This window comes from Lampetra planeri, chromosome 46, assembly GCF_965212315.1.
Source record: "Lampetra planeri chromosome 46, kcLamPlan1.2.h2, whole genome shotgun sequence".
Lineage (NCBI taxonomy): Eukaryota > Metazoa > Chordata > Hyperoartia > Petromyzontiformes > Petromyzontidae > Lampetra > Lampetra planeri.
Window position 1 is genome coordinate 6,617,844 of NC_136152.1, and position 275,728 is coordinate 6,893,571.

The following is a 275,728-nucleotide window of genomic DNA, read 5'->3' on the forward strand; positions in this document are numbered from 1 at the left end:
ATATTGATCGCCGATTGGCGAGAGAGAGATGTTAGGGTCGTCCCGAATATCCGCTCCCCCCCCCCCCGTGCTAAGAAGCAAGAGGGGGGGGGCGGTGGGCGAGGTGGAACAGGGCACCGTTAACCCCAGCGCCGCGTCCCCATGGCGGAACGCACCCACGTGGTTATCCGTGACGTTAATCGTTGCCCCCCTCGCCTGCATCGTTGAGAAACGACTCGATGAGAATATGCAGCTTCTGCAGTTACTGCATATTCTTGCTGATTGGCTGTGCCGGGTGGTGGCGGGTTTTACGACGCATTAATATTTACACAATCTAACCCAAAAACGACTTTATTACGGGTAATATTGGTCGTAAAAACCTGCGTGTTAAACTCGATGATACATCCGCGACTTGTATAAACGATAGCAGCAACATAACTACTAAATCCCATCATCAATTAGTCTGCGGGCTATGATTGGCTTTTGGAAATCAAGACATTAATTTGGTTTTCCTTTTCACACGGGGAGCCCAGCCCATGCCCACGAAGGAGCTGATGGCTTCTTTCCTGGGTAAACTTGCACAATTGAAATTAAGGTTTAACAAAAAACAACTTGTAAGACGTACAACCTACAGCAATGTTGAGAGATTCGGCAAACGAATAAAGAAATCCCAGTGTGACTTACACAAAGATGGCATTACGACAAGTTAATTCCGTCAAGGATCGATAAATTTAACTTTTTTATCGCGAAATTTTTTGTTTTCCAATTCGATACAAATTACGTTCGCGTGTTTTTTTAATCTTATTTTAACTTTTTACACGAGGCGTGAACTTGCTGCGTGAGACGAATGCCCTGTGCGCTGGTTGGTCGCGCATCAGTTAATTTGAAAACACTTTAGTCTTTTTTTTACGGGACCTATTACAGGGCCCTATTATGCATCATCTATAAACCGTATCCCTTACAATGCCCTGTTGATAAATTACCAGTTAATGCCCACTCATCTATAACCGTCTGCCGAAGAGCGTCATGTGATATCCGTCTGCAGACGCTAATGAACTTGGCTGTGAATTTATTATTTCGCTCCGCGTAATTTTATAAATGAATGCAAATGCATAATCTGCTAGAAATGTTTCCGTTACTATTTCTCTCTCTCTCTCAGAGGTGTCGGCTAAACGACTGTTTTGAATCATTTCTTGCCACTTTAGCACCACGAGAAGAACCGCATTGAAGCTTTACTTAAAGCAAAGGCGCAGCGCTGCAATGACTCGCTCACCACGCCACTACTGGCAGAGGTGTCCCCACGACAAGGAGATGATCTTGGGACTCTATAAAATCAACTCTATAGAACATCTTGGCCTACTCTTCCACGCGCGCCAGACATCTCAGAAGAGGTAAGGATATCCGCACTTTACCCCAACACACACACGCCGTCACCCACCGATCGATTGACCATGGCGGGGTGGTTAAGAAACTTGCAACCGATGTTGCAACTGCCGCCCCACGAGATCGAATCCAACTGGCGCCCTCTAGATTTACCACACGGCAGCTCAACTACAAGTTCAAACCGTGTTTAATCAACGGGAGCAAACACTATCGGCGTGTTCTTTCTGCGATGTGTTCCTTCGTATAAAATGCGGTGTTCGCGTAAGCGTGCTTTTCGGTGTCCGAGGTTGGTGGATCACCCAAGGATGGGTGAAGCGTATCAGGGCCAACGAGCCGTTCAACTCTGCCGTGTGACCAATCGTCACTTGGCAACCAACTGGGATTTTGCGGAGAAGGAGAAAATTTATTTTTTTAGTGCAAAATCCAAATTGCATTGCAGAAAATTTTTTTACAGAAAAAAATATTCTAAAACCGACAGTAATGCTAAATGGCAAATCCTAAATCAAATAAATGATTGTATGCATATTTCATAAGCACTTGGGACTGGCTTAACACCATACGAATAATGCTTTCACAAGTTAAGCACATAAAAATAAGTTATACGGTCACTTGCACTCTTTAATGCTCTTATTACGGTGCTTTGATGATGTGATGTACTTGTTCATCGCCTCACCACGGTGGCAAGTTTAATAAATTCCAAAATTGCTTTCACTCCGACGTAAATCACTGGACACGATTGTCGCCATAATCCACTCCCCACCCCCACCCCATCCAAACACCGGTTCTTACGTTAAGACCGTGGCAAGTAGACGGGGAGGCCCCAGCGGCTCAAGGGGCTTGTAATGGTGGTGTCAGGGCACCGAGCCAGCAACGGCTGACATGCCGGGGCTCGCTTGCAGGCAGGCAGCCACCGATGATTAAGCCGAGCTTAAGGATTGCGGTGAGGTCGGTGGTCGAGACTTGGTCACCAATAACTGCACCACACACACACATATGAAGGTTTAACGCGTAGGCTTTCGCGAACAATATTACCCATGCGATAGAGGGGTTTGGGGGGGGGTTAGATCGCGTGAACATAAATGGGTCGTGAAACCCGCCACCACCCTACACAGCCAATTAGTAAGGTTTGTCATGTGAACAAGACATTCCAGTTACTATATTATTGGTTCTTTCGGTAAAGTCACGTAGAAGGGAAACAATAAAATAATAAAATATAAAACAATAAAATTCTCACGACGTTATTATTGTATTGTTCCCCTTCTACGTGACTTTACCGAAAGAACCAAGAATATGAATCCCTGCAGTCACGAAAGCTTTAGATCAAAATGTAGTCCGTTACTAGTTCAGCACACCGCTGTGTTGCTGTGGATTTACTCTCCAACACACCGGTGTGCTGAACTAGTAAGTAATTGGCACGTTTTATTTACGTGAAAAAAAATACTAATTGGCTGTGTCGGGTCGTGGCAGGTTTAACGACGCATTTATATTGACGCGATCTCACCCGCAAACCGCCCAGCCCCATACGACGTAGGAATACACACTCAAGTTCCGCACGTATAGCTTGTCAGCAAACCTACTTTCTGTACCGCCTTGCACAGGTGCGTAAGCGTCGTGCGTGTGAGCATTCAATAATTCTCACTCCAGGTTGCTATCTCTTTGTTCAAACTGTTTTTGAAGCAAACGAAGAAAGCCGTAACAATTAAACACTAAAAATGCGTTGTTATTTCTTTATGACAAATTAAACCTTCACGAATATGGTGATGTGTAGGCATGATGAACATATTCCACGCATGAAGGTCTATATCAAGGGTGGAGAACCTCGGGGCAATAACTTAATTTCACATGGTTCATGCCCACATGAAGAAAATGACTTCGAAACAACCTGCGAATGATATTTTCCTGTCACTGCAAGCATCTTGGCTGTACTAATCAGATACGAATCGGGTAACTACTGCCCTCACAAACGCGGGGCGGTTGTTGGCCATACACTTGGCCTGTAATCCAGCACTGTGGAGGGTTGATGGATTGCACACCGATGTTGTGCAGTTCCCTTCCCGTGGGCATCTGTGCCATGACCTGGCTTGCCAGGAGAAGAACGGTGCAGCAAATGTGCTCACCACCTGTTCCGAGTGTATGGGATAGAGTGTCATCCCTCGCATGCATAGATGTTCTCCAAGTGTTCCTTAATAGGCTGAAAACATCTTAATGTATAGGCGACTGCAGAGCTTGGGAGGATGGGGGGGAATTTACCGCGTTGGCTGTGGTTCCTCGCATCTCGGAGTGGTTTGCTCTCTTCGAGAGTGAGCGAATACTGCGCACCTTGCAAGTTGAAATTATTAAAATTAAATATGTTTGGAAAGCGGTCGTACAATTAAGGTTTTGGTTAAAAATGCATGGACAATTTATGTACGTGTAAAGACAGATTAATCATCATTAGGATCCACCATTACTCATATTGCAAAGAAAGACTTCCACAAAAGAAGTAACATGGTATCAATATTGGTTCCCAGTATTTGAGAACACTGTGTTCCTAGGGGGAAAGAGAGCAAACATTCGTTCAAGTGAGGAACAGATATTCGGCGTGGAAAGTGCATTGTGCGTGTATTCGTCGTCGAGACCGGTAACGCCGAGGTCCACATCCACGCACCGCACTTGCATTTCAATTGCAGGCACAACCTCGATTTCACGCGTGGGAAACCGGTGGCCCCTTTTTCGCCCAAAGAAGATCAACCATAACTCTGACGGATTTCCCCCTGAAGCTCCAGGAAATAAAAAAAAAAATGCCATTTAAAGTGAAGTGTGTGTGTGTGCGGATGCATTGATATTTCTTCACTTTCTCTACAATTTTTTTTTTAACAAGAAATGTTCTACTATCACAGCTGCATTGAAGTCCAATCCCGAGGGTGTTGTGACTTGCAGCTTCACATGCCCACTCCATGAGATCCTGGGGTCTCTGTGTTAAAAATATATATTATATTTCCGATCGTTATCAAAGCACAACCAGTGCAGACTGTAACCAGTGATATGACGTCGCAACAGCGGTGATATAATTACAGATAACCGTAAGTGATAAAGAAAATCAATCTCTTCAAAAGAGCGCAGAAAATGGATTTGGAATTCATTTTGATTTAGCATGGAGCGGGTATTGAGGAGGAGGGGGGGTTGTGTGTGTGTGGGTGTCACTGTTATAATGCGTCTGCGTCCGTTTCCCATAAAGTTTGAAAGCTCTGCAGGCAGCCTTCAAATCAGCTGCTCGTACCTTGCAGATTGATGCCGATGTTGTTAGAGCTGTGGAGATGCCACACCGTGAGAGTGGTGGCACAGCGGTTTGCGCGACGCTGCGCTACAAACCCGGCGACCCGAGTTCGATTCCCGCTCACGGCCAACACCAGTGACGATTATCTTTGACCGGTCCTGGGCCTCCCCTAGGTCGACTCAGCCTCAAATGAGTGCGGAGTATGTAAAATCGCCAGTGGGGGGACATACGCGGCCGGGCGTGCTGCTGGCCACCCACCCCTTCGTGTGCCATCCTGGCCTTTCACCGGTGGTGCTGCTCGCTAACAGCACTTGCCCCAACAAGCTGTTACAGGCTATACGGGGGCCTCTTTGTCTTTGGAGGTGTCACACCGGTGCGGGCTAGGAGGAGGAGGAGGAGAGACGGAGAACGGCGGTGAGATGGGAGGATGAGATATGGGGACAGTGGATGTGACAAGTGGCACAGAATAGCTCATGGAGAGAGGAAATGTAAGCAGCCAACCCCATGCGGTGATGGGACCTGCGGCTCATAGGAGGATGTGAGACGATGTAAGTACGGCCCGTGTAAGTCCGTGCGGTCTCAACGTAGGTATGTGCGAGTGTATGGGTCTCTGTAATTCTGTGAGCCTCAACGTTGGTCTCGGTAAGTGTATGGGCCTCTGTGCGAGTGTGTGATTCGCTGTGTAAGCCTATGGTGTTGTGAGTCTACGGGATCGGTCTGTAAGCTTATGGATCTCTGTATGAGGCAAGTGAATGTGACTCGAGAAGAGGCATGGCATAAACAATATCCCACGATGACCAATTTCAGATTTCACGTGCAATTCAAGTTAACCATGACCAGTAATCGAACTCATGGCTCCAGGGTTCATAACGCGTGCTTAACCACCGTGCCACCGCTACACGCAGCAATGGGCTCTTACCATGCTGTAAAGGTCACCCTATCTCTCTTTATCTTAGCGAGCTTGGCTCGAGCGGAAGGTTCTCCCCGTGACGCTGCGGGAGGGCTGTTGATGCGATTGCTCGGACACACACGCACGTGACCCGCCACTTTCGGAGCAGGGAATTTTTGAGTGACGAAGGGGTGATAAGGCAACTGCTCATCAGAATCGGTTACCAGTTTCTGAAAGTCGGGAACCGGGACCTCATTTCCAGTGGAATGTGAGTAGCGAATTCACGGATATGCACGCGCGGCACCACACGGCAGCAGGATGTATTTTACAAGGCTAACAACAAATACAATTCAGCATTCACAATTGAACAACTTTTCACTTCATCTCCGGAGACCCCTCCAGCTGGTGGAGGCCCCTGGGCTGCGGCCCCTCAAGCCCCCACGCCTTGATCCGGCCCGGCATGTACCCCCTGCTGTGCACACTTGCGTTTTTTATCGACCGGCGCTTCGCTCGTTGTTGTGAGCGTCACTCCTCCGCCCTCCGTTGTTGCTGGAGGGTGACTGCCTCAAACTGCCCAGTACCTGCGTCCTTCACGAGCCTCCTCCACAGATGCTGGTCTTGACACCGCTGGTACCAGTCATTGGCAAATCCACACAGCTTCATTTCCTCTGTGACCATATATATACCATTTATACATATGCAGTGACATCAGGGATGTCACTGAATAGTGCCGGCCTGAGAGGGCCACGGCACGCGATGCACCGTCATCGCATACACCCCGTAGGCTGGTGTAGTACCAGCCCTAGCGTGGCTTGGTGAGCGCTGGGATAGCGCGGGCACCACGCATAGCGTGTGGTGCGGGCTCCCACGAGGGGGGGCGGGAGAGTGGCAGCCCAGCGGCAGTGTTGCCCCAGGCCATGGCACTCTGGTTGACCCCGCAGATACGTGATCTGGAGTGTCTACAGAGAGGCCCCCAGGTGGGGGGACTAGGGGGTGATCACGTGTCTGGGGAGAGCTCTCGAGAGTGATCGAGAGGGAGCTAGAAGGCTCCAGAAGGTGGTGGGGCCAAGGGCAGAGCGGCCCCGACCCATGGGGGGATATAAGGAGGGTCCCTGAGAGGGACCGAGGTCGCTGCTGTCTACAAGCTGGAAGCTCAACATCGAAAAGCTGGAAGCTCAACATCTACACGCTGGAAGCTCAACATCTACAAGCTGGAAGCTCAACATCGACAAGCTGGAAGCTCAACATCTACAAGCTGGAAGCTCAACATCGACAAGCTGGAAGCTCAACATCTACAAGCTGGAAGCTCAACATCTACAAGCTGGAAGCTCAACATCTACAAGCTGGAAGCTCAACATCGACAAGCTGGAAGCTCAACATCTACAAGCTGGAAGCTCAACATCTACAAGCTGGAAGCTCGACATCTACAAGCTGGAAGCTCAACATCGACAAGCTGGAAGCTCAACATCTACAAGCTGGAAGCTCAACATCTACAAGCCTGAAGCTCAACACCTACAAGCTGGAAGCTCCACGTCGACAAGCTGGAAGCTCAACATCTACAAGCTGGAAGCTCAACATCTACAAGCTGGAAGCTCAACATCTACAAGCTGGAAGCTCGACATCTACAAGCTGGAAGCTCAACATCGACAAGCTGGAAGCTCAACATCTACAAGCTGGAAGCTCAACATCTACAAGCCTGAAGCTCAACACCTACAAGCTGGAAACTCCACGTCGACAAGCTGGAAGCTCAACATCTACAAGCTGGAAGCTCAACATCTACAAGCTGGAAGCTCAACATCTACAAGCTGGAAGCTCAACATCTACAAGCTGGAAGCTCAACATCTACAAGCTGGAAGCTCAACATCTACAAGCTGGAAGCTCAACATCTACAAGCTGGAAGCTCAACATCTACAAGCTGGAAGCTCAACATCTACAAGCTGGAAGCTCAACATCTACAAGCTGGAAGCTCAACATCTACAAGCTGGAAGCTCAACATCTACAAGCTGGAAGCTCCACGTCTACAAGCTGGAAGCTCCACGTCTACACGCTGTAAGCTCCACGTCTACAAGCTGGAAGCTCAACATCTACACGCTGGAAGCTCCACGTCTACAAGCTGGAAGCTCAACATCTACACGCTGGAAGCTCCACGTCTACAAGCTGGAAGCTCAACATCTACACGCTGGAAGCTCAACATCTACAAGCTGGAAGCTCAACATCTACAAGCTGGAAGCTCAACATCTACAAGCTAGAAGCTCAACATCTACACGCTGGAAGCTCAACATCTACAAGCTGGAAGCTCAACATCTACAAGCTGGAAGCTCAACATCTACAAGCTGGAAGCTCAACATCTACAAGCTGGAAGCTCAACACCTACAAGCTGGAAGCTCAACATCTACAAGCTGGAAGCTCAACATCTACAAGCTGGAAGCTCAACATCTACAAGCTGGAAGCTCCACGTCTACAAGCTGGAAGCTCCACGTCTACAAGCTGGAAGCTCAACATCTACACGCTGGAAGCTCCACGTCTACAAGCTGGAAGCTCAACATCTACAAGCTGGAAGCTCCACGTCTACAAGCTGGAAGCTCCACGTCTAGAAGCTGGAAGCTCTATGTCTACAAGCTGGAAGCTCCACGTCTACAAGCTGGAAGCTCAACATCTACAAGCTGGAAGCTCAATATCTACACGCTGGAAGCTCCACGTCTACAAGCTGGAAGCTCAACATCTACACGCTGGAAGCTCCACGTCTACAAGCTGGAAGCTCAACATCTACAAGCTGGAAGCTCCACGTCTACAAGCTGGAAGCTCCACGTCTACAAGCTGGAAGCTCCACGTCTACAAGCTGGAAGCTCCACGTCTACAAGCTGGAAGCTCCACGTCTACAAGCTGGAAGCTCAACATCTACAAGCTGGAAGCTCAACATCTACAAGCTGGAAGCTCAACATCTACAAGCTGGAAGCTCCACGTCGACAAGCTGGAAGCTCAACATCTACAAGCTGGAAGCTCAACATCTACAAGCTGGAAGCTCAACATCTACACGCTGGAAGCTCCACGTCTACAAGCTGGAAGCTCAACATCTACAAGCTGGAAGCTCTACGTCCTACGAGGCAACCACGTGGTCGCGGACCCGAGTGAGAGGGTCCGACCCTACGTAGCAGTAACTTCTCTGTATAGTGTAGTTAGCTGGGTGGTCACCACCCTAGGCTAAATCTGGTAAAGGGGCAGTTACCCCTTTGTGTTACGTGGTACAAATGTAATAAAAGACTCCTTCACACTTCGTTGTTCTCCGTGTCCTTTATTGGGTTCTTCCACGCACCCGCTGTCCCTCGTTCCGGCCTCGCCTTCCGCACGTCCGTGCGCCCCGCGCACGCTCCCCTGTGGCTCTCGCCCACGCTGTCACCTGGCTCCCTTCCGTGTGCTCTCCCTCACCCGGCCCGGCCACACCGCCCTTCGGCTACTCCGCACACGCCTCCCTTCTCTTTCTCTCTCCGTGCGATCCTGCACGCTCCCCTGTCTGGCCGCCCCCACGCACGCTGCCTTCCCGTGGGCGCCTATCCCTTCTCGACCACGTGGCAATGGCGCCACGGCTCCTTCCACCCTCCTGCGTGGATCCCTCTTTGGTTCTGACTCTCTCCTCCTCTTCTCCTTCCGGCCCTTTTCTTATATCCCCCTCTCCCACGTGACCCAACTCCACCTTCCATCCTGCCTCTGCCTCCCCCCCGTTCACCCCGCTCCCATTGGAGCGAGGCAAGCAGTGGCCCCTCCCACACGCTCTCACTACACCGGCGCGTGTGAGGGTGCGGAGGCCGGCAAGCACCCTGTCCTTGCTCGCATTACACAAATAAAAGTGTTGTCTCTAAAAGGAACGACGTCTGCGACCCAGTTGGACCCACTACACATACATACACACATATATACACCGTTTATACATACGCACGCTAACTAATGCACCATGGTAGCTCCCTTTGACAGTTAAAGCGGTTCACAAACTGGCAACCAATGCTTAACCGCTTAATTCATTCATATACGACCTTTATAAAACGGTAATGAAAGCGATCTATATTTTAACAACCCCACTGCAGATACAGCATGGGTTGGTGGATCACACAGTGATACTCCTACAAAAAAACTCACGTCAGCTTACATACGAGTACAAGAGTACCACTGACCACGTCACAAGAATCTGCCAGAACCTCCCTCTGACAAAAAGAACGTGGAAAAATGAAGCGACAAAGCCGCTGAATGGAACCGGCGAGGAATCACCCCCCCCCACCTACCAGTGAGGAGCTCGCATCTGGCTCCCAATTCCAAATCGTTCACATGGCGGAGCCCCAACAGACTGAGCAGAGTGTGGGTGTCAGCAGATGCAACTCTCTCGTGAAATCGTGGGGAGGGGGAGGGAGGGGGGTCTTCTGGCACAACCGAATAATGGTGCTTGTCGGGAGAAGCAGTGCCGAATGATTCTAGTAGCAAAAGTAGCTGCATCATGCTACGGGCCCCGCACTTTCAAAGGTCCCGCGCTAAATGCTCTCAAGCTATCAATTCCGGTTCAGTGATTCTGCACTTGCTCTCTGACTATAGTACTATACTGCCTTCAAATTTTATGAACGACTGGGTATATAAGGTTAGCGATTTGTCCTATTATCTGGCTGTATAGTAAATTAACAAATACAATTACTTTACCATGCAAGTAAAACATTAGTGTTTTAATATTTAAGTGTTATTTTTTTTATTTAGGGCCCCTTTATAACATCATATGCTACAGGCCCCGCACTAGCTTCATCCGGCACTGGGGAGAAGCAAAACCATGGACCATCTCATGAGATGTCCTGCGGCAACCTCAACGCTACTCAAGATGTTGGCACTGCCAACAGCGGAAGCTGTCGCTTGCGCAGAATATTGGGGAAAGAGCGTAGAGGTTGGTCAGGAGAAACGACGGAAAAGAAGTGTTTCTGGAATTTAATTTGTAAATGTGCTATGATCAGTCTAAAAATAATCAGCCCGCGCCGACTTGCGCTACGGGGAATTTATTTTGTAACGTTGATTTATGTTCGTACAATCTTTTCGATTGCTCATTTGAGTGACGCAGTTCAATTTGCTTTATTTAGATTTGCTTCAGAGCCGTACTGTCCTTTATTTGTTTCTTATTTTGCCTTTGTCATTTTTGGCGACCCAGGTCAACCTTTGCCAATGAGACTCATCCTGTGGTGTTTTGAGATCTCCCCTGGTTACGCAAAAATCAACTTGAACTTGATATCCCAGCCTGTGAGGCAAAATCAAATAATGTTTCTTTTTCCTTGCAGGCGCACGGTGGACAGATGTTTAATATGAATCTGCTGGCATGATGCTTTAGTTGAAGCCCTTGAGGGCACACACCCAGATGCCTCCATCACCTCCCCTTCCCCTCCTGTGTCAATGCCCTTTAAAAATGCAGTAGTGCCCACTGAAAAATTGAACCGCTGGTCTTCGCCGTGTGATAAAATATTTAAATTTCCTATTCCTAATTTAATTCTTTTTTCAATAATAAAACCCGCATTCACGATGCGCTAAATAATTGTCATACTTTGTTTATTAAATAATAGAATATGTCTATATATATTATACTCCGCAGAGTAAATAATATGGGGACAGCATTGGAAGGCGTTCATTCAGTTGTGGATTGACCATGGCTGATGATGATGATTGAGATAAAAGTGTGCAATACAATATCCTGTTTTTTTTATAGAATAAGCAAAGGCAAAGCCCTGCAATCGCTTGCTCACGCTACCGCTGCTAGAAGGGCCTCCATCTAGAGGGAGCTTCACAGGAAGTCCTCTCTTAGAAGCTATCTTGGCCTACTCTTCCACACTGGCCAGGCTTCCCGGACGCGGTTGGAGTGAGCACACTTTAACCCCCGCCATGCGCGACGTGCCGATCAACTTCACTTGCAGAATACTTTCACTTATTCGCCACAATCTGCCAGGGTTGACATTTATTGCCGCATTTTTATATCGTGCGTCATGAGAATTGGCCTGAAGAAAAAAAACGAATCAATGAAATTGGCCACCAAAATTTTGTATTTCGTGTTCATTTTGTTGATGTTCCATCTCACGCGAGTTTTTTTTTAAATCCCTCCCTGGGTGGTGGCTCCGTTCCCTCGAGAAACTACGATGGTCGTTCTTAAAGAGCGCCCACATCAAACAACCAGGACGTGGTCTGGGCCCTCATTACGCCTCGCCTGCCACCGACACCACGGTCGTAATGTCAGACGCCATAAAACCGTGGCCACTTTCGGAAAATGTTATGAATGGAGGCAGGGAGCTGGAGAGACCACATTACCGGCACCTTCAGCCGCAGCAAGCCACTGGACAGTCACTAAACTATACCACCCTGCCTTACCATTTTATACACTGCTGCAGTGGCGTTAAAGCATATTGTTCAATACACCTACCCTTCAAAAATACATTTTAAATATCAACACGACAACCGCCGTTTGCCACTAAGTGGTGGTGACATCACCAAGGCGTTTGTTGTGCCAGGCGAGGTGCACCTCGGGGCCACGTGAAGTGCGGAAGGCTCGCTGCTGGCAGGAGGACGAGACAGAGTCAGGTGCCATGGGTTGCCTGACCCAGATGACTGGCAAATACATCAGCTGTTATCCGCACTATCCCAACTTGCTGCGTTGTATCCACCCAGTGCTCTGCTCGTTGTTGTGAGCGTTGCTCCTCAATCCTCCGCTATTGCTGGAGTTGCGTCCTTCACAAACCTCCTCCATAGAGGCCGATCTTGACACCGCTGATATCAGTCATCGGCAAGTCCAATCAACTCCAACATCCTTCCGTAACACATCAGTCCATCTCTTCTCTAGCCTGTGCTGCCACTGTTTATTCCCCTCTCTCTGGCCAAACAGAAGCTCCCTGGGAATGCGGTGGCTGGGCATGCCAGCTACGTGACCCAGCCAACACAGCCTCGCCTGCCGGGGGAGCTCAATGATGAAATTACTCCAGATCTTTCAATGTTTTCGTGAGCTCCTCACACAACCCAGTCCGGTTAAACTTAGGATGGATCGGTGGCAGGCCAGCCTTGAGTGTTTCCAACCGGCGCAGAGGTTCCTTTAAAGAGCTCCAAGATTCGCACCATTTTAAACAAAGATCCCCCACATAGCCTTCACAAACTGTTGGGGCAAGTGCCATAAGCGAGCACCTATGAAGGACGTAACGGCACCCGAGGCAGTGGGCTGGCCAAAACCACGTCCGGCTGCCTTTGCCTCCCCCGGTGGTGATGTTTAAACACCACACCAGGTAATCATTTGAGGCTGAGTCGACCTAAGGGAGGCCCCAGGCAGTGCCGGATTATCCTAGTAGTAAAAGTCGCATATGCTATGGGCCCCGCACTTTCAAGGGCCCCGCGCTAAATGCTTTCAAGCTATCAATTCCGGTTCAGTGATTCTGCACTTGCTCTATTACTATAGTACTATACTGCCTTCAACTTTTATGAACGACTGGGCGTTTAGGTTAGCGGTTCGTCGTATTATCTGGCTGTTTCGCAAATGAACAAATACCATTACTTTACCATGCAAGTAAAACATTTGTGTTTTAATATTTAAGTGTTTTTTTTTTATTTCGGGCCCCTTTATAACATATGTAGTGGGTTCCATGGAGACTGGAGACGTAGTCTTTAGAGGCAACACGGTTTATTTAAATCTTAAACAGAAAGCACCCTTTACTCCCACTACCTGGGGAGGTATGGCCTCTGGGCTGACGTGCCCTTTCACTGGGGCTACGGGCTCTGAGTCCTCCGCCTAAGGGTGACCTAGGGGAGGCTAAACTGACCCGATCCCGCCAAGGTGCGGGTCCCGACCACTGGTCCGTGCTCGGCCCCGGCCCTTAAAAGGACGTCGGATCCCGGGGTCCTAGCCGAGCTGGTCTTCTGTCTTCGTCTTCAGAGCACTGCCTCGAGCAGTCCTGGGGTCCGTCTTTTATACACACCTCGGGGACTCTCTGCCCCCGGTACCGCCCCCTTTCTGGAACCTTCCAGGGGGCTCTAGAATAACCCCCCAACCCCTCACTTGGGGTCGGGGGGAGAACTCGGCCTCTCAACAATCCAGCTCTCTATCTCTCTCTAACCCAGGGTGGCACCCCCTATAGACCCGTGCCCACAACTACAGGGAAGTATACACAGGCCGGTGTGTGCTATATATTTCCGACGCTACACATATGCTAGAGGCCCCGCACTAGCTTAATCCGGCACTGGTCCCAGGACCAGCTGAGAAAATCGTCACTCGTGTTGGCCGTGAGCAGGAATCGAACTCGGGTGGCCGGGTTCGTAGAGTGCAAAGACAAAGAGATCCCACGCCCTCCCACCACGCAAAGCTGAATTTGATCTCCCTTCGCGTCGTAATAAAGGTAGGGCGCATGCCGAGTGACTGTGTACTCTGTTCGTGCTAATAATTATTGACACTGCAATCAGACCGGCATGGCGCGGTTCGTGCTGGGAGGAGAGGGCAGAGGTACCGTATGTGCGTACTGTGTGTACGTAGTGTGTGGTGTATGTAGCGTGTGAACGGAGTGTGTGGTGTATGTGTAATGGAGTAACACGCGTGGGCTTTTGCAAACAGTGGGCATGCACGTGTGAGCAGCGGACAGTGAGGTCACATCAGGGCGAACAGGTGCTGCGAGAGAAAGCAACGCCAGAGAGACGACCAATTAAGATGCATAGCCGTGATTGGTTGGCTGCAAATGCAGACACGGTGTAGGCGCCTCGGAGTCTGCAGATTGAGGCGATAGCAGCGGACGCCACGTGCGAGAGGCGACGGGAGGACTCCAGCTTAATTAGGGCGTTTAATGAGGAGCAGGATAAATACTGCAACGTGTGAGGCAGGGAGTTGAGTTGTTTGGAGTGAAGACAAGAGGGGAGAGAAGCCCGGGATCCGCTCTCCACACCTCGTCCTGATGGCTGATCCCCCACTTGAGGCAAGGGCGAGAGGTTGGAGAAGTGAGGGCAGACAAGCTAGCAGTAGAGAGGCTAGCGGAATCCTAAGTGTGAGTGCGCTAAGACTAGCAGTAGAGAGGCAAGCAGAGTACATAGCGGAAGGCTAGCAGTAGAGAAGCTAGCAGAGTGTATAGTGAAACGTTAGCAGTAGAGAAGCTAGCAGAAGATATAGTGCAAGGCTAGCAGTGGAGAAGCTAGCAGAGTGTACGGAAACAGGCTAGCAGCGGAGAGGCTAGCAGAGTGTACGGTGGGAACCTACCAGAGGGTGTAATAATAGGCCAGCAGCGGAGAGAGCGATACGAGCGGAGCGTGGCAGGCAGGCTAGCAGTAGAGAGGCTATGAGAGTGGGAGAGAACAGGCTAGCAGTGGAGAGGCTAGGAGAGTGAGTGAGGGCAGGCTAGCAGTGGAGAGGCTAGGAGAGAGAGAGACCAGGCTAGCAGTGGAGAGGCTAGGAGAGTGAGTGAGAGGGCAGTCTAGCAGTGGAGAGGATATGAGAGTGAGAGAACAGGCTAGCAGTGGAGAGGCTTTGAGAGTGAGAGACCAGGCTAGCAGTGGAGAGGCTAGGAGAGTGAGTGAGAGAACAGGCTAGCAGTGGAGAGGCTTTGAGAGTGAGAGAACAGGCTAGCAGTGGAGAGGCTATGAGAGTGGGAGAGTAGGCTAGCAGTGGAGAGGCTATGAGAGTGGGAGAGTAGGCTAGCAGTGGAGAGGCTATGAGAGTGAGAGAGTAGGCTAGCAGTGGAGAGGCTTTGAGAGTGAGAGAGCAGGCTAGCAGTGGAGAGGCTTTGAGAGTGAGAGGGCAGGCTAGCAGTGGAGAGGCTTTGAGAGTGAGAGAGCAGGCTAGCAGTGGAGAGGCTATGAGAGTGGGAGAGTAGGCTAGCAGTGGAGAGGCTATGAGAGTGAGAGAGTAGGCTAGCAGTGGAGAGGCTATGAGAGTGGGAGAGTAGGCTAGCAGTGGAGAGGCTATGAGAGTGAGAGAGTAGGCTAGCAGTGGAGAGGCTATGAGAGTGAGAGAGTAGGCTAGCAGTGGAGAGGCTATGAGAGTGAGAGAGCAGGCTAGCAGTGGAGAGGCTATGAGAGTGGGAGAGTAGGCTAGCAGTGGAGAGGCTATGAGAGTGAGAGAGTAGGCTAGCAGTGGAGAGGCTATGAGAGTGAGAGAGTAGGCTAGCAGTGGAGAGGCTATGAGAGTGAGAGAGCAGGCTAGCAGTGGAGAGGCTATGAGAGTGGGAGAGTAGGCTAGCAGTGGAGAGGCTATGAGAGTGAGAGAGTAGGCTAGCAGTGGAGAGGCTATGAGAGTGAGAGAGTAGGCTAGCAGTGGAGAGGCTATGAGAGTGAGAGAGCAGGCTAGCAGTGGAGAGGCTATGAGAGTGAGAGAGTAGGCTAGCAGTGGAGAGGCTATGAGAGTGGGAGAGTAGGCTAGCAGTGGAGAGGCTATGAGAGTGAGAGAGTAGGCTAGCAGTGGAGAGGCTATGAGAGTGAGAGCAGGCTAGCAGTGGAGAGGCTATGAGAGTGAGAGCAGGCTAGCAGTGGAGAGGCTATGAGAGTGAGAGGGCAGGCTAGCAGTGGAGAGGCTATGAGAGTGGGAGAGTAGGCTAGCAGTGGAGAGGCTATGAGAGTGAGAGAGTAGGCTAGCAGTGGAGAGGCTATGAGAGTGAGAGAGTAGGCTAGCAGTGGAGAGGCTATGAGAGTGAGAGAGTAGGCTAGCAGTGGAGAGGCTATGAGAGTGAGAGAGTAGGCTAGCAGTGGAGAGGCTATGAGAGTGAGAGCAGGCTAGCAGTGGAGAGGCTATGAGAGTGAGAGGGCAGGCTAGCAGTGGAGAGGCTATGAGAGTGGGGGAGTAGGCTAGCAGTGGAGAGGCTATGAGAGTGAGAGAGCAGGCTAGCAGTGGAGAGGCTATGAGAGTGAGAGAGTAGGCTAGCAGTGGAGAGGCTATGAGAGAGAGTGAGAGAGCAGGCTAGCAGTGGAGAGGCTATGAGAGTGAGAGAGTAGGCTAGCAGTGGAGAGGCTATGAGAGTGGGAGAGTAGGCTAGCAGTGGAGAGGCTATGAGAGTGAGAGGGCAGGCTAGCAGTGGAGAGGCTATGAGAGTGAGAGGGCAGGCTAGCAGTGGAGAGGCTATGAGAGTGGGAGAGTAGGCTAGCAGTGGAGAGGCTAGGAGAGTGAGAGTAGGCTAGCAGTGGAGAGGCTATGAGAGTGGGAGAGTAGGCTAGCAGTGGAGAGGCTATGAGAGTGAGAGGGCAGGCTAGCAGTGGAGAGGCTAGGAGAGTGAGAGGGCAGGCTAGCAGTGGAGAGGCTATGAGAGTGGGAGAGTAGGCTAGCAGTGGAGAGGCTATGAGAGTGAGAGGGCAGGCTAGCAGTGGAGAGGCTATGAGAGTGGGGGAGTAGGCTAGCAGTGGAGAGGCTATGAGAGTGAGAGAGCAGGCTAGCAGTGGAGAGGCTATGAGAGTGAGAGAGTAGGCTAGCAGTGGAGAGGCTATGAGAGAGAGTGAGAGAGCAGGCTAGCAGTGGAGAGGCTATGAGAGTGAGAGAGTAGGCTAGCAGTGGAGAGGCTATGAGAGTGGGAGAGTAGGCTAGCAGTGGAGAGGCTATGAGAGTGAGAGGGCAGGCTAGCAGTGGAGAGGCTATGAGAGTGAGAGGGCAGGCTAGCAGTGGAGAGGCTATGAGAGTGGGAGAGTAGGCTAGCAGTGGAGAGGCTAGGAGAGTGAGAGTAGGCTAGCAGTGGAGAGGCTATGAGAGTGGGAGAGTAGGCTAGCAGTGGAGAGGCTATGAGAGTGAGAGGGCAGGCTAGCAGTGGAGAGGCTAGGAGAGTGAGAGGGCAGGCTAGCAGTGGAGAGGCTATGAGAGTGGGAGAGTAGGCTAGCAGTGGAGAGGCTATGAGAGTGAGAGGGCAGGCTAGCAGTGGAGAGGCTATGAGAGTGGGAGGGCAGGCTAGCAGTGGAGAGGCTATGAGAGTGAGAGTAGGCTAGCAGTGGAGAGGCTATGAGAGTGAGAGGGCAGGCTAGCAGTGGAGAGGCTATGAGAGTGGGAGGGCAGGCTAGCAGTGGAGAGGCTATGGAGTCGCGTGGTGTTAAAAGCGAGGGGTTCTGTTCAATAAAAAGTGACACAGGAGAAAAAGTTTTCCGCGTGAAATAAAAACACTACAACACGAGGTCTCATTAGTTTATTCACATCGGTTTATTGTATGGTAGTAGGGTATTTACAGTTCTTTTAGAATTAAAAAAAATGTCCCTTCCTTTATTACTGCTAATCCTACATAATACACGAGCATAATATGACTTTGAGACCCCCCATATCTGCATTTGTCATCAACATGCAAAATTCCTCTGTTGATATGTAAACTCCTTTGTCAAGGCGCTCTGCTCCTCCCACCCAGCTTAAAATACGCTGCCAAGCTTGGTGGTGTTCATTCAGACGCTGTCTTTCCGACAGACCTGTTCTTCACCTGAGGACTGCTGCTTGCGTTGTGGCCGAAACGTCGTGAGAATTTTATTTTATTGTTTTATTTGTATTTTATGATTTCCCTTCTACGTGACTTTACCGAAAGAACCAATAATATGAATCCAGGTTTACTGCTGTCCCTTAGCACGCTGGAATTTGTATCCATAGGTACGCCAGTTTAATTCGGTTCCCCGGCGAGGCAGTTGAAACAACGGTGCAAGATTCGTGAAACCACAAAGACAAAGATCCCCCGTGTCGCCTTAACAGACTGTAGGAGCAAGCGCTGTTAGTGAGCACCTTATGAAGGCTGGCACGGCACACAGTGAGTGGCTGGGTGGCCAGCACGACGCCTGTACCAAGTACTCATTTGAGACTGAGTCGACCTAAATCCCCCACCAACAACAACCGCCATTCACCACTAAGTGGCGGTGACGTCACCACGGCGCTTGTGCCGGGCTATGTGCACGTTGAGGCCACGTGAAGTGAGATGACTGGCCGATGCACCACCTGTGCCCACTACTAATCCCCCACCCCCACCGTCTCTACCCACCCAGCAGCGCAGACAGGTACCACCAGCAAAGTTAGTCGATCAGCAGACCGCGTGTGGTGGGGTAAATTGTGGGTTCTCCCTCACCTCTTCTCCAAGATGCCTGGACCAGCTGAGCAGATTGGCTAAGATTCTCTCTCCAGAGCTCCCTCGGAATAGCAGCCAAGGAATGGAACGAGTCCGAGAGGCAACACCAGCAAGATGCCACTGGGCGGATCGTCACATCACGCATTGACCGTGGCTGATGATCATTTTGACGATGATTTTGATGATGTTGTCAGCATGGGTATCTACATTGGGTTGCGATTTGGCAAGGATGATCGATTCCAAAAGGCATGGCATGCGCACAATAAGTCACCTCTCAGCAGAAGGTGTCTATTTCTCAATAGCTGCCATTAGGTAACTATTCATACACCAATTTAATTGAAAAACTGGTCATCACAAATCATTAAAAAAGATCATCAGGCCAAATTGGTGTAATGTGCAGTCTCCTACTCTTACCGTCTCTCTCCTGGCCTCTCCATGTGCGATGAAGAAGAGCCATTGCCTGAAACGTCACCTGTTATATATTTTTTATTTTACGGCCATGTCTGACAGGTGTGTTTAACTGTATAGTTTTGTCTGGCTATGGCAGTGACGGGGATCAAACTAAAATATCTATAAAAATGCACTAGGTCTGATGAAGCCAAACTAAAGTATATTTAGGGTTCTTAGAATTATGTAGATATAGCAATGAGATGACGTACTGTTGCTGGGTACTTTGTCATATCACGGGACCACGAGGGATGGCAGCGGCTCTTGGGACAAACTCATCCAGCAGTGGATAAATCATGGCTGACTGTTGATGATGATGATGATAGAGAGGGCATAGTGGAAGGGACCAAGACTCAAGAGAGCCAAACTAAGGCAACATGATGAATATTTAAAGGTCATCATCATCGTAATCATTTAAGAGCACTATCCACCAGCGCTGGCGAATGATCCCGGTTCAGCTTGACACAAGGCAGCTCATTGCCACCGCTCGGTATGGAACACTCACACGCACACGGTGTCCGTAATGGGTTCATCCATTATTAATAAGAATTCAAAATAGGCGGCATTTCTTCGTCATTTTTGTACGTCGTGTTGAAGGGATGAGCAACCGATTGTTTCTCTATTTATTTGAACAAGCGCACGATACGAATCGACGCGTGGGTCCTTTAGCCCGGCGGTCCCCAACTCCCGGGTCAGACAGCAGGAGGTGAGAACGGTGAGTCCGCGCGTGCCCCCCCCCCCCCCCCCATTATTTTATTTACCACTTCCGTCCGCGCCTCTTTCCCACACTCATCTCAGTCACGGTTTTGGTAAACCGACAAGCTGCTAACCCCTAGTAGCCAAAATGAGTAAAAAACAAACGTCGCTGGAGAGCTTCTTTGAAAAGGGGGAAAGACCCCCACGGTCCGTGAAAAAATTGTCTTCGACGAAACCGGTCCCTGGTGCCAAAAAGGTTGGGGACCGCTGCAGTTTAGCCCATTCGAGGGCGCCGGTCGTGAACTTGGCGGCGTTTCCTTTCGCGCCACCGCTCGTTGCGCTCAACGGACGGGCGGCGGTTGATCGTCCGGTCCGCCACGCGGTCGTCGGCGGGTGGAACGTCTTCCACTCGCGCGGGAGATGAGCGCAACTGTCCGTGCGACGTCCAAATGCGACGATTCACCGCGACGGTCCAGAGTTCAGGGGGGTGGGGGGTGGGAGGGGAGGGGGAATAGGTTGGGTCTGCTGCCGAAAGAGGTGCATCTTCTCCATCCGTCCGCGGGGCTCGTACGTTCGTGGACAGCGGTAAAAACAACAAACACAACGGACTTGCGAGTGCACACTTGGCGGTGTGAACATTTCATCGCGTGGCGTGTCCGTCCGTGTGAACTCCCCCAAACAAATCCACCGCGCCGTTGTTGGTGGCGAGGTTTGGTGGGGAGTCCTCCCCCGGGGGGGTGGGGGGACGTTCTTCGCCGTCGGCTCGGCTGCGATTGTTTCGAACGCTCTCTTCGCTGCGCCCCTTTTTGAAGATCACTCGCCCGCATTTCGGCTGAAAACACGAAAGCGCACGAAGGAATCTGCTACTCATCATTTCAATCACGCCGTTCAACTCTACTGTCCAATTATAATTCTTTAAGGGGCGGATGACGATACTTTTACACACGCGCCGTTTGATACAACTCGGACATAAAGCGATGTAACTCAGTGACCCCTTTTGTCAATCCACTGCTCGATGAATAACTGCACACGAGATGTCTTGAGTATTTTAAATATTTTTTTAAACCACAGACCGTGCAGTAGCAGCGGGAGAAATGCCCCAAAGTCAGTCTATATGGCTGATTTTCTTTAAATTGCTCATCAAACTAAATCTGCCTTTGAATTTGGTCGGTGGGCTACGTGTGAATCGCTGCTGGAGCAGGGCGTTATTGAACGCACGTGTTATGAACTCACGGGGTAATGAAAAGGAATTAGAAAGGGGGGGAAAAAAACCCTTCCCAAGGAGCAAAACTGGTGTCCCTTTCATGTGGACATGTTTTAAAATTAAAAACCAATCGGCATTAATATTTTAATACAGCGGGAGTGGGAGGGGAAAGAAATTGAAGTTATGCAAATTAAGTCATTGGTCTTTTCATTATTCATTTAATGTTTAAGAAAAAAAAAATACGGAGATAGTTGGAGTTGACTCACAGGTCATGGCGCAGAGCCGACACCGCCGAGGTCCTGGTTTTCGATTCGAGGTTTCAGCCTGAGTACGTGATGAAGCCAGCTTCTCAAGTGTTGACGAGTTGAAGGTCTCGGCTTGTTTACCAATTCCTGCACGGCAACAACAAAACACCCATCGCGTGAAATGTGAAGGAAAAAAAGTCATCTTGCAGCCATTCTCGAACACACGGAGGTGGGTTCGAATCTGGGCTTTTACCACCCACTTTAAAGCCGGTGTCTCACCAGGGTATCAGAGGGCTCCGAACACGTTCAGAAGTCGCCAAGATGTCTACACCAACAACATTTTGGATTTAGTTTAAATCCGCACAGTTTGGAGTGCGCGTCTTTCTCACCTCGGCAAGACGTAAACGCTGATTGCGATAATGACGGAACTTTTATACAGAAGGCCACGGACAGCAGGCCAGCGAGCGAGTCATTAGCCAGCCGTTGGCTAGATGAAGTGTAATTGTGGTGTAAATGTAGTGTGCTAGAATTCCCCTTAGCCTGTGTGTAATCTACCCAGGAACCACCGGGAACCATTCCGCTCGCAGGACACAGTCCAACGCGTGGATGAGCCCCTGATTCTCAAGCCTTTAGATTGAAACCGTTGCAGGCAGACAATGTATTTCTTTGTTTGCATTTGTTATTAGGCATAGACTTCCAATATAGTGCTTTTTTACGATAGATATATGGCTGATGGCGGTTGCATGTCCCAACGGGTAGAACAAAAGTCAAAAAAACTAAAATGTGCACAACAATAAGCTCTGTTCATACATTGTTAAGTTTGATTGGCAGCTCAAGGGCGGCGACCTAAGCGTCATGTTTATCGTTTCGGTTTATCTCCACCGTAAGAAAAATAAAGTTTCCGAGGCGTTTCTGTTCCGCTTTTCATGTCCATGTCTATTTGCGCTTCTCCACGAACACAGAGCGCGAGGACGTATCCGTAATTGGGTTCCTTTGCTTCAACGAAAAGAACGAAAAGGCGCAGTAATTTTTTCTTTCAAGTTAAAAATCCACGGAACGTCGCAACGGGCACCACACGCCCTGCCCCGCTCGCCCCGCGAAGAAAGCCAACAGCCGGCGGGGACGACGGCGGTGAGGCCCCCCCCCCCCCCACAAAAAAAACCTTAGCGGGGATGCGCTAACGACGTAGGCGCCTCGCTGTCCCTTTGGAGACGGTCGCATTCAGACGCCCACACCCCCCCACGGCGATCAAACACGCGCACGGATTAGAGTGAGCCGTGGCTCTACCACTGGCGCTGTGCTGGTGAAACAAAGCGTGTAGTCCCTTGTGTTGGGCCCTGTCACCGGTTCACGCTGTTCTCCCCTTGCTTAATGATGCCTACATCATAGAAAGCAGCCGCGTAAATGCGCACGCCCGTATCAGCCTGTAAGAGACTGTTGGGGCAAATGCTGTTTAAGAGCTCCTTGTGAAGGCCGGCACGGCACACGAGGGGGGTGGGTGGCCAGCACCACGCTCGGCCGCCTTTGTCTCCCCAGTGACGATGTTTGAACACACCGCAACAGGTACTCATTTGAGGCCGAGTCGACCTAGGGGGAGACCCAGAACCGGCTCAGATATTCGTCACCGGTGTTGACCGTATGCCACCGCCCCTGTCCCTGGGTTCACGCTGCTTTCCCCATCCTCAATGGTGCCGACATCACAGAACGCAGCCGATTAATTCACACGCACGTGCGCACGCAGGGACATCCGTCCCGCGACACGTCCACGTGTCGTACTGCTGAGATATTCAGCCGCTCACCCCCCTCCCTTCTCCTTCGTTTCCAAATCTACTCAGCCGGACGCCGGCTTTGAGCGTTAGAATCGGCGCCAGCGAAAGAACCACCGCCGAGCGCATTAAATATCCACACCGTTGAAGACAATGCATCATTGAATCCACATCGATATAAAAAGTCGCGTCTGTGGCCGTAAAGTCAATTGGCGTGCGGGGAGCGCCGTGATGTCCCAACGTCGGGAACGTGCGACTGGGGTGATGGCTTTTCGTATTGTGTGCGTTCCAGATGACGTGCTTTATGTGTGTGTTCCAGATGACGTGCATTATGGGGCGGAGCGATGGCACAGTGGATAGCGCGCAAGACTACGAAACCTGGTAACCTGAGTTGGACCTCCCTATGATGATCGGAGACCGGTGATATCAGAACCATCTTGGCTGCCCCACACTCCCCCCCCCCACATTGACCAGCATGGTAATGTATGGATGGTCAAACAACCACCGTGACTAACATGCAATATGGGAGGCAGGCGTATTGACAAAGGGCCGTGAATTCTTGTTAATATTATATTACTACTCCCTTCTTACAAATCCTTAACCAATCAACTCTGCGATGATTAAACCCTGATTTCCTTCCACGAGCCAAACCGCTCGGTAATGGCGTTTGGCAAAACATCCCAATGCAGAACTTTCATTAAAAAAAAAGTCTTAGGAACCGCCGAGGCTTTGGTGGGTAAACAACCGCCCAGTTAATGTAATGCACCGCATAACAATCCCTTCCTATATCCATCTACATCCGCGTCTGAGCCCACGGCCCTCCGATGTAGAGCAACGCCCCTCCGTGTGACCCCCCCCCACTCCCGCATTAAGATGCAGCTCCTTGGCTTGCGCTGGCTGAGGCATTCCACCTCCACATTTTGCCGTCACGTCCTTCTTGCTGCCTGGTGTCACGGTAGTTGCACAGTCGACACCTGACCTGGGCGGTGCAGATATGGCACACCCCCAGTTCAGCTGCGTTATCAAGCCAACACTCACGTGCACTCGTTTCGTTAATTTTTCTGCGTTCTCAAATCTGCAATTGCTTACAGTGGAGTCCCCAATGTACTGTGTTCTAGAATCTGTTATGAATCACACGGAGTCCCCAGTGTACTGGGGTGCTGCGGTGGCGAGATGTTAAATACCTCGCCTGGTATACAGGAGGTCGTGGGTTCGATCCTGACGCTGTTGTCTTTTTATTTGGAGTTTGCGTCCCTCTCTCCCCGTGGCCACGGGGATTTAACTCCGGGTCCTTCGGTTTTTCCCTCCACATTTAGAATCGTGCGTTTGGAGTATTTGTCTGCTATAAATGTCCACGTAATAATCCACTTTGTTTAGCTATCATTTGTGGCCAGGTCACTTCTGAAAAAGAGTAGCTTAGTGGGCCTCACCAGGTAAAATAAAAAGTTAATTTAGTTCTTAGTAAGTTTACTGTGTTCTAGAATCTCCCATTGCTGTACTTACTACACTGGAGACCTAAAATGTACCGTGTTCTATAAACGACACTGACCTGACCATGCCAAAGGCGTTTCAATTGGCAAGGTGGCAAGAGAAAGAAAAAAAAACGCGATGAGTTTCACTCCGAGCACATCAGGCAACTGGGACTCGCTCGGCACAAAACTAAAACAATTGAAAACAATTCTGCATGGTTTGTTCCGCGCTGTCATCTGTCGCCAAGGCGGAAGCCTCCGCCAAGAAATCGCGCTGCGAGTGAAAGGAAGTTAATTTGGCGGAACGGACAGGTGTATTGATTATGCCGAGTGATGAGTTATCGATTACAACAGGTAAAGGGCTTATTAACCCTTTAATATCCACCATTTATAGTAAATCGAGTGCTTATCTGCACGGCGGGACGACGCGCGCGCGTGTGCGTTCAACCCTTTTTTGTTGTTTAATTAAAAACAACAATCGCGTGAGAAATGCGGGCGCGCACGCGGGGGCGCGAGCTCGTGGCCTCTATCCGTTGTTGTCTTTTTCTCATCTCGCTCCCGTTTCACGTCTCTTTAAACGGGCGTTTAGACCACCGCGAGGCCATTGAAGGGGGGGGGGGGGGCAACAAAGCCTTTTGTCAAAACCAGCGAAGAGAATTTGTGCGCAAATCGGTGCCCCGTTTGGGCGCGCAGCAAATAATCGATGCGGGCCACGGCGATTCACCGCGAGTCGGCACAGAAACACGTTGGCATCGCCGCACCCCCCGGCAGTCACCCACTAAAGTAAACAAACAGTCGCAGCTGATTTCTACTCAAATGAGCATCGACCCATTGGTGCTCATTTCACGTTCACAGCCCCCCTGCAGAGCCAGTGGAGGAAATCCCACATTCTTATGCCAGTGGCAAGTTCATCCACGGGACGTCCATCTGTGTCGATGGCTTCCTCCCCGCAATGGGGCATGGGGCACTATTTTATCGAACCCCCGCCCAGTAAGGAATGATGAGCTGAGGAGTCAAATCCCAGCCTGGATTTGAACCCGGCGACCTTCCGATCGCGAGCCGCTCGCTCTACCGCCGATTTGGGTGACCCAACAACAAGGGGGCAAGAGATAACGGACAAACCCATCCGACGGGTGACGACTCATCAACGTCTAAAGGCACCTTCCATTGCGAGCGAGTCGACTCACGTGTGTGTGCGTATTTTTTGCGCGAAAGATGCAAAGGTCAAACAACACCGGAGGATGTTGGGCTGCTAAAATATGAGCTCGCCTGTGTAAACTGCCCAATTAACAAGCTGCATGCGGAGGCACGGTCCGACCTGAGCTCTTTGAGTTACGGTGAGGAGCGAGAGGGAGAGAGAGGGAGGAGTCGGGATGAATCAAAGAGCCGCGGCGTTGGCGAGGCTGCGTGGCAGAAATGTTAATCAATTTTTTTTTTAAAAAGGTCAGATCTGATGCCACTCGATACGTTTGCTTTTCGCGCCGTCTCCCGGCGGGAAGCCCTTATTGATGAATCCTAAATGTTTTAATGCAGTGCTGAGGCCGGCCCATCCATTCGTCCGTCCATGCAGCCAGCCGGCCGGCCGGCCGGCTTTGAGAAGCAGGCGCTCGTGACAACACAAAACTCGCACAGAAAGAGAGACACAACAACAACGACAACAACCACAGAAATATATCGGCTAATCACGAATCCCGCCAATCGTAGCAACGGGGAGTTGGGTGGGCGGACGAGGTAGGAAGGAGAGAGTAAGGGAGAGATGGAAGAGAGTGTTCAGAGCCGAGGGAAAGCAGCGGGTGGAGGCAGCAGGGAGGTGCTGGGAGAGAAATGGTTTGTCAGGGGGGGGGGGGGCGGTAGGGGGTTGGGGCCTCATCGGATGTGGAGAAGTGGGACCAGCGGGTGGCTGGGCTTGGGAAAGAGATGGCTTGCGGGAGGATCATGCTGTGGTAGTGGTAGCGGTGGGAGGGAGAGAGGAAGTAGGGTGGGGGGGGTAGCTGCCGGTTTTGTGCGGAAAAGCCCCAGTAATCAAACGCGCGACATAATAACGTCTTGTCAAACGGGAAAAGCGGGTGACGAGGCTCAAAATCAATAATCTCATTTAATTGACAAATGCCCCCTGCCTGCGCCACGCGGCGCCACCACCGAGTGTCAAGGCCGTGAAAGTCGCCCCCCCCTCTCTCTCTCCGCCTTTCAACGGCGTCTCATTCCAAAGTCCGCAGTTTCAAGCCAAATGCCACAGGCTGCCTCTTAAGGTCGCCATGACATTAGCATGGCCCTCGCTGCCCCCCCCCCCCCGCTCAGAGCTGACAAAATCAGCCATTCATTATTTTTGTCTCCCTCTCTCTTTTCTTTGGCTTTTTATAAATATATTTTTTTCCGAAAGATACAGTACAGTAAAAAATGTTTACACCGAATCCGCCCCCCCCACCACAAATATAAAATCAAAAAGACTCTCAGCGTTCTTTACACGGTTGATAATAAATAAAAACGATTCCTCTCGTGATTGATGCGCTATGTACAATGGGGATGCTGTCGTGATGTTGATAACTGCTGGCTGGCACGATCGACTTGGAGAGAAAGTCCAAGCAAACAGCGTCCGATTAGCACGGTTGGCAACGTACGGTGCGAAAGAAGTTCAACATACATACGACATGCAACATACATACGTAGAGGTGCTCTCCAGAGCTCCGTCAAACGGAAGCGCTTCCCATAGCAGTGGCATGAGCAAGCAAATCGCTGGGCTGCAACGTTTGCCTTTTTATATTATGGCTCAAACCAAAAAGGACTCCAAAAATAAGCATTGGGCAGTTTCCATCTGTAAGCCCTGGGAGAGCGGTGGAAATTCCACGTTCCTCCGATGAAAACAAGTATCTCCATAAGACAGCCATAGTTGACGTTTACACAGGGCCGTGCCTATGTTACTAGCCCCAGAGAAATTATGAGGTGGGTGCAATATTAAGTCCAGGTAACTGGAATCAGACTTTGCTGGCTTTTTATCGGCCCACAGTATCACACTCCTCCCCCCCCCCCCCCCCCAAAAAAAACGGGAAAATTTAGTGATATAATATCTGATGTAATATTTGGATTCGGTACCGTTCAAAAGCATGGAGGAGTAGGCCAAAAACACCCGACAGAGGGCCCCTCTAGAGCTCCCTCCAGTGGAAGCCCCTTCCACCAACAGTGGCGTGAGCAAGCGATTGTAGGGCCCATACCGTCTTCATCTTTCCCGTTCATAACATAAAGACATAAACTCGACTGGGGTTTGATTAAAAAAACATCAAAGATTTGAACATTTGTGTGACCCAAATGATGGGTGGGTGGGTGGGGGGCAAAATCGAAAGCTGTGTTTGCGAATTGTTCTATTTATAAGCATAGCCTGGACTATATTAGTGCAAAATGTAAGCTTTCGGAGCCATTCACATCTTCATTAAACTGTGCATCAGCCACTCACTCCGTCAATCACACCGACCCGTGCATTACCTAAGCTATTTCTAGTAATGGACTTGAGGATTGAATTCCTGCAGCCGTGTGGTAATTTCTTCAGGGCATTATTAACAAAGTGAAAATTAGACACGAAAGACCCCGTGGCATAACCTCCATCATTCATCCATTCGATGCCTTATTTATAACCAGGTGAGAGCCCATTCATACTGAACGTTTCTCTGTCAAGGGAGACCCGGGATAAAAACAAGAACTGCCAAGAACTTACCGAATAAAGAAGCAACAATGAAAAACAATAATAAAGCCTCATGATAATTAATAATGTTTTTTTTGGTTAGATCGCATAAATATGAATGTGTCGTTAACCCTTCACCACCCGATGCAGCCAACCACGTAAACAAAACGCGCCAATTAGTTACTACTTCAGCACACCGGTGCGTTGGAGAGTAAATCCACAACATTTACAATTTGACTACGACGTATCGCTGGCAATTACATCCCGCATCATCGCTCTCCACTTTGTGGGAAATAAACAGGGGTTAGCATATGGATGAATGGGTGGAGTGGTGGCACAGTGGCTGGCACACTGCATCACAAACCCTTTTTGACCAAACTTCAATTCCCGGCCACGGCTGACATCAGCGGCAAGTAAAATCTGAACCAATTCAGCAGGGGGCCTTCTCTTCCCCATTCACCAACCCGCCACTGCCCAGCGTGGTGAAGTATGATTCAATCGCCCCCCATGATCTATGGAGTTTTGCGAGGTCTTCGTTCAAAAGTGGAGATTTTTCAAAAGGCTGCATTATTATTGCTATTATAAACTTTGGAGGGGCTGAGTCACGCGAGCAGCTGGGCACAGACGATTATATAAATTGCCATTGGGAGCGCATCACCAGGAATTGAGCCTTGTTTTGCAGAATCAGGAGCACAGTTCGCTTAGCATGATGCCAGCAACTCCTGACACACACGTACCCGCAAAAGAAAAATTATTTGAGAACGTTTGCAATGAATTATTCAGAAGGGCGTCTGGTGTCTGGGAGCGGCCGCCACAGCCATTATGCCGTTTCTGTTGGCATCCGACGAAAACCTTGTATCACGGTAAAAGCCAGAAACCGTAATCCCACTAAACCTTTAACCCTTAGCCGTCCGGCATACATCCCCCCCCCCCCATTACGAGTCGGGCCGTCCATTTACAAGACATTTTCAAACGGCGATAAATTAACCGAACACTTAAAACGATCGATGCAAAATCCAACTTGGAAAACAATCTAACGGCGCAACACCCGGCCTGCCCATGTTTTTGTTTTGTTGAGGTGAACGTTTAGATTCAAGATAGCTGGGAGTGAAACCAGCTTCATTACTTGCCGGCAAAACGGAGATAATTTCTGGGTTATGGCACCGTGACTTCCAAGCGCTGCTGCCTTGCCATCTGGGGGCCCCGTGGTCTCTGAAGAAAGGGCGACAACAGCAGTTTGGACAAGACACGGTTAAGTGCCGTGCAGAAATTGAGATATCGAGATTGCCTCCGAGTAAGGTCTCCGAGTCTAATATCCTCCAGGTCTATTGTGCACTAAGTTTCGAGACAGAAGGTGGGGGGGGGGCTGATAAAAGGGGGGGAAGGGGCAGCGGGCGGGGGGAGGGGCAAACCTCAGATGGGAGCCAGAAATAAAACAATAGAGGCCGCAGATGCCACACGAGTCCAAACAAATATTATCTTTTTTTTTACCCTCCTCAAACATCCGATTATAAGTTATTTTCTCATTAAGGAAGCCTTAGGATTGTTTCGGTAGCAGCCGTTCATTTTTCACTCATGCAAAACATGGCACTTGGTTCAATATGTTTACGTCTGCGAGGCATTTGTATAAAATGTTAATACAATCTTAAATAGGAGAGCGCGAAGGGAGGGAGCCAGAGCCAGCCCAGCCTTTTTCTATTTCGGTAGGCCTGAAAGCCAACTCTCTGGTGTATTATTCTGTCTACATATAGAAAAGAATATTAATTTTTAATCACACTCTACTCTGAGATGTGGTCAGGCCATGATAATTGCTTTCTTAGCCCTATTACAGCCAGGAAGGAAGCATTTAATTTTTGGAAGCATAAGGACCATCCGAATTTTGAGATAAATAATGGCTTTAATTTGATTGTGTCTGCTCTGATGGAATTTTTTCAAGGAATTTCCAGAAGCGGCAAATTCATATTTTGTGCTTTGCTGAGGCAAGCCAGAACAACGCATTAGCCTCGTGGTTATCTTGTTATGGCCTTTATGTGCATTTTTTTTTCATTGCGAAAAAAAAACGTATAAGTTGACGAATAATAATAATGCAATACTAATATCAATGATTGCAAGCTCATCATTTTCAACCGCACGTTGTGGAAACTGTGGGCCCCTTTGCAATCGCCGTAGTTTCGCGCGTGGGAGGTTGAAGCCTCACCAAGCATTCTAAAAGCAATAACTTGGCAAAGCATTTGTTTTGTTTTCCTGATTATGGCCAAACTGCCCGCCCAGAGTGGAGCCCGATTTCATCGGCAGGGTTGAACCTTGGGCTGGTGTTCGGATGGGGGCGCGCCATGCATACCAGGCATTACAGGCTGTGCGCAGCCCCCATTTGCTGAAGGCTCAACCCTTTCTACATTGCTACAGTCAAGTCTAATAATGTCGGCAAAAATGCTAAATTAGTACATTTTAAGTGACGGGCGTCGCAGCCCTTTCCCTAAACGCGGGGGTTGAGAGCTGAAGCAGAACGTACCGTTACTCGTTCGGCTTCACAGTTTTAGTTTGACCCCCTTTGTTTTTGAAGCAAGGTCACCCCACAGGATTGGCTGTGTGCGGCTAAGTTGCAGGCAGTAGAGAGGGGGGGGGGCGATGCAGCAAAATCCATTCCACTACTGAACTTCATTGTTCCCGAGTCTACACTGTGACCACATTCGCTAGTTCGCATGACGGACTGGCACGGCGCGTACGGTCATGGTAACCGCTCACACGACCCACAGCACGTTGAGGGGAGGCCTTCATCCAGCAGTGGATAGAGAGAGAGGGATGCACATCGTGAAGAGATAAAACAACGGTGTTTTTTTTGCTGGGACTGCACGAAGCCAACGTCAGGGCAATGGACGAGAAGAGACACAAATGATCGCGCTGCTGAGGTCATCAACCTGAAGGGCACTCTCTCCATCCTTAAAGATCTTTCCAAATCCCACCGACTTGACCTTTAACCTCAACATTTTACCTCCACATGCAGCCAATCTGATAAAGCCACTAAACCGATGGTAAATTTTAAAGAGGTCACTTTCATTATGGTTTAAACTTTAAAAAGGACATTTTGGTAAAAGGGAGAGAAAAATATATATCGGGTTTTTTTTCTGGCATAATTTTGCCAGCGAGCTGCCTTTATGAAAGCCATATTTTATGAAGCCCTTAAAATGTTCCTTAACAGTACCGAATATATTGTACTGATTTCAAATGTTATCTTAAAATTGCAAGAATTGCTTTCATTAGATTAAAAAAAACCGCCGAACGATTTTACAGAAATATATACAGCACGCTCCTGAGCACAAATCACCCAGAATGCACCCAATCTCTCTCAAGATATATGCAGCTAAGCAGAGTTGAGCCTGGATTTCGCTTGGATGGACGATCACCATGCATCCCACATTATAATACTGTAGATGAGGCTCCGTGGCTGTGCTACGTGCTGATCAGCAGAGGCAAATGCAGAAATATACATTGTTGTCCTGTACTATGCACCAACGTCTATGTTCCCCACCTACCCCCAACCCTCACTGATCAGCATGGCGAAGTACGGTCAAATAACCCCTCCACCAAACCAAACAGTTTTGGGGAGGCCGTCAATAAACAGTGAGCGACACAAACCTCGTCTGGTGGAATTTAGACATTCCCACGGCAAGGGAGAGTACGTTAATGGAACTACTGCCTTTGAATAGCTTTAACATAACAAATGTTATCAACCTTAGATAGACCAGAGACAGAGAGGAATCCATAATAAGAATAAAGTACACTTTATTATTGCACTTAGGCTATCACAAAGCCACTATATTTTACAGACGCGTATAGTCTGCCTCCGAGGGGCAATACTGGAATGGTGTTTTACCAAAATAATGAATTTGTCCAAAATAACGTTTTGTTTAGATCACGTGGATATAAATGTGTCATTAAACCCCTCACCACCTGACACAGCCAATTTGTAGGGGGTTTGTCACGTAAACAAAACGCGTCAATTAGTTACCACTTGAAGCACACCGCTGTGTTGGAGAGTAGACCCACAACGTGTACAATTCAAGAAAGACCTTTCGCTGGTGATCACAAGCAGCCTCATCAGGCGGTTGAAGCCGGTTGTAATCACCAACTAGTTGTAAATAATCACCATTTAAAGCGCCACGGTGGCGAGATTTTAACTATCTCGTCTGGTGTTCAGGGGGTCTTGGGTTCAATCCAGACCTTGATGCCTGCTGTATATTTGGTATTTGCATGTTCTCCCCATTGTCGTGTGGATTTTTGCTGTGGGTCCTCCACTTTCTACACATGCCTTTAGAGTATTTGGGTTGCAATAAATGTCCACGTGATAGGAAGCCACTTCGTTGAGCTATTATTCGTGATAGCCAGGTCGCTTCTGAAAAAGAGCTACATCGCTCAGTGAGGCTTTACCCGGTCTAACACAAAAATAAGCGCACACGGGGGTAAATAAATACACAAAAACTCACAGTCCATGAAGCCACGAGTATCAGCAAATTATAAGTCATCTGCGAGCACGTGAAACACTGCGGGGAAAAGCAATTGTGCCATGCAGTGCAAGAGAAGAAATACCGCAGGAGGACTTTGATTTAGAGAGGCCATTCAAAGACATCAACTGACAATCCACACGCCACTCCCTGCAAGTCACGAGACACTGGCAAGAGGCAGGGGGGGAGGTAGAAATACGAAAACAAAGCGCAATCCATTAAAAGTGTCAATGTCTATTCACGGGCAGTGGCAGCGTGTCTAGTCGTGTTGGCAAGCGCCATCGCGGGGAGATGAACACGGCGCTGTGGATGCGACTGGCGAAGATGCCACCACACTCTCCGCGCGCTCGCTCGAGAGAGTGAACGTTTAGGAGCACGGACAATCGGTTATAATGACAGGCACAAAATAACGCGGCGGCTGCTGCTGCGGCGACGGCAATTGCGTTTGTCACCCTGCGACTGAAAAATGCCCGTAAAAGGAGTGTTGCTATTCGGAGGCGTTCGCGTTGGCTCGTTAATGCCGCCGACGGGAGAGAGGTTTTCCATACCCGATCGATGAAAACGCGCCCAGGGTACGCGCCCACCCGCGGCACGTGCAAATGCGTAGCCGCGTCGGTGGGTACCTGCGGCGCGGAGCGTTGGCGGACCGCGCGGGGATGGAGCTGGACATGCGGGGGAGAGAAAAAACAAATATAATTGTGAAAGCGAGAGGGAGATCGAGTAACGGGGCAGTCCGCAGTCACGAGAAACGTCAGGCGAGAGATCGGAGGCAAAATTAACTGCGGCAATCAGGATGTTTTTATATACTGGAGGAATCCGATGAGCTATAAAGCTCTTTTTCAGAGATGTCCAGAGGGGCGTGGGGTAAGAGCGTTACAACAACAAACAGTAGAAAAACACGATCATTGTGCAAAGTACAAGAAAGGTAAACAAATCACACAAACACAAACAAATACAAACACTAAACCATCCTCATCCTACCGGGCAAAGCCCACTGAGGTGTTAACTTATTTTTCAGAAGCGACCTGACCACAAATGATAGCTCAATAAAGTGGCCCATCATTTGAACGTTTATAGAACCAAAATAATCGACGTAATCTCAAGTGCATGTTTCTAAATGTGGAGGGAAAAAAACATCGCAGAGTTCGGAGGTCTCGACCGGACAGGAACGGCTGAGGGAACGGAAGGAATCATTGCAGTGGGAAGTTGCAGGCTGACAACAACGACAACAGCATTAAAGGGAAACAACTTGTCTGGAGTTATCAGCAGACTCTCGATTATCCACGCTAATCACGCGGAGGACGACCACGGATAATTAAAAATCGCGATAATCCAAAAATATCCACTTTCCGTTGATCTCAATGCCAAAAACTACTAACGTCGGTATAAATGATGTTTACGTTAAGAAGATTAAGTCGATTTAGAACCAATACTAACGATCGACCGATCGATGCGCGTGCTAAGTGATAACACTTTGCTGCTCCTGCCCAGCAGAAGATTCGGTCAACTAAGTGGACGGCAGAGCCAGGCGAACGTCAATCAAACTCCGCCCACTGTTGTACAGATATGCAACTACTGTCCTGTAGAGGCGATCACGTGGATTTCGCATTCACCGGAGCACATAATTGGTCGGTTCAAACACGTGATTTGTCATAAACATTTTCAGGAATAACAATACTTGTTCGATGATTAGTTTGGGCTTAAGGAGAAATCCACGAGTTATTCATTTACGTCAAAATCTCAGGGGCGCGGTTAATCCGCAAATTGGATAAACTGCACGCAGATAATCGCGTCTATTGTATTCAGTACAAGTAATTGTTTTGATCTTTGCAAACTAGAGTGCAAGCAGTTTCCCTATTTACGCGCATTTTTCTTTGGGCACTCAAACCAAACCACTCGGATTGAAATTACGAACATCCCAAATAAAACCCCACTAACGGGGCAGTGTTTATTCGTTTTTTTACATATTTAAAACTCAAAGTGTGAAAGAATTCGTCTTTCTGCCACTCACCCCCCAGTTTCTATCACATTTTTCTGCTCGTAACTGGACGAGCGATCCATTCGGAAATGTTTGGGGGATTTTTTTTATACGTCTTGGTTCTCGGCATTACCATCATGTTTTTTGTACCGTTTGTTGTTGTAGCATTCTCGCCCCGTGCCCCTAACTGGGCATCTGTGATAAAATATCTTTATAGCTCATCGGGTTCATCCAGTATCAATACAATATTCTGGCTGCAAAGATAGATCCCCCCCCCCGCCCCCCCACAGGGATTCTAACAAAAATAATTCCAATGGATTTGTTTTCCTCTACATCAGTGGTTCTTCACCTGCAGTGCATGCACCCCCTAGGGGTGTGAGATGCCCCCTTTCTGGGGGCACGAGACATGGCCAGAGTTTTTGAGAAGGTAAATCATCGAAAACATCAATTAACCACGGGCGCGTAAATACAACTAAGTTGGTTCATCAACCCCTATGTGTTTATTGACGTTATACATTTTTAACCTGTACTGCAAGGCTGCAGTAAAGGTTAAGTCTGCTCTGCAGGGTGGTCCGAAATGTCTTGTGACCCCCCCCCCCCCCCCCCCCCCCAATTAATTATCTAAAACTTTTAATGTTTGTATACCGATTGGTGTGGAAACAGAAATTAATATGCAAAAGGGGAAAAAAAGTTAGGGGTCAATTAATTGGGGGTCACGAGACATCTGGACCATCCCTGTGCAGTGGTCACACTCTCCCCCAGTGAAACCAACAGGGTTTTTTTTCATTCTCGTAGCTGAAAAGTATCCAAAACAAAGTGCAAATCCAACATACATTTTTTTTGGGTTTATTAAGTTTCCGAGCCAGCTGGCCAGGATTGGCCGAAACGTTTCACCCGGGCAACTGGACAACACAGACTATGCGTTACTCACCGAATATTAAAACTAACAAAAGACATATTGAAGACTCACAGTTAAGAGACAACACCACGTAGACCGGTGTTCTTGATTGCAAGGCCCGTGGGCCATTGGCGGCCTCTAAAGAGCGGCCCCCCGTGAAGATTAACAAACACTGAACACTTCAATGATGTTAAATCACTCTTCAACACACCGGTGGGATAAAGTAGTGAACTATTTGTCTTTTGTAAACGTGACACAAATTTTTACTGTTTGGCCGTGTCGGGTGGTGGAGGGTTCCGACACATTAATAAATAACGCGATCTGACCCAAAAACGTTTAATATGAATAATATTGGTCGCGAGAGTCTACGCGTGTTTAACAAACACTGAACACACCCCCCCCCCCCACCCCCATGATCGTGCTGCTGTCAACCCCAACGATGGCTTTAAATGTGGCGGCCCCCACAAGGATGATGTCTTATCGGCGAAAGTGGTCCCCCTCTGAAAATAAGTGACGAACATAGATATAAATCATTAAAAAATATCAAAATAAAACAAATACAAACTTAAAATCTCATCAATGGTTCTCAGACTATCCGAGACACTCTTTCAGTGCCCAACGAGGCTGCTACTGTTTAATTTAAAACACCGTGAGCACCAACAGCTCTCAAGCTCTCACTCGAGAGCTCAGGTTTGACTTTACAACATTCCGGTTTGGCTCAAAAAATAAATCAATTGGCACATTCGCCCATCACCTTTTTATTTAGCGAATGTTTTTACGCTTGAGCACCAGATACACAACATAAATAAACCATGAATCACATACATATATTTGTCAATGTTATATATTGTGATGAGTGGACGTCGGCCCCACGTAGCCACAGAGCCACGTGACAGACAGCCTCCTCCAGCACGTGCAGGGCAACAACAACAACAACCAGCACGTGCAGGGCAACAACAACAACAACCAGCACGTGCAGGGCAACAACAACAACCAGCACGCCCGAGACGTCGTGTTGGACTTCACAAGCGGAGACGACGGTGCGACCACTGGTCTCCTGGCTCCCCGCGTTCACACATCGGGGCTGGCACGCAGCAGTAGTCGTGTGATGCCTCGTCAATGCTCGGAAAGCGGCACCAACACACCGTGCCCTAGTCACACCGGGAGTGGCACACACACCCTGTCCTGGTCACACCGAGAGCGGCACACACACCGTGCCCTGGTCACACCGGGAGCGGCACACACACCCTGCCCTGGTCACACCGGGAGCGGCACACACACCCTGCCCTGGTCACACCGGGAGTGGCACACACACCCTGCCCTGGTCACACCGGGAGCGGCACACACACCCTGCCCTGGTCACACCGGGAGCGGCACACACACCGTGCCCTGGTCACACCGGGAGTGGCACACACACCCTGCCCTGGTCACACCGGGAGCGGCACACACACCGTGCCCTGGTCACACCGAGAGCGGCACACACACCCTGCCCTGGTCACACCAGGAGCGGCACACACACCGTGCCCTGGTCACACCGGGAGCGGCACACACACCGTGCCCTGGTCACACCGGGAGCGGCACACACACCGTGCCCTGGTCACACCGGGAGTGGCACACAACACACTGCCCTGGTGACACCGGGAGCAGCACACACACCCTGCCCTGGTCACACCGGGAGCGGCACACACACCGTGCCCTGGTCACACCGGGAGCGGCACACACACCGTGCCCTGGTCACACCGGGAGCGGCACACACACCGTGCCCTGGTCACACCGGGAGTGGCACACAACACACTGCCCTGGTGACACCGGGAGCAGCACACACACCCTGCCCTGGTCACACCGGGAGCGGCACACACACCGTGCCCTGGTCACACCGGGAGTGGCACACACACCCTGCCCTGGTCACACCGGGAGCGGCACACACACCGTGCCCTGGTCACACCGGGAGCAGCACACACACCGTGCCCTGGTGACACCGGGAGCGGCACACACACCGTGCCCTGGTCACACCGGGAGTGGCACACACACCCTGCCCTGGTCACACCGGGAGCGGCACACACACCGTGCCCTGGTCACACCGGGAGCAGCACACACACCCTGCCCTGGTGACACCGGGAGCAGCACACACACGCTGCCCTGGTCACACTGAGAGTGGAACACAACACACTGCCCTGGTGACACCGGGAGCGGCACACACACCCTGCCCTGGTGACACCGGGAGCAGCACACACACCCTGCCCTGGTCACATCGGGAGCAGCACACACACCCTGTCCTGGTCACACCGGGAGCGGCACACACACCCTGCCCTGGTCACACCGGGAGCGGCACACACACCCTGCCCTGGTCACACCGGGAGCGGCACACACACCCTGTCCTGGTGACACCGGGAGCAGCACACACACCCTGCCCTGGTGACACCGGGAGCAGCACACACACCCTGCCCTGGTCACACCGGGAGCGGCACACAACACCCTGCCCTGGTCACACCGGGAGTGGCACACAACACACTGCCCTGGTGACACTGGGAGCGGCACACACACCCTGTCCTGGTCACACCGGGAGCGGCACACACACCCTGCCCTGGTGACACGGGGAGTGGCACACAACACACTGCCCTGGTGACACTGGGAGCGGCACACACACCCTGTCCTGGTCACACCGGGAGCGGCACACACACCCTGCCCTGGTGACACGGAGAGTGGCACACAACACACTGCCCTGGTGACACCGGGAGCGGCACACACACCCTGCACTGGTCACACCGGGAGTGGCACACAACACACTGCCCTGGTGACACCGGGAGCGGCACACACACCCTGCCCTGGTCACACCGGGAGTGGCACACAACACACTGCCCTGGTGACACCGGGAGCGGCACACACACCCTGTCCTGGTCACACCGGGAGCGGCACACACACCCTGCCCTGGTGACACCGGGGGCGGTTTAACTGGACCCACGTGAGCCTTGGGAGGTCGAAGCCACCTGGACAGATGGATCATTGATGATGCCCTTGTTAGGCACACATGCACACATCTCCATTCCTCGCCGCAGGCTTGTGCAGGTATCCTGCACACTCAAATCGTTGTGCCCTTCACGTGACAACCCATTTGGCTGGCTCTGTCGAGGTGGCGGAGGGTTCGAATTAAACAATTTACGTTGTACACGCCGCGGTGATCTAACGCAGAAAAAACGAATTATGAATCAGATTTGCACCCCCTCGTGTTTGCTTGACTTTACTACTTTCGCAAGAGTATGCTATTTATTATCAATGTTAAACGGTGAGATCGATTTGAATGTTGTCAAAGCTATGTTAGACACAGCATCCCAGGATAGTGTTAACATATTGAATAGAGCATATTGAGATTGGCTGTAGATGTATAGAGGCTTGTAATTAAAATGTTGCCTCGATGATAAAAAAAAAATTCTCCCGGTTATTTATAAACAGATCACCTCAATGTTGGTACGTATATTTTTCACAAATTTCCCTTGATCTCCCTTGGGGGAAGAGAGAAAATATACACCATAATGAATCTAAATGGGCTCTCATCCGGTTACACAAATGCCATCAATCAAATTCATGGCGCTACAAGCAGTGGGATACTCCATTCGTTTAAAGGTCTGGCACAAGCATGATAATGTGGGGGTCTCTCCTTAGCGAAAGTAAGCAAACCAAATTTCGGTCAAATCGAGGCGGCAAGACGCAGCAAGGGAGAAAAACAGAACAGGTCCATAGGGCTGTAATGTAATAGGGATCCTGTTCCATACAGTTATAGTCCATGATGTAAAACCCACAATATCGTCCGTTTTGCATGACGTGATTATCCCGATTGGTACGATTATTATTGTTCTTGTTTAAATATCTAGTTTCTTGCCAAAACATTAATGTCACACGTAACAGAAAAGAAAAAAATATACGTAAATTCGTGCTTTTCATGTCTTTTTTTTCTGGCGTTAATCTGTTATTATATAATTTCCTGTGTCACCGGCAGCATATGCATTACGTATAAGCATTTAACAGATTGTAAAGTCGTGCTGATGATGAATAAGGGCTTGCGGCAGGCTGAACGACGATGCAACTGCAGCCAAAGAACGTTTTAACGATGTGTCGTCATTCTTGAATGAAAGCGAAAGCAGTGCAAGAAAGACCAACGTGACATGACGACATTTATGAATATCGTGCAAAAACGACAAGGTGGCAACCCCTGCAGGTTAACTTCAGCTGGAACTGGAGCCTTCGCAAGATTTACATGTTTATGTATTACTCTGTGGTTCTTTCGGTAAAGTCACGTAGAAGAAAGTAAAATAAATAATAGAATACGACGTTTCGATTGCAACACAAATCATGTTTATGTCTTTTATTTATTTCAGCGGGAAGGTCCCAAATGAGCTGCTGCTCTGGTCCATGGGTGTCGTGCGACAGCGCAGATCTCCGATTAGCACGGTTGGCTACGTACGGTGCAAAAGAAGTTCAGCATACACACACACAGTCACTCACCCACTCGCATAGTCACTTACCCACGCGCTCACCCAACCTCCGATTAGCACGGTCGGATACGTACGGTGTGAAAGAAGTTCAGCATACACACACAGTCACTCACCCACTCACATAGTCACTTACCCACGCGCTCACCCAACCTCCCATTAGCACGGTCGGCTACGTACGGTGTGAAAGAAGTTCAACATACATACATGCTGTACAGACAGAGCGAAGCACGTGTCGGTACAGCCGACAACAACACTCGCTCAGTCTCCTGCGAACAACCCATTGACAAGGAGAGCAGTGGAAGAATAAGAAGAATACATAATTATAATCAAATGAAGTTCACCAAACCAAAAAAAATAATCAACCAAATCAACAGAAAGCCAATCCTCTCAACATCTAAACTGGAGGCTTTTTAAGCCTCCCCCCACCCACTCGCCGTGCGAGCTTCAGGTGGTTTTGAGCGGGCGGCATCTGCGAGACCGTGAGCCCTGAGCATCAAACACCCCGGGGGGGGGGGGGGTGTTTGAGGCTGTGATGGTGGGCGGTGGAGCGGGGTGGAGGGGGGGGGTGGCTCTGAGTCGATGCGCCTCCGTGACCTTATTCCAGGGGCAGGTGAGCGCCAAGGCCGCTAGCGCCCGTGTGGGGGCCCCCGAAGAGCGGCGCTCGCTAAAGGTCGGCCGCCCCTTGCTGCCGCCGCCACCACCACCACACGTGTGGAGTGGGAAGGTCGGGGCGGGTGGGGTGCTAACAGTAACCCCCCCCCACCACCACCACCACCACCCTGCCCCTACCATAGCCCGTTTATGTTCTAACGGAATTACACAATACCAATTACCCGCCGTAGGCCACGAAGCGACGGTGACGTCCCCAGGGCGCCTGTGCCAGGCCAGGTGCACTTTGAGGCCACGTGAAGTGTCGAAGGCTCGCTGACAGGAGGTCACGGGACAGACCCCATGGCACCCAGGTAGCATGGGTTGGCTGACTGAGATGACTGGTAGATGCACCAGCTGTACCCCCTATGTTGCCAACTGTGCCAATTACCCAAACAAAGACAAAGATCCCCCCGTATAGCCTTAACCCGACTATTGGGGCAAGTGCTGTTAGCGAGCACCTATTTGAGGCCGTTTGTCATGGTGTCCAACGTTTCGCTCCACTCGCTGGGAGCATCTTCAGTTCGGTGGGTGTCATTTTAAAAAAAATCCGCAAGCGAGGTGCTAGACGGGGTGAGGAATCAAAGTTAGATTTGCCGGATTACAGAATTAAAACAACATCGGTTGGCCGCACACCAACCACCAGAAGCAGCCAGAAAACTTTATATAGTTGAGAGAGAACGTGAGCTGCCTCCATTCAGTTCCTGAAGAAGCCCCCAACCCCTTGGAGCAGAACGTCAGACATCATGCCTAACAACCTGCAAACACGCCCGATGTTTTAGAAAGGATTCGCTAAGTTGACTGAGACCGAGTGAAAGAAGGGGGTGAAACGTAAATGAAATTGACGCTGCAAAACATTGCAATGTAGCATTTCTCCATTGTAACCGGTTGCAAATATTTATTCTGCGGTTGAAAGGCAAATTCACATTTTAATCCTCGTGGTTTTTGTGTACAAAACACTAAGCAAGGACTTTCGAACGACGATAATCCGCACAAGAACAAACAAATGCAACTTCAAATCTCTTGCAACGGAGGGCATATTTCAAAACCCAGCCATACACATTAACCACACCGCAATGGTGCGAGAGAAAATTATTTCTTTCTATTTCTTTCTCCCAAGGATTATAAATAACTATTAAATAATTAATGCTATGATGCAGTGAGCACCATTAAGCCGCTTAATGACGAGTCGGCCCGGCTTGTGTTAAAGACTGTAAATTGGTTTGGCTTCACTTGGTTTCTTTATTTATTTAGCCTGTTTACCCAGGAAAGCCTCCCGGAGTCTCTTGAATCGTTTTTTCTGGAGAGTGCTGCCAGGTTTTGGCAGGAGAGGGGCGATGCCTGGCCATGTATAATGGGGGCGACACGGTGGCGAGATGTTCACTACCTCGCCTGGTATGCAGGAAGTCGTGATTTCGATCCCAACCCTGACGCCTGCTCTATATTTGGAGTTTGCGTGTCTGTCTCTCCGTGGTCGCGTGGATTTTTTCCTCCGGGTCCTACAATTTTTTTTACATCCACATGTGGAATCAACGTGCGTTTTTAGAGTACTGTAATTGGCTACTGCGAAAACTTTCCACGTGATAAGCCACTTCGTTGAGCTATCATTTGTGACAGCAAGGTCACTTCTGAAATAAAGATGTATAGCTCAGTGGGCCTTAAGTGGTACAATATTTTAGTTATAATCCCGAATGAGTAATTGCGGTCCAAGTTTTGTCAAAATGTTGTTAACATTTGGACCGTGACACTGGTATACAATGGCCGAACGCTTGCGAATGACGTCACTGGATCTTTAACTTCCCCTGTGAAGGTAGAAGGCGCGGATTTTTCGTTTATGGTTTTATCCACCACCGCGGTATTGTCAGAATCGGAATTTTTTTGTATTTACACTGAAGGAATTCCCATGAGCTATAAAGCTATTTTCCCACAGATGTCCAGTAGGGTCAGAACGTTGCCACAAACTATAATTTTAAAAAAACACGGTCGGAGGAGCAAAGTAGAGGAAAGGCAAGCGAAATAAAGCAGGTCGAACACGTGAACCTGGATTCGAACCGCCACCGCGTGGGCTCTGGTCGCTGTCACGATGGGCGAGAGGGTTGTGAAAAATATATTTTGCAGTGCAGGGTCATTTCTCAATAACCAGTAGTATGCACATTGTCCCCATCGCCAACTTTGCGAGTCAGCAGAAGTGGAAGGATATACACACACACACAGATATGGTTTCCTATTATTTCTATTTTCAATAAAACCAGAGTACAAGGGTCTCCGCGGCGGGTAAAAACAAATGGATCTGAGAAGAAGAAGAAAAAAAAACCCACGAGCAGTGATCTAAAGCACGGAACAGGAGCGGAGAGCGAGAAGAGAGAGAGCGCGGTACGAGTGAAAAGGGGAGGAAATGAATACACGGAGAGAGGAGGAGGGGGAGGCGGTTGAGATGATCAAACCGATGCCAAATCAACAAAAAAGGGGGGGGGGGGGGGCACAACCTTCCAAGAGGCCAGTCAGCCAGCCCGCAGGAAGAGAAAAAAATGTATTTGAAGGGAGCACTCATGGTGGAGTGGCGCGGCATTTGCACCGAAGACCACGTGACTGGGGCCTCGAGCGGACAGGCCGTCTGCTTGGGTGGGCAATATAATACTCACAATAAAATGAAATAGATGGCTATCATCATCTACAGATCCTTGATGAAGTGGAAAAATCAAAAGCGGAAGAGGAAGGCAAAGACGGATGTGGTGGGGGTGGGTGAGGGGTGGGAGATATCAATCAATGGACCCAGCGCTCATTCGCACGGAGAACATCGCTCAGAGGACGCACGCGGACCGTCGTCAACCCCCGAAAGCCGGAGCGGGCCCCCCAATGATCGCTCCACCCGGGCTGTTGCACCACAGATTAGCACGGCTGGCTAGGTACGGTGCGGAAGAAGTCCAACGCAGACAGGACACTCAATTGTCACCCACAGTCACTCACCCACACACTCACCCACCCTCCGATTAACACGGTTGGCTAGATACGGTGCGGAAGGAGTTCAACGAACACACAGTACAAACACAGCGATGAAGGCACGTGTGGCGTTAAACGTAATGCTGAGAACGACTTAATGGGTGACTCGACAATTGCTAGGGAATCCTTTAAAGGAGGTGGGGGTGGCTTTTAGAGGGGGAAAGGGAGGAAGGGGGTGCCCTGGCATCTGCCTGGCCACGAGTACACGGTCAGCCATAATTGGTGGCGCAAGGTACAAGCAAACTAGGCAAAAGCATAGGGACCCAAGCAACTAAAGGGGCCCCCGTATTCATGGGGTGAACAACTGTCATCCCGAACTCAGATACGTAGAATGATAATACTGCTTAATACAAACGAGCAATGCTCATCGTTAACACGACTATGATAATAATTGTTATTAGTCGATTGGCAGAATTATTCCAATAAAACCCAATAAATGATGTTGTGTGTAGGGTCATCAATGGGCTGGCGCGCGCCACCACTTTGTAACCTGGGTTCGTCAAACTCCAGTCCGCGCGACCCGAACCACCACGTTGCGTCTTTCCACGTCCACCGCTTGGCTCCCCGTTCAAGTTTACAAATTCACTCGCTCCGCGCTGCACGCGCACGATGATTGTTAAACACGTCCCACATGACGCGATAAGACTATGTAACACATTTTTTGTCCCTGGGTAGTGTTATTTTTTAATTGCTTGTGCCTATAAAGAATAGGAAATGGCTATTATTACCCACAAACTGTGCTTTTGTGACCAGGACAGTGATATTTTGAAATTTACCTATTTTCAATGAGAAAACACATAAAGTCAGAAAAAAACATATGAATCAAAATTAACATGTATTTATACTAAAGCAATACAAAAATGACTACAAAAGATTTAGAAGTGAGTAGTTTTTCGAGATTTACGATTATACTGTAAATCACTTTCACGAATCAGCCCCCAAATGTAGTATCCCATCATGTTCTCGTTATACTGTCCTCGGTAGTGGCGTTCAAAGTCCAGTATATCCTGGTGGAAGCGCTCGCCTTGCTCTGAACGAGTACGCTCCCATGTTCTCCTTGAATTTATCAAGATGAGCATCAGGGATATGGACTTTGAGGGTCATCCTACAGCCCATTGTGCCGTAGTTCTTCACCAGTCTCAACCAGCTCCACATAGTGTTCGACCTTGTGATTGCCCAGGAAGCCACGAACCACTGCGACAAAGCTGTTCCAAGCCGCTTTCTCCTTACTAGTGAGCTTCTTGGGGAATTCATTGCACTACAGGACCTTCTTTATCTGTGGTCCGACGAAGACATCGGCTTTGACCTTTGCCTCAGACAACTTAGGGAAGAAGTCTTGAAGGTACTTGGAAGGCAACCAACTCCTTATCTACAGCTCTGACAAATTGGTTCATAAGGCCAAATTCGATGTGCCGTGTTGGCATCAGCACCTTCCGGGAGTCCACCAGTGGCTCTCACTTGACGTTGTTCCTCCCCACAGAGAATTCGGTCAGCTGTGGCCAGTCCCATCTGTGGTAGTGCGCCTTGGTGAGACCAATATCTCTGATCAAGTCGTTGAGGTATTTTTGGTTGGGGTAGTATGGGTTTCTCTCCTCAGCTCCACCTCTGATATTGTCATCTGGATCTACGTCTTCCTCGCTCTCTGACTTGCTGCTCTCTTCTAAAGACGGCTGCTCTCTCTCCGAAGGAGTGGGTACAGGGAGCTCATGGCAGTGGCACCGGGGGCGATGGATGAAGGTCTGGATACGTGATAGCAGGTGCATTCTTGTCAGTCCGGCGTTTGGAAGGGTCCACCATGCAGAAGTAGCAGTTGCTTGTGTGATCAGTGGGTTCCAGCCAAATTATTGGGATAGCGAACTTCATGGCTCTCTTTTCCCCTCTGTACCATCCTGCAAACATAAATTTACTTAACCCATGACTAATGTGCAAGATATTCTCGCAACATTTTTCATATATGATATATTTTTTCAATAACATTGAAAATTGTAAAACATTTAAAAATTAAAAACTTTAACAATTTTAATTTTCGTAACAAATTTTATAACATCAAATTCCGAGCAATAATTGTCCATCTTACCTTCCAGAGTTTTTTTTTGCATTGCTCGCAGGTGAAATAAGGTGCCCAGCGTTTGTCTTGATCCCCGACAGGCATGCCGAAAAATGCCTTGTAGGCCTCACATCTTAGCAGATGCTTCCACAGAGTACTTTTTCACTCTTGTCTTGATAAATTGGCCGCAGACATAGCAAAATGCGTCTGCCGAATGCTTGCAGCCTCTTGATGCCATCTCAGCAAAATGCAGATATGTATCCACTTTGGCAGCTGGACCTAAACTGAACTGGTGGGCTTAATGCCCCTGTATTTATACTACTATTTATATTACTGGAAAGTTCTCGAATGTTATAGAAGTTACTCCAAGTTTACTCAGCACTGAATCTATCTGGAATGTTCGGGAAAATAAGTAAATTTCAAAATATTACTGTCCAGGTCACAAAAGCAAAGTTTGTGGGAATAATAGCAATTTTCTGTACTTTTGAGGCATAAGCAATAAGGAAATAACACGTACTACCCAGAGAAAAAAAAAATGCTACACAGTGTAATCAACGCTGTCTGCATCACATGGAACACGTGCACACACCACGTGTCCCACGTGCGCACGCACACACACACAGGCACGCGGGCCACGTGGACGCACACTCAAATCGCAATCTTCATTTGAATCGGCTCGATTAACGGAAACAAGTGCAATTGCAGCGGGCTTCGCGTGGGACGTGTTTAACAATGATCGGGCGCGTGCGGCGCGGAACGAAGTGGATTTATATTTTGGATTCAATTGGCGAACGCGGAAACACATCGCGTGGTCGTGGGGTTCGCGATGACTTGGGAGTCTGGAAAACCTGGAATGTACACGGACAACAAAAAATGTATTTGATAACGACGACAACAATAACAACAACACACACACACACCCCAAAAAAACTTGTATATCTAAAAAAACATATATTAAAATGCGAGAAAGGCCACATTTCCATTTGCCTGCACGAAGTCACACAAGGTTCAGCCTGCCGCACGGAGGTGCTGTCACCAGTCACGCCATTAGCATCGCAAAACGGGACCCAAGGAAAGGTCAGCGTGGGTGCTGGGAATGAGATCAGAATATCGTGCCGTCGCTAATGTGACGGCGCAGAGCTTTGCTCTCCCTCCGCGCTAAGTGTGAGTGGAGGATGGGGGGGGGGTATAATAATAAAATTATTTAGAACCACAGAGGGAAGAAGGGGGTAAAAAAATCCGTGACGTTTAATTTGCAGAGCTGAAAATTCCCCCACCACCCGCCCCAACATCAATGCGGCGTGACGTGGATGACGCAGGCATCATTAGTAGCTGGTGTGCAGAATGAGTGTGCGTGGGAGCACTTGCCCCAGCAGTCTGTTAAGGCTATACGGGGGATATTTGTCTTTGTGGGGACAGTGCCGGATTAAGCTAGTGCGGGGCCTGTAGATAATGTTATAAAGGGGCCCTAAACATTTTTTTTAAAACACGTAAATATTAAAACACAAATTTTGTACTTGCATGGTAAAGTAATTGTATTTCTTCATTTGCTATACAGACAGATAATACGACAAACCGCTAACCTTAAACACGCAGTCGTTCATAAAAGCTGAAGGCAGTATCGTACTATAGTAATAGAGCAAGTGCAGAATCGCTGAATCGGAATTGATAGCTTGAAAGCATTTAGCGCGGGGCCCTTGAAAGATCGGAGCCCGTAGCATCAAATGTACCTACTCGTGCTACTCGGATCATCCGGCACCGTGTGGGGAGCGGTAGTGCAGCGGTTAGCGCGCTGCTCTACGGACCAGGCGATCCGATTTCGATTGCCACTCACAGCCAACACCGGTGACGAGTATCTGAACCGGTGCTGGGCCTCCCCTAGGTCGAGTCAGCCTCAAATGAGTATCTGGTGTGGTGTGTAAACATCGCGCCACTGGGAGAGACAAAGGCGGCCGTGTGTGGTGCTGCTGGCCACCCACCCCCTCGTGTGCCGTGCCGACCTTCAAAAGGTGCTGGCTAAAAGCACTTCCCGCAGCAGAACGTTCACGTTATATGGGGTATCGTTGTCGTTGTGTGTCCGGAGAGCGGCTTAGGCAGTGGTGAGCGCGCTGCTCTACGGACCAGGCGACCCGAGTTCGATTCCCACTTACGGCCAACACCAGTCACGATTTATCTGAACCGGCCCTGGGCCTCCTCCTCTAGCTGGATTCAGCCTCAAATGGGTCCCCTGGTGCGGTGTGTAAACATCGCCACTGGGGGAGACAAAGGCGGCAGGACGTGGTGCTCATCAACCACCCTTTGCGTACCGTGTTGGCCTTCATCGGGTGCTCGCTAACGGCACTTGTCCCAAACGTTCGTTAAGGCTACACGGGGGATCTTTGTCTCTAGTCTAATTATGGGGCGAGATCTCGGTTACGAGTCTGCTATTTGGTCTTTGAAAGACTCCCATACGCGGCCCGACTGATAAGACGTAATTAATAATCACAATACATCTTCATTCTCGTGTTTACCACAACAAGACGGGGGTTTTGCGACTACAGCAGGAACCCCTCGTAAAACGAAATGCCATGCGAAAACCATTTATATTTCAGTGCGTAGTGATTTTACACATTTACGCATACGTGAGTTACCTCTAAATGCATCTTACCTGCTGAATGGTACACGGATGTGAGACACACCCGAACTCCAGTTTCCAAAACAACAGTGTAAAATAAGCAATTGATGTGCAGGGCAGCAGTCGTCAACGCTAAACCACACGCTGATTAAGGGGAATGGTAAAATATCGCTGGGAAGATACGCACCTCAACTTGCAAAACTGTTTCAATCTGAATCTTAACGGCCATATGAACGTGGGGGAGAATTTTTTTTTCTAAAAAGTACCAAATATTTTTTTTTCATCAAAATCAAACGCTGGATTTTTTTCTGTTTAATACATAAAACGCAAATTGTGCTTCGCCACATCAATTGCCGCAAGAATATCGGATAAACCCTGCCCACAATGCAAACCACACTAAGAAAATCAGTGCGTTCACTTTTATAATTGGCAAGGCAAAGATGATCGCACCGCGTCATTGATTAGCGCGTCACGTGGGACGTGTTTAAAAACCATCGGGCGCGTGCAGCGTGCATCGAATGAATTTGTACATTTTACTGGGGAGTCAATTGGTGAAGGCGGAAAGACGCGCGTGGTGGTGATGTCGCGCGGACTTCTGTGATGTTGTTACAAAGTGGCGGCGCGCCATACCACTTCGAGACCCAGCACACACAGGATCGATCATGATAAATTCACTGCTGGATTTCCCCCCCCCCCACTCCACTGCTAACCTTTCACGATCCTCCCACGTAATGCTGTATTACACGGCACTGCATTGCACATCTTGTGAACTAAACATCATTCCTCGGAAGAAAAACAACTATTGTAAACAATGCGGCAAATATTCATAATAATCTCAACACGCGCATGACAATCGTCGAAGGAGCAACAGCAGCAGGCAACATTCAAACGCGCCAGGAGTCTCGTTATTTCGCTCCGATCAACTAACAAAAAATTACCGAACGCAAATATTTGGAACTGGTCAGGCGCCAAGAATCGCAAATGTGCTGACCCGCCAAAAACGACTGAGCAATCTCGGTTCGGCCGTAAAGTGCAACAGGGGGGGGGCGGGGAGGGCATTGGTGCAGCCACCGGGCTAATGGCTTCGTGAAAACCTCTAAACCGTGGGCACGGCAGACCACGGGGGGTGAGGACGGCAATTTCGGGCATCTCGCCTCGTGTCGGAGAACGAGGGGCGCGGGTCCGGGAACGGGGGGGGGGGCAGGGGGGGACGAGGGGGGACGGGGGGGGACTGGGGAGGGGGACGAGGGGGGGCCTGGGGGGGGGGGTGTGAAATTGGGTGTGGCGGGGGGGGACGGGGGGGAGAGGGGCGGGGGGGACGGGGGGGAGAGGGGCGGGGGGGGGACAGGGGGGGGAAAGGGGGGGGGGGAAAGGGGCGGGGGGTGTGGCGGGGGGGGGCGGGCATCAGCGACCTCCCTCGCTATGCAAATCTTTGCACTCGTGACACTGAAATCTACCGAGACCGGAGACCTCCACACAGCCGCCTCAGCTAATTGCTGCTTCGTTTTGTTGTTGTTGTTGCTCTCACGCCACCCCCATCCTTCGATCTCTCCCTCGCCATCTCCCCCCTCTCCCCTCTCCCACTGCTCTCTCTCACACATCCCCCCCCCCAACCCGTCGCGTCTTATTTCTGATCGTTGCCCCCCCCCCCCTCTCTCGTACGATGGGGGGAGTTCATTGGCGATGTGCGCGTGTTCGTGGCAAATACTGCACCCGAAACGCTACCGGCGAACGATCGAAGAGGCCAGTGACGTTAGGAATGAGGTCCAGGCGGTTCGAGATTGGTGACCGCACTCGCACTGCGGTGCTACTCGATAATTGCCCGCTGGTGTAGGAGACCGCGACATCCATGCAATGACTCTCGTGTCTCCTCCAAAGGTGGGTTTCGATGTCGATTCAGTGCCATGCGATGGGTATCGTGCAGGCCGTCACAGTGCCGCCGCCGTCATTCCGAAGGGCCGTTAATGCGGCTTGACAATAACCAATGACTCCACCTATCGTGGGAAGAATGCTCGTGCGCCCATTACGCCCCTACGCAGAGCGGGTGGTTGAAAAGTGCTGGACCCGGGGTCATTTCGAGGCATCTCAAAGGCAGCTTTTGCGATGTCCGCTTCTGAGCGCCGTTCGCGAAGAGAACGTATCACGATTCTCTCTCTGCAAGGGTCGAGAGTGGATTATTCCATCGTGTGTTGTTGCGACGCAGATCGCAGAATGGGGATAACATTTAGATTTATTATTGCGATTTTTTCATTTTTTTTTATAATCAAACCACGCACGTGCTTAAAGATGCAGAATAAACATCAATGAATGGACACTACCATCAGCATCCGCATAAACGATGATCGATCCACTGCTGGAGAGAATTCTCCCCAAGCCGTCGTCTCTGACACTGTCATGCAATGTAAACACTCCTATTTTATTTCAGAATCAGAATATGTATTTATACTGGAGGAATCCAATGAGCTACAAAAGCTAATTTTCACAGATGTCCAGTAAGTTAAGGCCCACATAGCTATACGGCTCTTTTTCAGAAGCGACCTGGCTATCAAAAATGATAGCTCAACGAAGTGGCTTATCATGTGGAAATGTATAGCAGCCAAAGACGTTCCTAAATGTGAAGGGAAAAACCGGAGGATCCGGAGAAAAGTCCACGCGATCACGGAGAGAGACACAAGCAAACTCCAAATATATAGGCATCAGGGTCAGGATCGAACCCACGACCTCCAGTATACCAGGCAAGTCAGTTAATATCTCGCCATTGAGACTGCGCGCAGGCCGTATGACATACGGCCATATAACAACGCTACTATTCATGTCAAATAAATATACAGAATACGAACGAATAGTGACCAAAAATTGCCACACCGGATTCGCAAGTAAATCGAGCTAACAGGCATAACACACACTGTGGCATAATCGCTAAACACGCTTATTATTTTAAAAAAAAAACGTGTCATTTCTGTTAAACGAGTTTCACGTAAAGGTGAAGCCAACAGTTTCCGTGATATCGCGTTGCCGTCAAGGCCGTCAAATTCCAACTGACACCACGAATGGGCCGCGCAAAAAAAAGGGCATCCGTTCCATCCTCCAGCCGCCACAACAGTCAAAAGCGGTGCGCTTGAGACACGGCGCGCAAGGCGTGAATGAATGCTACTTTGCCAAAAACAACAACAAAAAACCCATCGGTCCCTCAACTTCTGCCACATTTTTGGGGAAAAGAGAGCTCCGGTCACGCCAAATGAGATTCGCGCTCAACAGCAACAGCTTATTTGGAACGTGGACGATTCATTTCAAATTTGCACCGTGTTCACCGTCATTGATAGCGAGCACGATCTTCGGTATTCACGCCGTCCTTAAGGCTGCCACGAACTGGTAACGTTTCGCAAATTAGCCCAGCCTGCGAGTAAGGGAGGGCCGATGTTACCATGTCATCGTTAGCATCAGACGTGGTCAATCCACTGCTGGATGACCCCCCCAACCCCCACCACGCCGACCCTCCAAACTGCCACGAGTCGCTGTGTGGTTTTGCAACGAAGTAATTTTTCAAATTTGGCAACAAAAAATTGGCGACGCCACCACGCTTTTGCCTTCTAATATATTGAAATAAATTCACCGGATCATTAACGCCGGGCTGTGAAGCAGACGGTGCGGATGTTTTTTTTTATACGGATAAAGCCGCGGTAATAACCAGGGGATTGCCCTATAGCAGGGGTCGGCAACCTACGGCTCCGGAGCCGCATGCGGCTCTTTACGGGCTGCTTCTTGACGATATGTACGTATGCACAGTATGTACTCAGATGCATTGCGGCTCTTGAAATACTGAATTTTGTACCGAATTGGAAAGAAATGGCTCTTCTTGTTATTTTGGTTGCCGACCCCTGCCCTATAGGAAAACCCGGCCATATTAATGAAAAGGTTTTTCAAACCTTGCAGACACAGACCAGCGCTAAACGGGACTTCGAAATGTGCAATTATACAACGCACATTGTAACCACCACACATCGAACGTATTACTGATAAATACGTCCGTGGCACTTTGGAAATCGTTATAGAATCCACCTATAAAGCACGATTTTTTTTCATCGACTTTAAAAATGTATATACGTACAGCAATACCCCAGTTACCGTCGGGGATGTGTTCCTGAACGGTGTGACAAATATCGAAACGATGTAATTAAAAGCAATGTTTAATTCCACGTCACCAAAACACTGCACGTCAATTTATAAAAATTTTGACATGCGTTTTTCTGGATTGTTTTTGTTGTTATTCTGTCTCTCACTGTTCAAATAAACCTATCATTCAAATTATAGACTGATCGTTTCTTTGTCAGTGGGCAAACGTACAAAATCAGCAGGGGATCAAATATTTTTCTCTCTCACTGTATCGTACCCGACAGTACGGCACGTGTACTAATGCGCGACACAAAAGTCGTCTACGCGCAGGGTAGGCGGTTGAGGCGAAGGCTGACAGGCGACGGATAACGAGGAACGGACGGCACGGACGACGCTGCCAGCGACGCTGCGCACGGGCTTGAGGCGACGCAAATCGGGCAGCGGCGTTCATAACGCGACGGAGTATTTTTGCGAAACGACTTAAACTAAAAAAAATGGGAGGGGGGGGAGGGGGGGGTGGAGACGTAAATCTGGGGCCTCATTACTGAATGTTGCAGTTCTAGGCGGTCGACATCACACGGTGGAGACGGCAGGGGTGGTGCTGCCCGCGTTGCATCAGTTCGTTGGGAGCCACTAAATCGCGCACGCTGCCCCCCCCCAAACCCTAACCACCCCACCCCCCCTTTTTTAACCTGGGGCAGTTTTGAGTGCAGCCTCTGCAACACAGCTAATCCCATGACACGGCATGCAAGCAGCGTGTTAAGCTCACGGGTCCGAGACCTATACAATTCCACCAGGTCTTACCAGCACGATACGCTGTGTAAAGGTGCAATGTGTGCGCGTGCCTGAGCATACCAGGCGTTGTCGGCTTGTATGTACGTTGAACTTCTTTCGCACCGTACGTAGCCAACCGTGCTAATCGGAGGTGCGGCTGGGATGCGAGTTGACCGGGAGATTGCGAGTACGGTAATGGGTTATTGAATGTGTCTCTGTACACAGGAATAGGGTTGTTGGAATTGTATCAGTTCGTGAGCAAAGCAAAGGTCACTGAGAATGCATGTGAAATGAAAACAGACACGGCGCAGGTACAGCCCTGTAGTTACTCGCTCTAAGTTTCAAACAAGAAGTGATAACGTTTACCAAAACTAAAAAGAGAGCGCATCCATCCTTTAAAAAAAAATGAGACGATATGGACGAACGTTTTTAGTGTCTTTTTGATGTCCATTTCTCACGCCACGACACTTACTTGACCGTAAGCGCACGATTTCCCTGAAACTCGTCGAGCGTGGTGCCCAGCCACCCCTGCCCACCCAATGGATTGCTGTGGGGCTGCTCGTTGGTGCTCGCCCTGGCTGCCCCTGGGTCTCATCGCCGCTGTCGCTGCCAGGCCGCGGTGCGTTGGTCCCGGGTTATCCTGCGACGTTGCCCGCTCTCTCTCTCCTCTCTCCCATGTCTCCCTGCACCGCCAACGACCCCCCCCCACTCTCTCCTCCTCCCCAACTCCCCAACTCCCTCCCCCGTCCCTCATCTCCTACCCGACTGCAATTATTCACCTCGCAAAAACGTCTTGAGGTGCGACTGCATTTAGGCCTTGCGCGCATTGAAATTGTTCCTTGTGGCCGACTGCGATCAGCTAAAGGCTAATGAGTAACACATTCACGTAATCGAACCAGCAACCGCAGGAATCGACGAGTACATTTTACGCGACGACTTTGCGTTCATTTCAACACCATGGTGGAGCGGGCAGCAAAGTGGTTCCTCGCGAACCCGTGGCGCTTTGAATCATCACAGCCACCTGGGGTTCAATTCCCGGCTAGCATATTGCCTTCATCCAGCAGTGGATTGACATGGGGCTGTAAATGACTGTACGTTATTGACGGGATTTCCGATGCGTAAACAGATTCAGTGTGCATCATTGGATTACTTATTTGAAGGTCCTTTTCAATCTTTCAAGATTGAAGAATTTATTTTAAAACCACAAAGGTGGAAAAGATCCATGTCAGCATTTTGGCAAACAGCCAATGCATGCAAATCACTGTGCAAAAGCCTCACAATCACAGTCAAGTACTGTAATTTTGGAGGATAGGGAAATCAGATGCATATATCTGATATTTTTCGAAGCTGGACATATTTTAGTAAACAAAAAACCCAATTCAATAAACCAAGGATGAATCACCCCTGCGTGTGCAATCTGGAGCTTTCAACATCAAAATTGATATGAAAACAAATCTTGCCAATGCAGGCCTCTCGCTAAAAAGCAAGCGGAGGAGAAGAAGGGGATTTTTTTTCGCAAACGAAACAAATGAAATGTGTAGCAGAGCAACTATGAGCAAAAAAAAAAGTATCCACCACAAGTCACCAATTGGATTTGTAAAGCATCTGGCCAGGCACGGGATGCAGCGCAAAGCATCTGTGTTCATTAATCTCACTTAAATGCACCAGTCAAGTTTCGTCGCCAGAAAATAGAAAATAAAAACCGTGGGTGTGGTGGACCCAGCGCGGGTCACACACGCACGGTGCTGGACAACGTTCCACGTGGGGACGCGGCGATGCGACTGCACCACGAAATAATTGAACACTCGGCGAAGCGGAGCAATATTTTGGCTATAAAAGTTTTTTTTTTCCTGCCGAATTGAGCACAAACACACATATTAAACGAAATAATAACCACGAAAAAAAAGGACCGATAAACGATCCGGGAATTTATTTTTTCGACGATTGTCATCAGTGGAGTCACTTGCCGCCGTTTCGACTGTGACAATGAAAATAATTTATGGATGCGTTTTATCTCGACATCGCGCTCGTGTGCGTGGTTTTTTTTCCATCTCGGCCACCCGAGTCTGCCTGAATGAGCAATAGTAATTTCCGCTCTTAAAATGTGTAACGCCCCAAGCATCGCTTGAACAGGAAACCCAGAGGTGGGGTGTGCAAAAGCTGCAAGATGTTGCATGTAATGCACACCACATTGAAACGTGGTAAATATTGTGGCACGTGTTCTTCAATGTTCAGAATTCAGCGCCCCCCCCCCCCCCCAATTTTTGTTTTTTTAAAAATCAAGTACGAGTTACGAAATTTCGAACGAACCAAAATTATTAATGTTAACTTTTCTGGCAATAAAACATGTGTTCAGATGTTAAAACACCACACTGAAACCTTTTGCAAGGAATCATGTCTGCATTAACCACACGTACTTGTGGTGAACATGCAAACAAAAAACATGCTCTGGTAGTATATAATGCATTGTCGTTGAAACTGATTGGTCCACACCAGAAACAGCTTTCTTTAGAGCCTAGTCTCACTAACAGTGTTAGACCAGAGGACGCCAAAAGGCGAACAGCACAAAGACAATGCACTATCAGGGCATTGAGAGCTCGGGGCGAGCAGCTGGTGCATTTGTACCACGCATTCTACGTACACACTCGGGCTGAACGATTAATAGATTTAAAATCGCAATTTGAAACAATGCGATTAGCAAATCGCAAAGGCTGCGGTTTTTTTGCGATTTGAAAAGTCCGATTACTTTCTTTTTGGAATTTTTTATTTTTTTATGATTATAACTTTATTTATTTAACTCAACAATTGCTCTATGTTTGATTGTTTAATTTCAATTAAAACATTTTAATAAATACATGTTGGAAGCAATTAATATCTTTAAAGTTCTCATCCTTGCATTAGAATATATAGAGCAGTTCATATTTTGATGGTATCATGTGTTAATGCTCCATCACGTGTTTTAAATCTACTACGCAGTGAATATTGAACTGAAGCTTGACTTAAAACATTTCACCGCAAATCAAATCGCAATGCCAGAAAAATGGCAATTAGATATTTTCCCCAAATCGTTCAGCCCGAGTCCACACCCCGCCTCCACGTGCAGTGTAGTCCTAGAAGAGACACGCACACTCGTACCGTGAACACGTAAAGCAGAGCACAAGTCAGTTTTCACCATTCGATGCATAACACTCTTGCACGCGCACGCCTGCACCTAACGACACACATACATCTACTGCATTGGACTTGCGAAATACAGTACAGTGGTGTGCCGTTGGGGTAACACGGATGGACGTTTTTCGTTAATGCTGCAACGGATTGTTTTTTTGTGTCGCTGTTCGTGGGTGCGGAACAGCACCGTCATCCATCTGGTCCAATAAAGCGGCTAAATAACACCATCACCGCCGCCTCATGAAACAAACATCGGGCTGGCCTCATTTCGATTTCCCAAATTGGGCGCAAAACGCTCGCTCCGAATGACTGCCACGGCGCTTTTTTTTTTAATCGTCCGCCGGGGAGATAGCGGCCGAGGTTTCAGCCACAGCCGTTGAGACCAGGGTCAAGCCGGCCGATGGCTTCGAATTATAATAAAAAGGCTTTTGGCCATTGCTGCGGAAACTCCCTCGGGGAGCTGGGGAGGCAATGGCTGTACGGTCGCTGCGAAATATCACGCGGGCGTGGCGGTGGCGTGACGAGGGTAGGGGGTGGGTGTGTGGGGGGGGGTCAGGGGATGGGCAGGGTCCCCAATGGACCCCCCACCATCACCGCTACACCCTGAACCCCCCCTCCCCCCCAGGGTGGGCAAGAGTCCAGAGGATGGAGCGTTGGATAAGACGACTCCACCTGCTGGCGTCCGAGAGGCTGCCCCCCCCACCACCTCACTCGCCGTTACCCTGGCCCGGTTGTACTCAAGCCGTGGGTCGCATCCTCCGCACCAAAGGCAAATATCCCCCGTGTAGCCTAAACAGACTGTTGGGGCAAGTGCTGTTAGCGAGCACCTATGAAGGCCGACACGGCACACGAAGGGGTGGGTGGCAATCACCGCGCCCGACCGCCTTTGTCTCCCGAGTGGCGATGCTTACTACACACCACACTAGATACTCATTTGAGGCTGCGTGAACCTAGGGCAGGCCCAGGACCGGTTCAAATAATCGTTACTGGTGTTGGTCGTGAGCGAGAATCGAACTTGGGTGGCCGGGTTCATAGCGCAGCACGCTAACCGCTACACCACCGCTCCCCACCCACACCCCCAGAGGCTTTCAGGGGGAGGAGGCAGGTGTAGGCTGCAACGTGGACACCGTGTAGGAGAAATTTCGAAAGTGTGGGGGATATGCCAGTGCTACACTGTGACGAAACGCTTGATACACCACCTGAAGCAAGGCCTAACTCGGAACACACCGATACACAGCCTGAAGCATGCCGTACTAACTCGGTGAAGATGACAAACCTTCCCCTGGTCTCCACCGTTACGCGCTTGTCACAAATTGTCATCAATCTGGCGATCGAACGCCCGAAAAGGGCCTCCCGATCAGGATTGCAACACCAATGGTACTTTTCATGGCCAAACTTACCGCAGTGTGGGGCCGTCACTACGTTTGCGCCATCTAAATGTAGAGGGGCCTATCAAGGGCCAAGTGGGACCCCCTGGGACGTTTCCTCGAACTCCACACGGTCGTAATGCTCCTGACTCCAGAAACCCCCGTACAGCCGACGGCCAAAGAGCCTCAAAAGCGAAAGTCCCTGGATTTCTGCTCACTGCCAGCCAGCACTGTCGCAAGCACGGACGAGCAACGTCGCGTGAACTCCCATCTCAAGGACCACAACGAACGCAGAAAACAACTCGCCGACAGGCATCATCACCAAAATCGAGGATGTATCTGTGATGTATACAAACCTCCAAGCACCACGTGGAGCCGCGTGTGCGAGGGAGTACCGGCAAAGCCGTCAGAAATCGAAACCTCACAATAAACAAGGACATCTCCATGCCACCACCGGCACAGATTGCTAAATTGCATAAAGCCTTTCTGGCAATATGCAAATAAACTCCATGGCGACGAGAAGACCACCGCAGCACGATGGAGGGAAGCCCTGGGAGCAAACACAAAACTGCTGAAGAAATCCACCACCAGCGACCCCACAATCATCCAACCAGGATCTTCCCTACCGAGGATGATCTGGTCCTCCTTGAATCGGATCCGGACACACTGCACGGAAGATGTGGAGACATTTTCTCCCAAAAAAAAAAATTAACGAGAGTCCAGTTTACGACTGTGGTGCGGACATCTCAGACCCGTGCGATACATCGTGAACGGACTGCCCAATCGGATCACTCAACGGCCATCTGAAACAAGTCCACGTAGCTACTTCTGCAGCAGTCGAATGGGGATATCAAATCTCGACATCAAATTCCATACGAAAGAAGAACACGGAACATACGGATATACGAAGCCTGAAGCAATGCCTCACTAACAGCACATTGACTTACGAGGTGTATTCAAGCGATATCTGTGTATTGTGGCCTTAGTAACCCAGGTTGGGAGGGTGTGGAAACTAGCGATCTTATTTTCCCCCGCACCTCCTATTAACACGGTTGGCTACGTACGGTGCGAAAGAAGTTCAACATAGGTACACACACATCTTGATTGAGGGCCTTTCATAGTGAAACGTTTGATAACCACCGCCCCCGAGTGGCCACGCCTTGGCTGGTGTTATTGCCGAGCCATGAACAGGGCACAAGACTTAACGTAAAACAAAATCTGGCAGTCCCACTGCATTTAACACGCCTGAACTCTGCTGATTAAACCGGTCCGGTTTTCTTGATTACAATGGTGCATAGATGTTCATTACGTTAAGTACATTACAAATTCAAGTCGTTGTTGGATGACACTGGTCTGGAAAGCCAATGAAGATGATGGAATAAATAAAAGAAAATAATAATTATGTGCATATGTGGAGACATAAACCTCTTCTTCTTCCACTTCGATGTTTTCATTTTCTAAATCAGGCGGATGGGTAGCAGCACGGCTTGAGGCAGTGGGGAAGGCGAAAGGAAAACGGGGGAAGGGAGGTATGACGGGGGTGGCAGGGGGGCTGTTGTGTGGGCTTCTGATGGAAGGAAACGGGGGGTGGTGTTACCCCCGGCAGGAGTAATAGCGCTCCCTGTTTAATACGGGCCAGACTCACTCACGGCAAATGATGGAAGACTTTCCCCCCGTGAGGGATTGCGTCGAAGAGTTCTTAATCTTCGAGCAGCAATTCAGGAGAGAAAGGTGAATCGACAGGCCATTCGTGAAAGAGAAAAGTAGGGTTCATGCTTTGTTTTGGTTTAAAATCAGTTAATTTTAATTTGGGTTTGGGGTCTAAAACACCGAGGATGCTTGCCCCGTTCAAGTTCAGCCAAATGCCAAACAGCGATGCTGAGCCCCACGCCGTTCCCTGCGTCGGAAGCTGCTATTACAGATTTATGTTTGCGTTTAATAATTCAATGAATGAAACTTTTCTGGGGTCTTAGTGGGAAAATAAATAAATCTCCCACACGGACCAAAGGCGCAAGTGTGAGCCAAAGCGCCCAACCGCTCGCGCACAATTAAAAAAGGAAAACCCCAACCAACACTTGTGGAAAACAAGGAATCATCGTCCGTAAAATTGGCACAATTACCGCGCCAGCTGCAGCGCCCCGACTGAAGCGGAGACTTAATTGTGAAGCGCTCTTTGGTGCATCCCTTCCCCGAGCCTCGCGACGGCGCAGGACGCACCGCCAGGCCGGGCCACGGGCGGGCGCCACGGCAGGACGGGGGGAGGAGGGGAGGGGGCGGATTAAGCGAGAATCACGGCCGCGACGGTCGTAAGCAGGGTCTTGCGAACTCCACCCCCACATCCAAACCAGCTTATGCTGCTGCTGTTGTTGTTGTCGGCCTGCAACTTCCCATTCCTGAGTAAAGGCCCCCCCCCCGCCCTTCTCTGCCGTTGATTTCATTCCCCGCAGCCGCTCCTGCACGGCCGTGTTCTCCGAACTCTGCGGTATCGCCTCTCTGCTGCTGCTGCTGCTGCCATCTCTCTCGCCGTCTCCCCCTCAGCTTCTCTTCCCTTCTCTCGCTCACCCGAGTTAATTTCGCCTCCCGTCCCTCGTCAGCTGTTTCTCTTGCTGCGACGCCTCCTTGCCCCCGCGTCCACGCCGATCCCTTTTCGCCCCCGCTCATTGCAGCCGCCGGTAAACTCCTCGCCCCCCCCCCCCCTTTTACCCAGCCAGTGCCGATCCTCCCCCAAAAACCCACCATGACCCCCCCCCACGAAGCCGCCCACCCCCCACCCCCCGCGCCCCTCCGCCCCACCCCCCAGCCCTAGGCGTTATTTGCGCGAGGGAGAAGCGTGCGTGTAGTGCCGCAGATGCTGATATTTGAGCACTTGGTTGCCCCAGCTGGTGCATCCCGGGTGGAGATTGCGCGCAAACAGCTCGAGGCGCCGAGCAGAGGGCGCCAGGAAGGGTCTCAACACGTCTGCGAGAGAGAAAATTACAAAGCGGGGGAAATAAACAAATAAAACAGAAACGCAGGGCCTAATAAATAAATGAGCGCGCGTATTAACCACGCGCGCGTAATACGAACCGCATGTGCCTCGCCGAAACGACTCAAATGAGGAATTTGTCACAGCAACCCGAGCACAATGTACGTAATGAGTCTCGACAAGCAATTTATCCTTCAAAGGGCCTAAAAATTATTGTCGTAATTATTATTTCATTACCAAGTTAAAACATTAAAACCTCTAATGGACACTGCTTGGAGACAAGAGCGTTAAGGATGACTGAGTAGGTTTTTGTAGTGGTGCCGCTGTAACAGCCCTCCGTTGTGTTTTGGGGTTGTGCCGCGTGTTGTTCGGCCCAATGTCCGACGTTTCGACACACGTGCCGGGAGCAGTTTCCTGAAAATGCCCCCGGCAAGTGCAGCAAAACGTCGGACATTGTGCCGGGCAACAAGGGGAACGTGAAAACACAATGGAGGGTGTCAAGGATAATGTATTATGAAGACCATGTGTTTGAGCTGTGGATGAAAACCATTAAAATGTTATTTGGCATCTTTTGGACAATCTCAAAGTGTCTCTCTTTCTCATCTCCGTCTGCAGCTTTGAGCCAAGCAGTGGTAATTTCACATTCCTATGCTGGGGGCGAACACCTCACCATAGGCCAAACACCACTGACTTCCAAAAATGTGGTACTCATTTATAGACTCCATTTAGCGTGACTGGATAATGATAATATTCAGGAGATAATTTTATTTAGATCACAACGCTAACACCGCGCTCTATTTTCAGATAAGGAAGATTTCCTAATTGTTTGAAACTTGGCTTATTGACAAAGTAACTGCTTTTGACATTGGCAAAAAACGGATGGAACGTCACCACTTCCAGAGTGGATCAACGGAGTCAGTTCTTGTCCGTGTACGTCCGACGCCACCGCCGTGTTTTACGCAAACTTCTCCCTTACGGAGCAACGGTGAACAAATTGTTTCCATCTCAATTACGGCGCCAATCGTCCGACGCGTTACGTCCGAGGCGAAAGTGCCACCCCTCGCTCACGCTAACGCTGAACCACGTGCGTCGGAAGGGCCTGAAACGTGCGTCTGAAGTCGCGTCAACGGCCCCTGGCATCGCCGACCTGTTTCTGCGTTGAATACGAACGATGTAATCTTAACACTCGAAATAGATTAAAGCTATCCCCCGTTGCAATGACAAATTCCACATTGCTATGGTGGATTTGGAAAAACGCAGGAAAATCGATAATTATTAATAACTTATTGTTGTGCATTCTTATATGATAAGTTTTAGGGTGTTGTTACAATTTTTTTTGTGTGTTTAAATGTGTTTACTCGATGAAATTGCCATAAATAAACATACATGTAGACAAAAATATACCCCCTACTTTAAACAAAGTTACCGTAGTTACTGTAGCATACTTACCACTCCAATCTTGAAGACTCTGCACGGGGTGATGTATATACGTGCAGTATTTTCATTGTTTAAGTTGTATGTAGTGTATAACGCACTGTAGATAATATTTAACACTGAAATCAAGCATAGCTACTTTGTCACGCACATGGCGATGATGGCCGGACTGGTTACAGCCTTTGGAGCGGTTTCACCGGAATGGCCCGGACTGCCAGATGATGTTAGAAGCCGGATAATCGCACGCCAGATAATCGATGATCAACTGTAACTGTATGGATCCTGAAGGGAAGATGGATCAGGTCCGACCTTTGACCGGGATTTGAACTCGCGATCTTCCGATTGCGAGCCACATGCTCTTACCACTTGTCCACACGACAGGATAATCTTCCACTAAAATAATACCAAAAGCGGGAATAATGTACAGGTCTTTGTCAATCCACTGCTGGATGAAGGCCCCCCCCATGAAATGGCAGTAATGGGAGTTGTTTGGCCATACTTCACCACACTGGTGAGTGCAGATTTGTTCAAGTTGGGCGGTGGGGCGGGGTGGGAGAGACCAGGAGCTGTTCAGTAATCACTCGCTTCTCATACTAGCAGTGGCCGGGAATCGAACTTGGATCGCTGGGTTCATCGTGCGCTCGCGCTAACCACTGCGCCACCACTCCACCCCACTCTTGGACTTATTATTTAGTGAAGAGCAAATAAAATGAACCGCATTACAGCACCACTCTCAACACTGGCAATGCTCCTTTTTGTATTTTTTTATTTTTTATTCAATATATAAACCCACACAAGCTATTTATACTAATTAGCTACCTATGCAAGATGTATCCATTAATCTAATTTGCCGATTTTTTTTTTCATGCCGGTGGGGAAATATCAGTAACAGTGTGTTATTAAGGAAAGCCTGCTGCTACCGTGATGATTATTAAAGTGGCACGTCTCACTGAATCTGACAGCGTGATTTAAGAAGCGCATGCACAGCTCGGTAAACAACAACAACGATGCAGCGGGTTTACCCAGGGAGGGCCTGAGTCTCAAATACTCTTCTCCGGCAGGGTCCTGCGCATTCGGCTGACTTTGGACTCGTGCGAGCAGAGAGCCGGAGCGTGACATTTGACAACCGACACGTACCAGTGGGTACGTGTCTGCCGTCTCGTGCCACGACGCCGACGGACACCTCATCGTCGTCGACGTCGTCATCATCATCGCCGAAAACGACAATCAGTTCAGCAATCTGACGTGCGTCCACATAGGCACGTGACGATCCAGACAGCATGCAACTCGCAGGACAATCATGAGTCTGGGTAACACGATTCAATTACCGAATTATTTCTCCCGGGGGCTTATTTATAACCAACTCCTTTATAACGTATGTCTTGTAAGAACTCCATCTCTCTCTCTCTCTCTGTGATCGCTGGGTTCTTCAGAGTGCAGTTCACAGTGGTTGGTGCACTGCGCTAAATCCCGGTGACTCGAGTTCGATTCCTGGCCATGGTTAACACCGGTGGGCGAGTGGCGATGTCTGAACCGGTCCGAAACCTGCCCCCTCTCTTCAGCAACCCACACTAACACCAACGTGGTGAAGTATGAACAGCCTTACACGGCATAGGGAGGCCTCCATCCAGCCATGAATTGACATATAACTGCGAATGTAAAACTTCGTATGTAGTTTGTGCGGTATGTAGTTTAGTTGGTTCAGTCTGACGTTTACCACGAGCGTATAATTTGCGGAAAACATTGGTAAATAAGACTTTTACACAATTAACTCAGTGGATGCGTTGCGAGCACAGGGATCGATTTAAATTTCCGAATTGACGGATCGTTTACAAACAGTCGGCCATCAGAAAACACACAAAGCATAGCAGGGGCTCGAAGGGCGAAATTTTAGATGCCTCACTCACTCAGCAGCGGAGGCTTCTGGGAGTGAAGGATGCTGGGCACGCTGACCAGGAGCTTCCGTGTGGGGAGTTCTGGGAGACTTAAAAAGAAAAGAAAACATCGAGAGGATGAAGTCAAATCAATCGTCAACGATGACATTGCCGGCATTACACTTACAAAACGATCTTCACTCATTTACCAGCTTCACATTCCTTATTGCCATACAAATACTGGAGGAAGGGCCTTTGCTATTGATGCCCCCAGGGTCTCGAATGCTATCGCCAATAAACTGCAACTTGGATCACTACCCGTGAGATCTTCACTCTAAACTGCTCTAGAGAAGTTGTACACCCCTAGCTGCTACTGCTATTCAGTGGCCTGAAATCAAATGTAACGCTCCGGATGACCGCTGCACATCTTGAGTTTTGATTATAGTGTGCTGATCTCCTGCTGATTCTCCTGCTGTTATGGAGTGACTCATGCTGCCAGCTATGGCTGCAAAGTTTGGTCGTACATGTTATGTATGTCGTTTATTGTTAAATTTGAATCACAGTTCCTATGATCACTGTTACGTTGTTTTTATAGCTTTATTTTGGTGATTTCGAAAATTTTTGGATTAGCCATATTTGTTTGTTGTACAGAGTTAGACTGATGACTTTAATATAAATTGTCTTATGGTTGTTATTGTTTGACTTGCATCCCACTGGGATTTTTGCACACAGTGTTGAAATACGGTGCTTTAAGATGTTTCTTGTTGTTGTTTGTTGCGGTTGCACCCGAGTCAAGAGCTGAATGGCTCACAGGTCTATACCTAATAAATGAACTGAAATGTGAATTACCCTCCAAGTCTGCCAGTAGCACCCCGAGGTACAACGAGCTTTCGAATTATGGGCTACAAATAAACGCCATTTAAAATATATCTATATTATTTGTCTCACGTTGCCAAAAGCTCTAAAATATAAAAGGCCATGGACAGCAAAGGTCCACAGGCAAATTATTATAACTTTGTGTTCATTCTCAGCTTTTTTTTTTTTACCGGCAAATAATATCTTCTCGGCTTGCACACACGCAGTGTTCGTCATTAGAAACTACGCAAATGAGTTGTTCGTTATGGTCTCGCTGTGGCTATGTGTCCATAATAGAGGTTTTTGGGTTAAATCGTAAGTATAAATGTGTCGATAAACCCGTCACCGCCCAACGCAGCCAATTAGTAAGGTTTGTCACAAACAGAAGGTGCCAATTCGTTACTAGTTCAACACGCCGGTTGTGTGTCGGAGAGTAGAACCCACAACATTTACAATTAGGCTATGTGTATCTGTAATCCAGACCTCAAAAAGTCGCGTTGATGGAACAAACAAAAATCACCACGCATTTATAAAAAAAGATAAAGGTGCAGCTCTGCAGTTGCTTGCTCACACCACTGCTGGTAAAAGAGCTCTCGAGTGTCCCTCCGGAGAGCAATTGGCCTACTCTTCCACGCTGCCAAGACATCTCGGAAGACGTGGGGAGTACCCACGCCGTACCCCACCAAGCGTGGACCTGCCGATCGACTGCGGTGAACCCACTGCATGCTGCTGGGCGGGCAGAGGCACTGTTTCGACTGCCCCACCGGGAGATCAAATGGAGGCGGCGACCGCCGCGTTGTAAGGTCCAGTGTGGTAAATCGTGCACCACAGCAGAGCTATGGTAACAGCACCACGCAGGGGCCATTGCCCGACATCTACAAAAGGCAACATTCTGGGCAATAGCGATTGTCCAGAACGTTGCCGATTACTTACTCACTTGCGATATTTTTTTTTCCTTTCAAGGCAATACGTAGTATCGTCTTCTTTGGGTCTTTCGGTAAAGTCACGTAGATAGGTTCAAATAAAATAACGAAAAATAACAAAAAACTACAACGTTTCGATCGAAACACAAGAGTTTTTTTTTCTTCCTGATGACGAACGCTTGTGTTGAAATCGAAACGTCGTTGTTTGTTGTTATTTTTCGTTATTTTATTTGAACCTATCTACGTGACTTTACCAAAAGACCCAAAGAATATGAATTCCTGCAGTCACGAAAGCTTTAAGTCAAGTAGTATCGTCTATTAAGACATTTTTGCAATTTGAGCAGCTTAATTGCGAATCATCCAATTGTAAAACCGACATCATCACCAGCGCTGTGAAAACAATTCATAGAGATCGTACTCTTCTGGGAACTTTCCGTCGGTGAGCCCAGTTTGAACCCCCTTTATCGGGGCCCTCCTTGCCGTGCCGAACTCGGGCTGCATCTCGCTGAACTTTTTATCCCCCCTCCGCTTGGTGATCGTCGCTTTGTAGCGGGCTCACATTGAGTTTTAATTAAAAAAAAAATTCATATTTTTTTACAATAACTTTTACGTCGGTAATTGCACACGGTTTTCTGTGGGTTTGCAAGTACCGCTCCACGTCTGGCGTCGCTGCAACGCGTCCCAGCACCAGCGTCTCGTACGGCTTCTTGTGCGGCGAGTCCAGCGGGAAGACGAACTCCCCGTGGCTCGTCACCTACGCGCGTCGAGCGACCCAATGTGTCCCGTGGGCAGCGGCGACGTCAACGGCAGCGAAACGGGGGGGGGGGGGGGGGGAGGGGGCTCACGTTAGCGCTCGCCGCGTGGGTTTTTAGGTTTTCTTAATTTTTTTACATTTTCATTTGAAAAGGTTTCAAGTTTTTATTTCGAATGTAATATCACCACCCTCACTCAATGGGGGTATCAGAGGTTGTATTTTAGGTTAGATCTCGTAAACATAAATGTGTCGTTAAACCCGCCACACAGGAAATTACTGAGGTATTTCGCGTAAACAAAACTTGCCGATTCGTCACTAGTTCAGCACACCGGTGTCGGAGAGCAAGCCCACAACATTTACAATTCGAGCTTCGACGCTGCACTGGTAATAACGACGAGGCTCATCAGGCGACAGCCAGAGTTGTGAAAGCCTACGTGTTAAACCAATTTCTCAAAGACAAAAGTGGGTCAAACACAGAAAGATACAACAATGCACATAAGTAAAAGCAATGGGGGGGAGGTAGTGAGTTCCGCATTCCCTCCGGAGCCAAAACCAGAATCATTACTGAGACTGCAGGAGGAATCAGATGAGCTGTGAAGCTCTTATTCTTAGGTTTTTTCGGTAAAGTCACGTAGGTAAAACATTAAAATTAATGAAAGTAAAATAAAATAAAAAATCACGACGTTTCGGAGGCAACACAAGTCTCCGTCATCAGGTGGGACCGTCACAGCCAGATTTGCTGCATCAAGTGAGGCAATGATTCAAGATGTAATCCCTTAAAAGCAAGTTGAGGGGGGAGGAGAGGGGGGCGGAGCTCATCAGAATGTGGTAGCCAATGAATGGAACGTATCGGGAGGGAGGGGGGCGGGGCTCAAAGACGGCACGACGTGTCACGTAGAACGCCTCGGGAGGGGGAGGGGGGGCGGGGCCAAAAGAATGCACGACGTGGTACACGTCGACGGCGTGGACGTGGTTGTGCGCAAGCAACTACTGCACACGCCAACGCATTGGACAGAGAGGGGGGGAGGGGAGGCCAAACGAGAGTGTGGTGCACTCTCGTTTTTATGCACCGTACTGATCCCATCTGTGAAGAATGTCGTTCCTGACTTACAGTATCCTGGAGTCTACAAATTGAGTTGCATTTGTGGTGATTGCTACATTGGAGAAACGAAACGTCATGTTTCTGATCGTGTCCGCGAGCACAAGTCAGATCTGAAACACGGCAGAACTGATTCTTCGGCCGTTGCCGATCATTGCTACAACTCGGTGGGCTCTCATGAAATTGTCTTTTCCGAGACCAAGGTTCTCTGCAAACCCCCTGGCTACCATCAAAGGTTTGTACACGAAGCCATACAAATATACAAACACAGACATAATTTCAACCGTGATGATGGGTACAAACTTAGTAATCATTGGAAAGATGTTATCAACCACGCAAAAAAGACTTAATTACACATTTTTGGACCATCTTATCTGACAGGCACTATTTTACTTTACTTTACCGAGTGTTAACATCTCCAGTGTTTAACAGTACTCTCTTCATTGTTCAGCCAGCACTGGTATAAACATGGGCATTTTCGTTCTTTTCTATCATGTGTATCAACAGGTGCTTGTACACACACGTCCACGTACACTTGCACCACACTCTCGTTTGGCCTCCCCTCCCCCCCCTCTCTGTCCAATGCGTTGGCGTGTGCAGTAGTTGCTTGCGCACAACCACGTCCACGCCGTCGACGTGTACCACGTCGTGCATTCTTTTGGCCCCGCCCCCCCCCTCCCCCTCCCGAGGCGTTCTACGTGACACGTCGTACCGTCTTTGAGCCCCGCCCCCCTCCCTCCCGATACGTTCCATTCATTGGCTACCACATTCTGATGAGCTCTGCCCCCCTCTCCTCCCCCCTCAACTTGCTTTTAAGGGATTACATCTTGAATCATTGCCTCACTTGATGCAGCAAATCTGGCTGTGACGGTCCCACCTGATGACGGAGACTTGTGTTGCCTCCGAAACGTCGTGATTTTTATTTTATTTTACTTTCATTAATTTTAATGTTTTACCTACGTGACTTTACCGAAAAAACCTAAGAATATGAATCCTTGCAGTCACGAAAGCTTCAAATCTAGAATTAATGTTAAGCTCTTTTTCACAGATGTCCAGCATGGGCAGGTCAGCTACGGAGACTCGGAGCGCACCGGGACCGCAGCTGGCAAGGCCCGGCCACCCAGCATGCACTGTGCTAGCTAGATGATGTCTCTCTCGCCTGGTATGCAGGAGGTCGTGAGTTTGATCCCGACCCCGTCGCCTGCTGTGTATTTGGAGCTTGCGTGTCTCTCACTACCTGTGGTCGCGTGGATTTTTCTCCGGGTCCTCCGGTTTTTCCCTCCACATTTAGAAACACGAGTTCAGAGTATTTGGCTGCGAATATAAATTCCCACACGTGACAAGCCATTGCTATTGACTGTGTGTTGTCTTGGTGTGGTCTGGGACTATATTTGCTGCATTGTTGTCTTACCAAAGGTTGCATTTAGTGTTGAAAACTCTGCAGGAATTCATGTATTTGTGCAAAATTTGTACTTGTTGGCGACGTACATTTTCTCTAATTTGCACTCCTATCGTTTTTCGTATTGTTGTTGTAAATTGCCGACCCGCCCCTTACTGGACATCTGTGGGAATAAAAAAAAAGCTTCACAACTCCCCGGATTCCTCCAGTAAGAAACACAACATTCTGACGTAGGCTCGGTAACCACCGTCCACCATCGCCGAGTCCGCCGCTCACCTTGACCCAGTGCCACTCGACGGCGTCGCTCACGCGCCACGACGGGTACAGCTCCCGCTTGACAAACTGCAGGAGCCTCTGGCGGTTGGTGACCCAGGTGAGGACGAGGCAGCCCGGAGATGCCAACGCCGGCACCGGCAGACGCGCGATCTGCCACTCTGGCAGCGCGCGGTACCTGTGGGAACGCGGCGGCGCAGTTTTGTCATCGCAGCAGCAGCAGCGCGAGTGGACGTTCTATATTCTGCCAACGACGCGTGGTTTGTGGGGTGGGGGGGCGGCATTTTCGTTTTCTTGGTGACAACTTTCAAATTATTCAAGTCAAAAGGCAAACTGAAAATCGCACTCCACAAAAAGTTAAAAACTTGAAACGGCCCGCAATGCAATGCTGATTTGTCATTAGCTGGAACTCCACACTGCAGCCAGTCCCAGTTTAGTTGGCTTTCGTCCGTGCCACCGCTCCTCAAGTATAAACGAACGTTTACGGAGATGGCATAAGCGTGCTCGCACACCTTTTGCTCCTCTTGACAGACTTGTTTTCCCAGGGCGGGTCCAAAACGATCAAATCGAACGTCCCATCTGAGCGCAACGGAGCACACGAGGGGAAAAGCACTGGGTCAACGGCGCATACCTGCGTGCGTGCGTAGTGACATCGAGGATGTCACTGTATGGTGCCGGCCTGAGAGGGCCATGGCGTGTGATGCACCGTCATCACGTACACCCCGTAGGCGGGTGTAGTACCAACCCTAGCGGGGCTTGGCGTGCGCTGGGATAGCGGCACCAAGCATAGCGTGTAGTGCGGGCTCCCAAGAGGGGGAGCGGGAGAGTGTCAGCCCAAGGGCAGGGTTGCCCCGGGCTATGGCACTCTGGTTGACCCCGTAGACATGTGATCTGGAGCATCCACAGAGAGGCCCCCAGGTGGGGGGACTAGGGGGTGATCACGTGTCCAGTGACAGCTCTCGAGAGGGATCGAGAGAGAACGAGAATGTTCGAGAAGGGGGCGGGGCCGAGGGCGGAGCGGCCCCGACCGTAGGGGGATATAAGGCGGGTTCCTGAGAGGGACCGGGGTCGCTGCATTCTACAAGCGGGAAGCTCTACGTCTACAAGCTGGAAGCTCAACACCTACGAGCGGGAAGCTCTACTTCTCAAGCTGAGGCTCTTCGTCCTACGAGGCAACCACGTGGTCGGGACCCGAGTGAGGGTCCGACCCTTCATAGCAGTAACTCCTCTGTATAGAGTAGTTAGCTGGGTGGTCACCACCCTAGGCTGTATCTGGTGAAGGGGCAGTTACCCCTTCGTGTTACGTGTTACAAATAAATGTGTTCCCTCTAAAAGGAACGTCTGTGACTCAGTCGGACTCACTACACGTGCATACGTACGGGTGCACGGCCCACACACGGCGTCACCCACAGCAGTCGTCGTCACCCACCCTACGCGCTTTTATTCACCGGTCCTATTTTATAGTGCCGCTTGTTGTTGGCCGTTTGGCGTTTCGCGCCCGTGCTCAGCGATCGTCATAATAATCGAATCTGCGTTTGAATGCAAATTCGTGTTTTCTTTAGTATTCATGGATAGCCCTTCATTCAAGGCGCTTGACATCTTTTTTGTTTATTGTGACAGAACGGAATGATTTAGATGACGTGCAAAGGGTTGAGAAATGAGTGATAGCGTTAGAGGGGTGTAATACATGGGTATCATGGCAGGGTAGGGGAGGGATGAAATCGAGTGGAGGGGCGAAGGGTAGGGAAGAGAAAGAGAGTGGGGAAAGAGAGAAGTGGCGAGGCTTTGGAGGAGAAGAATGGAATGCGGTGAAGGACGGAGACCGCTTCATCTACTGGGGAAAGTTGATTCCAGTGGAGGGGAGCAAGGAGGGGGATGAACCCAAACCAGGATTGAGCACAGGGACAAAGGACAGAGAGGAGATTTGGAATGAAGAGGACGAGAGGGGACACGGAAGGGGATCAGAGGTAGATGAGGTGGGGCAAGGCCATGGAGAGATTTAAAGACCAGCGTCTTGTTATCTAACAATTAAAAAAAACAATATGGCTACATACTACCTATACGCTGCCGTTTTTCAATTCACCGTTGAATGGATCACGGACTCTGCAACGTATTTCAACCGAAAGTCCTGAACCACAGCCCCATTCACGTCAGCCTTCAATGCGCGCCCGTTCTCTCCGCCCGTGTGCGAGACCAACGAACCGACAAAATAGATAACTTAACACGTAGGCCTTCGCGACCAATGTCATCCATAAGAGGTTTTTTTTTGGGTTAGATCACGTAAATATATAAATGTGTCATTAAAACCCGCCACCACCCGACACAGCCAACTAGTAAGGGTTGTCACGTAAACAGAAGATGCCAATTCGTCATTAGTACAGCACTATTGTAGTGTGTAGTGTAGTGTATAGTAGTGTAGTGTATAGTAGTGTAGTGTATAGTGTAGTGTATAGTGTAGTGTAGTGTACTAGTACAGCACGCCGGTGTGTTGGAGAGCCAAGCCACAACATTTACAATCTGAGTACGACGTTTCGCCAGTAATTACAACTAGCTTCATCAGGCGACAGCCAGATTTGTGGAGAAGTCTTACTGTTTCGTTCCTTATATAGAGGCGTAGATGTTGTGGCCACACTTCTGCGCTCTTGCACAAAGTGGGGTGGGGGGGGATTAATAAGCCAACATACATTATGCATGCGCATTATGCAGGAGTAACTGATAAACGAGCCAGATGTTTGGAAAAACAAAACATCCGAGTAAGATTTGGCAAGGTACATAAAATACAGAAATTAATATCTGGTACAAAAGATGTATTACCGAAACTATCAACAGAAGGTGTGTACAGGATTAACTGCACTTGTGGCAAATGTTATGTTGGGCAAACAGGACGAATGATCAGCACGAGACTAAAAGAACATCAGAGAAATATTAAAAACTCCCAAATGCAGCTGTCAGCAGTAGCAGAACACGAGTGCCAACAAGGACACTCAATTGATTTTGATGTGGAAGTAATGTGCAAAACTAGCTCCTACTTGGCCAAGACTAATTAGATAATCTATCAAAATGGAAAGAAATAAAAAATAATTTTAACCGTTCGGATAGTACATTGTTTAAATGCATTCCTATACAGGGCAACATACTTCAAAAGGGATTACCGTTGGTAGGCTGTTTTAATACACACAATGGACAGGAAGGACAAGATCAAAGGGCTCGCATAATGCGCATGCACAACGTATTTTGGCTCATTAATCCCCACCCCCCCACTTTGCACAAGAGCGCAGAAGCATGGTCACCACATCTACACCTCTATATAAGGAACGAAACAGGTAGACTTCTCCACAAATCTGGCTGTCGCCCAATCAAGATAGTTGTAATTACTGGCGAAACGTCGTACTCAGATTGTAAATGTTGTGGCTTGGCTCTCCAACACACCGGTTAGTGCTGTACTAGTGACGAATTGGCACGTTCTGTTTACGTGACAACCCTTACTAGTTGGCCGTGTCGGATGGTGGCGGGTTTAAACGACACATTTATATATTTACGCGATCTAACCCAAAAAAACCTCTTATGGAAAACTTATAGCGTGAGCTCACACCACGTGTGGCTCTTGACAGCCGTGTGTGTGCGTGTGTGCGTGTGTGCGCGTGTGCGTGTGTGGCAATGCCTGAGGACTCCGAGGGCGCCCACGGCATGCGACACTTACTCCGGAAGGGCTGCGATGAAGCTACGTCGAGATCAAACATGAGCCACTTTGCGAGACCAAAAATAGAAATCCACCGAGGAGCCGCCTGGCAAACGTTCGCAAGCCAAGTTTGCAAACCCCCCTGGTGAGAAGACGGGGGAATGTGCGTCTGCGATCCGTGACACATTCTAATTTACTCAGCATTACTCAGCCCGCTTGTCTTGGGAGCGGCCCCGGTAAACCTGAATCGCTCCCCATGTGCCTGCGGGTTTGTACCCACGTGATGTCCAACACGTTGACCCGACGATTCGCATCCACGTCCTGTTGTGAGCTTTGTCGGGAGCTGAGTGGAGCGGCTCAATTTGTGCCACGTTGCCAGCTGCCGCTGGCGTGTGATGTAGGCCGCCCCGATGTTATTTATGACAAAATTAATAAAGCAGGCCATACGTCTCCTGCACATATTAATCTACAAAAGATTCAAGTATTTCTTAAGCGACTCATCTGCACGCATAATTTCAGCAGCATTGATTTCAACACAAGTGAACTCAACCGGTTTCGACATTCAGTGCCCCATCAGCAGTCAGGCTAGCTTCAAACAATGCTGGTAGACTGCCGATCTTACAGGCTCTCTTTACGCTATGGGTGTCCGAGATGTTAATTGTTCTCAAGTTCACCTGTTCATACAAGATCACCACTTTCGTGCATACGTGGTGAACGCTGGACATTGTGCGGAATAATACGCGCCGGTTCCGCACTAAGACGAGTAGTATTAAAAGTAGATATTATCTTAATGTTGTAAAATTATCATCCATGATGCCTAAAATCTACAACACTGGATGTATCTGTTACCTGCCCATTATTGAATACTTCACAGTACATGCCAATCTGAGATATTTTCATTTGCGGATACCCAGCTGATCGCTGCCATCTGAACACTTCAATTCTGCACCACCCCCCCCCCGCCCACCCCCAGCCAAAACCACCACGGTCCGTCCCCGTGAGACAACTCAAGCCGGCACGAGACGTCTTACACTGCAGCAGCGGTTCGAGTCGCGCGACGTCAGACAGGAGGAAGCTGCACCTGGGCGGCAGCACGTACTCGTGTCCGTTAAAATCCACGACGCTCGGCCCCCGCCGCCGGTTTTCCACCACGCGGCCCACCACCGTCTTGGCCGTCAGCTCTGTCGTCCCCGCTCCCGCGTCCTCCAGCACCAGAACGTCGCTCGCTCGCTCCGGCAGACTCCCCCTTCCCACGGCATCGGCGGCGTCGGCGTCGCACAGCTCGGCCAGCGGATCCGGTTCCGCGTCGACAGCCACGTCGCGACAGGCGCGGCAGCAGGCGTCGCGACACCCGGCACGGCTCGCCGGTGCCGCTGCACCTCCCGATTCCTTCACGTTGGGCGTCTCGGCGGCGGGAGCCCGGCTGCTGTGGTTGCGCTGGGTGCCGCGTCGCGGTTCCTGTTCCCCATCGGGGACATAGTCCGTGCCGGGACAGTGTCGCCGTGGTGATGACGGCTCGACAGGGCCCGGAATGAGAGTGCCAGGCAGCAGGAGATTCCGTTGACGTCCCAGGTCTATGAGATTCCTCGAGCCCTCCAGCACAAAATCTCTGATCTGAATCCAAACGCAGATTTTTTGAAATACACTTTTGTGTTTTTTTGGGGTTCGCACACTGGACTCGCAATCCAGAGAATGCCGGTTCAATCTCCCGGGGCTGTCGTGGCAAGTTTCTTAAATCCGCCCACCGTCTCTGAGCACCCAGTCGTATAAATGGGTAAGGCACAGTCTATTGGTAGGTCATGTGTGTGGTGGGGTAAAGTGTGGGTACTCCTGCTGTTTCCAATATGTCTGGCCAGCATTGAAGTATAGACCAAATAGAGATAGTCCCTGAGTTACGATGGTCCGATTTACGATATTTTGATCTCATGACGGCAATAGCGATACGACAAAATTTTAAGATATTTAAAATTTTGCGCTGCAGGCAAACGCAGCAGGGTACGAGGTACGATACTGTACGTTGGGATTTCATTTTAGAGTTACCACGATACGATAAGTTCAATGCATGTTAAAAGTTTTTTGTATAGCAGATAGGATTGTTTCCTGAAAAAACTTTCCATTAAATTGCAGTTCATATAGGTAGGCTAAGAATTTACCTTGTTTTTTTACTTTACATTTTGCTGTGCAATACAGTATTGTAATAAAAAAATACATACAGTATATAGTTTATGCAGTACGGTACTGTAAATCGCCCTGTTTTGCTAAATTATCACCATTCTTTAAGACTCCTGGGTAGGCTAGGCCATCTTCGACTTACGATATTTTTGACTGACGATGGGGTCGTCGTAACGCATCTCCATCGTAAGTAGAGGACTACCTGTACCCACCGGAGGGACTCTTTCTAGCTCACTCTAGTGGAGGCCCTTCCGCCAGCAGTGGCGTGAGCGTGCAGTTGCCGAGAGATACACCTTCACACATTGCAGGCAAGGCCACCGCATGAGTAAGGGGGATAATGCGTTCTTCTACTTGTTCAATCACCCACGTGCGGTGCGTTTTATACATTCCAAAAAAATAATTTTCTAAATTTCACACAGCGACGCACTCTACAAATTCACTTCGTAGAGTGTCTGTTCACGTTTCCCTTACAATGTATTTTGCAAATTCAGTCGCTGTCGCCGAATGTTACGGTTAAACACAACTTACCGTTTGGTGGTAAGCCAAGGCATCAATCTCCCCCTGATTCATGTCGTTCCTCTTTCTTTTGCGCTTTCTCTGCAAAAAACAAGAGAGAAAAAAAGCGGCTTTCAATTACGTTTTTTATATTCCTTTGGCTCGTTAATCAATCGGTCGAGATCGTGACACTACAAAGCAAAAACAACATCAAATATTAAAATAGGTAAAGGTGCAGCCCTGCAATTTGCTCGCTCACGCCACTGCTTGCGGAAGATCTTCCACGAGAGGGAGCACTAGAGAGCCGACTATAGGAGGTATTTGGCCACACGTTACTCCACCACACCTTGCCAAATGACTGTGGTGTAACCATTTATACTGTTGGGTGGATAGAGGCAGAGGGGGATTTAATAACCTCATCAATCCAGTTAACTCTGGATCCCTAGACCAGTATGCTAATCATTACCCCATAGCAGCATTCCTCATCACGGTACATGGAATGTAATCTTGCAAAAAATATTTTCACGTGAGAGGATTACATTCCACGTGTGAACGCGAGGACAATTCAGCAACACAACGAATATCATAACATCTGACCCGCAAAATACTCAAAGAGTATTGCGTGGTGCTCATAGTGTAGCGCCAATACTAACCCAGTCGTAGAAATTCCACATTCATGTGATGGGGCCTAGTCTAGCCAAAATAAAACCACCACGACTTTACCTCTCAAGTGGTGCAGCATCACATGATCATTGGCACCTCCGATTAGCGCGGTTGGCAACGTACGGTGCGAAAAAAGTTCGACATCCATACATACGTGATCAATTAATCTAAACTGCAGAGCAAATGGGTTAGTTCAGTCAGCCATTACCTAGATCTCACCCGTCATTAGTGTTGTCATTGTTCTGTAAATAAACTGAAGAATGTGGAATAACGTATATTTTATAGATAAACAAAATACATGCTTCAAGCCCATCAGTAAATCCTTCCAGACATCCATATCCACTGAGCCTCAGCCTTCAATCTCTCCGTTAAGATGACAATGACAAGTGAGGATTAAACCGTAGTCATGCATTTTTTGTTATTAAGTTGTAAATACCAAGCTGCATTATTGAGTTTCAAGTAAACGTCTTAGATGCCAATTAAAATGTAGTATTTTATCAATGAGTTATTTGTTGTAAAATACATTTTATATAGCGTCATTCATGCCAGCAGTATCACACAACGCTGTACATTAATTATATATAAGGACCAAATCCCCATATACGTGGTTGGCTACGTATGGCGCAAAAGAAGCCCAACACACAGACATACATACCGAGCAAATGAAAACCCCTACGGCTACCAAGCAAAATAAAAAATGAATAAACAAATTAAGAAATGGCACTAAAACAAAAAGCACAAACAACAACAACAAAAAGTGATCAAAACCAGGTATGGTGGACATCCCCCATGACCATGAAGGCTTGTTCCCACATCACCAAGTCCAGCTTCTGAACTTGGTGCTGCCATTGGGCCACGATCTTTCCGCCGACTTGGAATTCTACCTTAACGGTACTGCCCAGCAGCGCGATGGTGCCATCTCCTCCGTCCTCCACCTGCCTCTCGCCGCACGCCGCAGTCTCCGCACTGGCCGCGGCAGCGATGTGCGGGCGCGGCTGGTGAAAGTATTCCGCGTCGAACCGCAACCCCGAAGCCGGGCTGTCCGCCTCCGCCGTGCTCTCCGCTGCCGAATTCACGTGGGCGAGGTGATCCAGCAGCCAGCCGAATTCACTCTCGGCGACGATGGACATCGCAGAGCCCCGCTGCGGTCACTGGGGAGGGGTGTTTTGTTTGATTTTGTCCCGTGCGAATCTCCTAGAAGGGAAGACAAACGGTACGAGTTTATCACCATGATGCACTTCGTTTAAAATGTGCAACCCTGCCATTGCTGTCTCGCTCAACATGCCGACAGAAGTGCCTCTGCTGGAGGGACATCTCGAGTGCCCTTCTTTGGGGGTCCTTGGTCTCCTCTTCAACGCTGGCCAGACGTCTTGGAAGACGTTGGGGGTTTGGTGGGGGGGGTAACCCCCGCTTATCCCCCCATCAAACACGACATGCTGATCCAACTGTGGTGTTACCCATTAATAATACTACAGGGTGGACCAGAGCTGGGGAGGCGATTTAAGAAATTCGCACCATCCTCAACAACCAACCACTTCGGCACTGCAAGTACAATGTGCCAACCATTAACACCACAGCAGCATCCAAACACATTCCTGCGGAGGGAGCTGGCAGGAACGTTGGGTTGCTCGGTCAATGGCCAGGGTCAATGGCGGCGTGGTGTATTCCGCAAATATGCCCGACTGTGAGGGCGGGCACAAGCCGGCGTGAGTAGGTTAAACGTTGAGTTTTATAAGGGCACCACGGGGTGACCAGCCCCTCCCCACCCAGCCCCACCCCTCCCACCCAGCCCCTCCCATCCTCAACCAGCCCCTCCCCTCCCCACCCAGCCCCTCCCCACCTTCCCCAACCAGCCCCTCCTCACCCTCCCCTCTCCACCCAGCCTCTCCCCGCCCTCCCCTCTCCACCCAGCCCCACCCTTCCTATTTTTGGATGCACGACGGACGGACACAATAATCCCCTGTGGGCTGGTGTAGTAACCAGGAGGTTCCTACCAGTATGACGAGGATAATGCCCTCGACACAGCGAAAGAGACGTGTCACGTAGAAATGAGACGGAGTTGATTCGACGAGAGGCAAACTTTTATGGGAACGAGTGGGACCGTCAATGCCGCCGCGATTGTTTTTGTTGTTTTTCCTCCGGCCACTTTGTCAATCCACTGCTGGATGAAAACCCTCCCGGGCAACTGGGTCTGGTCGTGGGGGTTGGTTCGACCATACTTCACTGCGCGGGTTGGTAATGGCGTGCAGTGCCGCCCACGAATGTATTAGATTCATAAAGCGCCCTTAAACAATCTTTCTCAGGGTGCAAATAATGCAATACGATTGTACTGCACATTCGATTGTCAAAGTAATGTTAATGCAGTATATCACTGCGCTACTTACTATAGTTCTGATGCATCACTTCTAACGGACAGCAGCACTGTATCTTGCATGAATGCAATGATATCGCACTCCGCATTTCATGAGTAATGAAATGTTCCCGCTGTACCCAATGCGTTCAAATTGTGTGAATGTAATATTATTGCAACGCAATGTGCGTATTACACTTCTTCGTATGGGGCCGAGGTTGACGTGCAGCAGCAATAGCTTATGTAACCTGACGTTGGGGTGATTAATGAGCCAGATAATTGCCGCAGGAGGAGCGAAGGGTATCCCTGCGATGCATTCTTAGTATAAGTTCCGCAGTGCGAGCCCGTGGGTCTCTCTGTATGCGAGTCTATGGCTCTGTAAGTGGATGTACAGGATAGACCTCCGTGTGAGTTTATGGGTTTCAGTGCGAGTCTATGGGTATCAGCGTGCATCTAAAGATATAGCTTCTTCGTGTGGATAATGATGATGATGACGATGTCGAGCAACAGCTATGATTTTAAATTGAGGTCCACAATAGAGGTTTTTGGGTGAAATCGCGTAAATATAAATGCGTCGGGTTTTTTTTAAACTGCATAGAATTTATTATTTAACAGTGATTCACGTTCGTGCAATTTGTTTCGATTTCTCATGGACACAGCAGTTGTTTTTTTTATCTCCGATTCCCACTCGCTTCGTGGCTGTCGTTTCACGTGTTACTTCATTTATTTGTTAAACCCGCCACCACCCTACACAGCCAATTAGTGAGGTTCGTCACGTAAACAAAACGTGTCAATTCGTTACCAGTCCAGCACATCGGTGTGTTGTAAGAGCAAACCACACAACATTTACCCACAACATACGAGCCATTTAATTGTATCAGGAGGGCGTTGAGACGTCACGCGGTTCTTCTGTTCTGCGTCATCACGGTCGCCCTATCCAGAGCAAGAGACCGTGCAACTTGCCAAACGAAGCCAATGCCCCGATCCACAAACTACGAAGGAGACGTCACAGCGATGATAACGCGACTACCTCCGCTTGCTCCTGACGCGACCGTCTGCTCCCTTGACCACCTGAATGTGAAGGTGTCGCCGTTGCTCTGCATCTACATCAGCGGCCGTACGACGACACGAAGAAGCAGCGGACAGTCGTCGCAAACTCTCGCCAGAGTTTGCGATCTCCCACTTGAGCATCAAGCATTCGCGTCGACCATCCGAGTGTAATGCCATTGCATCCACAAAATGCCGTGCTGCTGCTGCTGCTGCTGCACATGCATTTACGAATGCATTGTTAATGCCGTAGCAATGTTGTGTTATTGCATGGTTGTTGTTGTTGTTGTTATTGTACCGTGAGTAGGAACTGCTGAGTGTTGATGTCGCTGGTGCCGCGCGAACGCATCGAGTGCCCCTTCAGAGACCACGCGGAAAGCACGTGGAGCCAACGGCGGTGACGTGTTGACACGCACTTGTGTCCGTGTGAAACCCGTACCGGAATTAAATCAATACGAACAATGGTTCCGGGCACTATTATGTGTGGGGGGGGGGGGTTTTCTTGTTTTATGATTTTTAATGTTGTAACTTCGCTGTGTGTGAATGCGAAAGTCAAAATAATTGTTATGAAAAAGTTTCATATTCCAGTGCAAGTTGCCGATATTTCATTTGCATATGTTGTTTCAGCAGAGTATTTAATAATAATATATATTTTTGGCATGTTGGTAATATGAAAGATTCCACGAACCCCATGTTACCCTTATTGAGTAATGAGTATCCCTCCTACACGGAAGAACGCGATGGGCATTTAACGTTAGGTCATTTAGATCATTAACAGTGTTACTAGTTTGGGTGAATAACGGTGCAGGAATGTGAGGCCCTGTTAATTTAGTTTAAATTTTGAAGGAAATATAAAGTCAAAGTGATGTCTTGATCCAATAAGCGTGAAGGCGATGTTCATCTGTTTATAGGCTTGGGGGCCGTCAATAAATGACGTCACGCACCTAGGGGGGGGAGGGGGATCAGATATTTGTGGCGATGTGTGACGATGGGGGAGGGGGGGTTTGAGAAATGTGACGTCACATCAAAATGCGCAACTTTAAATAAATATTTATGAAATAGAATTGTTATAACAACACTAATTTTGATTAATTTTCATGATTAACTATATTATTATTTAAATTTACTAAGGTCATCTTTTATTTATTCCATGCAGGAGCATTTTGCTTTTCCATGGAAGAATGGAGAAGCATAAATGTTGTACATTTTTTGAATGATTGTTATTAAACATTTTGATTCTAATGATTCTACCAGGGTTTTTCATTCTGTGAAATGAATGTGATTGTTATAATTGTAGTATCCATTTTGCTTCGTTTTACTACAAAGTTTCAAGTATTTTTTATAGTCTAAATGACTTTAATATTTTATGATTATAAGAGAATTTCAAAATAATATTCTGAACATCTGCAGTTTTAGTTAGACGTCGAATATTTTCAAGTGAATTTTATGTAAAATTTGAGCTTTCCAACGCCTCCTTTTTAATACATGTTTTCTCCTACAACAGAGCGCAGCGCCACATTAATACGCACTACAATGACAATAGTTTAAAGCGATTTGAAGCATGTTTTATTTTGAAAATGGAAGTATGGTTTTTGGGGGAGGGGGGTGCAGAGCTTTGTGACGTCATATTTGAGGGGGGTCTGACTTTTTTTGACGCCGTGTGACGAGGGGGGGAGGGGGGTAAGGAATCGGCCAAAATCGCGTGACGTCATTTATGGACGGCCCCTTGGAACAGTGATTGAAATTCCACATTACTATGGCGGGGGGTGAGTCTTTGATACAATGCTTACTACCGACGACTTGCCCAGAAAATGGTACTCGATAAAATATTAAACGACACGGTAACCAACCAACACACTGGCTCTACAACAGCCCTCACGGACAATTGGAGTTGGGGGTATTAGGTCGACGGAATAAATGTAATCATCATGTTTTTGTGCTGTTGTTCCTCAGCAATGCTTTGAGAATCTTGAAACGATTGTCACAACACAATGATCAAATGAGTGCCCGGCCACTATGCGGCAAACCAACAGTGCTTGTGCTATGGAAGGGCTGGCCCCCACCATGTGAATGTGGATTTTCTACCAATGGATCAAGGCCACCAATGGCAATGAACGTGAGATAGACATTGTCTTCTGTTTTTTTATCTCTTGAAATGTCAAAACGTCCGAAAGTAGAACCCGTTTGAAAATAAGCCTTGAGACTCAGATATGTTCCTTTGTGTAAACGTGGAATTCCATTCAACCCCTTACAATAACCTGTCCTTGGGAACATTTTACGATAAATCCATCTCAGGGCAATTGTGCACCGTGTAAACACGGGCTAGAGGTCAAGGTGCATCCCTGCAATGTCTTGCTCATGCCACTGCTGGTGGAAGGGCCTCCACTGGAGGGAGCTACAGAAAGCCCCCTCGGGAGAATAGTTGAGCCGACTTTGCCACACTGGCCAGAAGTTCTGAAAGAGGTGGAAGTACCGACACTTCACCCCGCCACACACGACCTGCCGATTGACTCGCTGTGGTGGACACATTTACACTGCTGGGTGGACAGAGGCGAGGGGATTCAAGAAACTCGCCATCCTCGCAGCGGATTGTGGCTGCCCATCGAACAAAGTCGGTCACCGCATCGCGCACTTTCAGATGCGCTTCTGTGGCCGTCTGGAACGCTCTTCCTTCCGATATCAGGAAGACACCGGAGCTAAGTACGTTTAAATAAAGATTAAAAACGCATTTCTTGAGGACTGCTGTTCGTGTTTAGTTCGTTGTCCTTCCTCCGCACCTCCGATTAGAACGGTTGGCTACGTATGGTGCGAAAGAAGTTCAGCATTCATTCGTACATACAAACCTGCTGCATTGCTTCAACTGGCTTACTGGGAGATCGAACAGGAGGCATCTGTGCTAACCATGACACCACGACAGCATCCGACTAATATTTGTGCTACGCTAATAAATAAGGGATTGCATAATGCAGCCAGCAGTTAGGGGACGGCAATTACGTGGACCTACAAACCTTGGACGTATCAAACTACTGCGCTGTGTGCGTGTGTGGAACCATCGCAGCGCATCGATTTTTCACATTTACGTAAAACAAGGATATTGTGGCGTGTACATTTAATGTAACGATGTGCAGCGGGACATATGGCTTATACAGTCAGTTTGAGAAACACCTTTCACACAAAGCCCTGAAAAACGCATTAAACGCGCGTGTGTGTGTGTGAACGATAATGACAACCTCATAACGCCCTCGATATTGGTAATTCGACGAAAAAGAACCGCAGCAGACTCCAAATGAAAAATGCAAGAAATTACCAGAGCAATTCCCTCAATTACCAAAAGCACAAACTTGTACATCTATTACAAAAGAGAAGTAATAATATATGTTCATTATATAAGTATGGCTCGCGGTACAGTCATCGTCATCGTCGTCGTGGTAATGCCAGACAGGGTTTTGTGGTGCCCGAGCCCAGAGGGATTCCACCCGGCTCATCTGGCATAAGGCACATCGAGCCCCAGAAAGTGTTCAGGAGGGGATATTTAATTAACTCTCGGCGTATTATACACGGCATTTCAACAGAGTAATTGTGATGAAGACGCGAGTACAGTATTTAAATACCACGCAGCTGGGCTTTAAAAAACAATATTTAAAAAAATATGGAGATGCGCCGCGTTAAATGTGTCGAATTCCTCTGCCCGTTCTCAGATTGTCTCTCCAGATGGCGGCGGGTCCCTGGTCGCAAACTCAGCGGTGAACATTTGCTTAAATAGGCTCTGCCAAGTGGCCTTTTGGTGGCAGCTGGCCAACGTAAAAGAAAAGCACTCGGCATTAATGGGCAAGCCGTTCCAAATGTCGTCCTTATACCTGCACGTTCAGAACGATTTGAACATTGTTGTTGTTGTTGTTTTTTGAACTCTGAAGAGTGTGGATTGTACTGGACATCTGTAACATACCTCGTCGGGTTTCTCCTGCAGTCTAAACACACAACATCCGATTCTGATTATAATTTTGTTTGTGAATGTATTGCACATCAATGGATCCCCTCCCTGTGATATATGTTGTAAAAACAAAACTCAACACACACTCGTCAACAACGCTGCCTTAAAATGAAAGTCAATGATTTAACCGGCGACGTTTTAGGCAACGGCCCTTCTTCATAGCACATACACGTGCAGGCCCCTTTTTCAGCTTTTATTACTCGTATGCACATGAATGAAGGTCTTCCAGAAGTATTTTCTTTAATCATTAAAATAACAGACGGCAACATTGCTTGGAGAAAATTATAGAACACAATTCACAGCTCGTTGCCCAATCAACTGCAAGTCGTTTTGGTCATGCAGATTGCTTGACCATACTTCACCGCACTGGTCGTGGCGGGTCAATGAATGGGGCGGGTCCCAGAACGGGTTCAGGTATCGCTCGCGTAGGCGACGTTTCGGGCAACCGGTCTTCTTCAAAGCACATGGATCGTGTTGCACGTTGGAGGAAAATGAGAGTAGCTGGAAAAAAAATCCCACGGAAATAATCGGATAAAAATCCATATCGTCTGGTCAGCAACTCCTCATTGACGAGCTTTTCGTACAGGCCCCCAACCTACTTTCGGTACTACCATCTGCTGCCGACCTCCTACCCCAAACACGTGATGATCCCAAACCCACCACTAAATGAAACGCCACCTTAAAGAGTGATGCAAAACCCAGCTCCTGACAGCCACGTAGTATATAAACTAAAAACTATTTTTTTTATTTCACCAAATAAGGCCCACTGAGATATTAGAAAGAAAAATTGTCAGAAGTGGCCTGGTCACAAATGATAGCTCAACAAAGTATCTTATTGCGTGGAAATGTATAGCAGGAGCGAAATACTCCAAACGCATGTTGATTCTAAATGTGGAGGGAAAAACTGGAGGACCCAGATAAAAATCCACGCGACCACGGGGAGAACATGCAAACTCCAAATATACAGCATGCATCGGGGTCATAATCGAACCCACGACCTCCTGTATACCAGGCGAGTAGTTAACATCTCACCACCGTCTGTAAGTCCACCCAGCCGTCCATGCTGTCAACTCCCTGCCTCTGTTCATGCCCAGGCGCATGACCTTTTTGTCTGACTACGGACTTCCGCTATCTGTATCAGTAAATATTCCCACTGTTTCTGTACGCTCTTGGGATGCAGTCTCATTGAGAGGTGAAGGGGATCCAATTAATATTTTTGTATTGTGACCAAACATTGGAAATCACCTCACCTTGTAGATGCATCATACAATTGCACTGCGACCCGGGCGATTTGTTAGGAGTTATATTATGGGCACACATAATAGTCCCTTCATGAGATTGCTGCGACATCACCCCCCTATCTTTTAACACGTCCATGCAACTACGGGAGCGCTATGTATAGATGTTGTACATAGAACCTCTTTTATTTAGCACCGTACATAGCCAACCGTGCCAATCGGAGGTGCCCGGGAAATGACAACAAAACGAAACACAGTGGAGGGGCGGGGGGGGGAAACTGCGTGGCTTTGTCACCGACAGGACAAACACGCCGACGGATGCAGGGATGCGCCAATGCCATCGAGGTCGATCTCGGCCGCGAGCCCCTCCACATCATCGTCGGCATTAGATCCGTGGCGTTCATCGACGGTTAACCGCAGTTGTAGCCGAGTCACCGCCAGTGCTGTTAGCGAGTCGCACAACCTGTGACGGCCGGCACGGCACACGAGGGGGTCGTGGGTGGCCCAGTAACCACGCACGGCACACAGCATTTGTCTTCACACCGGCGATGTTTACACACCACGCCAGGTGCTCATTTGAAGTTGAGTTGGCCTAGGGCGAATCGAACTCTGGTAAAAGGCGCGCTAGCGACTACACTACCGCTCCTCCTGTGCCCCCCACACAAAGATAACATCGCCACTTGGGAGACAAAGGTGGTCGGGCGTGGTGCTGGCCACCCATCACGCAAACTCCGCGCGTCCTCGCAGCGGCTTTTGGCTCACCATCGAACAAAGACGGCCACAGCATCACTCGCTCTCAGATGCTGCTTCTACGACCGTCTGGAACGTTCTTCCTACCGATATCAGGATACCACTGGAGCCGTGCACTTTTACATCATCTAGGGGCCGTCCATAAATGACGTCACGCACCTAGGGGGGGGGGTGGTCAGACATTTGTGACGATGTGTGACAAGGGGGGGGGGGTGAGAAATGTGACGTCACATAAAAATGCGCAACTTTAAATAAATATTGACAACACGTTCTACTTAATTAAATATACTTTTTAATAAATGTTTTCTCCTACAACATCAGAGTGCAGCGCCACATTAAATACGCACTACAATGACAATAGTTTAAAGCGATTTGAAGCAGAGCTTTGTGACGTCATATTTGAAGGGGGGTCTGACTTTTTGTGACGCCGTGTGACGAGGGGGGGGGGTCACAAATCGTCCAAAATCGCGTGACGTCATTTATGGATGGCCACCCGTGCACTTCATGTGAACGTTTCCGAATTTACTCAAGCTCATCATTCTATCCGCTTTAGATTTGTTTCTTTATACGATCCCGGTTACATTACAAGCGTTCCATCGGGGTCATACCACGAGATGATGGAATATCTGTTCGGAATGGCTAAAGGATGCGGTGCAGAGAACGGCCATGGAAGATGACGTAAGAGAACTGCTAAAGAAGAAGGTCACCTCTCATTATGTTGTATACACCCTGCAAGGGGTGTTCATCGCATACCCCAACACAAACTTGTTTTTTTATTGATTCTCAGAGCTGGAATTGAACTAACTTAAGAGAAAGTCCAAATTTAATATCGTGGATTTGTGTGTGCAGTCATTGGGTGTCTGAGAAACGATCAGTTCGTACGCTTGAGAAGCTGGCTGAATCGCGGGTGTCTGCCCAGATTCAAACTGCGGGTAATCCTTGACTTACGAACGTTCTAAGACCCGTTTGTAGGTGGAACGGTGCGTAAGTCGGAACACAGTCATCTACTGTACATTTAAATGCAAAAATTACAAAAACAAAGATCCCCGTATAGCGTGAACAAACTGTTGGGGCAAGTGCTGTTAGCGAGCACCTATGAAGGCCGGAACGGCACACGAAAGGGTTGGTAGCCAGCACCACACCTGGCCGCCTTTGTCTCCCTAGTGGTAACGTTTACACACCGCACCAGGTACACATTTTAGGCTGAGTCGACCTAGGGGAGGCCCAGGACCGGTTCAGATAACACCATGTAACACAATTTTTGTTCCTGGGTAGTAAGCGTTATTTCCGAATTACTTATGCCTAAAAAGTATTTTAAAAATGGCTATTATTCCCCACAAACTTTGCTTTTGTGACCACGACAGTAATATTTACCTATTTTCAATGAGAAAATGGGCGAATTTGCATCTTTTCGTTCACATAAAGTCAGAAAAAACAACATATTAATCAAAATTAACATGTATTTATACTAAAGCAATAAAAAAAATGACTACAAAAGATTTAGAAGTGAGTAGTTTTTCGAGATTTACGATCATACTGTAAATCACTTTCACGAATCAGCCCCCAAACGTACAGTAGTCTCCCATCATGTTCTCGTTATACTGTCCTCGGTAGTGGCGTTCAAAGTCCAGTATATCCTGGTGGAAGCGCTCGCCTTGCTCCTTCGAGTACGCTCCCATGTTCTCCTTGAATTTATCAAGATGAGCATCAAGGATATGGACTTTGAGGGACATCCTACAGCCCATTGTGCCGTAGTTCTTCACCAGTCTCAACCAGCTCCACATAGTTGTCGACCTTGTGATTGCCCAGGAAGCCACGAATCACTGCGACAAAGCTGTTCCAAGCCGCTTTCTCCTTACTAGTGAGCTTCTTGGGGAATTCATTGCACTCCAGGATCTTCTTAATCTGTGGCCCGACGAAGACACCGGCTTTGACCTTTGCCTCAGACAGCTTAGGGAAGAAGTCTTGAAGGTACTTGAAGGCTGCCGACTCCTTATCTACAGCTCTGACAAATTGTTTCACAAGGCCCAATTTGACGTGCAGTGGTGGCATCAGCACCTTCCGGGGGTCCACCAGTGGCTCCCACTTGACGTTGTTCCTCCCCACAGAGAACTTGGTCTGCTGTGGCCAGTCCCGCCTGTGGTAGTGCGCCTTGGTGAGAACAAGAACTCTGATCAAGTCATTGAGGTCTTTTTGGTTGGGGTAGTATGGGTTTCTCTCCTCAGCTCCACCTCTGAAATTGTCATCTGGATCTACAACGTCTTCCTCGCTCTCTGACTTGCTGCTCTCTTCTAAAGACGGCTTTAAGTTTGACGTTTCTTTATTGAAAGTGAATCTCATCAACAATTCTACGCAGCAACAATGTGGATTTGGTGTCTTTTTTTCTTCAACATTTGAGACAAAAGGTAAGTCTAATGTATGCTTCTACGTTATGGTAAAATAGACATTTCTCAGTGATGTTCCAGATATTGTATAGAATTGCAACTTGTTTCAACCCCAGTGACCGAAAGCAGAAGAGAATAAAGTATCAGAGCAGTGAATTTGAACAAATTGAAGGTCAGTTTTATACAGTGCTACAGTGACATGAAGGGAGGTGTTTGATGACTTACTTTTGTGCAAGATTTACTGCCATTAAATTCAGACAAGATACAATTATACCCCGCTCAATTTTTTCGTAAATATTACAGCTTCCGTCCTAGGAAGGGCAAACAAGCTAGTAGCATATAGTAAACAAATGTAAAACACTAAAGAAAACATCTACACAACACCTAACAACATAATGCAATTCAAGAATGTGCAAAAATAAGCTATTTTAAATAATTATGATGAGTGATTATCCGGCGTTGTTAAAAATCGGATGCCCTCTTCTCCCCCCGAAGCCGCCGGATAATCGATAATCTACTGTTACATACCTGTCAACCCAATTCTTTCTTGACTTAAAGCTTTCGTGACTGCAGGAATTCATATTCTTGGGGTCTTTCGGTAAAGTCACGTAGATAGGTTGAAAGAAATTTTTAAAAAACTACGACGTTTCGATCACAACACAAGCGATCGTCATCAGTCAAAACTTCGTAGTTTTTTGTTATTTTCTTTCAACCTATCTTCGTGACTTTACCGAAAGACCCAAAGAATATAACCCTATTCTTGTACAGGGAACTTGAGTTTGCAGGTCCATACGGTGTACAGCCGTTTTAATACGGGCAAAAAATGTGTCGATTTGTTTGTGTTTCTCCCTTGTGATGGGACTTTGTAGGATGAACGTTGAGATGTATAAGGGGCACGGGGTGACCAATAAGGCCTGAATTGGTCTGTAATAAGGTAGGCAGCGCTGATACGGAGTTGACGGCCATGCTGTTACAAATTAAATCGTTCCACGCTGCACGGACCCGATGACTATTAAACACGTCCCAACTGACGCACTCAGCAATTAACCATTTAGACTGTTGTGTGTGCCTTGTAACATAGTTGACGTACACACACACACACACGCAGAGACTCATTTACACGTACTTACACATCATACGTCAACACAAGCGTCAACCAAAACAAGCTGAAACATTGAGACGTATACCATCTCCGCACACCCCGTTGCCGTGGTGTGATCGTTAGCAGAATAGATTTGCAATTCGGAGGTCGCAGAGTTCAATTCTATCTCGCGGGTCAAGCGTTGAATCAATGGGTGCATGTTTCTTAAATACCCTCGCCTCTGTCCACCCAGCAGTATTATAAATTGGGTCTACCCGAGTCAGTCGACCGCCAATGTACACAGTGTGTGTGGTGGGTTAAAACTATTTTAAAAACTAAACTCTCTTTTTTATTTTACCACCAGGTAAGGCCCACTGAGCGATGTAGTAATTTTCTAAAAAAGCGACCTGACCACAAGTGATAGCTCAACGAAGTGGCTTATCATCGTGTGGAAATGTATAGCAGCCAAATGCTCTAAACGCGTGATGTTGATTCTAAATGTGGGGGCGGGGGGGGGCAGATGATCCGGAGAAAAATCCACGCAGCCACGGGGAGGGAGAACCGCAAACTCCAAATATACAGCAGCAGGCGTCAGGGTCTGGATTGAACCCACAACCTCCTATATACCAGGCGAGGTAGTGAACATCTCCAAGCCACCGTGGAGATGATAAGAGAGAGAGACAAACAAACTTCAAATATATGTAATATACGACTGGACCACGATGTCTGGCTCAGTGTCCTTTATTATTCGGTTCGTGCTGTACACCCACACGGCTGTCTTTACTCTGTAGCTTCTCCACGGTGCTGACTCCAATGTCGGCCCGATCCACAACAGCAGCTCCGCTGCTGTTCTCTCACACAGCCCCCCTTGGCTGTACTCTCTGCTGCTCTTCTCCCTCCGCAGCTCTCACAGCTTCTTGCTCTCTCTCTCTCCGCAGCTCCTCCTGGCAGCCACACCGCTGCCTCTAACAAGCAGCCCCCTCTCTCTCTCTCTCCGCAGCTCCTCCTGGCAGCCACACCGCTGCCTCTAACACGCAGCCCTCCTGGCTGTCTCCTCCCCAGCTGCACACCACTCCGCAGCTTCCTCTTATCTTCGGGGTTGGCTCCCGATCGCCGTCGGCGCCCCCCCCTCTCCACACTTGCCCGCGTGGCCTCACTCTTTTCCGCTCACACCCCGACTACCTTCCCCTTCCGGTTTACCCGCTTAAAGCCCCGAACCTTACCCCCACGTCACATGACTCCACCCCCCGTGACGTCACCTCCGGAAGGTCGCTTACGCCCGCATTACACCACCCTCCCCCGTAGAAAAATCCCAGCCGACCTCGGCTGACCAATAGCAAATCGTAATGCGGCGAACCGAGCTTCCCCCCCTAAAGGACACTAAGCATATAATGTAACAACAAGAACAACAACAACGCAATGAACATCAACGATCGTACAAAAGCATGCAATAAATACAACTGTAAGAAAAAAATAACAAGACAGCAACAATCAACGAAACGTAAGCGATTTGGAACGTGTGCGGGTCGCCGGCCCGTCCCGGACGGTCGGCGGCCCACTCGCAGAACGGGAACGCGATGAAAGTCGAGGAACGACAGGGGGTAATCCCCCTGTCGCAGCTGGAAGTCCACCGCCGTCCCGTGTCTCTAAAGAGTTAGTCTTGGGCTTGTCCTGTGACCGTGCCCGCAGCTGGGTCGGAAGGGCTGCAGGGCTCGAAGGTCCCGCAGACCTGGCAGGCGTCCTCCGAGCAGGGCCCCTCGTCCCCCGCAATGTCACGGCCGGCCTGTCTGGAACAGGTACGACAGGCGCTCTAGCGAGATCAATGGACGCAGGCAGGGGAGAGTCAGCAGCAACAGACCCCGGCAAGGCAATATTGGGGGATGACGCATCATGTAAGGGAGCAACATATGGTTTCAAGCGCGACGTATGCACAACCCAGCGACGAGACCCAATCTGGACGCGTGCTGTCTGTGGGTTGGGAACCGCAATGAGGCGTACGGGACCATGCCAGGGTTTGTGCAATTTCGGCGAGGTCCCCGGACGTACCTGTGGACAATGAAGCCAGGCTAGGTCCCCAACCTTCCAAGGGCACTCCCCCTCAGACCGTCGCGCATATCGCTCGTTCCGGGCCTGGGCTTTGGCCGTAGCCACGCGGGCATTCTCCCGCGCCTCCGTGACTCGGCGAACCGTGTCCTGGATGTATTCAGGAAGTGGTTTCCGAGGTCCCTTCACCCCAGTTCCCAATTGCACATCCACCGGCGGCACGTTTTCCCGACCATACATAAGGTAAAACGGCGAATATCCTGTAGCCGCATGAGGCGTCATCCTGTACGCCGAAAGCACCCCGGGGATGTGCAGATCCCAATCTGATTGTTGTTCACTCACGGTATGGCAAAGCATGGCAGACAATGTCCTGTTCAGCCGTTCAACCATACCATCCGTCTGCGGATGGTATGGGGATGTCCGTACTTTCTTAGTCCCAAGGCCCGCGCACACTTCCGCCAATAATTTAGAAGAGAAATTCCTGCCCTGGTCCGTGAGGAGTCTCTCAGGCGCCCCCTTATCCATAATATACCCAAACAAAAAGGCGTCGGTAATGGCCGCGGCCGACTGATCGGGCAACGGCCAGGCCATCGGCCAACGGGAGAGGTACTCAACCCCTACCAGCAAATATTTATTACCCCTCGCCGATGGTGGAAAAGGTCCCAATATGTCCAGTGCCACCAATTCATTGACTCGAGACACCTGAATCGACTGGAGAGGCGGCACGTAAGGATGTTTCGGCGGCTTACGTTGTGCACACGCAGGGCACGCGCGCACGTGCCCTACGACATCTGTCGCCATGCCGTGCCAAAAATAATGACGTTGCAACGTCAACAAGGTCTTCTGCACCCCTAAATGTAAGAGAGTGTCACAATGGAGGGTTCTAATCAACTCGAACCGCAAGGACGTTGGTACCACCAGGCGCCAACGTTCCTGGAACCCCTCCCGCCACATAAGCAGACCATCTCGGAGAGCGGTTTGCGGCCCCACAGCCGTACTCGGACTCCCATTGTCCTTAGCAGACCGCTTCCGCAAGGACACCAATGACTCATCCATCATCTGTTCCCGGATCCAGACAGACCGCGGCAGATTCAAAACCCCGTCAGCCGGTCCCGGTTCCATCGGAGTGTCCGACTTCTCGACGGCCAACGTGAGCGGCTGAGGGGGGTTTGGAATCGGCGAACACCTATGCGTCCCCGACTCACATTTACAAGGGGCGCGCCGCGGTAATCTGGAAAGTGCGTCAGCGTTCGCATGGCGCACTCCCTTCCGATGTTGAATTTGGAAGGAAAATTCCTGTAGCGTGTCCAACCAACGTGCCAACTGTCCGGATGGCTGGTCAATTTTAAGGGCATATTGCAAGGCCGCATGATCCGTACGCACAATAAAAGAACGACCGTAGAGGTATGGTCGAAATTGCCGTAGGAAAAAAACAACCGCCAATAGTTCTCTGCGAGTGACACAGTAGCGGGTTTCCGCAGGAGACAAGACTCGGCTACCATACGCCACGACACGCTCTACACCCCCTTTAGACTGTGATAACACCGCCCCAATACCTGTGTCACTCGCGTCCGTATCAAGAATGAATGGGTGATCGAAATCGGGATAATCCAATGTTGGGGCCGTGGCCAATAGATCACGCAGACTCCGAAAGGCCGCCTCCTCCGGCTGTCCCCAAACAAACTTCCGTCCTTTACCCGTAAGGAGATGCAAAGGCCTCGCAATCGTCGCAAAACCCGGCACGAATCTTCGGTAATACGAGGCAAATCCCAAAAACCGCCGAACATCCCCCACGGTGGCCGGAGTCGGCCAATCCCGGACGCACGCCGTCTTTTCCGGATCCGTGGACACTCCCTCAGCGCTCACGATGTGCCCCAAATAGCGGACGGACCGTTGCAGTAGGTGACATTTCTTTGGTTTGAATTTCAATTTGGCAGAACGCATCCTCGTGAACACTGTCTCCAGCCGCGTCAAATGTTCATCGAATGTGCGGCTGAAGACAATGATATCGTCCAAATATATAAGACATGTCTCCCACTGCAACCCCGTCAAAACGAGCTCCATCAATCTTTGAAATGTAGCAGGGGCCGCATTCAATCCCATCGGGAGACAGTTGAATTGAAATAACCCCTGCGGCGTACGGAATGCGGTTTTCTCCCGTGAGGACTCGTCAAGGGGAAGCTGCCAAAATCCCGAAGAGAGGTCCAGTGTGGAAAAGAACTTAGCCCCCGACAATGCGTCGAGGGAGTCATCCATACGCGGCAGGGGGTACGCATCTGCCACCGATATCTTATTCAATTTGCGGAAATCAACACAAAATCGCAATTTGCCATCCTTCTTCTTAACCAAGACGACTGGAGCGCCCCATGGGCTGTTAGATGGCGATATAATGTCCGCAGCCAACATGTCTTCCACTGCCCCCCGTACGTGTTCTCGCTCCGCAGGACTCATCCGATGCGAATTTAATCGAATAGGGGCAGCATCGCCCGTCTCAATGTGATGGTAAAGCAAGGAAGTGCGGCCCAAATCCAAATCATCGGAGCTGAACACGTCGGAATATGTCAACAACAATTTACGCAGCGCACCACGTTGCTCCATGGACAGGGAAGAATTTTCGTCACATAATTGAGCAACCCAACGATCATCCGAACTCCTTGGCTCGGAAACCCCAGCAACAACTCCCCGGCTATGTGGACAATCATGGGTCGCAAACGCCGTAGTGGCATGTGCCACAACCGTACCGGCCGGGACACGGACGTTTTCTCCCCCCGCATTAAGCACCTGTAAAAACGGTAATTGATCCGGCCGGACGATGGTCTGTGCCCCCACTAACGCCAACCCGGTTGTTATCGTGGCGGACGGTGACAACAAGACCCCTACTGCTCCTAGCCGATCAGGCAGGGGCTTCCGATACCGCAAGGGTATAAGCATCTGTGTACCAGGTGGGATGTCCACAGATGCGACGGACAGCGCCTGCACTTGTACGGCCGAAGCAGGTCGCCCCCAGGGCGACGGCAGAAACGAGATTTGACGGCCCCCCGGCAGTTCAATACAATTCTCATTGATTTTGATCAAAATGGGCATCTTAGCCAAAAAATCGGTGCCTAACAAACAAGGAACCGCCAAAGATCTCGATATCAACACAACACCCGAGGCCGACACATCCCCAATAGATATCTTAGCATCCACCTGACCCACGATACCCATGCTACCCCCGTTCGCAGCGACGCACGACCCATAAACCGGACGCACAGCCCGCGACGGAATGCCCAACAGATGGAAAATGACATCCGATATAATAGTCGCAGACGCGCCCGAGTCGACCAAAATGCGCACGTCCACACCTTGTATGGACCCCGGTACAGTGGACGAACCCGTAGCGGCCGCGACAACTCTCCGTGCCAATTTGCGCCACTGCGTAACTGAATGACAAGGCCCCGTCGATGGCCTTTCTTTAACAACAACAATAGGATCGCGCAACACAGGTGGTGGGTGAGGTGGAAAGCCTTGCCGAGTGTCTGGTGCGTGCCGACATGCCTGTTTCGGAGGATCTTTAGCCGACTTGACCGGTGCCGAGGCCTCCTGCTGCGGCGGAGCCGGGAAGCGGGCCCAGCAGTCTCTGGCGTAGTGGCCCCTACGCCCGCAGCGGAAACATTCGGCCTCGTTGCGCCGAAGCGCAGGCCTCGCCTCCTGACGGCCCCGTTCTGGTAGCACCGCGCGCGGTCTCGGCCCGCCGCGTCCCGTCCATGGAGCGGAGGCGGCCGTCAGTTGTTGAGGGCCCCGGTCATCCGGAACATAGACGGCCTGCGCAGGGTTCCACCCCAGCGCCTCCTCTTCTTTGACGGGCTCCCCCGTCCACGCCGTCACTTGTTTCCAGCGACGGAGGTTGAATTGCGCATCGAGACACTTAGCAGCCATCCGGGAAGTTAGCTTCTCATGCCCACACACAGGCATAGGGATCCCTAGATCCCGAGACAGCTCCAACATTTTCCCTAATATGAGAGGCTCCAGCAGGTCCTGTGGCGTCTCAGGATAAGCTGCCATGGCCAGCTCCAGCACCGCACCCCTGAACGCCACGGGCGACTCCTCTGGTGCTCGTTGTCGTTGAGCGAATCGCCGATGCGCATCATCTGGTGGCTCATAAGCATCGGCCATTTCTTGAAAAACACCACGTAAAGTTGCCTTCTTATCGGTCGCTATGGAACGGAAGAATCGGACAGATTCGTCGTCCAGGAGAGTCGGCAACACCTCCAAAGCCTCCGCATCGGTCCATCTTGCTGTGCGTACCGCCGCCAAGAAGCGGCAGGCGAACGCGCTCCAGTCCCCACCGACGGAAAATTCTTTAACTGTTGTAAGGTGGCGACTCCGACTCCTCTTCCCGCCGTCTTCCAATGGTGGTGGTTGTGATGGCAAATTCAAAATGGCGTCGGCCCGCGGCGTGGCCAAGATGGCGGTTTGGCGCCACGGAGCGCGCAAAATAGCGGCCTCTTGCCGCGTGGGCAATGGCGGCGGCAGGACAGGCAACGTGGCGGCCCGCGGAGCACCACTTGCATCATCCATCGTCCCTGGCGCGACGAGATGGCATAGATGCGCCAGGACGTCCTTAAGTGCCTCCAGTTGTACCGCCATCGCTTGCCATCGTTGATCCGCGTCTGATGATGTCGACGGACCCGCCACCGCGCCAACATCCTCCACTCCCGTTCCCGTGGTCGCCTCAGCCTGGCTCTCCTCCACCACCCCAACAGGATCCGTGGTTGGAGGGAGTTCGTCGTCGTCGGACGAAGAAGCCGATGCAGGCGCCGGAGTAACTTTCTTCCTCACTTGTTTCGACATGCCGTTGCACTTCCGACACCAGTGTAATATACGACTGGACCACGATGTCTGGCTCAGTGTCCTTTATTATTCGGTTCGTGCTGTACACCCACACGGCTGTCTTTACTCTGTAGCTTCTCCACGGTGCTGACTCCAATGTCGGCCCGATCCACAACAGCAGCTCCGCTGCTGTTCTCTCACACAGCCCCCCTTGGCTGTACTCTCTGCTGCTCTTCTCCCTCCGCAGCTCTCACAGCTTCTTGCTCTCTCTCTCTCTCTCTCCGCAGCTCCTCCTGGCAGCCACACCGCTGCCTCTAACAAGCAGCCCCCTCTCTCTCTCTCTCCGCAGCTCCTCCTGGCAGCCACACCGCTGCCTCTAACACGCAGCCCTCCTGGCTGTCTCCTCCCCAGCTGCACACCACTCCGCAGCTTCCTCTTATCTTCGGGGTTGGCTCCCGATCGCCGTCGGCGCCCCCCCCTCTCCACACTTGCCCGCGTGGCCTCACTCTTTTCCGCTCACACCCCGACTACCTTCCCCTTCCGGTTTACCCGCTTAAAGCCCCGAACCTTACCCCCACGTCACATGACTCCACCCCCCGTGACGTCACCTCCGGAAGGTCGCTTACGCCCGCATTACATATACAGCAGGCGTCAGGGTCTGGATCGAACCCACAGCCTCCTGTATACCAGGCGAGGTAGTGAACATCTCCTAGCCACCGTGGAGATGATAAGAGAGAGAGACAAGCAGACTCCAAATATACAGCAGGCGTCAGGGTCTGGATCGAACCCACAACCTCCTGTATACCAGGCGAGGTAGTGAACATCTTCTAGCCACCGTGGCGTGTGTAAAGTGTGGATACTCACACCACTCCTCTTCCGAGGTGTCTGCCTAAAAATGAAAATACCAAATACATAGCGGTGGCAACCCCGGGCAATCGCAGCCCTGCGCCTTTACCTCATTCCCCCACAAAACTGACAACATAGCCTCCCCACCTCCGGGTCCGATGGCCTCATTGTTTTGCTCCTGACAGATGATGAATAGATGGGGGAGGGAGGGTAGAGATGATAAACAAAATCGTAAAAAACCACCACGGTCTTCCCCCTTTCCCCCTCTCACCTACCAACCTCAGCCACCACCAGAGAAAGAGAAAACAAAGCACATCCCACCATTTACATTTGATCTGGGTGAACCCACGGTGCAAAGAAGGGTCAGCCAAAAAAATGTGTTAGGCAACTGGGGGGGGAGGGGGGCTGGCACAGTGAGCCCGTGGGAGGTGAGTGGTGGTGGTGGTGGTGGATCGAGGGCTCAGAGGCGTCACGCTGGGGACGTCGATTCTCCCCACGTGACGCGAGCGCCTGCCACGATGCGACGGGGAGATTGTCAACGAAGGAGAAGAAACGACATGCATTTAAAATATTATTCTGCTCCTGAGGTCATTCTCTCGGGCGTTTAATTCATCGGAGAAGGACGGGCGGGCGGGCGGTGATGATGGAAAAGAAAAAATCGGGGAAACGAATGGAGATACTTTTTAAAAGATTCCATCGGCGTCGCTTTAATTTCGCCGCAGCGTCGGTGGCGCTTCCCGCCCGCGGAAGGTTTATTAAATTTGTCGCGTTCGATGGAAAACGGTGCACGCTGGGAAGTTATTGGCGGGCACGGTGGAAATTTAAATGAAATCGATGATCCACGTGGCCGACGGCGTGGGGTTTGCGTCGGATTTTCTCCCCTGCGTCCGAGTGAAACCCACAGAAGATCGCGTGGGCCGCTCACGGTTCGGGAACGGACGAACGAGCGGCGCAAGTGACTCGCGGTGGATTTCGAGAAAATCATTCCACACTCACACGCGTAAGAACGGAGTAAATTGTTGTAATGAAACGTAACAGCGCTTTATCGATCCACTGCTGGATGAAGGCCTCCCCATACCGTGGTCGCTGTTGGGATGAATTGATCAAACTCCATCACGGTGGTTAGTGCGAGTTGTTCGTGGGGAACACAAACACGAGGGCTTAGTTGTGCTGCACAACAATGGCTTTTGCTGCACTGATATCCACAGTGTTGCTCCACTGCAGCCTATAACGCCTGGTATGCATGCCAACCGACGTGCTGCCCCGGTTCAAATACGCTTAGCTTCCGAGATCTGACGAGTTCAAGTGGTAGAAAGAAAGGTGAAATAACAAGAGGGGAATATGTTCCATGTGCAGGATGCCATGATTAGCAGCAGCCTTCCATTACAATCTACAACTGAATAATTTATTCCTGTTAAGGGGATCACCTCCGTATCGCTAAAGCAGAACGTGTGATTTTGTAAATATGTGTGATACAAGCGTGTGTGCGTCCGCACACGCACACGCACGTTACACGCAAACCAAACCAGAGAATAATTCAGAACGCCTTCAATATTTACGCGGAATACACAGAGAGCATACGGCATATATGTATCTCATTCCAAAGCGTGGACAGCTCAGTAATGTATGGTCAGCTGGAGAGATTTACACAACAAGTAAATGCAAAGTTTCACGGAACCGTGGTTGTGCCGATGCGAATATTGGCGGAGAATTTAATATAGAAATAGCAACTTCAGCGATGATCTGGCTGAGACGGATACTGTGGAGTGCCTCGGCTGGGGACCATTACGAACCGGAGCACAACTGGGACGAGAGGTGACGGTGGGGGGGGGGGGGGGAATATTTGAGACGACGGCAGGAGCGGTTTGGACACGTGGCCTATAAAATACCAGACGTATATTCTCAGGTTTTTTCGGTAAAGTCACGTAGGTAAAACATTAAAAGTAATGAAAGTAAAATAAAACAAAACAAAAATAAAAATAAAATTCACGACGTTTCGGAGGCAACACAAGTCTCCGTCATCAAGATGCAGCTAATCTGGCTGTGACGGTCCCACCTGATGACGGAGACTTGTGTTGCCTCCGAAACGTCGTGAATTTTATTTTTATTTTTGTTTTGTTTTATTTTACTTTCATTACTTTTAATGTTTTACCTACGTGACTTTACCGAAAAAACCTGAGAATATGAATCATTGCAGTCACGAAAGCTTCAAATCTAGAAATACCAGACGTATGTATATGTGTGTTGAACTTCTTTTGCACCGTACGTAACCAACCGTGTGAATCCGAGGTGCGGGTGGTGGAGCTGCTAAGAAGTGCTTTCCCAGTCCAGACGTGGCGCGCTGCACGTACAAAGCACACGGGGCGAGTAAAAGAGAGATTGGAATGACTGCGGCGAAAACTTCCCTCGAACCAAAAAGAAGGGGCAACGGGGCAGACGAGTCCGTGAAGCTGCTGCAAGACTGACAGAGGGGCGGAGAGGGATGCCATCCGGCCCATCGTCTCCACGAGAAGTTGGAAGGGAACTGAAGAGGAAATGAGTGTACATCTTTAACCAGGTAAGAGCTTTTTACCTTCAGATTTGTACGAACAATTGTCTAATCCTGCTCCAGTGAAACGCGCATGCACGCATCAAATCCCCCTTTCAGTATTCTTCATTTTGCAAAAGTCCCATTGTGCCACTGTCAAACCGCAAAAAGGGCCCTTCACATTTCGATAAGACAGGCCACGTATGAACTCCTGGTGTGCATTCACGAGTGTTCAAACGCTGATGGCTCGTTATTCAGGCTACGATGCTGTACAAGGAGATCGGAAGAACCACAGTGTTCACGGAAATCGTGATCGTGAATTTAAATGAGTCGAGCTTAGAACGTAGGCTTCCTAGCCACTACAATAGTCAATATGTATATTATTTGTGTTGGGCCACATCATTATTTTATCCCAAAAAAGTCTCGGTGGAGGTGTGATGACTACAAAACAATTTTTTGGCATAAATACCACTACGTGTTTTAAATAACCTGGTTTGATATTGGAAATGTTCTAGAACGTATGAATTACTTGATAGGATTTTACGCTTTAAAAAATTATCATTTTAAGTCGCATTCTCATTAATTACGTGTTTATTATTCACCTATTTTAATTGTGCGTTTTTTTATATATTTAATTGTTGCTCAAGGGATAGGTCAAGAAATATCCAAGTCTGTGCTCTCTGGTTGCCTGGGTGAGAAGTGGTGGAGCCTCTGCGATGTACACGTGGCCTCACCCAAACACAAAACAAATTAATCACTGAAAATTTAGAAATGTCCATAGAAGCACCCCCATATGAAAGACGCCGTGCCACCCGATTGTGCACAACCCTGCCAAGTCGGGCCCCGACTTGCTCTCTGGACAGAAGTTCGCTTCTTCACTCTGCTGTCGGGATATGGAGCTGCCTCCCTGATGAAGACAATGTCGTAAAAAAATCACCGATTCTGGTCTTCAGGCTTTCAAACGCCGAGCACGTGGACATCTTTGAGCTGCAGTGAACTCAATGATTATGCCGATTATACGTCTGATATGGCTGTTGTTCAAAATTGCACCCGGTTACAAAAAGCGCACATTCGATTAGGAGGCACTTCCTTTATTTTATTTTCAAAAATGCCCGACGACATCATGCCGACGAAAAATAAAATAGCAATCTGTGCTGTCAGCATGTCACGTGGGGAGGTGGCAGGGGCGGGGGGGGTGTTGCTAGTCTCAAAGCACTTGCCCCAAAAGTCTGTCGAGGCGATAAGAGGATATCTTTGTCTTTGGTGCTGCTCTCATGGTGGGCGTGGAATGAAAACCGAGCTGCACATATTTTATTTCCGCGTCCTGACCCAAAAAGTAAAACATGAATCTGAACTCTTAACTTTTTTTATTTCTCCAGGTAAGGCCACCTGAGCTATATAGATATCTTTTTAGAAATGAACTGGCCGCAAATTATAGCTCAAACAAAGCGGATTATCATTTGGAAATGTATAGCAGCCAAATACTCTAAAGGAGGCATACTTCTATATGTGGAGGGAAAATAACAGCAGACCCGGGGGAAAAAAAACACGTTACCACAGACAGAGAGGCATGCAAACTCCAAATATACAGGCGTCAGGGTCTAACTCACGACCTCCTGTAAACGAGGCGAGGCAGTTAACATCTTGCCACAGTGGCGAATCAGTTAAAGGGACCCAATAAAGTGACAGTGTTCGAGCAGAGGATGCCCCGTACAATGCAACCTGGTTTGCGCGCAAAGTCTGGACGAGCCACGCGACCCGGCTCCCCGCGCGAAGCGAGGCCTCCCCACGCCTCTGTACGGCGTTTTGCGAGCCTCCGATGAGTATGGGCGGCTACGTACGGTGCGAACAAAGTTCAACTGACGACGCTGCTTTCTCTCAGAGTGAGGCAGGTGTAATTGGAGCTTACATCGGATAGCTCGCGTTCAATAAATTATTGGTTTATTTGTATTTTTATTTTTTACAAATCAGATCCGTGTGTCTGGGTAACTCTGTCTCTCTCTACGATGTTGCAGCGCCTATCTGTGACGGCGTTTTGTGTGATTAATGACACCGCACAGCAGCGCAAATGTAATAGATGGGGGGGGGGTGTGTTGTAGAAAATAAAATATAAGGAACAAAACATATCCACAAACACTTTTTTGCCTGTAATATATTGTTATGGAGGTAGTATACAAGATAATAGCAAAGACGCGCGTTAAGATTGTGTCACTATGTGTTAGTTTTAAGAAGGAATTTATGTACGAGTGCAGTTTGTACTTCCATGCTTTATTGTAGGTTTAGTTGTATTTATTGGTGTCTCGCTTAACTTTAAACTATCTAGCTCGAGTATTAGTTGATGTATTTTTGTTGTTGATGAAAACCAAATTGCTGGCCCCGTGCCCAGCTGGACATCTGTGAAAAAGCCCTTCACATCTCAACAGCTTCCTCATCCAATACAAAAGCAAATTCCGATTTTGCGGTCTCAGTTGTCTACTTGGGCACGTGTTGATCATTTCACGAGTAATTTGATTTTTTTTGCGAATGTGTACCAATCAATCGGTCGCTCACAATGTAAGGACCCCCAACTAGAGCGTTGAAAATTTGTGTCAGAAATCAGAATCTTTATTTATTCCTGGAGAAATCCGATGAGCTATGAAGCTCTTTTTGTTCACAGACGTCCAGTCGGGCCACGGAGGTACGAAAGTTCTCGTCTCCTGCCCGCTCACTTTGGAAACCCTTAGAAGCAGTGGCATTTGGAGAGTTGCCCCCTCTTTTCTCTCCGCCTGATGAAGACTGCTTGCGTTGCGATCGAAACGTCGTGGGGTTTTTTGCTTTTATTATTTTGAAATTACTTTTATTTTTAATTTTATTTTACTATTTTTTTTGCTTTTATTATTTTAAAATTACTTTTATTCATTAATTTTACTATTTCTTCTTTTCATGGTTTTTTGCTCTTATTTTTTTCAATTTATTTGTAAATTTAAATTATATTTTATTATTATTATTTTCTATCTACATGACTTTACCGAAAGAACCAAGAATATGAAAACGAACAAAGAGTGAAAATCCACTCACTGCTCGTGGATGAGGGCCTGGGATATTTTTTGCCATACTTCACCACGCTGGTCAGTGCGGGTTGGTGCGGGGGTAATGCAGAAGGATGATGGATTTCACCGTGCTCCCCACAACACCTAGACCACCTGTCTCTTAGACATGGTGGCTGTGGTCACCCATCCAAGCAGTATCCAGGCACAAACCTGCTTGGCTTTCGAGAACGGAAGAGAGCTTACGCAGTCAAGGTGATTTGACCGCATGTTTTTATTGTGCAAACTCCAAATATACTGCAGCCATCAGTGTCGGGATCGAACCCACGAACTCCTGCATACCGAGCAATGTAGTTAACATCTTGACACCCGACCGAAAAATAATCATAAGAATTACATTTTACATAGCGTCATTTATGCAACTGCATTTTATAACGCTGCAACATCAATTAGCCGGTTCCTTTCACAGATGATACAAATAAAACAAAAAAACCCCACTTACTTAGCAAATAGAAAACACATTCAAGATCAATACATTAATAAGGGGGGGGAATATGCAAGTAATAAGAAAATTATCATCACAGAGAAAATAAATGAAAATAAATCCGACGCCTTCGCATAACTGGTCCCGAAGTCCCTTCAAATGATGCGTTTGTCTTTTACACACGCCGGGGAAACACCTTTTATATGCCCTGAACTGAAATCTCCGGTCCTTGCAGACGAATTGTGACAAATTAAGTGCGACGCCGCATTCATCACCCAACTCCCCCTCGCAAAACTTGAAATCTTCGATGAATCAAGGGTGGCTGAAACCTGAATATGATGAATCTGGGGGGGGGGGGGGGGCTCAAGCATCACGTTGACATTTGTCCTGTGAGCCGCCTCAAAATAAACACAACGTTAAAAGGGATCAGCCGTGGTGGACACAACGTTTAGAATCATTGCGATAGGCTTGTAATGTAACGTTTTATTTCAAGAAAAGCACTGACAATGGTAGTTGAAGGACAGGATGTAACAAAACATTCACGTGCACAGCCTTGTACATAACAAAAAGTCACTTCATTGTCTACTGTGAAAATGTGCTATTTGCGAAAAGCGTTACGAAACATAACGTTTAAAATGTACAAGGCGAGTGTTTGCTTATGATAATAAAATTGCTAAAACTGTTTTTGTTATATTGGAATATTGGAAACAAAATGCATGACCGCTACCCCCATACCCACCCCCCCCCCCCCCAAAATAAAAGATGCCTTATATCAAGCCATACATATGTAAAGCCATTAATAAATGCATATATATTTATGAATAAAACACACGCATTCATATATGTATAAACACATAAGGAAGACGTTGACTGGTACGTCAACAAATGGCGCTTTGACAACCGCCCCGTTTCCTTAAAATAAATTATAATATGAAAGAAAAAAAAACCTGTTGGTAGAATGGGTGTTCATTTCACATTGGGAAGCCCTCAACCATTCGTGACACCAACCGCAGGTTTTGTAGCTTTTTACGGCGGTGGTGGCGGCGGCGGCCAACGGCTTGGAAACTGCGTCGCCCACGTTCTCTCCACGGCGCCACGACGCTTTGTTTCGTACAACGCGCACCGAGCACGCCGCTACAACGCGGTTCCTGGGCGGTCGACGTCCCACGTACTTTCGTGAGCCGCCTGGCCATAGCGTTACAGCGATACGGTCCGCGAAATGCGGACCCTCAGTTATTATATGTGCCGCTCGTCTCGCTGTGTGCGCGTAGTTGGGGTGACGTCGTATCTCGCCAAACTTCACTGTCGTCACATTTGTCTGCGGAGAAAGAGTTTTCGCTTAACGTGTTTTTAGTTTTTTTTGTTCACTTTCCGCGGCACTTCTCAGAAACCGCGTCTCCTGCGTCAAACGAGGACTTAGTTGTACAAAGTCAAAGATCCCCCGTATAGCATTAACAGACTGTTGGGGCAAGTGCTGTTAGCGAATACCTATAAAGGCAGAACGGCACACGAGGAGCTGAGTGGCCAGCACCACGCCCGGCAGCCTTTGTCTCCCCAGTGGCGATATTTATACACCGCACCAGGTACTCATTTGAGGCTGAGTCGACCAAAGGGGAGACCCAGGACTGGTTCGGATAATCGTCACCAGTGTTGGCCGTGAGCGGGAATCGAACTCGGGTGGCCGGGTTCGTAGCACAGCGCGCAAACCGCCACACTACCGCTCCCCACATATCAAAGATCCCCCATATAGCCTTAACAGACTGTAGGGGCAAGTGCTGTTAGCGAGCACTTATGAAGTCCGGCACGGCACACGAGGGGGTGGGTGGCGAACACCACGCCCGGCCGCCTTTGTCTCCCTAGTGGCGATGTTTACACACCGCACCAGGTACTCATTTGAGGCTGAGTCAACCTAGGGGAGGCGCAGGACCGGTTCAGATAAATGCCACTGGTGTTGTACGTGAGCATGAATCGAACTTGGGTCGCCGGGTTCGTATTGCAGCGTGCTAACTGCTGCACCACCGCTCCCCGCACATTTTAAAGCGTTGTGGGATGCTGTTGGCATGAAGGACGCTCTGTGAAATGAAAGCATTATTATCATATTCATTCACATGCATACACACCCACACACACATTAATGGACAGATGCGTGGAAAGTTAACTTCATTTACATTTCGCTTTGTTCCTTCATTACCATACCCTTCATGATATCACGTGCCTCATTAAGTATTTATAATATCTGACCAGGGTGCGTCAGCTCGCTCGCCGGCTTGCTGCGTGCCAGAAGGACAAGAATTCACAAGGCGATCGTCGCGGACGTACGCGTGCATGGCGCAGGCGAGAAGCCACTTGACCATTGCACTGAACGAGAAACTCCACGCAACTTGTCAATGACACTGTGCCCTGGAAGGGGAAATGTATCACAGGTGACGCTTCGGAGCCAATGGCCCGGCTTCGTAGCAAGATGTGTTCTTAGAAATGCGCCGTTGCCTAACACTGTCATTGCCTAACACTGCCATTGCCTAACACTGCCATTGCCTAACACTGCCATTGCCTAACACTGTCATTGCCTAACACTGCCATTGCCTAACTCTGTCATTGCCCGAAACCATCTGTGGCCCCCAATACCCGTAATAGTGGTGTATGGGTTAGATCGCGTAAATAAAAATGCGTCGTTAAACCTGCCACCACCCGACACAGCCAATTAGTAATGTTTGTCACTTAAACAAAGCGTGCCAATTCGTCACGAGTACAGCACACTGGTGTGTTGGAGAGCAAAGCCACGAAATTTACCATTCGAGTCCCGTGACATTTCGCCACTAATAACAACCAGCATCATCAGGCGGCCAGACAGAGTTGTGGAAAACATTATCTTGGCCCACTGTATGGAGTCGCGTTGTGTTGTTGTTGTGCACCACGACCAATGCAGGGCAATATCACCAAACTATTTGCATTCAACTTGGGTTGCACACGGATTTTCACGACATGACAATTATCGCGATCCCAGTTGCTCGGAAGTTGAATTGTATTGTGTTGGTGCTTTCTTGTACTTCCGATGTGGAGAAAAATCAAGTTCTTCAACCACAGTCAACCACGAGCCCTCTGCTGATCATGACAATCTACACCACTGACAACCCTCACGCTGCCAGCTACAAGACAATAATTGGGCAAGTGTAGAAACTGCTCACGTTGATGCATCATGTGTCATAAAGTGCGGTCAGGTCTCAGAGTACGCGGGAGGGGGTTAGTACACATGTAGTGGTGATACGCGCTGGGTGTATACGTCGTGTGCCAGCGCGTATGTACGGGTGTGTGTGTGGTGACGCGCGCTGACGGGGAGGAGCAGGCGTCAGTGCGCGGGTGGGGGTAGTGCTGCTGATTGGCTGTGTGCCGGTGACGCGCTGAGAGGGAGTGATCGGGTGGCAGCGCGGTGTGATTGGTCGGGGAGTGGAAACACGCGCTGGGCGGAACAGGATCGTAGAGATAGCGCGTGGTGATTGGGTAACTGAGGAGCGGTGCCGACGTTGAGGTCCGCATCCGCTCCGTCTCCCGGGAAGAAGAGATATATAAGGTGATGCACAGAGGAGTAGGGGGGCAGAAGTGGAACCATCTAAGAATGAAGACGAAGGTGCAGAGATAGAGCCCGGAGAGGAGAGTAATGGAGAGTAGAGGAGAGTAAGGTATAAGTGTGTAGCCAGAGAGAGAGAACGGTCTACACGAGCTGAGTAATGTATAGTGTGTAGCCAGAGAGAGAGAACGGTCTACACGAGCTGAGTAATGTATAGTGTGTAGCCAGAGAGAGAGAACGGTCTACACGAGCTGAGTGATGTATAGTGTGTAGCCAGAGAGCGAGAAAGGTCTACACGAGCCGAGTATGCATACGGTGTAGCCAGAGAGAGAGAAAGGTCTACACGAGCCGAGTATGCATACGGTGTAGCCAGAGAGAGAGATGCAAAGTCTACACGTGGCGAGTGGAGAGTGTAGCAGAGGCGCAGAGTCTACACGAGACGAGAGAAGAGTGTAGCCGAGGCGCGGAGTCTACACGAGGCACAGAGAGCCAGCAGCACAGAATCTAAGAGAGTCAAGAGAAGCGTAGGGTGGAGAGAAGAGGTCACGAGTTGTACCGTTGTATGGTGACCGCATTGTGAAGAAGAGAGGCCACGCGTTGTATCGTTACAAGTCAAGATTTAATAAAAGAAGTGTGTTCCCGTCAAGGAGTTTCCTGCCGTCATTTTCCAATACTTCATCTGGCGTCAGAAGTGAAACGGGCTTCCAAGCATGGAGACAAGGAAGACCCGTAGGACCCACGGGATTGACCGCGAGGAAAACCTGGACGACTCGGGGCCGCTGGTGGCGGGGGGTGAGGGAGGCTTCGGGACAAAGTATGCTTTTGGGTCCTTCTAACAAGGCTGTCGGGGGTCTTGATTTATCGGTGGCTCACACTTTGGTGCGGGCTGACAGGGATCCGTTTGTGATGGTTTTGAACGCGGGGTCGCGACCAGCTGTCATTCCGCAGGGCACCGTGCTGGCTCACGCGGCGCAGGTCCCTGTGGATGATGGGTTGGTTGCGCAGGTGGGCTCGAGCCCCGCGCGGAACGTTGAGCCAAGGGAAGACCTTGAGTGGGTCCATTCGCTATGTGCCGCCTCGGACGATTTGTCGGCGGCGCAGTTGGGTGCGCTGCGCGAGTTGCTCATTGAATTCTCTGATGTATTCAGTAAACATAAGTATGACATTGGGTGCACGGATTTGTTGCACCATCACATTGAAACGGGCGATGCGGCGCCGGTCAGGCTAAATCCCTTCCGACTGAGTCCCGTGGAGAAGGAACATGTTCAGTCGGCTGTTAACGATATGCTAGAAGCCGATATTATTTCGCCCTCCTCTAGCCCGTGGGGAGCGCCTATTGTGCTGGTTAAGAAGCAGGACGGGTCCCTGCGATTCTGCGTTGATTTCCGTCGCCTGAATAAGATCTCTGTGGCTGACGCGTATCCGCTCCCCAGGATGGATGAGTCCCTCGATGCATTGTCTGGTGCGCGATATTTTTCGACTCTTGATTTGTTATCGGGGTTTTGGCAGTTGCCGCTCGACGAAGAGTCGAAACCTAAGACAGCATTTCGGACTCCAGGGGGGCTGTTCCAGTTTAACCGGTTACCCATGGGACTTCACTCCTCTCCAGCGACGTTTCAGCGACTTATGGAGCTGGTTTTGTCGGGCTTGCAGTGGGATACATGCTTGATTTATATGGACGATGTCATTGTTTTCAGTAAAACGTTTGAAGAACACCTCCAGCGATTGAGAGGGGTGTTCTTGCGAATGCGATCGGCTAAGTTGAAATTTAAACCGGCCAAATGTCACCTCCTTCGTAGGTCGGTTAGATACTTGGGTCACATTGTCGATTCTTCGGGGATCTCCACCGATCCCGCGAAGACGGATTGTGTCGGTTCGTGGCCGACACCTACGTCCGTTTCCGACGTGCGTAGTTTCATCGGGTTTGCTTCTTATTATCGGCGGTTCGTTGAGCACTTCGCCACTATTGCAAAACCCTTGCACGCTCTAACGGCGAAGGGAGTGAAGTTCAAATGGGGACCGGAGGAGGAGGCCGCGTTTCGCTCCCTCCGGGACGCCTTGGTGGGTGCCCCACCCTTGTGTTATCCCGATTTTGCCAGTCCCTTTTTGCTGGACACGGATGCTAGCAACACGGGCATTGGGGGGGTGCTATCCCAAGTCGTTGGGGGTGTCGAAAGAGTTGTCGCCTACGGTAGTAGGGTGTTGTCTCCGGCGGAGCAGCGCTACTGTGTCACCCGTCGCGAGCTGCTTGCCATTGTTTTTTTTGTGCAGCAGTTTAGGCCATATCTCTATGGTCGTCACTTTACAGTCCGAACGGACCACGCGGCGCTACAGTATTCATTGAGGGTCGCCCAGCCCTCGGGCCAGTTGTCGCGTTGGTTGGAAGTCCTCCAGGACTATCAGTTTACGACTACGTACCGTAAGGGGTTGCGACACACAAATGCCGATTGCTTGTCGCGGTTGTTGCCTTGTGATGAATGCGCGTGTTTGTCGGGATCGGCGCGCTGTAAACCGACGCTTGCGGGGGAGATGGGGGCACTGGCTGCGACAGCGGGCGCACCGATCGTGGATGATTCCACTGCCTCTCAGGGTCGGGACTCGCTGCTCTCGCTGTCGCTCAGCGAATGGGGCCGCCTCCAGATGGCGGACAGCTCGCTGCTAGCATTGCGCCGCAAGGTTGGGGGGTCCCGAGGGGGACCAGGAGCGTACCGGCTCCTATGTACTTGAGCAGGGCATGTTATTGAGATGGGACAGTTTGTCCCGGCGGAACGCACTCGTGGTGCCTTCCGCTGTGAGGGGGAGGGTTGTCTTGGCGGCACACGAACGCCTCTTGCACTTGGGAGTTAACAAGACGCTTGCCCTGCTTCAGCGTGACTATTACTGGCCGGGAATGGGAAGTGATGTGGTACATATTCTGAAGGGGTGCGTTGAGTGCGCCAGGCGTAAACCACCGCCCGTGGCAGCTAATCCACCGCTGCAATCTATTCAGGTCTCGCGTACCAACGAGCTCGTTGCACTCGATATTTTGGGGCCCTTCCCAGTCACGCCGAGAGGGAATAAATATTTGTTAGTGGGGGTCGAATACTTTACCCGATGGCCTATGGCGTGGCCTCTCGCTAACCAGTCGGCAGCGGCTGTGACGGATGCCTTCGTCCAGGGCTATGTCCTGGACAAGGGGGCTCCCGAACGCCTGCTGACCGACCAAGGTAAAAATTTTTCGAGTAAATTGTTGCAAGAGGTGTGCGATCTGCTGGGTACCAAGAAGGTGCGTACCTCCCCGTACCACCCGCAGACAGACGGGATGGTGGAGAGACTCCACAAAACTTTGACTTCCATGCTGTGCCAGCAGGTGTGCGAGGCACATGTAGATTGGGACCTGCAGGTCCCGGGAGTCCTTGCCGCGTATAGAATGGCCCCCCATGCAGCTACGGGGTTTTCCCCATTCTATTTGATGTACGGTCGGGAAGCTGACCCGCCAATGGAAACGCAACTTGGCCTGTCCGCTCCACGTACTAATTCTAATTTGGCAGAACATATTAAGTTTAATATTCACAAGCTGACAGAGGCGAGGGAGGCCGCACGGCTTAATTCGCGGGCTCGCCAAATTGCTAATGAACGGTTGCGGGCACGGAAGGTGTCCATGCACGAATGGAAACCAGGTGACAGGGCCTGGCTGCATTGCCCTCAGGCACCCTTGGCTACGTCGCCTAAATTGTTGAGACCGTGGAGGGGACCCGTGGAGGTCGTGCGCGTTGCACGGCCCCAGTGCGTTCAGATAAAGTGGGGAAAGCGCCGTTGGTACGTTCACCCCTCCCGACTGAAACCGTTCTCGCCTCCATATGGCCTCCCCTTGTGTCGTGATGGCCGGGCGTGTGACGTGACCGGCGACCCAGAGGGGGAAATGTCTCTGCCTGATCCACACGTATTTTCGCCTGATCTGCTCCCAGGTGTCTCGGAACTGACAGCTGCCGATCACCGGCGGCCGGATCTCCGCGGCGGGGCCGGCCCTTTCAGGCCCGTTCCGCGCCGTCTGGAGCAGCCGGAACCGCCGGACGGTCGTCAGTGTCCCGCCCCATACGACGGACCAGCCAGACGGACTCGCGCCAGGTCGTGCTACTTTGCATGACCTGCCTCGTGAGGAGTCGGGGCAGTTGGAACGCCTCGTCACTGCGTGTAGTCGCAGGGACGTGGGGCGCGTTCGTTTTTTGGAATTTGCTCGTATCGTGTTATTGTTGACTTTTCGTGTTCATTGTCAATCTGTACATAGTTATTCTTGTTGTTGTTGTTGTTATGTTACGGGGCACACTCGGGGGGTTACGGGTTTTTTTTGTTGGTTGTCGTTTTATCGTCGCGGTTGGTTGTTGTTAGCAGCCGGGCCGGCTGCGAGCTATGTGGGAGGGGGTGATGTAGTGGTGATACGCGCTGGGTGTATACGTCGTGTGCCAGCGCGTATGTACGGGTGTGTGTGTGGTGACGCGCGCTGACGGGGAGGAGCAGGCGTCAGTGCGCGGGTGGGGGTAGTGCTGCTGATTGGCTGTGTGCCGGTGACGCGCTGAGAGGGAGTGATCGGGTGGCAGCGCGGTGTGATTGGTCGGGGAGTGGAAACACGCGCTGGGCGGAACAGGATCGTAGAGATAGCGCGTGGTGATTGGGTAACTGAGGAGCGGTGCCGACGTTGAGGTCCGCATCCGCTCCGTCTCCCGGGAAGAAGAGATATATAAGGTGATGCACAGAGGAGTAGGGGGGCAGAAGTGGAACCATCTAAGAATGAAGACGAAGGTGCAGAGATAGAGCCCGGAGAGGAGAGTAATGGAGAGTAGAGGAGAGTAAGGTATAAGTGTGTAGCCAGAGAGAGAGAACGGTCTACACGAGCTGAGTAATGTATAGTGTGTAGCCAGAGAGAGAGAACGGTCTACACGAGCTGAGTAATGTATAGTGTGTAGCCAGAGAGAGAGAACGGTCTACACGAGCTGAGTAATGTATAGTGTGTAGCCAGAGAGAGAGAACGGTCTACACGAGCTGAGTGATGTATAGTGTGTAGCCAGAGAGAGAGAAAGATCTACACGAGCCGAGTATGCATACGGTGTAGCCAGAGAGAGAGAAAGGTCTACACGAGCCGAGTATGCATACGGTGTAGCCAGAGAGAGAGATGCAAAGTCTACACGAGGCGAGTGGAGAGTGTAGCAGAGGCGCAGAGTCTACACGAGACGAGAGAAGAGTGTAGCCGAGGCGCGGAGTCTACACGAGGCACAGAGAGCCAGCAGCACAGAATCTAAGAGAGTCAAGAGAAGCGTAGGGTGGAGAGAAGAGGTCACGAGTTGTACCGTTGTATGGTGACCGCATTGTGAAGAAGAGAGGCCACGCGTTGTATCGTTACAAGTCAAGATTTAATAAAAGAAGTGTGTTCCCGTCAAGGAGTTTCCTGCCGTCATTTTCCAATACTTCACACACGAATTTGCGTAGATTGTGGTTCGCCTACACGAGTGTAGTACATAGCATGTAAGAGTGTATATAAAATGTATATGAATGTACATGAATGTTTAATACAGTAGTGTACAGTACAGTGAATGATTCACTGATCATCAGTAGCATGCGGGTCAGATAAAACACGATGTTTTTTGGGACTCGATAGAGTTACACGCCCTCAAATCCACGTTCGTGTGATAGCGGCGGGGGGGGGGGGTGTGATTTGATCCCTCGCTTCCCGCCCCATGCTTGTAGCCAAAGCCCGAGTCACAGAGTGTCAGGATGAACCGGGGTCGGTCGCGTGTGAGCGGGTCCGACACTCTGAGCCTGTAGCTCTGAAATCTCGCTGTACCCCAGAAAATATTTCGCAAAGTTCTCATTTATGGGTGGGAGATGGTAGCAGTGGCCACGCCTGTTGTGTTTTCGCGTTGCCCTAAACAAACGAGCGCCTTCGTTTCAGTGAAATGGACATCGTTAATTTCAATCCGGATATGACCCCGTCGAGATAAATGCTGAGACAAAGGCAGTCTTCATCGGCCAGAGATCTATCGATCGGACGAGATACCAAAATATTTGGCCGTGAAGACCTCGCGTGGCGAGTAAACCTTTGGACATTGGCATTCACCTCCTGAACCCATTGCCGCCATACGCAAGAATATAACACACATTGATGATAGCTGTTTATTTACAACTGTCATTAAGTAGGTTTAATTATTTCACGGACATTTTGTTCACGAAATCAAATATTTGTTGTTGAAAAAATTGTATGGGCAAGTACAATTATGATGGAAAGATATTTTTGCAAAACGATGATTTTCGCAGATTCATATCGTACTTCATAATAATTTCATAGTTTCACCGTATCGCGATGAATCTACATGTAACACGATCTTCATATTATTCAAGGCAATAATATGTAACAATATTATCTTCCACATGTATTCTACATTTTCCTGGCCATGTTTCCATCTGAACAACTGGGTTTTAATGTATAATACAAAATAAAATAATAAATATTATTTTAACAGATGCTCTGCAGTTTGTTTTTTACTTTTTGTGGAAATGTTCTGATCTATTCTCACGGGTAAAAAAAAACACACACAATTTTAAAAACACCGGGTAGGATCACAGGAATTTGAAATTCAAATATAAACCCAAGCAATATATATATATTTTTTGTAATATCCCATGGGCTGCATTTAGAAATTCAAATGGTTCCATTGTATTTACAATAGCATTGTTAAGTGTAATATTTTGCATCATACTTTTAAAATAAGGATGGCTACCGTGGGTGTAATTTTCGAACGGCTGGACGTGCAAAGCCCAGAGATCTCCGATGCGGCCGTTGAATCGACGGTGCAAATTTCTTCAAATTCCTCACCACGAGCCCCCGCGTTCACCCAGCGGCGTGCATGCGTGCAGCGCAGCGAGTCGATCGGTGAAGTCGCGTACGGTGGGGTAAAGCGTGGGTGCCCTCAACTCTTCCGAAGACGTTTGGGCGGCGTGAGAATTGTGGGCCGAAGTGCCCTCTAGGCGAGATCTCGAGAGTTTCCTCTCGTAGAGGTCCTGACGTGGCGTGAGCGAGCAATTGCAGGGCTGCGCCTTTATATTATGGTTTTTTTTTACTTTCAAAAGATCAATTAAATTTTAGTTAACGGCACTAAAAATAGGATTGTAAACATCGTGATGAATGAGTGTTTGCTGAAATCAAATCGCGTTTCCAAGCTCAAAACTTGCTTAGCCTCTGAGATCTGATGAGATCAGACACATTCCTCGTGATGTGGTTTTGGTCATAGGATAAGATATTGCTTTGAGGATGATTGACTGCTCTGCATAACAGGTGGAATAGACTCAATGCCGATATTGTAGTAGTCAGCAGAGAACAGCGCAAAACAAAGCAATAATTGTTGTTGTGTATGTCTATGCTCCCTTGCCTTCATCAACCCACTCTGACCAGCACGGTGAGGTTATGGTCACCCATCCCCTCCGTGACCCACCTATGGCACGAGAAAGTCCTTCATCCAGCAGTGGAGTGACAAAGGATTGAAAATTCACGATGTAACACGATTTTTGTTCCTGGGTAGTAAGTATTAGTTTCCAATTGCTTATGCCCAAAAGTATAGAAAATGGCTATTATTCCCCACAAACTATGCATTCGTGACCAGGACTTTACGTGAAGGAATGACACAAATGCACACCGCGTTTTCTCATTGAAAATAGGTACATTTCAAAATGTCACTGTCCTGGTCACAAAAGCAAAGTTTGTGGGGAATAATAGCCATTTTCTGTACTTTTGAGGCATAAGCAATTGTAAAATAACACTTACTATCCATGAACAAAAAAACACTTTTTTTGTTACACAGTGAAATCGATAAAAACGAGCAATGCGCGCATCCTTTAGACGCGACCGACCATCCCTCCCTCCCTACAGCAAACCTTTTTTTTTATTATAATACATAATGATATCTGTACACAGCAAACTGTTCGCTTACTGTGGGTCGTGTGGCCACCTCGTCTGCCCGCGAGTGGCAGGGTGACACTCGCCATAGCCGACATGTTGTCATCCCATTCACACAAAAAGACAAAGATCCCCCGTGTAGCCTTAACATACTGTTGGGGCAAGTGCTGTTAGCGAGCACCTATGAAGGTCGGAATGGCACACGAGGGGGTGAGTGGCCAGCACCACGCCCGGCAGCCTTTGTCTCCCTCGTGGCAATGTTTAAAAATCACGCTAGGTACTAAGTTGAGGCTGAGTAGACCTAGGGGAGGCCCCGGACCGGTTCAGATAATCCTCACCGGTGTTGGCCGTGAGTCACGCCGGGTTAGTAGCGCAGCGTGCTAACCGCCGCACTACCACTCCCCATTTGCACATACACATGTACTCAATGTTCATATACATGCATGCATCCATAAACATGAAACCTGAGTTAAACAAGAGCTCTCATTTACGCATCCTTGACCGACACAAGCCGTACAACACGTGACATAATTACCATCCACGCTCTACCTAAGTGACGGCCCTTGACTTCTAAATGTGTATCTTGAACGCGGCGATGTCTCGATACACACGGGCGCATTGCTTTAATGAGAGTAAATTATTCACTTGAAAAGTGCACCCACGCATTCCACGTCGTAGAAGGCGTGAGCGTAAAAAAGCACAACACATCCGTCAATAACACTGTGGCCTGAAAATAAAGACATGCTAACAGGTGACGTTTTGTGCAATGGTCCTTCTTCAGGGCACGCATTCACAGCACGGTTACAAGGGTTTACAAAGGGCTCGTCAGATTTCTCCAGTAATAATACAAAAGAAATGTCTAATTAATAAAGGTTCCCATACAGATTACAATAGCAAAGATTATAATTCTGGATATAGCGCGGATGGTATGAAAAAGGGCAAATGCCCGAAACGTCACCTATTAGATATATTCTCCACTTAGGGCCACAGTGTTACTGACAGACGTGGTGAGGTTTTTTTGTTAACTGTGCTTTATGTACTGCTGGCAACGCAGAAGCAGCCTCACCAAATAATTTATAGAAACGTTAAAGTGATTTGCCAAATTAAACATTGAGGCATTGGTGCCCATCTCCTCTCTCCACACCCCCTCAGCCAGTAGTGGAAATTCCACATTAAAATGGAAGGGAGAGGGGGGCGAGTGTATCCGTAGTACGACCACCATTGACCATGAATTTTCGGGTCGGGCCGTGGCTATTGACCGTGAATATCCGACACCACGATCAAACAAAAGGGGCAATTTTTTTTCTTCTTCCTGGAGCTGATATCAGCGTACAGCACTGGAACACAACCCAATCTAGAGTGGCAGGGTATGATTAATAGCGACCCTATTTCCTGGCTTCCTCGCCTACGTATGGCAAGAATCAATGTGAAACCTCATATTGATTCTTCCCACATACGTGTTACACAAGTATGCCCCCACTCTCTGTAGGTATGTATGTGTTTTTTTGAGTGTAAGGTAAATGTTATTTAACCAGAAGGCCTCAGGGCCCCAGCTACATACTGCAGATGTAAGATGTGCGCTGCCTACAGCGCCACGGTGGCGAGATGTTAACTACCTCACCTGATACACAGGAGGTCGTGGGTTCTAATCCCGACCCTAAAAACCTGTATATTTGGAGGTTGAGCGTCTCATTTCTCATGGTCGTGTGGAATTTTTCTCCACGTCCTCCGATTTTTCCCTCCATATTTAGAATCAACATACGTTTAAAATATTTTGCTGCTATAAATTTTCACGTGATAAGCTACTTCGGTGAGCTATCATTTGTGGCCAGGTTGCTTCTGAAAAAAAGCTACATAGCTCAGTGGGCCTTACCTGGTAAAATAACAAGTATAACCCGTAAAAACAAAGTTTTTCACTATAAATCCTTTAAATGCGTGGCGGCTCGAGTCCTCTCGTCCTCTGGCTTGAGATGGCTGCCACCTATGGGTCAGATGATTGCATGGCACCATTAAGCAATTGGTAATTAAATATAACATTTTTGTCCTAAAAAGTGTAACATTTTGGAAAAAAATGTCACGAACATTAATTGTCACGCACAACGAGTCTGTGTGGAAAATGTCAGCTCGATTGGATCACGGGAAGTGGGTTAAAACACGACCGAAAGATTTGCACGGTCCTAAGCAAGCAAGCGAACTTAATATAAAGGATTTAAAAAAGGATAGCTTCGTTTTTACCTGCACTACAGACGGAGCAGTTGTTCAGCACCTCTGTGGCATGTTGGAATGGCCGGTCAACCGCTGTTCACATTCTGCCACCTGACCATTTGCAGCAATAGCTTGAAAGGAACCGTACATCATAGGGGACGTTTCTGGCAATGGCCCTTCTATGAAAAAGGGCTATTGTCCATATTGGCAGTTATGGGCAATATACATATATATATCCTGTATATATATGTAAATAAATGGCGAAGCTTTCCAAAATGGCCCTTCATAGTAGCATATAAATGTGCGACAAAGAAGGGCCAATGCCCTAAACATCACCTACTATATATATTTTTTTCATATTTAAGGCCACGGTGTTATTGAGGAATCTTGCTGATCTTTGTTGTTGATTGTGCTTGTGGCGATCCACTGACCAACGCATCATCAGCAGCAGCAGCAGCGTCACCAGGTAAATTCGTTTACAACAATCGCTTGCAATCGCGGCGCAGGATTGGATTTTGAGGAGAATGCCGGCGCCGGTCCGAGCGGCGATGCCACATTTGTGGAAATGTTTTAAATGCAGCAACGCGTTGCCTCGTCTCTGTTTGCTTTCTTTCTGTTTTCAGTAAATGGCCATCACAGCCGCGTGTCGCGTGCTACACACGCTAGAATGCCCTTTGTTACTCGCTGACGCGGGCTGCCGTGCTAAAAATTGCAAAGGCATAATCGCGAGTTAGCGGGATTATTTACGCGCTATCGTTTTTAAAATCACGACGCGGACAAGTGACCAAAGCTGACGATACGAAGAAAATAGCGATACAACCTTCCCATAATTTTGCTATTGTGTTCCACATTCATTTTTTTGTGTTACAAAATATGCATTTAATGCATATGCTATCAGCTAGACAATATAAATGAAGTTAATGGCTTCGTATTAATAGCCATGCCATAAATTACTTCAACAAACGTTTAGGGTGAGCGTAATGGACCGTAGCTATCGATCTAACAGCTGTAAAGATGGGAGTTTGCGATTTCATAAATATTTCGTGAGAAAGCCTGAATATTGTGCGAAAGTAAAATAACAAGAATTACAAAAGGGTCAAACATTTTGTAAAAAAATGTTTTAAATCTATTTATTGTGGACCTCATTCCAGAATCTTTATTTGGACTGCAGGAGGAATCAGATGAGCTGTGAAGCTCTTTCTTCGCAGATGTCCAGAGCGCCACATCGCGACAACTCCAGTTAAGAGTCGTCGCCACACAAAGAATCACACATTTGTAGAGCCCTCAATGCACAGCGAAGGCGAAAAATAAATACCGCAGAGTCAGGGTTGACTCGCCGGGATTATTTACGATCCGACGTCTGTCTATGTTCACAATATACATTGAAGCACATAAGCCATCATGTTGAAATCTCCAGAGATGATCCATGACTACAATATCTCCAAGAGGATAGAGGAGAGGGGTTTTTTTTTGGTCAAAAGGTCAATCGTAAATGTCGCAACGCTTTCCAGAATTGCTACCTGCTGACAAGTTACGAGGGTGTGTAATGTGCGCGTTCTACGGAAAGCTTATGAGCATTATCATGCTGGATTTCAGCCAAAACACTTCACAGCAAAAGCCAGACACTCTGGCTTTGTCTGTACTCTTTGGAAAGAGGAAAATGGATACGTTAAGCGCGTGATAAAATTAATGCCGGAAAGTGGATCAGAGTAAATGTATCCGCACCTCGCACACCGCTCGAGATAGCAAAGTGTCCGACTCTCTATGCTGCCTGCAAATTACCCAGCCGTACCCGCACGACGATTTGCCGTGGTCTGCCTTATCATTCAAATCTCACAGTTCTTCCAGAACATGTACAGTATGTGTGTTGAACTTATTTTGCACCGTACGTAGCCGACTGTGCTAATAGGAGGTGCGGGGGAAGGACAACAAACTAAACAGAATAAGTAATATTTAAAAATACTTTTTTTAAACACGCTTTAATGAAATGTACCGTACAAGTAATGGCAGAACTCCACGACTCCAGGAAGTGGCCCCGAGGCTTGCCATAACGTAAGGAGCCGTGGTGATTTACAGCCAACGTCAGTTGAGCGTGGACAATTAGACCCAAGGCGAAACAAAACATATAAAAAGATGGTTTACAAATTTTTATTTTATTTTTAATGATATAATATGGTATTGTCATCAGTATGACATAAGTATACCACGTTTGCAGTCGATACCACATTGGGAAGTGGGTTAAAATTGAGTTACAAGATTTGAGGATACGACAACAACAGACAGAGTGAGTTAAATAAAAGCATGTAAAAAGCAGAACAAAGTTTATAACAACAACACCGACAACCACCATTTGCTACTAAGCGGCATTGATGTCACCGCAGTTATGTGCACTCTGACGTCACGTGAAGTGTCGACGGCTCGCTGGCAGGAGATCACGTGACAGACCCAGTTGCAAAGGTATAACTGAGCGAGATGACTGGTTGATGCACCACCTGTGCTCCCCACTCCTACCAACTTATTTTGCTTTATCCACGATGCGCTCAACTTGTTGTTGTGAGCATCGCTCCCGTGCCTCCTGTTGTTGTTGCAGGGCTAGCTGCCTTAAAATAACAATGAGTGTCTTACACGAGCCTCCTCCACAGCACGGTTAACTTGACACCACACGTATCAGTTGACGGCAAGTCCAGACAGCTCAAAGTCCTCCTGTACAACATCATCCAATCTCCTCTCTGATCCACGCCGTGCCCAATTAACCACCCCTGGTCAAACGGAAGCTGCTCGTGAACGGAGTGCCTGGGCACGTGGTCTACATGGCCCAGTCAATGCGTTCTCCCTGGGTCCAAGGGGGGTCCAAGCTGGAACATCATCTGGACAAGTAGAGAATAATATATTGGCATAACGGTGAATGTGAGCCCGTGTACTTGACGCGAGGGCTTATCAAGGAGCAGATTGGCCCTAAGATCATGAAAATAGCTTTTTCCTCTTTCCAGCAATAAAACAGTTGTGTTAAGATTTTGAAACACCAAACTGAAACCTTTTGCAAGGAATCATGTCTGTATTAACCACATATACTTGTGGTGAACATGCAAACAAAAAACATGCTCTGACAGTATGTGCATTGTCAGCTTTCTTTAGAGCCTACACTCAAACAGTGTTAGCCCAGAGGACGCCAAAAGGCGAACAACTATAGTGCACTATAGTGCGTTGTCTTTGTGCATTCGCCTACATTCCCATTTTAAACCCACAATAGGCCGGGTCTTCACTCGCTGTCAAATACGAGAAGCAATCATTTATATGGTGTTGGTTTCTTTACCGGCTCCTATTCATGCCGTGGGGGAAATGGGCGAGGTCCAGGACTGTGGCCCCATGCAGCTGCCAAAGCTGCACTGGGTACCCAGCCCCGACTTCTTCCCCAGAACTCCTGGCTGATGAGAGGTGTTCCAGGTAGCAGTGGGCCCCATGTTCATCATCCGCAAACACCCCAAGCCAGAGAGCAGAATTACACAGAGATTAGTCAATTTAACACGTAGACCGATATTACTCGCAAGGAAGGTTTTTGGGTCAGATCGCGTAATTATTCTGGCAAATTGCCTGATGAAGCTGGTTGTAATCACCATCGAAACGATGGTAAATGTTGTCGGTTTACTCGCCATCACACTGATGTGCTGAATAGGCAATTGGCACATTTTATTCACGTCAAGGCCGTAGCCACGGAGTCAACATTGGGGGGGACCAAATCTTCCAGGGGGTCTGAGGGTCCCAACCCAGAAAAATATCTAAATTTGAAAACTCATTTCCTGCCAAAAATATTTAAAAATGCACTAACTCATGGGATGGACTTTTTATTTATTTTTCACAATAATGTCTAATAGTGTATTGTATTACATTGCTCTGTTTTTACTTTTTTTACTATTTCTTGTTTCATTGTATGTAATGTTTGAGATTCGGGATTAATAAAGTACAACCATAACCACAATCATATAAACATAAATCTATGCATTGATTTATATGAAGACAAGTCCAGATATTGTGGCCAAGGTTTAGCAAATTGTTGTTTTTATTTCCATAGCATAGCAATTATTTTTACTTTTTTATATTTTTATAGCAATATATTGGGGGGGACATTTTGAGCATATTTGAATATTGGGGGGGGGGGGGTGTGTGTCCCCAATATATTATAATTACGGCTTTGATTCACGTGACAAACCTTACGAATAGGCTGTGTCACGTGTTGGTGGTGGTGGGTTAACGACGCATTTCTATTTCCACGATATAACCCCAAAACATGTATTCATTGATTACGCAGGGAGGTAGAAATATGGAGGCACGAATCGCAAAACGAACGCGAACTCAGAGACGTGATATTGACAGTTAAGAAAAGTGAGCAGGCCTGGGTAGGGCTCGCCTGTTCGAAGGGGGTGATGGCCGATGTACGAAACCGGGGACAACGGCAGCCGAAGGAGGGAGCACACCCGAGGCGGACACTGCTGGGGAGACGGAGCTCCGTGGTGGACGCCACTGAAGAGACAAAGCTCCGTGGTGGACGCCACTAGGGATATAGAGCTCCGTGGTGGACGTCACTGGGGAGACAGAGCTCCGAGTTGGACGCCACTAGGGAGACAGAACTCCGTGGTGGACGCCACTGGGGAGACGGAGCTCCGAGTTGGACGCCACTGAAGAGACGGAGCTCCGACATGGACGTCACCATACGTCATAGCAGCTAATACGCACTGATTGAAAACGCATCTTGTTGCGGGACATTGATAAGTTGCATTTCATTACAAAGTTAAACTGTTCAAAGGCACTCCACGTCGCACGAGCATCCCTCTTCGTTGAATTATGTTGAACCGAGTCGAACATCAATAATTGCCCGAGATATATATTCTTCTTCTTCGTATGGCGCATGTGGATGTAGAGCAACAACCGTGAGTTTACATTGAGGTGGTTAATGAGCCAGATAATTGGGAAGCTGCTTGAGCATGTGGTGGCTGGAGTAGTTGTCGTGTGTCGCTCCTTTGTATTTGTGAATCGGGCATTGAGTCGTGATGATCTGCCTCGTGATTTCACGACATCTGTCTCCACTGCATATCTGTTCTCTCATCTCATCGCACCTCGATCATTTGTTCACATTTTCATTCATCTTGCCACATCTCTCTCTCTCTCCTCTGTCATCTCACAATTGAATGGTCTCCATGCATCTCTACGTGTCTCCACGGGTTTACTATACTCGTGGTAGTGTAGCGGTTAGCGCGCTGCGCTGCGAACCCGGCAAGCCTAGTTCGATTCCTGCTGATGGCCAACACCGGTGACGATTATCTGAACTGGTCCTGGGCCTCCCCTAGGTCGACTGAACCTCAAATGAGTTACCTGGTGCGGCCAGGCGTGGTGCTGATCACCAACGCCCTCGTGTGCCGCCCCGACCTTCGTAGGTGCTCGCAAACAGCACTTGACCTCACCAAGTATTTTAAGGCTATACGGGGGATCTTTGTCTTGTCTTGCATGTGGAGCGTAGTGTGGTTGCATGATCTCAGTGGCTCGTCTTTAATCGTCCAAGGTGACGCAGGCACTTTTGCAAGTGAGACCATGTCCTGTTCCCCTGGACATTCCCGCCGGGTGAAACAGAACTAAACGAAAATGCAGGGTGCGGCACAGAATCAGTAGCTGCACATCAGCGCAGGAAGTCCGAGCGAGGGATGCCGCGGTGGCGAGATGTTAACTCCCTCGCCTGGTATGCGGAAGGTCGTGAGCTTTATCCGGACCATGACGCCTGCTGTATATTTGGATCACGGCGTTTCGGGCGCAACACAAGCGTCCGTCATCAGGGTTATTAAGAAGTGGCCGGGGCTAGTGATGTTAATGTGAGAAATTAGCATGTAACTGTAAGATATGTAATTCTTTATAACCCTTGAGCTACACCCATTTCAAACCTTTTAAAACAGTCTGCCTCCGCAGCAGACCATGCTTTCCCACCTGATGACGGACGCTTGTGTTGCGCCCGAAACGTCGTGATTTATTTTATTTTATACCTACGTGACTTTACCGACAAAACCAAAGAGTATGGATTCCTGCAGTCACGAAAGCCTCAAATCAAGTTTGTATATTTGGAGTTTGTAATGTCTCTCTCCCCGTGGTCGCGTTGGTTTTTCTCCGGGTCACACGATTTTCCCTCCACATTTTAAAATTAACGACGCACGTTTAGATTATTTCGCTGCTGTACATTTCCGCGTGATGATAAGCCACTTCGTGTGAGCTATCATTTGGGGTGGCCAGGTCGCTTCTGAAAAAGAGCTACATAGTTCAAGTGGGCCTTACCTGGTAGAATAAAAAGAGTAAAACTAAATTATTGAATAGTTTAAAATAGAGAACTGCCGCACATCGACGCTTGTGCATTCCACAACATCTCTCCGCATTGACCTTGCCTCGCTCGGTTCGTAATTTTCAATCAACGACGATGAACACTGCACAGCGAGCGCTGCTGAAATCGCCCACCCCGCATGCAGTGCGTCTCTGTTCGCGGCTCGTTTCGTTCTCGCGAGCCCGCGTCTCTCGTTTGTCGCCTTCGCCCGCGCACTCCGCAGGAGAGCGGGGACAAAAGGCGTGGTGCGTCTGGCAGACGATCGGTAAATACGGGGGCACTTCAGTGGCAGAGTGAAATGGCTCATTCGAGACCCCCCCACATCGCACCACCCCCCGCACCTTCGGTTGGCATGGTTGGCTACGTAAGGTGCGAAAGAAGTTCAACGTACGTATGCACATACGCACTTTTTGGCTTTGACATCCTTCGAAAACACCGCTGCGACCATCAACAGCATTCAAACATCAACGGCAGGCCGATGCATGCAACTCCACCACAATTGGACTATTTAAAGACGCAAGCCACAGTGTTGTGGTTGTGGCCATGCAACCAAAACGATGGACCATACGGTTAGCCCATAGAGACTCACAGAGACGCATAGAGATATATAGATGCACAGAATAGATATATACTCACGTAGAAGGGAAATAATAAAATCATAAAAATAAAACAATAAAATTCTCACGACGCTTCGATTGCAACACGAGCAATCATCATCAGGTGGGAAAACCACAGCAAGAAAATTTGAAAAAAGTGGCGTTTTTTTCCTAACATCAGCACCACGGACAGCGACTTGCGGTTGTTGAGACGGACGAGTCCATTTATGTTCGGAACGGAGGAGGGGGGAGAGAAGAAGAATGGAATGCGGTCTGAAAGTCACCGTAAGCGTGAACACAATCAATTAAGACCCGAAATGGTATATCAAATCCTTCCAATGATTGCTATGCCAGAATCCATCTTCTCGGTTGAAATTGTCTCTGTGTTTGTATGTGTGGATAGCCTCATGAACGAATCTCTCATGGTAGCCAGATGGCTTGAAGATAACCTCTGTCTTGGAGAAGTCAATGTCATGTGAGCCCACTGAATTATAACAGTGGTCTGCCACGGCTGAGGTGTTGGTCCTACCGTGTTTTAGGTCTGCTTTGTGGTTACGGATGCGGTCCGAGACATGTCGTTTGGTTTCTACGTGACTTTACCGAAAGAACCAGGAATATGAATCACTGCAGTCACGAAAGCTTTAAATCTAAAGATATATCCTCATAGAGATACATTAAAAACAAGCCACAGTGTTGCGCTTGTGGCCATGCTATACAAACTAAGGGCCGTACAGTAAACCCATAGATACACGTAGAGACTCACAGAGACATGTAGATACACACAGATATATATCTTCTTGGTTCTTTCAGTAAATAATAAAATAATACACATAAAACATAATAAAATAATTCTCACGACGTTTCAGCCACAACGCAAGCAGCGGTCCTCAGGTGAAGAACAGGTCTGTCGGAAAGACAGCGTCTGAATGAACACCACCAGGCTTGGCAGCGTATATTTAAGCTGGGTTGGAGGGGGAACAGCGCCTTGACAAAGGAATTTGCATATCAAGAGGAATTTTGCATATTTATGGGAAATGCAGATATGGCATTAGTCACTACTTGTGGAATGCGTAGGAGGTGGGCGGGGGGTTTCAAAGTCATATTATGCCCGTGCATTATGCAGGATTAACAGCATCAAAGGGAGGGAGTAGCGTTAGCATTAATAAAGGAAAGGAATGTTAATAGTATGGAGCTGCAGCAACTAAACCACCACGTAAAAAACTAAAATATAAACTACATCAGTATCATCAGTATACTAAATATACTCTCCAATAAGCTGAGTTACTAACAGTAAGATAATTGGTTCTTTACCCTTCTATCTGGCAACAAAACTGACACCTTTTTACAAGGAGTGCACTGTCCTTTAAGGACAGTGCACATTATCAGAGTTATGTTCTTTTGTTTGTATTATGACTGCAGGTATTGCGGTCTATGCAAACATGACTCCTTGTAAAAAGGTGTCAGTTTTGTTGCCAGATATAAGGGTAAAGAACCAATTATCATATTTTTTACTGGCAAATGAGGTTCCCATAGTACTAACAGTAAGTCATACATTACAATAATACGTCGTAAAAAATATAATATGCCTCCAGCTAAACTTTTTTCTCTCACATCACACGGGTCAACCCCGTACTATATACTGCCATAGACAAACCCAACATTAAATTCCGACAGATCTGTTCTTCACCTGAGGACGGCTGCTTGCATTGTGGCCGAAACGTCGTGAAAATTATTTTATTATGTTTTATTTTTATTATTTTATTATTTCCCTTCTACGTGACTTCACCGAAAGAACAAAGAAGATGAATCCTTGCAGTCACGAAAGCTTTAAATCGAAATATATATATACTCATAGATATTAATTAAATACCAACCACATGAGTGTGATAGCGGCCATGAAACCTGCACTATGGACTGCACGGTAAACCACAGCAATCTGTGGTCCTTCAACGGCGGAGGAAATAGCAAAACCACACGGAACTCTCTCCTGAAGCCCTCTCTCGGGGCTAGCGGACCGTGACATTGGCATCAAGCTCCCGGACATATTGCCATCGTAGGCACAGATTGAATGGTGGCATATTCCTTGTACCATTTGAGTTTTGTTGAGGCACTTCGCTTTCCTCTATTTGTGATTTTTTTTTGCTCCAATTTATTAAAAAAAAACATCCAAAAGCAGGGACCTTCTTATGAAGGAAAGGGAGTCTGCATACTCCAGAGGCTTTCACTTTTCCTTTTTGCGAGTAAAGAAATTCAAATTGTGAAATGTCAAGCCCTGGGCCAAATCGCACGGAGTGCACTCAATCCGGTCAAATCTCAAGACGGGCGGACCACCACACGTCCACAGGTGTTATAGGCTGCGTGGTCATACTGTCGAGGGGAGTGCATGGAAAGGCATTGTTGTAGTGTACTTCTACGCTCCCGGTGACTATGTTCCCACCTTCCAAAACCCGCGTTGATCGGCACACGGTGAAGTACAGGGACTCTTCTACTTACGAACATTCGACTTATGCACTTTCAGAGATGAGTACAAACCTGTCCGTATGTCCAGTTTCCTGTTCGGACCGAGAGTCGTAAGTTCAACTGCCGCGCAATAGATGGCGGTGGTGGCATCACAGCTGCAGAACATGATTAACCAGTGGCATCTACAGCTAAAGGAGATTATACAACCTTTAAAGCCATTCCCCGTGTTTAGTGTACACGCCGTACAACGCGTTTGGAATCGACAGGACAGTTGGACTTACGAACAAATCGACTTACGAACAGACCTCTGGAACCTAACTCGTTCGTTAACAGAGGAGTCATTGTATGGTTAAATAATCGCCACGGCTTGGTAAGGCCCTTATCCAGCTGTGCAATTAACAAAGGGATGTGACGTGTGCACTTGAGCTATGAAAACTATAAAACAAGTATTTGATGAAGTAAGGCCCACTGAGCTATGTAGCTCTTTTTACAGGCGACCTGGCTATCACAAATGATAGCCCAACGAATTGGCTTATCGTGTGGAAATGTTTAGCAGCCAAATACTCTAAACGCGTGACGTTGATTCTAAATGTGAAGAGGGAAAAACCGGGTACAGGAGCACGCAAACTCCAAGTATACAGCAGGTGCCGGGGTCCGGATCGAACCCACGACCTCCTGTAAACCAAGCGAGGTAGTTAACATCACCGTGGTGCAGGTGGAACAATGACCAAGCGGCTAGCGGCTTTTAAAAATCCTTTATATTAAGTTCACTTGCTTGCGCGCTTGCGCACTTACGACCGTGCAAATCTTTCGGTCGTTTTTTAACCCACGTCCCGTGATCCAATCGAGCTGACATTTTGCACACAGACTCGTTGTGCGTGACAATTTATTTTCGTGAAAAAATGTTTCCAAAATTTTCCACTTTTTAGGAAAAAATGTTTTTCATATTTAATTTAAAATACCAATGTGATAAAAATGAAACTCTTACTCAAGAAAAACAGAAATGAATAATAAAATAAAACCGATGCCACGCATATAAAGGATTTATAGTGAAAAACTTTGTTTTTACGGGTTACTTTTTTGTGTGAAATTCACGTGAATGCACGCGGCTTGTTGCTGTGCAACGTGATTGGTGTCTTCCACATAAATGACTGCCTCGTGACCTGTTAGATACGTGTCGATGTTCTGGCGTTAAATGAGTGTTCCCATTTTAGAAACACCTCGCGTGTTCCGCATATGTCTGTGTGCGTGTGCACTGGCATGGAATCACCCGTATAAATAGCGTGCACAAGCCGCTGGTATTTCTTTACATGTAGGAGAATGTATACGAGGCGAAACACAGCACTGTGTAAGAAATATGTTTGATCGGCGCCGTAATAGCTGCTGCGGCACGTGGTCCTAAACAACCGACACAAAAATAGAAACGGAACAAAAGCTGAAAATTGCGCAAAAAAGCACGGAGAGATGCACGTTGGGAAGTGACATTGTGACAGAAAAAGAGCACGTTTATTAGTGAAGATAACACAGGTTGATGACAGCATTCACACTTTTATGTTTGGGCAGGACACAGAAAAATTTTTAAAAAAAAATTACACTTTTTTATTTTAAAAGGTAAGACTCACTGAGCTATACAGCTTTTTTCAGGAGCGACCTGGCCACAAATGATAGCTCAACGAAGTGGCTTATCATGCGGACATTTATTGCAGCCAAAAACTCTAAACGCACGTTGATTCTAAATGTAGAGGGGAAAACCGGAGTGCCTGGAAAAAAATCCACACGACCACGAGGATACCATGCGAATTCCAAATATACAGCAGCAGGCGTTCAGCGTCGGGATCGAAACCACGACCTCCTGTATACCAGGCGAGGTATTTAACATCTCGCCAAGGTGGCGATGGAGCGATGAAATTAGCTCATGTGCAGGTGCTAGGTGAATCTTTACCTGGCAAGAAGACCTTCATCCAGCAGTGGAATGCCAATGGCTGATGATTTTTTTTTATGTGTCTAACGGCTGGTGAGCAAGGGCTAAAAGTTCAAAAGCACCGTTACAAATAACACGACTAAAGTGAATGTGTTAGTTGAGTTTAGCAAAGTAATACGAACTTGGGCAGAGAGACGATTGCAGGGAATTGCATCGTGGAGCAGTGCGGGGGCAGAAGGAGATAGAGAAGTGGTCTGACGTGCAGTGAGTGGGTGGGTGAGAGTGGGTGAGAGAGTGGGTGAGTGGGTGATAGAGTGGATGAGTGGTTGGGTGAGTGGATGAGTGGATGGTGAGTGGATGAGGTGGATGAGTGGATGAGTGAGTGGTTTAGTGAATGAGTGGTTGAGTAAGGTAGTGGGTGAGTGGTTGGATGAGTGGGTGGGTGAGTGAGTGGATGAGTGAGTGGACGAGTGAGTGGACGAGTGGGTGGGCGAATGAGTGGGTAATTGGGTGAGTGAGTGGGTGGGTGAGTGGTGGTTGACCACAGTGTGGATTGGATGAAAGTACGTCTGCAAGACCAAGTTCTCAACATGTAAATACGGTGCAGTAAATAGGTAACTTTTTCGAGTAGGAAATTTGTTTGTCTATTTGAATGTTTATTTCTGACAATTCCACAAAGTACACACATTTTAAACACTACAAAAACATATATACCACAACTAAAACATGTTCTTTACAAGAATGTGCAAAAACAAGCTATTTTAAATAATGATTAGTGATTATCCGATGTTTTGGAAAATCCGGCGCCCCCTTGCCCCCGGATAATGTAATCGATTATAATCGATAATTATCTACTTTACACACAGTATAAATGAACACCTCAGTGAGCTTTGCCTGGCAGGATGGGGATGGTTGAGTGTTGTATTAGTTGATTTGTTTACCTCGCTTATACTTTTACACTCCCCTCGTGTTTGTGTACCGTTTGTTGTTGTGACGTTCCTACCCCCGAGCCCCGACTGGACATCCGTGGCTAAAGAGCTTTACAGCTCATGGGATTCCTCCTGCAGTATAAATACTGATTCTGATGCACGTGCAGAGCGAGCATGTTGCAGGGTGGAACAGCTTCCCCGTCCCCCTGTCCTCTCCTCTCGGCAATGTGGCTGGGACCCGTGCCCAGGTTTCTTCCTCGACAGATTCTTCCACTCTGGGTTATGGCTGCAGAAGGATAAACAGCCGTTCCGCAACAGCTGTTTTTTTTTTCCCGCGTTCCTCAATCTGTTCCTCGACATGCGTCAATCTTAAGTGTGATGTATTCTCCCTGGCGAATTATTAGCCCAGACCTGATAACAACATGACAATGACTATAATTCCCCTTCGGGAATGATCATAATAACAATTTCATTTTATAGAGCGTCAATCATGCAATTGCATCCCACAACTGCAAACATCAATTAGTCAATCCCTTACACAGATGATCAAAAAAACACAAGCCCACTTACTTAGCAAATAAAAAATGGATACATAACTAGAAAAAACACACATAGCAAGAACAAAATCATAACAGAGAAAATTAATTAAAATAAATCAATAGAATTCCCTTTGGGCAATGATCATTAGTTGCCTTGTCGTTATCACGTCCCAGGGTTTTGGGGTTCGCACCGCGGTTGCCACATCAGAGGAGACCCACTCCCAATCCGTGGCCCACTTAACTCCTGATTTAATTACGAAATTCCAGAATTGCGGTCATAATTAGGGCCGAACGATTAATCGATTTCAAATCGCAATTTTAAACAATGCGATTTGCAAATCGCAAAGGCTGCGATTTTTAGCGATTTGAAAAGTCCTACTATTACTTTCTTATTGGAATTGTTTTATTTTATATTATTATTATAACTTTATTTATTTGACTTAACAATTGTGCTACGTTTTATTGTTCTATTTAAATTAAAACATTTTAACAAATACATGTTGGAAGCAATTCATATATTTTAAATTATCATCCTTGCATTGGAATATATAGAGCAGTTCATATTTTGATGCTATCATGTAGTAATGCTCCATCACACGTTTTAAATCTATTACAGTGATTATTGAACTGAAGCTTGACTTAAATTTTTTTTAATTGCAAATCAAATAGCAATGTCAGAAAAATCGCAATTAGATATTTTCCCCAAATCGTTCAGCCCTCGTCATAATACGCCAGAGCCCCCACCTGTCTGCATGATGCTTGTTGCAAAAAAAAGGGAATTTGGGGGGGGGGGGGCGCCGTGTACATAAGGATTTGCTTAACATTAAACTTCGAGCAGGAATCTCATTGTATTTTCGACAAAACTAATCGCCAAAACGGCAACCGTGATTCCCTGAAGCGATCGGGAAGAAATACAGCAGCAGCAGCGAGGCAGGTGTGAAATTCGTCCAGTGGCAAGTTGTGTGTGAGTGTGCATGCTTCCATCTCGGTCATCTCAGTCAGTCGACCCGTGGCACCTGCTGGGTCTGCCCCGTGACCTCCTGCCAGCGGGCGTTCGACACTTCACGTGGCCTCAAGGTGCACATGGCCTGGCACAAGCGTCGTGGTGACGTCACTGCCACTTAGTGGCGAATGGCGGTTGTTGTTGCTTCCATTTCACGGCCACCTCTTATCCTCCTGCACGTTAACCGCAACACACGCAGCAGCCTTTGTACAACCTCCGACACGATGATGTCACGGCTAAAGACTACAAATGCATACAGAAAACGCGCATTCACAAACACGTTGAAGCTCTCGTGTTTTCGAGGGAACCAATGGTGAAAGCGGCCATCGTGAAAGCCGTAAATTGTAACGTGGCGACGACCGACGATTTAACAGCGCGAATTAAGTGGGATTCCAGATTCCAGTGGGGGGCAATTGCCCCCCTTCGCTGCTCCGTCTGATGAGCAAACTAATTCACTGCACTCGGGGGGGCCAGAGGCGAACAAGAGGAGATGCAAACAGGTCAGCCGGAGTGTTGTCTTCTTAAAACAAAAATAATGTTCACGTCGATGTCGCGCCACGCAAGCGAAGACAGCTTCGGCGGGGCTGAACCGAGCACTCGTGGAAGAAAGTTTGATCGTTTTGCGCGCGTGTGGCCAGAGGGTTCGCTCATCCCTTCCCCGGCAGCTTGGTCAAATTGACCATCGTTCGACCGAAGCGCAGAAGTTGACTGCGTTGGCTTTTCAAAAATGTTACGGCCCAAAACAAAATTGCAGAAGGTGAAGAGAGAAGCAAAACCCCGCGAGCCACATCAGTTGTCAACACTGCCTCATCAGCATAGGCAGATTCAATGATGAATGTGGCAAGTTCTTGTTTCACTGGATGTGTGCCTTATGTAGCGCGACCAAAACAGCCCCTTGAAAGTTGCATTTGCCGGTGAATTGTACAGATGATGTATTGCGCAGTGCAGTGTGTTGCGCGAGACACGAACACAGGACAATCCATGTCTAAGATCCTCGACTAATATAATAAGGGAGAACAACAACACTTAATTCAAAGACACTGCACGTCTCCCACCAGTCTCAATCGACTTGGTGGAGCTTTTAAACTCTTGATGAACTGTGTTCGACACAGCCGGCCTCATTTGCGTACGACATTCAACGACGCGCAAGATGAAGTTGTTGATATGGAAGGGGGGCAGATGATAGATCACTCGAATCCGTGGGGCATCTATAAACGGATGGGACCTGTGTATACACGTCGCAACCGAAAGTATTCGCCGAAATTGAAAGGCGGCCCAACATCGCAATGCCAGGACTCCGACACGTCGGTGAAACAAAGTCTCGAGGGACTCGGTGAGGCATGGGGATAAAATAATATTTGCGGCACAAAAATCTGGGTTTTCAATAAGTGCCTACGAAAGTAAACGTAATCAAGAGGCGCTCGCAACTCGTCGGCAAATTTCTCACATTAATGTTTTATTTTAATCGTATATATTTTAAATGCTGAACGGCACTAACACGCTTGCATATTGCCATAATTGTTCCAGTTAAAAAAAAAACACACAAAAAAGAAACTTTTGAAGTGGTTTTTAAAAACGTTAATTACAATTTAACAATATACACTTAACAAAGCAACGATCCATCGCCGCGAGCAAAGGTAAGAATGAAACAGTGTAATGAAGCGCAGAATCTGGAAAAGGAGCACATTTCACCACCACCGGGGATTTGCGCGTTCACGTCTGCCGCATCGGAAAGATAAATATGATCAGAGAGAGAGAGATTAAGAAATACACACGCCGTTGGCTCTGAACTGTTACGAGACATTCATTTCCCCAGCCTCTGTCACACATTCCACCTGAAACAAAAACTAAGGAACAAAAAATCAATGTTAACGCTGGCCCGGCTATACAACACGGCAACATAAACCCCCCAAAGACGATGATGGAGAAAGAAATAACGAGGCGACGGAGACGGACGTCGTCGCACGCGGTCGACGCAGCTCCTCCACCAACTTGCAAACTTCCCCGAGCCTTGCTCCGAAGCACCGTTGTGTATTTTCATGCGCAGGGAGGGAATTCGGGCTGAGCGGCGCTGCTGACGACGACGAAGAGATGGAGAGGAGAACTCCGCACGAGTCGTGCCAAAGCTGCCGTCGGGTCCCAGCGGTTACAACAGTTCAACGCACGCCTCCGTGGAATCAAACTTCGCGGCTCATCATCTCTCTACCACATCCCCCCCTCCACCCCACACGGAACTCACCCGCGGCACGCGGAGGAAGCCTTCGGCAAAAACCGCGTGGTACCGAACGGTGTTTTTTTTTTTAAATCTCTCGCGCGATCTCAGGCCCTGAGCAACGGGTTTTCATTCTTTACTTTGTCCTCGGGGAAAAAAAAAAGTTTTAATGGGGAGAGAACATTTCGCCTTCCAACAAACACTGGGCGGCATGAAAGGTCTCGTAAATACGTATGTACTTTTAACACGTAGGCTTTCGCAACCAACATCATCCACAATATAGATTTTTTTGGTTTAGATCGCGTTAATATAAACGTGTCGTTAAACCGCCACCACCCGACACAGCCAATTAGTAAGGTTTGTCACCTAAACAGAACATGTTGTGGTTTGGCTCTCCAACACACAACCCGGTGTGCTGTACTAGTGACAAATTGGCACGTTTTATTTGCGTGACAAACTTTACTAACTGGTTGTGTCGGGTAGTGGTGGGTTTAACGACGCGTTCATATACATGCGATTTTACCCAAAAAACCCTAGATTGTATGTACGTACGCAAGAACTGGCCTTGTGTAGAACTTTATAAAGCCGATCACTGCTGCAGTTCTGAGCAAAGCGCTTCTGAGACGCAGCGCAGCGTCACTCGCCGTTTCTTTTCGTAATGGAATTCGTCGGCAGTGTCACCGAAAGGATCAACTTCTCGTTGCATGCACACACACGGTGGTTATTTGTTTCTTGCATCAACTATTCTACAAACTTGATCGGATGGACACGTGATCAGATTTAGTGATTCCTCATATCAGAAGTCAGACAACTCCTTTGCCTAATAATTCATATATTTACGTGTATATGTGCGTGTGTGTGATTGTGTGAAGGTAAAGGTGCAGCCCCGCAATTACTTCCTCGTGCCACTGCTGGCAGAAAGGCCTCCACACGAGAGCTCTCCACAGGCAGATCTAGAGGGTATGCTTGGCCTACTCTTCCACGCTGGCTACACGTATTGGAAGAGAAAGCAACATGGAAATTTAAGTTTTCTCGTGCCGTACATAGCCAACCGCGCGGATCACCGATGCGAGGGGAAGGACAACACAAAACAAAAAGACAGCACGTGACCTGCCCATCGGCTGTGTGCGTGTGTGTGAATACATATTGTAAAACTACTGTAATTAAACAGGCTGGTCTTTAAATAGGAATGTGGAATTTCCACCACTGGCTTAGGATGGCTAAGGGATATGAGCAATGCCATCTGCTTGTTTGAGCACTGGAACACTTTAATAATGTTGTACCAAGTTAGAAGTTGCTCGCATGCAGTAAAACCAATAAACGTCGTGACTTAACTTAATGTGGCAATACCATTATAATAGTTTACTCCGTAAAAAAACATTTCTCAAAGGAGGTTATTGGCGACGATACATTACATCTGTCGAAAGAGAAGTTAGGGCAGTGGCACGTGTTAATAACTCAAGGAAAAAAATATATTTGTGGAAAAAAATCCACGTAACAATTTAAGCAAACGCGATTCAAAACAAAAAAAACGACGATGCCAGGGCAATGATCACAAGAGACGTGGCAGACAATTTGTCTTCAAATGCGACCTTGCAGCGATCGTCCAAAGGTGACTGGAGAATCAATGGAGCCACGCTAGCTCCGATTAAAGGCATTGCACACAGAACTGGATGTGATATCAAAGCTTGGCTGTACTCGGTTAAGTGTCAAGAGCGCCGCTACTCGCAAACATGTTCCATCAGAAAACCCAGACAGAGAACAAAAAATGACACTTGTTACCGAAAGGTGGCTTTTCGATATTAATTACACGTCCACAATAACAACCTTCCACCGACCGCTCGCACAGCACCCCCTTCAACTTCAGAGCTTCGTGCAGACAGCTTGACCTAATATTGGGGCACGGCGCACAACGGGGGGTGCACGGAGCCCCGTTTGGATGGGAAGTAAAATATTTCATCGGAAGGAGATAGTTTCCGAGCGAGTTGCGCTCGTCCATTATACACCCTCCTGCCAAGCCGTGCGAGTTGCCCGGCTCATTGCAGGGCAGCAGTCTAATCGAGACTCTGAGCTACAGCTGTGAGTCATCAATCACGGCAAGCCTCCCCCAACAGGGCCTTAGCCAAGTGGGTGGGAACAACAAAGGATCCCCCCGTGTAGCCTTAAACAGACTGTTGGGGTGAGTGCTGCGAGTGAGCCCTCTATGAAGGCCGGAACTCCACACGGCCGCCTTTGTCTCCCAAAGAGCGATGTTTACACATCGAACCAGGTACTCATTCGAGGCTGCATCGACTTAGGGGAGGCCCAAGGCTGGTTCAGATCATCGTTACTGGTGTTGGGCGTGAACGGGAATCGAACTCGGCTCGCCGGATTCGTAAGCACAGTGTGCCAACCTCTACACTGCCGCTCCCCATGGGTGGAATACCACCCCCCAATAGAGTGCCGTGTTGGCATCTGGATCCGCTAGAATGCCAGGGGCGAATGTGCTGTCAACCAAGGTGTTTGAATATCGTAATGCACGCGGGATTCAAATAGTGTACAATATACGGGGGGCATAAATATGGGGCGGGGGGGTTTATTTGTGAATATAAAACTTTGATCGGACCCCCTTTAGGCTGCCTAATACATCTGGCTACCGCCAAGCTCTGAGATTGCGAGCCACGTGAACACCGGGAAAAGATCACAAAACCAAAATTTGTTCTCAAAAACACAGAATTAGAAATTCACTCTCAGGTGGAAGCTTGTGCATTGACCGCCGTCACGTGGATAAATAGCAGGAGTTAAAAACTAAACTTGAATCCATTAAGTTGGCCACATAATCAGTCCGCGTAATCTCCGGCTATCATGAAACGACACGCAAAAGAGAGCAAGTAAAGTTGCGCGTGCTCGTGAATTTTTTTTGGCAAATCCGCCTTCGTCCTCGCCAAACCTCACCGCAGCAGAAACAGCGGCGACGACACACCCGAAATTCTTTCGCGTAACATTCCCTACTATAATTACAATGTTCCTTTAATTCCCTGATATATATATAGTTATTTTATTGTTGCCGCTAATCTCCCGGCTGTTACCGGGGGGCCGTGGACGAGCGAATATCCGCTCACGAGTCGCTTTGTTTTTCTTCGCCACCTGCCCCCCCCCCCCCCGGCGTCAACTTCCGCTTGCGAGACAGACCGGGAGCGGGGGCGGCCGCGTGTCACGGCTTGGACATTTCGGATTTGCTGAGCGCGATGGCGAGCTCCAGATCCTCCTGCTCTTGCCGCTTCAGCCGATCGAGACGCTCCCGCTCCGCTCGCTCGCTCTCCCAAGTGGCCCACGCCATCTGGTCCGACTCACTGCCGAACTGCTGGCCACAGCGCGCGTGCAAACGCACACACGCGGGAACGCACACACACAACACAAACACACGCACGCACAATTATGCATGCGAGTGAGCACGCGCGCGTATGATAGTGTACCCGCTGTGTCCGCATGTGCGTAACGGTGCACGCGCACACACATACGTAAATACGTAAGCAAGCACACGCACACACACACGCACACACACACGCTCACATGCAATGCCCGCATGCCATGTTGGTGCACGCACAGACACACAAGCACGCGGTCACACAAGCACACGCACGTATTCAGGCGCGCATGTACACACAAACATATACATAAGCTTCCACACAAAAACAGGCACATGTACACGCAAGCATATGCTTGCAAATACACACACATGCGTGCATACAGTCACAAGTACACACATCCATGCACATAAACATGAACTTGCATACACAAAGACCACGGAGCATACACTGGCTGTCGGGGCAGACACTCTTACCGACTGAGTGAAAAGGCTCTAACAGCACATGTGGCGGTCGTGTGGGCAGCACCGCCATCGCACACTTTTGTTTCCCCAAGTGCTGATATTACACACTTACACACTGCACCAGGTACTCAGTGAAGGCCGAGTCGACCTAGGGGAGGCCCAAGGTCAGTTTAAAGAACCACTGGTTGATGTTAACTGTGGCAAGGAATGGAACACAGACCGCCGGGTTCGTAGCGCAGTGCGCTAACATCTACACGACCACTCCCCCCACACACAAAGACAAAGATCCCCCGTATAGCCTTAACAGACTGTTGGGGAAGGTGCTGTTAGCGAGCCTCTATGGAGGCCGGCACGGCACACGAGGGGGTGGATGGCCAGCACCACGCTCAGCCGCCTTTGTCTCCCGAGTGTGAATGTTTACACACTGCACCAGGTACTCATTTGAGGCCGAGTCGACCTAGAACCGGTCCTGATCATCGTCACTGGCGTTTGCCGTGAGCGGGAATAGAATTCGGCTTGGCCGGTTCGTGGCGCAACGCGCTAACCGCTGTGCCATCGCTTCCCCACGCGCACGCGCCGGGCACGCGCACACACACATCCAACGGGCGGGGACACGGTCCGGCGGTAGTGAGTGTGCCAGGTTCACGGTTCGAATCCATCGGCTACCCCGATTAACACCGCTGCAGGGTGACATTAACGGTGACGGCACGTGCCATCTGCTTCGCAGCGGACGTTAAGAGATCACGTCACGCGATTCGCTGCGCTGGCAACTATGGCCAATATTTACCGAATATAAAAAAAAAGAATGAACCCACAAATTCCTCGATTGGAATAAGACGTGTACTGAGCAAATTATTGCCCTCTGTTGTAAAAAAAAACTTTGGCAAGTCCTTCCTGAAAATGGTCATGGGGCTCGATGAGACTTCCCTTCGTGAACGAGCGGAATCGTAACAACGATGATTAAACACACACAGGCATGCACGGACTATCACTCCCAGCCACATAACACTCACACTATCACGAACCGCCATCATTTTTTTTAATTCACCAACGCCCTTATGGAGCAAGGGTAGTGCAGCTATATGGGATAACGCATATCTGCGCTCCCTCTCTCTCACGGATTTGTGAAGGGTTCTCTGCGCTACAATATTGCCAGTGATTATAACGCCGATACGCTCCTTGAAAATGTTTTCACACTGTGCATCTCAAAGGCCAAAATGAGTCAAACTTTGCAAACCTGGATGGAGTTCATTGCTGTTGGCAGTCAAGAACCAGAGGTGAAATGTAACACCCTCTCCACAAAACAGCCAATCTTCCCTTTACAAACATTGGTCCTCTACTCATTTTAATTCACCCTAAGAGAGACGGCAGGCTGACATGAACCACCAAGGAAGATATTCTTGGTGCTTTCGGTAAAGTCACGTAGAAGGGAAATAATAAAATAACTAAAATAAAACAATAAAATTCTCACGACGTTACAATTGCAACACAAGCAATCATCATCAGGTGTGAAAATCACAGCAAGAATTTTTTTGAAAAAAGTGGCGATTTTAACTGGCAACCATTCCATTGTGTATTCGGACACTCCCCTCCCGTCACAGTGCTGCGTCAATGAATGAGATTATTTGTTTTATTTTAATGTGTTTAGTTCGTTGTCCTTCCGCCGTACCTCCGATTAGCACGGTTGGCTACGTACGGTGCGAAAGAAATTCGACGTATTTACACACACATACACCTTCATGTCGTATCCTCTCGGGAAACCAGAATGAAGGTGGCCAAAATATCGCATCGAAAGGCCACAGCAGAGCACTCACCCGATGGTAATGCTGAGATCCCGTGATCGAACCTGGCTTCAGCTACCCGTGATTGACACCGTGATCTCAAGCGTACCGCGAGGAAGCAATGACTGGGCCAGGTCAAAAACTAAAATGTGGCTTCTTTTCATATTAACTGCTGAATTGCAATTCCAGGAACGTGTGCATTCAGTGTGATTGGCACGGGTGTGGCCCCTAGCATTACTTCCTGCCTTTAGAAACGTGTGTATGGGGGAATTTGGCTGCTGCCATTTTCCACAAGATAAGCGGCTTCGTTGAGCCATCATTTGTGGGACAGGTCGCTTCTGAAAAAGAGCTATAAGGCTCAGCGGGCCTGGTAAAATAAAAAAATTGTCAAATCTTTTAGTTCATCTTCTGTGGCCGTTTCTGACACAGGGTGGTGCACCACTATCTGCAAGGGTTACAAATGCATTTATTTGTTTCGGGAGGCGATGCCGAAAAACATAATTGTCACGATTGGCCGATAACGCACAACAACAAAAGACCGCAATTCCACTTGAAACACGGCAAGTAAAGTAACAATGCGGTTTTTAAGCGTCCAGACAGACGCTATAAAACCGAAGGTACCAAAACAAAGAGACACCGCTTCTTAATGGACTCCTGGCTGCGGCTGAAGAACGCTGCCCGATTTATCCCGGCACTTGCCGCTCATCAGATCCCTCCGGGAGGGGGAGACTAGGCAAAATGTTTTAATCTATCTACAACTTTTCACTTCACCGCAGACAAACAAATGTTCAGTCAGGTGCCAACGACAACAAAACGAGGATGGGGGGGGGGTGCGAACGCAAACGCTGCGGAAAACACATCCCGCCGCGTCGTGACGACTCGGCAGCTGCAAATGTAATTTATTTTCTCCCCGCACTTTGTTTGAATTGCATTTCTTGTTGTTGTTTTTTTACGCATTTTACGGTGCTCACATTTGCCGAAGAGGAGACGAAAATAAAAGGCTTTTGTCGAGAGTTAAACACGCGGCAAGGTAACGGGGGAGTCAGCGGTGGAATGGAACGCGTCCGGGCAGTACGTCCCCCAAGGAGATGGAAGGATGCATGACATCAGCTGGTCTAAGTGTAGGTACTCGGTGGATTATTACAACGTGGTCGCTGGCGCCCCCTTTCGATAGCCCTTTAATCCAGCAGTGGATTGATCATGCCTGATGCTGCTGGCGACGACGATGACGCATCGTGCATATATATGTGTGTCGCAGATGAGCAGAGAGATTGCATGAGCCCATGTGTTAAGCGCATAATGAGGCACACTTAATACCGGCATTATTTTAAACCATTTTAAATCCACTGCTGGATAAAGCCCCCCCCCCCCCCCCCATGCTATGTCAGGCGCAGGGTTGTTTGACCATACTTCACCATGCTGGTGAGTATGGGTAGGTACTGAAGGGAGCCCAGGACCGGTTTGGATATCGCTCGCGACTGCTGTCAGCCAAGGCCACGAATCCAACTCCAGTTGCTGGGTTGGTAGGGGCGGTGCGTGCTAACTACTGCGCGAGTGTTCACCACGCACGTGCACGTATCGCAAGCGCACCAGACGACGTAAGCCGACATTCGCCTGGAGTCATCACTGCACCCCAATTGTGCATATTCAACCAAGGGACCAATATCCACTACTGATTCAGTTCAAAACTCCGCACAGATGGATTCACAAAAAACACCTGCTGGCCTATCGTCTCCTGGCTACCCCTTGCAGCTCAGCCGAAGGGTTTGAGATACTTTTCATTTTCAACCTCGGCTTTTCAAACGCACTCTCCGCGACCTGGGTCTCATCCGCCTTCCTATGTACACGTAGAGCAATGTGATCTGGTGGTGGTCACGTGATCTGGTGGTCACGTGATCTGGTGGTGGTCACGTGGTTTGGTGGTGGTCTCGTGTGCAGGAGTCCGATGGGAGACTCGCGTTTGCAAGGGTACTTGTGCATGCCAATACACGCTCTGTCTCCACGTGCGTTCTATTCCATTAAACCCTATTGTGGGGGGGAGGGGCAAAGCTTTCTCCAATTAACACACCAGCAGGGAACCCTGCAAAGGACATTGGCGCGTCTCTCGCATTGTTTCACATCTGCAGTGACGCTGCGGTCCATATTATTTGGAAAAATTAGCAACGGAATTGTCACGCCAAAGTCTTTTAGTTTATTTATACACAGGGTGCAAGCCTAAACTTTCTGAGAATGGGGATATTAATGCTGTGCAATGACTCGCTTTGTATCGCTTTGTATTGCTTTGTTTTTTTTATATCGCATTTCCTGACACGACTGCAATAATGCTGTTATGAAATGTATTCATAAATAGTTGGCCGAGACAAAAAACAACTTTACTGAGGTGTTAAACAAGACATTAAAGCTAATGCAAACTTATTGGATGATATATATTTTTTGCCCACCGGAATGATGACGGGGCCTCTGGTCAGTACCGTAGTAACTATAAAACCACGATTTGTATTGTACGGGGTGGGTAGGGAGCAGGCCTAATCCGAACATCACTCGCCACAGGCGGCCGGGTTCATCGTGGCTCACCGCTCGGTCTTCTTGCGCGAGAACTCTTTCAACCTTCGCATCAGAGAGCCACTATTTTATGTACATATAAGTGCGGTAGCGTAGCTACACTCCCAATGGAAGGCAACCCCCGTACGTTAACAGAGAATTGGCATTCCTATTCGAATAGCACGCGGAGACCGAGCGAGTTCCAATCAACTGAACACAAGTCCGGCCGACGCTCTCAGGACAATTTGGTTTAGCTTTTAATTAAAACGTCTGCGGGGCTGGGGGAACGAGCGGCTATCGCTCGCGTGAGCGCAGGGCGGCATCCACGCCGCCGCTGGAGCACGCCCCGTTGAGCTCCGAGCGCGGCACTAAACGAGCGCAGCGGCTCCAGCCCCCCCGCCCCGACCCCCAGCGCCACGGGGGATTCACATTTCTCGTTTCTAATTCAGCCATTCATTCGCCCCCGCCCCCACGCCCCCACCCCCACGCCCGTCTTACCCCCCACGCCCACCCCCCACGACCCCACCACCAAATATATATATATCACCATCATCATTGGCTAAGGTCAACCCACTTCCAAGTCACTGCTACCTCGCACGGTCCTGCGGTGTAATAGTCCACCTAACACCCAAAAAATACATGTACATATACTGCTTTTGAATGGCTTAAATGCAATACCGTAACACTGTGTTAAATCCTACAGGTAATATGATCAATGAAGATAATCAAAACCAAAGCGTCTCTGTGTGTACGCGAATTATTACCAGCGATGCTCCGAAATTAAAACAGCGCTGCTCCTTTTAGTTGTTCGATTTAGATTTACAATTTGCGTATCACGCTAAAAACCCACAAACAAATGAAAAAAAAGGTGAATAACAACGGAGTGTTTTGTAATTGCACACTGGGGGTGGTGGTGAAACAGGCAAGGGAATTGAACGTTTAATATCCAAAAAGGGGCCTGAAAAACTGCGGCAGGCCCTGAAAAAACGTAAATCCGGTGCTGCGCGGGACACGGTGGAGGAGAGATGTCGTGCGGTGGGGGTAGCGAGGCCACCACGCCGCTGTAGGCTCGAAGGTCACGGCAATAAAGAACGCAGAGAGGGCTCCGCATTGGGGCAATCGACATCGTCTGAGCCGCGTTAGGGGGGAGGCCAAAGGTCAGCCCAGAGATTCCCCGCGCGCTTGCGCCCGTTGGAGAGACGTGCAATAAAGCGCTCCCAACTCCGCGCCAAGGAGGCGATGACAATTTCAACATTTCTGATGTCGGATTTTCTGCATTTTTAAAGATTTTTCCTTTTTTGTTGTTGTTGCAGTTTTTACATAAAAGTATTAATTTATCGTGCCCGCGTGCTTGCATCGTCGTAAACATTGTGGTCGGTCCGAAACAAGTTTTCTCGGATCAGAAATCTTCCATTTAGGCCGATTTTCTGATATTCCAGATCAATCCGAAAATATGGATCACACCCCTAGGCTGCACACACCCAAACAACTTGCTTTGCATTGGGCACTTTCGCACCCATCGGGGGAGCTAATTGCTTGAACGTTCGCCTTGGTGGCTTTTGCCTTGATTTTTGACTAGCTGCAATGTGTGTTCTTTTTGTACGGGAGCAGTGTCGTAGCAGCAAGCGCACTGCGCCAAATGGCTAACCACCGAACAAAGACGGTCACTGCATCCCGCCCTTTCTGGTGCGCTTCTGCGGCCGTCTGGAACGCTCTTTCCTCCCCGATATTAGGAAGCCACTGGAGGCTATGCACATTTAAATCGAGGTTGAAAACTTAATTTCTTTAGAACTGCTTATTGTGTTTAGTGTGTTGTTCTTCCACACCTCAGATGAGCACGGTTGGCTACGTATGGTGCGAACGAAGTTCAACATATATATACATACTGCGCTATGAACCCGATGACCCCACTTTGATTCCCAGCCATGGTTAGCATCAACGGAGAGCGATATCTGAACCTGTCATGGGTTCCAAACCCCCTCCCCCCCTTCACCAACCCACATTGGGCCAGCGGAGTGAAGCATGGTCATACAACTGCAATGGCCGACTGTGAGGAGGCCTTCGTTCAAGCAGGGTATGAAAAAGGTATCTCAATTATTGCTTCTTTAATTTAGATATTCAAAACGCTCGAAAACAAACCGCCTCCATGAGATGGCAGGGGAGAGGCCTTCATCCAGGGACTGGACTGACAAGAGGCCTGTGGTGATGTTTTTTCACACTTGCGGTTTTTATTTGTGTACCGTTCGGAATGCTGGAGCTGGGTGCACGAGTAGCCCTCGATGCACACACTCACGAGATGGTGGGCCCAAATCTCGGTTGGTGGGGGTTCAACTCAGCCTATTATCCCCATCCCATGTCAATAAAACGAGTACCATAACAATGCGAACATTTCCCCACGTGGTCTGGTTCGCCAATGGAGATTAACACTTTCCCATTCCGACGAGGTACGTGCACGTCATCCGGTTTTTCTGCCGATTCGGAAGTTATAGGCCATGCGGGTGGGGCGTGTGTGCCACAGTTTGGCGCCAGCAATCATGGAGTGGCGGTCGTGCGGCGACAATTCTCTGCGGTGAGTACAATGTCCTTAAAAGACAACGGTGCTATGCCTCTCTCTGAATAAAATTAACGCTGACCGCTTGCGCGTTCCGAGATTCAGGGTTAAACGGGACCCACCACCCTGCCACTTGCAGACGTCTCGCAACGGGAAAGGGCTTTGAGTAGATAGGTGCACTTTGACGTACTTTAGACTCTGCATTAATATAGCCATTGTAGTATCACTGTTGTGTAAGTAATTACTCTTGTCAATAATCTTGATATTTCATTTAGTCGAAGCACCTTGCTCAAGAAGTGCTTTAGTCTGTTACGAAGCTCTAGGAGTCTGGTTAAGATCCTGTCAATTTTAATTTTAGCTTTTAACTTGTGCTTTAAAAAAAAATTTGACATTTAGGTCTGGATTTTGGTTTATGCAATTGGAAAAGGAAATGCTTGATTGATGTAATAACTTAAAATGTAAAAAGCCTAATTACATGAACCCGCGATCATAAACACAAGTAAAAATACTAAAACCTAACATTTCCGTCTGCCAAAACAAAACATGTGTAAACATGCATGAATAATGTGCATTTAATGGTGTATTTGAATTTCGTCAATTTGTTGCATTCATATATTTCGTCGTAAATCTAAATTCGTTTGCATTTTTAAATGAACAACTTATCGAATCGAATTAATAATGCTTTGGGTTTTTGTTGCAGACCGTCAAACTTCACATTCCCAGTCTGCAATTCGGCGATTCCAAGAACATAGATAAAAGAAAGGAAATGTCTTCATTTTTTTTTTATATATGTTACAGTTTTTGCATTTGAGCTCAGCTCAACAATGCCCGCCTGTAAAAAAAAAAAAAATGCTTGAAACGCAAACTGGCCTTGCGACGGTCGCAATATTCGCAAGGTCACACGTGCCTCAAATGTGGGATCAAGCAATGCATGCGTGGACCGCGGAACACTGGAAGTGGTCACACAATGCCAACAAACAAACGGCAAGGTCGAATATGGTTTGTGCGTACGGTCGTGCCGCACCGTCGCCTGCAACCGCAAGCGTTTTCCCCGGCATTGTAGAACAACAGCAAAGCGTGCGTACAAACACGCGTGGCTGGAAAGCGGAGCGCGCTCGCACCTAGCCGTGTAAAAATACATTCCGCCATTCGTTCGGCACACAAGCCCTACAAAGTTCACGTTTCCATCTGTATTTTGTACTTGGTCGCATTCGAAAAATTGACCGGGGGTAGTTGAACTAAAAAAATATTTAACGTGTGCGTGAGATTTTCTTTTTTACATCTAAACATGCGCACTGAAAATGTATCTAGGCTCAACCCGATCGCCTTTCACAAGTTGGGGCAAACCCGATGGGGAAAATTTGAGTCGCAAGATGGGTGAAAAAAGTGCGGCGTGTTTTTTAAGCTACCCCTGTCGTTGCGCAATAGAGATGTCTGTCAGTGATCTGGCAAGTGTTAATTTGGCAGGCCGGACTGTACCACTTATGCAGGAGGGAAGTCAATGCCAAGGTGAAGCTTAATAAGTGGGAATTATCAGCACACATTGTTAAGCAGCAATGAACTACAACTGACGCCGCACGGAACGCGTTATCCAAAAATAAAACAGAACACATGCCAACACATCCTAATAAGAAAACCTACAGTTGGCAAAAATAGCTTCAATTAAATAAAACGAATAAAGTAAAATGTGTCATCAATTAAAAGTCATCAAGGACCCAATTAAAGGGCAACGTTAAGCCATCTTGTCAAAAATATGAAAACTTTTCGCTAAATCTGAAAATGCGTTGCTCTATCTTGCGATGTTTATACGAACACATCTAACGAGTTATAACACTTGATTGCATTTCAAGCTAATTCTGACTACTTTTTTATTTCAACAATAGAGTGTCCGCACGCGCCATTAATAGCAGGCGCCTTGCAAATTACGGACAGCGCGCAGCTTGTGTGATTGTACGGAAGGATTTATCACGAGCCGGATAAAAAAATATAATACATACGTACAGGCGTCCCTCGCTTTATGTGGTCATAGTAGTAGATGCATTCCAAAACATGGCACACAAAGCGAACCAGCACGGTACAGCTGCCTGCCGAATAGCGCGTACGCTGCACACAATGCTGTGCCATGTCCGCCGGCATAGCCGCACACGAGTGAATTCAAAACATACGAGCGAATTTTGGGTCGAAATAGGTCAGCCGCATATATACACGAAAGCGCACAAAAGCCGACCACAGCACCCGTAAATATCATTCCCCTTGTATAGGCCACAAGGAGTTGTGGGACTGACTAATGAAGGGACTTTCATTCATTTAATTGATTCCTTAAATCCTTAAGCACTGACCCTTGGCTGCGTCAGGTCCTTATTCATCAAGAGCCAAGGGAGGGACGTCAAGGCAGCCATGCCGCTGTGACGCTTGCTCTCCGGCTGTCACTTTTAATGCGGCATGTTTACCAGCGATGGAAGACTCCAGGCCTCACCGGCCAGGCGCGGCTCATCCGTCCGTGTCAACCGATCAATGGCACGCATGCGTCGCGCTTTGTCACCCAATTTACACGCGCACGGAGATGATCGGTGGACGACGGAAGACGGAGTGCGTGTCGCTCGCAAAGCACCGAGTCGTACATCACTGATATCATCATCAGCGTGATCGTCCGTTGAGGAGAGGTGTCGCCTCGTGACGGATATGAGCCACAAGAGCTCAGCGCAAAGACCTCTAACCCCCCGCAAGCAACAAGTCGTAATTCAAAATGCTTTATTGCGCTCCATCCCGGTGGATTGGTCACCATCGGCCATTGTCTATCCACTGCTGGATGAAGGCTTCTCCCCCCCGTAAGTACATCTGTAAAATGTGCTACTCTTGTAACCTCGGTTATCGCCAGTGTCGTCGCCACCCCTGTAGGTCCAGAGTCATGATGGATTTTGGGAAATAATTAAGGAGTAAATAAAAAAAACTAATCATTTGTTTCACCGTGTGAAAAATTAAATGGCAGTTTAGTTCATCTACCTATACGGCTTGCTGGCCAATGTTTTCCAGATGCTTTTTTTTAGCAGGATAATCCTGGACTTGTTTCAACTTCTGCGTCTCATCAGCAGTGCGTGGGCCTCTGGAACGATTGCCGGGTTGTTCGTGGAATTCACACTGCACAAAATCACGCAAACCCAGTGAACGGCATAACAGCTGAGCCGCCAGGCTCTTTAGTCACCTAACCATGAAGACAAAAAAAAACAGCGCCCTGGCGTCGGGCTCGAGCTAGATGAGGAGCGTTGTGTGCCGTTGGATAATTATTTTCATGCAGAAAGGTTTACAGAACACAGTACATTGCAATGGGCCTGATACATTCACACTCCACAACACAGAGGCATGGTTAGTACGTACAACAATAGCAACGCGTACATTCAAATCCTGGAAAAACACATGGTAAACGAAGCACACATTAGGCAGGGAGACACTCAAAACTCGATAGGCACCTGCAATTGCACACCACACAGAGCACGCACATTCACCCTCAAATTTGATCGCACGTTAGAAAAGAACACCACGTTCAGATCCGCATTAAGGTAATGATTTCGCATTTCAAAGTTGCACACAGGCACAAAACGAACATTCGCGGACGCTACACAACAACTACACAGAAGCACAAGCAGCGCATTCCCGAACCATGCAAACGTCTCGCTGAAATGCGCATGCTGCACGCACGCACGCACGCTCTACGCACTCAAGTGCCACTGCCGTTATAACGAAACGTGCCGGCAAAGATAAGGAACGGTCCGCATTTCAGTCGAGTCGCATGCAATTCAGTCGAGAGCGTACGTGATGTGCATGGCAGTAAGCGGCGCGAGGAGCGAATGTATGCGGGGGTTGGTGGGGGGGGGGCTCATGAGCAAAAAATCACGTTCGTGTTAGTTTCTATTTGTTTCCATGAGATTAGTGCACAGAGTAAGGGGTGGCATGGGGATGGGGGCGGTAGCAAGGAGCGTACGAATTACGCTCCCCAAACGGCACTGTGCGGCGATGAGCAGAGGAGACAGGAAGCATCGGAGGGGGGGGGGGGGAAGAAATGGTGCTGGAGAGAGTCAGAGCAAAGACATCGCCGGCCGTGACTTACGCCAAACCCCTTAGAGCTTTTGCCTGGCGCTGGCTGCGTGGCCGAGAATGGGTCGGTCCGGCCGCACCCTTCCTCCTCAAACCCCCCTCTAGAGTGAAATGGATCAGTCCCACCACCGAAAGGCTGGAAAGGGAGCGAGGCGTCTGATGCCTCGGCTCGCTTAGTGGGCGTGGACGTCCCTGCAAGACAAGTCCAGCGCACGCAGCACGCGACAGGTCGTGTAGAGCCAGTGGTCCGGGAGGGGGGTGGGGTAGGGGTGGGTGGGGGGCGAAACAAAACCTCCAACAACACCTGGCAACTCCAACGATTGCTAGTACCGTGCGCATTTGTCGCTGGCTTTGTCGAGAGAGGACATGCGATTTGGGTGAAAACCAACTCTGGCTGGGATTTCCATTCACTTTTTCTGTCGCTCGCCGTCGTCGCTTGCGCCGCGCCTCGCGTGCGGTAACGTCTCGTCGCTACTATCTTACCACTGATAAACAAACAACTTAATAACGTGCACGCGCATTGGCACACAGATGCCTTCATCCACGTGTTCCAGATTTGCTGTCAGGTGCTCACGAATCGAGTGAAGTGTCCACAGAGGACTCCTGAAACCCTCTCGTGGCTAGCAGAGCTTGACGTCGAGGCTGAGCTGAACATATTTGCCATATGCAAGAATAGTAAAGAACAGCTGGTGATCACGCGGGCGTCTCTCTCGCACGGCACTCCGAGGCGTTGTCAGATCGCGCCGCGTGTCGTTCAGCGGCAGGACGTCCCGTCATCTCGCTCCGCGCGCCGGGAGCTTATTTCGATCCGTGTCCTGAAGAAGCTCCCAGGAAGTGTCGCGAAACATCGGACATCGTGCCGGAACAACAGGCGGCACGCGACCCGAAAACGCAGCGGAGAGCTGTGCGGCAGCACAAACGCAAAAAATCTAAGCCGGGGTTCTCGCTTTAATTAATCCACTGAATGGCACCTGTTTATTGTAGAACTGTGCAGAAAGACAGAATGGGTGGGATGGACAGATAAACCAATTGGTGGTGTTGAGCCTCGTCAATGCGTGCCTTGACTCTGGTCAATGCTAATTGCATGGAATTTTGCTTCAATGTCTGTGCGGCTAAGCGTCCAGGAACGCTGCGTGAGTGACAGTTATTAAACCGCATGACAAGACCAACAAGAGACACTAAATGTGTTTTTTTTGTTCGTTTCACCCAAATAGCACTCGCATTTAGCCCACGCACAAAGGCACAGCGGTTAAACATATGAGCACACCCAGTTTCAAGCGCTACATTCATGCCGAACGAACACGAGTCACCGCGTTTAAAACACACATCGCCGTACCTGCCAGATGGAACTAATTGCGAGGGCATTTTTGGGGGCATTCGCAGTGAAAAAATTGTGAAAGGACCCATTAGGACCATCGGTCTCCGATCTCAAAACAACCTCAGCGACAAGAACATTTGATAGAAAACTTCCTTGCTTTGATCGAGACTGCAAAGCGCGCGATCGTGCGCACTTGTGTGCGCGCGCACTTACATAAGCGCTCATAAATTCCACACCCACCTGCCTCACGAACAACGCTGCTGCTGCCGCGGCTGCTGCCACGGCTGCTGCGGCGATATAACGCGCCAACTTATTTAGTTTTACTTCAAAACACGGGCAGGGAAACAATGCGAGCGTGCTGTGCGTGACCCACGTCAACTTTTGTAAATATTCTACTTTTCGTTTTGTGTCGAGCAATTAACAGAAACAGTGGGCGCCTTGCGCGTGCTCTGAATCGCGGTGTCACATTTACGGAAGAATGATGTTACATTGCGTGAAATCAAACAAACGCAAAGTTTTTACAGACATATAGAGGCAGCTTTGTTAAATTCCATCACAAATATATTTCTTCAACCCACGCATATTTCTTCGACTGGCCTATCAAGAGTGGTTGATGATGTGAAAAGCTGAGGCCATGTAGGGAGATGCCTATGCATCTAAGGTGCAGCATAATTTAAAGCGGTCTTCTTATATATAAGTTATTCCATTAATAAGTGGCTGCACTGCATTTGCAGTTAGTTACGCGATACCACAGTGATGGTGACATGATAGCCAATCACACGATGATGCACTGATATGCTCAAACATAAAAATAACCAATCAGTGGTACAATAGTTTAAAAGGCACCGATTAGCATGACTATTAAATGGCCATGACCACTGCCTCCCTCCCCCCTCTCAAACGTTTGAATGCCACAAAGCTGAAGATATCATAATAATAATTGGTCATATTCAACAACAAGGGTCCCCTCTCCTTTTAAATGCTGATGAATGTCCCTTGGCAAAGTAAGAATGTGCCAGTGTCTCAGTTATCACGAATGAGGCACATTGCCCTGGCGATGTCTTTCAGGCAGCTTCATAAAGACCTGAAATCTGTAGGTGACTCCGAGGTGAGCGTGCTGTGGTGACACCAGGCCTGTGCTGAAAATATGTATTGTTTCGTACGGCTACTGATGTAGACGCAAAGCAAAAACTGTAATTTCACATTCAGGTGGTCAAGCCAAATAACCAAGTCAGCAGCAGCGGAGTGCATCGCTGTGATGTCTCCTTCGTATTTGTGGATCGGGGAATTGCGTCGTTACATGTTGCACGGTCGGTTCTGGATGACCACAGTCGCACACTGAAGAGTTTTACATTTTCTATTCGTACATCAGGTATCCGCATCTGCTTTGGTTTCTGCAGTGAATGTGGTTTAGGGTGGACCGTGAGCTTCGTGGAAAATCAAACCCAGAGATCCTCTGTGTTGGGTCTTTCACAAGGTGGTGAAAATCAGGTTCTCTCAATGTCATAAGTTTATGGTCTCAGCCCTGTTACCGATGACTGCACTCAGAATAACTGGTGTCGCTACATTTGGTTTTGTACTTGATTTGGCTACATTTCCAGCTCTGTCAATAAAAATATATACGTGATCGGTTTGTCAAGTAACAATCTTCGCAGCAGAGATTGTGGGAAAGTGTTCCCCTACTGTGTAGAAGATTACAAGGCCTCTTTGAAGGAGCTTTTGGACTCCCTGTGATACTTCAGTCAGGATCCACCGACGACTGCACATCTCAGGGTACGTAAATTAGAGGCCCACAATTTAGCCACTCTGATAGTGTGTTGAAGGGAGAATTGCTCTCGGGCAAAGTCAGACATTACAAAGGTGCCTATCTCTGCTTATCTTTGACGCCAACAGAATTGATGCGAGGGCAGCGCGTGGCTTTTCTGCAGAAGAATTACGTGCGGCTAAATGAAGGAGGTTCTCTTCCAACAGGCAGGTTGATCACGTTAAGCAAAAAGGGGGCTCATCCAAACATGCTAGCAGCAAAAAATGGCCGTGTCTCTCCAACAAGCACACACAAAAGCACAGGTGAAATTTTAAAAGCAGACCTTCGATTCATTTAAAATTCCTCCAACCTGCAAATGTATGTCGGCACAAACACGCACCACCTCCCAAGAGGAGCTACTAAAAAGCCGCCGTACAATTACATTGTTACATTTCGTTTGTTCAAAGCATTGCTCCTTTGACGCCCTTTAGTGCAGAGCGCCACTCATGCACTAAAGCGACGCTTTTAATGTTTTTGCGAGGCCACGGAAAGCGAGGCTGCGAGGTGACACGCGGCTACACGCTCAGAGTTAAGGAAAAAAAGTCCATCGGCCGGGGCACTTTAAAGCAACGCGTTCTACGTTGCGGGAGGCCGAGAAGAGTGGGAATCTTAATGGGCCTTTGGTGGAATAATGCGTTTTAAATTAGGGCCATAATTGCGGCAAGCTTTCACCTTATTAGGCTTAGCGGGCAAGCAGCCTCGTGCGGGAAGAGCGGCGGTGTATGAACATACTCACACGCTTCAAGGAAAACTGTCAATTACCCGCAATTTTAAAAGCCCCGGCAATCTGGACGCACGCTTGCGTGTACTTACGTGAGCATTTACGGACCGCGAAAGGAAAATATTTACAGGGTTCACGAAAGTTGTATGAGGATGGCGGCTGTGGCATGCCGCACTGGCTCGGGAAGGGAGGACAGAAGCATATCGGTGGTGTGCGCTGGCTCAATCAAACCGCACGAGACGACTGCGGATTCGCGCAGATGTTAGGATGTGCTGGCTCGCTTTCAGGGCCGCAGTAATTAACGTGACGTGAAAGTGGCATGATTCCATGCAGAAATGCTAATTTGAGGCGTAAATAGTGTTAACTGTGTGGCGCTCGGGGAATTGTTCATAGCTGAAAAGTAAAAAAAAGAAAACACCTCGTTTTTTTTTCGTCGTGAACATTTCGGCCCCCTTCGGGAAATATGAACTTTCTGGTGCACGGTTGAAGTCGGCGGTGGCTTTCAGAGAGACATGAGAATGAACGCTAAAACGGACGTGAAATCTGACAAAACACAGCGATGAACCACTGCACACCGACTCATCTCAGCGGAGCCCGCTTTGCAGGAAAGATGCTCAAGAAATCAAACGGCGATGCCACTGATCGAGATCGAGAATGAGCCTGCGGATAAAAGCAATTCGTGATGCGAAGATTCATAATTGAAGCCTCTACAAAGCGGTACGCGGTTTTTCACGGAGCAACCGTGGAAAAACGAGAATAATCCAGGGAGCCAATGCGGGCTCCCTCGTTTGCAGATATAAATGCGCGCCATTTTTCACTGCCGTGTACGAACACCAATTGAACCGTCGTATAAAATAAACCGTACAGTGTACGTAGCTCATCAGAGACAACGTTTATAAAATAGTTAAAAGGAAAATCAAATGCCAAACCACCTGCCGTCAATAAATCATCTGGGCATTTCCTGTCATTTAAACTATTCCGCTTGAGCGGCTTCTGCTTTTGAATACTTATGAATTTAAATTTTAAAAATTACTTGATACTAAATTTAAAATGTAATCATCTTCTCTTGCAAGCCGAGATTTTAATCGCGCACGCTACTATTATTTTATGCCCCCACGCATTTTGAAAACGTGTCATCACTTTATAATGATGTTTACATTCGCTTTCAGGCTTTCTTTTTATTTGTGGCGTTTACTCTTTGTTAATTTGTGCAAATTATAACTTTGAAAAAAAAAGAAGTGACACTCAAATTAAAACATCGAACACGCACGGCGGGACCCATGGTTGCGGTAATTAAAATGTGGTGAAAATAAATTTACTCGATACGCACAAAAAATAACATTAAAATCACCCAAAAGGAGTTAGTTAATAAAAAGAATTTTTATTTACAATTCAACCACCGCACTATTTCAGCAATTATCCGAGGGCACTTAGCACCCTATCACCTGATGATTGGGGATGCGCACGCAGCATTGTGAGTGCGAGTGGCGGCGTACGCTCCGCCTCACGATAAAACGGAGTGACTAAACGGAGTAATTTAGTGGAGTTTTTTTTTTTTTTCACTGATGCTGAACGAATACCTTTATAAACATTTGTGAATGCCTCTATGAACGAAAAGCACACGCGGGCGTGCACACGTCGGCACAGTTGTGTATATTCACTCGCTTATAATGCAGCCCGTTAACATGAGATGCCGTTCAATCATCATCATCGTCGTCGTCGCATCCCTCGCTCACAAACTGCAGTCCCTCCTTGGCACGACACGCTCCATCTTATCGCGTCTGCCAATCAGGCACGCAATGGCCGTGAGAAGACAACCGCTTGCTGCGGTAGCTGCACCAGACTGAAGAGCCAATTTTTCACCGAATGTCGTCTCCGCTGATCATTAACGAGCGCATCACGGGGTAAATTTAATTCCGCGCCGAGGTGCCGGGAGTGAGCCGTAACCCAAGTGCTCATTTCAGGTGCAAAGCTCATTATACAATTTTCAAGCCCAGAGAGACTATCAAGTGATGGGTAATGCTGGACTGTTGCGGGCGAGTGAGGCGTTGAAGCCATCCTTGCCGGCTGCCGTGGCACGCGCAAAGCTTTAGATGGAGCGCACGCGCGTAACCGGACATAATCAAGCACCACTACCGCATAAGGGTTTCCCGCGGTTGTGCTTTGCAACTCTGACGTGGTGCTATCTGGCCGTGCCACGTGCTGTCTCGGCATGATTTCCGGGCATCGCACCAAAAACAAACAGCGCACCGAGGTGGGGCCCTTCGGGCGGCCGTTCCGGAAAGGGGGGCGGGGGGGCGTTACCATCTAGTTGCTTTGTGGCGGGGGTAGAGTCCACCGCAGGCCGTTACGTCCAGCGCCACGGGGGGGGGGGGGTTGGGGGGGGCGGGCGACTCACCGGAGGAGGAGGGGGGTTTGGGCCGTGGTGGCGCGCTCCTCTTGGGGGGCAGGTTGGGCACGGCCTCGCGAGAGCGGAACGGGTCGTCACCACCACCGAAAGCGCCGCTGCCAAACGGGTCGCCCGCAGCGGCCCCACCGGACGAGTCGGAGAATGGGTCCGTGCTGCCGGGCTGCAGCGCACGCAGCGGGAGCGGCTCATCAATATTACAACACCTTCGTCGTCGTCACCATCATCGTGGACCATCGTCGTCACCATATGTGTGTGTTGTTGTAATCGTCATCACCATCCACCATCATTGCCATCGTCTATCTGATTCTAATCATCACCATTATAATAACAATGATGATCTTCACCATCGTGTGTCTTATACCATCATCACCATCACCATCATGTGTGATATCATTAATACCATCATCATTGTTATCATCATCAGCACAGCCATCATCATCACCAACATGTGCTAAATAAATAATTATCATCTTAATCAGGATCTTCTCCATAATCAATATCATCTAAAAATCTTAAACAAAACGATGATGATTTTCATCATCTGAATATACATCAGAGTGGAACGGTAGTGCAGTGCGCTGCACTCTGAAACCGGTGACCTGAGATTTTAAATCGAGGTCACGGCTAACATCAGCGGCGAGTAAAATCTGAACCAGTCTTGGACATCACCAAACATCACGAGCCAGTGTGGTGAAGTATGGTCAATTACCTCCAAAAACCAAGCAGACACCTTCCTACAAAAGTGGATTGATAAAAACAAGCTTTAGATTGTAATATTACAATGGTCATTTACATGACCATGATTATCACCATACCTACCATAATCACCCAGCAATGTCTATCCTTAACGTTCGTGACGTCACTCCACATCGACCAGCCCCCCTCATTAATATTCATGATCAGGTGACGTCCTCCAAATGGACCCCCCCCTCCATTCATAATAATTAGCGGGTGACGTAACTCCACATGGGGGGCCAAGGAGCCTCCTCCCCCCTCCTCGGTGTCAACTCACAACCCTCACTACAAAGGCAGAAGCCTCACGTCACGCGATCTCCGTGACGCTGTTGAGACTTCGAAGTAAAAAGGACGTCATGATGAACAAGGGATTCTAAATCACGACGTTTCGGGCGCAACACAAGCATCCATCATCAGGTGGGAAAGATGGACGCTTGTGTTGCGCCCGAAACGTCGTGATTTATTTTATTTTATACCTACGTGACTTTACCGAAAGAACCAAAGAGTATGGATTCCTGCAGTCACGAAAGCTTCAAATCAAGATTAAGGGTTTATAAGCTTAAAATGAAAAAGGTCCATGTCACCGCACCCTTACAAATTGCACATTAATGCAATGAATATCATGTCGTGGTCTGCTTTTCGCTTGCAAGTTTCAGATTTACTGCAATACACCCATCCTTGGACAGACAGAAGGCAAGTAAGGTTGAGTTAACTTAGAAAAGGCTCATAGCAGACTCAGATACCAAATGTCAATAATGTGCATGGGCAAAGATTGAACTCAACGTCGTCAGAATCACTGCACACACAATAAGAGAATTGTCAAGCCAGAATTGCCCAACTCATTATCTTCATTACCAAAGACAAAGATCCCCCATATAGCCTTAACATACTTTTGGAGCAAGTTCTGTTTGCGAGAAGCACCTATGAAGGCCGGCACGCCACACGAGGTGGTGGGTGGCCAGCACCACGCCCGCCGCCTTTGTCTCCCTAGTGGCGATGTTTTACGCACCGCACCAGGTACTCAATTTGACGCTGAATCGACTGAGGGGAGGCCTAGGACCGGTTCAGATAATCGTCACTGGTGTTGGCCATGAGCGGGAATCGAACCTCGGGTCACCATATTCGTAGTGCAGCGCGCTAACCATTGCACTACCGCCCAACGTCATTACCATTACCACCATCACACTCATGTTCAACATCATCAGTGTAGTGAATGCAGTCTCTATAATGGGAGTCCCATTCAACACCCATACCATTGTCAACATCAAAGTCCAACAGTTGCCCTTACTAAAAACATTTCCAAGCCTGTTTGCTGTGGGAATAAGTTCGTTTTATATATAAAATCTCTACGTATCAAAAGCACCTTCTCACCAGCACCAGGGAGTATTCTACTTTCTGCCTTTTCCTCTCTGCTGATTGGCGTGACCTTAAGGGTGCTGAAAGCCGGCGCTTTGGGGAAACGACCAGCTCAGCGGAGACAGGTGGGGCTCTACGATGTGGTAATTGGTATGATCTATATTTCACAGCTGATGTTTGATACATGGTTCTGCCATTTCAACTTAAGAATCCCAGAGCTAAAGGACATTTGAAAGAATCCTCTTTTTATTGGGGCGCCACAGTGGCGAGATGTAAACTGGTATACAGGAGGATGTGGGTTCAATCCAGACCCAGACGCCTGTTGTATATTTGGAGCTTGCATGTCTCTCTCCCCGAGATCTCGTGGATTTTTCTCCGGGTCCTCCGGTTTTTCCCTCCACATTTAGAAACATGCGTTTGGAGTATTTGGCTGCTATAAAATTCCACGTGATAAGCCACTTTGTTGATCTATCATTTGTGGCTAGATAAATTCTGAAAAAGAGCTGTATAGCTGGTAAAAAAAAAAGTTTATCAAATTATCTTGGCAAAAGCATCACCGAGTATCAAGGACTCAATTTTTCAGGAAGACCCCACATTGAGACATTTGACCAAATCAAATTGCTAGATTTAGTTTTACTTAGTTGTGGGTGTCGGTGAAAGTGGAGTGCCTGTGTATATGGAACGAAAACACTCAGCTGCTCAACACATAGCCTGATATCTACATCAGAAACGGTATTGGCTACACGTTCACCTCCTATATTCACCTGCTGCTTCATAAAGCCACGATGCTGACATGATGCATAACCCTTTTTCTAAAACTTTCTTCAATGATAAGAGAGGCCCTCCTGTACACACCTGCCACATAGACATCACCATTGTCCCACTACATGTATCTGATAGGCTGAACGTACCCACGGCTATATTTTCCGGCTTGCCGGATGCCCTCGTAATGTAAGCTACAACCAACACTTCGCAGGAATAAAAAAACAATTCAGAAATATTCAATCTCCCTGGAAAGCGGAAAAACAAGGTTGCGGTAAAGGACAAAGTTAGTAAATTTTGTGACGCTGTTAAAAGTGTCTTGCAATCCCGACAATGCGGTAACGTTTGAAGTGGCTGTGTGTTGGTGTCAATACAGTTATTCAAATCAGGCAACACATGTATGGGATAAGCGGCCACTGTGGCCAGGAAGGCCATAACACCGGACTAAAAGACGGTACTGCTTTTTTGTTTAAATCCAGTGTGCATCTAATACTCACCAGGACACAGTCAATGCAATGCATTGGCCTTGCACTCACCGAAAGTAAAAACAAGCCGGTGAATGGAAAAGGCTGAAGTAGCGGAGGTTCTAAAATGCAAGGATATTTCACACCCCATGAACACCAAATTACTTCCCATGCTGGTTAAAATAACACTTGGAGAGAAATAAACTCGCAAAAAACTTTTGCCGAACGTTAAAAAAATATTGTTAAAAGTTAGACGAAAAAAAAGAAAATTGGGTGTAAAGTTTGCAACATCTTTGTGATTAAACTAAAGAAATCTTAGCACCCTTTTGAAATAGTTTTCTTTCACAAATGTGTGATATAATACAATTACAAAAAAACACTAAACTTTTACACTTAAAACATTCTAGACTGTGAATCAACAGCCTTGCACTCTCAAACTGTGAGGTCACCAAGTTGCATGGTTCTTTGCATAATGCATGTTAATGTATTCAAACAATATCACACTGTTCCCTCCGGCAATGTAGATGTTTAACATCGATTTTTACTAACGTTATTCCCCACAATCTTCCAAAAATCCTAATAAATCCACCAAAAATCCTATTAAATTCTATAAGTTCCCCTGAGAACTTGGCAGGTTGGAATTTTAATAACCTTTTAAAAAAAAAGATATTATCATACCGAAATATTAAATTAAAAGGCGGACAGCCCCGAGTTCCGATGCTAGGTTAGAAGCTACCGTCGAGTTCTTTAAAGGAGCAGTGTTTACAATATTCAATGACAAACTTAATTCACAACTAAAAAAACTCTACACACGTTTGTTAATAACACCGTGGGCCTTAAACCGTAAAAAATATAGAACAGGCGACACTCTGCGAAACCGCCCTTCTTCATAGCACCTAAACAGACTGCAAGAGTTGGATACCAAAGTTTACATTGTGGGACCTAATAAGAATTACATTAAAAAAATGTGTCCTGATGATAACCAAGTAATTTATTTTAAACTGGTGATTTGGTCGTTAAGCAAGGATAGGAAATACACGTTAAGGCTTTAATTAGTTCCAATAGCATCAAAAGTGCCCTTTTTCACCAAAAAAACGTACTTTATAATATTTATAAAGAATTTATATCAGCGGTCGGGAACCTATGGCTCACGAGCCATATATGGCTCTTCCGGTGATGGCATATGGCTCCCAGACAATTGAGTTGAAAATAATAATAATATTTTAAAAAAAATCGCTTTGGAACTGATTTTAAAATACTTGTGATATTGCTTAATAATACTGTGTCATTTTAAAGTAAACAGAAATTAGTTTTGAAGATAAATTTCACGGGTCACGGGTTCCGTGACCCGTGACCCGTGGGTCGGGTCGGGAAGCAATGGCTCGCGAGCATGTCACGGGTCATTGTAAAGGTGAAGAAATCCATTTGATCAGATAGCCAACTAGTTTATCCGCTTCAACCCTTGTAACGGGAAAGATGGCGAAAAGAAAAAAAGACGATGATTACCGTGCATTCCAGGCTGCGTGGACAGAGGAATTTGCATTTGTGGAGAGAGCAGGATCTGCGGTATGTCTAATATGCAATGATAAAATTGCATCGATGAAACGGTCAAATATAAAGCGGAACTTCGATACGCACCATGCTTCATTTGCATCGAAATATCCAGCGGGGGACAGCAGGAAAAAGGCATGCGAAGAGCTACAGCGGAGAGTGCAGACGAGTCAGCAGCAACTACGTGTGTGGACCAAGCAAGGTGACGGGAATTCCGCTAGCTTTGCGGGTGCTTTGGCAATAGTAAGGAATGGAAAGCCATTCATAGATGGCGAGTATGCCAAAACATTCATGCTTGATGTGGCCAATGAACTGTTTGATGACTTCCCAAATAAAGACAAGATAATCAAACGAATAAAAGACATGCCTCTGTCAGCAAGAACTGTTCACGATCGTAGCATCATGATGGCAAATCAAGTCGAGGAAACACAAATTAAGGACATAAACGCCGGGACATACTTTTCTCTCGCGTTAGATGAGTCAACAGACGTTAGCCATCTATCTCAGTTCAGTATAATTGCCAGGTATGCTGCAGGTGACACACTGCGTGAGGAAAGCTTGGCTGTTTTGCCAATGAAAGGGACAACAAGAGGAGAGGATTTATTCACGTCTTTCATGGAGTTTGCTAAAGAAAAAAAACTACCGATGAATAAACTTATTTCTGTCTGTACTGATGGTGCACCCTGTATGTTGGGGAAGAACAAAGGATTTGTAGCGCTTCTCCGTGAACATGAAAAGAGAGCCATCCTAAGTTTTCATTGCATCCTGCACCAGGAGGCGCTTTGCGCTCAGACGTGTGGCCAGGAGCTTGGTGAGGTGATGTCGCTGGTCATTCGAGTGGTCAACTTTATTGTTGCCCGAGCTTTAAATGATCGCCAGTTTAAAGCTCTGTTAGAAGAAGTTGGGAATCATTATCCCGGTCTGCTTTTACACAGCAACGTGCGTTGGTTGTCAAGGGGGAAGGTGCTCAGCCGTTTTGCAGCTTGCCTGAGTGAAATCCGGACTTTTCTTGAAATGAAAGGCATCAAGCATCCTGAACTAGACAACACTGACTGGCTCCTGCAGATTCACTATCTCGTGGACATAACTGGCCATCTGAACCAGCTCAATGTGAAAATGCAAGGTATTGGAAATACAATCTCATCCCTTCAACAAGCAGTGTTTGCATTTGAAAGCAAGCTGGAAGTCTTTCTCAGGGACATTGAAACAGGTCGTCTTCTGCACTTTGAAAGACTGCGACAATTTAGAGATGCATGCTTAGCAAGTGACTCCACTCGGCTTTACGTCCAATCTCCTGCAGTCATTCAAAGCACGTTTTGGAGAATTTCGTGCGCGCACTGGTCTTTTCAAGTTCATCACTCATCCACATGAGTGTGCAGTGGACAAAGTCGACCTGACATGCATCCCCGGGGTCTCTATCGGAGACTTTGAGCTGGAAGACATGTGGATGAGTAAGTTCAAGTCACTTAATCGAGAGTTGGAAAGTCTTGCGCGACAGCGAGCAGAGCTGGCGAGGGAACACAAGTGGACAGAACTGAAAAATCTTCAACCTGAAGACCAGCTGATTCTTAAAACTTGGAACGAGCTTCCTGTGACATACCACACAATGCAGCGTGAGTATTGCCGTATTGACCATGTTTGGCTCTACATATGCATGTGAGCAGTCATTCTCGCATGTGAGCAGTCATTCTCGCATATGAGGAACATTAAGACCAACCTACGCTCACGTTTAACTGATGGAAGCCTCAACGCCTGCATGAAGCTCAACCTCACCACGTATGAACCAGACTACAAGACCATCAGCAAAACCATGCAGCACCAGAAGTCGCATTAAAAGTAAGACATATTTAATTTATTATACGTTAAAAATACTATATGGCTCTCAATGAAATATATTTAGAAATATTTGGCTTTTATGGCTCTCCCACTCAAAAAGGTTCCCGACCCCTGATTTATATGAATACTTAAGGATACTAACAACATTATAAACACATCATTTTAAAAGCCTGGTTAATCAATGCATTAAGTTATATTTACTGTACCTACAACAGCCCTTCGTTAACAGGGGAATTGTCGGTAAGCGAACTCATTGGGCTCTATGGAGGCAACTACACTACATTATACACTACACTATACACTACACTACATTATACACTACACTACTATACACTACATTATACACTACACTATACACCACTACTATTTACTACACTACTATACACTACACTACACACTACTATACATTACACTACTACACAACTACAGTGATACCTCGGTTCACGAACTTAATTTGTGAACTGACTCTGATCGCGAACCGAATTGGTCGTGAACCGAGGCACATTTTCCCATGGGGTTCAATGTAAATCCGGTTAATCCATTCTGACCTTTTTTTTGGTTTTTGAAGCACAAAAATATGAAACAAATTACAATACACATTAGTACTGTACAGTATAGTAATGTATAAAGAGAGAACACTAACCTTGCTTGAGATGACTTCAGTAAGCACTCAAACGGGTGAACTGTACAATACAGTAAGTACAGTACAGTAGTACAGTACAGTACTGTATGTGCTAAAAAGCACACCAAAAAGCAAAAAGTCACTGAAAGTGTCTTCACAGTACTCCCAGTACTTCTTCCTGTGTCTCTTCTTCTCTCCACGATCTTCCTACAGGAAGTCACGACCACGTGACAGCCTGGAATGAGCATTAAAATGGCCGCGGCTCCTGCTCGTGAACCGAAGCGGAGTTCGTGAACCGGAGCATATTTTTATGAACTTTTCTGTTCGTGAACCGAGTTGTTCGTGAACAGAAGCGTTCGTGAACCGAGGTATCACTGTACATTATACACTACACGATACACTACTATACACTACACGATACACTACACTACTATACACTACATTATACATTACACTACTATACACTACACTACTATTCACTACACTACTACTCACTACACTACTACATACTACACTATACATTACACTACTATACACTACATTATACACTACACGATACATTACACTACCATACACTACACACGACACTACTATACACTGCACATTGGGCTCTATGGAGAACCGATTAGTCGTTAAAAGGGGTGGTCGTTAAGAGGGGTTCTCCTGTATTTTAATCCAGCTGTGAATGGATTTCGGCCTACGTCAGTGATGAGGTGATCAAATGGTGTCACACTGGTGCAGTGGTTAGCGCACAGCGCTTTAAACCCTGCGAGCCGAGTGTGACTGTCAGCTGCGGCTAATGTGAGTGCTGGGTGATCTTTGAACCAGCTCTGGAACTATCCCATCCACAAACCCACACTGACCAGAATAGTCAGTGTGGGTATGGGGTGGGATTTTATAGCAGTCTTTAAAATTAACCTACGCCAGTAGCGCCATTATACTGCACGCAATCTCTCAGCAATACATTTGAAAATAAATGCAATTATATATATGTATATTTAGCATGCGCCTGGAAACAAGTTAAATGTTCACCTTTTTCATTCAATTAAGATAAATTAAGATGTTAGACTGATCAACAAAAATAAATCACTTGTGAAAAGTACGTAGGTCGAACTTTTTCACACCGTATGTAGCCAACCATGCTCATCAGAAGTGTCATAACAGATTGTAAGCAGAGCGCAACACCACGTGTCAGACTCACTTGCAACTGAGCCATTGGTGAAAATGTGAAAGATTGGATGTGTGCACACCTCTAGATAATGACGGTTACATCAAGCACACATCGGTTACTGGGCAAGATAAAATATTAAACTGCCTTAAACATGGCGAAATGTTTTACTGCTATTCAGAAGCAAGAGAATGTACACAAGATTAAGAGCACATCACCGCGTGAGAAAATGTCAGATTTGTGAACATCTACAGTGAATGGCCGGTTACACCGCAACACAAAAATGATGCACTGGGCGAGGACGGGTTGTCAGTCACCGCGGATATGTAACGGTCGGACATATGACATTGCCCCGTATGGGAATTTACAATTGTTACTGACGGCATTGTTATCGTCGTCATCGTAACGTTTGTTTTGGATGTCGCAATGTCGTGGTGATTTTACTCGAGATGAATTTCCGAAGTCGGCGAAGCCTTGGCTGTCAAACGTGCTGCTCCCAAACGGATCCAGCGATGAGAACGGGTCAGCACTGCCCGCTGCACACACACGAGCAAAGACAAAGACAAAGACGCCCCATACAGACTTCAACAAACTTGAGGCAAGTGCTGTTGGTCCAGCGCCTATGAACGCCGGCACGGCACACGAGGGGGTGGGTGGGCCTGCACCACGTCCGACCACCTTTGTCTCCCCAGTTGTGATGTTTACACAACGTAGCAGGTACTCATTTAAGGCTGAGTCAACCTTGAAGAGGCCAATGACCATTTCAGATCATCGTCACTGACGTTGGCCATGTGCGGGGCTCGAACTTGGGTCCCCGAGTTCGTAGCGCAGTGCGCTAACCACTGCACTACCACTCCCCACGTGTATAGAGATATATATATGTGTACCCAACAACAACAACCGCCATTCGCCACTAAGTGGCAGTGGCGTCACCACGACGCTTGTGCCAGGCCATGTGCACCTTGAGGCCACGTGAAATGTCAAACGCCCGCTGGCAGGAGGTCACGGGGCAGACCCAGGTGCCACGGGTCGACTGACTGAGATGACCGAGATGTGTACCCGCACGCACATACACACGCAGTAAATGACATGCTTTTGTTTAAAACGTAGGCTTTGGCGACCAATATTATCCATAAGAGGTTTTTTTGGGTTAGATCACATAAATATAAATGTGGTTAAACCAGCCCCCACCCGACACAGCCAATTAGTAAGGTTTGCCACGTAAACAAAACATGCCAATTAGTTACTAGTTCAGCACACCGATATGTTGGAGAGTAAACCCACAACATTTATAATTCGAGTACGACGCTTCGCCAGTAATTTAAATCACACGCATGTGTTTTAGCATTTCTACGGCTGTTAAACGATTCCAATCAAACACTGTCAAATATGCCTTGAGCTCCCACATACAGGCAGGTACTGCTTCACTGCTCACGTACAGTGCTTGTTCATATTGTACTTTATATTTCTGTGCTCACTGTAGGGGCCAAAATAATGAACTCATCATTATTGCTAATGGTTATGCCTCGAGCGTTTTTTTTTAAACAGTAAAAATAAAATACGTACTTAGTTTTTTTTGGCTCCTTACGCGACTGACATGCTTTAGCAATTTTTTTTATCACGCGAATGAGAATCGGATTCATTATTAAAAGGGCGACGCACGCGTGCATGCTGTATGGAACAGCCCACGCTCACATGCCTACGACCGCCACCTTACACAGCCAAGCGACCATCAACAACGGTTTGCCGTGGATCAGTTCACTGCAGGACGAAGGCTTCCCACCCCACATACTGCAGATATCTCTCACGGTCCTGCAAAGAATTATCCAATAAATATAATTTATACTCATAGGGCGCCTCCACTCAAGGCACATGACGTAGTGGTTTGCAGGGACCTGCTAAGAGGATTGGGGAATTAGTGACAACAATATAAGTGTAATTAAGGATCACAACATGGTAGTGGGGAGGGACAGGAAGGAGTGGAGGACGAGGGGAGGGAAGAGAATGGCTAATAGAGGAGAGGTGGGGATTTAAGACAGGAATGGAAGGTTAAAGAGGCAGACTGCTCAATGTGCAAGAGCAGTGTTGAGTCGATGGGCAGTGTTGAGTCTATTGGCAGTGTTGAGTCGATGGTACAGTGTTGAATCTATGGGCAGTGTTGAGTCTATGGTGCAGTGTTGAGTCGATGGTGCAGTGTTGAGTCTATGGGAAGTGTTGAGTCTATGGTGCAGTATTGAGTCAATGGGCAGAGTTGAGTCGATGGGCAGGTTTAAGTCTGTGGGCAGTGTTGAGTATATGGGCAGTGTTAGCTTATGATGCAGTGTTGAGTCTATGGGCAGTGCTGAGCTTATGGTGCAGAGTTGAGTCTATGGTGCAGTGTTAAGTGTATGGAAACTAAGAGGATGAGAGAGGACATGGAAGGAGATGAGAGACGCGAGATGAGGTGGGGCAACGGCATGGAGAGATTCAAAGACTCGCCTCGGGGTTAGAATCCACCCTGCCCGCGCCGACACACAGGACAATATCACGACATTTTCCTGGTGGACGTCATCATCTCAGATGCGGTGCATTCCTTCGCTGTCGCGATTTGTTACCATCGGCAACCATCATCCCTTCTGGCCGTGACATGTCCTGCCCAAGCCCACTTGCTTTTATGAACGGTTTGAATTATGGCATTAATCTTCGCATGTTCTCTCATCCATTATCCTCCTCCTTTCTGTTTCTCAGTTTTTGTTTTCATGTTTGTCAACGACCTGGTTGCTTCTGAACTATCCATCACAGCAGGTCTTACAGAACACGCACTGGTTAAACACGCTTGTCTTTTGGAAAATCGCTGTTGCTTTTCATTATCAGGTTCGGTTTTCTAAAAGACCTCTGACCCGCTCTCATTCGAGGTTAACCCTGTGCCACCCTAACCATCGTAAATGTAATACACACTCACACAAGCGCACACTTTTCGCCCATTACACATTTAATCGAAGGCAAAATGAGACAGAATGCTACACAAACAATACTGCCAACGGGGGTCTAATTCACTGAATGCAGCACCACAGTTCAGAGATACACCTATGGTTCTGTGTCATGTGACCATTCGACCTTTAACCCAATGCAAAGTAGCTCCAAGGTAGCTAAGATTTGCTCGGCAATTTCCGCACAGCATTGCCGACCCTCGACCTAATAACCGGAACCAATAGTCCGTGCCCACAGTCGTGTGTTGACGGCACGTTGTGAAAGGCTACCACGGTTTTTGCGCTCGCAACAATCGATCAAAGGTCGCTTTTTAAGGCCTCCCCTTCTCGGCAAAGCCCTTGACAAAGCTCGGTGAGAACCACCCCCGACCGATCGGAGCGTTGAAGCAAGAAAGGGCCCCGTAAATTCACCGGGATATTTGGAACGTATTCTCGAGACGATATTTGCAACAGTCGCCCAAATATTAGCCAGCTATTTGTAGGGCCAGACTCGTGCGGGAGGCGGGGGAGTTGGGTGGGCGGGGGTTCTAAGAGCTGCAGCTCGGGGCCTATGATTTTGAGTGCTCCTGAGAAATGTAATTTTTTAATGGTTGAAACTTAATCTTGTAACACTATGATAAATCCTATAGATGATGTGGTAATTAATGCCACATCATCACTGTGTCCTCCTAACAGTGATGTGCCAAGATTAAAATGTATATTTTTTTAATTTAATTTTCACATTGATTAGGATTTACAATTTTCATGTGAAATTTTTTTTGGTTAAACACTAGAAATTAAATAACCAAGGTAAATTACAATGGAGCGTGCTACATCGGGTATGGGTGGTAGTCAACAGTCAAGGGAAGGAGCTAAATATCCAAGGGGGTTTCGGGGGGGGAGCACAAAACTTTGACAGCCTTGGGCCCCCCCATCAAACTTAATCTGGGCCTGGCTCTGTGCTCCGGACTCAGGGCAGTCACACGAACAAATTGTCGAATATATATAGGACAGTGCAAGCATCCTTGTCCACGGATGAACGTTTGCAGGCATATCTAATGCATCAAATAACATCCGTCATTGAAAACAAGCTCCGTTACAGCCAGGACATTTTTAACACTTTTCTGAACATTCTTATGCTATGGCCGCAATAAACCCTAATCCGGCTATTCGTGGAAAACTTTCAGGAAATCAAACAAGGCCTGCCTTGTCAAGCGAGGCGCACGCAGCCCAATAGACACCACCCACCTTCGCAATGAATGCGCAGTTATACATGTGCTTGATTTGAAGCTTTCGTGACTGCAGGAATCCATACTCTTTGGTTCTTTCGTTAAAGTCACGCAGGTAGAAAGATAAAACTAAATATAAATAATATACCACATTTCAATCGCAACACAAGCGGTCGTCATCGGGCGGAAAAAATAATGGTGATATGTTATTTTTTTTTGTTTTATTTTTCTACCCACGTGACTTTAACGAAAGAACCAAAGAGTATACAGTGCATGTGCTTATTTAACGAACGGTGTGCTGCACGAAGGCGGTGTATTGAAAGGAACACTCCACCAACGACGACTGGTGGCGTGGCGGCACACATCACGGAAGTGTGACTGTTCACGGCATGTATTTTTTGTTTCTTTACGCCTTTAGAACGCGGAGGACTTAGAGGCTCTGGTAGTACAGGCCGGCAGGGTGGCGGGCGAGTGACGCAATGAACGCAGCCACTCACAGATTTCCAGATACAGGTCTTTAGGCATTGCAGCGAGCGCAAGCACGTGCAAGTGACTGATAAATTTAATTGTTCGGCTGCTTTATCTTCAAGCGATTCCCTCGGATTTTTTTTTCTTCATATTATCAACCGCGCTCAGGCAGCGGCAAAATACAGCTGCCTTGTCTGGAAATCTATCGCCTAATAAAGTAGTTGGAAATTGGAATGAGTCATGTTCACGGGGACGGTGGAATCCACGGTAGCCTTAACTATCTTTGAATCCACCTCAAAAATGCCCGTAATTACCCACGGGAGTTTATCATTAAATTAACGCACTCTACAACAGAGCATTATATTATTGTCGGTAATTGCACCGAGATTAGTATCGCCCGCCGCCGCACCTCGTGGCGACGTTTGCACAACGTTTTTTCCTTAAACACACGCCACTGAATGTGAAGCTGGGGAGGTCGGACGGCCTTTTAACAATGCCAATTATGAGAAAAATTTGCTGCTGGCGATATGTTCAAATATAAATAAAATCGCATTTGCATATTAAAAATATATATAATAAAAATGGCTGCCTGGCCCTCTGACTGACTGGCCCCCTGGCCACCTGCCTGGCTGCCTGGCTGGCTGGAAGGCAGGCCACGTCCAATGGACGTGCGCATTTTCTATTACATATGAACACATCTAAATGCATTTAAAGTGTGCCTGTGTGTGTCTGTCTGCACGCACACAATGATTAATAATTCCACACACGGTTTTAATAATTTTACTTTATTTAAAACTGATCAGAATTGAATTACCCTAATGAAATGACAGCTGTGGCCAGTAGTGTGCCAACAGTCGCAACATTGACCTTTACCGCTGTTGAGATGAGATGTGCATAGGTCACGTGTGTACTGCCAATGAGGCTCTGTTTTGGAAATGGCAAGTTTTTTTTATTTTTCACAGCACGCCGTTACATTAAAACGCATCCTGACATTTCGTTGTGCGAGTGAGCGTGGCAAATCTTTCGGTTTAATATAAAATTACATAAGAGAGTGCAAGCCGGATAGGCAAGCACACGTTCATTAACGCCGAAACGGCCAATGCCTTAAGAGTTATTTCTCCCACATAATTGTGTTCCATTAGCATGTAAGCATGCATACATGGATCCGCAACAAAGATCATCCACTTAGCTACATTGCACAAAGGAGAACGTATTATTCATTCATGAGCACCAATTAATTTAACAAAAGGACAAAGGTATAGCCATATAGACTGTTGGGTTAAGTGTTTATGAGTGCCCACCTATTTAAGCTGGCTGAGCACACAGAGACGTGGTGTGGCTCAGTACTACATCCCACCCATACTTCCCATCTTTGAAAACGAGCTTCATAGCTCATCGGATTCCTTCTGCAGTCTTAATAAAGATTCCGAGTCTGATGACATCTATCTGACTTTGGCTCCATGGTGCCGATGTTTCCCACTCCCGCACCGTGGTCAAGAGGTCATCATGGCCAATGCCGTCCATGGCACAACAACTTGCCATCGGATTCCACTGTTGTTGTAAAGTTGACAACCGGAACCCTTGAGGTCTGGACGTAGGCCTCTCCCTTTCTCACGGACCAAAGGGTGCCACTTCAATGCCAGTTTCACACTGGCATTGGAGTGCTACCCAGATTTCAGAATCGAACCAAAGGCATTCCTGGAAGGTCACCCAGTAAATCTGCTTCCATAAGAAAAGCGCACAAGTGTATATGCATACTGCACCGCAAACCAAAGTGTACCTGAGTTTGATTCCAGACCACAGTGGCAGGATGTGTCTCAGCATGCCTTTCTCCATCCCCCACAGGTCCACACTCAATTTGTGTACCTGCATTACCGGTAGTAATGCACGTAACATTGGGTGAGGGAATCAGGATAATTATTGCATTAACAGGTTGTGCTTTTAATGGACTACATAAGCCCTTTGGGTAAGAGGAGAGAGGTCAACGTTAGTGTTAAAGGACACGTGTTTGCGGCAGGAGTAATGTCTGTGCTACTGTGAGGATCCGAGTTGTAGTCTTGTGGCCCTTGAGCACAGGCACACGTGGAGCATGCTCGACGTTTCACGCCAGGAGAGGGTACGTCATGTTTAACCGTTCATGGTGAAACGCTTTTTGTGTTTAGTTTGTTGTCCCCCCCCCCCCCGCCGCACCTCCGATTAGCACGGTTGGCAACGTATGGTGCCAAAGAAGTTCAACATTTGTACGTACATTGGGCAAGGCGACAAAATGTTACGAATTGTGATCAGGAAGTGGAGGTTGTGATAGGTGATACACTTGCGCAGAGCGGAGGAGGGCACTGAGGCGCCAGCCTGCCACGGTGGCGAGATCTTATTTACCTCGCCGGGTATACCAGAGGTCGTTGGGTTCATTCCCGACCATGGCAATGCCTGTATATTTGGAGTTTGCAAGTTTTCCCCATGGTCACGTGGATTTTTCTCTGGGTCCTCCGGTTTTTCGCTCCACGTTTAGTATCAACATGTGTTTTGGAGTATTTGGCTTCTATAAATTTCCACGCGATGATAAGCCACTTCATTGAGCTATCATTTGTGGCCAGGTCGCTTCTGAAAAAAAGCTGTGTAAAGCTCAATGGGCCTTACCTGGTAAAATAAAAAATAGTTGCGTAGTTTTTGTTTAATTTAGTTATCGAGACAGGCATTGGAGTCCATAATAGAGCTCTTTGGGTTAGATCGTGTAAATATAAATGTCGTTGAACCTGCCACCACCCAACACAGCCATTTAGTAATGTTTGTCAGGTAAACAAAACATGCCAATTCGTTACTAGTACAGCACACCAATTGTACAACATTTACAATTGTACAATTGTAAATGTTGTGAGTTTACTCTCCAACACACCGGTGTGCTGTACTAGTGACTTGTCATGTTTTGTTTACGTAATAAACCCTTATTAATTGGCTGTGTTGGGTGGTGGCGGGTTTAATGACACGTTTATATTCACACGATCTAACCCAAAAACCTCTAATGGATAATATTGGTCGCGAAAGCCTACGTGTTTAACTGGACTTTCTTGAGCTTGCACGGCCGAGCGGTACGGTGATATAGCACATGGGATGATGATGATGATGCAGTACGCGGAGGCAACAGCCCTCATCTCAGTTCTTTGTCACGCCATGGGATCACTGCAGGCTGACTTTCCAGAGCAAATGTGATTCAGTAGAAAGTAATTTCTCGCTCAACGCGGTTTTCGCCTAACGCCGCTCTTGTCAGGAATGCGTCAACTCTCGCTTGGGTAAGAGTAGAGAGGTCAACGTTTGTGTTTACTGTTTCCCAAAACTACAACACGAAATGTATCGAGTATATTTCAATATAATGCCACACATCATTGACTGGTTAAATATATATATATATAAGCCTACATACGGTAATGGGATCGAAAGGTTAGAGTTCAAGGGTCAAGGGTTACTATCTGTCCTTTGTAGCTGTTCTCATTAGAATCAAAGCATTAACTAACACAAACACCTTTTATAATTAAAACAGATCCTGAAAAGAAGCATGTGTATTTTCTGTAGAACATTTAAAATGTAAATTAGATCAAAATTGCAAGGTAATCTTTTTAAATGCCTGACAAAACCGAGTGAAAGCAATGGCCGTAGTGGCTGTTTGTCACTGTAGTTATGCTCTATTTCTTTAAAACGTGTTAAAGGAGGAACTTTTATGTAACTTCATACATAACTGTCACACGGCAAGCATAATTTACGTCTACGTCTGTGTGTTTGTGTGAGGGGAGCAGTAGTGTCATGCATTGAACATAAAAACCTCATGAAGATTACTCGTGAGAGAGGTCCATTCGGTTGAAATATTTTGAAATTTACCTATTTTCAATGAGAAAACGTGTGATTTTGTGTCATTCCTTCCTGGTCACAAAAGCAAAGTTTGTGGGGAATAATAATCGCCATTTTCGATATTTTTGAGGCATCAGCAATTAGAAAATAACACTTACTACCCAAGAACAAAAATCGTGTCACATAGTGACTCCTGTGCTGATGTCACCTATCCTTACACACGGTGTTTTTCCAGATACAGTTAATATCAATAACAAAGACACGTAATGCATAAGCATATGCAAACATGCATAAGCGTGTGTATAATTTATGTACACACAAAACTAATAGATACAAACATTGTTCTTTCGAAAATCAAATTACTAACACAAGAACGATTTATTTTACTCCTAGCAAGTGAAAGCCATCGTTTATTTTGTTCTAACATATTCAAAATCATTTCATCTCGGCATCTTGCACCATGTTACCCAATTAACTGTTTATACGAAGCTGTTAAAATGTGAAATATGTAACGTTAAGATATATGTGTTGGAAAAAAAGGCTGATTTTTTGCTCATTCAAGCCTACGCGTGTGTATAGGCATGTGTGCGTTAATTTATGAGCACATTTTTTTCATTTTCTAACGGGAAAGAAAAAAACGTAATTATTTACACATTGAGAGCCTGTTTAGAAAGTATGAACATTTGTAAGAAAAATCAATAATTGAATTGCCACACGACACAGCTTGATCAATCCCAGCACAGGCATTATTGCAACTGCAATAATTACTCACAACAGGTAGGCCCCACACCAACAGAATTAGCGCAGGAGATGTAATCATTTGTCCGTCGCGGTGGTGAGATGTTAACTACCTCGTCTAGTATACAGGAGGTCGTGGGTTCGATCCCGACCCTGACGAAGCCTGTACATTTGCAGTTTGCATGTTCTCCCTGTGGTCGCGTGGATTTTCCTATGGGTCCTCCGGTTGTTTTCCCCTCCACATTTAGAATCAACGTGCGTTTCGGGGGATATGTGGCCGCTATAAATGTACACACAATGAGCCACTTTTTTTTAGCAATAATTCGTGGCCAGGTCGCTTCTGAAAATGAGCTATATATCACTCAGTGAGCCTTCTTACCACGAAAAATAAAACATAGTTTTAATATTGATTTAAAGCTTTCGTGACTACAGGGATTCATATTTCTGGTTCTTTCGGTAAAGTCGCGTAGAATAATTTTATGTTTTTATTATTGTTTTATATTTTATTATTGTATTGTTTCCCTTATACGTGACTTTACCGAAAGAACCAAGAATATAGTTTTAATAGTTGACAGTTTGATCCTCTTAACAAAGAGACGTGGGGGGACTTTGTCGGCAGAAGGGGAGAGAAATGGAGGGGTGGTGGTTGTCGACGACATTCCACCTGCGCTTCGGCACGAAACATTGCGACGTGGAATGCGCCGCTCGTGCGGTAAATAATTAGCGAAGATTAATTGGGGGAACAAATTGCGAGATGAAATTAGTGTGACGTTTGAATCAAGTTTTCTGACGAGAGCATTAATGTTGCTTGCCTCTGTATTTATTAATAACTATTTTCCCAGAACTGTGAATTTGTTTTCCCGCGGTGATGTGTTTATTCCATCGTGTCGTTATGTTAATTAAAAAAAGAAACATTTACAAAAATAGATACTCAGAAAATCGCAGGACCACAACCCTAAAATGTAGTGCAATTAGCGGTATGTTAAAACAGTCGGTTAACAAAAGAATTAAGATATAAACTGCTAACTTGAGAACTAACACTTTACACGTAATAAAAAAAACTGGCCTGTGATTAAAATGCATTTACAAACTCGTTTGTCTCAATATTTCAGTTATTCCCTTTCACATTAATGTTACCAGTCAGCAGGTTTATAGAGTATTTCTCAGAAGCCATACGCAGATGATACAGCACAGCGCTCAACTTTCTGCAAGTGTGAAAGATAAAATAAAATCTTATTCGTTTTTTAGATTATACTCCATGAACGTGCACACACGCGCACACACTATGTAATTCGTCCAAAGAGCTGACACCCAGATAAAATTAGAAAGTCACAATTAAAAACACACAGAACTAATTATTTTACATTTGCCCCGCTCCCCACCCCACACACACACACTGCAAAACTTTGGAACATTTCTACATGACTGCGAACCCTAACGCTGCATAAATTTTATGGCTTAATAAATATATGGAAAGGGGCATTTTAAATTTAAATTAATTCAGATTTTTAATTATACTTAATACAGACCAAATGCACTTGTTTTACGCTATGCACAATTTTAAATATGCCGCACGGGAAAGTTGGTCACTGTCCCCATGCTTTTAGAAGGGGAAACTTAATTAACTACATTAAGAGTTATAAGGATTAGGTTACACAGTAAGATTAACCCTGAATAACTTTTGAAGAACCAGAGATCTGCACGAAAGGAGATAGGAAGGGCTGACGTTCATATCCCTGAGGACCAAATAATGACATCGTAATGCAGAGGTGTCAAGCAAATTACATATTGGAATTCCAAGGATTTTCCAAACCACTCTTGCATGAGCCTGAGCCAGTCTGCTACTGGGATGTGTGCACATTGGCATACAAAAAACCCTACTCCTACGGTTGCTCCATCGCGTTTATCAGCAATGCGCTAAGGCCCGAGTTTGAATCCTGCCTGTGGCTAACATCAATGGCACGTGATATCTGACAATGGTCCTGGGCCACCCTTCCCTCAGTGACATGTCAGCGAAAGCTCTTCATTCAGCAGTGGATTGATAAAAGGCAGTGAATTAGTTGTATTTTTTTTTATATAAAAATCAAAACCTCAAACACCCATCATGAACGCCTGTATATGAAACACAACCACAAGTCCACTGGCAGCTCGTTTTTTTTTTAAATAAGTGACGGAAGTACAAACGTCGCTTCTCCCCACACAGCCCTCGGGGTTGACCCCAAGTCTCTGCATCAAACATCACTTCGGCTTAAATACGAACCGCATTGCAGACTTTGCTCTATTCTGCACGAGGGCATCTTACGTGGCGAACGAGGCTCACCAGAAGTCGGTCGAACTCCCCCCGGAGCGAACGGGTCTGAAGCTTTAAACGGGTCGGCCTACGGGTGGGAGGTGGATGGGTAGGGGGGGGGTGGGCCAGGGGGGGCGAAACGACAAAGGCATCGTTAAGCACGCGCAAGAGAGCAAGCGGTCACTCGGATACGTGACTCACCCTTCAGCACCTTCGATTAGCACGGTGCGGTGCAAAACAAGTTCAATGTACATACAGAATTACATCCCATCCCCCCACTATTAAGTCTTGAGCACCAGTGTCTATCTCAGCATCGTTCAGTTAGTGTGTTCCCCATTGAGTACTCAATGAACACATCGAGTATCTATGAGCATCGTAATAATACTTTAATAATACTTTCGTACCTTTGCTATGTTTCACTGGCACGTATCGTCTGCTAGCAAGGGGGTGATTTTGCTTCGTGGCTTTGCCCAACGTGTAGAATTTTGGATAAAACGCCCAATATCTATAAAACCCATAGTATCTATGCGCACATATAATCCTCTCCGAACAGAATTGCGTACTTTTCTCTGAGATGAGCACGGGGTTTAGTCTCAATGAGGTGAAATTTCCGATTAATTATTTAAGTCAGTGATGGTTTTTTGGGTTAGATCGCGTAAATATAAATGTGTCGTTAAACCCGCCACCACCCGACACAGCCAATTAGTAAGGTTCATCATGTAAACAAAACACGCCAATTCTTTACGGGGAGGGTTTAACGCCACATTTCTATTTACGCAACCGAACCCAAAAACTCTCTATCATGGATAATATTGGTCGCAAAAGCTGACGTGTTAAACCAGTGATGACGACCGGTTATCGGCTACATTATTCCATGAACCTGATAACCCAAACATGGTTGATCATATGAAATCAAATCACGAGTAAATTTGGTGGTCCGCACCATTGTGATACAACGAACGCAAAGGCACTGGTGGGTAGCGCATGCCACAGTGGAGACGAGGGCTGGGGGACCTCACAAATGTTACGAAGCATACTTCCCGTGCACGTCAAGGTGACGCCCCCTGGCACGCCAGGAGAATGCGGTACGGCAAAAATGCCGACTTATACCCCATCTATGGGATAGAGTGCTGCCCCGTTGCTCGTGTGGGTTTTCTCCGGGTGCTCGGGTTTCCTCCCACATATAAAAAAAAACTAATTCATTGGCTGAAAAAATCTTAACACAGAGGACCACAGAATTCGGACAATTGTTGGCACCGGCTTGCCGCAACGGATGCCTTCCCGCTTGTCTTCGATTTCCTCGCGGCTCCGAGTCGTTCTCTCTCTCTTGCGGAAAAGTGAACGAATGTTCCGTGACGCGTCGCAGTTTGAAATCATTGTTATGCTCAAGGCAGATATGTAACCGCTGGACACCCGACGTCGTACTTTAGTTAAACGTGTTCACGTTCAGTGACAATACTTTCTGCCTTGAGGGGGACCTCTGTGGTCTACGTTACTGTCAATAACAAATCAACAACTTCATACTACAATTGCAACTAATTTATTTTATGCAGCCTCATTAAACAAATAAATGTATACTTTGTTTATATGTGAACACGGAAGACCGGCTGTTATCAAATGTGGAACTACTGTGGTCCCAAAGAACCGAGGGTTAGTGACCTGTGATGAAATAACACAACAGATGACAAATTCAGACTAATTGGGAACAAATTTGTTAAGCATATCATTTGCAGTCGTTAAAACCAGACAGGGTTAAAGGTAAGCTCACTGTTGGCAATTTACCGGCAGTGTAACTGTAACAAATCATTAGTTTTGAAGCAAATGTGAAAATTAAGTTGAGACACCGTGCACACTCGTGAATACAGATATTATAAATGCAGTGTTTCTTCATACAAAAAGAATGTAAACACTTTAAATTAGGACTTACACGGAATTCTACAAATCCTGGTTATCTAATTTTCATATCAATGAAGCATTCCGTTCTTGCAATGCCATGGAATGATAACACGGACACAACAAAGCCTCGTGAACAGAAATTATCTGTGCGTTTTTTTTTTCTTAGCAGCAGCAGCAGCAGTACCCTCTACATGATGAATGGAAGCGGCCGATGGCTCTGCAGGGCAGCTCTACCCAACTGCCTTGATATTTAGCTGAAGTGTTCCAGAGACTGAATTAAACTTTGTGACAATTGAACGTGCCGCAATGAGACACCCCCCGTGGCAAAAGCCGGAAGGACGACTGGAAACAGTCACGATGCGTGTTTGGACAAGGTGCAGCAATTAGTAAGAACACCGCCCTGACCTCAATGTAAAAATGGCTTGGAAATCGGACCGTAGTTTCACTAAGTTCATCACAATTGCCTGCATCTCATGCCACTGCTGGTGTAAGTGCCTCAACTACAGGAGCTCCAAGAGAACTCCTCTAGAAGATATATTTTGGCCTACTCTTCCATGCTGGTCAGACACCTTAGGAAGAGGCGGGAGTACGCACGATTTACATCATCACAAGCAACCTGTCGATCGACTACGGTGAACCGAGCCGGCATGCCGGGATATCGAACCGTCGACCTCAAGTCTGCTAACCCTTATACGATGGCCACATCCATTTGTATATGCATAGTAGTCTGTGCATTAATAAGTACCCGTCGTTGAGCGACGCTGCTGACCTCCCACCCGCTCGCCCCCTCCACCCCTCCCCCTGGCACCCCCCACCACCTGGGCCCCCCCTTCCCTCGTGCCCCTGCACGCTGGCCGGTGCATGGCCTCCAGTCGATCAGAATGGCGGGAGAAGACTGACAAAGCTGTCAGATTTATTTTTGTTTGCTAATAACACAATTGTAGCTACCTTGGTGGTGCTGGTGGTGCTGCTGTTGAACGGGTCCGAGCTGTTGGATGAGAAGGGGTCTTCGGCGATTGCCTTGGAGAACGGCCCGGCCGATTTGGACCTAAAAGGGTCGGCGTCACTGCCTGCCCTCGAGAACAGATCCGCAGACGAAGCCCCGGGCTTCGAGAAGGGATCGGAGCGACCACCACCACCGCCGCCGCCGCCACCAGCGCCGGCAGTGACCTTCAAGAATGGGTCGCTCGTGGTGCTGCTGCTGCTGCTAGCGAAGAGGCTTGGTCCGGTACTCGGCTTGCCGAAGGGCTCTTTGGGAGCCGGCGTCGAGGTGGAGGAGGTGGTAGTGGTGGTGGCGAGGCTGGACTTGCCGGGCTTCACGGCAGAGGAACCTCCAAAGGGGTCGCTGCCCTTGAATGGGTCCTCGCCAAACGGGTCTGCGTTATGGGGGGCGAGGCGACGCGGAAGAAAAACGGCCGAGCATGAGGAAAACGTCACGTGGCTCGGGGGACATGTCGCGAGAAGACAAGAGGTGATCAACGTGGAAGCATCAGGGAGGAGACTGAGAAAGCGGCGGTTCCAAGCGGTGAACCAGGCTGCGAAGGGCTTCCATGGAGTGAACGTGGAAATCTCCCAGAATGGGAACGAGTGCAAAAAGAGGATCGGGAAACCAGACCCCCCCCCCCGCCTACACATGAGTGGGAAAGATTCAGGGGAAAAAAAGAGAAGGAAACCTCTCTCTCACCGTCGACTTCATTTTTGACTGAAGACATCTTTAAAAAAACGTAAAAGTCTAAATGTTTTCCCACTCAAGTAAACACGAGGAATTACTAAATTTCCGGCTTCCAACCTCGATACCATTTTGGAACACAGGCACTCCTCTACTTTAGAACGAGTTAGGTTCCAGAGGTCTGTTCAGAAGTCGATTTGTTCGTTAGTCCAACTGTACTCCAAGCATGTTGTACGGCATGTACACTAAACACGAGGAATGTGCTTTAAAAGTTGCATAATCTCCTGTAGATGCTCCTGGTTATTAATGTTCTGCAGATGTAGATGCCACCACCGCCATCTATTGCATGGTGGTTGAACTTACGACTCTCGTTCCGAACAGGCAACTGGACATACGGACAGATTTGTTCTTATCTCTGAAAATTCCTAAGTCGAATGTTCGTACGTAGAGGAGTCCCTGTATTGTTATTTCTATGGTAGGGATGAGTCAGTCCATAAGTCAACCAATGTTTCACCATTATCATCATCTATCCCTTAACAAAAATGGTCATAGAGGTGACACTGATACCTCAGCCGTCAGCTCTGTCCACCCGTACCTGCCCTCCGCAGCAATCTATCTGGTGTTGTGCTGGTTTACCAGCGGTAAATATCGTCACATTTTTTCATCGACTGATCTCGGGTCATCTTCTTCTTCCTTCCACGACGCCCCATGAGGAGTTAATGTCCCCCTTTTTGCGTCACGTGACGAAACCATTTCAGTTTCCTCAACCAATGTTTAATTGTTTACACAAATTTGGTCCTAGTTTTATCAACCAGAGATATATGGCTCCGTCGACCCACACACTGGTATTTGAACTCGAAACTTTCAAATTGTGAGCCGCACATTATAATCACCGATTTTACCAGGCAGATGGTTTGTTTTTTTTCCCACTGGCAATGAAGGTTTTTTATAATTTCCCCCATCTCTTGGGATTAGCCACAACATTCGGTAATTACACTGCAGTGATGGACCAGTGTTACTCATAAACACTCACACCAGAAATAATATACTAATCATGCTTTAACACAGCACCGTGAATGTGTGTTTATATATATATGTGTGAAAAGTAGTGTAGCGATTAGCGCGCTGCGCTACGAACCCGGCGACCCGAGTTCAATTCCTGCTCACGGCCAACAATAGTGACGATTATCTGAACCAATCCTGGGCCTCGCCTATATCGACTCAGCCTTAAATGAGTACCTGGGGTGATGTGTAAACATCGCAACTGGGGAGACAAAGGTGGCCGGGCGTGGTGCTGGCCACCCACTCGCGTGCCGTGGTCGGCCATCATAGGTGCTGGCTAAAAGCACTTGCCCCAACAGCCTGTTAAGGCTATACGGGGGATCTATGTCTTTATGTGTGTATACCTAGTGCTGTGGGTAAACCACAGTACGTACTGGGGAGAGACAATGGCAGCCAGGCATGGTTCCGGCCACACCACTCCCTCGTGCGAAGTCTTGGCCTTCGTAGGTACGCGCTAACAGTACTTTCCCCAAAAGCCGATGTAGGCTACATAGGGGATCTTTGTCTTAGTACATATATATACACATCTCTCAGGTAGCATTGTGTTCTTTATGTTAAAGTTTGGATTGGCTGTGAAGGCTGCATTTCAAAGATACATTTCGTACCTGCTATTGATTCTTGGCCTGCAAACGGATCTCCCTGGAAAGGATCGCCTGGAAAATAAACACGGAGCAATTGTACTTTCAGCATGATGACATTGTGGGTTTTTAATGCGGTGATGATTGTTGGTAATTATTGTGATCATAATACATATGATGATGGTAATAATGTTGAATATACGACATAAGATGAAGATGATTATGATAAAACAAGCTGATGATCATGATGATGGTAATTATAAGACTCATGATGATTACGAGACACATGGTGATGATGAAGATGATCATTATAAGATACCTATTGATGACGGTGATGATGATGGTGATTATGACAAAACACTTAAGGATGTCGATGATGATGATGAGACATGCATTAGTATGGACAGTTCACAAACTAACCCCATTTACCCAAGGTAGGAATGCAGTTTGCTCAGAGAGGGCATCCTTTATTTTATTATATCCAGCGTAGCTGTGGTTACGAGGCAACTAATGAATTGCGCCGCATGCTGAGACACGGAGTCATATACCCGGGTGGATCGGCATCCCTGCTCAGAAAAATAAAAATCGAAGCCGGTTCATTCTGGAAAAACCTCGCAAGGCCGCCGTTTGATTCCAGCTGCGCAAGTGGGTTGTGGAAGGAAAACATCCAATGCCTCCACAATTCTTTGCCGAAGATAAAATCGTTTCAAAAGTGAAGTCGACAAGGCCAGCTCGGCAATGTGACACCAGCACAGGATCGTGATTCTGTCTCGTTAGGGATGCCTTGATTGGAAATGGTGAGCCTGCGGCAATTTGCGTAAATCCTGCAAGACATTAAAAGTATGACTCTTTTACACGAGACTTACTGTGGCGCAGTACATCTGGCCGCATATATTACGGCTTAAAGAGCAGTGCAGATCAGAGCTATTGTTGCGTAACATTTAATAAAGGGGGGGGGGTATGGAAATAGTTTTAAGATAGTGAAAGAAAAAAGTGGTCTGGTAACTTTTATTTAGGCCAATCAATTCGTCATTGAAAGCCTTTACGTAAGCTAGTTGAGGGCCCAATGAGCTAGCGTGTTTGTAATAAGGGAAGTTTGGGAAATGTGCTGTAAAATAATAACTAAATAAATATAAAATGGATAGTCCATTTTCAATCCACTTCTGTATTAAGGCGTCCCCATGCCATGTCGGTCTGGGTGTTGTTTTGACGATGATGCTTTCACCACGATGGTCTGTGCAAGTGGGTGACGTGGTAGGGGGAGAGCCAGGACCGGCACAGATATCACGTGCCACTGATGGTAGCCTTGGCTGGCAATTAAAGTAGCTTGGGTTTTCAGTGCACTGTGATAACCAGTGCACCACCATCTCCACCCAAAGATTATGGGTGTTTGATTAAATATACCATAAAAAAATCTAAGAATAATATATTTACACACACTAACAAATGCAAAAAAAGAACATAATTTAACTAAAGAGTGTTAATTCATTATCTCCAATAACTTTAAATGCAATCATTATTGCTGGTGGGTGTAAGAGTGGCGGTGCAGTGAATAGCACACTGCACAAATGAACCCTGCGCCAAGAGTTACATTTCCGGCCACAGCGAGCGTCAGTGGCGAACGACATCTGAACTTGTCCTGGGCCATGAGCCCTCGCCAACTCATGCTGAATAGCATAGTGAAGTATGGTCAAACAAAGATAAAGATCCCCCGTATTGCCTCAATAGACTGTTGGGGCAAGTGCTGTGAGCGAGCACCTATAAAAGCCAGCACAGCACACTATGGGGTGGGTGGCTTACACCACGCCCGGCCGCCTTTGTCTCCCCAGTGGTGATGTTTTTACACATTGCATTTGAGGCCAAGTCGACCTAGGGGAGGCCCAGGACCGGTTCTAATAATATTCACCGTTGTTGGCCGTGAGCAGGAATCGAACTCGGGCCACCAGGTTCGTGGCACGGCGCGCTAACCGCTGCATGCTCAGACAACCCTGATGTGACCGACATGCTGAGAGGGAAACCATCCAACAGCGGACTGGCAAGGGGGTGTAAATAGTGATTCATTATATTATGGGACCTCCCTTGCCAGGATCAAAATGTAGTGACGTTATGGATGTCACTCTGACGCTAAGCGCCAACTACTGTCGCAGGAGTGGAGACGCATGTCGGGAGTCTTCTGGGCCACCGGACCATAGATCGACATGCAAGCGGGCCATAGGGGGCTTGAGGGACACGTGATGGGGAGCCGAGCTTCTGGCAGGATCGAGGGGGGGGCGTGGCCGAGGGCGGAGCTAAAGGAGAAGCCGCGACAGCGATTGGGGCTCGTCTGTGGAATCGACCCTGGGTCCTGCGGCTCGTTCGTCTCCGGGTCTTTGGTCTTCGCTTGGTTCGTGTAGTTAACCCGCTGCTCACGTAGTTAACCGTGTAGCTACACCTAGCCGTAGAACCAGTGGATGTTTAGTGAGTCACTCTGTAGGGGAGTTAATAAATAAACGTGTTGCCTCCAACTCCAGTGTGTGCCTCCGTACAACACACTACAAAAATATAGGAATAGGTTTTACCCTTTCTGGCAATAAAACAGTTTGTATTAAGATGTTCAAACACCAAACAGAAACCTTTTGCATGTAATCATGTCTGTATTAACCACATATGCTTGTAGTGAACATGCATGTATATGTAGTTAATGCAGACATGTTTCACCACAAGTATATGTGGTTAATGCAGACATGATTCCTTGCAAAAGATTTCCGTTTGGTGTTTTAACATCTTAACACAAACCGTTTAATTGCCAGAAAGGAGAAAACCTATTCTAATAGTTATTCATTATGTTAACGCTGTGAAAGGTATTGTCATACGCTGCGTATAATAATGCCATACTTCCTTTGAAGGGATCCTCTGCTTTGAAGACGCTTTCTGTAGCGAAGGGGTGCTCCTTTTGGAAGGGGTCCGTCTTGCCCTCAGCGGATGACGGAGGGAACATTGGCGCTTTGGAGTGAAAGGGATCCTCCTACAAAAGGGAAGAGAAATATACGTAGATATAAAGTTGAAAATTAATGGGAAATTTACTTACGAAACTTACAAGTCATCTTGAGGTTTCTAAGCATTAAAAACCAACCCCTCTACAAGCTATAATGCACTGTGGCACTTTACTACTTTCTTTCATCTTTTTGATATTTTTTTCCCCCAGTAATTTTCCGCAATGTTGCTCATCTCTATTTTCGCGTTTGCCGGCCAATGCCGGCTGAAGGGCCGTGCCAGACCAAAGCCATCGCCCTTGACCAGCACTGCACAACATCGAGTGCTGAAATGAAACTCTCCCGGCAGCTGTGGATGAGGATAAATAATAAATAAAACATCCAACACTGATGCACATTCCGTGGGATGAGAAAATTATCCCGGCTGACGCATGTGGTGCACATTTACGACACTTAATGGACGGCTTGAATATTAGTAGGGCTAACCGCGGAGTGGGGGGGGGGGGCAAGGGCAAATGGTCCAAGTCACCAATAATGGAACGAGGGTAAATGGCATTTCTGAAAAAATCCCTTATGTTTGAAATTGCCGTCCGTTTTGTATAACCGAGACTGACACCAAAGCTGCTAATGCGTGTATGAAATAAACGCCTTGGCTCCCCGCCTCCTACCCAACTTTGTTACAATCCCAGACGTGACTCTAATTGGCTCATAAGAGCATGTGACAGCAGCTGGCCCACGCGCCACCCGTTCAGATGGTTAATCATCGCCAAGAGGTAAAGCACTAAGCAGCGGTGTAACCCGCCCAGCACAATCCAATTGATCACACGTAAGTGACCAAACAAGCAGATAAATGTGCCTCTTTCACAGATCTGTCCCTCCGAATAAAAAAAATATAAGTGTTTATTACACATCCCATCACCCACATGGCCTTTCTTCTGGGAATGCATAATTTCAGCAGCAGCGGGGTTTCAACGCAAGCGACGCTCTGGACCGGATTCCACGTTCGAGATCTCATCAGCTGAGTCAGGCTTGCTTTAGCCAACAGCGGTGAACTGACAGATATTTGTGGGCAAGGACCCCCCCCCCTCCTCTGCTAGACATGAGCCTGAATTCAAAGCAAAACGATTTAATAATCATTAGCTGAATTGTGGAGAATATAAGAACAAAATAAATAACCAAATTAAATCTCCTTCACATATCTGTCTCTCCATTTGAAAAACAAAATAATTTATGAGAATTTTTTTTAAAAGCTGCTCTTTCGGGAAAGCAGTGGCGCGTGTTACTCCTTTATCCTTCGCGACATTTTGCCTCCCATGTCCGACGCATCTTCAGGCCTAAAGATGTGTTTACGTTTCTTATACTTTTCACTCCAATCGTTTTTTTGTATTGTTTGTTGTTGTAACTTTTTGACCCGCACAGAGTGGATATCGTTTAAAAAGAGCTTTAAAGCTCATTGGCTTTCTCCAGGATAAATAAATATTCTGATTCTAAAGATGGTCACTGCGGGTTGGCCTAGGACAGGTTCAGATATCACTGGCTACTCATGTTAGCCGTGGCTGGGAATAAAACTCGCGTCGCTGGGTACGCATCACAACATGCAAACCATGCATCATTACATCGTGTGCGTGAGCATTGATTGTTTGTCAATCGTGCAAATTATCCCAAAAGAGTAACCTTTGAGAGAATTTCTCATACATCGAGCCGTGAACACATTCCTGCGGAGGGAGCTGGTAGGAACGTTAGGTTGCTCGGTTAATGGCCAGGGTCAATGGCGGCGTGGTGTATTCCGCAAATATGGCCGACTGTGAGGGCGGGCACAATCCGGCATGAGTAGGTTAAACGTTGAGTTTTATAAGGGCACCACAGGGTGACCAGCCCCTCCCCACCCCCCACCCAGCCCCACCCTCCCCACCCAGCCCCTCCCCACCCAGCCCCACCCCACCCTCCCACCCAGCCCCTCCCCACCCTCCCCTCTCCACCCAGCCACACCCCTCACATTTTTGGATGCACGACGGACGGACAGAATAATCCCCTGTGGGCTGGTGTAACCAGGAGGTTCCTACCAGTAAAACATACATCAATACACAAGTATATTTTACACATGCCACGGCTGATGGAATGGGTCACACTTGGAACCATGCCGAACAGACAGGGTCCTTGCCGACAAACATCTGCCAATTCACGAGCATTTATTAATTTTTTGGCATTTTCTCTAGGGACTTACAACTAATGCTGACAGCTTGTGTATTTACAGGGACTCCTCTACTTGCGAACGAGTAACGTTTCAGAGTTCTGTTCGTAAAGGCGAATTGTTCACAAGTCCAACTTTACTCCTGTCGATTCCAAACATGTTGTACGGCGTGTAGACTAAACACAGGGAATGGCTTTAAAAGTTGCATAATCTCCCGTAGATGTAGATGCCACTGGTTCTTCATGTTCTGCAGATGTAGATGCCACTGGTTCTTCATGTTCTGCAGATGTAGTTGCCACCACCGCCATCTATTGCACAGCGGTTGAACTTATGACTCTCAATCCGAACGTACGGACAGGTTTGTTCGTATCTCTGAAAGTTAATGTCAAATGTTCGTAAGTAGAGGAGTTCCTGTATATGGTTATGAGTGTTAGTGGACTTCAGAGACAAGCCAGCACGATCGTTAAATATTGCATCAACATGTTTTGGTTTGACCGCCGTTTTCGCTAGATTATGAGATGCTCCATAATGTACGACGCACCACAAAGCTTTGGGGGTCATTTATAAAAAGAAAAAGGTGTTCTTTATAAATCGGGAGTATGCGGCGCAATGATTACGAAGCATCTGTTTAATAATGGGGGAGAGGGTCCCCTCCCTCCCGCCTGCTCCGATGAGTCCGGTGTGAGGGAGGATGTAAAATAAATAAATACATTTTATTTTAAAAAGCATGAAGGAAAGGTGTCTTCTGGAACGTTACTCTGAACGGCTGGTTGGCGATCTTCTGTCATCCGCGTGGTAAATATATCGCTATGACAAATCGAACCGTCTTCCTGAAGATGACGAAGGCAACTCAGTCTGGTGCACCCCTAACTTCGATTTAAAATAGAGGGAATAAAGCGTCTTGCAATCCAGAAAATATGGAATAATAATCGAGAAGATAGGGAGCAGGGTGTCTGATCTTTCAGTATATGTGTATGTAGAACTTCTTTCGCACCGCACGTAGCCAACCGTGCTCATCGGAGGCGTTTTCAAAAGGGGGTTCATCAGCCCCTTCTAGCCCCCCCCCGCCCGCCGCCACCCACGGGACTCACTCTCCTAACAATCTGGCTTCTTAGTCGCCATCGCTTCATCAGCTGCTGTGCACCCTGGGATCTGCAAAAAAAAACGACAGCCGCTCTCCCTCTTTCCCACTCCCCCGTGTGTCCCTACGACCCCCACCAGCCGTCACCACAGAGCCCTTATCTTCCCGTATTCTAATTCCCATCTCCGTCTCACGCTGCCATTTCTATTCTTTGCTTATTTATTAATTTTCCTTTCCCTTTCCTCGGACACTGTTCTTTCCAGGGATCGTATGCAACCTTGCTGCCCTCCCTCCACACGTATGGGATGACTGCCAACCTCCTATTTTGCTTGGCTAAGTCTATTTGCCTGCCGAGATATGTGGGTCTCTCTCGGCAACTCTCACCGTTGCTTGCAGCCATGAATAAGGGCAACTGCCAATTACCAGTTGCAGTGTAAAAGGCAGTCACGGACCTTTTCATGCTCAATAAAATAAGTACCGTTTTTTTTGGGGCATTCAATCGTGGTTCTACAGCGTAGATTGTAGCGGTCGTACTGCCGCATATCGGGGTGTGCCGTGTGCCGCTCGGCATGACGTCCGATGTTCCCCCCCACGTGCTGGGAGCTCCTTCAGTTCACCTCCTGAAGAAGCTCCCAGCAGGGAAGCACACATCGTCGGAGAGCTGTTCACACGGTGTTTGTTCGACAAAAATGGGCGCTGCCACATTATGACTCACTTTTGAATAGGCAGCATTAATGTCAACGGATGGGAAATCGTTTCATTTTTTAAAATAGCTCTTTTTTCATTTTCGTCGATTTGTGCCAATGGCAAACACACACCTGCCCCACTGTGAGCCCACAATTGTCAGTGTCCAACAACTACAGGGGCAATGACATTGAAACCCACAAGGGTTTGTTTGCTTGCCAAACCCAAAGCACGACGTTCAAAAATTCAAGCGTGCCTTTACAACGAATGGCGGCATTTAAGGCACCGTAATGTTACACGTGCACGCGCCCTCAATCTAAATGCAGCCCGCGCCGTGGGTTTCAGCGGGGCACGGCCAGCAGGAACACAACGGCGGGGTGAATTTATCGTGCAGCCCGCTCGTGAGAAAGCCCGACCAAGGCAAAGCAGCCGACACCCAGGGAAGCAGCTCACTCCTGTTAAGCGTCTCTTCGTCCCCCGCCCCCCCACCACACACTGGCTCGCAAATACACTCAGCATCGGGAGCCCTAATTGCATACTTAATTGTTAATTGATCACAAGGCTGCAGATTAATTAATCCATGTGAGCGGAGACGCTTTTGTAAATTAGGCTAAATTGGATTTGTTAAGTGAGCAGTTCGGTCGCCCGCCATGAAGTACCGCGGAAACACGCGCGCCTCCCAAAGAAACGAGTTAAACGCAGCGCTGGGGCACACCAGATTGCGGAACACGGAGCACGCTGCGATGTTATCGCTGCTGGTATCTTAATGCCGGGGATGGCAGTGGAATGACAAAGAATGACGGCATTAACACTCGTCGAAATGAATTAACGTGCAACATCGGGGGAGCAGTGGCTCGGTGGTGTAAGCACGCCACGCCCGACGTCTATAAGTTGAATTTACGCTCAGTGGCGAGAAAATCGGTGGTGAGTGATATTTGAACCAGGCCTGGCCCTTAACCAACCCACACCGACCGGGGTGGTGAAGTACGGTCAAGCAACCACCATCATCAACATGCCGTAGGGATTAATTAATAGAGCGCTGTAAAGTTATACAGATGTAGGGGTGGTTACGGGAAGGAAGGCGGACAGAAACACAAGGGTGTCTACACCCACACACGGGTGTCTACATCCACGTCCGCATCGGTTAACCCTGGGGGGCCATGGGTGGCGCTGTGATCCCCCATAGCCCCACCCCTCGGAGAGGATTCCTATAAAAGGCGGGGAGCCAGAGGGCTCGAGGCCAGTGTTAGAAGCTTTACCAGGGAAGACTGAAGACCGGCAGAATAGGCCCTGGGACTCCCCTGGCTCACTGTCCTTCTCAGGGCCGAGCAGGGCAAGCCAGTGGCGCGGCCCAAAGAGCTCCAGGACCGATGCTCTTGTAAGAGCTGGTCTGGTTGGCTGGGTGCCGGGATCCGTGCTTGACCAGGGCCGGATCAGATAGCCTCCCCTAGCACTCTTAGTGGAGGACTGGGAATAGGACAGTCAGGGGTTAGAGCTAGGGGTGTTCCCATTGTGTACGGGTGAAGGGGCCGTTACCCCTTCAGTGTTGTGTTACCGCCCTTGGGTTAAATAAACGAGTGTGCCTCAACTCCGTCGTCTGTCTCACTGAGAACCCACTACACATACATTACCCACAATTGCCATTTAAATATATTTCAATGTAGAACGCTGATATTCGATCAAATCAATACCAAACTACAGCCGATCTTGCGATGCACCAAATGCATTGCAATAACAACCCACAAGCACACGACGTAACCACCCCCGCGCCACTCCAAGAAAATTGTACGTTTCTGTAAAGCATATGGACCCACTTCAAGTTTGCCCTCCACATAGCCCAGCCACAAATTGATAGACAAAAAGAACGAGTTAGGATGTGCTCCAACGTTAGGGTGTGTGCTACAATGCGGTATTTGTCACTGAGATCCACACGAGCCTTGGCTTGCTCAATCGAGGACAGGGTCCTTTGTGCGCGATTTTGTCTCTTTAGTATTTAGTGCCAACAACACCGCTCGGGAGTGACTGCACCATTGTTCCAAAGTGAACGTGTCCCTGAACGCTCAATTATTTTCACTCTCATCTGGTCAAGGATTCCAGGAAAAACAAAAAAAAAACACAAGCTCAGCCTATACCCAGCACGGAAACGACATTGCAACGGCTGCGCGTGTGTTTCGCACCATGACATTCCACGTGGCGATGCACTGTGTCTAAACCCTGGGCTTTGTGAGAAGCCTCAGATATTGTCCTATCTATTTATTTCTTTTAAAAAATTTCTAACCTTGATTGTGAGCGTGCACAATGGACGAAAATGCAAAGGAACCTTTTCTTTTTACAGCAAACTTGCGTGAGTTTATTGTGGACGAACGTGCGTCAATTTTTATATATGTGTAGTGACATCAGGGATGTCACTGTGCAATGTTCCAACGTCTCGGACAGCACTGGGTGGGTTGCTATGTGAGGCCGGCTCTGCCACAGCACGGCGTGCGATGCACCGTCATCGCGGACACCCCGTAGGAGTGGTGAGCTAGCGCGGGCACCACGCATAGCGTGTAGTGTGGGCTCCCACAACGCGGAGTGGGAGAGTGTCGGCCCAGGGGCAGGATTGCCCCGGGCAAAAGCACTCTAGTTGACCCCGTAGACACGTGATCTGGAGTGTCCAGAGAGAAGGCCCCAGGTGGGGGGGCTAGGGGCTCGAGGGGGATCGAGAGGGAGCTAGAACGCTAGAGAAGGCGGGCGGGGCCGAGGGCGGAGCGGCCCCGACCCAGGGGGATATAAGGTGGGTCCCTGACAGGGACCGGGGTCGCTGCGTTCTACAAGCTGAAGCTCCACGTCTACAAGCTGAAGCTCTACAGGCATCAACACGTGGCTGGAACCCGAGTGAGGGTCAGATCCTTCGTAGCTGTAACTCCTCCGTATAGTGTAGTTAGCTGGGTAATTACCACCCGAGGTTGTATCTGGTAACGGCGCAGTTACCCATTTGTGTTAACGTGTTGATGTTATAATGAATGTGTTGCCTCTAAAGAAAAACGTCTGTGACTCAATTGGACTCACTACATATGTACACACACAAAAAATACAAAGATCCCCCATATAGCCTTCACAGACTGTTGAGGCAAGTGCTGTTAGCGAGCACCTATGAAGGTCGGCACGGCATACGAGGGGGTGGGTAGCCAGCACCCCACCCGGCCCCCTTTGTCTCCCTAGTGGTGATTTTTACACACCGCACCAGGTACTCATTTGAGGCTGAGTCGACCTAGGGGAGGCCCAGGACCGGTTCAGGATAGTCAACACTGGTGTTAGCCATGATCGGGAACTCGGGACGCCGGGTTCGGAGTGCAGCACGCTAACCGCTACACAACCGCTCCCTCTATATGTGTGTGTAAGTAAACACAAGATCCCCCATATAATCTTAACAGACTGTTGGGGCAAGTGCAGTTCGCGAGCAACTATTAAGGGCAGCATGGCACACGAGGGGGTGGCTGGCCAGCGCCATGCCTGATATATATACACACACATAGATACGCATTTATATGTAGTGGTTAGCGCACTGCGCTATGAACCCTGCGACCGTATTTCGTTGGTCGTGCAAGTCTTCATAGGTGCTCGCTAAACAGCACTTGCCCTAACAGTATGTTAAGGCTATATGGGGGGTCTTTGTCTTTGTGTCTGTCTGCGTGTGTCTGTGTGTGTGTACACCATGTGTGTGTGCGAGCAATTGTGGTGATCATTGCCCCCCTTCCGACTGCTGTTGATGTAAATTTACTTTATGTTTTAAATACTATACAGTAATTTTTTCCAGTGTTACATGTGTAATAAAGGACTCGTTCACTGGGTCTGTCTCCGTTGTCCTTTATTTGGGTTCTTTACACTTGTCCCACACGGCCCTCGCTCAGAGCCTCCCCGCTTGGCAGCTCGACAGCTGCCTTCGCTCCCGTAGCCTTCCTCGTTCCTGCAGTCCCGCTGCAGGTCCCCTTTGTGCAGTCCTCTGGCTGCTCTCACTGCAGCTCCACCGCTGCTCCCCGTTCCTCCGTGCTCGTCACCGCTGGCCGACGGTGCCGAGTCTTAACTGTGTGTGTGGCGGTTCCGCCACTCTCCAACCTCCGCCCTGCGTGGCCTCACTCTGTCTCTATTCCCAACTCTCTCCCGTCCCTTCCGGTATCTCTCCCTTAAGACCTCACCCCTCTCTCTCACGTGACCTAACTCCTCCTCCCGTGACGTCATATCCGCGAAGCCGTTTACGCCCGCATTACACCACCCTCCCCCGTAGAGAAAATCCAGCCGACCTCGGCTGAACAATAACGAAAACAAGTAATGCGAGCGAACACAACCATCACACATGCAAGGACAACGAAGCATACAATAAATATAACAATAACAACAAGAACACAACAGTAAAATTCAACGAAATGTAAGGGACTTCGACCGCGTGCGGGTCGCCGGTCCGTCCCGGACGGGCGGCGGCCCTCCTGCAGACCGGGAACGTGACGGGGTTTTAGGAGCGACAGGATGAAGTTCTCCTGTCGCTATTGGAGGCCCGTCAACATCCCAGTCCTGTATCCCTGAAGGCCCAGCGTCGGGGGTGTCCCGCGATCGTGTCTGCGGCGGGGTCGGAAGGGCAGCGGGGCTCGGAGTCCCCGCAGCCGTGGTAGGCACACCCCGAGCAGAGTCCCCCGTCTCCTGCAGTGTCACGGCCGGCTTGTCTGTCCTGGAGGATCCTTCCGCGGCGCGTCCGGTGTCGAGGCCTCCTGCTGGGGCGGACCTGGGACACGAGCCCAGCAGTCCCTGGCGTAATGGCCCTTACGACCGCAGCGGAAGCAGTCGACGTCGTTGCCCCGCGCCGCAGGCCCCCCGTCCCGACGCTCCCGTGTCGGCGGCGCAGATCGCGGCCCCGGCCTACTGCGGGCCAAGCACTGAGCGGAGGCGGCTGTCAGCTCCTGCGGGCCCCCCCCCCGTCAGGAACGTACACCGCCTTCTTGGGATCCCAACCCGCGGCACCTCCTTCGACGATGGGCCCCCCCGTCCACGCCGTGACTTGCTTCCAGCGGCGCAGGTTGAACTGGGCATCCAGACATTTAGCGGCCGCCCGGGATGTCAGCTTTTCGTGGCCACACACCGGCATAGGAATCCCCAAATCCCGGGACAGCTCGAGCATCTTACCCAAGATGAGAGGTTCGAGCAGGTCAGGCTCCGTCTCCGGGTATGCGGCCATGGCCAACTCCAATACCGCACCCCTGTATGCCACCGGCGACTCCTCGGGTGCTCGCTGGCGTTGAACAAACCGGCGATGAGCATCATCCGGTGGCTCGTATGCATCTGCCATCTCGTCGAAAACTCCTCTCAATGTTTTCTTCTTCTCGGCCTTTATAGAACGGAAGAATCTCACCGACTCGTCATCGAGAAGAGTCGGTAAAACCTCCAATGCCTCAGCGTCCGTCCACCTTGCAGAGCGTACCGCCGCCAAAAATCTGCAGGCGAAAGCACTCCAATCGCCACCGATGGAGAATTCTTTAACGGTCGTGAGATGACGACTGCGACTCCTTGTTGCGCCGTCCTCAGCCGATGACTCATCAGGCGGCATATTCAAAATGGCGTCGCATCGCAACGTGTTCAAGATGGCGGCCTCCCGCCGCGGAGAGCGCAAGATGGCGGCTTCCCGCCATTCTTCTCCTGCCACGCCCAAGATGGCGTCTTCGTGCCGCGTGGCCGATGGCGCCGACAGCAGAGGCAAGGCGGCGACCTGCGGACCTCCATCGGCTCTCCCCAACGCCGTCCTCGGCGTGACGAGCTCGCACAATTGCGCGAGCACGATTTTCAGTGTCTCCAGCTGCGCCGCCATCTGTCTCCATCGCAAGTCCGCGTCCTCCGGCGCAGACGGGTCCACCGACGCGGCGACGTCTTGAACTCCCGGACCCGTACTCATTCCCGCACGGATCTCCTCCTCCATCGCAGGCAGGTCCACCGCCTGAGGAAGGTCGTCGTCGTCGGATGATGTAGCAGATGATGGCGCAGGAATATTCTTTCTTCTGAGCTGTTTTGACATGCCGTTTCACTTCTGACTCCAGTGTAATAAAGGACTCGTTCACTGGGTCTGTCTCCGTTGTCCTTTATTTGGGTTCTTTACACTTGTCCCACATGGCCCTCGCTCAGAGCCTCCCCACTTGGCAGCCCGACAGCTGCAGTCCCGCTGCAGGTCCCCTTTGTGCAGTCGTCTGGCTGCTCTCACTGCAGCTCCACCGCTGCTCCCCGTTCCTCCGTGCTCATCACCGCTGGCCAACGGTGCCGAGTCTTAACTGTGTGTGTGGCGATCTCGCCACTCTCCAACCTCCGCCCTGCGTGGCCTCACTCTGTCTCTATTCCCAACTCTCTCCCGTCCCTTCCGGTATCTCTCCCTTAAGACCTCACACCTCTCTCTCACGTGACCTAACTCCTCCCCCCGTGACGTCATATCCGCGAGGCCGTTTACGCTGGCATTACACATGCAAACGTACAATATTTATTCTTAATAATGAGTTTAAGAATGGTGCCCTTTTTGTTGAAACCAAACACATTTCATAACACTGACCATACGGGCATTTAAATTCAGCGCATTATTGTGTTCCGACTGACGAACGGGTCTCAGGAACGAATTGTGTTTGAAACTCGAGGACTGCCCTACACACACATCTGGGACTGGTTCTCGTCCCCCTTTCTCAATGGTTCTTAACGTGGAGTGCACGCACACCCTGGCGATACGAGATGCCCTTTCTGGGGGTGCGTGGCATAGCCAGACTTATTTTTGAGAAGGTAAATAATCGAAAACACAAATTAAGCACAGGCAAATAAGTACAACTACTTTGTTTGAACAAACCTATGTATTTTCTTTACCATTATATATTTTTGTTACAATTAAGAACCAAAGGGGTGCAAAGGCTGCAGCAAAGGTTAGAAACCACTGCCCTATCCAGTCACCAACCCACGCCGATCAGTGTGGTGAGGTATAGTCAAATAACTCCCATCATGAACGTGGTGCGTGGAGGCCTTTATACAGAATGTGGAGAACTAAAATACAACACCAATTGATGACGCCTCCATTTACATGTGAGAAATATCAACGCTGCTGCTCATAGAACATCTTCAGGGATATTCAATAATTTTAACATTTCTTCCACTTAACTGTGGCCTTTGCAAGCATTTGCCTTTATATACACACATTAGTATTCTGCGCACAATGTTAATGCAAGTGGGTAATTATTCTGCCATAGCAGTGCACTCTAAGCCTAAGGCCATGGCCATTAAATCATAAGAACCTTAAAAACAGACGGCACAGCGAGGACAAAAAAAAAGCGAGAGTAATTGTTATTTTAAAGTAAATTGTACAACATATAAATTGTACAATTTTGTACTTTTAGCAAATGATTGTAACTGTAATTGGCAATAAAGGAAAAATGACCTAGTCTTGAGAGGCTGAGTGAAACACGCACTGAGGGGCAGAAGTGGTTTTATGGTCCAGCATCCACAGTTGATCATCGCCCGACTGAAATAAACCATATTCTTGGTTCTTTCGGTAAAGTCACGTAGAAGGGAAAAAATAAAATAATAAAAATATAAAACAATAAAAATTCTCACGACGTTTCGACTGCAACACAAGCAATCATCATCAGGTGTGAAATCCACACCTTATCACCTGATGATGATTGCTTGTGTTGCAGTCGAAATGTCGTGAGAATTTTTATTGTCTTGTATTTTTATTATTTTGTATTTCCCTTCTACGTGACTTTACCGAAAGAACCAAGAATATGAATCCCTGCAGTCACGAAAGCTTTAAATTGAAATAAACCAGTTCAAAAGAAGCACTTTTTTGCCACCCTATATTTTAAAGCCAACGTTGGGCATTGTCCGTATAATACATTTGGTGTGTGTGGGTCCGTGACCCCATTTGTAGAATTTTTTTGACACCAGGGCTCAAGATTTGGGTGCGTCTTACTTTCAGAGGCGTATTCAAATTCACTCACTCACCCACTCGCTTTCATGCCTTATACTCAGCCTCCTTTGCAGCACTGTGTTCACTTTAGGCAGAGTCATTCTGGAGGGGGAGCTTATTTGAAACCCAGTTGGACCTGGAAAAACGGCACTGCATAAAGCACTCGTCGCGAGGAGAGTTAACTAATAAAATGTCCTTCTACCGGGGTTCTGAATGTATGCCCAGTTGACCTTGGGGGCCACGATTACCACGTGCAGAATCTTGAGTCAAAGCAAGGCCCCTGGAAAAGGGGCACAGGGTCACCCAGCCACTATTACCGGCACCGCTAACGCCATCGAGAATGGAACAATTTGCCCGCGAATGGAACGTTTGAAAATGGTTTTTGGCCTGGCCTCAAGGAAGGTTCCTAGGATCAACTAAAAGAGGTGAGCGCTGGCCTTGAATGGCCTTCGTTCTTCTGATATGTCCCTATTTCTGTCAATGGCTTGCATTGGCTCTGCAGCCTTTCTCAAGGTTAATGACAAAAAAAAACCTCTGCAGCAGTACGCCTGTTATAGAATGTAACATAAGCCTTCAGTGTAATTGACCCAGAGCCCATTGCCTCATCAAATCCCCAGTGCAGGAGAACAAAGCTTTGGGAGTATGGCCAAGCAAATGGGTCACGCACAGTATGTACACAGCTGCTATATGCGTTAACCTGTTCCTTTACGCAAAGCATAGTCACAAAGGGATAGGGCATGTGCGGCAAGCCTGACAGATCGGCCCTTTTACGCCACGTGGCAATGTGGGCCTATCACCAAGAATCTTGCAGAGCTTGACCGAGGGTTGCCCTGGGTGCGATGTGGAGCGGCGAAAATGAGAAAATAATCACATGTCAAGCTCGCGACAGCTGAAGATGTACTCTGGTCTCCCGTCATTACCCACTAATGGCAAATGAGGTCCGTGACCTTTTGAGCTGACTTATTCCACCAAAGGCGCTAACAAGCCGCAATTACCGAACCCGACGAAAAAAATCCATTCATTAACGATTACATCTCTGATCAATTCAATCGCAGGGCCGGTGTAGAAACAAAGAACACTTTTGTGAGTGCTCAAATTTAGCGTTGGTGGGGTGTTTCCCCCAAGACTGAGAAGAAATCAAGTACAAATTGCTCGGCTGAACACATAAGGAATCAACAGTGCCTTACGTCTAAGGCACTTACTCTTCAGAGGCTGGCTGTTTATATAGCCGGTGGTCACGCAAGCACAACCACAGTTTGGAAATGGGTAGCTAATGGGTTTCATCTTTGGCTTTCAAATTTCCTTACGCCAGGCTTGATTATGTTAATGCATCTTTCATGACCATAACAACATTGCGCCTTTCAGTTTACTTGTTTTTTTTATTTACTTATATCGATTACTCTTTGTATCGGCGACCGAAGGAGTGTAATCATCATCCGTATCGTATCATCATAATCGCATTACCACCGAGCATCATCATTGCCACCAGCCGTACTCAATCAATGTCACTACCTACCATCAGTCATCATGATCCAGATAACGTCCAAGATTTTCCCCGCTTTATGCAGTGGTAGATGTATTGCAAACAAAGAGGGCATGCAAAAGGGAAATCGCGTTGGGTAGAGTGCACGGTCACCCAACCCACAATGCACTGCACAAGACGGCTGCCTGCCGAGCAACGCTTCGGCGCGCATGGAAGAACGTCGCCGCACGTCTGACCACGTAGCCGCATGTCAAGTTAATTAAAACCGCATGCGGCGAATCTCGGGGTAGAAATAGGTGAGTCGCATATACAGTGCAAAATCACACAAACCGAAACCGTATAGAGCGAGGAAAAACAAAGATCCGTTAATGTCCACCACTCCTTGCCAATGCTCTCGACCCTCTGCTAGATCCCGTGGCTGCTGCACAGCAGACAAACGACCGCCAGGGTCTGCCCTCACTGAGCCCCACCATCTGCTCTTAGGCCCCTTGCTCTTGTTCACCATGCTCGTGCAGACCCGATCCCAGAAATCAATCGGCGACAATTTCCACCAACCGTTACCGATCACCGACAATCTGCGTCAACCATCGCAATCAATACAAATCAATGTTCTCGCAAACAAAAAAAGAAGCAAGCATTTCGTACCCCAGATCTGGAGGCAAACGGCGATGAGCGAGAGTCCACCTCGGCGGCATTTGGCACGTCCAGGGATCCGTTCAGCGAGCCACCAGCACCCTGAGAATCTGTCAGTTGAGCCAACATGCCACGCACCTGATGCACAATACAAAAGACAAATATCCCCCGTGTAGCTTTAACACACTTTCAGGGCAAGTGCTGTGAGTAGCAGCACCTATGAAAGCCGGCACTGTGGCACATGAGGGAGTGGGTGGATCAACACCATGCCCGGCCACCTTTGTCTCCCCAGTGGTGTGTGTATTGTGCTGGTGGGTGACCAGCACCATGCCCAGTGCAATACGCACACCATTTAGATTATTATCCAGTACTCGCTAAGTCACTGAAATCATTCACTCGCCAGTAGTTAATTGCTCTTCTGTCAGTTTTAGCCAGTTTCTCTCAAGGATAAATCCCCAACAGAAACACAACTTTATGCGAAAGTTTCACGCAGATTGAATCATCGTTACAAGAGTTATTGTGCCTGCCATTGTTACAAAACACCCTTTGATCGATTTTGACGGTTTTCAATCGAAAAAGTCCCGAAACAACAACGCAGCTTTGCCCTAAAGTTTTGTTCAAAATGGATCGCCGTTAACTGACTTTATTGCGACCCCACGTTAAGACAGACGGTCAGGGCAAAGCAAACGCATTGACGCTTTTGAACCATCATCGGGAAAAACATGTTGACGGCACCTGCGAGATCTCCTGCTGCGTGGCCTGCAGAGAGCGCACGATGGTTTCTAGGTGCGCCTTGCCGGCCTCCAGCCTCTGCTCCATCTGGTTCTCCTCGTGCTGCAGACGGCTCAGCTCTCCCTTGGCCTTGCTCAGGTCATCCTCCTGCGAGCGCAGCGCCGACTCCTGGCCCGCGATCTGCACCCGCAGCGACGAGATCTGCGACCCCAACAAAGCAGGATTCTCGGTGTCATTATGGGTCGAACGCAACATTTTCTTTTTCTTTACCAGATAAGGCCCACTGAGCTATATAGCTCGTTTTTAGAAGCGAACTGGCTATCACAAATGCGAGCTCAACGAAGTTGCTTATCATCATGTGTAAATTTATAGCAGTTGAATACTCTGAATGCATGTTTCTAAATATGGAGGGAAAAACTGGAGGACCGGGAAAAAACTCGAAGCCACCATGGGGAAAACATGCAAAATCCAAATTTACAGGATTAATCCGGGTCGGGATCGAACCCACAACCTCCTGTACACCAGCTGAGGTAGCTAACATCTCAACACTGTGGTGCCCTTCCACATACAAATATTCTCCCATCCAGCCTGAACAGACTTTTGGGGCAAGTGCTGTAAGTGAGTGGCACCTATGACGGCCGGCACGGCACATCAGGAGATGTTTGGCCAGCACCCAAGTGGCAACCTTTACATACCATACCAGGTATTAATTTAAGGCTGAGTCGACCTCGGGGAGGCCCAGGACCAGTGCAGATGATCGTCACTGGTGTTGGCCATGAGCGGGCATGGAACTCGGGATGCCGGGGACGTGAGCAGGAATCAAACCCAAATCGCTGGGCTGATAGGGCACTGGCTAACCGCAACATCACCGATACAAATATATATGAAAACATGCACAAATGCCTCCATACATACACACACGGGATGCTGCCATTGTGTAAGGGTGAACACTACTGGACTTTATGAAAAAATAAGTATAGGCTTTACACTTTCTTACAATAAAACTGGTGTTAAATTGTTCAAATACCATATAGATACCCATTGCAAGGAATGGAGACCGCATTGACCATATGTATTTGTGCCAAAACATGAAATTAAACACGCTGATAATTTATGCATTGCTTTTAAAACCGATTAGCCTACAGATATTATCAGAGCACGTTTGTTTGTATGTTTTGTCACAAACATTGAGATGAATTTGTAAACAAATACACCAACACCATATTTACTTGTTTACACATTTCTGATATTCTATCCGTAACACCAATAGAACAGAGTTCTGTTGTGACAAACACCGCATCGGACCACACCTACTCTTAATTGTGGATTCCATCGTGATTATCATCATCATTCGTAAAATCAGCCACGATTTATCCACTGCTGGATGAATGGCCTCCCCAAGGCCGTCGTGACCTCTCACGGTCTTGTGATGTACTCTTTGGTTCTTTTGGTAAAGTCACGTAAGTATAAAAAAAAAAACAATTATACAGCAAAACCTTGGATTACGAGCATAATTCGTTCCAGAAACATGCTTGTAATCCAAAGCACTCGTATATCAGTTGTGATCACATGACGCTCGGCAGACAAAGCGTATACACGTACTACTCGTATTGCAAGACCTCGCTCGTTTATCAAATTAATATATATTAAAAAAAATTGCTCGTCTTGCAAAACACTCGCAGACCAAGTTACTCGCAATCCAAGGTTTTACTGTATATATTTTTTATACCTACGTGACTTTACCGAAAGAACCAAAGAGTATGGATCCCTGCAGTCACGAAAACTTCAAATCTAGGTCTTGTGATGGGCCTCTCAAACTGGGCATTTATTAATGGATATATTCAATAGAATAGATAGATAGCGGTTACCCACAGTTTACCCCCTTCGCAAAGAGTATATCAATTGACTTGGACATCGTTGCCAGAGAACTGAACACAAATTAGCAATTGAACCGGGCACGTCTGGATTGTAGGTCCTGGGCCGACTCATTTTTATTAATGTTATTACTCTCATGTTACAGCACTATCCATCTGCGTTAGCATCACTGACCTCACATTCATTGTTAATTTTCTGTTGTTAACCCAATTATATTTTGCCAGCTCCCTGCTGAGCTCGTTTTCAGCTACAGTATTACATTTCAGCTGGTTAATAAGCTGTCTAATCCTGCCAGCAGGAAGCCAGCTCCGATACGAATTTGAAACATGTCCGGAACATCTCAAGCATAGGTTAGCGCAGGAGTGCTCGTCGAATGAGTTTCAAATACCAGCTGCTCACTGCAACTGATACTGCAGTTGGAGAAGGAGTCCCATCAACAGTGAAAGTCTCTATGACGAAATAAGCATGGTGACTTTACCGAAAGACCCAAAGAGTATGTAAATTCCACGTTCCTGTCAGGTGGTGCTTATTATGCTCACCACGGAGGAGAGAGGAGGGGAAATATTGTGACTCCTGTTCACGTGAAAAAGCCACAGATGATTTGAACGATATTGTTTGGCCACGCACGAGCATGCCAGTGCGATAGAATAGAAAGTGCTGCCAGTAACTCAATGCAGAGTGCTATTGAACTGCTGAAAACCTGGTTCCCAAACACCCCCCCTGCCCCCCCCCCCACCCATAGAAGTGCCTGTGGCTTTGGGGAGATGAGCACGAGTAGGTTGGGGGTAAATCCCTGGAGTAGGAAGTGGCCTCAGAATTCCAGTTGGCTGAAGAGGGGAGTAACCCTGGTGCTTCGCAAAGCATGAGGGCTTTTCACAAGGGTGAATCAAGGCCTGTGGTGGTGGCAGAAGAGCTATAAGTCGGACTGGGTAATTGTGCAAATGACGGACCCAAAATCCCCCAAACAGATGAAATGCACTTAACATATTGTTGGACTTCTTTCGCACCATACACAGCCAACCGTGCTAATCGCACCATACACAGCCAACCGTGTCAATCGCACCTTAAGTAGCCAACCGTCCCAATCGCACCTTAAGTAGCCATCTCTGCTAATCACACCTTACGTAGGCATCTGTGCTAATCACACAGTACGTATCCAACCATGCCAATCGCACCGTACGTAGCCAACCATGCCAATCACACCATACGTAACCAACCGTATTTAAGAGGGGGAAAAAAACTCAAACGGAGTTGGGGCAGGAATTCTATCTGGGGCATCAAATGACAGGTGGGTGAAATGAACAACAGAACGGAGGCCGGTGGAGAGGAGAAAGGTCGACAAAGGATCAGATGGCAGAGAGGAAGATGAGAAGATTTGGAGGAGCGCACTGGATGGAGCTGGCAAGAGATCGTGGAAGATCGAAGACACTGGCAGAGGAAACCCTTTGCCAAGCAATGGGATGTTAACGACTAAGGACGAAATAAATAAGTAAAAATCATTCGCATTCCATTTGTGAATAATATGAGTTTCTGGAAATATATTCTGCCCATAAATAAGAGGAGTGACAGATAATCGGATCACGGATAAGTGACACCCCACTGCAGTGGCGAAAATCGATATTAAAAAGTGCCTAATCGATTTTTGTTACGTGTTCACGCTTGTCCAGAGAACTCTTCCTCGACTGCTCGAGCAGTGCCGACGAATGAACCGTCAATTATATTTTAACGATTCAATAACCGCACTGATCTCGACAAACCTGGGCTCAATTCCTGACCAAGAAAAAGACAACTTTAAAACTGATATCTAAATGAATATGGCTTGGGGCAACGGACCTTTTTTCATTGCACAGCAGAGAGAATATCTGCGATGAAGAAAGGTCACCTATGGTTTTTTCCTTTTAGGGCAGTGTTATTGATGAACATGTTTAGTTTTTGCTATTTGTACATAAAAAAAAAAATCTAAATTTTAACCAAAATGAGATGCATTTAAAGTGCCTTACCCCCGCAACCCCCCACACCATCCTACTACAGGGCACGTACTTCAGTTAATATTCATCACTGACCTCAAGCATTTGACAAGGTTGCATACCTCATCTACACATTCCCATCACGCACAAATATGAGCGAAAATCAAAACGCTGAGGAGGTGGGTAGTCTCCGGTTGAGTTCACATGGAATGAATGGCCATTCGAGTGAATGAATGAAAAACGAGGCGTGTGCGTGGTGGGGGGGCAGGGGGAGTGGGCAAGGGGGGGCTGGGGAGGGTGGGGGGGGCAGGGGGGGGGGGGCAGGAGGGGTGGCAGGGGGGTGGCGCTGTGCAGTAAGGGACCGTCTGCGTCTCCTCCTGGCACTTGAGTTGTAGGTCGGACAGCATGGCCTCCAGCTTGGCTCTCTGCTGCTCCAGCTCTCCGAGCCGCTCCTGAGCGCCCTGGTTCTGGCTCTGCATCTCCTGCAAGGTGTTGGTCTCCCTGTCCAGCTCCCCCTGCACGTCCTGCAAGCGCAGGGAGGGACGCAAAAGCCGCAGCGTTAGAGGCAGGAACAGGAACGCGGAAGCAACGCTTTTGGACGCTGGGAGATCATTCCTCAGCGAATGCATTACAAAATCAGAATATTTATTTATATTGGAGTAATCCGATTAGCTATACGGCTCTTTTTCAGAACGTTACAACAACCAATACAAAAACACAGTGTGCAAAGTATAAGAAAGATAAACAAATAATTTAAAAAAATACATACAAATCAAATAAACAATTTTTCTCTTAACAGGTAAAGCCCACAGAGCCATTAGCTTCCTTTTCAGAAGCGACCTGGCTATCACAAATGACAGCTCAACGAAGTGGCTTATCACGTGGAAATTTATAGCAGCAAAATAATAACAATAATATAGATGCATAAATCTTGACTTAAAGCTTTCGTGACTGCCGGAATTCATATTCTTTGGGTCTTTCGGTAAAGTCACGTAGATTGATTAAAAGAAAATAACAAAAAACTACTAGTTTCAAAGCAAATAACAAAAACTTCTAGTTTTTTGTTATTTTCCTTCAACCTATCTACGTGACTTTACCGAAAGACCCAAATAATATAATATAGATGCATGTTTCTAAATTATTAAATCACAATGTTTCCAGTGGTTACTGGAATGCACTACAGATGGGACCTGTGAACTTTGTCACGGAAAACAGGAATTCCACTGAACCACATTTATATTAAATCTACGCAACTGCTGGCTGCTGATTCGGTACTGAGCCTAATATCCGTGCACGCTTGCGACTCTGAAGGTTATGTCAGCATCATAATCAATCAGCATTTGCGGGCGTGTTGGAGTTGAGTAAAAACACGGACTCAATAAAAAACTGGATTTATGTCCAAAAAAAGTCTGTGGGCATATCTTAGCTGTGCCTAAAAAAAGATTGAGGGTGTTTGGATACCCACGGCACCTACAGTGACTGTGCCTCTGGGAATCCGATGGTTTCAGGAGTGGCTGAATTCCAGGATGCAAGCTCGTTCACCAGCATAGGTGGAATGGCGAGTACACATGTTAAACGATGAAGAGTGGGGCTGGCTTGCAGGAAAGTAACAATTCCTCCACTCAACCCAATGATCCTGCAAGTTATCACAGACTGGGGCACAGTTCCATTCAAGAAGGGGGTGAATCAAACAATTTAAACTATCGAAATTATCTTCTTATTTTAATGACTTATTTGTTTAAAAAAAAACACAGGGTTATTCCAATGCATAAACACCTAATCTATCCGCGCGCCTCATATCATTCTACACGGGTAGAAATAAATTGGGCTTCGTTCCTTAAACAACAAAAATCCACACAAAATTACTCATTCTTTAACTTTACTAATAGCCACCATAATTGGCGACTGCTGAACTAACCTCTGGTGACCTCCTGGCCTATTCCGACCTTTACCCTACTTTATGACCTCATGTCACCGCTACTGCTGCAACTCCCTCCCCTTCACCAAGTGCCAGGCGAGCGTGTTATGGTGTCTCTCCTCATATCCTTCACCTCGTGTCTCTCCTCGTCTCTTTCCCCTTGAGTCTCATTATCAGTCTCTCCTCCAGTCGATCTCTCACGTTTCTCTATTCCTGTGTCTCCCTCTCTCTCCCGGACTCTCTTAACATGATGTCTCTCCTCGTATCCCTCAACCCGTGTCCCTATCCCAATTTCTATTTCGTTTAAGTCTGGGGCGCCATGGTGGCGAGATGTTAACTACCTCGTCTGGTATACGGGAGGTCGTGGGTTCGATCCCGACGCTGATGATGCATATATATTTGAGTTTGCATCTTCTCCCCGTGGCCGCGTGGATTTTTGTCCAAGTCCCCCGGCCTTTCCTTCCACATTGAAAAACATGTGTTTGGAGTGTTGGCTGCTATAAAATTTGCACATGATGAGCCACTTCATTGGAATATAATTTGAGGCCAGGCTGCTTCTGAAAAAGAGATATACAGCTCAGTGGGGGCTTTAACTGGTAAAATAAAAATTAGTTTATAGTTTAATAGTCGCTCCTTCCGTCCCTCCATCCAGGTGCCTCTCCTTCATTTAACCCATTCCCACGCAGTGTCTCTCCAGCTATGTGTCACCTCACATCTCTCCGTCTCTCAACATGCCACTCTGTCCTCATGTCTCTCTCACTTTGCGACCATCTCTCTCCCCACCCCTGGCTAATCTCTGGTGCCTCTCCATGTTGCATCTCGCTCTTTGCGCAACAATTTAGAAATTACGTGCCGTTAACTGTATACATTTTTGCCAGTTTTCCATTGAGCTTCTCTGTGTGTGAATTTGTGTGTTGTGTTGTTGTGTGTTTTGCGCGATTGTATTTGGGCCTGCATATTTATGGCTGCGTGTGCATGTACCAGAGGTGGGACAAAGTCATTGTTATGCAAGTCCAAGTCGAGTCGCAAGTCATCAAATTCATGACTCGAGTCTGACTCGAGTCCAAGTCACATGACTCGAGTCCACATCTCATAGGTGGGACAAAGTCATTGTTATGCAAGTCCAAGTCGAGTCGCAAGTCATCAAATTCATGACTCGAGTCTGACTCGAGTCCAAGTCACATGACTCGAGTCCACACCTCTGGCATGTACGCCATGAGAACGATTGTTTAAGGGCGCTTTCTAAATGTAAATTATTATTATTACGCGTGTGTGTGTAAATGTGCGCAGCCATCAATGAGTTATTGCGCATGCGCTTCTATTTGCATGCTCCTATTTGCGCGCGTGCATTTATTTAGCGTGTCTGCGTGTTTTGCAATCAAATATTTGAAAAACTGGAACATTAAATTCAAGAAAAGGCACATTCTGCCTTGTTTGTTCTGCGTTGCTTGCCAAATTAGCCTACAGGTAACCATCATAAATGAGCAAAAAACATTTACTGGAAAGATTCGATGCATGTATTACAAGCATTGTAATCTATTATTAGCCACTGCAAGGCAGTGTATATATATACACAAGGCAAAGCCAAGAAAAACTGCCAATACACACACGTTTGCATAAAGAAAAATATAGATTTGAAGTTAATTTCCAATAAAATTTACCAACTATTTTAAAAAGTAACAATTTGGATGTAATTTAATTCACACGTAAGGTAATGACAACTGTTATCGCCAACACAGGAACACATTGTACAGCTGGTGTTTCCTATTACATTAAAACAAAAACATTCCATTTACATGTTAAACAGCAGCAGCAGAACATGTACTTGAGTTCAGACAGGTGTCTGCTGCTGTAATGTTGTGTTCCACTCCCCACGTGCCCCTTCTCTATTAACCCTTTGCCATTCCGATGACATACACGTACATTACTGGAATGGAATCGGAATAAAAACTGAAGTAAAATAACCAAATATAACTTTATCGGGAAGTCTTCATGTCAGAAGACATTCTGAGGCTCCCACAAGGCCAAGCGGGAGGGGCGTGTGGCACACTTTGGCGCCAGCTATCTTAGAGTGTGGTGGTCGTGTTGCTACGGTTCTCTGCGGTGAGTACAATGTCTTTAAAAACGATGGCGCTATGCCGCTCTAAATAAAATTAACGCTGCACCGGTTGCCCGTTCCGAGATTCAGCGGTGAACGGGACACCCATCCTGCAAACTTGCAGACGTCTCGGAAAGGGTTAAAAAGAAAAAAGCTGCCCCCTTCAAAAGCCTTCCCAAACTATTTTGTTTGCTCAAGATCAAAATGACATCGTGGCCAAAAGCCGTTGTCACCGCACCGCGCCAAAGCTTGCCACCTTCCGGCAGATACCGCAGCTGCTGCCCAGAAGCCATGCAACCTCCGAGTTCAGCTCTGAGTTTCCCAACCATCTCGTCTTCGTCACCACTCACGGAGACCACTCAAGTGTTGCTGTCTGGTCACCCATTAATCAAGTCTGCAGTGCTACGCAATAAATTGCACTTGTGTTTATCAACCTTTGATGTATGGCGGGGGGCAGCGGTTTGGTGCAGCGTTTAGCGCACTTCCCTACAAATCCATCGACCCAAGTTAAAATATCAGCCACATCTAATATGAACCGGTACTAGGAACCCACTTTACCTACCCCCACTTGACCAGCTTAGAAAAAATATGGTCAAGTAACTCAGGGGGCTGAGGCAGCTGAGATGCCTCAGGAGATGGCAGTGCTTCTGCGAGTGTAATCCGTGGTTAGATTTGGTCCACTCGATGAGCCGAATCTGTCTGTGGTTTGAATCCATCCGCACGGAGTTTTGAGTAGTGTCATCCCATGTGTGGGGTTTCTCCGAGTGCTCCGGCATCTTCCCACATGCTAGGTTAAAAAAAGAAATTAGCTTTATTAGTATATATCCACTTCCTTGCCAATGAATACACTAACAGAGGAGACTAAACAAATTTGCTACCATGGGCATCGACAGACGCAAGTGAACACTCACTCACTGCGCAATCATAGTACCTGCACCTCATTGGTTTGGTATCTGATCGCCTCTTCCTTCTCGCGGATGTCCTGCTCCAAGGAAGCTTTTTCTCTGATTGCACAACAGGTAAAAGAGAAACAAACATAGCGTGCATCATAATCCATCCACAAGTGCAATAAGTTCACATCATCCGCAGCATGATCGTGTTATACAATTGGTTGGAGGTCACATTGGTGGATTTACTAAGCATGGATCCATCAATTCAAACCGGTGCCAGTGATATAAGGAGTCAACTTGTTTGTGGGAGAATCGTTTAAGTCAGTACAAATTTGCGTGAACAAAACAATAAATTCTAACACCTTTGCCAACCCACACTAACCAGTGTGGCGAAGTATGGTCAAATACAACCTGCATGACTGACCCAGGATGGGCAGACCTTTATCCAGAAATGCATTCATAAAGGCGTACAAAATATGATTATTACTACTACAATTATTATTTCATTTTCATTAGAGTATTATTATTATTATTGTTTTTGAAAGCGATCTGGACTCGATCCCATCTGGCGGAACACGTCGCTGCCAACAAACTGCCTTTGTTCCCTCTATTACCATTTTAAAATAATTAATCTTGTTTTAAAAAAAAATCTATGAGTCCCACCACTAATTATCTGGCGAAACACCTCTGTAAATAACATTTTTTTAATTAGTATAATTTACACCATCTGTTTAAATGCATTTTAACCATATAAGGATTGTTTTGGGCTGAAATCTAATGACACATATATAATGCATCGGATATGTCTAGTGCATCCGTTTTTTTTTCAGAAGGAAAAAAACAATTCCTACTGGGTATTTTTTTCCGAATGTGAATGATTACATGGCCACGGTATAAATGGACAAACGGATAAGGAAAATTGCCTTCATAAAAATATATTTTCAATATACCATCCGGCCTGCTTTTACAAAACATGAGATTCCATCACATTCAGAGATGATTATACAGCGACACGATAGGGACGACGTAACAACGTCTTCAATTATTGACACACAGTGGCCCATTACAAAATTATGTGGAATTCCGCACCAACTCATAAAGACATGCTTTTGTAGATTTCTTCAAAGGGAGGACGTTGAAAAGCAACGACACAAATCGAAATTCCTCGCATCCTTCCCACGATGAAGGTTTTCATTTCAACGCATCATCAAATGCAAGCGTATGCGCACTGTGACCGTTTCCATATGAATGGGAGGTAGACCTCAGATGCGTGAACAAGGCAAGGTGGACATTGATTCTGGGGTTTGAAAATCCCTGGCTTAGATGTTATTGTATTTGGAGAGCGGTGTTCCTCAACTCCAGCCCTTGCGACCCCTCCACCGCAGTGCTCTTCTTTGTGATGAGCAACATTTTCTAGTTCAAGCTTCACGTTAAAGCCTCTGCTCGCCGCACACACCCCATGACTAGTAATCGTGAAAAAGTGTGAAGTAGCGACAGGTCACGGGCAACAACAACAAAAACCGCTGTAGGGTCGTCGCATGTCTGACTCGCTGGAGAGTGAGGCACGTGCGGGATATGTGGAAAGGCCGGATGTGTGAACATTTATCGGCAATGACATTTGCACAATCGCGCACAAAGAGGTTAATGGACAAAAAAGAAAGCGTAAATTGCTTCAGACGTGAGAAAATGCTTTACGAGTAAGCGAATGCCATGCAGGACGAAAGAACATTACCGGGTGTGAAAAGTTTTGGATTTCTGAACATCCACAGAGAATGACAGTTACACTGCTGCACAAAACACTGCAACAACGGGCGCGTGGGCGGCGAATATTTCAGAGGATGCGTACGTAGCGCTGTGCTGTGATAGAAATTTGGGTTGTTGTTTGTTCATGTTGCCGCCGGTGCAATGGTTGTGGCGAGAGTCACGTGGCGGCCTGCGTGGACTACCGCTGTAGCTCGGTGATCTCTGCGCTGATGGCGTCCAGTTCCTTGATGGCGGAGAAGTCGGCCGATCCCACCCCAACTGCGCCGTCCTGAAGAACACACGTATGGAAAAAACACGCGTGCAATGACGTGCGCAGAACTAATGCCTCTTTGCCACCGTACAACCGAGCTGCGCCAGGGAGGCGATGAGTCAGCCCCGTGTGTGTGTCAGGGGAGGAGCCAGGTTGTTCTTTTCCACTCCGGTAGCAGAGCCGCGCCGCCGACATCGTGCGCAATCAACGAGTCGAGATGCACGTAGATGACGCGGTGAACGCTGCGTCCTCAAAGATTACTGAATGACAATACAGACAGTAACGAGTCGCGACAAAAGTATATATGTATGTTGAACTTCTTCACATTGCACGCGGCCGACCGTGCGAATCGCAGGTGTGAATGACGCGGTCAGGCTGCCTCCTCACAGCATCCTGACTGATGTCAAAAAACGACACCGTGTCCTTACAGAGTACAAGGACTCCTCGCCTTACGAACATTCGACTTACGACTTTCAGAGATACGAACAAACCTGTCCATATGTCCAGTTGCCTGTTCGGACCGAGAGTCATAGGTTCAACGGCCGTGCAATAGATGGAGGTGGTATTTACATCAACAGAACATGAAGAACCAGTGGCATCTACAGCTAAAGGAGATTATACAACTTTTCAAACCATTCCCGTGTTTAGTGTAGACGCCGTACAACATGTTTGGAATTGACAGGAGTAAAGTTGGGCTCATGAACACATCGACTTACGAACAGACCTCTGGAACCTAACTTCTTCGTAAGTAGAGTGCCTGTACTGACATCACTCACACACAATGAACACATCATTAGCCCCGCCCCGGGCCCTGCTTTGCCACAAGTAAGATTCAAATGTCCAGCTTTGGATCATCAACCGTACCCGTCAAGGCCCCACGCTAATGCGGCTCATAAGTGCCAGTGGAAAAGGGGATAAGGAGGCCGTCCAAGTGTGTACGACGAGCACCTTGTCCCATCGTCGCCTGACGTCAACTCACCTCGTCTATAAACAGCCACCTCTTAGTTTATTGGGGCGCTACGGTGGCTAGAAGATGTTAACTACCTCGCCTGGTATACAGGAGGTCGTGGGTTAGAACCCGACCCTGACACCTGTATATTTGGAGTTTGCATGTTCTCCCCGTGTTCACGTGGATTTTTCTCTGAGTCCTCCAGTTTTTCCCTCCGCATTTATAAACGTGAGTTTAGAGTAATTGGCTGCTGCTATAAATTTCACTATGATAGGCCACTTTGTTGAGCTATCATTGGTAATAGCCAGGCCGCTTCTGAAAAAGAGTGATACAGCTACGTAAGTGGGGCCTTACGTGGTAAAATATATATATATATTTTTAATAGTATCGCTTCAAGTAAAACTTTGCCGCAACAGCAGCAATGGTGAAGCTCAGGCCGACGAATATTTTACCACCATCGTCAATTAACTAGGACTACAGTGGAAAATAACAAAACAAGCTTTTAGCTTCCAGTAATCTCCCTCTTTCAGACAAGAGTAACACGTCAATTTTGAATAAGGCCCATTGCCCAAATATTAGCTTATTATGCGCTTTAAAAGGTAGTGTTGGTAAACTACCATAATGCTAATTAACGTCTTTTTTTCCAGTCTATCCACTTTTAACTTTTTTTTACGTCTTTTAAATGCAAAGTTATTGCAGCATGCGTCAACGTGAGTACAAGAGTTCGTTTATATAATTTAAGAATCGAGTCTGGTGAAGCGGCGCAAACTTTATATGCCACGTAAATGGTGTGATGTCTTTGGGCTTCAAGATAATTAATTGGGTTTTCGGGAACAATTATAACTTGAGACTATTGAAATCAAGCATCGGGGTATTTCCTGTTCGCTGTTGTTACCCAGAAAAAGTGCTACAAATTCCAGACTAAACCTGGAGGAAGAAAAAAAATCGGATTCAATAAAGTAACTGGCTCACATATATGTCTCTGTCCAAGAAAGAAAAAGAAAATATAAAGGTGCAGCCCAGCAAATGTATTGCTCATGCCACTGGTGGCAAAAGGGCCTCCACCATAGGGAGCTCTATAAAGCCTCCATCGATAATATTTTGGTCTACTCTTCCACAATGGCCAGACGTGTTAATAGAGGTGTGAGTACCCACACTTTACCCCACCACGCGTGACGTGCCGATCGACAAACTGTGGTGTAACCCAATTACACTGCCGATTGGACAGAGGCGGGGGGGGGCAATTGTGAAACTTGCGGTAATGTTTTAACTGCCATGCCGGGAGATAGAACCAGACACCTCTGGATTGCAAATCCAGTGTGCTCAGCATTACACCACGTACGTATGGATGGATATTGAACTTCTTTCGCACCGTACATAGCCCACCATGCTAATCGGAGACGTGGTATGCAGGTATGTTGAACTTCTTTCGCACCGTATGTAGCCAAGCGTGCTAACCGGAGGTGCGGCATCACCAAGCACGTACACTGGGGTGCCACTCAGAACTCAAGTTCGTTATTTTACAAGGTCATACCTAAGGCTTTCATTTGTTTACCTGTTAAAACTGAAACCACTGACGGTTTAAAGACAATCGCTCAATATTTACTGGGTGCTCCGCGCAGTTGAAAAATGCACGACAGTCATGGACGTGCAAAGAAGACGAGGCGGACGGGGAGCTGTAGATATGCAGAAAGCAGAAAGGCATTCTCCGCTGTTGACGTTTACACGAACAGTAACAATTTGAGAGGAAAATGTGATCCGGGAAAACTGAAACTTCCCTTTCCCACATGCATATTGAGTGGGCATCCCTAGCATACAGCCAATGTGTTTCCTTAGAATGAGCCATACTCTATTCAAAGCTGTGTTGCAAGGTGAGCCAAAGAGGGCATTTGTGAATTTTTGGTGTTTCTGATCCATCAGAAAGCCAAATATAAAAATAGCTGTAATTCAGTTCCCACGGTGGCGAGATGTTAACTAACTCGCCTGGTATATGGAAGGCTGTAGGTTCGATCCTGACTCTGATGCCTGTTGTATATTTGGAGTTTGCATGTTCTCCTTGCAGTCACGTGGATTTTTCTCCGGGTTCTCTGGTTTTTCCCTCCACATTAAAAACACGCATTTAGAGTTTTCGGCTGCTATAAATATCCAAATAAGCCACTTCGTTGAGATATCAATTGTGGCCAGGTCGCTTCTGAAATATAGCTACAGTAAAACCTTGGATTGCGAGCATAATTCGTTCCGGAAACGTGCTTGTAATCCAAAGCACTCCTATATCAAAGCTAATATCCCCAACAGAAATAATGGAAACTCAGATGATTCGTTCCACAACCCAAAAATATTAATATAAAAATGATCAATACAAAATACCTTTTAAGATTTTTATTATTTAAATTTAATATAAAGTAATCAAATGTATTAATTACATTTAATTGTGGCTGGTGTAAGGGAGACGAGAGAGAGGAGGAGGGGGGAGGGGGCCATTGTTGCAGTACAGTTACTAAAGAACAGTCACTACACTTGGACACAAAATAAAAAAATGCTTTACGCACACACACACACGTGGTCATAACACTATAGTAAACAGTATACGTTCGCACGGATGTTGACTATACGAGTGAGGCACGCCGACTGAGACCGAGCATGGGAGACGATTACCCACAATCCCGCAGCGAGAGAGAGAGAAGAACCATTGGCTCAGTTGTGATCACGTGACGCTCGGCAGACAAAGCGTATACTGTACGTACTGCTCATCTTGCAAGACCTCGCTCGTTTATCAAATTAATATTTATTTTAAAATTTTGCTCGTCTTGCAAAGCAATCGCAGACCAAGTTACTCGCAATCCAAGGTTTTACTGTACTTTTCTATAGCTCAGTGGGGCCTTACCTGAAAAAATAAAATTGTTTAATTTAAGAGGCACTCGACGGATTCGCAAATCAGCCTCGCTGCTTCCTGTCGCACTCGATTGCAAATTTTCGGCGAAGAGCCACGTGTCACTCTCACGCGAAATCCGTTCACGCCGAGCACGCGGTCCTGTTGAGCGAGGTTGCTCGCAGAAGAATCCGCAACACCCGGCAGCCTGAAAGCAGGAGCGGCGGTGCGTGTCCCCTTCCCTCAAGTCTATTGTCACACATTACATTTACTGCCCTTATTTCCAGAACATTAACAAAGAAAGAAAATGAATGCTACAGTGAATTCTCTCTCTCTCTCTTTGTTGTCCGACAGCATTATTGGGGCGGTCTGAGCGGCAGCAAATGCGTCAGTTGTCAATGTCCTAGGTTACTGAAATTCATCTTAAACATGCCCTTACTTAGGGACTAAACCGTGCAAATCTGACCTCTTAACTACGACTGATATATTAATTAACTAGTGCACTGCTTTCTGTGTTAAGGTCTAGTGGCAGCAGAAAAGTGTTATGAAAATTAATTTAGTGGGCAAACTAATGATTGCACTGTACGAATACATTCCAACACCTGTGCTTTGCAATTGACCGTTGTGGAGAAGCATGGTCAAATAACCCCCACCGAGCCACAAGGCGCGAGGAGGCACTCATTCAGCAGTAGATTTACAAAAGTGCCGTGCGTGTACCCTTTCCAATTTCCAATTAGATTGGGGTTTTTTATCACACCGTTGCAATGGGCAACTCAAAAAGTGTTAAAAAGTGCCGTTCAATTATTATTTATAATTGCCCTTTTCTTTAGTTCAGCAATTCGGCAAGCGTTATTCCTACCCACTGTAAGCGCGCGCCCACGACTCCCTCAATTAAAACCATTCCCGAGCTCGGATTAAGAGCCGCAATTCTTCCTTCAGCACCGACAAAGATCAGCTCACACCTCCCAAGTTAATTTGCAAGCTTGCCGGGCCACCTACGACACATGCGACCCCACTTTCCTGACGACGTGAGCTCGCAGCAAGCAAATGGGAATGGCTGAATCTAACACATGAGCTATCCGTCCTTGAACATCGAGGGGGCTCTGTCACAGAGATCACGAAAGGTTCTAGAGGAAGACTTTGTCCCCTTTTGTTGATCGGTCTTGATTTCGGCGGCATCGTGGCGCAGTGATTAACACTAATGCTTCATAGCGAGAAGGGCCCGGGTTCAACTCCCGACTCGGGCGCTTTAGTGCGTGACGTTTTGCGTACATTCTCTGATCCGCGTGGGTTTCTTTCAGGTCCTCCGGCTTCCTCCCACAAGTTCAAGTCGTAGACAAATTCATCACGTTGTATTTGTTTAACCGTGTAATATTCAACTATTGTCCATACATCCCAATTACGAAAATGCGCTAATTACTCAACTGAGATGACGCACTAATCAACATCATCCTCTACTGCATGAAGATGGGACCCCTACTGACAAGGCTCTTGAGACTCAGTGAATAAATAAAAGAGCCCCCCTTACCCACACTTTGTACTTTCCGCCTGCCACTATTTCCTTCCTCTTCCGTTTGCTTCCCCTTTCTCTTGCTTTCCTATTGTTTCCTACATCGTGCCTAGGTGGGAGGGGGTCTCTATTGTTCCGCTTGTTGATGCTGGTTATTCACAAAGCTGCGTCACGTGCTTTCCCTGTGCTTGCGTTTGTTGATATTTGTTCACTTTTAAATATAAAGGAAGGAAGTGATGGTGGTGGAGGGGGGGGTGATGTCGTACCGTGGTGGAGACCCCGCGCTCTGAAGGGGGCATCATGTCGGCGCTCAGCGTCGCCGGAGGGTCCACGCCCTTGCTCACTTTCTGCGTGATCAGGTACATGGCCAGCGCGAACTGGTCCTGCGTCAGCTTGCCCTGCTGCCTCGTGTCTGCAAGGGCCCTGCAGGCGCAACAAGCAATTAGCACGGTTGGCTGCGTAAGGTGCGAAAGAAGTTCAACGTACATACATACATGCAATTGTAAAAAAATGGGTCCCGTAGATAACGCACAATTAAATTTTGATTTAAAGCTTTCGTGACTGCAGGGATTCATATTCTTGGTTCTTTCAGTAAAGTCACGTAGAAGGGAAACAATAAAATAATAAAAATAAAAAAAAAATAATTCTCACGACGTTTTGACTGCAACACAAGCAATCATCATCAGGTGTGAAAAACACAGTAATAAAATTTGAAAAAAGTGGCGGTTTTTTCTTAGTTAGCACCACTTTTTTCTAAATTTCTTGCTGTGTTTTTCACACCTGATGATGGATGATTGCTTGTGTTGCAGTCGAAGCGTCGTGATAATAATTTTTTTTGTTTCCCTTCTACTTGACTTTACCGAAAGAACGAAGAATATGAACACACGATTAGTTACACAAAAAATTACAGCTTTTGCTCTCCGATGTTTTCGGGTTGTGCTGCGTGTTGTTCGGTATAATAACGACGATAACAATTAGACATTTTTAAAAAGACGCGATGATGTTTAAGAACATCTCTTGCGCGCTGCGTGGCCGTGAGGTAGCAAGTGGGTTCTCAGGTTCATGCTTTAATTTTGAGAGGGGCGTATTTGTCCTTTGAAAATACGTGGCCCACATGAGGAGTCTGTCTTGGTTGGCTTGACTACGTCTCTGTGATGAGTGGACGGAAGATATCACCGGCATTTGTTGTCGGCCAGTGGCACACGCATCTCTGACAGGCACGGCGGTGACTGGCCGTGCAGACAAAATGTCATGGTGTCCAACGTTTAGTTAGCAAACGTATCACCGATGCATTTATCCTTTTTAAACTGAACAGCAGGAGTGATCTTTGAACAACACATAACCGAAGCATTCGATATAATCGCACCTCTGAGATGCTGCCAAATGCCTGTGACTCTCAAATCGACACACTTCCCCCGTTGCGAATGCCGACAGCGAAACGTCAAAGTAACTTAAAAGGGACGATTCTTATACAATAAAATCCTCATGCCACCGAGCGTTTGTCTTTGTAGTTTTATTATGGGGAGTGGTAGTCTAGCGGTTGGCGGACTTCACTATAAACGCTGCGACTCGAGTTTGATTCCCGCTCACAGCAGACATCGGCGACGAATATCTGAACTGGTCCTGGGCCTCCCCCCGAAGCCATCTCCACCTTAAATAAGTACCTGGGGCAGTGCTTAATATGAGCACTGAAGAGAAAACAATGGCGACCAGGCGTGGTGCTGGCCACCCACCCGCCCCTCTAATAAGTGCCCACAAACAGTGTTTGCCCCAACAATCTGTAAAAGTCTTCTTGGTTCTTTCGGTAAAGTCACGTAGAAGGGAAGTAAAAGGCTAAATGGGGAATATTTTCCTTTCATCTTAGAAGTTTGATCAACCCAATTCAAAGAGCTGTGCAACTCAAATGCTTTAGTAGGGGATGATACCTTAATGGACATCCCATACATCAAATGCACACCCACGTTTATCCAGAAAGAAACACGTGTTACCCCACTCACCAATGTGACGAGGTGCATCTCTGATGGCAGCCGCGACTACATCGTGGAAATTCCCACATTTTCCATGGTAGGAGCCAGTCTATCCCAACTGTGACCACTCTTGCCTTCACACAAAGTGATTACTCATATACTAACCCCAGAGGAATGATGGGTGGAACGAGTCAACGTCCAACCGAGATTTGAACTCGCCACTATCCAATTGTGAGTCGAGTGCTCACACAACATTGCCACCTGGCCAGATCGAGTAAATGAAGGACAGATTGAGATCACAAAAAAAAAGGTAATCACACTAATGGGAGAATTATTATTCATTCCAAAACTCGACTGTCCCACAAGCCAAGTTCACCTTAACCATCTGGCTCCTGTGTCTGCAAAAAATGCGCACACCTCTTGTACGAATCACTATGATTCTTTTTATTCATAACCATTATCATCCATAATATAGGTTTTTGGGTCAGATCGCATTATTTATAAATGTGTCGTTAACCCTCCACCACCAAACACGGCCAAACAGTAAAAAATGTGTAACGTTTTTCAAAGGACAAAATCATTCACTTCTTTGTCCTTTGAAAAACGTGACACATTTTTTACTATTTGGCCGTGTAGGGTGGTGGAGGGTTACGACACATTTCTAAATAACGCGATCTGACCCAAACACCTATATTATGAATATTAGTCGCGAAAGCCTACGTGTTAAACCATTATCATCGCTAACAGCCAAGGTCTATCTACTGATGGGTGAAAGCCTCCCCATGCCGTCACCATTCCTCATAGCCCTGTGACACGACAATCCGTTTCTCTCCTGGAAATGTGCCCATATCGCTGCTCCATGTCCACAGCGGGAAAACTCTCTGGTGGGATCTCCTCGTCTTTGGCTGCCAATCTTTCACCAAGTCCGTCCATCGACCTAGAGCTATGCGTCTTGAAAAAACCCACTTGTAAATGCAGCAGTTAAGTTCATGTCTCGTACAACGTTTGTTCCCTGATCCAAGTATTCCCTCTCATCTGCCTTTGAGTGCAATTCAATGCACGTATCTCTCCGTGCATTTTCTGCAAAGTCGCACGCTTTCTCATTATAGTTTTTGTCACCGTCCTTGATTCGGATTTGTGATCCGTACGTCGTAGTGGGTAATGTGCACCGACTGAAAACATTGTCCTTCCTTCCTTCCTTCTTCAAGCACATTCCGGTTGCTTTTCATTTTCAAATATATATTTTTTACAAAAGCAGTCCACAATCTGCTTCTGTTTCCCCCCCCCCCCCATCTCTTTATTTATTAATTCTCATTCCGATCTACCGGTAATAATTACCGTAAGTAAACATTCTGCCTGTTTTTCCAGTTGTGCCCCTACAAACACAATTATTTAACGTTTTTAAGCCAATTTATTGCCGGGGAATGTTGTTTTACTCATATTTACCTTCAGCTCATTTCTATTATTCATGACAAAGACTGTTGTCAGCAAATTTGAAATGACGAATACTTCCTCGATGTTTTATGCCTTTATTCATTCAATCCACCTGTCAGAAAACATCGTATATAATTTCACTGTGAATATTCTGGATGTTAAACTATTGTGATAAGAATGCATTGGACCATATTTCAGTCTAAAAACCCTACTGTCTTGCCGAATGAAATCATTTTGACGAGCAAACACATGAAATGGGTTAACAATGACAATATCAATAACATATTAGAGTGGCTCCATTAATTCTCATAGCACACACAAATAAACTGCTGTACTGCCCGGTTGTAATGTGATAGCAGCTCCTGCTCACAGTAGGTGTCCATTGTACAGCGGTTCGTGCGCTGCGCTATGAACCCGGTGACCGGAGTTCAATTCCCGCTCACAGCCAACACCAGTGACGATAATCTTTGACCGGTCCTGGGCCTCCCCTAGGTCGACTCAGCCTCAAATGAGTACCTGGTACGGTGTGTAAACATCGCCACGAGGGAGACAAAGGCAGCAGAGCTTGTGCTGGCCACCCACCCCCCTCGTGTGCTGTACCGACCTTCAAAGGTGCTCGCTAAAAGCACTTGCCCCAACAGTCTGTTACTGTGCACACAGACTCAAGATGCCATCATGGACAAAGCCGTTGATTCCAACAACACCTCGCCAATTCTCGAGGTCCCGCAGCTACTGCCCAGCAGACACGTGACCTCCAAGATCTGCCCTCAAAAGTATCCCGACATAGGGCCTTAGGTCTGCTCACTGTTTGTTGTACACGTGAAGGCCTTTCCCACGGCTGTACCAGTAACCTTTCAGCCTCCTACCTAAAGTCCCACTTGGCGTAATTGTTGTCGCTCACCATATCTACTACACTGACCAGCTATGTTCTCTTTTCCCAGCATTTCTTATCCTGCCTTTCCATGAAATTGTCACAATATTCCGAGCATTCGTCTCAGAATGCCAACCAGCCTGTGATCAAACGCCAACTTATTTTCATACTGCTTCGTTCAGACTCCAATTGTGCACACAAAGCCACGTGTGTAAACCTGCACGAACACACAAGGTATTCCGCTAAACGAGAGGCACTGACCAGATTTGAGCGAGGACAGCCTGTGGAAGGCCCGACTGCATGAAAATGTCCTTCACTTCCAGGCCAGACACAAAGCCGTCCATGTCCAGATCGGTTTTCAAGAAAATTTCGTCATATTTTATCTTGTCTGCCGGCGTCACGACCCAGGTGGTGTGCGTCTGCTGCAGCTGCAAGAAACAACAGAGAAACAAGAGCAACGAGCAGCGAATTAACGAGAAGATTACCACCACATCGGTAGCAAGAAGAACAACACCAACAAGCAGCAGCTAATGCCAAAAAAAGTGGCGTTTGTAACATAAGTGTAGTGAGTCCAAATGAGTCGCAGACGTTACTCTTCAGAGGCATCACATTTATTTGCAACACTTATATACAAAGGGGTAACTGCCCCTTTAGCAGATACAGCCGAGGGTGGTGACCACCCAGCTAACTACACTATACAGAGGAGTTACGGCTACGATGGGTCAGACCCTCGCTCAGGTCCCCGGCCACGTGTTGGTGCCTCTTCAGACGTAGGACGTAGAACGTTGAGCTTCCAGCTTGCAGAACGAAGCGACCCCGGTCCCTCTCAGGGACCCACCTTATATCCTCCCGGGACGGGGCCGGCTCCACCCTCGGCCCCACCCACCTTCGCGAGCGTTCTAAGCTCCCTCTCGATCCCTCTCGAGAGTATATACTCTTAGTTCTTTCGGTAAAGTCACGTAGGTAAAAAATGAAATAAAAAATAATAAAATAAAAACAATGAAAATCACGACGTTTCGGAGGCAACACAAGTCTCCGTCATCAGGTGGGACCGTCACAGCCAGATCAGCTGCATCAAGTGAGGGAGGGATTCAAGATGTAGGCTCTTAAGTACGAGTTAAGGGAGGAGGGGGGGAGGGGCTTATCAGAATGTGGTAGCCAATGAATGGAAAGTATCGGGAGGGGGGGGGGCTAACAGAGGGACGGGGTACTCGTGGTCGAGGTCAACTACGTGTTTATGCGCAAGTCACTGTGGATGCACATAATAGGAAAGGAAAGAAAATGCCCATGTTTATACCAATGTTGGCTGACAATAAAGAGAGTACTGTTAAATGTTAGGGATGTTAACACTCGGTTAAGCAAAAAATAGTGCCTGTCAGATAAGATGGTCCAACAATGTGTAATTAAATCTTTTTTTTTTGCACGGTTGATAACATCTTCCCAATGATTACCGAGTTTGTACCCATCATCACGGTTGAAATTATGTCTGTGTTTGTATATCTGAATGGCTTCGTGTACAAACCTTTGATGGTAGCCAGTGGGTTTGCAGAGCACTTTAGTCTCGGAGAAAACAATCTCATGAGAGCCCACCGCATTGTAGCAATGATCGGCAACGGCAGAAGACTCAATTTTGCCGTGCTTCAAATCTGACTTGTGCTCACATGACGTTTCGTTTCCCCAATGTAACAGTCACCACAGCTGCAACTCAGTTTATAGACTCCAGGGTATTGCAAGTCAGGGATGACATCCTTCACAGATGGAATTAGATCACGGATTTTATGTACTGTACTGAATCGGACTTGGATCTTATGTTTGTTTAGAATTTTGGAGATCTTTTTGGTCATGCCTGCTATGTATGGTAACGTGACAGTTTTGATCGGAGTTTCAAGTGGCTGTTTCTGTATGGTGGGAGAAACAGCTTGGCGGATGGTGCGTTCAGAGTATCCGTTCATCCTGAGGGCCCGATGTACATGTCTCAATTCACTGGCCAGGTGATGTTGGTCAGAAATGCCATGAGCTCTGTGGTATAGCGTTTTGATGAGAGAATTCTTTTGAGATGGGTGGTGGTGGGAATCCGGTTTCAAGTAGGAGTCTGTGTGGGTGGCTTTCCTGTAGACAGAATGTCCCAAGGATCCGTCAGGTCTTCTCTCAAACAGAATATCTAAGAATGGTAGTTTGCCATCTTTCTCCACTTCCATGGTGAATCTGATGGATGATGTCTGGAATTGATGTGGTCCAAGAAGTGGTTCGAGAGCTCTCCCTGGACACGTGATCACCCCCTAGCCCCTCCCCACCTGGGGCCCTCTCTGTGGACACCCCGGATCACGTGTCTACGGGGTCAACCAGAGTGCCATGGACCGGGGCAACCCTGTCCCTGGGCTGAAACTCTCCTGCTCCCCCTTGTGGGAGCCCGCACTGCACGCTATGCGTGGTGCCCGCGCTATCCCAGCGCTCACCAAGCCCCACTCAGGCTGATACTACACCCACCTACGGGGTGTACGCGATGACGGTGCATCACACGCCATGCTATGCTAGAGCCGGCCCCACTCAGCAACACACACGGTGCTTTCTGCGATGTAGGGACATCGCACGCCACGGCCCTCCCGGGCCGGCACCATGCAGTGATATCCCCGATGTCACTACACAAGCAAAATGAACTAGCACATTAACTGTGTTGTACCATGTAACTTTGACAATTTTAAGTTAAAAAAAAAACACTCGCTTGGAAGTATTTTGTTGTCAATCTCAGCCACAATCGATGCAGATGTGGGCACTCGTATTGGTGAACTGTAAGTTTCTTAACGATTGGTTTCGGGGCTTTGTGCTTATCGCAACCAATGGGATAAAGCGTTAGCCATGTCACGCGGGGGGGGGGGGGGGGGGCTCTAGAATGTAACTCTGGAGGGTAGCCTACATCTTGGGAAAGGTGGGAATACCCACCACACACGACCTGCTGATCGGCTGTGGTACACCCACGTGTACTGCCGGGGGGACCGGAGGCGTCCTTCCCGCATCTCCAATTATCACGGTTGGCTACGTACAGTCCGACAGATGTTCAACATTCATACATATGTACGTCCAAACTTGCACCATCCTTTCAACCGCCCCGGCAGCAGATGAAATCGTGCCGGCGACCTCCGGATTGCAAGCCCAGCACGCTAACCGCGACGTCACTGTGATGATATCCGGTGGCGAGATGTTAAATACCTCGCCTGCTATAAAAATCCACGCATGGTAGCGTGGATTTTTCTCTGGGTCCTCCGGTTTTTCCCTCCACATTTATAAACCCACGTTTAGAGTATTTGGCTGCTCGACATTTCCATGTGATAAGTCACTTCGTTGAACTATCATTTGTGATAGCCAGGTCGCTTCTGAAAAAATTAGCTATACAGCTAAATGGGGCCTTACCTGGTAAAATAAAACAGTTTACAGTTTTAGTTTATCCGTCGCAGCCGGCAAACCACAGGAGAGGTCCACAAGGGCGGAGGGTACCGTCCTTGCTCACCAAGCGCGGCTGCAGCTTGGGGGAGAGGCTCCCGCCACTTGCCAGGCTGCTCACGCTGCCGTGCGACGGCGTGGAGCGCAGGCTGTCACGGGGGGGCGGCGGCGACGACGGCAGCACGGGCACGGCGCCGGGCAGCATCCCGGGGTGCTTGCCGCCGCCTCCGGCAGCGGAGGGGCGCTTGGCGGGCGGCACCAGCTTGGGCGGGATCACGGATGGCACCGGCTCCTTGTCCAAGGCTCGATACACCAGGTGCATGGCCTCAACGGACGCAGACGGCACACGACGCACGGTCACAACAGAATAGAAACGGTGGGACTGTCGTTTTTCAAGGACGCTTTTGTCAACGACAAGAACTGCTTTTCGTGTTTAGTTTGTTGTTCTTCCACCCCCCCCGCACCTACAATTAGCGAGGTTGGCTACGTACAGTCCAGTGCGAAAGAAGTTCAACATACATATTGTACGTATGTACACTGCTCTCAATGTGAGCAAGTGCAATAAAACCAGTCAGATCACCCAGAATGCACCAGATTTCTTCAGAGCCCAGAAGCTAAAGCAGAACAGAGTCTGGACAGAGCTTGGATGGGTGGCGACCATCTGCAACAGTTTGCTGTAAAGCCACAGGAATATGCAGCAGAGGAACATGCACCAAAAAGAATTGCACCGTATTTCTAAGCTCCCACATTGATGCGCCTCGTCACCGACCCATACTGACCAGCATGGTCAAGTACGGTCAAATAAATCCCACTACATGCACCGTGGGGGAGTCTTAATCCAGCTGTGGATTGACAAAGGGCTGTACATGTACATAATTAATTCGTATAAGATGAGAATTTGGAGTAGTATTTTTTTTTAAGTGAAGTGGGTTAGAATGTTCATAAAATGGTTTAACCTTGAACGGTTACGTCAAATATAGGCAATTTTTCCTTATGAAAATGGTTCTCGTATTTTTAGATATAACTCCCGTTTACATTTGTGCCATCGAGACAAAGATCGTCAGTGAATACAAATTATAATTATCGATACAACTTTTGGCGATTTGATTTTCACCAACTCGAAAAATATTAAAGAATGACACATAGGCCGATGAAAGCACAACTCGTTGCTCGTGCCAATTAAAAAAGTTCAACATCTCGCCCATCACCATTAACACTGCCTTACAAGAGAAAACATTATTTATTTGATCTGGTCTGAAGAAAGGCCATCACCCAAAACAATATCCTTCCCTTAAAGATCTTTCCCATTATAAGCCAGTGGTAATTACGAAGGTGGTGAGTTCTTTTGGATTGTGTTTGTACGCCACTGTCAACACAGTACAGTAACTTTAATTTGCACTTTGTCCATGATGTCTAAAACATGGGAGATGTTGCAGCCAACGCACATCTATCGTCACCTCATCTCCTCTCTTCTACTTTACGCAGTGTGTCCAATGGCAGTTCTTTTGGCTGAAACCTCCATCCACCCTGTCCAATATTGTCCTGTAGTCTTTATTTCACTGGACAGCTACCCACAATCCTCCAGTCATCTGCCTCTTGGTCTCTTACCCAGCATCATTCACAAGCTTCCTTCATATTAAGCATTCACCTCTTGAGAATAAGCCCAATCCACATATTTTTCCTTCTCAGGGTTGTTTTTTAATTCGAATTCTCTCCTCCTGAACCTGCTCTAGAGCGTATCCATGTCTCTTTCTCTCCATCCAAATAGATTGTTTTTTCTCCTTTCAACGCCATCATATCACACTTCCCAGCAGGACGGTTAAAACACTCACCACTGCAAACTCATCGCGGTCCAGGTGGCCATCCTTGTCTATATCACTCAGGTCCCAAACCTGAATGACAAAACGAAACATTCAGACATGCATAAAAACGTACATATGAGCACAATGGAATTCACAGTAAGGAGAGCATGGAATTCTAGATTTGAAGTTTTCGTGACTGAAAGGATTTATACTCTTTGGTTTTTTCGGTAAAGTCACGTAGGTAAAAAATTAAAATTTAAATAAATTAAATCACGACGTTTCGGGTGCAACACAAGTGTAGAGCATGGAATATCATAAAACAAAAGTAAATTCCATCCGTTTTTAATCTACCAATGTTATATAAAGGCATCCACACACACCACGGCTTTGTCTTTTAATTGTTTTATAAGATATACAACACAACCGTGTATAGATGAATCTTAAGAACAATGTAGATATCTGCTAAAGACGTAAGATACATCTACAAATCTCTCCCATACGCCACAGGAGGACACTTTCAAAGGCTCGTCCCGTACAACGCCAAAAAAGTGCATTTTTCTCACTTGGATATGATTATTTTACGCTTTTGTATTATTCATCCTCACACCAACATTGCATCGAAATACTTTATTATTTATTCACGCTCAAGCACAACTTCAGCGCAACAAACAATATCCTTGTCTAAAACAGCTGACAACCGCTATAATATTAAAATGTAAACGCCGTTATGTGCTCTACCCCAGATACTCTTTCATTTTCTTCTCCATTCTCAATCCTTCTATCCCACCACCACACACTTTCCTTTATTAGTTGTCATGCTACAATGTAAAGAGGCGAAAATAAAATATTTTCTTTCGCCCGAATAAAGAAACTGTATGAATGTGAGAAGAATGCAAAGGCATGAGCACCATTGACAACCAAACTTCAAAATACTCTGTCCGTGCAGAATTAACATGAGGAATACTGCTTTGACAATTGTAAATGATTCCAGATGGCTACAAACATTACACATTTTAATTACCGACAACACATATACTTACAACTTTGGTAAGATTAAACATGCGACGGGGACTTTCATCTAAGCCAGCTCTCGTATTAAAACTGTTGATAAGTGCCCGATACTGCTTTCCAGAATGTGTAAATAATCTCTCAAATCAAGAGTTCTCATCAGATCAACACGCCAATGAACAAAGCTGACACATGCAAGAAAACAAAACAAAAATATGAATAAAACATTGAAGTATTGGAACCATATCTTTTGGAACCCTTATTTCATCCGCTGCCGGAGGAAGGCCTCGGCCATCCCGTGTGAGCCAAGAGGGTTTTTCGACTACGTTTCACCATGCTGGTCAGTACGAATTTGGGAAGTTCGGGGATTGGGCAAGAACCGGTTGAGTTGTCACTCAACTACGAATGTAGCAAAACCTGAGTTTGATTCCTGGCTAACTAATGTGAGCAGGAACCAGGAATCAAGTTAATCTCACCACATTTATAGTGCAATGTGCGATAACCACTGTGCCATGGCTTCACCCCCAAATTAAGATTCATCATTACACTAAAAAATGTGTTCAAGTGGTTTTCCACTTCAATACATGTGGGATTGCACTCAACGACTTGTTTACCAGAAGAGCAAACACCACTTTTCTATGGAGGGGAATAATCAATCTAGCCACTGTTGACTTATAACAAAGCGGAACTCAACTGTGCAAAGAATGAAGAGCTAAGTCAACCACCACCTAAAACAACGAGTCGCTTAATTTCCGCAGCATTTCAAAGCACCTCAACGTCACATCTCAGCCATTCTATTGCCACGTGGCAGTATAACCAAGGGAATCCCCAGTGGCAACTGTCCCTACACGGCAAAAGGTGGGCGAATGCAGCGCTGGCCTCCAACGTGAGTTATCAGCAGGGTGTGATGCTGCTGTTTTTTTCCCCTTTTTCTCACGACCTTCCAAGTTGGTAAGCTGAGCACGATGAACAGTGCAGAATCTTGGTGGGTATTCCACTTAAAAGTGAAATAGCATGTTATTGATGCTTCTCAGATCCATCAAGAATGAAGCAAAACGACAAATGGATTTCATCTCAACATCACATTGCATTCAAAACAAGCAAGATTTTTTCATATATAAATTAAGCATGTGGCTGAAATGCTCAATATTTGCCTCTATCAATACGTCTCAGACTCACACCAATACCTCAATTATGATGCAGCAATATGAATAAAGGATGAAGAACACGGTTTTATGTTACCAAGGGCAGGCATGCTCTGATTATTAATGTCGACAAAGCCTTTTGGAAGCTGCCGATCTGATGGGCAACTGAGAATGTTCATTTTGAAACCTCTCGTCTTTACCCACCGACCCATAAATGACGACGACCGATTTGGAGCCCTTCTGTGAATTCACTGCTCGATGAAGACCTCCCCCCCCCACCATGCCGTGCTGATCGTGGGGACTGTTTGACCACGCGTATTAGCCATGCCGGTCAGTGCGGATTGGCCAAGGAAATCCTCTGGACAAGTTCAATTACCGCTCATAACTGACGTTAGCCGTGGCCAGGCACCAAACCCAAATTAAAAATGCATTGCGGCCCCCTTCCCCACACCTTGCCCTCTCACACCCCCTTTCTCTCTACTCCCTTACTTTAATATTTCTTACCTCTCCTTCCGCTTGCCACATAAAAGTTCACACACCCCGCTCGCAGTCCCCACTCGGTGGGGAAGCAGTGGGCTCAATCTCCCCCCCCCTCCTCTAAACTCAGGACCACAGTGTTCAGGACATCTTTGCGCCAAGTTTTTGTACTCTCCCCTCCTCCCCCCACCTCCTCCCCCCCCCCAACGCTTCCATACATCGCAGTTTGTGCTGTGTACCGGGCTCCTACTGAAACATAATTTTTTTTATTGTAAAAATGCGTTGGCACTAACCACTGTGCCCTCGCTCCATTTCCAACTTGCAAATAACGATCGTCAAATATTCACGGTAGGCCTACGACAATTCAACCCCCCTCGAGTCTACGAGTTGTCGCAGTTCCGCATCGTGATTTGACTCAAGCCATTCCTCTCTCTGGCCTTGCCGTGCATTGTCCCATGCGTAGTGTTGTGAATATTACGACACACGAGAAGTGGCGAGGACTGCTCCTTCCACGCATAAATTTGATGCATATCATAGGCGTGACAATTCATTTTAATTGACAAAATTATACATATCTCCGTTTCTAATTAGAAATGACGACACTTAGATATGGTGATGGCTTACGGAGGCCTTCAAGCCACACCTGGGGTCAATTACAAGTGTAATGGTGTAACTCATAATGAAATGCTATCAAAATGTAATTGGAACATAACCGAACAATGCATTGATGATAGCCTGCATGTTGAACTTCCTTCGCACCATACATAGCCAACTGTGTTAACCGGAGGTGCAGGGCAAGGACAAAAAAAAAATGATTGACCTCAGGTCTGCCTTCATCCAGCAGTGGATTGAGCATATCTGATGATAACAATGACATGTAATATAATTTGGTTGAGTATGCCTTCAATTTCAACATCATTATCTCAAACCCAACTTGGCTACCCGTCATAGTTTGAGGTTTTTTTTTACAACCCATCATAGTTTAAACTAACCCCGCATCGACCGTCACGGGGGAGACCTTTAACTCTGCCCATGAACAACAACAACAGCAGCAGCAGCAGCAGAGGAGGAGGAGAAAGTGATGGCAGCACCGCAACTTGCCTTGCCCAGCACCTCCATGGGAAGATTCGAGTTGATGAGCACGGGCTTGACTTTCTCGCCAGACAGCAGGCCGTTTGCCGGCCCCAGGCTATCAAAGATGCCATCGAACTTGGTCTTCTCATCAGGCTGTGGGCGGCGCATGCACACACACACGCACACAGATCCCAACGGTTCGCAGAGACTGGAATGCTAATGCACGAGCGAGCGGAAAGCAGCGGGGCCACACGCAGGACTGTGCATGCGTTGGTCGACGGTGGGGGCGCAGCCATTGTTGTTTTTACCAGGTAAGGCCCACTAAGCTATGTGGCTCTTTTTCAGAAGCGACCTGGCTATCACAAACGATAGCTCAATGGAGTGGCTTCTCATCATCATCATCATGTGGAAATGTATATGAGCCAAATAATCTGAATGCATGTTGATTCTAAATGTGGAGGGAAAAGCCGGAGGACCCGGAAAAAAATCCAAACAACCACGAGGAGAGAGACATGCAAACTCCAAATATACAATAGGCGTCAGGATTGGGATCGAGCCCACAACCTCCTCCATACCAGGCAAGGTAGTTAACATCTCATAGCCACCATGATGATGATGATGAGAGAGAGAGACATGCAAACTCCAAATATACAACAGGCGTCAGGGTCGGTATCGAACCCACGACCTACTGTATACTAGGCGAGGTAGTTAACAACTCCTAGGCACCGTGGCACCCAAACCAACCACCAGTTGACTGTGTATGTATGTTGAACTTCTTTTGCACCGTACGTAGCAAACCGTGCTAATCGGAAGTGCAGGAGAGGGACAACTAAATACAAAAATCTATTTTAAAGTAATGAGTTTTCAATCTTGATTTAAAAGTGCATAGCTCCAGCGGCTTCCTAATATTGGCAGAAAAAGTGTTCCAGACAGCCGCAGAGGCGCATCCAAAAGCACGCAATACAGTGACCGTCTTTGTTCGACGGCTTAGGCAAAAGCCGTTGTTGTGATGACCAGAGCCCGCGTGATGGTTTATGCTCCGTGATGAGATGAGCAAGGTATTGTGGTTCATTTGTGGCAAGCACCGTGTGTGTAATAAGTGCGACCCTATAATAATGTGTTCGTTCAGCAACGGGAAGCCAACGCGGCACGGCGATCACTGGACGGTCAGCTGTGCACGAGATAGCGAAAGATGCGGTCGCAGCCCTGCATATTGCTCGCCCGTTCCACTGCCGGATGAAGGGCCTCCGATCCCGCTGAGAACCCCTCGGACACACCTTGAGAGGTGGTATTACTCACGCTTTCACCCACCGCACACGACCTGCACGATCGACTTAATCAGAATCTATAATATTTACACTGTAGGGACCCTTCGAGCTATTGACCTCTTTAGTCACAGATGTCCAGTCGGGGCAGGTAAGAACGTTACAACAACAAAAAGTACAAAAACATGACAGCAGTGCAAAGTACAAGGTAAACAAATCATCCAAACACAAACAAATATAAATACAAACACAAACAAATACAAACACAAACAAATATAAATACAAACAAATATAAATACAAACACAAAGCAATACAAACAAATACAAATAAAACTAAAGCTGAACTGTGGGGTACCGAATAAAACTGCTGAAGGTGGACAGAGGGTGTGTTTAGTAAACTTGCACTGTCGTTTCAACTGCCGTGCCGGGAGATCGAACCGGTGACCTCTGGGTCTCAAATCATTTCAAAAACTGCAGCAGTAAATAATTGCGTCCCAATGCTGCACAACAGCTCCTGTGCACGAGGCACAATGAGCTATTCATTTGCAATGGCTTGGCAGGCACAACTATGAACCGCTGTCCTTTGCAGCTCCTGTTAATAAAAACTAAAAAAGCTGGTGGATTATTCCAAATGTATTTGCTCTTGTGTTTTGTCAACACTTGTGAAATTTAAGAGAGTGCTCCGATTAGGACAAAAAGTGAAATTCTAATTAAACATAATTAAGAAGCAATGATGACAGAGTAATGAAAACAAAACAACTGAAAAAATGTTCAGATTTTTGCTTCACAACAACAACAACAAGGGCAGCGTGGGAGTCGGTAAATACAAGTGGTAACTATTTGTAATGGTAAAACATAGACGCATTTAAAAGTTTGATACAAGTGCTATGCAAATTGGTAGTTCTCAAAATAAAGGAGAAATTGACTTGCACAAACGGAACTGTGACCATAATTAATAAGGCAAACGCAAGAATAAAGATTCTCATGCAAATATTGACCTCCGCCAGCCTTGAATGCACAGTAACGCGGCCTGAGCTGTTGACAATACGGGTACTAAATTGAAATTCTGACTGCCGACAACCGAACTGGGGAAAACACACACGACCGTTGTCTCGACTCTACGCGAGGGCGAGATAAGAGCAAAAGAAACTCTGCTGAATGGAGCCACATTCTGTGGGCCCTTATCAGACGCCACTGTGCGTTGAACCACTGCACCGCGAATCCACAATGAAGCAAGCCTCCTCTCTTGGCTGAATTTTATGTGACCACGTAATAACCCATTCAGATAATAAGCTTCCTTAGCAACAATATATATATATTTTTAAGCGGTGTGCGACTCCAAGTCCGATTCCAATTCCTGCCACGGCAATGGTTTAATAACCATCGAGTTCACTCGGAGAATAACAGCAGCCGCACGTGCAAGGAGAATCGCCATTTACAGCTCAAATTGCCGTGGAAATTACCTCTCTCTACATACACACAAGACAATAACAAAAACTATCACGCATTATATAGCGACACTCGACTTGACATTCTAATCTATACAACCCCTTGGAGATGCTGCCTCGATTCTGGCTTTAGCTCGGGTTCAGTCCCAGATAACCTGTTCCAGTGAGAAATCCCCCTTAGGCGCAAGGCAAGCTACACGGGGACCCTCGCATCAGCTCGGCCTCACTCTCTGCATATTAATAGCGGGATCGACACTCATTTGTGCATGTAAAATGTGTAAAAAGCTGCTGTCTGTGCAACATCATCCAATCCCAAGTGGCAAGAGCACTCCAGTTACACTTGTACGTTGAAGTTCTTTGGCACGGTACGTAGCCAACCGTGCTCATCATAATACCTTGCTGATCTCGTCAAGGAGCTGAAACCATCAAGCAAACTCCGGTCATTCTCACAGCAGCTTCTGGCTCACCATCAAACAAAGACGGTCACTGCATCGAACGCTTGCAGATGCGCTTCTGTGGCCATCTGGAACGCTCTTCCTTTCGATATTAGGAAGCCATTGGAGCTATGTACTTTTAAATCTAGATTGAAAACTCTTTTTATGTTAAGTTTGTTGTCCTTCCCCCGCACCTCCGATTAGCATACGTACGGTGCGAAAGAAGTTCAACATACATATATATTTTATTTGCGTTCTCACTTACACTTACTTAATTGCTGTACCTGCGTTTATTTGTTTTTGCCTTCATCATTTATGGTCTCTTGATATCTACAATACTCCCTGCAGACAAAGTGCCAACACACAGGCGTAGGTAATCTCCCTTCACAGTCATTCCACATCTCACCTTAACAACCCAAAAGGCCTCTGGGTTCTGTGCAGACGAACCAAGCTGGGGACTGCCTGTATCTTGCTGTGAATACAGAGAGGGCAGGATTAAATAGTCACAGGCACCGGCTTATGTTGGCCCAGATAGGGCTTTATGCTGTCGAGATACGGTCAAGTGTTGTACATGCACGGCCCTCTTTTGTCAATCCGCTGCTGGGTGATGGCCCTCCCGACGGTGTGCAGGTTGTGAGATTGTTTGGCCATGCTTCGCCGCGCTGGTCACTGCGGCCTGGTGAAGGCAGGGAGCACAAACGTGGAGTGCGGCATGGCACTACAACAGATTTTGCTGCACTGCCATCGATTTGCCCATAATGTTAACCCCGCAGCAGCCTAGAACACACCTGTGTGTTGCATGGTGGTAAACCCATCCAAGCACTGTCCACAGGCTCAATCCACCTACTTGACTTCCGAGATGTTATTAGATTGGGCACACTTCTGCCGATATAGTTACAGGCGGTCAAGTGTTGCAGTACGTTAAATTAATAAAAACGCATTACTCTTTGTTTCCTTAACACTTACCGTCTGTGAAATAATCTAGAATGACTACGGTGCCTGAAACAATTAACTGTTCAGCACACTGGTGTGTTGGAAAGTGAATCCCCAACATTTACAATTCGAGTACGATGTTTGGCATATTTTGTTTACGTGACAAACCTTATCACAATTGGCTGTGTCGGGTGGTGGCGGGTTTATGAACACATTTATATTTAAGCAATCTAACCCAAAAAAACACCTCTATGATGGATAATATTGGTCACGAAAGCCTACTCCGTGTTCAAGTAACTGTTGTCTAGGAATAATAATGCCTCTTCCCCCACTGCACAACCAAGCCGTGCCGAAGCCATACCGAGGCAGGCCCAGCACAGGAGGTGCCAGGGTTATTATTTTTTATCCATTGCAAAACTCAAGCTGTACCCGCTGTTCGGCGTAAGCATCAAATGTCCGAGTGGACTGACTGATGCAACATGAGGTGAAAAATAACGCACCGGTTGATAAGAAAATGATGAACTTTCCCATTTGCCCTGCTTGGCCCTCGATGAGCCAGATTCAGATGTCTCGTGAGGCCAGTACTTTACTATTTAGCTGTGGCTCTGCTCAGCAGATAAGTAGCGGATAGCCAACTGTACCATGAGGGCCCTATGCTGCGGTGGCTGGGAGAAATGAGAGGAAAAAGGGTATGAGCATTTGACAATTCAGTTATTTTTTTATATACCTCTCAAGAACTGTTCATTGAACTAAACAAATGCATCACATTGAATTTCCTTAGCACCTACTGAATAGAGCAACGAAGACTCTTGACTGCGACATAATCTAGGCCACCTTTGGTGCCCGACACGAGCGCCGCTTTCCCAGCGTGGCAGCGCCTGACGATTTTTGCCAAGCGTTCATCGTACGGAAGCGTGCGGCCCTGCCATGGAACTCACGAATGCGGGCGGAGGGATGACGTGGCTCAAGGCGCTCAGCGCAATCTCGTGCCCGTTCTGAGCGCACGCCACCAGCCTCAAGGCCACATAGAATCCCTGGAGGAGACGACGGTGGGGGCGCAGACCACACGGGCGGGCGGGGGGTGGAGCGGGCGGGTTAGATAGAGCGAAAACAACACTCAAGCACAACAAAGTGACGTGTGCACGTCACGCCGCCAGCTTCCGTCGACACCAAAAAACAAAGACCCCCCCGTGTAGGCTCAACAGGCTGTGGGGACAAGTGCTGTTAGCGAGTGGCACCCATTGAAGGCCGGCACGGCACACGTGGAGGTGGGTGGCCGACACCACGCCTGGCCGCCTTTGTCTCCCCAGTGACGATGTTTTACACATCACACCAGGTACTCATTTGAGGCTGAGATGACCTAGGGGAGGCCCAGGACCGGTTCATATAATCGTCACTTGCTGTACATACACTTCCTACGCAAACCCAAACACTTGCCTTTCACAACTGACGCAAAAGAGAAAACGTTCAATGCTGCACCGCAATATTTTACAAGAATACTTTCCAATGCACTTGCCAAGCTAACGGTAAGTTTGTGAACCATTGAACACGTTTAATTTTTACTCTCATGTTTTTTCGGTAAAGTCACGCAGGTAAAAATAAAAACAAATCATAAAAATAGAAATAATAATAGAAATAAAATTATAGTTTTTATTATGTATATTTACCTACGTGACTTTACAGAAAAAACCTAATCCTTGCAGTCACGAAAGCTTCAAATCTAGAATTAACGTTTATCTTCTTGGTTCTTTCGGTAAAGTCACGTAGAATGGAAATAATAAAATAATAAAAATAAAACATAATAAAACAGACCTGGTCTTCACCTGAGGACGGCTGCTTGCGTTGTGGCCGAAACGTCGTGAGAATTAATTTATTATGTTTTATTTTTATTATTTTATTATTTCCATTCTCCGTGACTTTACCGAAAGAACCAAGAAGATGAATCCCTGCAGTCACGAAAGCTTTAAATCGAAAATTAACGTTTAATTTTGTATTTCATTTCAGTATTCTATATACGAACACAAACACACAAATTAATCGCTGCAATGAAGGCCGAGCGTATCTCCTGAACCGCATACTTCATTCAATATTTCTTTATGAAGTAAATAGTCAGAATTGGAATTAAAATACATTTTAGTATTTCGCAGGTTAAAGATACAAGCTGCTCAAAAGCTTTGAGCTATTTTCTAAATTGTTGAAAGGAATTAGTGAAACCACAGCACATTAAGTATCTTGTCCTTCATAGCCGAGTCGCAATTAGTCAGCACGGCGTTTGTTCAAGTTAAAATAGAAATCTTTAAAGTAATGTTACAGAATGGGAATATTTAAATAAAGTTCTTCTATTTTTAAAAGTGAAAATAATTTAGTCAGGGTTGAAGCTTATCCATACTGTTTTAAATTAAAATGTTAATGCTTTTTTTTTAATGAGCCAGTTTTCTTAACCTATACTTCTGTGAACAAGTTAACTGTTTTGCAAAAACAGACTTAAATATTAAATTATTAAAAACTTTAAATGATGCCAATTCCACATAAAGACCCCTTCACGCAATTTTTCAAATATTCAATCAGATTTCATTGCAAAACACAGGGGAGAAAAACAAATAGAATCAGAGACAATCATGAGACAATCATGTACATGTAATTATCCTGTTTAAGGTCACTCAGGCAATGCTCAAAGCATTTTAACGTTAACGAGCAAATATCCATGTAAATAGTAAACAATGGTACCATTGGGTAGCTTTACACGGCCATGCTGCATGGCTCTGCGGATGTGTTTTTGGGTGAAAACTCGCATTGTCCGGTGTGATGTCGTTTTGTTCCTACGTGCTGAGAGCATCAGTTCCTGAAGAAGCTCCCAGCACGTGGAGCGAAACGTCGGACATCATGCCAAACAACGCGCGGTGTGACCCGAAAACACAAACCGGAGGGTGATAAAAATCAACGGTGGTGTTGAGTTTGGAGACAACCACATATTTATTTTTAAATTAACAATCGCACAATGACATTCAAATGCTCGCAAAATTAAGTGGCAGCAAGCGGTTGGAGAGAATCACACAACTGCTGCTGACATTTCTTATATTATTTTATATTTATAATATAAAGCACCTTTAAATTCAAGGTGCTTAACATAGTTTAAAATAAATCTTCTAAAACAAGAAAACAAACGGGCAATAAAGAAACGGAAAGTTTTAAGAGAGGAATGGAAGGAGGTTAAGAAGGTTAATAAACAGAGGCAGTGTTGAATCTATGGGCAGTGTTGAGCCTATGGTGCAGTGTTGTGTATATGAGCAGTGTGGAGTCTATGGGCAGTGTGGAGTCTATGGGCAGTGTGGAGTCTATGGGCAGTGTTGAGTCTATGGGCAGTGTTGAGTCTATGGGCAGTGTTGAGTCTATGTGCAGTGTGGAGTATATGGGCAGTGTTGAGTATATGGGCAGTGCTGCCTGATGTACAGGCAAAGTTTATTCCAGTGGAGGGGAGCAAGGAGGGAGAAGAACCAAAAACAGGATTGGGCACAGGGAGAAGAATGGCCAGAGAGAGAGAGAGGCATGGGTAAGAAGAGGAAAAGAAAGAGGCATAGAAGGAAATCAGAGAGGCGACATGAGGTGGGGCGCAGGGGCCAATTCACGCAAGTTGTCCGTCAATATACTCGAGCAGACAATGGTGGACACATTGCTTGAGATGAACCCTCCTCAAATACTAGAGAACACGTTTGCTTTAACTGTCACCTCCTAAAACGCGACAATACAGGGCTTAACACACAGCAATGTGGGACTTGATGCTGGGGTTTAGAAGACATTCGCCTCAATTTTTTAATCCACAGAGTACCTCAACGTCTTTGAACTATTCAGATCTGAGCGAATAGTAAAAAAAAACGACACATTTGAAGCATCAAAGTGCTTTAACTTTTTTTCTCGAACTACATTTAACAATTTAGCAATTCAATTCAACCACTTGTCGTACGTTACATGCGGGCGTGGTCACATGAAACATCTATAGGGTTTACATATTACAGAACATTGACGGTCACACCTGTGCACTCGGTGTGGGGCGGTTAAATGGTCTGGACCAGGGGTCGGCAACCAAAATAACAAGAAGAGCCATTTCTTTCCAATTCGGTACAAAATTCAGTATTTCAAGAGCCGCAATGCATCTGAGTACATACTGTACATACGTACATATTGTCAAGAAGCAGCCTGTAAAGAGCCGCATGCGGCTCCGGAGCCGTAGGTTGCCGACCCCTGGTCTGGACAGATAAGTGAAGGTCAGTTGTGCGACATCGTACTGTGTAGGTGAATGGATTCGTTATTGGTGCAGTCACTGACCTGTTTGTCCAGCCAGCCCTTCCTGTCTGCATCAGCCAGGTCCCATATCTGGTAATACAAAAATACAGAGCCAGTCAACATCATCGTTTGCAATGATCAATTACTGCTCGATGAAGGCCTCCGCATGCCATCACTATCCATCACAATCCTGCGGTGCAACAAAGACAAAGATCCCCCGTATAGACTTAACAGACTGTTGGGGCAAGTGCTGTTAGCGAGCACTTACGAAGGCCGGAACGGTACACGAGGGGTTGGGTGGGTGGCCAGCACCACGCATGACCACCTTTATCTCCCCAGTGGCGATATTTTACAAGTGCAAAAGGTGCTCATTTGAGGCTGAATCGACCTAAGGGAGGCCCAGAACTAGTTCAGATCACCGTTACTGGAGTTTGTCTACAGCGGGAATCGAACTCGGTCACCAGGTTCATAGCGCAGCACGCCAACCGCGACACTACTGCCACCCACACTCCATCTAGCACCTGCACATGAGCTCATTTCCTTGCTCCATATCCACCCTGGCAAATCCAGCAAAAATTTAACATCCATTTTATGAATACATCAACGTTTCTTCCGTAAATGTGTGACAATCTTGCAGTTTCCCGCTAATCCATGCAGGATGTGTTTCGCCGGCACACTTTTGGTTTAATAGTAAAGAAAAATGCAATTGCTCAACTGAAGAAATTGTCAGAAATTAAATACAGGAAAGTAGCCTGCTTAAATTGCTAACATCAATCTATGGTCATTCACTGAAGTGTTAAGTACAGCGGTCCCATAGTTAACGATATTAATTGGTTCCACGAAAACCTTTTTTTATTTAAATTATCGTTAATCGAATGTAGGAAATACATGTTCAAGGCTTTATTTGTTCCAAGACGATCAGAAGTTGACCTTTTTTTACCATAAAAACATAGTTTATAATATTTAAACATGCAATTGTAATAAATAAACGATATAAGAACATATTAAAGCATTAATATTAATATAAACATTGATACATCATGAATAAAGAGAGCATACAAATGTGCACAGGATAAAATAAAAATTATTACCTTACACTAAGAAGATGGATGGCTTACGGGGTAAGCTCGCTTTTAAAACATTGAAAATCATTAAAAAGCATTGAGCCAGTTGCTCTCAAAATGATCATAAAAGGGCATCGCTGATTGGCTAAGGTCTGCCGAGTTCACTTAGGAGCGCTCCGATTGGCCGAAATTGGTGGCCGCGTGACATTGTAAAACAATATCGTTAATCGAAAATGTATCGTTAATAGAAACAATGGGACCCAATGGGAAGTGGATCGTTAATCGAAATATCATCAATCAATGGCATCGTAAACCGAGGAACCACTGCATTGGTCTCCTCGGCCTGGTGTTCCTGATGTCTTTGCATCAGCATGGTTACAATATATAAAGTTTATAACCAAGGAATGTGTGCCATCTGCTGGCCACAACTTTAGACTGCATCTACACAAGCAAACAAAAATAAAACCAAACACATTTTAAAAAAATACTGTTTGGTATCAAATTGCGTGGCATTGTTGTTGGCTACAGTTTGAAACACATTTTTATCTGTAATAGTGCCATGTGATGTTGTTGGAAATAGATGCAAAATCCATATTGAATTTCAACGTATTAAAATAATGAAGACATTGCATAGAGAGAATACAAACAAAATGTAACATGTTATGTGTAAGGTATAAGAGTAACATGGTGCGTTTATTTTGAGCATACTTATCGTCAAAATATTTACTATTCTTTCATTCAAAGGTTGCCTTAGCACCATTAGATGCGATACTATTCGGATGACTTGCGATGTTATTCTAGTTATAAGATCTATTGATCATGCAATGCGAAACTTCTGAAAGTCTGACCATAATCCCACAGATGTTATCCCAGTTGTGCTATTGGTTATCAGGTCAAGAAAAAATGTATCAATTCAGATCTGGAGCGGAACAGTACAACCCGTCGTGTTTAAGAACGGCCCACAAAAGCAGACACCAGAGCTACATCTGAGAACCCTTCAAGTAACCTGGCCGACACGGCAAATGGGCAGAACTGTCCCACCTGTTCAGTCATGTGAGAGTAACTTTCGTTGCATGACAAACCAATATTTTAATTCTCCGAGCTAGAATTCCATCAAATGAGGTGCAAAACCAAATGTAATGTAATTATTTTTGTGAAGCCGTTAGTGATTGGGCTGCCTGGATTTGATGGGGCTGCCTGGATTCAATGGGGCTGTCTGAATTCAATGGGGCTGTCTGAATTCAATGGGGCTGTCTGAATTCAATGGGGCTGCCTGGATTCAATGGGGCTGCCTGGATTCAATGGGGCTGCCGTGGAGTCAATGGGGCAGCCAGGATTCAATGAGGCTGCCTGGATTCAATGGGGCTGCCTGGATTCAATGGGGCTGCCTGGATTCAATGGGGCTGCCAGGATTCAATGAGGCTGCCTGGATTCAATGGGGCTGCCTGGATTCAATGGGGCTGTCATGATTTAATGGGGCTGCCTGGATTCAATGGGGCTGTCATGATTTAATGGGGCTGCCTGGATTTAATGGGGCTGCCTGGATTCAATGGGGCTGCCTGGATTCAAACCCAGGATATCAGAGAACCTCCGATTAGCACAGTTAGCTATACACGGTGGCATAAGAAGTTTCGACAAGCAAGACAGGGATGCAAGTGCTCTGACCTCTGCGCTATCTGCCCACCCAAAAGTTATTATTATTACGCTCACGATGCACACATTGAACCGTGTGTTATGTTCCATTGGTGCATATAATACGCAAAATGTCACGTGCGGACTAATGAAAAGATTAAGAAAACAAAACAAGACAGAATATGTGAGACAGCCAATACAAAACAAGCCAGTACAAATGAGACGATAACGTCATCATCATTTGGCGAATGAAATCAGAACCCAAAATAGCGTCAATCCAAAAATGGCATGATTATGCGGAGGAGCGGAAAACGTGTACATGCCTGTCATCCGCCATAGCAATACGCACAATGACACATCACGTGGAATTGGCTGGCACTCAGTTCAGATGGCGTCATACATGCGTGTCTTCACAGCGTGCCAGCATTTGTACATTCGAACCTTGCCAAGCGTGAGGTCCGAGAGACCGGATTTTTTCAGGAACAATGCCGCTTCCGAGGCCCCAACTCTGCCATTGTTGCCCGGATCCACCTGCACCACACAAACACATCGTCGACCAGTGTTAGTCCTGTTCACTAAATTAGTTTTGGAAATATTTGAAATAAGTGGTGGTGGTGGGGGGGTCGGTTTTAGTCAATGATAACTGAATCGATGAAAGAAATCTAGCATGATAATGATTACCACACACCAAATACCAAAACACAAATATGATGAGATCAAATTAGTCCAAATGAAGATGCAGACTAAGATTATTTAGAATTGTACCACGGATGATGACCAAACGGGTAATTGTGAACAAAAATTAGAGCTCACACGATTGGCTGACCTGATATTTGGAGACAGGAAAAATTGCACACTGCTCACACTAGGGTGGACTTAACTTTTTCTGCTTCAGAAGACGAGACTAAGAGAATGACCGAATGAAACCCGCAGGCTGAAACTTCACTAAAACACAACCGATTTTCATTGACAAAGACTATGACTAAAAATAGAAAATACTGAACACTGCGGTAGTCAATACTTCACACGTTGTTCAAGGTAACATTATACCGACTCAGAAGTGCACACAGGGTGGGAAAAATAAATATGCCGTCCTACCGGCCAATATTTTTATATGGCCGTTGAATGTAGTAGACAATTCTTGAGATATTTAATTTGTGTAAAATTGTACGTAAATATAAGAACTAATAATTACGTATGTATATTTCAGATTGGATACATTTTATATCATCCAATTAAAACGTCATTTCTACAATTAATGTTGTTTTTCCTGAAACAGACTATGTATTCAGAGAGAAACAATGTGGCCCCTCTGATAAATATTTTTTCCATCAGTCTTCGATGTATTTCAAGATAGGCGTAATATTAAATTTGACGATGATCAATTGAATACATAATATGCACTTAAACAAAACTTTCTGTCCACAAATAGTTTTCAAAGCTTTGGCTAAACAAATAGAAGCTTGGAACACAAGGGCACATTCCACACCATCACGTACCAGCCTGTAGTATTTCTCATACACGGGGTTGCCACTTGACAACTGCAAATGACATGAATGTGAACATTTGTCAAGTTGTTTGAGACATTGACCATATGAATCTAGACTTAAAGCTTTCGTGACTGCAGGAATTCATACTCTTTGGGTCTTTCGGTAAAGTCACATAGGTAGAAAAATAATAAATAAAAATCACGACGTTTTGATCGCAACACAAGCAATCATCTTGAGGTGAATTTTTTTTTACCATATATTGTCACAAAATAAATAAAAAATCTGCAAACATGGACAGGGTTATAGTAAACCAGAAAAATGTATCTTAATAATCTGTACGTATGTAAGTTGACCTTCTTTCGCACCGTACGTAGCCAACCGTGCCAATTAGAGGTGCGGGGAAGGACAATACACTAAACACAAAAAGTAGTTTTAAAGAAATTAGTTTTTAAACCAGATTTAGAAGTACATAGCTCCAGTGGCTTCCTAATATCGGAAGCCACAGCATAGCCCTACTATCTCTTGCTCAAAGCTGCTACTGACAGAAGGGCCTCCACTAGAAGGGCCTCTCGAGAGCACGTCTAGAGATTATTCGGCCAACTTTTTCACGCTGGCCAGACGTCATTGAAAAGGTGGCAGTGTCCAACACACATATGACCTGCCAATGAACAAACTGTGGTGCACCCATTTGTACCGCTGGGTAGACAAGAGGCAGGGAGATTTAAGAAACTCGCCCATCATTTATACTGCCGTGCTGGGAGATCAAATCAAACCTGACAGCCTTTAGATTGAAAATTCAGTGCGCTAACCATTACATCACAGAAACATCCTTTCAATAACATTTAACAAAAATATATTTTTTTATAACCAGGTGAGAGGGCTTATAGCTGTTTTTTCTAACTGGGGTGGAAAGATGCCTTACTAAAATTGTGTGAGAACTCGAATGCCAGAAATGTCTGGTAAATGCCATTAGAACCGGTTAGGTTTTAATGGTGCAGAGAAACAAGAACATCTTCTGCTTTCTGTAGATTGATGAGTCCAAAATAGTGGGGAGTATGCCACAAGCAATAAAGACTTGAAGGTTACGGGTTGGAAAAAGAAAAATATGGCAGAGTGAGGTTACTGTTTGCATTAGCAAAGGCCTTGGATACTTCAATAAAATGACAATTTTAAAGGCATGTTCATACATAGCCTTTCATGACCTATGTTATGATTCTTAATTCGTTTTTTTTTGTTAGATTGAGTGGGTATAATGTCGATTAGAGCAATGTAGCCTCGACCACAATGACAAACAAATCAAGCTGTCAAACTGGTATATCAAAAAAGCAAGCGAAATTTTACATAAATATAATTTGCAACTACAATTGTAAAAAAAATTTCGTATAGTATATCATTGTCAAATATTACCTGCTTGTAGTAACACAACCTAACCCAAGACACTAAATATTAATCCACTTGTAGTGACATCTGGGATGTCACTGTACGGTTCCGGCCCGGAAGGGTCGTGCCGTTCGATGTTCCGACATCGTGGACAGCACCGTGTGGGTGGCTGTGTGTAACACCAGCCCTAGCGGGGCTTGGCGAGCACTGGGATAGTGCGGGCACCACGCACAGCGTGTAGTGGGGGCTCCCCCGAGGGGGAGGGGGTGAGTGTCAGCCCAGGGGCAAGGTTTCCCCGGGACATGGCACTCTGGTTGACCCCGTAGACACGTGATCCGGAATGTCCATACAGGGGGCCCCAAGGTGGGGGGACTAGGGGGTGATCACGTGTCCGGAGAGAGCTGTTGAGAAGGATCGAGAGGGAACGAGAAAGTTCAGGAAGGCGGGCGGGGCCGAGGGCGGAGCGGCCCCGACAGGAGAGGGATATAAGGCGGGTCCCTGAGAGGGACCGGGGTCTCTTCGTTCTACAAGCTGGAAGTTCCACGTCTCAAGCTAGAAGCTCAACATCTACAAGCTGGAAGTTCCACGTCTCAAGCTGGAAGCGCCCCGTCCTACGGGGGACCACGTGGCCGGAGACCCGAGCAAGGGTCCGACCCTTCGTAGCAGTAACTCCCCTGTATAGTGTAGTTAGCTGGGTGGTCACCACCCAAGGTTGTATCTGGTAAAGGGGCAGTTACCCCTTTTTGTTACGTTGTTACAAATAAGAGTGTTGCCTCTAAAAGCAACAACATCTGCGACTCAGTTGGACTCGCTACACATTTAAGGCGTGTAGCATGTTTTTTTCTCACCCACAACATAAATATTTACCTAAAGACTGACCAAAAGATGACTTTGTGATGTAACGAATATATATAATGATCAACCAAACCATTTTTGGATTATCTTTTCAGTAAATAATTACCTTTCATAGTTAAATAAGCAGAATGACAATTTCCAGGCATTCGTAAATCTGCCGTGGTATGACGGCTTCGACGCACTTGCATCATGGGGTTGTTTGACCATAATTTATCCACACTATCAGCAGGTTTTGACAACGAAAGCCGGTTCAGATATCGCTTGCCAATGACATTATTCGTGCACTCCTTTTAGTTTTTTGTATTGTTTGTTGTTGTAACGCTCTTATACAGTGCCCCTCCTGGACATGTGAAAAGATCTTTATAGCTCATCGGATTCCTGTAGTATAAATATTCTGATTCTGAACCACTGCACGACCACTCCCCAGCTAATGGACATCAGTAACGATCGATGCATGTATAACAATAATATAATTATAACACTCCCATCACTAATCTTGAGGCTGAAAAAATAATGTATTATTTTAATCGATGACAGTTCAAAATAATTTAATATTAAACTATTATTTTATTTAACACAGTAGATTACTTAAAACGCTACAAAGGAAGTCGTAACGTAAACAAACATCCCTTACCTTGCAGAAAAAGTAAAGTAAACAGGGCTGTGTCCGGAGCTGTCAACACGAATTTGTGGATTCATTAACGATGAACAAAACAACTAACTTGACAATCACAGCCGGGCGTTGCGGCAGGCATGTCGGTTAGTGGCATCAGCATCGAGTGACTTACACGGATGGGAGTACCGTCATCGGTGTGCTATAACTGCTACGCCCTTCACCATAACTCTGAGGCCACTACGAGTAGTCTCTGCTCGTTTGTGGAAAGCAGCGTTGGGTAACTTACTGCTACCCCTAATCCCATAAAGCCCTAACCCCTAAACCCCTTACACCCTAACCAGCGAATCCCCTAACTCTAAACCTGAACTCTAAACCCCTAAAAACGAACCCCCGCCCCCTCTCTAAACCCCTGAACCACCGATCACATTCCCCCAACCGTCCAACCTAAACAAACAACTGAATGATAGGCGTACCTTGAGATCGTATCATCTGATAAATGAATAGACTGTATATATACATCTCGTGCGGTTTCTCAATTACAACAGGGTGGGGCACAGGCTCGAAGCTGGTCAGAGGTTGGCGGCGCGGACTGCTGCGTGGACACGCAGCGCTGAATGTGTCCGACCGTGCGCCTGGGAACAATCAATGCCACAACGCAGGCGACAAAACACTCCGAGCGTGTGTGGTGTGGCGTGGGAGGCGCGGGGGACGGTTGATTGGGGCGCCACAGCGCCAACACAAGGTTGAGAGCCACCGTCTTAAATTCATTTGTGGGTTTTTTTCACTTAACGACTGCAAACTCGCGTTGGACAACTGCTGACAACAACCCAGGTAGGCAACTGCGTTGTGTCTCAACTTTAATATTAACACGACTACAGTATTTGAATATTAGCGCTCACACTGCTCTCAAAACTGTAGCACTTAAAGTCGTAACGATATTAATACAGTATACCGCCGTGACATGCAGCCTATTTAACTGGGCTTTGCTGGACGGGGATGGATTATGTCCCAGACGAGTGCCAGAAACTAAGCAACTACAGTACTCAACTATATTTATTTTACCTGGTAATGCCCACCGATCTGTACAGCTCTTTTTCGGAAGCGACCTGGCCACAAACGATAGCTCAACCAAGTGGCGTTTATCTTACTCATTCTAAATGTGCAGGGGAGAAACCGTACGACCCGGAGAAACATCCACGGGACCACGATGAAGAGCGAACCACGTAAACTCCGAACATCCAGCAGGCGTCAAGGGATCGAACCCACGATCACCTCCACACCAGGAGAGGTCGTTAACTTCTCGCCACCGCGGCGCTAATGACAGGCATGGGAGAGATGTCGCGTCCACTCGGCCATCCCAGCCCGAGAGGACGGGAGAGATCCTATGGGTTCCAGGTAGAGGAGTGGAGATGACCGATGGACGGATCGGCAAGCCAAAGGAGGGATATCGTCCTACAGGACGCCCACCGAGGAAGGTGGAGCGACAATATCACTTCACGGAGCTGCACGAGTGAGGGTGGGAAGGCTGCAAACACTGGGGCGTGAGGCTCGGCGAAAGCGTCGGGCGGAGACCTTCATCCAGCAGTGGATAGAACGTGGCTGGCGATTATTACAGATTCAGTCTGACGTACAGTACATCGCACCAGCTGCCGATTATTACAACACATTAATCTAACAACAAAACTTAACCATAACCAAAGATTGTTGGTACGTGCAAAGTCACGAATAAATATTCTCAGTGTTTTTTTTTAGTAAACACTTTACATTTGCATCACTTTATTTTTTAAATGTCCTTGCTTCGACGCTGAGAGACACCAACCTCGCCCGGCATCCGCGACCCGCCCGAGGGCCGTGTGATCCCGGTAGGACAAACTAGGCAAGACCGGTGTCGACATCGGGGCCTAGCTGGGCACCGCGGCGAGCGTCGCGGAGAAACGAACGCGGCAAGTGACGCGCGGAGTCCGCGGGCACGAACCGACGCGGCAGCCGCGTCGAGCTCGCCGGTGAAAGTTTGGAGGTGGTGGAGTAACGCGGTGAGGAGAAGTGAAAGGCGAAGTGGCACTGACCTGGGTGAGCGACAGAGACGCGGCCATGGCTGTGGATGCGCGGAGACCCACAATGCCGCGCGGCGCCACTGTGGGCGTGGAATGTGGCACCAGTGAAACCTCGAGTGGGTCACGAATTCGGACTCAAACTAGACATTTAAATTTCGATTTAAAGCTTTCGTGACTGCAGGGATTCATCTTCTTGGTTCTTTCGGTAAAGTCACGTAGAAGGGAAATAATAAAAATAAAACAATAAAATACAATATTCACGACGTTTTGGCCACGTGGTGGTTTGGCTGCTGCAGCTCCTTACTATTAAAATGTCCCTCCCTTTATTACTGCTAATCCTACTTCCTCCCTTTATTACTGCTAATCCTACATAATGCACGAGCATAATATGACTTTGAGATCCCCCCACCACCTACACATTCCACAAGTAGTGACTAATCCCATATCTGCATTTTATATAAATATGCTAAATTCCTCTGTTGGTATGTAAATTCCTTTGTCAAGGCGCTCTCCTCCTCTAACCCAGCTTAAATATACGCTGCCAAGCTTGGTGGTGTTCATTCGGACGCTGTCTTTCCAACAGCCCTGTTTTTCACCTGAGGACGGCTGCTTGCGTTGTGGCCGAAACATCGTGAGAATTGTATTTTACTGTTTTATTTTTATTATTTTATTATTTCCCTTCTACGTGACTTTACCGAAAGAACCAAGAAGATGAAGCCATATTTAATTTGTAATCCTAAAAAGCTACACGACATAAATTGACTTTGGACGTGAACCAAACACATCTCTAACTGTAACACCGTCAACTCTACTAATTGGTAGTATTAACATTACACTTCTTTACCCTGAAAGACTCATTAAAGTCTTCAGACTGAATGTAGGGTCCTAGTGTTTTTGCAGTAGGGGACAATTAAATAACTTGCGAGTAATGTGTCACTCCTCTGTGAATGAGCTCACGAGATCTTTGGCGTACACTTGTGAAGCGGACGGCGATTGTCTTACGGTTAATGCACCCGCGGTGTATTAACCAGGGTGTCCTGACGGGATTGGAACATCGATTCTCTGCAACAGCAAACGAACGTGTCTGGTCAGCACGGAAGGTTGTCTAAATACCTCCAGGAGAGGCCGTCTTAAGGAGCAGTGGCGTGCACAATAACTTTTAGGGATGCATCCTTTTTTAAATATTATATAATAAATTGGCAATACTGCTGTATGCTTACCAATTATCAAATCGCAGCATCGGGCGTAAGATTTTACCCAGGAATTCCTTGTAAAGTACCAATACTTTTAATCAAGAGTGTTCTTTATGCAATGTGCAAACAATTCATGTTGTTAAAAGCCTACGTTTAATAATTAGTTGATTAAATAAAATATATCTACCTCTTTCCAAAATAAACATGCAATAAGAATTGAACAAAAAACTAGCACTTACCTAGGAACAAAGAAGGCTGTAGACTAATTTAAACAAAGCACACGTTTATTTCGTTTTTGAATTTCATACAGATGACATTAAGAAATAAAAATTCGTTTCACTTATTTTTGTCCATGACAACAATTGTGATCGTCCCACACACGCCTCTCCACCATGTGCCATTCACTGTGCAGTGACACCGTACACGTCTTAGCAGGTTAAAAGATGCATTTTGGCTTACAAAATAAACCAAGGCATATCGTACTTAAGGCTATAAATACAATATTTACTCTCATTCCATGTGCTTAAAAACAAGATGATTGCTACTCTATGAAAAAAAAAATAGCATTGACTACTGGATATACAATGCAGAATTGCAATTGTTTAAATGTCAAGTCGATGGGGATTTAACACATTTTGTTGTAAGCATTGACACTGATGCTGGAGATGAATTTGCATTTGTGTGCACCTAATCCCATACGTATTTTATGACTCACAAGCACTCAAGCCTTATTAATACTTATTTGGCTTTACGGGTGTTTAGAATCCAAAGAATATACGCATCTTAATTTGCTTGCCTCTACAGACTGGGTGCGGAGTCAATCACCCGCAAGTGTGCAGGATCATGCAAACGAAATATCACTACGTCGGGTTTTCGCAGATGTGCTGTCACAGCTCTCCAAATGCGTTTTAGGGTTGTAACCGCACGTTACTTGGCATACTCTTTTGTTTGGCTTCTTCAGGAAATTAAGATGTTTGACAGCATATCGGAAGAGCTTTACACAGTGAATTACCAAAGACAATTACTGTTATTGCACATTTTAGCAAACTTGCGTGTGACCAGCTCCACCCCTCCTTCCCTAGTGATGAGTTCTACAGCCGAAGCTCGGGTTCAGTCAAACCTATCTATGACAAATGGAGGGCAGAGTAACCAAATAAGCCAATACATGAGTCTTTGTTCAAATCACAACAATATTGCCTTGGTAAACTGACAAAAAAAACATGTAGTATAAAAACACAACTTTCTGATAATAAAAAAACCCAGCAAACAAAATAGTGCAACCTTTTACCTTTCGTACAGCCAATGTAAATAATGTTCCACGATTAAAACAAAATATATACCATCACCTGAAAATGCTGCAATACCAGGACGGTTCTCCCACCACCGTCCAAGGACACAGTGCTTTGCCTTTCTTCAATTCACGCTCTAAGCCTACAAGTCTACCGCGAATAACTCTGTCGCTTAGGCGTGTGGTGTATTGCGCACCTCCGCTGCAGGACTCCTTTCGTCCTGGTACAACTGCATATGCCCCGTTTAACTGACAAACAGCGTGGAGGGCATTCACCCACACCGTTAATTCGCCATGAAGATCGTTAACATTTGGCAGCGATGAAAGTGAGGAGTGCATTTGGTCGTGGCGTTAAGGGAAGTGGCCCATTGATAACGATTCTCTCACACCAGATTCAGTACTGTTTTCACGGAGGTGGTGGTAGTGTAGTGTAGCCTGGCCTAAAAAAAACAATGTATCTAAATATTGCATTTCAGTTATTTGTATGAGCCATAACCCAATAACCAATAACACTCATGATACTGAATGGGAGACTGCCAGGTCAGATATGCTTTCTTCCACATTAATGGAAATCTGTGAATAATTGATGCAGAGCATGAATCACACACACTGGCGGAGGGCCATTTAGCTTGGCGGTTATCTCCACCGTGTTGGTTGAAGCTCGTGGAAAAAAATCACGGTGAAGGCTTCATGAGGCTTAAATGACTGTCGTGAGTTTTGGTGTCCTTTCTCGTGTGTTTTGGATAGACGTGGCCACACAGCAGCATAACGTGGTTAGCACCTTGTCTGCCGGTACGATCAGTCAATAGCCGAGGCCACCTACGAATAATACAACCAATGGTAACGTGAAGCCACACACCTCTTGTTTATACTGGCAACTTCCAAGCCAAGGCCACCACGGGTTCCCCTCACGGTACGAGATGTTTCTCCCCCCCCCCCTCTCGCAACTGGATATTTGGCCAGGTCATGGCGGAACTGGACGTATGAGAACCTGGCCTCGAGACATCCGAATCTGGCTCAGGATCAAGCAGGGCCACATGTGGGGTTCCTGACATTTTCAACCTGGTACCGCCTACATTGGCGCCAGATGGAATCAGCATGGCCCCCTGACGCGGCATTGGTTGCACGGTGGGAAAAGATAAAGTGTCTGGAAGCTTTGTCTCAAGAGATCAAGGTTTGAGGACACCAAAGAAACACTTGTGATTCTATTCCCAGTTAGAACACAAATTGCTATGAGAAGCTATTGCACCATTTTCATGACCACTGGGAACAGAGCTCTGCCGTGCTGGGAATGCACGAATTTTGATATTGGATCATCAATAGGACCCAGGTCTGTCTCTCCGCACTCCACGAGGCTCTGTGGACCTGACCCTATTGCTCCATCCTCCATTTAACTCTGCGTGGCCAGAGAGTGTGATCAGAAAATTATCTTTTAACAAAAATTATACAAAGTTTAATGAGGCTTGGACAAGAGGTCGGGTAATTTAAGCATGACAACATTTTCCGTTACTATTAGCAAAAAATATATGCAAGGAAGTTGAACCGAACGAAGTTACGGTGCGTGCCTTCTGCTTACTCGATGACCCCGTGACATCACGAGTGGTTCTTGCGTTGAGCCAAGCAAGTAAAAACTTGTGGGGCTTGGGTTTCTCAACAGGATCCGAGGACAGGGATGCTACCCTCGGCCCGGGAAGACTGCTGTGGGGCAATGAAGACGTTTGGATCCAGCCCACCAGTTCCAGCAGAGCCAGCCCTGTTCAATGTGACTGAGGAAAAATGTCATCACAAACCCTTTCCATTGGCACATCCAAGCCGTGCCAGTGCATGACCCTCACAAGTTGTTGGTTTTTCCCCACTCGCTATTTGCAGTACTGAGTCAAAAACAAAGCATGAAACTCTGGCCCTTCACGAGACATCTGAATCCGGCTCTGGGTTAAGCAGAGCCAGAAGCGGAAGGGGGTAAAGAGAGGGTTAAATTATTTTTTGTCCTACTTTACATGTCAGCACACGTGAACGTGCGATGGCGACACCACCATTTGTACTCTGCGGTGGGAGGAGACTACCTGGCGACTCCTAAGGTGCTCCGGGATGGCTCGACACGGCACAAGCGAGGCCTGGTTGTACAGTGAAAAAAAGGTCTACCGTCCTGCATTCCACTGTGAGTTGAGTGTAGCAACTGGTCAAAGTGTCTTGATGCGTCCATTGCAAATGTTTTTATTACACATTTTGCTTTAATCGAGACTAAAAACACAATGCCTGTCCCCAGCCAACCAACTCATATTTAAGAATGTCACACACTCACATCTGTTTGTACCAGTCGGACCTTAGGTTAGCCGCGTAATTAAAACTTGGAATGTTAATAATGAATGCTGCAGACTCTGCTTATGAAGTCTCAGGATATTCAAGATCACTTAACTGCAAATGTGGCACGTTACAACCAAACTTCCCATTAACACAATACCATACTTCACACCACCAATCCTCGGAAACCTAATATTTCCACAAATTAACACTAATTATAGCTGCACTTCAATATTGGTTTACCAAACCCCCTCACAAACTTGCATAGCAAACATAGCCGGCGAGTTGCAAATTTGCCCATTTAATGTTGGTAAAGTGAAAATAAAGATGTTAAAAGATGAACATTTCCATGGATATTTCTCTGTGGAACTTGTTTTTCACACAAAGCAAATACTTGTATCATTGAATTGGTGATGCTGATGCACAACCATTTTAACTATTAAACGAATACAATTTTAAGTTACATAAATACTCTTTTTCACACGTTACTTTCATTTTAAAATGAAAACCCACGCAACCTAAAAACAATGCTTTCAATTGTGATTCTTGGCTGGCCATTGCATTGCAGAATGTGACCTCATACTTAGGACCCAACAACTGGATTCAGTTTGGGCTGATGAAACAAAGTGCTGCACAAAAACGCTGAAGGATTATCTTGTATTTTGGTGATTCCTTGCATGAACTAGTGCAGCTCTTACTATTTTTACAATTGTTTTTACCAGGTAAGGCCCACTGAGCTACATAGCTCTTTTTCAAAAGTGACCTGGCTATCACAAATGATAGCTCAATTAAGTGGATTATATCGTCGCATGGAAATGTATAATATCCAAATACTCTGAAGCGTGTTGATTCTAAATGTGGAGGACATGGAGAAAATGCACGCCACCACAGGGAGAACGTGCAAACTCCAAATATACAGCAGGCATCAGGGTCGGGATTGAACCCACAACCTCCTATATACCAGGCAAGGCAGTTAACATCTCACCACCGTGGGGGCCCACTCTTACCAATCCACTGCTGAATGAGGGCCTATCCAAGCTGTGCAGGACGTGAGTGGTGTTTGACCACACTTCACCATGCTGACAAATTGTGGCGTGGCAAAGATGGGGAGCATAGACGTGGTAGCATAGTACAGTGCAACTTTTTAACTGCACTGCCCTCTCCTGACAATGTAGTTCTGCAGAAGATGTTGCATGGTGTTCAGCCACTCAAGCACCATTCAGGCTCAGTTGTGCTTAGCTTTTGACATTTGAAGATTGGGCACATTCAAGGTGATTGAGTTTCCCTTATTGGCTAAAAATTAAGTTTCAGTTTTTGCCAAATTATAGATTCAACATCAGAGAATACAGTCATGTTTATTCCACTGGAGTTTTCAATACTTTACCAATGTTACGTGAATTGCTCATATTCCAGTCTTCACATCCGGCTACAACAAATTAGCTTGTCTATGGCAGTGACTTAAAACATTATTTTTAGGTTTCCCTACATCACCACTGTGGTAGAACATTGAAAGGTACTCACGCGCTTAAAAAAAATCCTAAATGCCTTGATAAAAAAACCTTTCATTTTAAAGTAAATGTATCCTCCAGATGGGACGGAGTATAGCACTTTATATAGAAGCTCCCTCTAGTGGAGGCTTTGTCACTTGCAGTGGCGGGAGCACATCAACTAAACATTTTTTTATTTTACAAGGTAAGGCCCAGGGAGCAGTATAGCTCTTTTTCAGAAGCGACCTGTCTTTCACAAATGACAGCCCAACGAAACGGCTTATCACGTGGAAATTTATAATAGGCAAATACAGAAATCCCCACCGCTCTCTCCGTACCACCAAAAGGAGATACACACCACCCAAAGACACTTGAAATTTTGATCCTCACTATTAATAAGGAGCGAAATGGTTCTTGATCAGCATCGATATATATTGGCAGATTTGGATATGGGCAGGGCTTGCAAAGACTGGAGTGAGAGCTCTGACTGGTTACTGAGTGACTGCTGCACCTGCAAGCAGTGGCTGCCATATATAGAAACAGCTCCATTCGAGCCATTGAGGTTGTAAAACCATCTGATATGGCACCCATGCACATGAACCCACCCTTGTCGTTATGAACTCCATACACGCACTCTCTAAAAAAAACGCCATAATCAGATACATGTTAGTAGTTTTTGTATCTTCAGTAAAAATGTGCCTGGAAAGTTAAGTAATATTTTTGATTCTCGGTTCTTTTACTTTAAACAAACTATCACATGGGAAAAAAAATAGAGTAAATGGAATGATGCACCATTTTGTAACAAATAAAACACACTCAAGTCGCACGGTCGTATTGACCGACGACCTCTTGAACCTGGATTCCAAACCCTTACAGACTCCTTAGACATCTTACATTTTCAACAAAGTAAAACATTTTCGTCATTGACCAATATACTGGAAGGTAGTTGGATATATTACCACTTTAGGACTATTTAATTCTGTGAATTATTTAAACCAGTTTCACGCTGAACAACACACCAATGCAGGGTGGGGAGTTTTATCCTCCTCCATCAACAGTTTGCCAGCTTTACAAAAAATTCCCCAGTCAGAGTTTCTCGTATACTACGACGTAACAGGACGACAAAAACAAATAACGTTGGCTTTTCCTTTATAATTCCCTCCTCGCCCGTTACTCTTTAAATAACTCTCCGACAACTATTCGATGATGATGGACGGATCCAGGTCGATGATCTGATGGCCGACCACGTTGTCAGCCGACGCGCGGATGCCGTCCATGATGTGCTTGCGGCGATGCAAGGTGAGGTGTGACGACTGTGCGAACCCCTTGCCGCACACCATGCAGATGTAAGGCCGCTCGCCCGTGTGCATCCGCCGGTGTGTCACCAAGTGCGCCGACTGCGCAAAGCGCTTTCCGCACGTGTCGCACGAGTACGGCTTCTCGCCCGTGTGCTTGCGCCGGTGCACGCGCAGGTGGTGGCTCTGCCGGAACGTCTTGCCGCACTCCTCGCAGCGGAATGGCTTGTCGTCCATCGAGCCGCTGGGGAAACACAGCGCCAGGTGCTCGACGCCGAAACCAGCGCCGTTGCCGCCGCCGTCATCGCCGCCGCCGTCGTCGCCGCCCGCCTGCTGCTCCTCCAGCTGCTGCGCGATGGCACAAGAAGAGTTCCGGTCATCCCGCAGCGGCCACGTCTCGTCGCCCCCCTCCGAGAAGTTTTGCTCCTCGTGTGGCTGGAAGCCGTCGTCGTACGACTCGTAGCTCTGCACCGACGAGTCGTGGAGGTCGCCCGAGACCGCGCGGAACTGCCGACCCTTCGTATCCTCGCTGCTGGCGCCTGTGAGGCAGTGTTAGTTTAGTAGGCGTTTTTGTTTCAAGACAACATGTGGAACTTGCCGAGTCGTAGTTTTTGGATTTAATTGAATAGTAGACCAATGCAGTCAAACATTTAGTCAAAACATTCTTAGTGATTAAATGTTGGCGTAAGGAGCGTGGCAATCCCCCCCCCCCCTTCACAATTCTATCAGGTCAGACAATTGATAAACTCAGTAAATTTGATATATACAACCAATGACCAGTTTCAATCTTCCACTGTCACAGCAGTCTACAATAAGGTTACAACATTATCTCCATCTGCGTGGTCATTCAGACTCGTCAATTTCACCTTGTCAGTCGGACATGCTACTGCCCCGGGCCCTGCGCTTCGGGGCACCCCCTCGCTTCCACGTCACGGTGTCCGATGTAATACTTCTGGTTTAGTTTGAAGGCGTTGGGGGGCCCACACAGTGTGCTTTGCCCCGAGCCCAGTCCCCTCCTTATGGACGGCCCTGGTCATCACGTTTGCTTTTTGTCCATTCGTAGTTATCATTGACTTGAATTAAAATAAAAAGCGTTTTGTTGATACAGTGAAACCTTGGATTGCGAGTAACTTGGTCTGCGAGTGTAATGCAAGACGAGCAAATGTTTTAAATAAATAATTATTTGAAAAACGAGCGAGGTCTTGCAATACGAGCAGTACGTACAGTATACGCTTTGTCTGCCGAGCGTCACGTGATCACAACTGAGCCAATGGTTCTTCTCTCTCTCTCGCTGCGGGATTGTGGGTAATTATCTCCCATGCTCGGTCTGAGTCGGCGTGCCTCACTCGTATAGTCAACATCCGTGTGAGCGTATACTGTTTATTACAGTGTTGTGTGACCACGTGTGTGTGCGTAAAGCATTTTTCTATTTTGTGTCCAAGTGTAGTGACTGTTCTTTAGTAACTGTACTGCAACAATGGCCCCCTCCTCCTCTCTCTCGTCTCCCTCACACCAGCCACGATTAAATGTAATTAATACATTTGATTACTTTATATTAAATTTAAATAAAAATATTAAAAGGTGCAGTATTTTGTATTGATCATTTTTATATGAATATTTTTGGGTTGTGGAACGCATCATCTGAGTTTTCATTATTTCTTATGGAGAAATTCGCTTTGATATACGAGTGCTTTGGATTACGAGCACGTTTCCGGAACGAATTATGCTCGCAATCCAAGGTTTCACTGTATTCTGGTCATTAAATCTGTCCATAAAATGAACATTGCTATCTATGAAAGCATCAAGAATGTGGATCAGGACACCCCGAGTCATCTGCTTTGTTAATCGGTGCTTCGAGGGAGTTGTCATAATTTAAAGGCTTATTTTTACTGTTTGACGAAACAAGATAAAAAAGAAAAATACGAGGAAATAGGAGTAGGATTGAATAAAATAACGTGGGCACTACTCAGGAAAGAATCGCCAAGCATCACAGCTGGTCCTGGGAGGGCTCTCCTCTGGAAGGTTTAGCCAATTCCTAACCAAGTGCTTTGAAAAGAGTCAAGGCACAGCCCAAAGCTCTTTGCAATATCAGGACACCCATGAAATGAGAGCCTAACACAGCTCATTGGGTCCTTCCTCCTGAAATAAATAAAATCCAAATCTAAATTACTTTTGACATGTTAGTTTTTACCTTCTCGTAAATTGTTAACCGTCTTGTTTTTTATCGAAAAAGTACCCTCCCAACATTGTTAATTTATTACACTCCAATTAGGGATACAATATAAAACCTATCAATAATATGTTAATATGATGACGACCAAATAACCCGTAAATTTGTCCGATCTCGTCAAGATTTCAGACGCGAAGCAATATTGAGCCTGGATAGTGCTTGGATGGGCGAATGCATCGAACATAGGGCTACTGCGGGGGAGATATGATGGGCAGAAGAGGGAAACACTGCATTATCCATTGTTGTTCTGTGATTTCTAAGCTCCCACATCTATATGCTCCCGACACGTTCACTGACCAGCAAGGGTGCAGTACGCTCAAACGATCCCCACGAGTCGCATGGTGTGGGGAGGGCCCTCCTCTCGCAGTGGACCGACAACAAGGTTGCACGCTGTTGCTCAAAAATAACCTACCCTCACAAATTACATCAACGGAGACTTTCAAAGCCTTCAAAAGTTCAAATTTCAGTCGGGGGGGGGGGGGGGATCAACTGAACTCTTCATGGCTCTGAGTCAATAAAATAAAAATACCACTTTGTGAAAGTCAACGGCAGCTGTCCCTAGTGAGAGACTGGGCCCCCACCTGCAGTTAGCCCCTTCTTCCTGTACGCCGCCGTCATCCCAGACCTCCTGTTCCGCTGCTGCTGGTGTCCCGCCATGCGGTTCCTCTCGTAGATCTTCCGCCAGTCCAATGTGCTGATGGACGGGTCGGTCGCCTCCGCTGCCACAAACCCCTCTGCGCCGTCGTGTGCCTGCTGGTGCTGTTGCTGTTGCTGCTCGTGGTGCTGCTGCTGCTGCTGATGGTAATCGTCCATCCCATGGGCATCCCAGCCACCCTCCGTGCCCCTGGACCAGTCTGCAGGGGAAATAAGCACACCCCGCCATTACTGTTAAAAGCATTTGTTTGCAATGATAGGCTACTTCGTTGAGCTACCATTTGCGGCCAGGTCACTTCTGGGTTCTTTGGCCATGTCTTTACCGCACTAGTCAGTGGGGGGCGCCATGGTGGCGAGATGTTAACCTCCTCGTCTGGTGGTCTGGTGTCCAGGAGTGGTCGTAGGTTCGATCCCGACCCTGACGCCTGTATATTTGGAGTTTGCGTCTCTCTCCCCGTGTTTGCCTGAATTTTTCTCCAGGTCCTCCGGTTATTCCTTCCACGTTTAGAAACATGGTGTGAAGAGTATATGGCTGCTATAAATGACCACGTGATAAGCCACTTCGTTGAGCTAAAATATGATGGCCAGATCACCTCTGAGAAAGAGCTACATAGCTCAGTGGGCCTTACCTGGTAAAATAAAAAATCGTTCAGTGAAATCGTTTTCACTGCAAATGCATGCTAAGCAGTGGTGCAGTGGTTATCAAATTGCATTGAGCATAGAAACTTGACTGACTCCCTGCTACAACTAACATAAGCAGCAAACGATTATTTGAATCGGCCCTGGGAGCCCCCTTCACCAACCTGCACTCAACAGCATGGAAAAGCATGGACCCCCACCCCTCATAACGGACACAGCATGAAGAGACCTTCATCCGGCTGTGAAATGACAAAGGTCTTTGAGCTATTCTGAACTAATTTATTAGAAACATTAAATCTCCAGATTTTAAGAGAACACGTGACGGAAAACTGGAGTTCTCTTTATTTCCTCCGCCTCCACCCACCCCCTCGCACCCCCCCACCCACCCGCCATCCACCCCTGAACTTGTGATATTTAAACAGTAGGCTTTTGCCAATATTATCCATATAAGAGGTTTTTGGGTTCGATCACGTAAATATCAATGTGTAATTTAGATGCAGAGATTAACCCCCCCCCCCCCACCACTCTGGCCTTGTACCTGATTGAGGATTCCTCCACAGCTCTGGCTGTCTGCCTGATGCTGCTAGCTGTCATTACTAATTGGCTGTGTTGGGTGGCGACGGGTTTAACAACACATTTATAATTACGCGATCTAACCAAAACAACTCTATAATGGACGTTGATATTGTTGTGAGTTTGTGGACAGAGGAATGAGAGCTGTCTTCCCCCAGCAACATGATACGGCATAACACCCACTTTAGAAGTGGCGCAACCACAATTGAGCACGGACTTTCTCGAGCCACACATAGAATGGCAGTGTGAGATCTCCGGGTTAGAATCTTTATTTATCCTGCAGAAATCCGATGAGCTGTACGGCTGTTTTTTTCACAGATCTCCAGTAGGGGCGGGTCAGAAAGTTACAAAAACAAATTTTAAAAACACGATAGGAGTGCAAAGTATAGAAAAGGTAAGCCAATCATTAAAAATAATAAACTTGACTTTTTAAAAATCCCATGTAAGGCCAACTGAGCTATATTGCTCTTTTTCAGAAGCAACCTGGCCGCAAATGGTAGCTGAACGGAGCGGCTTGTCAAGTGGAAATTTAAAGAATATTCTTGGTTCTTTCGGTAAAGTCACGTAGAAGGGAAATAATAAAATAATAAAAATATCAAACATAATAAAATAAAATTCTCACGACGTTTCGGCCACAACGCAAGCAGCCGTCCTCAGGTGAAGAAACAGAGCTGTCGGAGAGACAGCGTCCAAATGTCTTTCCGACAGCAGTCAGGTGAATTTTTCTCCGGGTCCTCCGGTTTTTCCCTCCACATTTACAATCAAAGGACATTTAAGAGTATTTGGCTGCTATAAATGTCCACGTGATATGCCACTTTCGCCGAGCAATAATTAGTGATGGCCAGAGGTCGCGCAACCGGGTACCCGATACCTGTACCCTACCCGATACACGGCTACCCGTACCTAGCCGGGTACGGGTACCCGTTTGCGACCCTGGTGCGGCCGGATACGGGTACGGGTAGATGGTGAGTCACTGGTGAGTAACCGTTTGTCACTCATTTCCCAACGTCTTGTCTCTTCTCACAATTCAAGTTCCTAGAATCAACCCACCCACGCCTGCAACATGGCTTCATCCCAGAGGTCACAATCAGGTACCCGATACCCGTACCCTACCCGTACCCGACCGGGTACGGGTAGGGTACGGGTACGGCCGGGTACGGGTACCCGTTTGCGACCCTGGTGCGGCCGGGTACGGGTAAGGAATCAAAACCCGTTTGCGACCTCTGGTGATGGCCAAGTCGCTTCCGAAAAAGAGCTACGTAGCTCAGTGTGGCCTTACCTGGTAAAATAAACAAAAATATTAAACAAAAATAGTAAGGGTCAACACAACGAGCTGTGCAAAACCTACCGTCACAGGTGGCGTTCCTTTCCTGCTTCACGGCCATCCACATTCTGCTCTTGTTCTCCCCATCCAATGCGACGCCGCTGTCCACATTGCCCTGCTCTGTTATTCAGCACCACAGCACCACCACGCAGTGCGTCGTCAATAACAAACCAAAAAACAACCAGCGCCGGTATTTAACTTGTTTAATGGGGTGACAGCCCACTGAGAGGAGTCGGTGTGCATCTTTTGCGAGGGAGAAAAACACACACACACCTGTACCCATAAAGAGAAAATTACCCAGCATGTTGATTCAGAAAAGTGTAATGAAAAATTATAAATAATCTCAGCGTTTGCTTTAATTCCCAAGGTGTGCATTACTCACATAAATGCCCTCATTTGGAATAATTTGCAAGGTATATTCATTTTGAATACATTTGCATGTGAACGGCAACGCAAGCCGTCAGGTGCGTTAGTTGACTCATGAATCATTAATGCGTGAACATCGTTTTAAAAGCTGCTAGATATTTAAACCAATGAGCTAAGCGACAGCTATACACACACCAAACTTTGTAGATACTCTTTGGTTCTTTCCGTAAAGTCACGTAGGTATAAAATAAATTAAATCACGACGTTTCGGGCGCAACACAAGCATCCGTCATTAGGTGTATTGCGCCCAAAACGTCGTGATTTAATTTATTTTATTCCTACGTGACTTTACCGAAAGAACCAAAGAGTATGGATCCCTGCAGTCACGAAAACGTAAAATCTAGAATTTGTAGATACTCACGTTGGGAGACATTAATATTTGAACAAAAGGAAAAAAATATATATATGTCCATACGTCTATTCATGTACGCATGTGTGATGCGTGTGGTGCTAAACGCTTGTAATCCGATGCTTTGAAGCAAGGTTAGTTTATTCTACATTAGGCTGTGACACTTTCAAACTGCTGGGCTTCGAGGTGACCGATTTTAGCAAGTACAGCAAATGTATTTCTGACCTCTGTGCACGGCTCATTTAGTGTCAACCCCTTTTACGCAAGGCTATTTTACACGTATGCTGCTTTCCTCATGCGTGTAAATGTATTCATTGCAGAATTGGCCAAACACTCAAATGAAAGGGAGTGACAATTCTGAATGAAATACAAATAATCATTGGTGTTGTTGTACAGAATATAAGTCGTGAAATAAAGAAGCAGACGATATGTCTCCTTCATATGCACATAACAAAATAAAGGTCATTTGATACAATCTATCAACCAAAAAGGCTTGGAATGCATCGTTTCACCGACATTGGTTCAACATGAGCAAACTCTGGATGTGTTTCGAAAAACAGCCCCTCATCAGCAGTCAGACTGGCTTGAACCAATGCTGGTAGCGATGCCAGATGTTATGGATGGGGAACCTCTCTTTAAGGTATGGGTCCTCGTTCGTCGCGAGCTTATGTATTACACAACACGACAATCATGAGTGTTGTTGTGGAGAATAGAGAGTGAATGAAAGAGACATTGGGTGAGACTTTGCTGGATAAGTGTTCTTTCTGCAAAGCTCATTCTTCCAGCTGCCCGTTGTCTGCAATTCAAAGACAGTAACTGTGGATCATCGGTCCTTCGTGGTCACTCCCCCCCGCTATCTGGAATTTTACCCCCTTTCACGAACACAGCATAAAGTCACCGTTCACAAGAAACACCTGAAGATGCACCTGCTCCGGCAGAAACTCTACGAGCTGGGCTCTGAGTTACGTTCGGAGATTATTCGCTCGAAAAAATGTGTCGTTAAACCCACCACCACCCGACGCAGCCAATTAATAAGGTTTGTCACGTAAACAGAATGTGGTTTACCCTCCAACACACCGGTTTGCTGAGAAAGTAACTAATTGGAATGTTGTATTTACGTGGTGATAAAACTTACTAATTGGCTGTGTCAGGTGGTGGCGAGTTTAACGACATTCATATTTACGCAATTATTATCATCAAGCGAAGCGCATCACGACGATGCGGGGTCAACAAGATGGAGCCGATGGCATCACAAAGTCATGTGGTGTGTGTGTGTGGTGTGTATGCATTGTGTGTGTGCGTTGTGTGTGTGCGTTGTGTGTGTGCGTTGTGTGTGTGCATGGTGTGTGTCCCACCCCCCCCCCCCTCCGTAACGAAATGTGCGGGTTTCTCACTCTCGTGTTCCACTTTGATTCGCTTGCATTGGGTGCGGGGACTTGTGCGCGTTTCGTTGCCGCAGAGCCCGTCGCGAGGGTCCTCCAGCACCCCTGCACACCGCGTCAACAGCACCCCGCCACGTCAGAGCCGGCACTCACAACGCCCGCGGCACCCGCAATGCCCAGCTGTTTTATGCGAGCGAGCCAGCAAGCCGTCACACACCTTACCCAGCACCTGCGTGCAGGGCTAAATGGCCTCCGCTGCTACGTTACCCAAGTATTAAACTGCGTACCTGATCAATTACAGTCATTCGTCAATCCAATGCTGGATGAGTGCCTCCTCATGCCGTGTCGACCATGTGGAGTTGTTTGGTTAAACTTTGTCATCCTGGTCAGTACAGATTTGTGAAGGGGAAGCACAGGATCCGATTCAGATACCGCAGCTGATGTTAGCCACGGCAAGAAAAGAACCTCGGGTTGCCAGGTTCGTAATGCACTGTGCAAAACGATGAGAAAGTGCTCCACCCGATGTTTCCACATAAGGCATGGTAACTGGGTTAATGCCGATTAATCAATCAGCATCGATTAGTATGCTCGCGAAGAGCACACAGAATAGTGCATGCAAAACAGATGATTTACAGGATATGCAAATCACTCAAATGTTACTGTCAGGCTAATGTAACGAATAGGAGAGTGATCGTACAGACGCGACGGTAATTATTTTTTAAAGATAATAATCAAAGGTTCGAATTGAATCGTGACCCACATTCATGATAAAGCGTCAAATCACAGTGAGGGGTGACTTGTTACAAGCCTCGTCCATAGCCGCGTGTGGGTGCTCGTCACAGGCCACCCCTCCGTAATAAGGTTCAGAAATGAGCATACAAAATGATATCCCAGGCCAATGTCTGTAAATTAATTTCCAAAGAGGCATATATCATTGACAGACCTCACCCATTAGCCGTGAAGCAATGAGATCGTAGTTCACCAGCCGGCTGGATCATGTCACTTCTCGTGTCTGACATGGCAATGTGATTAACAGTAACCATGTAACTATTCGCCCTGGACATATAATTAATTGTTGTCATGGCCTAGAATTGTGGTAATTCATTCATCGAGAAAAAAAAATTGCCATTGTGGCAAATACAGGCTGCAGGGTTTATGCGAACCGATTTCATGCGGACACAAATTTAAAATAATCAACTCGTGCATGCAGAATTTGATGCCGTGTACCTTGAGCATAAAAATCTATCACTGATGAATCGATGCATCACCAACATGCCTAATAAACAGCCTGAAATGGAGAAGATATTTTCATCACAAACGTTATTATAAAGAGGAGACGCTGACATTGGTTCAAAGTCACTATTGATCGTAAGCATTTAAAAGATTAATAATGAAATATGACACCCATGAAACAAACATATTAACAATAACATGCAAAGTCCATGCAAACATTACGTGCTGGCTAACAGAACGAGAAACAACGTACAATACAAGCAATAGAAGTGACACAATAGAAACAAAAATATAAATTCTTGATTCGAATGGTGACAAATTAAGTAATTCCACAGCATAACACATCACATTTCAACTGCCCTTCCTTGCATATGATGAAAGCACTACCCAAATAGACTGTGACACTTTCAGTCCTCACTCTTAAAACAGACGCTTCACTAAAAACATTCAGCACAAATCCGCTTCCTTTCCACGCCATGCGCACGCGCTCTCCCCATCCTTAATCTAGCCCAAACTGCTTCGGCGGTAATAGCATCCAGTGCTAATTACGTTTTAATGTCATCATTACTTATTGTTCCTCCCTCATGCTGGCTGATATTTGTGTTGCACGTCCGTATCAGCTGCCCGCATTCAATCACTGCTCGAAAATCTGAACCCAGGTCCACAGGCGCCCACCGCCAATGTGCCAGCAACAAGGTGGGGGGGTTGCATGCTTCTTAAATTTTAACCCTGCGAGAAATATCCTTCACCTTCTCAGCCAAAAGTTCCATTGTTGTGTGTGGGGGTCGGTCGCTCGTAATTTCTTTCCCCCAAGCGTTTCTATTCTGCACCTTCTTCTCTAGTCACGGTCACTCTCTAAGTGTTTTGTTCCACCGCATCCTCCGTCTCACACCTTCCCCTTCTACCCTCTACAGGGACTCCTCTACCTACAAACGAGTTTGGTTCCAGGTCTGTTTGTAAGTAAAAATTTTCGGAAGCCCATCTTTACTCCTGTCGATTCCAAACATGTAGAGCATGTACACTAAACACGGGGAATGGCTTTAAAAGTGGTAAAATCTCCTGTAGATGTTCTGCAGATATAGTTGCCACTGGTTCCTTATGTTCTGCAGAATTCCACTGGTTCTTCATGTTCTGCAGAAGGCCACTGGTTTTTCATGTTCTGCAGCTGTACATGCCACTGGTTCTTTATGTTCTGCAGATGGAGATGCTAATTCCCTTTGGTGCTCGTGTTTCCTCTCTACTCTCTTGAAAAACTTACCCAGGGATGTCTGCACAGTTGCTCTCTACTTCTCTTCATAAATCAACTTGTCACAGGCGATAGTATTGTGAACAGCTGCCGAATAGGCTGCAACTGGACATGCGGGCAGGTTTGGTCTTATCTCTGAAAGTTCGCAATTCGAATGTCCATAAGTAGAGTACCTGTACTCCTGCCATGCATCTTTTCATCTTCTTCAACATGCGTACCAAAACCAGCCGTGTTTATTTTGTAAAAGCAGTAGATGTTATACAAACTATTATTAATGAAATAGATAACCTGCTTTTGTACACATGACAGACAATACTTTTTAAATTTCGAATATACGGTAGGGGAGCTGCCAATTGTTGTTAGCTTTGCATAAAGTAAATGAGAGGATTTGTTTTTATTCTCTGTTTAGATACATTACCTTCTTACTGGCAAGTGTGCCGGCACTAACGTCCGTTGGGGGAATGTGGGACGCACTCAACCGCTCTGTGCAATGAAACTGGGATCGGAATCTTTTTGTGGACTGGAGAAATCTGCTGAGCTATCAATTTTCTTTTAACAGACGTCCAGCAATTAAACATGCGCCTCTCACAGGAACCAATGAAAACAACGCGGCTTCATTAGCAGCCTCGCTGGTTTTTGGGGAAATTGCGGGTATTTAAATGATAGATCATTTTAATTTTGTGCTCATAGAATAACTCAAGCCAACATTCCTCTTGTACTGGCTGTGACTGTGTGAGGCTCTTACAGCAGTGGCGTTCTGTCACGATGCCAAAACTCTACAAATTAGTTTTACGGAAAAAAATTAATAAATAGCGCCAGAACTGCATTGGAAGAGACAATGATGGGAAATTAGATCATACAGCCTGGCCATCTTTTCCTTTTTTATGCAATAAGTTAAGATTAATATAATGTAACACTGCGCTTAAAAGGCCATCAGCAGCTCTTCTGGGCCATGGAACCATCAACTTAAATATTTTATAAAAACACGACAAATTCTGGTAAAATTCAGACACTTCCGTAGCAATAGTTATAACGTGGAGAGCACAAGACATTGGATTTTTAAGGCGGGCTGCAGCCCATAGGCATGCAGAGATATTTAAAATATATTTTAAAACGAATATCGGTCCGAATGAGGTGCGTCGTATGAAAGATGTGTTTTTTACCCAGTTGTTGTCACTAAATGAACCATACAGATTTAAAGAGCTGAATTTTTCTTGCAATCAAGTGCTGGGGCTCTTCCAGAGATCATTTGAGCAACCTATATTAAATCCTGATTAAATGTCAATTCTGGTTGCCATTGGAGGGATTGGTAGCAGCACTTTAACGACTTCAATTACAGAAAAGTCACCAGTTTCCTTGTAAATCAGCCCGTGTCGGCTCGTGTCTAGGGGGCGTGACAGATTTTAGCAATGCTCGCTCGAACGGAGCAATTAGGGATCTCGCGATGGTAGAATATAGGGCACATCGCCCGCTAACGGCCGCTTTCCATACCGCCGAGTCACGGGCAAAGCGTCTCTTCCACCCCCCGAACCGGCGGTGGGGAAAAAAGGCCAAGCAATTAATCTGCCCGCGGTTCAGCGGTAAAGGCGCGGCGGCTTCTTCGCAACGTGAAATTTACGGCAATCAGAGAAATCCCACGCGCATTACGTTTTCGCTGGGCACGCAGCCGGACAGCGCGAAGATTCAGGGAAGTGAGGTCGCGTTTGACATTATGTGCAACTTAAACAAGGATAAAGGGTGCAGTAGCTGCAATTTAGGAATGCTGAAACCGCGTATTTCTAAATTCTCAGCTCCATTTTCTGTGCTTTTAACTTTCAAGCGGGGCAAAATGGTGGCACGGTGGTTTGCACATTGCACTAATCAAAATGGATAACTTCAGTGCACCCCCTTCACCTACCCACACTCGTCAGTGTGGTGAAATCTTATGAAATGACCGCCATGACTCACGTGAGATGGGTAAGTGCACGTATACCGAGTTGCTGCCAGGGATAGCCGTTCCCATGTTTGTCTTTGATTGATCTGTCGTTACCCGGTTAGGTGCATCTGTGGCGTACACACACGGCAGATGAGACACTTTGTACGTCGAGCTAAATCACATGTGAAATGCGATTATCTCTCTCGTGCTCAATGCGCAAAGTTAATTCCAAATGGCTCCGGTGTGGTCGATCCAATATGTGCACTTCAAAACTACAATCCACGTGTCATTTCTTCAGAGTGATTCTATCGTGCTTATCTTCCTTTTATTTTCTATCGGCTGTCAGAGTCAATAATATATCAGGTGATATTTCTACACGGTACAGTACAATCAGTCTAAAATAACTGTGCACGCCAACAACGTTTAAGGCCAATGATGGAATGGATTTATTGAAGCCAGTGTGCACAACGACAGAATGTCAATCTGCAAAAGCAATGCACAAGAACAGCTGTGTGCTAATCAGAGCTAGCGTGTGTACAAGGGTTTACACTGTAATCCTACTACGTGTCATTGACTAAAGCTGGTGGAACAGACACACAAGTGGCCATATTTAACAAGTGTACTACTCAGGTAGCAAGATAGTGAAAATAATCAATACCATCGAGTTATACAGACGTATAATCTAGACAGCACTTGTGTTTGGGCATCTGGAAAATGTTCACATTAAAGTCAGTACAAAACAGCTTTAGCCCAGACACTTCATGAAGAACCGATTACATGATTAACAGGCTGCTGCTAATATTTTATACGACAAAACTCTGGGAACAAACACCGGCCCGTCACATTACACGGGCAAACACATCGTAAAGTAAGACTAAGAGAACCAGGAAATAAACAACGCTTTAAAAAAATCAACATCGCAAGTGCAATAAAAACCGAGTGGCACAGTCACAGTCGAGACTATGAATATGCTTAAGCAGGCACCACAAATGCAAGCCACTATAAAAATCAATCCCGTGTACGAATTGAGAAGGATGACGCCCTATGAGAGAGAGTCTGCCACCAAGTGTATCCCCACGTCACGGCTTTCGCGTCGCACGACGCTCTGACAAACGCTGCCGGCAGGCCTCCAGCAGGGTCTCCCCGACACATCCATTTATTTTGAGGCTGCCCAATGCCCACCAGCACCTGCGTACGTTTTACCCTGCGGTGTGCATCGTCGCCGCTCGACAGCGGAGCCAGGGACCCCTCTGCGGGCAGCCTATCTCAACCGTGTGTAATTGCTCCACCGGGTGCATTTTATAGCCCTCGTACAATAACGTAACCCGTCCTGCATCATTTTTCCCGCAAACTACGGGAAATTGCCTCTGCGAAAAACGCCGTCAGACATTGGTGCACGTTACGTTGGTGACAGGCCCGAGCATTCAAAAATGGGAAATGTGCGCAATCTATGACTATGGTGACAAGACGTAAACAAAGTATAAAGACCGCTAGAAGGAAATATTAGTGAAGGAAACGGACATGGGTCAGAGCAGATATTGGTACCACCTAAGGTGGCAAACATCCTTAGTAGCACCGATTTATTTATACGGCTAATTAGAGTGAATTACTTGATAACCCACTCATTGAAGTGGTCATGACATGGTTCGCTGTCATTGGCCACACAAGGAAATTGGGACCACTAAAGTTCAAGGTGGTACCAACCAACGAAATATCTTGGTTTGATTTCATGGACTAAATTGATGAAAAGGCCAAGATATTAGAAGACTACATCCCCGCGCTTGTCTATTTCATAGGGCCAAACAAATATCCGTGATAAAAAATATACATTGGTGATGGTTGCCAAGTGAGCATAGAATAAAAAGAAAAAAAATATTTCAACATGTACCGTGCAACACTTCATTTTACCGACGAAGTTGTAATTAAACACAAGAGACTGACTGAATTTAAATAAAATTTACACTGCTAAAAATTACTTTGCTTAAAAAGTCTGGAATAGCATGGACGCAAGTAAGCATGCCACATGGGTGCACTGGACACGAGGCAATGGCATTAGACAATGATGAAAAGGGTGGTTAATGTTTTTTGTCAGTGGCAGCGGACATGACGAAAGTTCCTCCTGCTTAAGTCATAAATTACCTTCCAAGTATGAGAAATAAAAGGTAACCCTTGGGGAAGAAGTCTGTGGAATCTTATGCAAGCCCTATGACAGCAGGGGACTGAACAAAGAAAATTATTGGGAGCCTCTACAAGATGTAACAAACTATATTATGGGATAAAAAGGTACATTGTGTCCTCCATCATGCAAATATGTGGGACAGTTTTAATTGTGTCAAGGCAAACTCCCTTTTCCATCATTTACAGGGAGGTCACATAATCACGTCCGATACACCAGCAGTACAATAATTCATTAGCAAGCTTGACTCCACTGATGAGACTCAGAAAGTCAAAACTGGTCCAGACTTTACATATTTTACATTATTCTGCTGGCTGATGTAAGTCTAGAAGGCCAATAGTTCAAAAGATTATTTTTTTAAATTATGGAGGCGTAGAACAAAAAGGCCAATTAATTAATTTCCTAAACCCAAGTTTCGTTCATTTCCAATGCACTCGGCAAACGTTATGTTGCGCCCCTTCATATTTAACATGCACAACACTTTGTCAATCCACTTCTGGATTAGGGCCTCCTCATGCCGTGCAGGTTGTGGGGGCTATTTAAACATCCTTCACAACATGATTCCATGTTGGTGCGTGCGGGTTGCATGGATATGGGAGCATAGAAATACAGTACGGTCGATTTTTCTGCATTGCCCTCTGCAGTCCATCAAACAGCCCAGCAGTCTATAAAAACATGTCAAATGGTAGTTGCCAATCCAAAAACAATCTGCTGAAATGTATCAGTTTCCAAGTCATTTGCTCATTGGCCCCATCACGCATTCCAGGACACTGTTGCGTACGGACGGAACGCATCAAAAGAAACCATGCGGAATAGCACCTGTTACCTGCCACGTCCTCCGCAGTGTGGTAGGAGTCCACTTCCTTCTCCTCGTCGTTTGTGTCCGTCTGCTCGTCGCCCGCCGGTTCCATGTCCTCCGCCAGACACTCACCGTCCACAACTGCAAAGCACCATCTCGTTAACCATCACTTTCGGGGTGTATGCGGTGGCTAGGAGATGTTAACCACCTCGCCTGGTATACAGGTTGTAGGCTCGATCCCGACCCTGACGCTTGTATATTTGGAGCTTGCATGTTCTCCCCGTGAGTCACGTGATTTCTTGATACTCCGGTTTTTCCCTCCATTTATAGACGACAAGCATTTCGAGTATATTTGCTGCTATACATTTCCACCTGATAAGCCACTTGGCTGAGCTATCATTTGTGGCCAGCTTGCTTCTGAACAAAGCTATATAGCTCAGTGGCCCTTACCTGGTTAAATAAAAAGTTTGTTAGTATTACGAATATCGTGCGATGATAATTTTGTGAATGGAATTTGTGACAAAAATATTAATCAAATAAGTGTGTTTTTTATTTTAGTCAACAACAGTTATGAGTGGATAAAACATATCAATCGTGGCAATAACTACAACTAGCCACCAAAGCGCGACTATGACGAGACAAAATTAACGAGTCTGAATATAGACCGACTAAAATGATTTAGTAACGTTATTAGCGACAGCAGTGCACCAAGCAATATCAGATCCGATAATTGATTAATATATTATGTGCCCCCGGCACCAACATTATAAATAACTAAAAGTAGACAAAATGTTTACCTGCTTCAGCCAACGAGACTATGAAAATGACCAAATTATATCCACAGACTAAGACTTGACTTAGCTTACGTAGTCTGTCATCCACTGGGCTACAAATGAAAAGTTGAGACCAATATTCCGACTAAATTAACGGCACACTCTTGCGCACGTGCTCTGCTCGCCGCTGGAGGCTCGCAGATGGCGCGCGCGCCCGGGCAACTCAAATTACGCAGGAGGCAATCGGCACGTAGGATGCGGTGGGGGAGGGCGTTTGTGGCTCCTACCGCCCGCCCACCGCTGCCCATCTGCTTGCCGTGGCGATGAATCGCCGTGTCCAACAAGGCTCGTCAGTGTGACCGCTCACTTGGAACTAATGGCCAGCAAGGGCTCGCGAAGGACGGCCTCTCTCTCAACAACAGTTTGAGCGCAAAATAAAAGCGCCACGAAATGAAGGAGGCCCTCCCCCCCCACTGGTTATTCACAACGTGGCTCTTTTTCGCCGACAAAATATTTCGTAAAGTGCAGCGCTCGTTTCTAAAGAGGTTCACGCAGCTCAAGAAATGTTTTGAAAAGAGATACCGTCGCCTGTCGTGAGGCGAGACGCAATCCATACAATTTGAACAAAATCACGCTCACGTACGGGTTACGTAACACATTCCAACGTGCCTTTGTCTTCTCCAGAATTTAATTAGCTGTAGGGAAATTGAGGTTTGTGCCTACAGGTTTTGGACAATGCTTTAATAACACAAGTCAGCAGATGCCGATAACAGGACATATGATTGACTTTAAAATATTAACAGACAACCTGGAACATAGCCCAGGTACATATTCACAAGATTAAATGTGTTCCTTAGGTTTTATATCATTTAAACTGAAAGGCAAGGCTTATTTCATTTATAATGAATGAACATTTAGATTCAATGGGATTTTAAAGAACACTTTTCAGTAGCTCATGAAAAGAAATATCAGTATTTTCACCATGTAACAAATCCTATTCCTTACTATATTCCACCTTATATATGCTACAAGCATATTATTGTCCCATTAATTATCCCTCTTTGAAGAAGCTGTATCAGCTTACCTCAACAACCCTGACCAAAACTTTTCGAAAACATTAACTAGCTCCATGAGGTTGGGTTATACCTTGCAAAGGTTTGAAATGTACGTTGTTCAAACCTGATTTAAATGAACGCAGCAGTCAATTCGTTAACACTAAACTGGTTTATGTTCATGTAAAAATAACGACTCATTACTTGTTTATTTGGGTTGTACCACAAGTTGTGAAAAATATCCTAGCAAGTGGAGCAAAACATCAAGAAATGATTCCGAAAAACACACAGTAACAACCACAAAACCGATCACACCACAACAATAAAAACTTACACAGTAGTAGGACTACCGACATTCCTTTCACAAGATAATCATCATTCAGAAATCCTTCACAAAACATTAAGCTAGACCTTGTGTAAGCCACAAGTAACGGAACGGATCGTTGTCCTGCCATTCTAAATCGCGGGGATCCAGTAAATTAGATTGCATATAAAAAGGGCTGCCAACATTGCTATCCAACAAAAACTGTCAATATTCTAATCATCACCACATCACCATGATCCAACGAAACTGCCAAAAAATTTAAACTGGACCCTGTGTGGAATTGAACGGATCATTCTGCCATTCTACCACGTGGTCCCCACATGCAACGACGGGCATCGCGGGCACGACGTACCCGGGTTTTCACCGTCGACGGACGAGTTCGACTCCCTCTCGCTGGGGAAGCCGGCCGAGTGGGTGGCCGTGGCGTCGAGTGCGCTCAACCGCTGGGCGCAATGCGACAGCTCCTGGCTCAGGCTATTGAGCATCACCACCAGCACGTCAAGCAGACGGCCCAACCCCGGGCACGCTAGGCAGCCAGCGCCCGCCTTGGCCGCCTCGCCGTTGATGGCCATGACCACGCGCCGCACCACAGCGTAGAAGCCGAAGGGCAGGCGCTCGCGCGCCACCGAGAAGAGCTCGGCGCGCACCTGCAGGTCCTCGGCGCAAGCAAGTAGCACCTCGTAGTCCTTGATGCCCAACTCCGTGTCCATGGCATGAGCAATCTCAGAGCTCACGCCCCGCGAGCACAGCCACGCAGGGAAGTCCTCGTGGATGCCCGTATCGACTTCGGTGGCCATGGTGCGCTCCGGCGAGGGCCTGTGGAGGCAGGATGGGCAGTGTCAGTGACGCATCCGACAGTGACATCTCAAATGCTCCAGTGCAGGGATATTTCAACTGCGGGGCCCACATGACCAAATCTGATCTGTAAAGGCTCTCGGAATGGTCCACCTAGCTACAGCCCGCCCAGAGATAAGGCCTGTCGAGATATAAAGAGATAGAGTCGTGGAATTAAAGAGATGCTCAAGAGATGAGAGAGCTGTAGACAAGAGATAAATATTAGTGAGATGAACAAAACAGATGACAGACCTGGAGACAAAAGATTAGTGGTCACATGTACAAAACACAAGCTTTCCTGATGTCAAGTCATAACGTCTGTGCATACGACACCATGGACTGCAATTACAATCTAATTGCATTATTTAGCCCACCGGAAGATCATGTAAAAACATTCCTCTAGTATAATCATGATATCATAACTAGTGAAATAAGAACTGTTCCACCTGTATTGAGATGAAATAAGAAATCCACTCAGCAGTGAAGCAGCCACTCAGTTTCATGCCACCTTCACCGGCATCATTCGTATTTTTGAAATCTCATTCCATATTTAAAATGTAGTATCATGGCGTAATGTATCCAACATATCTATTATGCCTCCTCCAACCAGCGTTAGCAGATTTGACTCATTAGTGACAACGAGCACAGCATATGGAAGCATTCAGCACAGCAGTGCAACAAAGACTTCAACTCTCAAGCCAGCTAAATCGGCACAGCACTTACTGTGGGTGGCTAATTTAGCCATGACAACGGTGCACAAACGGCTCTAGATTTGTGCATCGCGGAATATTCAAGTGTCCCCAAGCAAGGCAGTTGCAGAATTTGTGATGCAACAACCATACAACACAATCAGGGAAGATGTGGACCAGGGAAAGGAATGAGGGCTCCAACCCTGGCAACAGCAGGGAGCCACTTGAACAGCAAATCCTAATTTTCCGCAGTCGTCCGCACTCTCACAACACAAAGGCTGCTCAATCATCATCAGGGCTTTTTGGGATGGAAATATTTAGGTCTCCCATTAACCATTCTTTGAGCAGTACCATGTGGCAACCGGTGCAAGCAAAGCAACTTAATTTCTCACCGCAACAATCCATCAATCCAAGATTCACAACGCATCATTTGAACGCAAAAGCTGCGACAGAATGGCAGAACATTAAGATCACAAAAATTCCACACCCGAAAGTGTTTATAAAATAAGTTAATCAATCTTCGGTAACAGCAAACATATTGTGACTTGAGGCAGTGTGTACAGATTGTAATGTTGTGCACACGCGATTACCCCACATGATGATTTAGCGCAACACACCATCCAAAGATGATGCAGAGCGGAGCAAACATTCTAAGACAGTAAAATTAATCAGACATTAATGCTGTAATTTGAACGTTTCCAAAAACCTGTTTGCTGTAACTCACGTAAAATCCTCCATAACCACAAACTTGGGGAGATGGGAGACCCAGACGCTACCAAGCTATGGAAACAATACAGATAACGTAGAACTATCTTCTTCGGGCCAAAACTTATCTGGTGCATTTAATGAAACTGGAGGAAAAAATTAAGTAGGCTAAAATCCTGGCACTCTTGAATCCTGATATACACATTGGTAATCATAGATAGATGGAGTGTTGCATTGCAAAATGTTCAGGTTGGCATTGATTAAGGGAAACATTCGTCCAAGTGGATAGGCGATGGGTGAGAATGATGATAATCTAGTATAGATTGGATATATACATCCCTAATAAGTAACCTTTTTTAGAGTGTAGTATCCTGTGTATACACGTGTGCCCATGAACCAAATCACCCGGAATATGCGGGATCTTGCCAGATCTCGAAAGTTAGGCAGGGTTGAGCCTGGATGGGTATTGGATGGGCGATATTAGAGTTGTTATAGGCTGCAAGGCTACGTCACAGGCAGTAGACTTAAGTGTAGCCAAACCTCGATTTGAAGCTTTCGTGACTGCAGGGATTCATCTTCTTGGTTCTTTCGGTAAAGTCACGTAGAAGGGAAGTAATAAAATAATAAAAATAAAACATAATAAAATAATTCTCACGACGTTTCGGCCACAACGCAAGCAGCCGTCCTCAGGTGAAACCAGGTCTGTCGAGGCGAAAGTGGCCGAAACGTCGTGAGAATTATTTTATTATGTTTTATTTTTATTATTTTATTACTTCCCTTCTACGTGACTTTACCGAAAGAACCAAGAAGATGTAGCCAAACCATTGTTATACAGGGAGCTCCTCTACTTGCGAACATTCCCCTTACGAACTTTCAGAGATACGAACAAACCTGTCCGTATGTCCAGTTGCCTGTACAGTACCGACAGTCGTAAGTTCAACCGCCACGCAACAGATGGCGGTGATGGAATCTACATCTGCAGAACATTTACAGGAAATTATACTAATTTTAAAGCCATTCCGCGTGTTTAGTATACATGCCGTAACAAAATGTTTGGAATCGACAGGAGTAAAGTTGGACTTCCGAACAAATCGCCTTCCAAACAGACATCTTGAACCTAACTCGTTCGTAAGTAGAGTCCCTGAACTGTACTTCTATACTCCCAAATGACCACCATAAAGTATGGTCATACAGCCCTCACGGTCCGCATGGCATAGAGGCCTCCCATTCAACAAGGGTCGTACATGAGCATTTGCATATTCGGCATGAAAATCCATAACAACGCACGAGTAAACTATTGTAGTTCACCTTATATACATGAGTATTATTTAAATGTGCGTCGTACAGAATCAACAATAATCACTGTTACGTGTGATACATCGTGCTGATGTATCATTTAAGGAGTGTTAATAATTAATCGCATTTATGTGTATATCTAATGCCTAACATTCGTATATGCAATCCAAAATATGGACGTCGCGCATTACATGTTGATAGTAGGCTGTGTATACGCATCCATAAAATTGCGTCAATTAACCACATGCCATAAAACACGAATTAACCTGTACTACTAACCACTCACCCTTGCATTGGGAATCACATTCGTTTCATTAAAAAAACTCAGCACACAATACCACTGTAATGTATAATGTATACATACTTACATTTATGCAATATATACTTATACTGTGATATCACAAATTAAAATAATTCATGATATCCTGTACATACATGAGCATTTGTATCCGATGCATTGTATCGCTTACATAGTACAGTACATGCGTTTGTAATGCCACTGCTTCGGTGAGTGTCTAAACTATACTCTTTGGTTCTTTCGGTAAAGTCACGTATGTAGAAGAATTATAGATCAATAGATTTTTTTCTACCTACGTGACTTTACCGAAAGAACCAAAGAGAATGGATTCCGGCAGTCACGAAAGCTTCAAATCAAGATTGTATAAACATAGGTAAGGCCCACTAAGCTATATAGCTCGTTTTCAACAGACCTGGCCACAAATGATAGCTCAACGAAGTGGCTTATCATCACGTGGACATGTATAGCAGCGAAATACTCTAAACGCATGTTGCGACCAAGCAGAGAGAGAGACATGCAAACTCTAAATATAGGCGTCAGGGTCGGGATCGACCCTACAACCTCCTGTACACCAGGCGAGGTAGTTAACATCTCCTAGCCACCGTGATGATGAGAGAGACATACAAACTCCAAATATACAGCAGGTGTCAGAGTCGGGATCGAACCCACGACCTCCTGTATACCAGGCAAGGTAGTTAACATCTCGTGGCCACTATAATGATTATGAGAGACACGCAAACTCCAAATATACAGCAGCTGGCGTCAAGGTCGGGATGGACCTTACAACCTCCTGTATACCAGGCGAGGTAGTTAACATCTCCTAGCCACCATGATGATGAGAAACGCAAACTCCAAATATACAGGCGTCAGGGTCACGATCGAACCCACGATCTTCTGTATACAAGGCGAGGTAGTTAACATCTCATAGCCACCGTAGTGATGATGAGAGACGCAATCTCCAAATATACAGCAGACGTCAGGTTCGGGGTTGAACCCACGATCTTCTATTAATTAATTTTATTAATTTTGATGTTTTACCTACGTGACTTTACCGAAAAAACCTAAGAATATGAATCCTTGCAGTCACGAAAGCTTCAAATCTAGAATTAATGCCACGATCTTCTGTATACCAAGCGAGGTAGTTAACATCTCATAGCCACACCATGCAAGTCACGGGGGTTATGTTGCCCACAATTGGCTACATCGGTCAGCGCAGGTTGGTGGAGACGGGCGAGACAGGGACGGGTGCATAGAAGTTGAGCACTGAAATGGCATTTTCTGCACTACCCACCACATCATACAAACAAGGCCGCATACTTTCAAGTACCATTTAAGCTTCGCACATGGAGAACACATAAATAAATACTTTCTAGTATCCTGTACGTACATGTTTACGTTCATCACATACGCTCCTCAGTCACACGGCATACGGTAAAGAACGTGCAGTCAAGGCCGCACTATTATTACATCTAAGCTTGACACATGCACGCTTGTCCCCAACCAAAACCACTGACAGCATCCTGCAAATACGTCTGTCACAGACGGTTGTGTGCATCACTTCCTGTATATAAGCCCACGGCGTCCACACAGAGACACGCAGAGACACCCCCGTGGTCAATAATGTTCCAGTTCCATCCAAGCCAAGACGGCAAATCGTGAAATCGCCTCCACACGTCGCTCCAGCCGTCCCGCAGCAACATTTTGCACCGCAGCAACAAAAAGCCAAATGGGCACAAAACCTGCTGCAAGCAGGAAAACGCAGCCACAACTAAATAAACCCCTTTGCACAATCGACAACAACAAACAACGCAAATTTAACATTTAAAAACCTCTGTGGGCCGCCGGACTTGTGAAAGCGGTCTAAAGCAAAGCCGCCGCAAGGCTTACAGGAGCGTAGGTAGGCGACGTCTGGTTAAAACAAGACTCGTGTGTAGTTTAGTTAGAGCTTTTCTTTATTGTTAACTTACAGCGGCAAGAGAAACCCCCGGGGTTAAAGGGTGAGATGATGATGATGGTGATTTAGGATGAGGAGGAAGGATGGAGAGAACGCGAGGCGCCGAGGCCTACGCTGGCGTCTCGGGATTGAGGGCTGAATGGAGACATTTAAAGCAACAATTTCGCTCCGGGTTCCTCAGACTCCATTTAGAAGAGTAAACAAATGAAAACGCCACAAACACAAACAACAAATAAAAGCCCCAACGCCTTGCGGACGCTACGAAGGGCGACGTTGACGAAAGGCGAGAGGGAGAGGAAAGGGAAGAAACCTCCCCTCACCGCGAACACACAACGGCGGTGCTGTTGGTGGCAGTGAACACGAATTCGTGTTTTAGTTTCTTTCAAAGCCCCGCGTGGAGGCGAACGAAGGCAGCAGCAAGAGGAAGGAAGGAAGGAAAGGGACGAGGCTCGGACGGCCTCCACGGGACTCACCGGGCCACGCTCACCGCTGCCGCCGCCGCCGTGCAACGTCAACCGCGAGCAGTGACGTCACCGCCATGGCGGCCCGGGGGGGGAAGGGGGGGGTGGGGAGTGGGGGAGGGGGAATGGGGAGGGGGTGATGGGGAGGGGGTGATGGGGAGGGGGTGATGGGGAGGGGGAGATGGGGAGGGGGGGATGGGGAGGGGGAATGGGGGGAGGGGGTGATGGGGAGGGGGTGATGGGGAGAGGGAGAAGGGGGAGGGGGGAATGGGGAGGGGGTGATGGGGAGAGGGAGATGGGGAGGGGGGGATGGGGAGGGGGAATGGGGGAGGGGGTGATGGGGAGGGGGTGATGGGGTGGGGGAGATGAAGAGGGGGGAATGGGGAGGGGGTGATGGGGAGAGGGAGATGGGGAGGGGGGGATGGGGAGGGGGGATGGGGAGGGGGGGGAATGGGGGGAAGGGGTGATGGGGAGGGAGATGGGGAGGGGAGATGGGGAGGGGGGAATGGGGAGGGGGTGATGGGGAGGGGGTGATGGGGGAGGGTGAGATGGGGAGGGGGGGGATGGGGAAGGGGGAGGGGGAGGGGGGATGGGGAGGGGAGATAGGGAGGGGGGGAGGGGGGAGGGGGGGATGGGGAGGGGGGGATGGGGAGTGGGGATGGGGAGGGGGGTGATGGGGGAGGGGGGAGATGGGGAGGGGGGGGATGGGGAGGGGGAGGGGGATGGGGAGGGGGAGATAGGGAGGGGGGGGATGGGGATGGGGAGATGGGGATGGGGAGGGGGGATGGGGAGGAGGTGATGGGAGGGGGAGATGGGGGAGGGGGGGATGGGGAGGGGGGGATGGGGAGGGGGAGGGGGAATGGGGATGGGGAGTGGGGATGGGGAGATGGGGTGGGGGAGGGGGGGATGGGGAGGGGGAGAGGGGAGGGGGGGATGGGGAGGGGGGAGGGGAGGGGGGATGGGGAGATGGGGGAGGGGGGGGATGGGGAGGGGGAGGGGGGAGGGGGAGATAGGGAGGGGGGGATGGGGATGGGGAGATGGGGATGGGGAGGGGAGATGGGGATGGGGGGAATGGGGAGGGGGTGATGGGGAGGGGGAAATGGGGAGGGAAATGGGGAGGGGGAAATGGGGAGGGGGGGATGGGGAGGGGGGATGGGGACTGGGGGGGATGGGGATGGGGAGGGGGAGGGGGGATGGGGAGGGGGGTGATGGGGAGGGGTGGATGGGGAGGGGGGATGGGGAGGGGGGGAGGGGGAGGGGGGATGGGGGAGGGGGAGATGGGGAGGGGGAGGGGGTGATGGGGAGGGGGGAGGGGTGAGGGGGAGGGGGGATGGGGAGGGGGAGATAGGGGGGGGGGGGATGGGGGAGGGGGAGGGGGGAGGGGGTGGGGGGATGGGGAGGGGGAGATAGGGAGGGGGGATGGGAGGGGGAATGGGGGAGGGGGTGATGGAGAGGGGGGAGATGGGGAGGGGGAGGGGTGGGGAGGGGGAGGGGAGGGGGAGGGGGGAGGGGGAGGGGGGATGGGGAGGGGGAGATGGGGAGGGGGAGGGGGAAGATGGGAGGGGGAGGGGGGAGGGGGAGGG

General features: G+C 47.3%; 3 protein-coding genes across 10 annotated transcripts; all 3 read right to left on the reverse strand.

Moving 5' to 3' along the window:
- Nucleotides 1–60,428: 60,428 nt before the first annotated feature.
- METTL4 (methyltransferase 4, N6-adenosine) lies at nucleotides 60,429–80,040 on the reverse strand. 3 transcript variants are annotated; one of them, XM_078615228.1, is made up of 9 exons: nucleotides 79,921–80,040; nucleotides 77,110–77,419; nucleotides 75,596–75,664; nucleotides 73,927–74,488; nucleotides 69,729–69,795; nucleotides 69,220–69,394; nucleotides 66,342–66,445; nucleotides 63,947–64,023; nucleotides 60,429–60,598 (listed from the first exon to the last, which is right to left on the reverse strand). In XM_078615228.1, the coding sequence occupies exons 2-9, from the start codon at nucleotides 77,353–77,355 to the stop codon at nucleotides 60,450–60,452; spliced, it is 1,449 nt and encodes a 482-aa protein (XP_078471354.1). In that variant the 5' UTR covers nucleotides 77,356–77,419; nucleotides 79,921–80,040; the 3' UTR covers nucleotides 60,429–60,449. The 3 variants fall into 3 exon arrangements, with proteins under 3 accessions (XP_078471354.1, XP_078471352.1, XP_078471353.1); XM_078615226.1 differs by having other exon boundaries at nucleotides 73,927–74,509; nucleotides 79,921–80,039; XM_078615227.1 differs by lacking the exon at nucleotides 79,921–80,040 and adding an exon at nucleotides 79,647–79,779 and having other exon boundaries at nucleotides 73,927–74,509.
- A 51,697-nt stretch (nucleotides 80,041–131,737) lies between these two features.
- EPS15L1 (epidermal growth factor receptor pathway substrate 15 like 1) lies at nucleotides 131,738–243,339 on the reverse strand. 5 transcript variants are annotated; one of them, XM_078615230.1, is made up of 24 exons: nucleotides 243,261–243,339; nucleotides 238,353–238,394; nucleotides 237,295–237,384; nucleotides 234,200–234,247; nucleotides 230,815–230,910; nucleotides 229,350–229,415; nucleotides 225,824–225,949; nucleotides 222,123–222,182; nucleotides 220,358–220,615; nucleotides 217,114–217,280; nucleotides 212,847–213,003; nucleotides 207,185–207,270; nucleotides 205,286–205,352; nucleotides 200,695–200,856; nucleotides 196,494–196,691; nucleotides 195,771–195,896; nucleotides 181,629–181,758; nucleotides 178,782–178,829; nucleotides 176,394–176,821; nucleotides 173,580–173,637; nucleotides 162,481–162,572; nucleotides 153,531–153,702; nucleotides 147,303–147,481; nucleotides 131,738–135,853 (listed from the first exon to the last, which is right to left on the reverse strand). In XM_078615230.1, exons 1-24 carry the CDS (start codon nucleotides 243,285–243,287, stop codon nucleotides 135,707–135,709), a joined length of 3,030 nt encoding a protein of 1,009 aa, XP_078471356.1. In that variant the 5' UTR covers nucleotides 243,288–243,339; the 3' UTR covers nucleotides 131,738–135,706. The 5 variants fall into 5 exon arrangements, with proteins under 5 accessions (XP_078471356.1, XP_078471355.1, XP_078471358.1 ...); XM_078615229.1 differs by having other exon boundaries at nucleotides 205,280–205,352; XM_078615232.1 differs by lacking the exon at nucleotides 147,303–147,481 and having other exon boundaries at nucleotides 135,636–135,853; nucleotides 205,280–205,352.
- Nucleotides 243,340–249,797: 6,458 nt separating this feature from the next.
- LOC144733362 (uncharacterized) lies at nucleotides 249,798–274,236 on the reverse strand. 2 transcript variants are annotated; one of them, XM_078615235.1, is made up of 7 exons: nucleotides 274,158–274,236; nucleotides 268,586–268,724; nucleotides 265,779–265,899; nucleotides 258,402–258,494; nucleotides 256,257–256,352; nucleotides 253,624–253,896; nucleotides 249,798–251,351 (listed from the first exon to the last, which is right to left on the reverse strand). In XM_078615235.1, the coding sequence occupies exons 2-7, from the start codon at nucleotides 268,703–268,705 to the stop codon at nucleotides 250,714–250,716; spliced, it is 1,341 nt and encodes a 446-aa protein (XP_078471361.1). In that variant the 5' UTR covers nucleotides 268,706–268,724; nucleotides 274,158–274,236; the 3' UTR covers nucleotides 249,798–250,713. The 2 variants fall into 2 exon arrangements, with proteins under 2 accessions (XP_078471361.1, XP_078471360.1); XM_078615234.1 differs by having other exon boundaries at nucleotides 265,786–265,899; nucleotides 268,261–268,724.
- Between the last annotated feature and the right edge of the window lie 1,492 nt (nucleotides 274,237–275,728).

Bases quoted from the DNA above. Each gene is read 5' to 3' on its own strand.
- METTL4 (XM_078615226.1), bottom strand. From the start codon at position 77,355: ATGTCCATCGTCGCCGAGAGTGAATTCGGCTGGCTGCTGGATCACCTC. The intron at 74,510-75,595 runs GTAAGTTGTGTT...GTTTGGATTCAG, and splicing joins CCTTGGCTTACCACCAAACG to ATCAGAGATTTTGTGCTGGA. The intron at 69,796-73,926 runs GTAAGACGTCTC...CGTTGCGCTCAG, and splicing joins ACTCGAACCGCTGCTGCAGT to ATGGGACGTTCGATTTGATC.
- EPS15L1 (XM_078615229.1), bottom strand. From the start codon at position 243,287: ATGGCCGCGTCTCTGTCGCTCACCCAG. The intron at 237,385-238,352 runs GTACGTGATGGT...TGTGTGGTGCAG, and splicing joins ATGAGAAATACTACAGGCTG to GTGGATCCGGGCAACAATGG. The intron at 229,416-230,814 runs GTGAGTTCCATG...CTGTATTCACAG, and splicing joins TCATCCCTCCGCCCGCATTC to CAAGATACAGGCAGTCCCCA.
- LOC144733362 (XM_078615234.1), bottom strand. From the start codon at position 268,705: ATGGCCACCGAAGTCGATACGGGCATCCACGAGGACTTCCCTGCGTGG. The intron at 253,897-256,256 runs GTAGGTTTTGCA...TTTCCCCTGCAG, and splicing joins AAGGAACGCCACCTGTGACG to ACTGGTCCAGGGGCACGGAG. The intron at 251,352-253,623 runs GTGGGGGCCCAG...ACTGCCTCACAG, and splicing joins GAAGAAGGGGCTAACTGCAG to GCGCCAGCAGCGAGGATACG.